Genomic DNA, 288,358 nt, shown 5'->3' with positions numbered 1-288,358 from the left:
ACTCACTGGCTGGTTTAGAGGCTTAGACATGATGTCCCCAGACACACTTTCTATCAGCAGCTCACTGGGAGCCAGGACACACAGGGAGACTGACTTACACGTTACTTTTCCAAATGAAGCCGAGCAGACATACAAAGCTCAAACCCTAGCCAGCCAGCAACAATCTGCTTGGGGCCATCGTAGATGTCATGCTTAGGGCGGTGAGGAGTATAGGACATGCTGGTTTTATGCTATGGAAGCAGAAGCAGTCAACAGCACAGAGTTCTGTTCAGCTAGCATATGAATTTCTAGAATGTTCTTTTCACACATTCACTGGACACTTATTTCTACTTCCCCTCTATACCTCCATGCCTTTGTTGAGCATCACTGTGTATATGGTTTCTAGACATGGAGGATATAGCAGTCAATAAGACAGCCAGAATCTCTGTCCGTATAGCCCTCCCTAGACGGAGACAGGGAGCAAGCAAATGAATAGATCGCAAGTTCTGATCAGCAAGAAGTGCTGTGAAATAAAACGAGGTAGGTTTGGAAGAGGGGATGCTCAGCTGAGGGTAGCATGGTGGGTGGCTAAGGACCCCAGGTTCCAAGTCATGAGGGACATCACATGACCGCCGTACAGAGAAGAGCAAGTCAAGAGCCTCGATGTGGGCACGTACATACGAAAGGCCTGACAATGGAGGCCAGGGGCTGCCCCAAGTGTGGCTGGGAGATAAGGAGTGAGAGCCCAGGCCTGGCTGGGGAGGGGTTGGGGAGGGGCTGGGTATTCCAGGTCGTTGTGAGACTCACATTCCTCTCTGGGATGAAAGGCTCTGGTGGAGTCAGAACAGAAGACGGGTGCCATTTTCATTGTTTTCATAGATGTCCCCTGACTGCTGTGTGAAGGGTAGGCTGTGACAGAGGGCCCAGCTGGAAGTGGGGACACCAGGAATCCACTGCAGGGGTCCAGATGACAGAAGGAGGCCGAGGGAGGTAGCTGCAGTCGGAATGTATTTGGAAGGCAAAACCGATATGATGAGCAGACAGGCTGTTTATCAGGAAAGGCGGGGAAGAGGAGTGAAGGGTGACCCCAAGACTTTGGATTGACCCACTCAGAAGAAGGGGCTGCTGCATGTGGAGCCACATGTGGGTCCTGAAGATGGAACAGGTTCGGGATCTGTTAAGTCTGGGGATGCTGGTGGCAGGGTTTTGAGGGAAAGGAGTCGTCTAAGAGCTAAGTTTGGAAATCATTCATCTCTAAGTGGTGTCAAAGAGACGGAACGGTCTGTGGTGCGTGCATAAACTATATATATATATATATATATATATATATATATATATATATATATATATATATGGAGAGAGAGAAAACAAAGGATTGGAGAGAGTCAAGGAGACCATGATTGGGGCTTGACATCTCCTGGGGGATTTTCTTGGAACACAAGAGACTAAGGTCCTCATCTGGCTGGTGGATGTTGGTGTGAGGTTCGAAACTCAACAAGGGCCCCATCCTTACCACCAGCAAGCCACTCTCAAGCCGTCTTGATGCTGCCCCCCCCCCCCCCAGTCCCACCATGAAATCAGAGGCTGCAGCAGGAAGGCTATCTCTCCTCTCCAGAGCTGCCACTAGGGACATCTGTGTGTGAATCGCCTTCTTTAATCCCCTTCACCCTGAGTAACTGAGCGGATGGTGGTTTTTTTATCCTGTGAATACAATCTGCACCTTGGCTTTGCTGCATCCCAGCCATGTGGTCTCCTAAGGTGTCTTCACCTCGGTTTCCTCATGCCCATCTACACCACAGGTTGGTTTTGACAACCGACTGGGATATGCATGGAGAGGCTACCACGGAGCCGGGAAGGTGACATGTAATAATAGCTTACACTGCGTGCCGGATGTACCTTTTATACATTCGCCTACTTACCCCAGCATCTCTCTGAAGCAGGTGTTGCTTCTTCTGCTCTATAGATAAGGTTAGGCAGTGTGACTGACTGCTAGTTCAAGTAGCCCGGCGGTAGGAATTAATCCTTCAGCCACCGTGCCAGCCCGTTGCTTCAGAATGCTGAAAATGTTTCCTTTTCCTCCCTCTTCTCTGCAAGTCATTTAATTAGAAGGCGCTAGCTTGGGAGGCACAGCATTTCCCTGTCCCTCCTCACTGGGCTGCGTTCATTATCTGACCCCGGGACAACTTCTGTCCTCTTTCTATTCAGATGGGCAGCTCTGTGCAGCGGCAAGCAAAGAAAAATTCAAATGGACCGGAAGACGAGCAATAAAGGCTCATTGGCAGCCACCTCTGATGGGAGCCCGGTCATGCGGCTCAGTATATGAGCCATGCTGCTTTTATAGGTTTCTTCTAGTGTCGTCAGGAACTGACCAGAAGGGAAAAATTATGGTTTTGGAAAGCTATGAAAATCAGAACAGAGTAAAGGGTTGTTTGGGGGAGATGCTAAAAGTCCCTCTATCCTCTGCATGTCTGTGTTTGTGTCTCTCTCTGTGAGTGTGTGTGTGTGTGTGTGTGTGTGATTGAAGGTGGGGTGTGGATGCACACATGCAGGATATGTGTACTCCTGTGCACCGGAATAAATAACATGGCCCTTCAGGGGTTTGACACACAGAGATGGGCTGGGAAGAACCTTCTGGCTTCTGCACCTTCACGTCATCAAACTGCTAACACAAAGCAGAAGGCAGTCTCCCAAGAGAAAATAAAGCCACATTCCCCATGAAACAGGACTGTCGTATTTAGCCAATAAGAACACAGGACACCTCGTTAAATCCGATTTTCAGATAAATAGCAAATGATATTTAGTATGCACACGTTCCGTGCATCATACTGGACTTCCTACCCCCCCCCCCCACCACCACCATTGTTACCTGCAGTTTGGATTTTACTGACCATGCTGTGTTTGACTGACAAATTCACCATGAAAAGAGTGGGTTTCCTTGCTAAAACCCACAAACCATATTTCGATTTTGAAAGACCGTATTTTCTTGTGGGACTTTTTCTTTTTCTTTCCGGAAGCCCCATAGTCACTAGATAATGTCACCCCTGTAAGGGGGGGAAGTGGTCATCGGAGCCGTCTGCTGTCTCCTGCGGGCTTCATACCTGTGAAGTACAATGGCACAGGCCCCTCAGAACGCCGTACTCTTCAGTAGAAAAACCAATTAAGGATGTTTTCAAAGGATTACTTACCGCGGGCTTTAGTAGCCAGCAGGTGTCCTGGCCTGCCCAATTTCTTCTTTCTTTTCTACCTTGCACAGCCACAGACTCCTTCCCAACACACAGGTAGCTGAGAAGTCTCTGGAAGGAACGTTAGGATGATGGGAAAGCCGAGGAGAAAATGTCCCACAGGCCCCGGTGGGAGGCAACCCACAGACGGCCAGAGGAAGCGCTATCCTCATCTCTGTCATCAGAGCAAAGGAGACCGAGCATGAAGCGTGAGCTTTTGAGTGATGGTCACCCTAGTTTCTGGCCAGGCCAGCTGGCCTTCTCTGCCTGAGGCAAGGCTGAAGTGCTGGTGCCTGCGTCACAGAGCCATTGTTAGGACTAAATAGCATCGTCCGGAAGCTCTCTGTCAACGTTAGACATTATTGTCACCTAGGACTCTTTCTCCTAACAAGTCCAGTTGTAATTTTTTTATAAATAACCTTTTCTGACAGCGGCTGTAGTGCATGTTCACAGAACAGCATGGAACCCCAAAAACCAGAATGAAAAAAATTAAACAGAAATCCTCCACCATTTCTTACCTCTTATTTTGTGTCAGTAAAGAACAGCTGGAAGGCTTTTAGAACCACAGACTGGGGACCCCCAGTTACATCTAATGAATCAGAACCTCCAGGAGTAGAACTAATGTACCTGCATCTTTTTCTTTTTAAGCAAAAGCATTTGTCTTAGTTACAGTTTTATTGCTGCGAAGAGACACCATGACCAAAGCAACTCTTGCATAAAAGGAGACATTAAATTGACGCTGGCTTATAGTTTCCGAGAGTTCTACATCCCGGTGTGTAGGGAGCAGGAACTGAGAGAGCTACTGGACCTGGCAAGAGCTTTTGAAACCTCAAAGCCCACCCCCAGTGACACACTTCCTCCAACAAGGCCATACCTCCTATTCATTATAATCTTTTCAAATAATTCCACTCCCTGGTGACGGTATGAGCCAATGGGAGCTATTCTTATTCAAGTCACTGCCACGTTCCAGAACAGTCTCTGGCAAAACTACATTTAAGGAACCCTGACACTCTTTTGTGTCCTCTATGGCTCATATACTTTAAAACGTTGGACAATAGCCTACATTCACCTTATTGTCTGCTTCGGCCAAGCTGCAGGATCTTGGATCAATCAACCTTCTTCCTCTGCTTTTTGTCTTCTGTTTTTGTTTCTGAAACAGGGTTTCTCAGCGTATCTTGGCTGACTTAGGGCTCACTCTGTAGACCAGGCAGGCCTTGAACTCAGAGATCCACCTACTTCTGCTTCCCTGGCGCTGGGATTAAAGGCCTGCACGCCACCACCAACCGACTGGACTATCATCTTTCTTCTACAATTTAGGTTTTCGTAAAGGCTTCAGCTGTGGTTTCTTATCATCCAGAAGCCCCCTCACAAAATGAATCCGGTTTACAGATGTTACCACTCTTGTTCCCTGGTGTCCCTCCTGTCTGCCCCGCTGACAAAGAGAGACACCTGTCACCACTGTGTGGTTTCTTCTCTCCCCTGTACTCCAGGGCCCATCTGAGGGCCTTATGCGGCTCTGGTCTCCTAGTTGTCATTCTGTGATTTTGTTGCTAATGTTGAAATACCCCACACCCCACCCACCCTGCCGTGGATATGCCCGTGGGGGTTTGTACATTTTCTTTCCTGAAATATTAATTTGACGTATAACACTATTTTTCATCTAGTGTTCAGCTGACCGTAATAGTTATTTCAGCTCCAAACAGTTTTCAAGGACTCTAGGGGGAAATGTCCTTGGCTGGCCAAGTGACATTTTAGGAAAATAAAATAGGAGTGAAATGCTATAAAAAAAAAAAAAAAACCCTCAGAGGTGGCTGTCTCCAGTTACCGAGTAATGAGAATGGATATGGAGTGAGCAAGGATCTTAAACCAATTAGGAAACCAACACACTTGTGCGCGTGTCTGGACAGGGGTGGGGAGGGTGAGTCGGTAGCTCAGCCGCAGGAAGCCCTGTTCTTAATCCCCATAAACCAAGCATAGTGCCTATAATTCTCCCACTTGGGAGGTAGAGGCAGGAGGATCTGACGTTCAAGATGAATTCAAGACAGCCTGGGCTACATGAAACCCTGTGTAAAAGTAAAAGGACAAAATATATAATGCCTATGAACTCGCTGAGACAAATACAGCCGGGGCAGGGATTCATGTAGCTTCATACATGTCCCCCTGGGTCGACACTCTATCCAATGGCAGAATGGAAGCTCAAGAGACCGTAATTGGAGAATGTTTCACAGGGCTCCTTGGGAAAACATGCCTTTGGGACTAGCGAGCAGCAGCAGGGAATGCCAGACTACCACTCATCTCTGAGGAAGCCAGAGGGGCAGGTCCGTACCCTTAAAGTATTTGTGTAGGTGACCCAGCCAGGCTGACCAAAGGGATGGTAATACGGGCTGCTGATTGCTTAGCATTTGTTGTACCCTGAGGACAGACGGGAGCTGCCAAGGAAGCCCGAGCTGTTTCATGAATGAACAGATGATTCGCTGAGCAGATTTTAATGTAGGTAGCTTCTAATTACCGAGGGATGGCACGCCAGGCACTCTAAAGTTGATTGAGGAAGCAATGGGAGTACAGCCTCCCCGCTCCTGGGAGAGTAAATATTTGGAATGGTGCTGGCAGAATAGCCTTCTGTCCAGGAGTGGAAGGGATGGCCATAATTAGCTAGACAAAGCCCATGGAATGAGGATGTGCTGGTCTGAATCCCGCTCGCGACAAGCCTTGGGAATAGGGGTCTTAAATATGTGGACTGTTCATTGCCATCGGGATAAAGTGGATGTTGTCCCATCATTCAACAGTAAATGTGGAACTGGTTCCAGATGTCCTATGAATGCTCCCTATGTACGTGGTATATTTACATAGAATCTATGCATATCCTCCCCTGTATATTATTTATTGTGGTTAGTTTGCATGTGTGTCTCTGCGTGTGCGTTCACACGCATGTTTGTGTGTGTATGCTCAGATTCAAGTGCTTATGAGCGTGGACGCTAGCTTTAGATGTTACCCTCCCTTGCCCTTCCTGTTTAATATATGTGATAGGGTCTTCCACTGGCTTGGAACTTAGCAAGGAGGCTAGGCTGGCTAGCCCCAGGGATTTGCCTGTCTGTCTGTCTCTGCCTCTCCAGCTCTTGGGGTTACAAGCTCTTGCTGCCACTCTGGCTTTCTCTCTTCCATGATTTTCGGGACTAAACTCAGGTTCTTGTGCTTGCCCTGGAAGCATCTAACCAACTGAGTAGTCTCTGGTCCCTAATATTAGTATTGTTACTATTATTACCATTTGAAACAGAATTACTTTATGTAGCCTTGATTGGCCTGTGTCTTAGTTAGGGTTTCTATTGCTGTAAGGAGACACCAGGACCATGGCATGTCTTATAATGAAAACATTTAATTGGGGTGGCTAGTTTCAGAGGTTCAGTCCATTATCATCATGGCGGGGTGATATAGATATGAATAATTTGCATTAGTATAGATTTTGCTTTTTGAGATAGGTTCTCTGTATCTTTGACCTGAAGTAACTCTGTAGACCAGGCTGTCTTTGAACTCTCAGAGATCCGCCTGTCTCTGCCTCCCAGGCATTCAGGATTAAAGGTGTATGCTACTACACCTTGAACTCACAGAGATCTGTTTGCCTCTGCCTTCTAGGCACTGGGATTAAAGGCGTGTGCTACCACACACAACAGCGGGGAGCATGGTAGCACACAGGCAGACGTGGAGCTGGATCCGAGAGTGCTACATCTTGACTCAGAAGCAACAGGAAGTCACCGAACTGTCACTCTGAGTGTAATTCTCAAAGCCCACCCACACAGTGACACACTTCCTCCAACAAGGCCATACCTCCCGTCCTAATAGGGCCGCTCTCTTTGGGGACCAGTTTCTTTCAGACTACCATAGTCTGTAACTCTCTGAATGGACCAGGCTGGCCTGGAACTTGCAGCAATCCCCCTGCTTCAGCTTCTATGGTGCTGGAATTATAGGTGTGACTCAGCGCTTTAGCCCTCCCTGTTCTTTAGATCAATGACAGCACCTATCTAATCTATAACCAATGTAATAAATTTTCCTCAAATTACCCTCCAAGGAAGTCACATCATTGTGCGTTCCTACTTACAACACGTAAGAAGACCTATTAACCCCCAAGTGGCCCCCAGAATATGTTATCTAGACTTAGTCCTGGCTCCCTAGCATGGAGCCTTACTTAGTGTGGTCTTCATCTGTATTTCTCTTATTGCAACCGAGTTTCTTATGTGTCTCCTTCATAGCCTTGTTCCCCATCCCTCAAAAGCTGGCAGGACACTCTTGAGAAGAAATGAAGGACAGAACATAGGCTAAAGAAAGGTCCTAGGGAACGGGTGGGGAAGTAACATCCAAAGTGCCAAAGACCTTACCACCGCAACCAGGAGCAAAAGGCAAATCTCCAACTGCGAAGACAACCAGGCTTATTCATGCCCAGTATTTGTACTGACCATTCCATCACCCATCTTTTCCCTTGCCCTTTAAATGTCACGTTAAATAAACTAGCATGTTGTTCTGTGCTACGCAGGACTGCCAGAAAGGTACTGGATGGCTCCTTCCCAGGCTGGAGCGGCTGCCTTGGGCGCTGGTCACGTGGGACCTTGGAGAAAGCTTGCTTAAACCAGAGCAGGCCCTGCAGACCGTGCTCAATGCACGAGGCAGCAGCACTTCTTCACGGGAATATGCTTGTTCGGTCTCCCATTGGAACGGAGGTGTCAAAGGAGGAGAAGATTCTCTGTAGTAACCCTCAGCAGAGACGTCCTCTTCAGAACGGTCACAGCTTTGTAGCTGTATCCTCTGAGGTTAGTGGGCCTGTCATGGCTGAAAGGTTCTACCACAAGGTTCTGAAACTTTGGAAACCTGCTGATGGAGACACTCAGAATAAACTCCACTAAGATTTGATTTCTAAATCCCAAACTGAATATCGCCGTCGTCAGTGTTGGATGCGAGCAGCTTGGAGAGCAAAGAGGGTGTACCCTATGGATAAACATCTACCGAGAACTCCTCTATGCAGGGTGCATGGGAGTCTGTACATCCCGTGATGATCTTGTTGGCAATAGAAAAATAATGAGGCGGGTAAATAAAATAGGGAGGAGGAGAAGAAAAGGGGGAGATGGGCCTGGGATAAAATATAGCCCCCTCCCCAGCTTGACTATTTAGCATCTTCATCCTTAGGGACTCAATTAATTTTAATCCTCCTTAAAGTCCTGTCTTGGTACAGCCATGTGGGGGAGAGGTTATATATCAACAGATAAATCCAGGGAACGGGAACACAATTTGATAGCGGATACAGTTCACTTGTGTTCCACAGAGATGCCAGTAGACAATATTTTTTGGTTGAATATGATCGCCAGAAATATGTGACACTTGCTCTAATATTTGCTCTAAGCGGGCTTCAAAAATCCACAACTTGTTTCTGGATCCCAGGTTCTCGGGGAGCAGAGACTGTCTTGTTTTTTAAGTTTAGGGCTGAAATCACGTACCATCTGAGGAAGAGTGCTCCTTCCCAAGATGTAATAAGATGGGCCAGCAGCTACAGGGTTAATACTGTTTTTACTCTTTGACTCTCTCGGGGGCCCACCACCTAGCTCCCAAATAAATCACATGGAGGCTTACTCTTTCTTATTAACGCCCAGCCTTAGCTTGGCTTGTTTCTTGCCAGCTTTTCTTATCTTAAATTATCATGTTTGCCTTTTGCTTCTGGGCTTTTATCTTTCTCTATTCTATATGCCTTTCTTTACTTCTTACTCCATGGCTTGATGTGTAGCTGGGTGACTGGTCCCTGGTGTCCTCCTCCTTCTCCTCTTACTCTTCGATCTCTTCCCAGATTTCTCCTATTGGTTCTCTCTGCCTGCCAGCCCCACCTATCCTTTATCCTGCCTCACTATTGGTCATTCAGCTCTATTAGACCAATCAGGTGTTTTAGGCAGGTTAAGTAACACAGCTTCACAGAGTTAAACAAATGCAGCATAAAAGAATGCAACACAGCTTTGCGTCATTAAACACATGTTCCATAGAATAAACAAATGCAGCACATCTTAAAATCATATTCCACAACAGGGTCCCTTCATGTAATCTGTGAGGAACTCTCAGGGGAAGGGTTCTCCTCTGTTAGTCTAGAACTTCAGGAGGAAGTGAGCTCCTTGCTGCCCTTCCGTTTCTGGTACTGAGGTCACAGCTGCCAATGACCAGCTCTGGTGCTCCTTTGCCCAGAGAAATAGCTGTCTGTCCATCCCCCAACCCTCATGACCCCGTCAACCTCCTCCAATGCGCCTCCCGATCTGACAAAATGGAAAGTAAGTTTGTGTTCTATTTCTCTTTGTTTTGAAATGGAGTCTTACTATGCAGCCCAGAATTTTCTTGCCTTGAATTTCCAATATCCCTGCCTCATCCTTCCCAGTTAGTTCTGGGATTACAGATCTATGCCACCAACATGTCTGACTTGATTTTTTTTAAATAAAATAAATCATAGTTATTGTATATGAGCACCCAAGATCGATGAATTGTGTTTTTAGTTTCCCCATTTTATAGCAGTATTTACAGTACTGATCTGGATGTAACTGTTTTGTTTCTTTTTCTGGATTTTTAAAATTTCAGATCCAGTTATAGTTCACTGCGGAGTTCAAATCTCTGCCTGTTTTTTCTTTAGGTTTTTAAGAAAAGGGACAGGTGTGACTTCTTCGGAAGGACACACACTGTCCTGTGCTACGGTGGCTTCCTGGAGAGGTGCCTGGGCTCCGCACATCTCTAGTTATTTTTTTTTCTCAGCCTCTTAAGGTTGTGGGATATGACATTGTATGTGGAAAGGGCGTGTACACAGTGCCCGCCCAGGGTGCACACGTCAGAACGGCAGTGGGTAGCACTGTCCTTCCCCTGGCAAATGACTCAAATGCTGAGCTCGAAACTCAAGGGCCACCAAGGGCCAGGAATTTCAGGTTTACAGTTACTTGGTGTGGAATAATCCATCAGAAATAGAAGAGGAAATGATGATCAGCTAAAAGGATGTCAAAATATAATAGTATAATATTAAATATTATAATCAAAAGCAAAAGAGGGATAAAGAGAGAGAGTAGCAGGAAGAGATGGGTGGACAGAGGCATGAAGGAGGAAGGAGAGAAGGAAGGGGCGGGAAAGAGGAAGTGGAGATATAGGTAACATTGTGTGTATCAACTAAATGCCATGCCATTGCAGTCCTTACTCTGAGTTAAATGTGGATGTGTTTTACTGAGGCTACCTTCATGCTTCATCAATGGAGCCGAGCCTTTGCAGCAGAGACCATCTGCACCAGGAAGCCTCAAGGCCTTTCCGGGCAGTATTTGCTCCTCGTTTCAGCTCATTGCAACTGCAGTGTGAACTGCAGGAGTCAGGAGTTGTGAAGGTGTATGTGCCTTCAAAAGGCCAGTCCTCTCTCAGGCTACCTTAACACAAACACAAAGGCTGTGCATCATTTGTGAACGAATCAGCAAATGGATGGAGAACCAGAAAAAGGAGAGGATGCCTCATTCTGGCCCTTATGGACCAGAGCACACCAGAGCTTAAGCTCAGTTTTCAGGCTCTAGGTAGGCAGGAATCCTGGTCACTGGGTTGGGTGGAGGAGGGGCGTAAGGAGTCCTGGAACAAGGGAAGAAATAAAGACATTTAGTCCGAGGACGCAGACTCCCAGGGGGAACAGCAAGTTTATCAGTATCGAGATTCTGACTGCCGAGTCATGGAACAGGCTCCCTTCCACATTCTCAGTCCTTGAGAATAGGCAGTATTAGGGGCCTGGTCTGCAAAGCATGAACCTGAAGCTTAGGAAGACTCTGTTGCCCACAGTCACCCAACCAGTGAGCGGCAAAGCTGGGACTCCATCCCTGCAGCCTGCCTCAAGAGCCCACAGGGTTGGCTGTGTATCGTTTGTTGTTGGCCACCATTTGAAGGGATGAGAGTTGGTCTGTTACCTCTGACTCCAACAGATGGAGCGGCAAGCAGGGGAAACAGAGACACACGCTCTGGCTCCTTGCCCCCAGCCCCGAAAAAAACCCTGAAAACCAAAACACTTCCCAATGTCCAGAGATGGGGTGTTTGTTTGGGATGAGGCTTGGAATCTTGGACTAGTATGTGCTTGAGTAGGAGCCAAGATAGTTGGCCAGGGTTTTAGAAAGAGAGAGAGAGAGAGAGAGAGAGAGAGAGAGAGAGAGAGAGAGGCAGAGAGAGAGGCAGAGAGAGAGTTCCAGAATGGGCAAGGACAGTTGGTCTCCAAGATCCTATCATGGTCTGAGACTTGGGATGGCTCCTAGAATGGCCTCCCAGCCATCAAAGAGGAGAAGGGAGAAGTGGGGAGGAGAGAGGAGAGAGAATATAATTCCCTATGGGCAGGGTTGCAGTATTCCATTTACTCGGCCCTACCCTAGAAAGTTTTCATTACCTTACAATTATAGAATCAAATTATGAATCTCTCTGTCGATTAACCCACTGATGAAGGTAGAACCCACAATGTCCAATCACCTCTCTGTCTAGAGGAGCCAGCTAGGGGCCAAACCCTGCAGACGTCAATCTTTTCATGGGCACTTACACCCACACCGTAACTGAGTGCTGTATAACTTGAAAAGTCTCCTTTTATTTTCCCCTGCCTTTCCACCGCGAGTTTTGATGTATCCCCTTGCTGCGCTGGAAATCACTTTATTGCTAAAAGCTAATGGCTGCGGTTGTCGATCTAATATTCTCACTGTGTCAGGTGACAATTTATGAGGCCCGATTCTCCGTCTTCAAAGAAACAGGTTCTGAGGGAAGGGGTTCCCCGAGCTCCCATAAACTCCTACAGACTAATCAAGCTGCTATGCCTGTGTTCCTTCACTCAGTCCCACCTGAGGGGATAAACAATAATGTCCCACTCCAAATATACGGCCGCTTCCTGTCTAGGCGTTAAACAGAGGAAATCACTGCCTGTCTGTCCTCACTACAGAAGCAAGGTTGAGCTGTGGGCCGATGGTTTCTGCTTGTTGCCCTTGCTGAGGACTGGATCAAGGGTCTCATGCACGCCAGGAGGTCCTCAGCCACTCACCCATGCCTCCAGCTATTTGTTTATGTCTTGGAGTGCTGATGATCCCAGCCAGAGCTACAGTCCCAGGTCCACCAAGCATTTCTGCATATGAATTTCCCTGGTAAAAAAAGGGAAGCATTTGATAATAGTAAGGACTGCAGCCAGCAGTATGTTCTTAATACATATTTGCTCAATATATACAACCAATATTTATTGACTTTGAGGGGATGGGGGTGTTAAGATAATTTCTCTCTCTCTCTCTCTCTCTCTCTCTCTTTCTCGTTCTAATAGTAACTTGCCCTTGTTGATATTTTTCTTGTCAGGAAGTTTTTGCTGTCAGCAACCAGCAAACGAAACTCTATCTCTTTAAATGCATTGCTCTCCTGAGGGGGTGGAGAATCTTCAGAAGAAAAACTGATTATTTAGCCAAACATTCTGTTCCCAGGCTGCTTCAATCCTAGATCTATCCTTCCTCCCTGGCCAAACAAAGAGTTGTCAATCCAGTGAGAGTATTAATTGTTAAATGGTCGATTCACTCCCTAGACTAGGGTACCGGCTTTTGTGTCTAAGGAGACCTCCCGATTCATTGCGCACAAGGACAGAGTGTTCCCAATCTGGTGCGTTTACTGTGTGCTTTACTGAGCTGCCAGGCCTCTCATGGCAGCTGATGCTCCAAACCTGGAGACGGATACTGGGGTTTGTTACAGTGGCGGCTCAAGAGCGGCTTCTGGTTCTATACTCAACCTCACCTATTTCTGCTCAGGGATTACTCGAGTTTCTAATGCAAAAAAAAAAAAAAATGATAGCGCAGAACTCTCAAAGGGGAAATGGTCCCCGGGACAGAGCAGGTGATGTCGAGGCTTTGCCTTGTAGGTTGTGTGCTTCTGATGCTAAATGATGCTAAATGCTGCCTTACACAAAGGAGGGATGAGGATCTGGAATGGGTCCATCCATTTACAAGACATACACCCTTGCCCATTCATTCATAAGGCACAGACCCTTGCCCCCGTGCCTCTGTATCCCACATATTGTCAAACCGAGTGTGTGTGTGCGCGCACGCGTGTGCACGCGGTCCTATCCTGAGATAATATTCAAAATATTGATCTAAAAGATAGCAGGTCAGCCATCGAGTAGGGCAGGGTGGGTTCTGAAGAATGCCTATATGGTGGATGTTAACTCTTTAATTCCTTTCTCACTTGATGTGCTGGGGAGAGGGAAGGATGTTTGGGAGGTGGTAGGGGGACTTTGAGCAGGGACAGGTTACTAGCTGGAACAGAAGTGTTTAAATAAATAGCAGTGCAGTTGCACGGGTACAACCAGCGGATGGTGGCAGTTTAATCATCAAAGCCATCAGACCCTGTGCCGTCCAATGCAGTCAGATTTGCCCACCCTCCCCAAGTAGAGGTTTATTATTTATTATTGCTCTTTTCCTCTCCCAGATGAATGCAATCACTGTGAAAATATAAAATAAAGTAGAATGGGAAGGTAGTTCCTGCAGTATGGTTTTAAAAAGAAGCCTCGGAACCCCTGAATCAAATGATAGGGCATCCAGATGCTAACCCAAAACCCAAGAGCACATCAACCACAGAGCAGGGGAGCAGGTACCCCAATCCCCAGAGACCTGTGGCGTGAGTGTCAGTGGCTGGGGGAAAATGCCGAGGGAGGCAGCTAAATGCCCTGAGAATGCAGGGGTTCATGGGTACTCACCAGGAAACTTCGGGGCCAGTCTGGGTACAGGAACTGTGAGTCTTGCTACCTTTTAAAGCAGATGAGCAGAAGGGATTTGTAGGGGGAATAAAATCGAAAAGAAATTCAAGAAACTGAAACAGTCAAGTCCTGTTACTACCAGCCAGCTGCCTAGGGTCCTTTTGTCCCTCCTTGTGTAGAAATTCGATGGGTAAGAAGTGGGTCTTCCTCATTGGCAATGCTGGACTCAAGTGCCAAAGGCTTATGGACTGGGTTCACAGACTCAGAGGCTTAGAGCTCCAAGCTCTGAGAACTAGAGGCTTATGGTTAAGGCTTTAGAAGCTGGAGATTTATAGCTCTGGGAGCTTAGGTTAGAGGCTTATTTCTCTGGCGGTGAATACCAGCTGCCTGGTGCTTGGCAGCTTCTGTAAGCCTTGGCCCTTAGCACCAACCAGCAATAGCAACAGTCAGTGCCATATAGTATTACAGTTCCCAAACTTCGGATGTCAGGGCCATTGGTCCCTAAAGGCAGCTAGTGTGGCAGTTCTCGGGGTTTAGGACTCAGAACTCCTTGGCCCTTAAGACTTGACAGCACCCTGGAGCCCTTCCAGTGACCCAGGCTCTCGAGTTTGGCTCGGCACAGGTCTCTATTTCTTCCGGTTCCAGCTCTTCATCTTCTCTTGCCTTTAGCCGCCATCCTTCCCTACCCCAGCTGCCTCTGCTTTCCACCGCAGCCGTCTCCTCCGGGGTTTTCGGCTCAGCCTACTCCACCCATGATAAAGATCACAAACAGATCTCTCGGGAGAAGCTTTTTTAAATCGAACCTGATATACCAGTAGGCACCACACAGGGAAGGGTCTCCTGATTGACTTGAGAAATATTGGGAACAACAGCATTGTAGAACCAGAAGGGGTGTGGCATGCAAATGCACGTGGAGTTGTAATTTTCACCAATCACAGTGCAGCTGTTTCCCAAAGACCAATCACAAGCCTCCAATAAGAACCAATTATAAACCTGGTTTAGGAATAGCACCCTATCAGTCAATTGCAAGCCCTTCACCGAGCCACTAGGGAGCACTTTTGGTCCTTGTAGAAAATTAAGTGTAGTGTCAGGAAAGCTGTCTGAAGCAGGATTCAGGCAGGTTACCAAGACTTTGGGTGCGGGTGCCCACTGGAGCAGACATTACTGCGTCAGCAGCAGACCTTGGTGACCAAGGTCACTGGTTCTGGAGTCGACTTCCTCAAGGCATCCACGAAGTTTTCAAAGGAATCGGGCTTCCACAATGACAATATTCAGTTAACAAAAGAATAGCTCTGTGATTGTGTGCTGTAGGGAAGGGAGAGAAGGCCACGTGGGAGCGGCAGAAAGAAAGAAGGTCAGGGCGACCTCAGAAAGCAAGCTGCCTTATTCTAAAAGCTCCCCACACTGATATCAGAAGAAGTCTCACGTTAGGAAAGCTAACGTGGACTATGCTTCCTTCTGAAATTCCAGAGAGATTAAATTTATACGAAGGAATAAGAAGTATCGGGATCAAGTCATACAGTTATTTTAAGGGAAACAATTTAACAGAATAGCTTCTGTTGAGACAATGAAATCACACCAAAGATATGCCCACAGAACAGATCGAACGTATAACCTTTTTTTTTTTACTGTACAAGTATGTACTTTAATTAAATTATCTCCCATTATTGTCTCTTGCTACCCGCATGTCCTCCCATCTCAAAATTTGCCTTCATGTGTGAGTCCATGAGAGAAAATACGCAGTATTTATCTTTATTTCCTCACGTTATTTTTTAAGGAATATATTTTTATTTTATGTGTGTGTGTGTGCGTGAGTGTATGTATGTGCACCGCATGTGTGCAGGTGAACATGGAGACCAGATGAGGGCATCGGATCCCCAGAACTGGAGTTACAGGTGGTTGTGAACTGCCTGGTGTGGGTGCTGGGAACTGAATCGGGTTCTCTGCAGGAGCAGCAAGCATTCTTAACCACAGAGCCATCTCTCCAGTGCCCCATTAAAGCCTCTCTCTCTCTCTCTCTCTCTCTCTCTCTCTCTCTCTCTCTCTCTCTCTGTGTGTGTGTGTGTGTGTGTGCGCGCCGCAGTGCGTGAGTGGAAGCCATAGAATAACTTGAGAGCTCCCAGCTTGTTTGTGAACAGTCTCAGGGACAGAAGCACCCCTTCTGCAATAGTTGTCCCACTACTGAGACTATCCCCTCTTTTCTTTTTCCGTTCTCTGTCAGTGTGTACTTGTGATGATTTCACAACCTGAAGACTGTGAGACAACCTAAAGTGGTTAAGCAAGGATTTTAATTGTATGCTGGTGCATTCTTTTGAGCATATATCCCCAGGAGTTAATCTATTTAAAAGTAGGTAAAATATGAAGTAGATGAAAGATGAATGGAAGTTTCTGTCCCGCCTGGTCCCTCAGCTATTCGGACCCAAAGAAACACACAGAGGCTTATATTAATTATAAACTCATTGGCCTATTAGCTCAGGCTTATTATTTACTAGCTCTTATGACTTAACCCATAATACTTATCTATGTTTAGCCGCATGGCTTGGTACCTTTTCTCAGTGAGTCAGTCTCTTCTTGCTTCTTCTGCATCTGGCTGATGACTGCATCTCTGCCTTTCCTCTTCCCAGAATTCTTTTAGTCTGTTTGCCCCATCTCTACTTCCTGCCTGGCTATTGATTAATCAGTGTTTTATTAAACTAATATGAGTGACAAATCTTTAGAGCAGATTAAGAATTAATTTTGATCAAATTGGGGAACAATTAAGTGAGGTAATAGGATTTAGGGTAGAATTAGGAATAAAAGGGACAAAACTAATTTTTACAAGTTAGTGCTAAAAATTAATACAGCAGGTAAGCTATTAAGGAAAGCAAAATGTTGAAGAGCACAATTTTTTAAAGTCAAAATCGCATTCAAAAAGAAATACAAAATTCAAGAGAAAATGGTAAAAGATAGGAAAAGAAGATCTGACGTTCTAGCAACAGAGATCTCTGAGGGCAAAATCCAAATGAATGGAACAGGGCATTCAACTCTAGAAAGTTTTCTTGAAACAAGGAGTAAAGGTTTGAAATTATACATAAAAAGACCCTAACATAGTACACAGTTTGAATGTCCATTAAAAGTGGCAACAATGAGACACACTCATATAAACTTATATTTTCTTTAAAAGAAAAAAAATACCTTTGAGTATCTAAACAAAAATAGCAAATAATATTCAATTAAATTAACTTCAGATTTTTTTTGAAAGCAACACTTTACCCCAGAAGAAAACAGAGTAACATTTAACACAGTTAAGATTCTCAAGGAAGGAAAACAAAAGCCAAGAATTTTATGTTGCATAAAACAGACTCCCAAGTATTTTAAGAATTTTATTTGGCAACAGTTGTCAATAGACAAACTGTCACGAATGTGCAAGAATGAGGGCTGGCGAGCCTTATGTCAGCTTGACACAAACCGTAGTCATCTGAGAGGAGGAGACCTCAATCGAGACTAAATTAGTGTTAAATGAAGAACATTATATGGAGTAGCTAAATAAACCTTCCAATGATGATACCATATTAATTACCATCCATGACTTAATATGCTCGTTAAGCCAGATCTTCATGGTCAATCATCCAGCAAACAAGACCCCAGTGCACAAATGCAGGGCTAGTTCATAGCTGGGCCATGTATGGGCTACCACAGGTCCTAAGTAACAAGACCAAGAACTGTGGACCAAAAGCTTTGCAACCATCAACCAAAGCAAAGATTTCTATCTTGTAAGTCGACTCTCTCTGGCATTCTGTCATAGCAATGGGAAATTATTAACTTACCTTTATGAACTCTTTTTATTTTATCACTTGGCTTTGATGGCTTGGATACCAGTTTCCAAGAACGACATGGATTGTCTTACACCTTCTGTTCTTTCATGCTTAAAATCCTCTGCAGACGGCTAGTTGTAATACTTTTGGGCCATTCCTTCTCCTCTAAGCCCTGTAGACGCTGTTTCATTGGCCTCTGACACAGAGGATATTTGAACATGTTTGTGACAAACTCGGTTCGATTCCTACCCACCCCCACCCCATAGAATTTCCTTTGTACAGATGTCAGAGTAATAATTTTTTCCATTAAAACCAGTAACAAAGCCAGGCAAAATCTTAATGTCTGTCCAAAGTCTGTGTTTATTCAAAGTTAATCTTCACTGCCATCTCACCTGGAGCTTAGAATCCCCTGGGAATCCCACCTCTGGGCATGTCTGTGAGGGCATTTCTGAGAGATTGAACTGATGTGTGAACATCCAGGTGGGATGTGGGGGTGCCATCTTAAGGGATGGGGGTCCTAGTTTGTGCCAACAAGGGAGATGAGCTGAACATCAGCATCACCTCCCTGGCCCCAACTATAGATTCAAGGGCCTGATGCCCCTGGCCCCACAGCTACAATGGCTCCTACCCTCATCCCTAACACGATGGACTGTATCTTTTTTTTTTAGTAAACTGTGGACCAAAATCAAATGTTTTGTCCCTTAATTTGCTTCCATAAGGTATTTTGTCACGAAGAGAAAGGTAACTACACAGCCCGTCTCTCAGGGTGTGTAAATAAATTTTCTCTTTAGATTGAGTTCTTTTGTTTTAAGAAAATGTATCATGTGCCCGAATGCATATTTTATTACATTTATTGGATCCTCTATGCCAATTATCCGTGCGTTTGATTATCTCTTGCTCCTCTTATTACATCTTATTATCTTCCCCCTAATTGCTCTACTCCTTCTGTGGCTTCCCTTTGTACATGCCATAATTACCTCAAAGCCTTTCATCCTTGCCATTAATTCAATCTCAGTCACGTCTTCCCTGTCATTTGGCATTTTTAATTCAAGGATTAGATCTATTAGTGTTGTTTCAGTTTTTCATTCACGTCCTTAGCTGCAAATTCTCCCATTTTTATCTCTGCAGTGTTGATGTCTTTCCCCAGCAAAGTTTCTCCACGAGGACTTCCTCTTTCTTAGGCCTTTGCTGGTCTCTCATCATTCTCTACCTTTTTTATTAAGTGATCAATCGCAGGAGCCTACGTGTGAGCTCAGAACTCTCCCCACCAGAGGGCGCTAGACGGCCTAGGGGCCATGGGGGCTGTGGTTCAAGCTACCCTTTCCAATTTAATTCCAGCATTTTCCTCTTTGGGAAGCTTGGCCAGAGCCCCCCCCCCCCCCCCTCCCTCTCACATACGTCAGGTTTCCACGGCTTTTGCTTTTCTGTCAGCATTTACCATACTGAGCCATAATAGCTTTTTATGGTGTGGGGTCATGGAGCCAGTCTACCTAAGTCTATCTCTCCCGTTGCTGTCTGTATGACTTTGGATGACATCAAGCAGCCTTTCCATCCCCTGAGGAGAATTCATGGTTAATGTATGCAAAGCTCACTTGAGCACATGCTCAGTAAAGGCTTCTTTAGTTTATTAAAAAGGCACTATACATGACGGCAATAATGGCCCCGTCAAATACCGTTCCAGATTGATAACTTGGGAGCTAGCTATGGTGCTAAATTCTGCTTCCCACCACTGGACAGTGTTCCCACATCTGGTCACAGGCTTAGCTCCGTGTAGAGCAAATCCATGACTGAGACTTTACAGATGTGGTAACGAGCATGAACACAGCTTCTCCCTTCCCACCATCACCACCCTGAGTTTGTCTTGGTTTCTTCATGAGCTCTGTGCTGTGTGACTAAGTTCCGCCTCCCGACTTGTCTGCCTATCACCCGACTGTTTAATCTCCCCAATCACATTACTCTGCCCCAGGCCATATCTCTGCTTCCATTCAGGAGAGAATTTCAGAGAGGGTAGAAAGAACACAAAGGGCCAGGAGAGGGATTGGTTAAATAACTGTCGATGTGGTTTGCAGAGCAAGCGGTCAATAAAGGTAGCGCTAGAAATCCACAGATTGAGAAACTATTATGAGGGCTGAACATCTTTCGTTTGTTTATTGACCATGTATGGAGGGCACATCTTTTGTAAAAGTTCCTGGAGATGTAGGAATTATTAGCGTAATTACTCCTTTGAAGATGCTCAGAGCCAGCAGGAGAGAGAGCCTTGAAACAGATTGCAAAAGACACATGTTTCAAAGATTAGAAAGAAGTATGTATCCGTTATTTTAAGTTTTACTGCAATGACAAACCCCAGCTAAGGCACTTGAAGGGAGAGAGGGTGTATCTTGACTCATAGCTTGAGGGTATCGTCCCTCATGGTGGAGAAGCTGTGATAACTGGTGCTTGGGGTGGGTGGTTACAATGTCTCCACATTCACAAAGCAGAATGGAAAAGCCAGCACTCAGCTGGCTTTCTCCTCTGTGTTTAACCCAGGACCCTGGCCCGTAGAATGGGGCAACCCACATTTAAGGTGGGGCTTTCTAGCTCAATTAGCCTAATGTAGAAACTCCCTTACAGGTGTAGCATGAGTTCTATAGTCTTAATAATAAAAGCCCGAAAACAGATATTGGGGAAAATGCTGAGAGATTACAGAGACGAAGGTACAAAACCACGGCCATCTTATCTCTGCACTTCCCAGCTGAAAACAGAGAGTTCCTGTTTCCTCCCTCCTTATCACTTCCTCTCTCTGCCCAGCCATATCACTTCCTGTCTATCTGTACAGACCTCCGGATCTCTATGGCTAACTAGTGGCTAGCTCTGCCTTCTGATCTTCAGGCAAGCTTTATTTGTACAAACAAGACATCGCCACACACAAACATGGCTAGGCTTATATCGCAGGTAATTCTAGATCTTATGGTGTTAACAATAGATATTAGCTATTACAGAGTATGGGCTGGAGAGGTGGCTCAGAGGGTAAGAGCACTGGCTGCTCTTCCAGAGGTCCTGAGTTCAATTCCCAGCAACCACATGGTGGCTCACAACCATCTGTAATGAGACCTGGTGCCTTCCATGCCAGCAGTACATTGTATGCTTAATAAATAATTAAATATTTTGAAAGAAAAATATAGATAGTATTTGGGAGGCACATATGTAAAATTTGTCTTTTAAAATATCCATTGAGGGATGAACGCTGGCACAGAACCTTGGTGGTATCAAAATTAGAGTATCAAACTTCTCTGATGTATATCCCACCAGATCCCAGTTCCCTCTTTGCCACGCCACGCTTGCTTCTTCAACCCCCTCTTCCCAGAAAGGTCAGTCCCAGACAGTAGCTTGGGAAACTTGAATAAACACTTTGAAAGGACAAGAGGAAGAGAAATGACGTAGCAACATTTTGACGTATCTTTGAGTGGCTGTAATCCTATAGGAGAGAAAGCAGAGGGGTTGTATACAATGGCCCCCTGTGACTATCCCTAGGCCCCTAGAAGCCAGGTTCACTCTTCTGTTATTTGTCTCCGCTGCGAAGATATCCGGTCTCTGTGTCACCTCCCAGACGGTTCCTCATTCCACAGGCAGGCTACTTTTTTTTTTTTTTTTTTTTTTGCTTTTCCATATGAAATTGAGTATTGTTCTTTCAAGGTCTGTGAAGAACTTTGCTGGGATTTTGATGGGCATTGCATTGAATTTGTAGATTGCTTTTGGTAAGATTGCCATTTTTACTAAAGCATATTGTTTTCTAGTATTAGCTGATTTTTTTCGAGGAAATAAATACTATTTATTTCGAAGGGTCCCAGGGATGGGACAGTTAGAAACAGAGGTGACTCTACCATCAAAACATCCAAGACTCTGTAAACAAAGGACCCAAAGGCCTCCACTCCACACTGCCTCCATGAAGGAAATGCTGACTCAATCTGGTTTCATTATTTTAATAATTATTTTCCAGTTGGTCTTACAGAATAATTGACTCCATTATGACATTTCTTACACACACACACACAGACACACACACACACACACAGACACACACAGACACACACACACAGACACACACACACAGATACACACACACACACACGTCACTACCCTTTGTTCATATTTACACTTCCACCCACTGGTGTATTTTATCCTGCAGAGTCTTCTGTTTTGCCCTAATGCCTCTCATTTGTCATTTGTTAATTAACACATACACATACTCTCTCTCACACACACACACTGGAATGTGTGTATATAGAATATGTATATTCTATTACAAAATATTCTATATTCTAGATTTACCCAGGAGAGCATAATCATGCAATATTTTGAAATTAGATCTTCAAATTAGTTAATGGTGACAGTGGAAGCATGAAGATTTCCATAGATGTGTTCTGTTAGTAACTGATGGAATGACATTTATTTGGTTGAGCTGAATAATTGTAGTGGTTTCTGAAGGAAGTGTAAAAGTTTTCAGAATAAGAACCATCTCGTAAAACCTTAAAGACAATGAGAAGTAGGAAAAGACACTAGAATGTGGAAAGCCCGCCCACAGTCATGATTGACAGAGCCAACACTGTGAAAATGGTTGTTATAAAAAATAGTCAGCTGGGCAGTGTTGGTGCATGTTTTCATCCCAACACTCAGGAGCCAGAGGCAGGTGGATCTCTATGAGTTTGAAGCCAGCTTGGTCTACAAAGCAAGTTCCAGGATAGTCAGAGCTGTTACACAGAGAAACCCTCTCTTGAAAAACCAAAGCAAAATAAAATAAATACTCTATTGTAGTGGAATTTCACTTGTATTTTAATAAATAAAGCTTGCCTGAAGATCAGAGGGTAAAACAGCCCCACTGGTCAGCCTTACTACCAGGCAATGTTAACACACACCTTTAATCCCAGTAGCTACACTTGTTGCCATAGCAACAAGGTGGTGCACGCCTTTAATCCTAACCCTAGAGAGGATTATAAAATGGGAGGAAACAGCTCTCAGGCACAGTCTCATTCTGAGATTCCTGATGGCAGGATTGCCATTTTCAGACTGAGGTAAGAGCCAGTGGCTGGCTGCTTTGCTTTTTAGATCTCCAGGTTGAACCCCAGTTTCTCTCTCTCTGAGTTTTTATTAATCATGCTTCACTCTATCGATGCAACACAATCATATTAGAATTCTAATTATATTCTTCACAGAACTAGGAAAACTTAAAAAGTTCATAGAGAAGCACAAAAGATTCTGACTAGCTGAAACATTTCTGTGCAGAAAGCAATGCTGGAGATAGGACCCACTACCTGACCTTAAACTGTACTACAGAGCCATAGCAGCAAAACTCATGGTACTGTCGCCAAAAGATATGTACACCAATGGAACAGAGGACCTAGGAATAAACACACAGAGGTCCAGTCACCTAGTTTTCTACAAATGTGTCCAAATAGCTGTTGGACAGAGGATGACCTCTTCAACAACAGTGGCGGGAAAACTGGCTAATCTATTCTGTCTACAAAGCAATTCATTCAAGTGGATCAGCGACCTTATAGTTGCTCAACAGAGCTGCCCCATTTGAACATGGGTCTCCAGTTGGTGATTTAAGAGGTGTGGCCTTGTTGGAGGAGGTATGCCTCTGAAGGCAGAATCTCAAGATTCCGGCCACGTCCAGTTCACTCTGTCTGCCTCGGCTTCTGCAACAGTCACCGTGCCTTGCCTCCTGCTGCATCCCCTCCACCACCGTGGGCTCCATCCCTCTGAAACCATACCCCCAAATAAACTCCTGCATCAATTGCCTTGGCCACAGCGTTTCACCTCAGCAGCAGAAAAGCAGCTAATAAAGACTTTTAATGTGAGGCTTGAGACCTGGAAACCCCAAGAGGAGAACATACAGGAAATGCTTCAAGATAAAGATAGAGGCGAGAAAATTCCAAAGAACTCCAGTCGCTCCAGGAACCATTCCAAGAATTTACAAATAGGATTACGGGAAACTGACAATTTTTTGCACAGCAAAGAAAACATCACTAAAGTGTCAACATTAGAACGGGAGGAGGACAATCCCTGTCAACTCTACATCAGACATAAGATTAATACCTAGGATGTATAGAGAACTTTAAAAAATCAAGCATCAAAAACCATTCAATTAGTGCAAAGGTTAAAGAACGCAGGAGACATTTCTCCAAAGAAGAAACACAACTGTGCAACAAAAATTTGAAAAAGCATTCAAAATCATTAGCCATGGGGAAAATACAAATTTAAATTGCGCTGAGAGTCTATTTCACCCTGGTCAGAATGAACAACGTTGGAAAACTAATGGCAAGTCTTGGAGACACCAGGAGGAACCCCTTCACTGATGGTTGGAAGTCCGTGTGGAGGTGCCTCGGAATTCGAGTAGAACTCACATATGAGCTAGCTACGCCTTTCTAAGGCATACACGTAAGGACTCCCTGTCAGCACACTGCAGACACGCTTGCACATCCATATCTATCGCTGCACAACTCACAGTAGATAAGGAATGGAGCATGCCTATGTGCCTATCAACACATAGAAGGGCAAGCAGAATGAAGCATAGATACCAAGAAATTTTATCTAGCCATAAAGAAAAATGAAGCGGGTATCATGGCATGTACCTTCATTCCCAGGACCGGGAGGCAGAATACAAGGCCAGTCTGGTCTATGTAATGAGTCCCAGGCCAGCCAGTGCTACACTGGGATCCTGTCTGGAAAAAAAATCAGGAAAATAGATGTAGGTAGAAATGATGTCAAACAAAATAAAATAGTTAGAAAGATAAACAACACATTTTTCTCTCCCATAGAGACTCTGGATATGAATGTGTGTGTGTGTGTGTGTGTGTGTGTGTGTTGTACATCACAGAAGTAGAAAAGAGACTTGAGGGGGAGAACAAGGCTTAGGGGAAGGAGGAGTAAGGGGTAATGGAACGCATGTGATGTAAAAGTCAAAGGGGGGGGAACTATTTGACCTGGAGGAAGAGAACCCGCAAAACGGAAGAAGAGGCCATAAGAGAGGGTACTGAGGGAGGAAGGCAAATAAAAACAAAGTTCATTGACATTTATGTATGAAAATGTAATAATGAAACCTATTACCTGGTTTGCAAACTTAAAACATTTTAAAAAAATTATTCACATAACGAATGCTTGAAGATTGCCAAAGTAATTATTTAGTGAAAAATAGTTACGTCCTGCACACTAGGGGTGCTATTTGTTGAGCAAGAAATACTATGAGTTGGATTAGCGATCACATTGATAAAGCAGTGGACATTGTTTAGGAAGGGAAGGGAGCCAGTGTCGTAGGTCGCACTGAAGGAAGACACGTTGGAACAAGAGGCTCACTGAGGGCTTGCTGCTGTTACTGAGGACCGAGTTCAGTTTCCAGCCACCAAGTGCGGTTACTCACACCCCTAAACTGTACCACAAGACCGCACACAAATGCAAACTGAAATCTTTTTTTAAAAAAGAGCCTGTAGGTTGACATACAAACCAATGATATTCCTATTTTATGACTGTGAAACGCCAATCATGAGATTATCTTTCGCACAGCAGGTCGGTCATGAAGCTCCTTTCTGGACATCACTTTGGTCCAAGTTTTAACAGAATAGATGAAGAAACCAAGCCACGGAGATGAGAGCGGCAACCTGACCAATCACGAGAGCTCCAATTGTGCTTCCACGGACCCCTTCCCACTGTGGCACCCTTTGCACGATGCGGCGCGCAGAAGGGGTGCTGCCTGGGAGAGAGTGGGCAGACTCAGTTAAAATCCTGGCTTTGCCATCGGCAGGCTGCGTGACTTGGGGGTAAATTATCTACCTTCTCCGAGTATAAAGCCGTAAAATCATAGTTAATGGCTTCGTGGATTGCAAGCGATAACAGATAAAGCACATGGCTCATAAGTAAGTACACTTACTAAAATTGTTATTATTTCCCCAAAGGCAAACATCAAAGAACAATATGATGAAATTCAGATCAAGGGGGGGAGCAAACATCCACCGTAGGCAGATCATAAAATAAAGTAAAAAGGGAAGTAGCAGGCTTCATTAATTTCCTTTCTTTATTCTCTTGCCAGACATCAGTCATTCCTCCCTTATCTTTGCAGGTAAATACCAGAGAGAGATACAGACAAAACGGTTTTATTTATTAGATCATTAGGGTACTTAGTCTGTGTGATACGGTCTCTATGTGCTACTGACAGTCTATCAATGCTAGAAAATTATAATGGCACTTCTTTGACAGCAGCGATTAGCCGGGATTTGTCAGACGATGCGGCATCCAGGCGATGTGAAAGCTGAAACATTCATCAGAGATGTTTACCCAGCACGAGCCTTTGCGTTCTCACCGCTGCCCCCCTGTTTACCTGTCACGGCAGGCTCTGGGAACGCAAGCATCTTTGCGAGCCTTTTCAAAGGGTCCTTTGGCAAATGAGGCCTGTTTGTTGGCTATGGAATTTGACCGGCCTTGGAATTCTGCCCTGTTTGCTTTACTTTGCTTGCAGTCAAAGCAGAAGTCCATCCTGCCCCGCTCGGTCTGGGAGACTTGGTTCCTATGGTTTCCTAGTTCACAGGTGTGCAGTCTTTTCAGGGTCGGAGAACTGCGCCCCGTTCACCCCACACCCCATTTTAGCATTTAAGGATGACCTTGGAGTGATTTGAGAATTTCGGGTGGAGATGGGAGGCTGTGTGTTTAGAGACAGTTTTGCAGGCAGGTAGACCTGTTTGCAGGCTTGGAGGTGGGGATTGCCCTCTACTGAGTTCCTTCTCCTGGAGGGGACCAGACCTTCTAAGCTGCACTCCGTGGTTGTTCCTCCAGCCCTGAGCTAATCCTGCGTTTCCTACTCAACTTTCAGCTTCCTCGAGCCCCCGCTAAAGGCGGATGAACACTCAGGACTCCCCAAACATGGGAACCTTTAGTATAGGAACTGCCAGGAGCGTGGCTTTGGCGTGGGATGGGAAAACAGAGGTACTTTGGAGGTAGTGCATCGCTGTCCCCGCTCGTCACTCTCTCTCTCACAATCAGCACCCGCAGACGCCCCGCGCGCAGCTGGAACTTTCTCCCCGCTGGGCGCCCGGGGGAGCACTGGGGACCCTCTTCGCCCAAGACAGAAAAGAACTAACTCCAGGCCGAGGCGAGGGCCGATGCAAGAAGAGCCGGGTGTGCGCGGGAAACGCAGCCCCAACCACCACCGCCACTGTCACCCCTCAGCCTGGCGGGCCCCGCCCGTCCCGGTCCCGGCTGCGGCCGCGGCGCACGCGTGTGGCGGACTCGAGCGAGGAGTCCCGGTGAACCCCGCCCGGCCAGCAGCGTGCGGAGGGTGAGTGTGCTCGCCCCGGGCGAGCGCGGGAAGGGTGGGGGTGGTCGGGGCGAGATGGTGTTGTAGCCCGCGACCCCGAAGTCTGGGCCCGTGGCCCCGCGAGCCAAGGAAACTTTGCCGGCGTCGGTTGGGCTTCCTCGGCGCCCGCCCAAAGGAGGCGGGTGGGAACAGTAAGTCCGAGTCGCGGTAGGGGATTAGCGGCAGGGAGGGCGCGAACCCGTGGTCCCCCCACCCTTCGAGTGCGGGACCGGGAGGGGTGGGCTTAGCCCAGCTCTCTGCGAAGTTCCTAAAGCGGGCCCAGCTGCAGTCTGCTAGGCAGCAGGTGTAATGGGCTCTGAGCTCACCCTGCCCATCTCCCGCTGGAGCTCTTCCTGCAAAGATGAAAATGAAAATGGAAAAGCTCAACAGCAGGGGCGCCCTGTGCGCAGCCCCCCGAGAGCGGGAGGATCACAGGACAACCACAGCTAACCTGCCTTGATTCTGCCCAGTGTGCGCTTGATTCTGACTTTAGGGTGGAGGCTGCCTCAAGGCAATGCATGTCTAGGGGGAAACCTGCTAGGTACCCTCCAACACTCTCCTGGACCACCTAACCTTGGTGACCAGTTAGGTGCTAAGGAAGGAACGGGTGAGCATTTTCTGAACATGCAAAAAGAAAACAAACAAGCACCCCCCCCCCCCCAAAAAAAACCCCACAAAGCCCACAGAAACAACAACAACAAAAACCAGAGTGAGCCTCTTTGCTCCTACGGCCCATGCTTTTTTCGGGGGGAGGGTGTTGGAGTTTGGGGTTGATTTATCATAAGGTATGATGTAGTCGCCTATTGGTTTTGTCATCTGACTGGTTCTTTCCGTGATTTCTGCCTCCTGCTTGACGGGATGTTTCAAAGAGTACTCTGTTCAGATTTTTTTTTTTAATTTTATTTATTTCGTTTTACTGTTTAGTATTGTTTGTTGTTGCTTTTGGAATGGTGCTAGAATTAAGCAGATTTTGTGTGTGTGTGTGTGTGTGTGTGTGTGTGTGTGTGTGTGTCTGTCTGTCTGTCTGTCTGTCTGTCTGCCTGCCTGCCTGTTGGGGAGTAGATTATTCAGAGGGCACAGAGAGCGAACACAACTAGTACCCATTGCCTCTGGAAATCTGTGGGTGAAGCTGACATGGAAACTTACCTGGCTTCGTCTTTGGAGCAGATCCAAGCCTGCTCAGGTGTTTCTGGGCCAAACAGGATTTCAGCCAGGTTGGCATGCCTGGCATTGGTGTGGAGCAACCCGCCCTTAGTGGCGTTCCTTGCTGGAACTCCAGATTCAGAGGTCGGTAACTTTTTACTGTTAGTCCCAGAGTAACTAAGGCACAACATTGCTGGGACGGGGTGCAGGCTTGAAGCAGGGTGTTTTAGAGGGGGCGTCAAGATCTGGAGATGGAGGGTGTTGGCCGGAGTCTATTAAAATGTGAGTTGCATGCGCCCTGTCTTGGGATGAAAGAGATAGGTGTTGTCTAGAATCGCAAATCCTTTGCCTCTACTTCCCTTTAAAGCAACCTCTGGGGCTAGAAATCAGTCGTCTGCATTTTATGCCTTCCCCCATTGTGAGAGACATTCTAAGCACCTGCTATGTACAGACTTAGTTCTAAGCTCCAAGAGCCCAGTGGAGAACAAGATAGCCCAGAGCTCTGTTTCCGTGGAGAGAAAGAAGACGCCCTATTAAGATGAAAAAAAAGAACTGCTTTCATTTCGTGTTCTTGCGTGAAGGTGAAGCTGCCTGGGAATGTACAGTGGGGATGTTCTGAAGATGCCCCGTACCGGGTTTCTCTAAGCGGAAGTATGCGGCCTAAATGGCTGTGCCTCTTCCCTTTAAACACGGGTCGGATTTCTAATCCTCAGGATGTTGGTATTAAGAGGTAAGAGCTCTGAGAAGAGACTGATCAGGAAGACAGCCCTTACAAACGATGTCAGGACTCCCAAGGCCCCAGACAACAGCCCTCCCTCCTCAGTGACGTGTGAGGACATAGGGGACGAGGGGAGAAGGAGCCTGTGAGCCAGAGAAGAGGCCTTTAGCAAACTCTGAACCCATCGGGGAACTTGATCGTGGAATTCGCCTGCTTTCTGCTGTTTATAAGCTAGCCAGCTTGTGGTATTTTGTTGTGGCAACCTGAATGGACCAGGGCATAAAGCTGGCACAGGCATGCCACCCTGCCAGTCACCAGCCCCAGTAAAAAAAAAAAGTGCATGGCCTCATCATCACGAGCCTCTCCCCGTGGAGCTAATGTTTTGCTGTTTACTTCCGAATCCAACATCCTTTATTTATTTATTTATTTATTTATTTATTTTTCTGTGCAAAGCCAGGAATTTGAAAGCAGAGGCTGCTGTAAATTTCTGTTTGCTGGGAGGCGTTAGAAGCAGATGTAGAAAAGGAGTCACAATGGTGCTGCTACTAAGCGAGTGCTTTCTTTGTTCCAGGCCTCTACCGTCTCCGTTTTCATAACAACCCTTTCAGTTGAAATTTAATAGCTGACACATTCGCAAGGCATAAACGCAAATACTATAAAAAAGGTTTACAATGAAAACCATCCCTTCTATTTATAGTACCCAACCAATGGGCTCCCTCCCCATGTAACTGATGCAAAGTCCACTACTTGTGTCCTTCCAGAAATAATCTATGTATAGACAAACAGTTATATATTGTTATTTTTTTCCCTTTTTAATACACAAATAGACGCATGTAAGTATACTCTCTTGCATCTCGCTTTTTCCTACTGTCTACAAGTTCAGTATTTATAGCGTTTTAAAATAGTTGCATATGGGTGTCTTCACATGGCCATACAGCATTAGCATTGTTTTTTTAAATACTCTTTAATGCTTCAGTGAATAGTCTTATATACACTTGTTTTTGCATGTATGTAAGATCTTTTATGTAAGATTAATTTTTGTTCGTTTGGCATAAATGCTTGTATTTTTGTAGGCTAGAAAGAAGCATGGTAGACATTAAAAGCACTGGTGGCATGGGGTTGAGTCTTTGCACTTCTTACAAGTTGTGCAAGGAACCCTCCTCTGAGCCTCATTTGTCTCCTTTGCAAAATAGGAAGAATAATAGTAGCTACCTGGGAGGTTTATACGAGTAAGTTTAGTTGCATTGCATAACCAGTCACCCCCAAAACTTAGAACGTCAAGTAAGAACCATTTTGCTTAACTCACATCTGTGGGTTGGCTCAATTCAATGGCTCTATTCATCCAGCTCACCCAGGGATCTCTGTTGTGTTTCTTCATGCTTCTGTGGTCAGTGCATTGGTCAACTGGAAGGTGGACAGTCTAGGATGACCTTCTATGTGTGAGTTAGAATCTGGGAACTTCATCTGGGTGGCAGGTGACCACTCAGACTCCAGGAGATGAGTTACAGCTTCTTCAAGAGGTGGCCTTGAGGTGTTAATTGCTTGACTTGTGGGTGTGCAGCTCCCGGGGGCGACACAGCACTGTACAGACTGCTGCTTGTGTTCGTTTGCTGTTGGACAAAGCAAATCACAAGGCCGTGCTCAGAATCAGCTATGGGAACTCTCCAATGACAAGGACACAGTGACTGAGTCTCATCGCCGTCATTTTGAATGTAATTTTTTCATAAGATATAGTTTGATCATTTTCTTTCCCCTCTCCCAACTCCTCTTAGCTCCTCCTCACCTCGGCACCCACCCAACTTCATGTTCCCTCCCAACCTCTCTAAAATAAGACAAAGACAAAACAAAAAAACAAAAATCAAAACAAATAAGACAAAAACATACAAAAAAATGAAACAAATGAAACAAAAATCCCCCCCCCCCCCGCAACAAACACACACCTGGATGAGTCCATTTTGTGTTGAATTATTGGTCACCACTATTTTTACCAAAAACCTTCCACAGAATTGCTGAGCGAATATTTGCACAGTACCTGGGACAATACACTTTTAGTGTAATTTTTAGTGCCATGTAAGGTTATTTAATTAAGCAAATGACAGTACAGTCTTACCAAATTGTCTCTGTAGAGACCGAACCAATTTACGGTTCCACCAATGACAGCACATCTGCCCCTGTTTTTCCTAGGATTTTCTTATTATTATGTGTTTTACAGATAACACAGGCCAGAGCCAAGCAAGGGCTTGAGCAGCAGACGGTCTGATTCCAGAGCTCAATCCGTGCCTTGCTGTACTAGGCAGCTTTCTTTATGCCTGTCATTTCTGCTTCATATTTGGATCTGAGTGGCTTGTCAGACCTTTGAAGTTCTTAGAGGCGATTTTGATTTCTACCCGGCCTGCTGAATTCAAAGCAAAGTACCCTCAAAGACGGTGGCTTCTTCCCATGGCTGCCGCCTGCCGCGGGGTGCTAAAGGGATACCTGTCACTTTCCGTCTTCTAAGTTAAGAAGCTGGAAGCCTGACCTTGTTTTGTTTATACTTTCTTCCTTTGTCTTTGCCACATCCTTTTGTTGCAATTTCTTCCTCACGACCCAGGGATTCCATTCCCCTAAAGGGAAAGGCGGGAAGATGGGCTACTTCTCAGTGGCTCAGAACTTGATCTCGGGACACCAACTGCATGGGTTCAAATCCAGTGTGCGAGCCCTGGTGTCGGTCTGTGGTAAGCTGTGGTGAATTCTTAGGTTTTAACACTATGTGGTCAGCTCTGTTCTGTTTCGCGCCGATTTCTACGTCCCTAGATATGTAGAGCAATAAGAATAGCCAATGTTTGCAGGGCTTTTACGCCAGTCACTCAACGTGTAATTCAGCACTTAATTCTCACAACAAAACTATGAACTAGGTGCTATTCTATTCTCATTTTCAGGCAAGGAAGCTAGCTACTGGACGACTAGTGGGCTGTTGCCTAGCACTAAACAGAGGGGTCTTAAAGGAAGCATTTTGGCACCAAAGTCTGTGCTCTTGATGTTTATGCTACAAGAAAAACACCGTGCTGGGTGCTGGGTGACTGAAATTGAGTCTCATGCTCCAGGGGAGCTGCTGGGGAACTCACAGGCGGCCTCCATCCCTGGCAGCAGTTGATTTAGACTGAAAGTCACAGCACACAGAAAATGTAAAATTTCAATCTTCTTGCCAAAAGTTTTTCCATTTCAATCATCTCAATTCTAGCAAGATTCCAGCCACTGAGCCTCCTGTGCAACTGAGGCGAGACACTTGAAAAATGGATGGGGTGTTTTTTTTTTTAAATTTATGATATTGGGGTACATGCCTTTGTCATCTCTTTTTAGTCTACTGTTAAGCAAAACTTGAACAGGTCCCCATTTTCCCCTTGCCTTAATTATTACTGCTCCTATGTAAGTCTCCCGACTCCATTGCCCAGTGGCAACCCAGTACAGATATCTAGTCTATCAGGGCTTGCTTCCTTTCCTTTCCATTCCTGCCCACAATAATGAACATTTTAGAATAAACAGTACTAAGAGAGCTTTTTTTTTTCTCCTTAAAACAATCGATACTTACTAAGTGTCTCTTGTAGTCGTCGGCTACTGTGTTATCAGAGTGGGTTAAACTGCTAAATTAAGACTGTTCCTGCAAACAGTACACATCTCATAGGAATAGACTGGAGATGCAACCTGGGCTCCCGGGACAGCAGGCTAATAGAAGAACACACCACCATTACAGTATAGTCTAATAACTCCTGAACTCTGCACATCCCTCCGCTTGAAAGAAGAGCGGCAACCTTGAAAGAATAGCTCCACTACCACCACCAACAACAACAATCTCAATAAACAGTATAACTTCAGATGGTCAGACTCCAGCAAAAACAGATCACATGACAACCCAAGACAACATGGCTCCTCCAGAAATTACCAGCCCCATCATAACATTACCTGGAGAAAATGACTTACGTAAAATTACAGATGCAGAGTTCAGAAGGATAAATTTTTCCTGAAGAACAAAAACCGCTGCATGAAATAAAGAAGCCAATTCATAAAATGAAATTAGAATTCAATAAAGATGCAGAAATACTGAAGAAAACCCAAACCAAGATGATAAGGAAAATGTAAAACACAGTAGGGCAAATAAAGACATTCAGTGGAAAGCCTTACCAGTAATGGGCCCTGTGGAAGACAGAACGTCAGGATTTGAAGGCAAAATAGAGACATTGGATCCTTCAGTAAAAGTCAATGACAGTTTTTTTTTAAACATAGCAACGGAACATGCAAGAACTTTAGGATAACATACAAAGGTGAAGTTTACTCATGGAGGACATAGAAGAAAGTGAGGCATAGAAAATATTTTTAATAAAATTTCATCCTAGGAAAAAAGAAATGGACCAGATATAAGAAACATACAGAACATCAGACAGACAGAGCCAGGAAAGAAACTCCACATCATATTCCAGTTAAAACACGTCCCAGTGAAGCGGAGCAGAGAAGGTATATTGTAAGCTGCAGGAGAGATAGGTCAGGCCACCTATAAAGGCAGGCCCGCCAGAATAACTGCTGGCTTTTTCCAAAGTCATAGGAGCAAGAACAGAGTTTAGAGTGATGCATTTCAACTTCGGAAAGATCACAGCTGTCAGCCGGTCTCATATAACTGCAAAAATTGTCTGCCGTAATTGAAGGCAAAAGAAAAAAGACACAGTCTAGCAGTAGGCTTGACTGGAAAGCAGAATCCTTTTTGCTTCCTTCAAGAATTACACCTCATTATTCAAGGTAAACACTATCTTATGGTCAAAGGATGGAAAAGGTATTGCAAGCAAATGGAACCACCAAACAAGCATGTGTTGTTGCTATCCTAATATCTAACAAAACAGACCCCCAAACCAAACCTAGTCAGAAGAGGGATAGAGGGTCACTGCATGTCGATCAAGAAGACAGTTCATCAAGAGGAAATTACAATTCTAAATATGTATGCAACAAACCCAGGCTCATCTAATTTCATTTAAAATAGTGCTAGATTTAGCTGGGCATAGTGGCATACACCTTTACTCCCAGGCAGGTGGATCTTCATGAGTTCGAGGACAGCTTGGTCTACATAGTGAGTTCTAGGACAGCCAGAGCACATAATGAGAACTTGTCTCAAGAAAATCTCAAACCAATAAATAAATAAGTAAATAAATAAAGTAGTACTAGATTTAAAAGTCACATTAACTTCAACACTGAATCATAGTGATCTCAGGACTCAATTCTCGCTATTAGACAGATCAATTGGACACAAATTTAGTGAAGAAGTACTAGAGTTATGTGCGGGAAAGATGGCTCAGCAATTAAGACTACTCGCTGCCCTTGTAGAGGACTGAGATTTGACTCCTGGTACCCACATGGTGGCTCATAATCATCCATCACTCTAGCTCTGGGGATCTGATGTCCTCGTTTGACCTCTGTGGGCACTGGGCATGCATGTGAAGCACACATGTACATTCAGGAAAAGCATCCATGCACATAAAGTAAAATCAACCTGAAAAATTATAAGAAAGTATTAGAATTAAACGACATGGTTGGTGGAATGGATCAAACAAACATCTGTAGAAACACAGAACACTGACGAATACCCCTTTTTCTCAGCAGTCCATGGAACCTTCTCCAGTACAGATCATGTATGAGGACACGAAGCAGGTCTCAACAGACTTTGAAATGAATCAGGGGAATGACTCCATTCCCATCAGCTTAACGTAAGATGCCCTGGACTAAACCCAAACAAGGAAGCGGAAGACATATGCACTGGAAACTCTTAGATACGAAAGGGGGGAAAAAGTGTGAAGGACACCAGGCAATGGCGAGACTCCCGTGCTCATGGACGGTCAGGTTAATATTGTGAAGGTGGCCAGACTATCAAAAGCGATCCTTGGAAGAATTCCAGAACACTTTCTCACATGCGTTGAACAAATGATCTTAAAGTTCGCCTGGAAGTATGCAAGACCCTGGAGAATAAAAAAATGATACTGAACAGTGGACATACTGTTAGAGGCAGCGCTAAACCAGACTTCAAGTTATGCCATAGAGTGCTGTAGTAGAAGAAACAGCATGGCATCCACACAAAATCGGACATGTGGATTAGGGGAATAGCACTTAAGATCTACATATAACTCCGTGCGCCTTCAGCCACCCGATTTTTGACAAAGACGACAAAAATATACATTGGAGAGAAGATAGCATCTTCCACAAGTAGTGCGGGGAAGGGTGGGTATTGAGTGAAACTTGATCCTATTCTCTCACGCTGTGTGCAAATCAGTTCCAAAAGAATCTCAGACCTCAATGTTAGATGGGAAACTTAGAGGAAAGAGAAGGGAGTACACTATAGGACACAGTCTCGGAATGGGCTTTCCCAAGAGAACCCAGACACGCAGGAAATAAGATCAACAATCAATCATAGGACATCTTGAAATGACAAAGTTTCTGTAGAGCAAAGGAAACTGTTAGCCGACTGGGGAGAAAGTCTAAAGGATGGAAGAGAATCTTTGTCATTTATACACCTGACAAAGATTCAGTGTCGAGAACACACAAAAATCTTTTTAAAAAAATTAAACATCAAGAAAGCAAACAGCTGAGCTGTGGTGGCGCATGCCTTTAATCCCAGCACTCGGGAGGCAGAGGCAGGCGGATCTCTGTGAGTTTGAGGCCAGGCTGGTCTACAAGAGCTAGTTCCAAGACCAAAGCTACAGAGAAACCCTGTCTTGAAAAACAAAAAAAAAGAAAGAAAGAAAGAAAGAAAGAAAACAGCCCAAAAGGAACTGGCTGTGAAAGTGGACAGAGAGTTTTCGAAAGAAGAAACACAAGTGACTAAGAAATTAATTTTAGAAGTGTCCACATCCTTAGTCACCAGGGAAATGGAGATTGTAACTACTTTGAGATTTCCTTTACCCCAGTCAGAATAGCTGCGATCAAGAGAACCAATGACCGCAATGCAAGGATGGGGGAAAAGGGAACACTTACTGCTGTTTGTGGGAGTGCAAGCTAGTGCAGCCGCTATGGAAATCAGTGTGAAGTTTCCCAGGAAGCTAAAAGTAGAATTGCCATGTTACCCAGTCTTTACGCTTCTGGGCAAATACTCCAAGAACTCTAGTCATACTCTAGAGACAGCTGCACCTCCATGGTCTTTGCTGCCCTAGTCACAGTAGTTAGGAGTGGAAGCAGCCTACCAAGATAGATCCGCTAGCACAACAATGGCACAGAGGTTGTAGGTGTAAACACCTACTTTCTGGTTAGATTTAAGGCTCACCACAGGAGAGATTCATGCCTGATTCTACAAACCTGCCCCAAACTTGCGACTTCAAAGATCATAGGCTGGGAAGAGAACATTCAGTACTGCTATTTTGCTAAGTCTTTGTGTTTATACCCATAGATTAGTTCAGCTCTGAGACCCCATCAGACAAGATGCTTTTTGTCATGGACCATGGTTAATGCAGAGACCCAGAGCTAGTCAAAGTACACTGCTTAAGAAGAGGCTGGGAGGGGGCTGGAGAGATGGCTCAGCGGTTAAGAGCATTGCCTGCTCTTCCAAAGGTCCTGAGTTCAATTCCTAGCAACCACATGGTGGTCCACAACCATCTGTATTGAGGTCTGGTGCCCTCTTCTGGCTAACTCCGTACAAAATAAATAAATAAATATTAAAAAAAAAAAAAAGAAGAGGCTGGGAGAGCTGAGCCTTAAATAGAGCATTCATAACACACACACACACACACACACACACACACACACACACCACACAACACACCAGGGCCCAGGAAATATCACAAGAGGGGACAGCAAGGCTGTAAGAGCCAAAGTAGGGGAAGACTATTGCAAAAACTCTCCTGTGGATGAAACAGGGCCATTGTACTCATGAACTTATAGCAGCTGAGGTTAACGGCCAAAGACCAGCACGGAATGAGGCTCCACCCTTCGCTAAGGAGCTGTTGGCAGGTGATAGATGCTGGGGAAAGGAAATTCATTTCCCTTTAAGGATGTGATCCCCAGTAGGTTGTCTATGCTCTGGCGAGTGGTCCTATGCCTGTGCACACCTGGGTAGCACTAATGGGACGTAGTGGGTTACAGAGAGGAAATGAAGCTGGAGGAAGTGTGTATTGGGGTAGGCTTCAGGACTTAGAGTGGGGAGGGCATATGTATCAAAATTGCTATGTATTAAAATTCCTATGTATGAATGGGATTCTCGAAGAATAAATATAATATGAAAATAACCCATATGCATGGATGGGATTCTTGAAGAATTAATATAATATGAAAATACGAAGACAAGCAGGAGTATTTTTATAAAATGTGATAAACTCCACCATAAAAAGGGGAGAAAAGGCATGCCTGAACACGAATAGATCTCAAGTGAGGCACAAATGAATACAAACTCTAATTCTGCTTATGTCAAATTCTAAGATAGAAAACATTAATATAAAGCTATAGGAATAAAAACTGATGGCTGAAGGAGATTGACTGGGTAGAGGAAAGAGGGAGACCTATAGGATGGTGGAAATGGATTCCTTCTTGGTAAGTGTGGCTCCCATGGGCATATATGCTGGCCGACACACGTTGGCATTGAACCTTATGGTTGAGATTTGTGTGTGTCAACTGTGTAAATTATGTTTCAATCAAACATTCTAAAACAGATATCTAATGTCCATAGAGATCTCTGAGTACCTTCTATCAGAGTTAGCCCCTACCCAGAGTTTAGCATATCTATGCCCCCAAGTCCTTTCATGATGTATGTATACACAGATACACATATATGTATATGTTCTTGAATCTCTCAACTTAGCTTCCTGAAGAACTAGGATCTAACCACCATGCCTGGCCAGCTACAATTTTTTAAATTAAAGCATTTAAATACACTTATTAAAGAATGAATTATATACTGTGATATTGGCTCATTTTAAGTATATAGTTCACTGACTCCAAACCAGATGTTTTATAATAAATAATACTTTACTATATTTTTCACATCTTTAAACTATAAACCACAACATATGCATTATGTACATAAATCTTATACATATGCATACATACATATGCATCCTTTTCTAATTCAAATAGTTTGATCAGTATCATCTGTGAAAGAGTCATGCCGTTGATGCCAGTAGTGATCATGCTCCCTTCTTAGAGTGGACTTCCATACATGGATAGATGTGTGGGCCCTTCATTCAGGTTTTGATGGTAACTTTACAGTCAGTTGGATTGGCAGCTCTGCTTTTCTCCTGAGAGAGTTAAATGTTCGTGGATGTTTCTGGTTCCTAGCGCAATGGTAGGTGGGCCCTTGATAGGAGCTCAACAATATCCCGTGAAGGGATCCCATTTGGGGCCAGCTGCAGAGATTGGTTACCGCTGGTACCTTACTAGGTAAGAAGAGCATTTGAAAGGATTCTCTCTTGCTTCTGCCTTCTGTTAGTCTGGTATTTCTTGTCCCTTCTTGGCCTGAACAGTATCTTGAAGGAATTCTTAGTAAGCCCACAGCTGCTAAGTGGTGTGGACACAAGCTGGCGCACCTAGGTACGAGATGGGTGGCTGCAGTTGCTAATAACAGTTGTTCTGAAGCCGGTCGCAGGCCATGGACAGCTCTGTGCCGTCTTTGGGAACCTGGCCAGTATCTGGGCCCTTACAGTTTGGTGATAGACAGGGACTTGTTTAAATTTAGCTTTACCTATTTTCCAGGCATCTGAGCATCTTATTTTGTAAACGAGTGTTGCAAGTTAAAGTAAATTTCTTTCTGTAGTTCAGTTCTTGGATGTTTTGTTACTACTGATAAAGGAACCTCCGCTGGCTTGACGCTTGAAATGCGCAGTCTGTGGTGTAAATACTTATGCATATATTTGGCCTATATCTATAGTGACTTCATTGACTTATGAAGACCGGCTTTCTCTCTCATTTTGGAAGAAGAAATCGATTCGAGTCATTTATTTTTGGGAGGTTGGGTTAAAGTAGTGCTGTGGTAGTTTTGTCAAAATGCATTGACTCCTTAGCTCTGAAAATTCAGGAGCTCAGTGAGGAGCAGACTTCCCAACACAGCTACCAGTGTGGTGTGGTAACTGCCCGGGCAGGCAAGGCCTGGAGAAAACTGGTGGTGTGATTTTTTTTTATTTTTTTTAAATTTTTTTATTTTTTTGTGATGGAAACTGAGCCCAGGCTTCTCCACACATGCCGGGCTGTGCTTCACCCCACACTACAGCTCCAGCCTTAGGAAGTGGATTTCACATGGGATGCAACCCCTGAGAATCCCCCCTGAGAATCCCCTCGGAGCCAGTTTCTTCTCTCAAGCTTAGCCTAGCCTCCTTGACCTGCCCCCGTCCTCATCAAATAGCACACCTTTCTGACTTTTGTAACTGATACTCAGGGATTGCTATTCACTGTGGACATTCCTGTGTTCTTTGTTTATTCATGGTCTCTGGCACACAGCTTCTTCCCTTCACTACATTTTGGGTGTGGGACTAGGGAATCAAAGCTAGGGCATTATCCGTGCCAGGCAGGCACCTCTCCCTCCGAACTATATCCTCAGCCTTCTTTATTTTACTTTTTGTTTTGAGACAGAGCCACACGGAGTTCTCTCTGGACTAGCCTTGAACTCACTTTCACTGCCTTCGACATTTTTTAAAGATTTATTTTAAGTTATTGTACCTGTACTTTAGTTTGTCTACATGTATGTGGTAAGTACAAATCACATGTGTGCATGCGCCCTTGGAAGCCAGAAGATGTTAGATACCCCCAGAGCTGGAGTTATAGATGGTTGCTAGCTACCCAGTGTGGGTGCTGGGAACCGAACTCAGGTCCTTTGGAAGAGCAGCGGGTGCTGTTAACCGCTCAGCTATCTCTCTAGTCCTACTTTGAACTTTTGAATTCTTTGCCTTAGCTTCCTGAGTACCTGGAACTCAGGCATATGCCATAATTTCTGGCTAAATACAATTTTTTTTTTAAAATTTTTGTTTCGAGACAAGGTTTCTCTGTGAAACAGTCCTGGCTGTCCTGGAACTCACTCTGTAGACCAGGCTGGCCTTGAACTCACAGAGATCCACCTGCCTTTGTCTCCCGAGTGCTGGGATTAAAGGCACACGCCGCCACCACCTGGCTTAAATACAATTTTTTAATTAAAAAATTTAAACACTTTTGTTGAGAAATGATTTTGTATTACTGACTCTTTTTTTTTTTTTTTTTTTTTTTTTGTATTTTTCGAGACAGGGTTTCTCCTTAGCTTTTTGGTTCCTGTCCTGGAACTTGCTCTTGTAGACCAGGATGGCCTCGAACTCACAGAGATCCGCCTGCCTCTGCCTCCCGAGTGCTGGGATTAAAGGCGTGTGCCACCACCGCCCGGCTTTACTGACTCCTTTTAAGTGTATAGTTCTCCTAATCCAATTAAGTTTGAAGTAGTGGCGTTCACATTTTCTCAGGTAGAGTTCAAGCTCTGGAAAATGAGGTTGCTCCACACACATGGTACTGGCCCCTGTCTGAGCTGAACTCAGACTGTGTGGGATAATGGCTGGGTAAAGTGTATTCAAGTTCCAGTGGAGGGGAAGTAAGCCCACGGTGTTCTTCAGTGTGTAGGTGCTTTGTTTATTCCCCACGAGATCTAAAGTTCTGCCTCTAGACAGTGCTGTTCAAGAAGGGTTAAGCACAAACAGTAGGAAGGAGAGGTGGGCTGCACGCAGTTTGTAATGTGAGTAAACGCTGTCGAACCAGCATCAGTGTGCGTGATCCAGCCCCACGTTAGCGGAGGTGGTGGTGGTGGGGGGTGTCTCTGCAGCCAGTAATGAGCCACACTGGCAGCCTTCATTGCACTTGCGCGGCCCGTCTGGCTTTGTAGTGTATTTACAAACAAGAGTTTCCCGCAGGAGAAGGTATTATGTCTCTCCCCAAGCACGCCGTGACACGGAGTAGTCAGACGGGCAGTTCAGCAGAGGGAGGCGCCCCCTCTTTCGCGTCCAAATTACAGGGCTAGAAATGTCCTCACAATTGAATTAGCCGACTGGTGCAGCGATAGAAAATTCTTTATAATTTGTGTTGCCTTCCGAGACGGCAGACGTTGGTCTTCTGGTCATGGCTTGGAACTGCCTGGGCGCGGATTGGCTGCCCCCCCCCCCCCCCCCAGTCTGCAGTGAATTACGCTTCATCCACTGCTTTTGTGATTTTTGAATATTGATGTTGGGGAAATGGCAACAGAGCTAGCGATATTTGTTGACAGGGTAAAACTATCCACTTCTTAATGAAAGGGAAGCTTAGGCCGGGCTGTGCCGAGGGCCCTGCTGGATTAGTATGCTTGGCTGCCTCTCATTAGGACACCCTCATTCTAATAATGAAACTGGACATGCAGAAGAAGCCCTTTCCTACCCCCTACTCAAGGACAAAAAAGCCCCAGGAAGGTCTCAGTTCATGGGGACACCCCAGCAGAGGCTACCACTGAACAGACAATTTATCTAAGACGGGTCTAGGCTGTCTTATTTATTTACTTATTTTGTGTTCACCAAATGAAGGCTAGAGCAGGGTTGGTTTCTAGGAAGTATTTTAACAGCCCCACCCCTTCACTCGCCCTTTTGTCTTAATCTAGGAGCTGGCAAACCTTTTTGATTTTTTTTTTTTAAGACTGATCTATTTTTATTTCATGGGTGAGTGTTTTGCCTGCATCTGCGAATGTGTATCACATCTGTGCAGTGCTCACAAGGACAGAAGAGAGCACTGGGTCCCCAGGAACTGGAATTACTGATGGTTGTGAGCTGTCGTTGGGTGCTGGGAACCGAATCCAGGGCTTCTGAAAGAGCGGCAACCACTCTTCATTGCCGAACTATCTCTCCAGCCCCTAAACTTTTTCTTCATGGGAAAGCACATAGTGAAAATCTGCATCTTAAAAGGTTGTTGGTCTCTTATTAGAGCTACGTAATGGTGCTTATAAAATAGGAAAGCTGCCGTGGGCAACCCAGCAAAGAGTGGACCGGTGAGCTGTCCCTGCGGACACCAAAATGTGGATGCCGTATTACATTCATAACCTAAGTGCTACTGTGATGTTTCATTTAGAAACGTAAATACTATTCTTAGATTTCAGGCCAGACTAAAATGGGTCACAGGGTGTATTTGATCTGTGGACCTTAATCCACTGTCCTTGTGTTAACACAGAAAGTCTTTTGCTGCGGGCAGGGCTGGGATGCTGTAGCTGAGCCGTCCCTTCTCTGACACAGCATGTCCTTACAGCTACATGAGCCAAACCCGGAACCCACCCAAACTAATTGACATCCCAATCCTGTCTGCCTCGGGTATGTGCACAGGCGAACGCGCGCGCGCGTGCGCACACACACACACACACACCCCTGTCACATGCTCATCACACCCTTCCTGATTACAAAGGGAGCCGTTCTTATTCTTCGGGATTCTAGTAAACAGTCATGTTAACCAGGAATCTAGGCTCACACACTGAGATAAAGGAGTTCAAACCAGCAGGACAGGGCTGGAGAGATGGCCCAGAGGTTAGTACTGACTGCTCTTCCAGAGCACCTGAGTTTGGTTCCCAGCAACCACATGGTGGCTCACAACCATCTGGTGCCCTCTTCTGGCATGCAAGCATACATGGGAGGAATGTTGTATACGTAATAAATAAATAAATCTTAAAAAACAAAAACCCAGCAGGACATTAGAAAGTTTAGTCACAAGGGGAGGAGCATCGCCTTCTTTCTGTGAGTTTGCTGGGCATGTTTGTTTCTTCATCTTCAGATAATTCCTTATTACACGCTGTAAAACAAGATATGTGTACACACTACAAATTTATCAAAGTTACATTTGAATGTCTTTTTCTTAGTGCTCATATAGCGAATGAGCTGGTTGGCACGTATAGGCTCTTGGGCAACTATTATTCAGGCACACCGTGGTTACTAAATGGTTTATAAATGTTCTGTGAGCTGCGTACCAGTACCAAGTTAGAGTTTGTCCATGCTTGGCCATGTGGGGCTCCAATAGCAACATGCAGGCAAAGGTACTGCAACATCTGAACTGCGCTCCGACAGACTGCGCCTCATTCTTCTTCCTGTGCGTGGGTTGACCAGCAACAGTTGGCTTGTTTGTCACAATCAAAAGAAGCCGCTGGTGTGAGGGCTGCCTCTGAAGTGCCCTGAAAGCCACTGCTGTTGTTTGCCCCTTCTAAACTCGGTCTTTTGTTCATGGTTCCCTTGACTGGGAGTTAGAATCAGATGTGAGAGTACACGGAGCTTTAGGTAGACTCTCAAGCTTACCGCTGACCCACAGAGTCAGGAGTTCTCAGAAGGACTGTCCCCTAAACTTCATGCCGTTGGTCTTCATCAACAAGAAGGGCATTGGAAGCCAGTGTCAGGAGGAAGCTGGAAGTAGGGAGAGATGGTTCTCGGGCTGTATGCATCTCCACATCCCCAAAGTCCACAGAGCGGTTTTCCTCTTCCCTCTATGAAAGCCTGTCTGGGAAGTGAGCCCGAGAGACTGTACGCCATGAATGTGCAACAGACCGACAGCGTCCTTTCCAGTTTGGCTACTCCAGACTCATCATGGAAAATGCCTTCTCCAGTTATTTCTGGAGCTAACACGATCAGAGTGTTGGCACCCGCCGATCACAAACACAGAAAGGCTTTCAGTACTGCTAAAAAGATAAATTGGTTTTCCTCGCATTATTTTTTGCCTTGATTCTCTTTTACAGGAGGGTAATTGTAGATTTCAAATGAGGGCATCCACCTCCGCACGAGCAGCCCAGATTGTTTCCGACGGTAGAATTCAGTAGTATGTGCGTATGTACAGTAGTATGTACGTATGTACAGTAGTATGTACGTATGTACAGTAGTATGTACGTATGTACAAATGTGCTCATGTAGTTCTCAGCGCTTCCTCTTTCTGATGCGTGAGAGCCACAACAAAGCAGCCCTCTGTGTGCAGTATCTCACCACTGTTGTCTTCACTGTTTCCCAGGGTCCTTGTGAGAGGTTTAAATAAACCAGAATCCTATGGTCCTCATATCAGAAGTTCATGAGCTATAGGAGGACAATTAGGAAATTAAATCAATGGAAAGATTTATTAAAATGAATACCAATTTATTCTAATTAAATCGTATTTCCAAATTATATCCATTATAAAAGCAAAGATGCCCCCTCCCCAGCCCAGCCTCTGTGGATGAGCTGAGATCAGTGTGTCTGTGTAATGTCTGATCCTTTTCCCATGTTGTTGCTTTTATCACTTTTGTGGTGGAGAACTCTTTCAAGGTCAGTTCTGTTCAGCGCCCACTGTGAGCATCTCTCTCTGGAAGTTGACAACTCTCTAGAGACAAATTTCCAGCAAAGCCCTGCACATCTCTGCTCCCCACTGTTCCTCAAAGGTAGCAAATGAGAAATAGAACTTATTTTTATTCTCCCATCCAAGTACTGGCCAGGTCTCACCTGACGTAGCTCCCGAGATCAACCCGGTCAAGAGTGTTGGGTTTCATGGCTGTAAATGACTTTCATCCCAATCCCTCATTTGGGTTTCTGTTGACCTCTCCATTACGGAGGCTTTGAGATTGCCTCTTCCTCTTCCCCTGTCTCCAGTACTGCCTGCCATAGCTCTGTTAGCTTTCCCTTATTCTGCTTTCTATTCTTAGATTTTTGCGTTTCAGACCAGGATCTTAAGAGGCTCTGTGTAAATCTGATCATTTGTTGTAAATTTTATAATTTCATTTTTTCATGTTCAGAATAATTTAATAAAATACACAGGTGTGTGTTTGGCCCCAAAGATTTGGAAGCAACTGAATATAATAGCATTGTACCTGTAACTCAGCCAAGGCATAAGGATTGCAAGTTCAAGACCAGCATGGGCAACATAGCAAGACTCTGTCTCAAAAATAAGAGAAAATAAATGAAATGCAGGTTTGGAACTAATGTCACCGATTTTAGCATCCACAAATGCGTTGTGTGTCTTTGTTAGCTCTGAGTTGGATGAATGCTCTTTGAGGAATCTCATAATGTTACTGAAAAGTTTGGGGAGTCCCTGAGTTGTGTGTTACACATTGTCAGGTAGACTTGGGGTTTTTAGTCTCATTAATAAAAGAATTTGAAAGCAGACTCACTAGCGAGCCCAAAGACAATTCTATTAACAGTTTGAGAGAAAAATGCTGGAGCAGGCAGGCTGGACATCTCAGCAGCTGCTAGGAGGAGAGGGATGGAGAAAAGACAGACAGACAGCAACAGTTGCATTACAGAAGGCAAGAAGGATTTCAAGGGAAGGGGGAGAAAGTTCAGGGTCCAGGAGAGCATGCCAAGGCTTTGGGAAAGGGGGTGGAAAGGTGGAAAAGGAGGTCCTGCATTTCTGAGTAATTCCAGTAGAGGCTGAGCAGAGCTAGATTTCAGTGCCTCCATAAGCAACTGTACGGAGGGAGAAACTTCTGGAAGGGTTAGAGTATTATATCACCCAGGGGATAAGTGTTCTTCCCCTCTCCTTAGAACGCATGTCGGTGACTCAGATGTCCTGGTGGGGAGAGCAGATTCCTAGAGGGAGGAGATAATAGTGTATAGTGTTCTAATCTTTGGCGTAAACCAGAATGCAATGTCTCCATCAGGGGATGCAGGAGTTGAAGGGGGATTCCCTTAGGGAGGGGTCCATTTTTCATTTCCTCTGGGGCTACTCTTCTCCTCACTCGCTGCCTAGTGACAGCCTTGCCAAACTCTACCCCAGCACCCCCTGTATGCATTGCTGTTCTGTATTGAGTTCAGATTTCTTAGTGAACTACGAAAAGTTGGAAACGGCTGGGCGGTGGTGGCGCACGCCTTTAATCACAGCACTTGGGAAGCAGAGGCATGTGGATCTCTGTGAGTTCGAGGCCAGCCTGGTCTACAAGAGCTAGTTCCAGGACAGGCACTAAAAACTACAAGGAAACCCTGTCTCGAAAATAAAAATATATATATATATATATATATATATATATATATATATATATGGAAAGAAAGTTGGAAAATGGGAACCGTGACTGACTTTGTTGTCCTGCAGCCTAGCATTGACCACACGATACATACATACATGCATACATATTATATATAATGCTATATGCAGATACTCATAAGTGTCATCATGTATAAAGGCTGAATGAATATCCCTAACTGAAACCCTAAACTCAAAATTCTCCCAAATCTGCAAGTTTTTGAGCAGCGACATGACAGCGAAAGTAGAAATTTCCATACCATGAAACTTATTTAAATTTTTTAAAAATTGTATAGAAATACTTTCAGGCCGTGAGTATGAAACACAAGTATATTTTGTATTCCTGAAACTGGGACAAGCAGAGGGGAGTTGTCCTTGAGTATAATGGAGCTTTACTCACTGCAGGTGAGCTGAGCTCCAGGGACTAGGGCCCTGGACAATCAGTGACCACTAAAACCATCCTAGCTTCATGGTTCTGTATCTTGCAACCCTGAAGACTAATTTTCACGGACCAAAGAAGGGTGTAGTTGTGTTGTTCAGGGAGAGCCTGAGAGGAAAGAAGAGAGCAGAACTTCTGTGTGGATCCCAAGGGAGGACTGCTTCTGAGGGGCCCACTGGGTTGACGCATAGAGGGGGAGCCCATCCCTTGCCTAGCTGTCCCACCCACAAGGGTCTTCTGTACTTCTCCACCCTGTTGACTGGATGCCAGTGTCAGGTACATCTTCCAGGGTGGAGCCTCCAGGCCCCTGTGCTCCTTTGGTTACTGTGTAAAAGGAAAAGAAAGAAGAAGACAGGAAACCAGTATGGGCGCCAACACCCCTAGACCTTTGTATTATTTGTGGCCCCAGGCCAGAACAGAAATAGTGGTAGAACCTGGGTGTGTCAGGCTTCTGGTCAACACAGAACTGGTTGCCAAGGTCCAAAAGTGGACGGATCTTTCAAAGTCTCCACCCTAAACTTGCCTGACCATTTTTTTTCTCCTGTTATCATTTAAGCTTGGGTCCCAGCTCTGATATATCTTATTATGTTGCGTGGATATTCCTACACCCCTGAGTCCCTGGGCTCTAAAACAATTCTGGTTCCAAGCATTTTGGACAAGGTATATTTACCCTCCTGCCATGCCTTGTCTCTCATTCCCATGAAGAGCTGTAGGTGTTTGGATGTTTGTATAATACTTAGTCATGTTAACAGGTGACGTTTGACTCACCCATTCCTTATTCTTTAGGGGCTTGGGTCATTTTCATTTGTTGACTGTCTTGAGTAGCAGCATAGTTTAAAATATCTTTGAACAAAATTACTTCCATCTAGGTCATTCTCTTGAGAATTCTTTAATGAAATTACATGGTTAAATAGTTCTATTCTTACAATGGTAAGCTTTTGTTTTAATGAACAAATCGAATAGTGGGGCTATATGAGTCCTCTTTAAATGTTTTTTCTCCTAAACTAAGCTCTCCCTGATTTGGTAGCAAGAACAAGTGACAGTTACTGTCCTGTATCCTGTATCCTCATCATCACCACTTACCTGGACCATTCCTCTCTGTCATTATAGCATCATCTGTCTGTTGGGGAATATTATTTTCAAGTGTGTTACTTTGGTTTAGGCTGCATTTGGTCAACTGAAGCTGTGATTCTTTCCCTGTCTGAAACACCTGATGGTCCTAATAAAGAGATGAATGGCCGGCCAGTACAGAGGCCGAAGCAGGATAGGTGGGGCTGGCAGGCAGAGAGAAGAAAGAAAGAGGAGCAAGAGAACAAGGAGAGGAGGACATCAGGGGCCAGCCACCTGACTACACAGAAAGCAACAGAGAAAGCTGTGAAGAAAGGTACACATAAATAGAAAAAGATAGCCGGGCGGTGGTGGCGCACGCCTTTAATCCCAGCACTCGGGAGGCAGAGGCAGGCGGATCTCTGTGAGTTCGAGACCAGCCTGGTCTACAAGAGCTAGTTCCAGGACAGGCTCCAAAACCACAGAGAAACCCTGTCTCGAAAAACCAAAAAAAAAAAAAAAAAAAAAAAAAAATAGAAAAAGATGATAAAAGCTCAGAGGCAAAAGGTAGTCTGGATGTATAAGTTAAGAAAAACCGGCAAGAAACAAGTCAAGATAAGGGTGGGCATTCATAAGTAATAATAAGCCTCGGTGTGTGATTTATTTGGGAGCTGGGTGGTGGACCCCTCAAAAGGCCAAAAGAGTAAAATAGCCTACTTTATCTGTTATTACATCATCATCTGTCATTACATCATCAGCCATCCAATCAGCGGTGCTCCAAGTACATAGTATTCCAGCTAAGGCAAGGCTTTCACCCTGCAGATCTAATCTTCTTGCTGTGCAGAACACAGCAGGGGAGCTTTCTACTGCCTGGCGGATAAAGTCCAGCTACACCGCCGGGGCATACAGAGCCCTTCAGGGCATGGCTTTTGTTTCTCTTTCCAAGCTGATGTGTGGCTGCTGCCCAGATGCCCTCAAATGCTCATCCTAAGGTGTTGTTTTCAGCTGGGAACGCACACACCGTTCCTTTAGTCTGACATGAACTCCTCCATCCTCCCGGACACGGGTAGCAGTTGGAATTCTGTTTATTGACTAAGCTGCAAACCCTAGATTGTGAGCTGTCTAGTTAATTCATATTTCTGGTACTAATTAAGTACTATTACATAATACCCAGTAAGCACCCGCTACTTGTTGAATGAATGGAACACGGAGAAAAGGCACTCAGTGTGTGCATATTACAAGTTGACATTATGCTTTTCATGACCGAGGGCCAGTGCAAATCGTGCCATGTCCTACTTGTCTCGTTAATGGCAATGCCTTAGAAATGCCAGCTATAGACTAGGAAGCTAATTCCGCATTAATAGTGGTGTGATAGTCTTTCTGTCCCTTCACAAAGAGACCAGTGTCCTCAGGAAGCCAGAGTCTCCCCATTTGCCTGCAGCATCAACTCTGAACCAGCATCTTGTGGTTGGGGGATGGAACATGAGTTACTTTGCTGTCCTGCTGGAACAACAATTCCAACCATTCCTGACAGAAGCAGCTGAAGGGATAGAGGGTTTCTTTGGGCTCATGCTTGCAGAGGACCACCTATCCTGCTGGGGACATGATGGTGGCAGGGGCAGATGGCTCATGTTGTGTTGAGAGCAGTGAGTACCCATGTGCACAGTGCTTACTGTGCCGGCCAGGACCCCAGCTCATGGAGTGTGCTGCCCACAGTTAAGGTGGGCGGGCTTCCATGCCCTTACCTAATGTGGGTAATCCCACAGCATTATCAGAGGCATGTTTTGTAGATGATTCTGTCAGGATGAATATATATATATATATATATATATATATATATATATATATATATATATGCCAGGATGATAATAACCATCAGAAAGTATGAAGGACTGGCTGCAGCTCATCTACATGGCCAACTTGATTCAGAGAGATGAAATACAATGCAGATACTGCTGCCAAGGCTCTTTAGAGGGAAGTGTATCGTTGGTAAAGAGACCAAATCTCCCTTTGTCCACCACGAATCTCCTTGGAATACATGTTACAGTTCCATTTTTTTTCATTTTTCAGTATCCTGGTGAAAACCCAAATTCTTTGACTATAGTCTACCATAATGAACAAAAAATGGCCGCGGATGGGTGGATCACCAGCTTAAAAGTCTAGCAATGGATTAAAGAGCTGAATTAGTAATTAATGGACTAATTAATAGGACGAGCGCTGAGCTGAAAGGGGAGAGGCATGATCTTTAACGGAGGGTGGGAGACAGAGGTAGGCTTAAAAGCAGCAGCCCGGCATGGTGGCGAAACTCCTGCTATTTTGTTCATTAAAAAAGATGCTATAAATTCTCGGGCCCAGGACTGCTTTTAAAGGCCTGCTGTGTGGAGCCGCAGTCTTAATTGAAAACAGAGTGACTGAGCCACTTCTGTGTTTATTAAAGCTGTTGTCAATGCGCCGGTCTCCAGAGCACTCTTTTTATGAGGCAGAGGAGATGCTGGACGTCGGTAGCCCAGGGTATCATTCAGTCTCCATTGCAGCCCTGGGAGGGAAGTACAGTGTCTCCTCTGCACAGACCTGGGCCTGCACATCTGAGTGGAGAGGCTGAAGAGCTTGTGCCTGAATAAGTCACACCCATGTAGTGTGTGGAGCGCAGTGACGTTGGCCGCTCTAACCAGGCTGTGGATGAGCCACAGGGCATACAGGAAAGAGCTGAAAGAGCAAAGTCATGAATCGCATGGAGATGTCTCGTTCTGTTAGCTCCACAGTCAAGGCTAGTGAAACTTTCATGGCTCTGAAATTCAGGGGCTACTGATTAATTCTTAACTATGTGTGGTATTTTTTTTTTAATGAAAAATGGCCCCCACAGGTTCATGCATTTGAACACTTGCTCCCTAGACCTAGTTGGTGACACTGTTTGGTATATATAATATATATATATATATATTATATATATAATCTTTTATACACACACACACACACACACACACACACACACACATACTCTTTTACGAAGTAGAATTTTGCTGAAGTATGTCCCTGGAGGCAGGCTATGAGGTTTTATAGCCTTGTCTCCTCTCTCTCTCTCTCTCTCTCTCTCTCTCTCTCTCTCTCTCTCTCTCTCTCTCCTTCCTGTGTGAGCATGAAAATGTGACCAGCCAGCTTCCTGCTCCGGCCACCTTGCTTTCTCTGCCTGTTGCCATGCCTTTCCTGCTATGATAGACTCTATTCCTCTAGAAACATAAGCCAAAATAAACCCCCTTTTCCCTAAGTTGCTTATGCCAGGGTATTTTTTAGCATAGCAATGGAAGAGTGACCAAGACAGTTCCCAGCTTTCTTGAGTTCTGGGGACCAAACCCAGGTTCTTTTGCTTGCGCAGCAGAGGCTTACCCACTATGCTGTCTCCTAGTCCTCCATTTTGTTTTGGTTTTGTCCCCAACACCCAAGCGAAGAAGACACGTTTTGAATGAGAAGCAAACAAATCGGATTAAAAGCCAGGAACAGTGAGGTAGTAAAGGGACAGGATGGCCTGGTGCTCTCTATTTGGGGGATACAGAGAAGTGTAAACATTCCTGGAAAGGCCCGAGGCCAGGAGGCATTGGTCTAGTTCCGGGTCTGTCATGGTCATTAGAATTGAATTTTGATTGTGTTATTTGGATATAGAGTCTGGGTTGTTTAGGAAATAGTGAGGTTGGCTCCCAACATGGCTTCGATGTGGACCTTTTCTCAGTCTGAAGTAAAATTGGCAGAAGGAAATGATATGTGGTTGGTTTTGCTTGGTGCTAAATGTGTTCAATTTCATGGCCTCTCCTGATTTCTAATATTGAATCCTCTCTGCTTTTTATATTACATTCTTATATTAAATGATAATGAGTAGACGGTGGCTGAATTGCTTTTATTTTTTTAATGACTTTAGTTGGCAAAATGAAAAAGGTGGAAATACTGTTGTAATTTTAAAATCATTTTTGAAATTTTAACAGTAGATTTAAAAAAAAAAATCTGTCCATAGCTCTCAGGTCAAATGACCTTTAAAATTCTCTCCAGTTCTAGCAGTTGGATATTTCAGCCTTTTCTTTCTGCTTGTGACTGTGAGGTGAGAAACTCAAGTGTCAATTTATATTTGTGTTCCGGAGCAAACTGTATTTTCCCCAGAAAGATCATGGCACCTCTACATTAGCCATGATGGATTCCTCGTTTCCTTCAGCTTGAACAAAAACCCAAAGCATTCGTTTAAATCCTGAATTAGACCAAGATGAGAACAGCAGGAGAAGATAAGTGTCCAGTGCAGACATTACTGTTGGGAGATGCATTGCCTCGGGGTAGTCAGCCTCAAAGTTTTCCTTTCCTTGTGTTCCTTAATCCGAAATGAGGCCTCACTGTGAATCCAGAGCCTCAAATGCTTTAGGCAACCGCTCCACTACTGAGCTGTACCCAAGCCCAGATTTCTTTCTTTCTTTTTTTTTTAAACAGCTCCCTAGAAACATCAAAAACACCCTGGGCTAAGTTTAGCCTGTGGGTTATAATGATTAATAGCTGAGCATGGTTCACGTCTTTGGAAGGTGGTTTGGGCTGAATATGTTGAAGGTACAAACGCGGTTTCCCAGTCTGATCAATTCTGTGTAGCGGGTCTTTCTTTAGGGACCACCAGCTTCCAAATAATGACACCAAGACTTCTTACTAGTTATGAAAGCTTGGCCTTAGCTTAGGCTTGTTCCCAGCTAGCTCTTAGAGCTTAAATTGATCCATTTATATTATCCTAAATTCTGCCACATGGCTCATTACCATGTATGTCCAACTTCCCGTGTGTCTGGCTGGCTTAATCCCATGAACCTCCAGATTCTCCCCCTGCCCAGAAGTACCGCCTATCTGCTCCTGCCTAGCCATTGGCCATTCATCTCTTTATTAAGCCAATCAGTAGGAGTCTTAGGCAGAGGCACTTCTTCACAGTATACAAAAAGGTTTCCCACAACAATTCTGCTTACAGGAATTTATCCTACAGAGAAGCTTATAGTTTGTTCGAAATCGCAACACACCAAAAGCTATCTAAATGCTCGTCATAGCAGATTCTTCATAGACAATATGACCTAGCCTTTTAAAAGTTCCAGGCAGCTGCCTGTACTGACCATCCAGGGGCGGGAAAACAGGCGAGGGGGTTGTTGTTCAGTGGTAGAATGCTTTCCGAGCATGTGCAAAGCCCTGGCTTCCATCCAAGCACTCCAAAAAAAAAAAAAAAAAAGTGTGAGCACAGGGAGGTGCGAAGGAATATTTTTAGCACAGTAGTACTTGCTAGTTTGAAAAGAGCAGCAAGTGTGTGTGCGCTTACACCCGTACCTGCTGCAGGCACGTTTGTACCCGGTGACTATACAGGATGTCTGGCAATGGTGAGCATCACTACGAAGGCTGGCTCAAGGGCTCAGGGGTGATGAGGACATTCCTTTCTACTTTATATTATCTTACATCTTACGATTCTGGTGCCACACCTGCATATCACCCATTCGGAAATAAATTGGAACTTTTCAGAAAAGCTAAAATGGATGAAATAGTGGTAAACCCTAGCGGGAGAAAATTGGCTCCGTTGCTTGAAATAGACCAGAATCATTTTTCTATCACAGGGGAGGCTGCCCTGCCCTAAGAAATGTACGTAGTTATTTCCCTTCATGGGGTGTTTTGACAGAATAACAATTCTCCGTCAGCCTTTGCTCATCCACGGTGGCGGAACACCCTTCTCCAGTGGCAGAACACCCTTTTCCAGTGGCGGAACACCTCTCTCTGGGGGCGGAGCTTCAACTGATGATGCTGCCTCCGTTCCATCTGATTTTCAGCACCATCAGATGGCCCTACTGCAGGTTTATCTGAGCAGTGAACAGATACAAGAAAGTTCCATAAAGAGACCTGGGTTGCTGGTGGCTGTTATTCCGCATGGTCCCAGCCCTTGTTTTCCTGTTTCTTATCCGCTAAATGAAGAGATACGGGAAATAGGTTTTTTTCTTTTTTATATATATAACACCATTTGACAACATGGGATGGTTTTTTTGGTCAAAAGAAAGTGTGTGTGTGTATGTCGGGAGGGGGGTAACAAGCAAGCCAACCCCAAATACAAGACAACAGACAAGCCAGGGCTAAACACCAGCACGAGGGGAGAATTGCATAGTTGGTGAAGTGATACCTACAGAGGAAGAGGGAGTGGCCAGGCAAGGACTGCATGGGGCAGCAGTTGTAGAAATAGCAGTGGTCCTTGCATTTCAGAGGATGGCCTCCCTTCCTCCATACACGATGGAGTGTAAACCATTGGGGTTTTCCCGTTACCATGGAGTCATGTGCTGCTATCCTGGAAATGAGCTTCAGTTTCAGATATGGGATAATTCTCAGGATATCACACTCAAGTGGAAGGACCATCCTAGCCAAGGTGAATGCAAGCCTAGTAAAGCCCATACAAATGTTCAAAACGAAGCTCGGTGAAAGAATCATTCAGGACATTCACGTAGTTTGTTTTTCTCCAGAAATATGAACTTTTTGTGGAAGTCTGTGAAAGACTCTCTGACAGGTCTACTAAGAAAACTACCTATCCATTCTGATCGTTTTCTATAGACACTTGATAATTTTTCCTTTAACTCTTTCTTAGCAAAAATAAAATTCTTACGCACTGGAGAGATTGATCCGTGGTTATGAGCACTGGCTGCTCTTGCAGAGGACCTGGGTTTGGTTCCCAGGACCCACATAACAGTTCACAATCATCTGTAACTTCATTTCCAGGAGATTCAGTGACCTTTTGTGGTTTCCTTGGATATTGCATGCACATGGGGCCTATCTATTCTTGCAAGCAAACACTCAAACACATAAAAAGAAATACATCTTAAAAAAAATAAAATCCCCATAAAGAAGGACAATTCTTTATCACTATTAAAGGCTATTCTAAAGAAAAAATAAGCTATGGACATGGATCTATACATGTGTGCATATGCCTTGAATAACTAATGCCACGTAGTGTAATATTTTCTTTATAATTAAAAAAGGGAGCAACTCCTTGATCGTGCAAGAAGGCATAAAGTATATAAAGTGTAGCTGATGCCATACCTGAGGAGCTATTGACAGTTGGTAGCTACTGGGGACGTGTGGTAGTTTGAGTGTAATCGGCCCCCACGAGCTCATATGCCTATTATTAGGAGGTGAGCTCAGCTCCTGCTTGAGCACCATGTTGGACTGTGCTAAGATTTGATATTGGCTGGGTTGGCTGCATTAAAAGCTACTTCACCTAATAATGGGTTTATCAGTTCATGACCCCATCATGCACAGAGAATCACCTGTATATATTTTGTGTGTGTAGCTATTTTTGTGTATCCCTGTGTGCATGCTTCGGTCTCTGATGGGCCCGGACAAGAGGTCTCTCTTTTCAATCCCATTTTCCTGCTGTTCAGAGGGTGGGAGAACTGGGTGGGTGATCTGATTACCCCTTTATATGTTGTGCCCCTGGGAAGCTGCTCAAGAAAGGCCAGAGTGCTCCAGGCAGAGGAAGGGTGATTGTCCAACCAATCATAGGCTAGGACAAGGAGTGTGGGGGGCCCTGGACAGCAGCTGGGTGTACCCTGAAACTGCTCATGGCTCAGGCCTGCCTCCTCTGTCTGTTAGCTGCTTCTTTATTAACCACAGGCATAACAAAATACCCGAGGCCGAGTATTTAATAATGAGATGGTTATGTAGCTCACAGTTTCAGAGGATTTAAAGTCCAAACAGCACCATGCCAGTTCTGTAGACGCTCGTTGTGGAATATTAAGATGTGCTACATTTGTTGATGCTGTGGAACACGTGTTTTAATGATGCAAAGATGTGCTGCATTCTTTTATGTTGCATTTGTTTAACTCTGTGAAGCTGGGTTACTTTGCCAGCCTTAAACACCTGATTGCTCTAATAAAGAGCTGAACGACCAATGGCAAGGCAGGAGAAAGGATAGGCGGGGCCGGCAGGCAGAGAGAATAAATAGGAGGAGAAATCTGGGAGGAGATTGAGGAGTAAGAGAAGGAGGAGGAGGACTCCTGGGGCCCAGCCACCCATCCACCCATCCACACATCCACACATCCACACATCCACACATCCACACAACCAGCCACAGAGTAAGAAGGAAGGAAAGGTATATAGGATAGAGAAAGGTAAAAGCCCAGAGGCAAAAGGTGGATGGGATAATTTAAGAACATCTGGCTAGAAATAAGTCAAGCTAAGGACAGGCATTGATAAGTAAGACCAATATTCCATGTAGTATTTAAGGAGAGGCATTGATAAGACCAAGTCTCCATGTATTTATTTGGAAACTGGGTGGGGGCCCTCAAAGAATAAAATAAGAATAGCTACATGCCCTCACCGCCGGGTACTCATAGCATATGGTGCCATGATTGTAGTGCGTATAGTAGACAGGAAACCAAAGAGCAGCTAAGGTCCAACTTTCTCTTTTTATAACCGTCTCATAGACTTGATTTCCCCGCTGGAGACTCCCACCTTGTAGAGGTCCCACCGACTCCCACATCATCATACTGGGATCAAGCCTTCACATGAGCCCCCCAGAGATAAACCACAACCCAGCCACAGCAAGAGGAAGTCTGGGAATGCAAAATAGAGGAGTGGAAACTAAGGAGGGGCAAGGGAGACGTGTAGAGAAATATATTAGGTGGATGCCGTCTTCTGAGACCTGTTGGGGACTTCTGTCTCCACCCTGGATCATGTCCAGCCAGTGAAGTCCGGAATTAGCAGACCTGTTTTTATTTTCTAGATGTCAAAAGTAGGACATTTGGGTCCTTGCTTGGGTCAGAGAACAGTTTCAGACTCAGAAGGCAAAGCACCAAGCCCCTGTGGGGCTTCTCTGACCCTTGCCCGCTGTGGGGACCTCAGATCCGTTTCATCCCTTTTCATCTTCTCCTTTTCAGGGGCATTTTTTTTTTAGACCTGCTCTCTCATCAAAGCCAGCAGCAGAAGGGAAGCCACTGACTAGCTTCCTCAAGGATCCTGCGATTTCCTTGTCTTTCTAGGCATGTGTCTTATTTTAAGTAGGGACTGCCAAATTCACCACTGAATTCACACTGCATTCCTGTGTTTCAGAGACCCTTCCTTGACTGACACTTGCAGGCTTCTTCTTATACAGTTGATTGGTGGCTAGCTGCCCCTCCCAACTGACTCTAATACCTGCTTCCACCCAAACAAGATGCCTCCCCCAGGCCTGACTGGAAGAACTCCGGCCTGCTTCTGAGACCACTTTCTTCCTAAAATAATTGCTCTATAGCCTTCCTTTAGTCCTCTGAAACCTGATATCAGATTTCTCCTTGACAAACACACCTTAGAATTTTCATTCCACTTGTCTACATAAAGTTTGGGGAACAAAGAAAAATAATAGAGAAAACAGTGCCGGTCAGTTATAAATCCACTTTCTAAAAAATTATTTAATATTGCAATGTTTTCTTCCATCTCTTCTTGAGGTGTGCGATATGTCTGAGTGGGATCATTTGACGCAGGTAGAGCCATGAACATTTAATATTGATGATGTATGCCTGCTTGGATTTTTCTCTTTCCCTAACCACAGTTAATATGACCCTTGGCAGGTCTTTGAATTCCCCGAAGTTAAATAACGCTCTGCTATTTAATGGACAACCCCTCTGGCCTAATTAGGCTTCTCTGTCATTGTAATTAAAAACCCAACCAAAAGCAACCCAGGAGAGGAAAGGGTTTATTTGGCTTACAGCTTATAGTCCATTATCAAGGAAGCTAAGGCAGGGACCTGGAGGCAGAGACCATGGAGGAAGGAGGAATGCTGCCTACTGGCTTGCACTGTAAGGCTTGCTCGGATTGCTTTCTTATACACCCCAAGACCACCTGCTCAGAGGTGGCACCCCTCCCTCCAACACAATGGGCTGGCCACGCCCACATCGGTCAGCATCACAGACTTGCATGTTTGGCCAGCCTTATGGAGACTTTTTTTTTTTAAAACCAAGCTTCTTTCTTCCCAGAGAGTGCCTTGTCACACATCCCATCCCCCCTTGAGTCAGAGAATCTCTGGCTTTTCGCTGCCATTCCTTGATCGATTAATGTTGGTGACAATGAGTTATGCAGGAGCCCTCTCCACGGTCGCTTTGCATCCTGAGGACACACGATGGGACTGGCGGTTTTATTAGTACCTTCTTGTGGATGAGAAGCCCGGACTGGGGACCCTGTCCTGATGGCAGCCTGGTAAAGGGCAGAGCTTTGGTTTTGAACCCGTGTCAGCTCAGGATCCAGATTAACTCCTCATGGTGCTCCCTCACGACCCTTTCTTGCTTGGTGAAGGGTGCTTCTTCATAGACCAGGTGGCTTGCGCCCCCAGGAACAATGGTGTGTTCCAGTTCTTGTGGCAAAGCTGGGTGTCTTCGTCCTGGTGTGACCACTTTTCCTATTGGTGACTTTTTGTGAAAAATGTCACCAGTGAACTTCTGCGGGTCCTCTCAGCTCTAAAGTCCTGTGACTTCGCTTCAGAACAGCGATAGGCCATGATGACAAGCCCATTGTTGCCTACTCGGGTTCCAGGGGTATTTACACTTGCCTGAACAGATCACTCCTTCCTGGAAGTTGCTTTTCTCTCTGCACTGTTCAGGAAGGGATGGGGTGCTCAAGAAAACTCCCACAGCTGTTGGAAGGTTTTCGGAAATGTTAGCATCACCCTCATCACAATAAATCCCCTGAATTCCCTTGAATTTTGAGGTTATAAATTTTATGGCTCACCAGCCAGTACGGGAACTGCGTAGTGTATGGCCCTCCCTAGTGCAGGCGCGTGGGCCCCCTGCTAAGCACAATGGGTTGCTCCAAGAATGCACTAGGGCAGAGCATCCTTTAGCTGCTGTGCAGATGGGTGGGGAAGTCAAGTCAAAGGTGACAGTGTTTTTCCTGACATCACTGGTGAAATGTGGTCTGCCTGGCACCATGGCTATCTTTTCCAGGGTTGTGCCCCTGAAACCCCCGCTCAGCAGAAAGGGAACCGGAAGATGCAAGCCTTTTAGAATTCTACCCTAGACAGTATCTCTTCCCTTTTCACATAAGAAGAAGAGGGTGTTTTGAATTTGGTTAGGTTCCATCTGTTACCCAGAAAGCAGCCAATACATTCCCTAGGCCTTTGTTGGACTCCGTAGGTGAGGCTGTTCTGGAGCAGGGCCTGATAGCTGGGGTACTGTGCCAGCTCCTCCTGCAGATGGCCTTATTTTTCTCCTGTTTCCCTGTTTGCCAGGCCTCTGGGGATGCTGGCATGTTTGTCTTTGACCAGTGTTCTTGGAAACAAACAACAATGCACCTATTTAAAACTTCCACTATTGTTGATTTGGGAAGTAGTTTGCTTTAGCCAGAGGGTGTGGTATAGCTTTCTTTTTATCCAGAGGGGTGATTTGGGGATCTAACTTCAACGTTTGAGTTACATGTCAGGCAAGGGTTAGAAAGCTCCTTGGCTGAGGGGAGAGTGAGTCCAATGGGTACAGCAGTAATGAAACACTAACTGCTCTGAAGAATGTCAGACTACCAGTCCCCTGCGAGACCTAGGGTCATCTTAGTGGTGGCGGTGCTGTGTTGACAATAAGAATTAAAGCATCAGCATTTGTTGAGACTTTATCACCTGCGGGATGGTGTGCAAACTCAAACAGCCGAGCTGTGCGCGCTACCAGTTAAGTAACATGTTCAAAGCCAGCTAGCAGAGAACAGTGTGTTAGACAAGGGTGGAGTTTAGCAAGCTTCAAAATCTTTAGAGAAATGGTTGACTCATAGCTTTAAAGTGGGAAAAACCAAAGTGGGTTTTTTTTGTTTGTTTGTTTGTTTTTGGTTTTTGGTTGGTTTGTTTGTTAAAGACATTGTCTCTTTAGCTCAGGTTGGCCTGAAACACGCCATGAGACCTAGGCTGGTCTCAAACTCCCAATCCTCCTGCTTCAACAAGTGGATGCTGGGATTCCAGGCGTTGCCACCACACCCAGCTCTGAAGGAACGGTTTCCAATCAATTGAACTTTTCCTCTCCACTGAGTTTCTGTTTTCTGACTGGGTGACAGACGTAACTAGGGACACCGAAACGTCAGCCCAGGGAACCAGTCCCATGGTTTTCACTCTAAGCAAGAGGAATGGAACTGATATGTAATCTATCCATCAAAACCCATCCGTTATAAAGCCAGTGATTTTTTTTTTTGTGACTATTTAGAGTTCTGCGTCTGTGTACTCCATGTCTAGGCTTAGTTGCCACTGCAGAAAATTGCTGAGTGCGCACCTGCGGGCAGCCAGCTCCCACCCTGGCCCAGGGTCTACCTAGAAGGTTCTGAAGCATTCGCCTTTCATCACCCAGAAACGTGCCAAAGCCCCTGGCTTCCTCCTGCCAGCCTGATGAACCACAGTCATGCTCAGAATTAGAAGCTTATGACAGACGGAGCCTAAATCTTGCCTGAGCATGCCTGTACCCTCTATGAGTCCCCACCGAGCATGCCTGTACCCTCTATGAGTCCCCACCGAGCATGCCTGTACCCTCTATGAGTCCCCACCAAGCATGCCTGTACCCTCTATGAGTCCCCACCAAGCATGCCTGTACCCTCTATGAGTCCCCACCAAGCATGCCTGTACCCTCTATGAGTCCCCACCGAGCATGTCTGTACCCTCTATGAGTCCCCACCGAGCATGTCTGTACCCTCTATGAGTCCCCAGGCATTGCCAGCTCAAGACAGCTTTAACAGACCAGTTCTTGAGACATTTTGAGATGTAGAGTCTATTTCATATATGGAGCCTGTTATAGAATATTATTTTAATTGTGGATCCTGTCATTTCTACCCTTGGGTGACATCACATGGCCAGAGTGCCTTTGGCCTTTGCTTCTGCAGACACCAACTGTTTCATATCTTTTAAACTTTAAACTGATTTTACAAGATTTGCATTGGTGTGAAGGTGTCGGATCCCCTGGAACTGGAGTCGCAGACAGTTGTGAGTTGCCTTGTGGGTGCTGGGAATTGAACCTGGGTCCTCTGGAAGAGCAGCCAGCGCTCTTAACCACTGAGCCATCTCTCCAGCCCTGCAACTGTGTCATGTTTAGCCCGGGTTCTAGGTGCAGAGCTAGTCTGGACATTTCTTGCTGTGCCCTGGGCGCTCATGTCCAATCTGCTTGTCAGATGCCGTCTGGAGGGTAGAGTTGCTGAGCCTGTCAGCTCCCGTGGTGTGGACAAGAGTGGTCCGGCTGGCTTACTTATTAACTATGACACTGAGGTTTCTGTTAACCAAACCCCATTTTTTCCCTCTTATAGACTCTAGTCAAACTGCTCCTGCATTCCATGCCCTTCAGAACAGCTGTTGTAAAGTACCCGGATCTATATGCAGTACGGTCACTACTGATAATATTGACAACTTGCAGCTCTTGAAAATGCGCTATTTTTGTCTTTCTGGGTTTTCCCCCAAATTTGTCTTTGGTATCATTTTGAGTCTTGTTTCTTCCCTTTCTTTGCTCTTTCTACCTACGAAGAAAGAAATCTGCATATTTAGTTTTTACCCGTACTATGTCCATGTCCCTGTACCTAGATGTCTTTTGGCGAGTTCATAGTGATGGAGGTGTGTAGGAGGCAGGGTGTGTGTGTGTGTGTGTGTGTGTGTGTGTGTGTGATGTGCTTTGATGTGGTGTATGTGTGTGTGTGCGTGCACGCTGTGGTGTGTATGTGCATATGTATGCTGTGGTTTGGTGTGGTGTGTGTGTTATGTGTATGATATGTACATATATGTGGTCGAGTGTGTGTATATGTAGTGTAGTGTGTGGGGGTATGATATGGTATGGTGTGTGTCATGTGTATGTGTGGTATGTGTGTGTATGTGTGCTGTGGTTTGGTGTGGTGTGTGTGTTATGTGTGATGTGTGTATGATATGTACATATTTGTGGTTGTGTGTGTGTATATGTAGTGTAGTGTATGGGGATGCGATATGCTGTGGTGTGGTGTGTGTGTGTGTGGTGTTTATGTATGGTGTGTGTATATGATATGTACGTGTATGTGGTTGTGTGTGGGTGTGGTTGCCTGTTCATGTGCATGTTGACTCATGGTATGTTCCCGTAGCTCTTCCTACTTTATTTTTTGAGACAGGGTCTCTGATTAATGTGGAGCAACCATTTTAGCGAGGCTGGCTAACAAGTCGCTGGGACCCACAGTCTCTGTACCCCATCCCCGGGGTTACAGGCAAGCACCATCATGTCTGGTTTCATGTAGATCCTGGGGACCTGCACGCAGTTCTCATGCTTGCTACGAAGTCATCTCCTTAGCCCCCAGGTCCCTACCCCCATGCTGAGAATTAAACTTGGGCCTCTCACATGGCTAACCCTGGACCACCCAGCTACATCACTAGCGCTGGACTCACCTGTCTCCTTCCTGACCCTCTGGTCCCAGGACAACATAGGTCATTGTTGTTCGTTTCTGAGAGTTTGCAGCTCATTACAGGTTTTCCGATGTGCTTCTATAGTGATGATCACAAAAGTACATAGATTCACTAGGGGGAAGTGGCAAGGACTCAGAACAAAATTGGCGACGGAAGAAAGTGGAAATATATTATTTTTCATTTAAAAAAGCTCTATTGCTTGGTGTGGTGGTTTGTACTTTTGGTCCCAGCACTTTTGTTTTTCAGTGGGCTTAGCACTGCGCCTGAATCTACCGATATTTTAACTGCCGTCTGTGTCCCGCTGCTGAGTCTGCATCCTGGCAAACTTTTCAGTCCCGTAGGCTCTCCTGCTGCCACCAAATGTAGGTTTTAAGTCTTTATCACTCTGTTTACCAATAAAGACTCAGGAGTCAGATGTTGGGGTGGAAACCTGCTAGGTCAGAGAGGCCAAGAAGCAACCTTCCTTTTTGACTGGAAGTCCAGCAAGAGAAGCCTCTCTCCACTTGTCCCAAACCAAAAAGACAGTGAATCTTTAAGCTCCTCCCTACTCCTTCCTGTGAATCTCTCTGTTTTCTCCATCCTGTCTATGGCTAACTTTTGTCAGCTTATTGCTGGCACTGCCCCAATCCAAGGTTAATTTTATTAACACTGTCGTGGAGTTTCAGAGTGCTATCAAATAGCCCACAACACAGCACTTGGGAGAGGACAGGAAGAGCTTGGTAAGTCTGAAGCCAGCCTGGTCTCCAGAGTGAGTTCCAGGCTAGTCAGGGTAATAGCTGCATCTAATTTCTTTAATCCTAACATTTCTTTCCCACCCTGAACACTTTCAAATCATTAGGGTCTTCTTCATAGAGCCAGGGTCCTCAACCACCCCTAGAGTCAAAATAGAAGAAATTATTACATAAATGATGTAAGTGGTGAAGAACTTCTATCAGGAAGGCACGAGAGGCTACGGTAGCCTACTAGAAACAACCAAGGTAGCCGGGCAGTGGTGGCGCACGCCTTTAATCCCAGTCCTAGGGAGGCAGAGGCAGGCGGATCTTTGTGAGTTCGAGACCAGCCTGGTCTACAAGAGGGTTGGTTCTAGGACAGGCTCCAAAGCTACAGAGAAACCCTGTCTCAGGGACGGGGGGGGGGGGGGGGGGGGGGGGGAGAAAGAAAAGAAAAGAAAGAAACAATCAAGGAACTGGGTAGGTATTTCTCCAAAGACAAGTAGTGGATAAATAAACGTGGAAATAAGATGAGACAAGATGAGAGAAATTACAAACCGAACCCACGTGAGCAGACGACACAAGAAGAGACGGGAACGAGTGCTGACAGGGATGGGAGGAAATGGGGACCCCAGTGCGCAGCTGGTGGGGATGTAAATTAGTACACTCACTGTGGAAAAGAGCATGGTTCTTCCTCAAAATGCTAAGCCTGTAATTGCTACGTGTCTCTGCATCCTGCTACTAGGTGTAGAACCACGAGTAATGAGCGTATACCCCTATGAAAACATGCATTGGTAGTCTTCTCCTCCTGTAGCTAGTGGGGATTTTAAATATGGAGACAAGTCCTTTGTTAGCTGTGTGATTGGCAAAAAATTTCATCTTAGCCAGCGGGTGACCGTTTCGCTTTGTTGATGATAGCTTTATTAGTGACCTGGCTCGACACCATGTGATATCCGGATTAGCAACCTTTCTCTCTGCTGTGACCAAGTACCTGACCGGGAAGCTGCATATAAGGGAGGAGAAGTTCGCTTTGGCTTTGGATCTGGGGAAAACATGACTTGGAAGGTGTGGGCGGTTGTGGGAGGCTACCTGCTCGTATCCTCGCAGATAAGGAAGTCTGAATAGAGGGGGGGTTACCCACGTGGTGCTCCCCTCGTGCTCTACTTCCTGCTCTGTATTCAATCCAGGGCCTCGGCCCATAGGATGGTCCAAGGTGGGTCCCACCCTCCTCAGTCAATCCTCCCTAGAAACATGCCCAAAGATGCGCACACCCAGAGATACGCCTCACTAATGAACGCCTAGGTGTCCCTTAGTCCAGTCAAGTCGGCCGTGGAGATCAACCATCGTAGGGCCCTTTGCACCAAAGCTTTAAGTTTTGTTCAAATTTGTTTTTATTTTTCCTGCTGTAACTTGTGTCTGGTTCTGTAAGTTTGTGAAGTGCTAAGATTATTAGCCCATTTTTTTTTTATCCTGAGCTAGTTAGTTACTGTAATCCACAAGGGGCGCTCGCTGTGAGTAATCGAGTGATTAAAATCTCTGTTATTAAGGGATCATAAGCTCGCCCAGTTCTGAGGTTGAGACTTTCTTATTTACCTTTGTATCCCCTTCCCCACCCACATAGGCGCGTCTGTGTTTACTAGATGCTAAAAACATGGCTGTCAGCTGCATCCGGAAGGTAAATCCTTTTTGCTAAACTCTGAACTGTTTTGTTCAGGCTTTGAAGATGGATCTGAGTTCACATCATGGTTCCACATACTCTGTGGCTTTTTCTAGTTTTGAAAGCTCTGGAAACTCCACTCTGTAAGGAAAGGTAACATGCCAGGCAGTGGTGGTAGTGCATGCCTTTAATCTTAGCACTTGGGAGGCAGAGTCAGGTGGTTCTCTCCGAGTTCAAGGCCAGCCTGGTCTACAAAGCAAGTTCCAGGACACACCTCTTCGAGGACTGTTGCTGAGGTTGCATATGAAACCCTGTCCCTGCGTAGTGGCTACTCCATGTGTTGACCATTTGATCTCAGGTTCTCCCTTGGGTAGAATGGGAATGAGGCTCACCTTTGGCCATCTCAGCAGTGTGTGTAATGACGGCTGAGCAAGTAGTGTCTCCATTCAGCTGGGAGGGGTCCGTCCCTTCGATCGGCTGGGTCGACATCCAGAGGAACTGGGAGGGAGCTCTGGTCATGTTGGCAGTCCCAGAATCCTGATTACACAAAGGGTAGACTAGGTACCCAGACCTGGGGATCTATGGCTCTAGGGTTTAGAAGTTACTAGGTACTCATGATGTAAATTCACTGCTCTGAGCAACAGCCCTTGCCAGCTGCTATAATCAATCCTCAGTGTTCATCAGTGGTGGGTGGCATCTGCCTGTTGCTGTTACAGCTCCTGGGTGGGTCTCCAGTTGGGACTTAGACCGTCAGTTCCCTTAGTCCATGAGACTTGTCAGCTCCAGGGAACTTTCTGGTGACGAAGACCTTCGGCTCTTCAGGCTCTCAGAGCCCAACCTCTCTTAGTCACTCTGCTCCCAGCCCCAGTCCTCAGGAATTTTCCAGCTGTCTTCTCACTGTCGCTGAGTGTCACTTGGTGGCTTCCCACCAGCTCTTCGTGTTAGCAGCTTAGGCGAGACCACCCGGAGAAGTCTTTTATGGGGGCTTGATCCTGTAACATCAGAGTGCAGCGTGGATGGATAACAGCCATCCCTTGTTTCTAACTCCAATTCCAGGGGATCCTCTGCCCTTCTCTTGCCTCTGTGGGCATTGTGTCCACATGACACACCCCTCTAAACAAAATCATACCTAGATGAAATCTTTAAACCAAGGAATGGTTTGTATTCGTACCAATCATGCGTGGTTGTGACCGTGCCAGTCACAGGCCTTGAGAGGAAGTGCTCCTCTTCTGGCCTGGGTAACAAAAGGCTGTAAGGTCACGTAGAGTTCACCAGGTTTGTGGTCCCCTGAGAGCTGCTTTCTCTCTTTTTTTTTTTTTTTAAATTTATTTATTTATTAAAGATTTCTGCCTCCTCCCTGCCACCGCCTCCCATTTCCCTCCCCCTCCCCCGATCAAGTCCCCCACTCTCATCAGCTCGAAGAGCAATCAGGGTTCCCTGACCTGTGGGAAGTCCAAGGACCACCTACCTCCATCCAGGTCTAGTAAGGTGAGCATCCAAACTGCCTAGGCTCCCACAAAGCCAGTATGTGCAGTAGGATCAAAAACACATTGCCATTGTTCTTGAGTTCTCAGTAGTCCTCATTGTCCACTATGTTCAGCAAGTCCGGTTTTATCCCATGCTTTTTCAGACCCGGGGCAGCTGGCCTTGGTGAGTTCCCGATAAAACATCCCCATTGTCTTAGTGTGTGGGTGTACCCCTTGCGGTCCTGAGTTCCTTGCTCGTGCTCCCTCTCCTTCTGCTCCTGATTAGGACCTTGAGATTTCAATCCGGTGCTCCAATGTGGGTCTCTGTCTCTGTCTCCTTTCATCGCCTGATGAAGGTTAATATTCAGGAGGATGCCTATATGTTTGTCTTTGGATTCGCCTTCTTATTTAGCTTCTCTAGGATCGCGAATTATAGGCTCAATGTCCTTTATTTATGGCTAGAAACCAAATATGAGTGAGTACATCCCATGTTCCTCTTTTTGGCTCTGGCTTACCTCACTCAGGATAGTGTTTTCTATTTCCATCCATTTGTATGCAAAATTCAAGAAGTCCTTGTTTTTTATTGCTGAGTAGTACTCTAATATGTATATATTCCATACTTTCTTCATCCATTCTTCTATTGAAGGGCATCTAGGTTGTTTCCAGGTTCTGGCTATTACAAACAATGCTGCTATGAACATAGTTGAGCATACACTTTTGTTGTATGATAGGGCCTCTCTTGGGTATATTCCCAAGAGTGGTATTGCTGGGTCCAGGGGTAGGTTGATCCCGAATTTCCTGAGAAACCGCCACACTGCTTTCCAGAGTGGTTGCACAAATTTGCATTCCCACCAGCAATGGATGAGTGTACCCCTTTCTCCGCAACCTGAAAGCTGCTTTCTAAGGCCAGCCAACAGTGTCTGGAGCGGTCATGACTGGGGAATGCCATCCACTGTGGGTAAAGAGGTGTCCTACAGTGGCTGGAGTTTCTTCGGTGGGATTATAAGGGCATCTGGGCTGTCAGGAGGGCCGTGCAGCCGGTTACTGGGAAAGGGACCGCCCAGCTGACAGAGCCATGCTCAAGGATGCCAGGAAGGGCTTGTCAAATGGCTCGCGTGCCAGTTTTAATCACTCACAGAACACATTCATGGTGTGTCTACGGTCAGCGCTTAGAAAAGCTCAACACAGGACTACCGCTTCCTCTTGCTGTTGTTTGTTCGGGCCTTATTCCTGGCTGGCTTAGAACTCACTGCTTAGCCCAGTCTCTAAGTCAGTCCTGCCTCTGCCTCTCTCCCACAGAAATGCCCAAACCCAGCTGAGTTAAAAATTCTTGCAGCACTTACCAGTGCTTAATATTAACAACGATTAAAAGCCCTACCTAACTCCTGCCCCAGTGCCCTAAGGAGGATTCCCGAAATCAGTTTTAATGCCATATTTTTGTCCTGTGAGACTCCTCCCAGATTCAACCTTCAACTTCCTAGCCCCTCCCAGCTTGGGCCTTCTTTCCTTTTTATTTTATTCCTTCAGATTACTCACTGGGTCAAGTCAGTTTGCACTGCCCATACTCTCAGGGACATAGGACCATCCACTGAAGTGTGGTTGACCTAACAGTGGTCACATCCTTGAAGAAAATGGATTCCCCTTTCCTCAGATAATATCAGGTGCTGCAAACCAATAGCTCCATAGTTAGAGGTGGGGGCTTGTGAGCTCCTTCCTCCTTGCTAGAAGGTTGACAGACTGTTGCTTCTATTCTGTTTCTGTAGACTTGACTTCCACCTGCTTCCTTTGATAAAGAATATAATTATTAAAAAAATAGATCAGAAAAAGGAAAACCTTTCTTAGTCCCTGGCCATCTCTGCTTTGTGTGTGTGTGTGTGTGTGTGTGTGTGTGTGTGTGTGTATTTTACGTAGAAGTGGTGTCTGGGCAAGGAACTAACAGCACTCTAGCTATGGGTGGTTATATGGGCTTGCAAACCTGGAGTAAACACCAGTAAATGAGTTTTTAAGGAAAGCCTGGAAGGGACCTTTACATGTGGGTAGATGTTGTGTCTTTTCTTGCGGGAAGCGTGGTGTTTCCCACAATCACTTGGCCGATGCACACTGCGCCGCCAGGGATCTTGGGGACCAGCGGTCATCAGGGCACCCACTTGGGAATTGCTGAGCTGGAAGATTGGTGATGTGAGAAACAGGAAAAGCACCCATGACGGCGGGGCGGGAGGGGGTGCGGGCGTGAATGAAGCAATTCTGTACGTACTTCTGCTTTTTGTTTCTCGGTGATTATTTTTAACAGGAACAGCAGTCATCTGAAGCCCTCATAGACCCATGGGCTCTCATCCCACGAAAGTGGCCTAGCTCTCACAGCCCTAGAACCACCGTCCGGCCCAAAGAGAAGGTAAAAGATGATCTCTGATATTCATTTGTTTACTTGTTTAAGGAAGATGTTAGCAAGGCTGATGGCTTAGTTCTTTCTGGAATATACTTAGAGTTTGGTAGATATCTATTTTTGCTTTAAAGGGACATGCTAGTAAACACTTTTCAGGGCAGTAGGGCTATGTTAAGACTTTATATCTGGCTTTTAGAAGACTTCTCAAGCTCTGAGGACAAGTTTTGCCGTTCAGGAGGTGAATTAAATATGCATCTTACATCTGTTAATACTTTTCTGGGGAAACCAGTGAGCTTTTGTTTAATTTGGTACCCTAGAGTGTTAGCTTGGACAGTACCCGATGACAGAAAATACTTATAGTTAATGTTTCTTAAGAAGTCACTGTGAGCCAGGCACTATTATAAGTGTTGTACATGTGCTAACCATTTAACCCAAAATGCAAAAGTGCCTTGAGTAGACGTTCCATAATCACAAGGGCAAGCCTCAGCAGCTGGGTCCGGGTTCCTAGCAGGGCACGACATAGCGAGCTTTATGAACTCCATTACATTTGAGACAGCTCTAACTTTACCAACCTCTTCAGTGGTGTGCTACACAGTAGTTGACTGTCAGTTATACTCATTTGTATATCTATCGCAGGGTTTTAAATATACATATTTATACAATTTGAAAAGGGGCAAAGTTAAGGCCTTACTTAGTAGCCCATTCTGGCCTTAAACTACTTAGTATCCTCCTCCCTCAGCCTCTTGAGTGCCAAGAAGCTCATTCCTAGTTTGGAATTTTGAGACATGGCTAGATATCATCAAAATGAAGTCCACTTGGGTATGTAATAAGCAGTTGTTTCTCATACAGTTTGTAGGATCGATGCTTGGGATGCAAAGACAATAGAGACCTAGTTCCCTGCTCTCACAGAGATGTCACCCAAGAAGGCCAAGTTCTTCCCATGGTTAAGCATTCCTGAAGTCATGACATGGAAGGTCGTGCCTTGTGTCTTATCTTTAAGAATCTCATGGTTGCCCTAGAAGAAGCCCTGCTTCTCCGATGACTGGATTGTTGTCCGGTCCTGACTAATTCACCCACGGCACTCAGCTGCAGGCTGTGGGATACTGTTGCTCCAGGATGCGGGCTTCTCACTGCCGAGTAGAGAGGAGCCTGTTCTGAGAGGAGTGGCACAAGCCCTTTTGATCACCTTAGGTGTCTCTCCAGGGCAGACTCGGGAGTACAGTCTTGCAGAGCAAGTGAAGAGAGGCTAGCTCTCACTCCAGGGAGAGTCCTTTTGTGATAAACAGACTGGTAATACGTTGGGTTCCCCTTCAACACGGAAGATTTGTGTCGTTCTTGGTGCGTGGTGAGAATCCAGCCAGGGACATGGAAGGTGGTGTTTGCCTACATTAAGCCCTAAGCACAAATCCTATGGTTCCTTGGATGGATCAGCTTTGAAGGCAAACAGGGGAAAAGTAGCCACAAGGCTCTCTCTGAGAAATTCTACATCGGTACCTTTTAAGTTGGTGGTCAGAGCTCTAGAATCTTACAGAACCCCAATCTGGCAGCTCACCCGGGCCCTCCTTGAACCCTGGAATTCTTTCTCTAGCTTAGAGTGCTAACAAGATTAATTTTGTGTGTGCTGTGATGGTTCTGAGGATTGAACCCAGAGCCTATGGCCTTGTGCTTGCTTCCACTGAGCTAAACACCCAACCTGGCGTGTGTGTACTATTCACAAGTGATGAAGTCCTGTGGATAAAGGGATAGGCCGAAGGGAATGTTGGGGATTCTGTTTTTGAGAAATGATTCTTGGCTGCCTCCCACGTGGCTGGCATTCTGAGTTCTTCATGTCCTTAATTCAGTCTCGTCACAGCTCTGTGAGGTGAGTCTGCCCATCCACGCCCAACAGCAGAAACTGATGCTCAGAGATGAGGAACGATAGGTTTTCAGATGCCAATCTGAACGTGTGGTTTGGAGGGCAGGGGCTTGGCTTCTGCCTTGGGCAGAACTTTAGCTAGCTCATCCAGGGAAGAGGGACAGCACAGACGTCATCTAGACACACAGATTGGATTGAATAAAGAAGCAAATCTATCATTCCAAAAACCTTTTGAAGTAGCTATAGGTGTTAGGTGGTTACCCCTGGGTGTTACTGGGAGCCTTTGACATGGCTTTAGCTTCTAAGTCTCTGGCCTAGTGAGAGGCAGAGGTGGATATCAATGCAGGGATCTAGGAAGACTACTTGCAGAGCTTACCACCAGGACAGGAGACTCAATATAATTAAAATGGGATTGGGTAGAAGATTACCCAATCAGAGGGGCCTAGAATGAGTGGAACACAAGACTGGAAACCTTGCTCTTTGTTTGATTTCCCTCACAGCAGCGCACCGCCACACAGCCTGTGAGAATGCCCTGGATTGTGTGTCTCTGCGTGTGTTGTGCGTGCAGGTGCACATGTGTGAGCGTGCTTACTTACACATGTGTGCACATTGAATGTCGAAGTCAGAGGGCAACCTTGATGTTGTTTCTCAGGTGCTGTCCACTTTATTTTTACTTCAAGTGTATGCGTGTTTTATTGCATGTATGTATATGTGGGCACCATGTGTTTTACAGTGCTTGAGGAGGCCAGAGAAGGTATTGGGTCCTCTGAAACTACTCTCAGACAGCTGTGAGTAACCAGCCAAATCCGGATCCTCTGTGAGAGCACTGTCGTGTCGTTTCTCCTGTCCCCTTTTAGTTTTGTGACAGGATGTCTTGTTGGACTGAAGCTTGTCAGGTAGGTAGGCTAGGCTGGCTCACCAGCAAGCCCAGGGATGCTGCTGCTGCTGCTGCCGCTGCTGGTGATGATGATGATGATGATGGTGATGATGGTGATGATGATGATGATGATGATGGTGATGATGATGGTGATGATGATGGTGATGATGATGATGATGGTGATGATGATGGTGATGGTGATGATGATGATGATGGTGACGATGATGGTGATGGTGATGATGATGGTGATGATGATGGTGATGATTATAAGCATGCCACTGAGCCTGGATTTTTACATGGAGGTTTATCCATATCCTGTATCAACAGTAGTGACAGAAAGACAAACAGACTCTCAGATTCTTGTCTAGAAGACAGAGCTTTCACAACTAATTGCATTATTACTTTGGCAAAGAATTTTTTTAAAATCACTAAAATATTGATTATGCTGTCTTTGTCCTAGATAAGGAATGTGTAGTAATTAGGGGCGGCGGGGCTGCGTCCCCAACACCCCAGCCGCCTGCCCGGATAGCTTATGCCCCGAAATAATTACATGGACACTGTATTCTTTTAATTACTGCTTGGCCCTTTAGCCCTAGCCCTTACAGGCTAATTCTCACATCCCGATCAACCCATCTCTAATAATCTGTGAGCACCGGTCTTACCGGGAAGATTCTAGCCTAGTCCATCCTGGGTCGGAGCTTCATCCCGGGAGCGGGGCATGGCGTCTCTCTCTCAGGCGTCTGTTCCAGAGAGGAGAGCTGTGGCGTCTCTGACCTCACTTCCTCTTCCTCCCAGCATTTTGTTCTGTTTACTCCACCCACAGGGCCAAGCAGTTTCTTTATTGGCCAATGACCTTCCTCCATCAGGAATGGAGTAACTGATTGCAAAATTCGAATTTTTTTTCTGTATTTCTATTGCGGTAGACTTTGATAGAACCTCCTTTGTGCCTCCAAGTGCCTTTAAGTGATAACAATAACAATAATATTAAAAGCTAATATTAGGGTTTTCATGCAAGCCAGAATCTATCCTAAGTGTGTCACATGTATTCCTTATAACATCCCCCTAGGCCTTGCAATGCGTTCCAGGCTGACTTGGGCCTTGTGGTGTGTCTCAGGCTGACCTGGGACTTGTTATAGTGTTCATTCAAGACTCAAACTCACAATCCTGCTTCAGCCTCCCCAGGTGCTGGGATTACGGTTGTGCACCGCCATGCCTGACTAGATTTTTGTTTCTTCACTATTACGCTCTAATGGCTCTGATAGCCAAACTACCTAGAAACACTGCTAAACAAAGTAGGGGCTATCCCTTTGAGAGAGAAGGAAGAAAGAACCTTGCGACACTCTTATCTTCTTATTATTTTGTTTCTGTCTCAAATGTTCCCCTCTGGGCCCCGGTTCCCTGGGAAAGGCTGTAGTTGGTGCTATCGTCATCATCGGTATTATTTTCCGACTCAACCAGGACAAAGCTGATACTATTTGAGGTTATTCTGGTTTTTTGGTTTTTCCACAATGAAACCATACTGTTAATTTCACAATTTTTCTTAACATTAGCATTTTAGATAGAAGGAAAACGTACGGACACTTGTTTGATTAATATCACCTGTAGTTTCCATAGTTACGGCAAGTCGTCACAGCGATTCCTTTTATATTTCTACTGACGCAGATTAGAAGTTTCATAGATTTTGGGTTTTTTTTTTGTTGTTGTTGCTCTTTTTCTTCCTTTGCTTTGAGTTAACCTAATGGTTTCTCATTTTAAAACAAAGAACTCTGTATCTAATTTCTAGCAAAGCAAGTTCAGTGGTGATGAATTCTTTCAGATCTTCTTTAGATAGAAATGTCTGTCTTCCCTTTCTTTTTCTTTTTTTTTTTTTAAAGGCATGTTCTCACTTTGTATCTCCAGCTGACCTGGGACTCTGTAGACCAGGCTGGGCTCAAACTCATAGGGATCCACTTGCCCCTACCTCCCAAGTGCTGGATTAAAGATGGGTGCCATCTACCATGCCTGGCTTTCCTTTTGTCAAAGGATTGTTTTCCCAGACACAGAATTCTTACTTAATTTAAAAAAAAAAAAAATCTCCTGCAGGGCTTTAATGCCATCTACTGCCTTAGGTGTGGTCTCCATGGTTTCTCATGAGTCAGCTACTAATCTTATTGAGAATTCTTTGTACATAAATAGTTGTTTCTCTTTTGATTTCAATTTTTTTCTGGTTTGGATTTATCCTACTTAGAGTTCACTTACAGGTTTTTGTTTTGTCTTTGTTTTTTGTGTTTTTTTTCTTTTGGCTTGTGTATACTCATGTCTTCCATTAAATTTAGGTAAGTGTTTGGCCATCTGGCTATTGGTTACAATTTTTGAGCTGCTTCTTAAATAAATGATTTTCCCCCATGAACGACCGTATCTCCCTATAATACAAGACCGCATTTTTTTTTTCTTGGAAACCAGGCATTCTGAGTCCTCTTCCATGCTGACTTTGGAAATCCCACGCCCTCACTCTTTGGATCTTGCTGTTGTGGAGGGCTAATGTTTGTTGTGACCTTTCTGATTAGTATCTGCCACTGTGTGTTCTTGTTTTCTGTGGTCACTGAAGTTTCTGTTCTGTGATCTCTGTGGTTAGGCAGTGACCTTCTTAAATGTCTGGCTCCGCAGAGGGGAAAACAGGGGATTTGTGCTTTAAAATTTCCCTCTGGATGTTGTTAGGAAAACTGTTGGTGGCCAACAGAAGGAAACCAAAGTAGGCATCTGTGCCAGCCAATCAGGAGGCACTGAAAATGTACAACAAGAATTGGAAAGCAGGGTCCCATTGCCCATCCCGACCCCAGACAGTGCTCTAGGTGCGGGGATGGTTCCAGTTTTCAGGCGGATCTCTGTGAGTTTGAGAGCAGCCTAATCTACAGAATGAGTCCCAGGGCCGCCAGGGCTATGTAGACAGACCCTGTCTCAAGAAAAAGGAGGGCTTGGTTTCACCTTTTCTCATGTGAATCTCGAGCTTCCCCACCCTCGTTTATTGCAGAGCGATCCTTCCCCGCTGTCTGGAACTGGTTTATTGGACTGTACATTTGGGCATGATCTTCTGGTTCTCTGTTTTTTGTTTTTGTTTTTTACCTTATTTATAGTGTTCGTGTTTCTTCTGTTTATGTACTGTATGTCCTCATAACTTTTGTTTGCTTGGTTTTGAGATAAGGTCTGTGTAGCCTGGTCTGGCTTCAAACCCAGGCTCATCATGCATCAGCTTCCTGAGTTCTTGGTGTACAATTTGTACCACCATGCATGGCTCTATTTTAATGTCCAGCGCTATTTTAATGTTCAGACCGCTGTAATAGAATCTGAAACCAGGAAGTGCGATTTCTCCAGCTTCTTCCTGCTCCAGACTGTCGTCTTAGTGACTTTCCCGGTTGCCATGACACACTACCTGACAAAGGACCTTCAGAAAGGAAGGGTTCCTAGTTCATGGGTGCAGTCCCTAATGGTGGGGACATCACGGTGGCAAGAACTTGAGACGGCTGGTCACACAGCGTGGGTAGCCAGGAAGTAGAAAGCAGGGAACGTTTGCACTCAATTCCTTTCTCTCCTCTTTGTATTCCATCTGAGCTCTCAGCCGACAGGATGGTGTCACCCATACTCAGGGTGACTCTTCCCACCTTCGACAACCTAGCCTACGTTACCTCGCAGACATCCTCAGAGTCTAGTCTCCTAGGAGATCTCAGATCCTGTCAAGTTGACAATATTAGCCATCACAACTGCTTTAGGGTTTTTTGGGGGGGAGGGGAGGGGAGATGTCTTTTGTGGTTCTAGGTACTTTCAAGCGTTGTTTTGTTCTGTCTGTGTTTCACTGGCATTCTGATATGCATTATATTGAATCTGTGGCTATCTTTGGGTAGTGCAAACATGTAACAATATCAATTCTTCCAGGTCATGGGCACAGAACATCTATTTTTTAGTGTCTTCTTTAATTCCCCTTGCTACTGTCTAATGGTTTTCATTTACAGATCTAAAACATCCCTTTCTAAAGGGGAAGAGCAGGCTTTCGCAGCAGGAAGGGCAGTGCTGGGGAGAAGCAGCCACCAGTGCTCTTCCTTTGGGATCTTTGGTTAATGTTTGAAGTTCTTTCTTCCAGGCATTGGAAGGGACGAGCGCAAAGCTGACCGAAATGTTGGACATGCTACGACGGGAGCCAGAACAAAATGCCCACAGAGGGGAGGAGAGTGCGCTCTAGCCCTTTTGTGGCGTTGTAAGAACAAGAGAAGGTTTATTTCATGAGATGTTTGTTGTTAAGGCTTAGCCGAGAGCTAGGATCCAAACAGAAGGAGACAATAAGACACCCCACTTCTGGCTTCCCTTTGGTATGTTTGCTCACGGTTTCCACTCCCTCACCCCCTGTTTGTGCCTGAATCCCGCTCCTCAACATCTGCCTCATTCTCTCTGCTGTGGGTCATCTTATCACCGTCTCCTCAGAAGTCCCTGTGGCCACCTTACTCAAGACGGCCCGCCTTTCTCTAAACATTTGCCTGGCTTGACTTGTATCCTCATCCGTGGTACTCCTTGGCATCAGGCTGTTGAAAGGACCAGTGGCCTTCAGCTAACCTGTGTGTTCACTTATACCCCACTCACTAAGACTTGCCATTGTCAGACCTGTTCTTGGCTTTGGAGACAGATGAACAAGACAAAGTTTGAGGTTTTCTGATGGCTTGGTATTCTAGTTTATAGAGAAGAGACCAAAGTAAGTACACAGGGTAATTTCAGGTAGCGGTGAATGCATGTAGGAAATGAAACAGAATAGTAAGTGTGCAGGCTGGTTTTTTTTTTTTTTTTTATTGTCAGTTTGACACAACCAAGAGTCACTGGGAAAGAGTGTCAAGCCTGCGGGGAATTGTCTCCCTTCATGGTTTCTGCTTGAGTTCCAGCTCTCGCTTCCCTGGGAGATGAATTGTGACCTGAGAGCATAAGATAAAATAAACCTGTTCTCCCCAAGCTACTTTTGGTGGTGGTGTTTTATCATAGCAACAGAAGGACGATTATGTCAGTGTAAACGGAGATGTGCTTTCGTTTCCCAGCCGCCCAGTCGCGAGTCATCTCACAGAAACTTATACTAATTACAAAACTGTTTGACCTGCGGCTCAAGCTCCTTAATGGTCAGCTCTTACATCTCAAATTAACCCATTTCTAACAATCTGTTTATTACCACGTGGCTTCGTGGCATACCAGTGGTACTCTGGCATGTGGCCCCTTAGGCAGCTGCATGGTGTCTCCCTAACTTTGCCTTCTTTCTCTTGCTATCTCTGCTTGGATTTCCTGCCTGGCTCTATTTTGCCTGAGTATTGGCCAAATTCTTTATTAACCAATGGTAATAAAACATATTCACAGCATACAGAGGGGCATCCCAGATCGTGCCAATAAGGTAGTTACTGAGGGACAGCTTCCTTGGGCTGGTGTCCAAGGAAGGCCTTTGTGTGGCAGTAACATTTGATCTGAGATTTGGACAGGGTAGAAAATGCCAAGTGTTGCCTCCTAAAAGTACAGATGTTAAATACGAGAAAGAGAGACAGAGAGACAGAGACAGAGAGAGAGAGAGAATATATGTGTTTGAGTTTGTGTGTACAGGTGTCTGCACAGGCCAAATAGTGTCCAATTCCCTGGACTTGGAGCCACAGGTAACTCTGAGTTACCGGATATGGGCACTGGCACCAGACTGAGTCCTCTTCAAAATACCAAGGACTTTTTTCCCCCCAGGTACACTGATGTTTTGACTGCAGATAAGTGTGTGTGAGGGTGTCAGGTTCCCTAGAACTGAAGTTACAGACAGTTGTGAGCCACCATGTGGTTGCTGGGAATTGAACTCAGGTCCTCCGGAAGAGCAGTCAGTGCTCTTAACCGCTGAGCCACCTCCCCAGTCCTATCACAGTAACCCTGCTGATGACTCTCTTACCCACTGGTAAGCATCTTGGCAGGATGCTCACAGGTAGTGTGTAGTGGGATCGTGACTTAAGTTCAGCTCATGGAAACTAATGTCTCACAACTTAGTTGATCTGAGAAATCTCACAAAAGCTGATGCTACAGGTTTCTTAGGTCTTAGCTTGATGCTGTAGAAAAGTGGTAGAAGCTGGAAGGGTGGGACTTTCTGGGGGACCTTCCAGCCACTGTGGGTTGCCCTTGAAAAGGGTAGTGGAGCCTTGCATCTTTGTCTTGTTTTCTATGGTTTCTTGACCCTTGTGAGGTGTGCAACTTTGTTCCAATGCGTGTTCTTTGCTGTCTATGTCCTCCTTTCCTGCAGCCCCCAAATCAGCAGGGCCAATGGACCATAACCTGAAACCTCAGAAACTCAGAGTCAAAACAACATCCTCTTTGTGTAAGTTGACTGCCTCGGGTATTTTGATATACAGATGTCCTTTTGTTCACAGGGTCATGGCAGGGGAAAGAAAGATTCCAAATTTGAAAAACCAAAGCCAAAATAAAAATAAATGCCAAGTAGTGCAACCTGCTGTGGGAAAACAAATAGCATTGACTGTTGACAGGTAAAGTCGAGACTCCTATTATGATAGCAATCCTGGCATCCTTAGTCTCCCAACCTGAAAAATGGAGCCGCACATTGTATATCATCCATAATGTTAAAAATAGTCTACATGTTACCAGGCGGTGGTGGCGCACACCTTTAATCCCAACACTCAGGAGGCAGAGTCAGGTGGATCTTTGTGAGTTCGAGGCCAGCTTGATCTACAAGAGCTAGTTCCAGGACAGTCAGGGTTACACAGAGAACCCTGTTAAAAATAACACAGTGAATCCAGTCTATCAGTTATTTTTGAAGACATCAAGTGGCCTCTTGGCTCCTTGGCAATATGGAGTCAAAATGCAATATAACCTACACTTAATCATAAGAAGAAAAAAAAATCACTGTTTTAAGATGAGAGGAAAAGAAACCAGTGTGTGAGACAGTCGGTTCGTCATTTCCTCTCTCACAGCTACTGGCTGTGGGCGCTGTGGTCGCCCAGCTATGTGTGTCTTCTTGAATATGAAATCTTTTTTTTCCAGACACTTCACTGTGTATTGTGGATGCATCAGGGAACACAATAGAAAGCCCTTTCTGAACCTGCTTGGAGTTTACACTCTAGCTTGGGAATATGAACAATAGAGAAATACAAACAATAGAGAAATACATACGGCTGATGGTGAGATTTCTGTGGCACAAAATAAAGCCACAGAGAAAGACAGTGTTTCCAGGGGGTAGGCTGCAGTCTAAAAGAAGGATCAGGCTTAGCTCTCACTGCAAAGCTGATGTCTGGACAGGCATTGAAAGAGGAGAGGGAGTGAGCCCAGTGGCAGGTACCTGGTGGGTACATGCTGTGTACCCGGGTCCCTGGGGAGTGCATGCCAAGTACCTGGGTACCTGGGAAGTGCATGCCAAGTGCCAGGGTCCCTGGGGAGTGCATGCCAAGTGCCAGGGCACCTGGGAAGTGCATGCCAAGTGCCAGGGTCCCTGGGGAGTGCATGCCAAGTGCCAGGGTCCCTGGGGAGTGCATGCCAAGTGCCAGGGCACCTGGGGAGTGCATGCCAAGTGCCAGGGTCCCTGGGGAGTGCATGCCAAGTACCTGCATACCTGGGGAGCATATACCAAGTACCCGGGCACCTGTCGGGTGCATGCCAAGTACCAGGGCACCTGGGGAGTGCATGCCAAAGGAAGGACTTTCCTTAAACCCTTGCTCAAGTGAGAATACAAATCCCCAGCCTTGACCATCTAAGGAAGACCAAGTTCCCGCTAACAGCAATGGCTTTTCCGCACAGGCAGAGCTGGGGTCAGTTATGTAGGTGGGGGTGGAGGTTTCTTGCAGGCCACCAGTTGCCCGTTGGCCATCCCAGCAGCCTTCCTGGGCAGGCAGCTGAATATCTGGTTCTGGCATGGAGACAAGCATTCTGATGTAAGAGAGTCAGTGTAGATAGGAGGGCACTCTAGGGAGCCAGGCCTGGGAAGCTGGGCACCCCTCTTCCACAGCTGGCCTCCACAGAGCAGAAGCCGGTGTGGGGAACCAGGCCAGGGAGGAGACTGGGAAAGGGGCCGTCTGAGCCATGGAGGTCAGCGTGGGTAGAGAGTGGTGTCTCTGGATCTGTCGCAGAGACTGTGCCCACTGCTAACCAGACACAAAGATGACCCAGAATGGACCCCGGATTTAGCAGCGGCCACTAGAGGTCAGAAGTGCAATCACACTGGAAGCTGGTTGCCAGCTAATATCTCTGCAGGGGTTTCTCTCTGCAGAGTACACCCTGCACTTCTGGCGCATGTACCCCGCGGCTTAGATTCACCTTCCTCTGAATGCCCTGACCCGGCAAAGCGGTCTGCACACATTGGCGCTCATAGACTCAGTTTTAGAGTCACGAGATGGTCGGGCGAGGCATGGCCTCTCCTAGGTGGGCGGAACAAGTAAGTCTTGGACAGGTGAAATGATACAATCAGGTTTGTTCACAAGAGAGCCGTGAGAGCAACGCCCAGGATCCTGAGTGCGGGACCTGTACTGTTGACACACAGGACCTGTATAGGGAAAAATCAAGAAAGTAACCATGGGTGCGGATCAGTGTTTCTCAATCTGTGGGCCACAGCCCTCCCAGAAGTCACATACCTGATATCCGACGTATCAGATATTTACATGACGATTCATAACAGTAGCAAAGTTATGCTTATGAAGTAGCAATGAGAATAATTTTAGGGTTGGGGTCAGCACAGCCCGAGGAACTGCTATAAAGGGCCGCGTGTTAGGAAGTCTGAGAACCAGTGATGGTCCTTCCTTAGTATCTCCCTCACAAGCTTGCAGGGCTTGCTTCAAAGTCGCCCAGGGCCAGGCTTAAAACTCGATGTGGCCTGCTTACTAGCTCTCTGACTTTGAGTGTGGCAGTCTGTCTCAGCAAACCTCTGTTCATCTGCAAAACAGGGACAATAATGGCCCCGGGGGGTTGGGACAAACTGCTGGTTGCCTGTGAAACCCTCTGCATCCCAAGGCGAATGGGATACTGTGGTCACAGCATCTCTTGGGATTATTGCAGCCCTGAGACTGAGGTTTCCCGGGTGGGGTGGGGGGGGGGGGGCTCTCCTTTGGTCGAGCTGTCTTTAAAAACGATTTTTAGTTGATACCATTGCTTGGGGGTTTATTTATGTAACAGATTGAATAGAGTTATCCCCACAAATCTGTTAGGGTATTCCTTAAAGAAGTTACCAAGTGTCTTTTTTTTCTCCCTCCTGGTTGCTGCTGCTGAGAGAGAGAAAAAAAAAAAAAAAAAAAAAAAAAAAACGCCAAGGAAAGAACTTCAAACAGTGCAGTGCACACTCAGGGCAAATACATAATTTGTTCCCCTTTATCAGCACCGGGAAAACAAAACTGTCAGTTTCCAATTCCCCAGCTTGCCATTACTCATGCGAGGAGAGAGAGAGCCGCCAGAGGAAGCAAGAGGACGTGCCAGGTATTGGGAAGAAACCCAAGAGCTGTCTCTCTGTGAACCCAGGGCGTTTCAGATGCCAAAGCGTTAGAACGTCTCCCGTTTTACCGTTAAGAATGATCAGATGCTTTCAGTGGGCTGGAGAGGAAGCCCAGTGGGTCAAGTGCTTGCTGTCCAACCATGAAGGCTGCAAGATCTGATCTCAGCACCCCAGATGTGTTCTGGGGAACATGTCTATAGCCTCAGCCTCAGTGCCGGGACAGGCGCAGGGTGGGGGGGCAGCCTTTCAGTGGCTATCTGGCTGGGTTTGATGCCAAAACCAAACTCCAGGGTCAGTGAGAGACCAGTGAAAGACAAGGTAGCTTAGAGAGATGGCTCAGCAACTAAGAGCATTTGCTTCTCCTCTAGCGGGTCTGAATGGGTTCCCAGCATCCTTCCTGGGCAGTTCACAACCCTCAGTTAACTCTGGCTCCAGGGTATCTGATGCCCTCTCCTGGCCTTCACAGGGACCTGCCCACAGGTGTCACACACTCACACAGATACACCCACGTCAATAAAAATAAAAATAATTTTTAAGAACATGAAGTGGAGACGTGATTGAAGACGACAAATTCTGGCCTCCACGCGCTTGCACATGGCAAGTGTACCCTCACATGTGTGCGCACGTGCACGTGCATGCGCACACGCACACGCGCACACACACACACACACACACACACACACAGAGCAGCCATTGTCAAATGCATCGATACCAACTCCTTCAAAATAAACTTGGAAGAGTAGCAGGTGGCGCTGATCAAGTGGTTTTAGGCCAGCTGTCCTCAGTCGTCATAAGAGTGGAAACTACTGCCCGTCTAAACCTGCAGCAGTAAGAGCAACAAGGTGCTTCTTCCTTCTAATCCTCTCTGGGAAGGGCCCGATCTCTCCTTCCCTCCCTCCCTCCCTCCCTCCCTCCCTCCATCCCTTCCCCTCCTCTCTTCTCCCATGTCCTCCCCTACAGCGTCCTTTCCTCTCTCCGCCACCCTGCAATGTGGATGTATGTGTGTGTGTATTGAATAGAGCCTGGGAAAGGAAAGGGCAGGGAGCAGAAAGGACAGGTGAGCTATGAAAATATCTTCAAGATGGTTATAGCTGCACTTCAGGGAGACACAGAGAACAGACGAGATGGACGTGTTTAAACAGTAACGAATGGTGTCACTTCATGTTTGTACAGTGAACACAGGAATTTCATGTATGTTGCAGACTCCAGTAAATGACAAGAAATAGTAAGGTTTTCAAAGTCAGCTTTAGCATCATGAAAATGGCGAAGAATACCACCTTACAAACTTATAGAGAAAAATAATTTCCCCTCTTCTTCCAGACCGTCAGTTTTTCTTGATTTTCCTTCTGAGCTTTCGCCAGTATATTCCCTGGTATGTATATATGTCATCATCATCTTTCTTGTTTTTAATACAAACAGTATACTTCCACAGGGTTCCAATCTTTCCTTTTCTTTTTTTCCCCACCCTCTGCTATTCTTGTTAACGCGCTAGCCGCAGCTGATCTACCCCAGTGGTTTTATGACCGTCGCCGCCTCGGCCTGTTGTACGGATGTACATATTTTAATTTTCCAGACTTCTAGCCTGTTTTAACAAGGTGGCACTGTATCCCTGAGCTACATTCCTGCCTCGCAGTTCTCTTAATTAGCATCACACAGAAGAATATCTGTGGCTGCCCCCCTAGCCCTGGCACAGAATAGATTTCCAGTAAATATTAGCAGGAGGAGGGAATTCATCTTTTGTTCTATGTGTTAGTCATTTATTTGGCATGTTGTTTTCCTTTATAGATATCAGAAAAATAGAATCGAGCACCGAGGATAGTCACATATTCTAAATTAATGGACTCTCTGTTAATGAGGTTCATGTCATATCATCTGTATTGCTGGAACCTCATTTGCATAGTAAGATACTTAAGGTCCCCAGCGAGGGCAGCACAGATAGCTCTGTTTTAGAAGGCTGATGTCTACCATCGACAGCGGAGACGGGAGCAAGAGACGAGTACATTTCATCAATCTGGTGGCTATTTAGTTTGTGCGAATAGCAGAGGCCTTAGCATAAACGATGCAGAATCCAGAAGCATGTAAGCATGGGGCAGAGCTGTTCTCAGAGCCTTTGGAGCCCTGATTCTGAGGACTTTAGACCTGTGCCTCGGGTGAAGAAGGCTCCCACTTCCTCGGCAGGGCTTAGCTCAGGGCAGACCTGTGGGTAAGCGGTCTTCTTCAGTTTAGACGTCTTGAAAACTAACCCTGTTCTCATTGTCATGAATCATCCCAGCGTCTTGGAGGGTTCCAGATTTGTGTGAAATCCTGCAATGCTGCCAAACGAGGCGCTGTTGGGCTAATGTATAAAGGGCCATGGAGTGGAATGTCTTGCTCCTTATGAAAACAAACAAACAAACAAAAAACCCAAAAACAAAGAAAATAAAAACAGGGCCGTGTCCTGAAATACACTGACTTGGCCTAAATAACAATGATAGTCTGCCTTAGGAAACCTTTCGGTATGAAATGGCATAGCTGCTTCCCTGCATGTAGTGAGTTTTGAATTAGGCCGTTCACAGTAAGTTGTGGAACATCCCTAAGTTCCTGAGGATTGCAGTCTCGGTTAGCTCTTTTCTCCATGGACCCTCAGACACCTCCCATTTTCACAGCCTAAAAGGACTCAGGCCATCCCCCCTCCATGCTGGGCAGCGGGGAGGAGAGCAATACACTCTCATATTTCAGCGAGGGTCACTCAATAGGGCTGCTTCTGTCTCCTTGGTTACCTGATTAGAAGTATGGGTCAAGTGTAATGTGATCAAAGGACATTAATACTGCCAGCTAAAAATCCATTTCTGTCAGCGGGAGAGAAGGAGGGGAGGAGAAAAAGAAGGGGGCTTCCCAATTGTCCTCCTCTGCTTTATTTAGGTCCAGCACTGCCGTTCATGAGACCTATAACTTGCCCAAAGTCCCCGATGACAACGGCGGGGATACGGGCAGAGATCCCTGGGCCCTGTCTCACAGACCTTCCTTCTGGGGCTTCTACCCCGAGTCCGGGACAGTGGTCTTGAGATCCGAAGTCTTTCTTGAGAAGCATTTTCATCAAATTAGCAGGAGCTGTTCATGCCTTTGGGGAAGTAGACGGTGGAAGATTTATTTTTTTACTTATTAGTCTTGTGTCCGCCAGCATTTTCTTGATTTATTTCTTTCTTTATATCCCACCACTTTATGAATTCGATATTACACATCCTTTTCGGTCGATTTAGTGTACCTACGGATCGTTCTGTGAGCGTCCTGAAGACCGCTTCTGGGCATTCAGATGTTGGTAAAGAATAATTATTGAGCTGCCCGGTGAAAATGAAAGTGCCAGCTCATGGACCCAGGACAAAGGATTTGGTGGAGTCTGGATTTGCTTCTAGAAAATAGTGCTCTAGAATATTTCCCACAGAGATCAATTATGTGTCCAAATTTAAAAGTGCTCACGAATGCATGAGGCGTATGTGGCAAATAAAGACATCTACTTAACAGTTTTAAAGATAAATAAAGCAATAGATATCTATCCCCACCTTCATATTGTTTACCAAATAGCAGGAGCTATGACTGAAGGCCAATGGTGCACCTGGGGCGATGACTCAGCAGATAAAGCTATATTACTGAACAAGGCTTGGACCCGAGTTTAGAATGTTCGCAAATGCTGGCTGGGTGTGGCAGCCTGTTTGCAATCCCAGCACCTGGGAGGCAGAGCCACAGACTCCCTGGATCAAGCTGGCTAGCCAGACTAGCCAGAACGGTGAGCTCCAGGGTCAGTGACAGGAGACCCTGTGTGAAAGTGAGGGGGCGGGCAATCACAGAAGACACCTGGCTTCCACCTCAGGCCTCCGAAAGCAGGTACACCTGCACACACGCATCTACCTGCACGCGTGTGAGCGTGCCTACCCACATGCCCACGGCACACCCATTCACATTCCAAACAGTGCTATGTCGGAATAGGTTCGGATGTTGTCAGCTTGCGTGAGAGAGGCACCTAACTCCCCATTTGGAAATAGAAGGAGGCTTCCTGGGTAGATCCTGGCTGAGTCCTGAAGATGGTAGGTCATCGTTCCAGGCAGAGGAAGCAGCTTGCGTGAAGAATGGGGGCGCTGGTGCGGGATCAGAGGTCAGCAATATCTGCTTATCAAGGGACTAGAGGCAGTGAGTGCTAACTGGCTAGCTGGTCCCAGAGAATTGGAGTAGCCACACAGAGGCTCCTTGGGGCATTGGAAAGGCTTCGTAGGACTAAAACTGGAGACTGATACCTGTGAATTGGGTTGTGGAAGGATCAGGAAAGATGGGGCCTGTTTCAGCATGTGCATGTACCCGCAACAGAACCCAAAGCAAGCATGAGTGTGTCGCCGAGAAGGTGGCCAGTCCACACTGAGGGAAAGGACTCTGTTAAAGTTGGGTGGAGGTCCAATCTCTACTTGGTGAGTGGTAGCATGTTAGTTTTTTAAAATTTTGTCCTGGGGAAAAAAAAAATCATTACTCTAGCTTCTAAGTAGTGAATGGACGGAGAGAAAGGCAGCGGGAGTGGACGTGAGAAACCAGTTTGGAAGCCGTAAGGCACCAGGGGGAAGAAGTCTTTATGGCTTGGACTAAGGGAGGCCAGTGGAGAAGCGTGGGCCTGTGTATGTGAATTTCGAAGCGCTTCCCAGAGGTCACAGAATAACCATGAAAGGGAGATGGGTGCGTATTCTAGGACTGGTGTCTGGCAATGAGGGTAAGAAATCTCGGCTCCTGCGGTTGTCAGTGGTGCAGGCTGGTGGTGTGGGAAGACAGCCTCGGAGGGCCCCGTGCCCTTGCCTCAGGGTCAGCAAGGGGACCTCTAGAGGAGCCGGTCATTGTCGGCCAGGAAGGCAATGTGCTTGCTCCCTGAGCGGGGGTCTCTCCCTACCCTTCTCTTGTGATTTACCAGTCCTAGTTCTGACCCCAGGAGCCCCCGTAGGTCAAGAAGAACCCCTTTCGCTTGTCAGGCACTCCAAGGCAGCAGTCCTGTCAGCTAGTCTTCCCCAAGGCTCACATGCCTGTTCCTATGGCCTTTCCCCAAGGGGCTTATTTTCGAAGCACTTTGCCAATCTGCCAGTCACCTTCCTTCAGATACGTTGCATTGTGTGTGATGCCCTTTTGAAAATGCGATGGGTTGAAGCTGGCTGTCACCTTGACAACAGGGATAAAGGCCTCAGGAGAAAAGAAGAAAACCCATCTTACATGCTTAGAGTAACCATTAGAAAAGCAATATATATTCACAGTTGAACATTAAAAATATGGACAAAAAATATGAAAAGCTTAAATTGCTATGATGTTGCTATTTTAAATTACGATTAAGTTTCTCTTAATCTATTCTGGGTATTAGTTATCTAAAAAAAATGGATAGAGAGAGGTCTATTTTTCTGATAGCTGACATTTTCACATCATTAAAAGTTATCATCACCAGGGTTTCCCTTAACTGTTTTCTGATGTGATGGATTTTTCTTTCAGTCTCTAACTCTCATAAATAATGTATTCTTGCACATGCACGGGTCCTTTTTGGTTGGTGTCTTGTAAGTATAGATTCCCAACATGGAATTGCTGGATACAGAGTTTTCTGGTCTGCCGACATGTCTGGATGATTGTCCTCCGGGCAGGGTTTACCCATCTCTCCCCTCTTCCCCTAACATGGCTCAGTGGCCTTGTCCATTTCAACCGTCCCTTACCCAGCCCGGTGTGGATGGAGGGCCACCAACTGAAAGAGCTCACGGTGATGAGTGCTTGCCTGTGTGCCGAGAGCTGGCTCAGCCATGGCCTGTGTTTCTATCTAGTGCTTCTCTTGGCAACTCTATCCTTCAGGTGCTGGGGCGGAAAACAATGCAGGCACGCATGAAATGGCTTTCCAGAGGCCGCACGGTCTGACTTATATCGGTTCCATATAAGCTACGGAAGGATGACTAACGGTGGCTTTAATTCTGTGTTGAGTTTGTAAACCTTTTTCCTTCAGGTGGAATCTACCAAGAATTGCAAACACTGATAACTGTCCCATTTCCACAAGCACCACCCAGCGTGAGGAATGGACTGATGTCAATCTTTCCCCGCAAAGTTGTAGGGCCCCGGTGATTAGTCCCCTCACCTCCTCCACAGGAGTGACAGGGCTCCCTCCTAACACTTGCCATCACGCTTGCCGGGGTTGGAACCTCACTAAACGAAGTGTAGCGTGCCCTTTTCCTTAGTGTTCCTTTCCCAGCAACATTTTGGATCTGAGATTTATGGTGTGTCACAGTGCCTTGTGCATTGTCCCCGTTATGGGACATTCATATTGCATGACTGGACCACAACCATTACTTGCTACTGATAGGCGTTTCTGTCAGCTCTGGTTTGGGGCGACTGTGAGTAGCGCAGTGGGGACCAGTTTGGTAGGACAAAAATAGACACGCATGTTCTCGAGGGTCAGGAGTCGCGTTACACAATTATTCCTCCATGTCTGGAACTGTTACTTAAGAGCAAACGCTGTTCAGTGTGCACCGCAGCAAGAGAACATGCCCATATGTCCGTGCACTTGTGTGTGTGCGTTCTACTGCAGGGAAGGGCTGCTGCCATTCGCTTAGAGAATATGGCTGCAGCCTCTTGGAGGCACGCTTGCTCCAGCAAATGGGACATTAACTCTGCTGCTGGCAGCAGAACCCAGGAGTGGCTGTGTGAGAGGAAGCATGTTTCTGTGATTTAATTATGAATCTCAGGGAAGCTTATTATTGCTCCCTTCCAACCTGCTGCGCCGGATGGCAGGATGCTGCAGGCGTGACTATCAGGTGTTTCAAATGTGCCAGAGAGAAAAGAGTGAGGGGCTCTGTGACAGCCTCTGCACACAGAGAGGGTCCTCATCAGAGATTTGGGTCCTGAATCTGGTCAGCTCCTAAGTCATTTATCGCGACCCTTGGAAGATCTCAAGGGCATAAGATTAAGTTGGGATGACTGGAAGAGGACATGTGATCCTCTGGAACTGGAATTACAGGTAGTTGTGAGCCTGGAAGCTGGGAGCCAAACTTGGGCCCTCTGCAAGTGAGGTGCCATCTTCTCCCAAGCCCCACATTTACATAGAATTTGATAAAGTCAACCTAGATGATTTCTTCTTTGGGGATACATACTTATATGGGATAAAGGTGTAAAGAAAAAGAAAGGTGTGGTTAGTTTAGAATTCCTGGACAGTAGGAGGAGCTGAGGCACAAGGAGAAGCAGAGACATAAGGAGAAGCATGGTCTCAGAGAAAGAAAGATTTTATTCATCTCTCATAATGATGTAAGTGAGGCTGAGGATGTAGGTGAGATCTGTCTGTCTATCTATCTCCCCTCCTCCTTCTCTTCTTCTCATCTTCCTCCTCCTTTTTTAACATAAAATATGGGTACATATTATGGACTTCCTTTGGATTCTTTAGAAGATTTAACAAGAAAAAATATACAGAAAAGAAGAAAATAAAATACTATGTTGTATGAAATTTTATACTAACTCCGCTCGTGTGCTTTGGGATGACTCATTGCTGACTAAGTTGGCGAAGGTAGCCAGACTTTGGGGCTTTGAAGTGAGGTGCCAGGGAGGTGATTTTCTGGTTGGCAGCTTTAACTTTATAACATGCTTGTTGTGACCGTGGCCGTCTGGGTCTGTGCTGGCCGCTAGAATTGGCACTGCTCTGGCAAGCATGCCAGTGTTTACTGAACAAACATTTTACTGATGCCTAAGTGTGTGGTTTGTCTTGTTTCTCCAGTGCTGTGAGGGACATTCCAGTGCCACCTGTGTCCCACAGTTAAGGACAATGAAACCTGCTGTTAGGACATCTCTGTTAACAGAGTCTGCCTACAGAGTCTCACAAATGGGTCCCAGAGCTATCTTCAGGGGCCAGTTCCCTGAAATGCCACCTTTAGCCTGGCCTGCCCGGGTAGAGATAAAGGCCTGGCCTTTCCAGGCTTACGGAAGTCAACGGGGACGGTAAGGATACTGGATGTCAGAGAGACCTCTCTCTGCTTGCAGTAGGTCTTCCTGCTGGGACACGGGGACCCCATACTGCTCCTCAGCTTTTCTTTTCTGCAAAAGCGTTTTTGCTTTATGATAAGCATGCAAGGCCAACTTCAACTGAAGCCATATTCACAGGTCACCAGGGAAGATACAGCTCTGCTCCTTCACATCCACCAGTCAGGTCAAGACACCCTGAGGGCTAGACAGACACCTGCCTCGCAGAGAACACACAGTCCCTGAGTAACTGTGCCCAGGGCCTGAAGAGTCCTGCAGGGTCACTGGGAGAGCCAGCGTCATGGTAACCACATCCCAGGACCGTGCAGGCTACTGAGAAGGTGGAACCTTACAGAAGGTTCTATAAGACGGGAAGGGCCGGCACTCTTCCTGTCCTCGTGAATGAAGCCAGACAGACGTCTCATAAATTCCTGAAGGATAAGCCTTGCTCGAGCCCTAGCGACAGACGCACAGTGCCTTCGTGTTCCTAAAATGGATGGGGAAGTTTACCTAGGGCTGCTGGGAGGAGAGCTTCATCCTTGTGTGAGAGGAAGCAGAGGGGGAGACACTTTGTGCGGATCCCTGCTTTGAATGCAGTGCTTGGGGCTGTGGTAGCCACTCCATAGTGGAGAGGCACAGGACAGAAAGAACTGGTGATGCCCATGTTGTACCATCAGTGACCCTCTAGCGTCTCCAGCGTCTCCAGCGTCTCCAGCATAGTTCATTGGTGATTTCATGTTCTGCAAAGGTTGTTGGGTTTTTTTTGTTTGTTTGTTTGTTTGTTTTTGTTTTCTGAGGCAAGATTTCACTGTGTTGCCCTGGCTGTCCTGGAACTCACTCTATAGACTAGGCTGGCTCAAACTCTCAGAGATCCATCTGCTTCTGTCCCCTGAATGCTGGGATTAAAGGCGTGTGCCACCACCACCCATCTAAGAATAGACTCTGATCTATAGACTTCTGTGTATGCTGGCTACATTTTCTGTTATTTGCAACAATAACAGCAAAAACAAACAACAACAACAACAAAAACCCCAGGGGATCTAATGCCCTAGTCTGGCCTCTGCAATATCTTCACTCACAGGCACCCCCCCCCCGCCCCAGACACATACACGTGGTTAAAAAAGAAAAATCGATAAAACTCCAGAACTTAAGGGTGGTGATAGTGCATGTCTTTAATCCCAGTGCTTGGGACGCAGAGGCAGACAAATCTCTGAGTTTGAGGCCAGAATGGTCTACTGAGAGAGTTCAGGACAGGCTCAAAAGCTACACAGAGAAACTCTGTCTCAAAAAAACAAAACAAAACAAAACAAAACCAAAAAAAACTTAGATTATGTGGTGCGGCGATTGTTTGCCTTATCAGTGACTCAACATTATCCCTGGGCCCTGGGTCTTCCTGGGGTGACTCAGATGCGTGGGTGATGGACGAGAGGCAGAAGGCTTTAGCCTGTCTTCTTGTTCAATGCACTGTGCCACCATACAGGAAGCTACCCAAGGAATGGCGTGGTGCCTGAGCTCGAGGGTGCGGTACTGGGAGTGGAAGGACGTGGGCAGCGTCACCTTCTGTTTTGAGTTTATTCTGCTTATGCTGTATTTACTTGCAATGGGCTTGGTTATTCCGGGTCCCATGTATTGAATGGATTCAACGACACGCATGGCTTAAAAACACTATTAGTACTTATACCTTTGAAATCCTTGATGGCCGTCCCTTTGAACTGGCGCCCAGGGAATAGCGCTCCTCGGCACACAAACATTTCCGTAGAGAATTATTATAACGAGGCAGTCTCTCTATTTCCAGCTCCAATTACCTTTCAATCTAGCCACTGCCATTAAGCTACGCTCGCACTTAGTGTGCTGGAAGCTGGAGAAAAGAGCGCATTTCCATCAAAGCACATGAGGCCAGAGCTTTGCATAATCACCACGGGGATGGACGGTTCCTCGGGCTTGGCATCTGCCGCTTTCACCTTCCGGTGGCCTCGTTTTGATTCTGCTCATGCGGAGTTCCAGTTACTGGTTTTAATCGTTTCTAAGCCCCGGTGAGGGTTGTCTAGCCACTCACCATTGCCTTTTCCTCATTGCCATGTTGTGTGTGTGTGTGTGTGTGTGTGTGTGTGTGTGTGTGTGTGTGTTGAGCACCCTGATGTGATTCTACATGTGCCAAAATATCAAAGGGAGGGACTTGGTCCCTGTTTGGTGCCTGTAACCAGTGGTCTTTCTGGTTGCCCGAGCTCTCTTGCACACCCAAACTCTGCAGAGAGGTGGAGGGAAAATGTCTTCCATCTCTGAGATCCTCCTCAGGCAGCTGAAGAGATGGAGTGAGAAGATGGGACAGAGTGGGTGATGCGGGTGGATAAGAGTTCAGTGTTCAGTCTGTGGACCGTTGAGGAGGGCCAAAGCCAGAGGCAAAGCTAAAGCTATCAAGATCTACAGCTATAGCATTGGCAGGCCCCAAGTCTCTGCTGAACCATACAGGAACCTGTGCTGGAGATGTGGGTCTAGAGAAGAGAGCCGCTCCTAGGGGACACTAAACCCAAAGCAGGGGCACAGCTGAACGCTGAAGCCTGCTGCAGAAGAATCTCTTGGTACCAATCCTGTGCAGCCCAAGGCAACATTGTGTAGGAAGTGGGCAGCCAGGGCCGCACCATGACTGTGCTTGGTGCATGGCAAAAAGCTTGGTTAATATTTGCCAAAAGAAATCTGTTGAGTGCATAAAGATATGCAGAAAGTCTTCTCTATGTGCTATTGGGAGGAGTAATCCCTCCCCCAAACCCTCTGGTGTTTTTCAGGGCTTGGGATTGTTTATATGCTATGGAGTTTTCAAAATATGAAGCAGTGGTGTGATAGGAAACAATGTGTCCTCGTAGAGAGAAGGAGGCAATTTCAATGTCCTTTAACTACCGAATCCTGCGTTTCCCCTCTGGTCTCCGCCTTGTGAGATGGTCATTGCAGAAGAAAGATCAGCTGTCTTTCCATAAGCAGCTACTTTCCCGCACCGATGGAGAACTATGAGAATGTCCTTTTATCCCCCGTGAGTCGAAACATTGAAACCTTCTAGCTGCACGGGTCAGGGTGACATATGGTTTGAGGTTTCAGGCAAGATGTCTCCTGGAGGCAGTATGGTAGGGCCAGGTCTGCGTGGCTGAGTCAGGCACTGTTTCTTCTACAGTGACTGTGATTTTTCTCTGTGGCCTTGAATACCAGATTCTCCCCAGTGGTTGGCATGGGTGCCATGAGCTTTGTGCAGTGATTGGTTCTGATGAGCTCGCTTAGGGGGAGCTGGACCAGGAGAGATTTAGTGTCCTGGCATGACTGGGAGTGTAGGGTCTAACTTTCCCTGCTCCTCTCCGAGATGAATACGAAGTGGCGTTTAACAAATGTGTAGTGTCAATGCTAATAAATAGATTTTTAATAATGGTACGGAGTTTCAGAAACCAAACATCTGGACCAAGGAAATAAGAAGGAAGACAGATACCGCCTGGCGTGCCAAGGAGAATGATTCCGTACGGAACCTCCTGGAAGCCACGGTGAAAACGGAATGATGGGAACTTGCCAATGCCTCAGAGAAGGGATTCTAAAAGACTGATGTTTGTGCTCCCCGTTAATCTGGAGCTCATGAGTTTGGGTCCTGCATTTCGCCAATTTTCTCCATTTCCGTAACTATCACAGTCGTTCCTTTCCCTCATAGTCCCCACACTGCCAGTGAGCTCCGTATCTGTGCCATCAGAATGTATGGAGAAGGCAAAGGAAGCCATTTCTGTCCTGGTTAGAGTCATTGATGGCATGTCACTGAGACTGAGTTCTTGCTGATTTTGTTTTTGTTTTGTTTTAAATCTGTATTTCCTGAGATCACAGAATGGGGAATTACTTGTGTTTTTAAGTCCCTGTGGCTGTATCAATTCTATGTAGCCATCAGTGCCCTTGGGATTAGAGCCCCAGCCAGGAGATCAATGTTAGAGCATGACTTGCCTTTAAAAACCTTGTCACTCCCGAGCCTGGGGAGCTTCGGAACCATCCATGGGGCCTCGTAAAATACCTTACTGCCAGGCCTGCCCCTGTCTGCCAGGTCCTGTCCCACCCTGGCTGGGTTAGATCCTCAGATGGCTGGTCTCGGGCACGTGGTTTGTAATGGCTGATGCTTGGAGCTCAAACCCCTGTGTGTTTCCTGGCAAACCAGTGAGGCTTTGGACCTGCTGTCGGTCCATCTGCAGAGAGACACCATGGCTCCTGATCAGGGTTCACAGGTCTGTTGTCCTTGGGTAGTCTTCCCTCAGCGGGACGTCAGTCTTCTGAATAGCACAGGGATTTCTAAGTGAGTTATAAACTGTCCAGTCCAGGGCCAGTGTGAAGACAGATGTCACTAGGAGAGAGGTAGCTGTCCTCTAAGAAACGGAGAAATAGTAGAGAAAGGAGCAAACCGGCCCCCCTGGCCTGCTTGGCTTTGGCCCATCCTGCCTGCCAGGAGCCACTTGTAATAGCAGTAGCATCCTGATGGTGGCGCTAGTGACCTTTGCAGTTAGTTGTATGAAAAACTATGACAGTTTTCACTGGCATATACGAAACATGGACATACAGACACACGGCCTACAAAGTGGGGGATCAGGTTTGACACCCAGGTCTGACAACCCTTGAATTCAACCTAAACAGAATAAAATATTACTTCTGGATATATCTTTTATTCATGAAACGCTGTAGCATTCTTAAAAGCTGCCGTTCCTTGTGTGTATTTGATCAGCTTCTGCTTGGTCCTGGCTTCATGGAAGAATAGCCTTTTGTGTGTCCTTTCTGGCAGCAGAGGTTGCATGGTGCAGGGTCCCCTGCCAAGGCCAAATGGCCCTTGGGGGACAAGCGGTCCCTTGGGAGCTCAGTGACACATTGTGGAATGGTTGACTTGGGATGTGACCCACTACTGGGGTCATGGCTGTCAGGGTCCGTGACAGAAGGAGGGATCTGAGCTGCAAGCCTCCTGACTCCGTGAGGGCTTCCCTGACTAGCGCTGGGGTGCTTGGCACCCTGTTGCCTGCTTGCTGACTCTCATCGATGAAAGAAATGCATTTTATTATGTTTAATTTATTATTCTGGCTCGCTGTTACAGCCGAATCTAATCCGTATATCAAAGAGACATCAACAGTTTCTATGCCTAAAACATTACCATTTTATTGGATGTGAATATTTCACAGGCTGAAAGTTGACCAGAGTCCAAGCTCTGAATTCTTACTGTGTCTCTCGGTTTTGATAACAGCTATGTCTCTCACGTTCTTTGTGTGTGTTTACCTCATTTGTTCCTTTGTGAGGAGTAACAACTGCTCTCCCCATCTCATAGACATAAAAACTGAGTCTGAAGAAGTAACGAGTGTTGGGCTAGGGCCCTGGCTGTTTCTTCCCAGCTGACTTGGGTAGTTGAGTTGTCTGTCTCCTGTGTTTGCTCTTCTCAGGAACACCAGCCCTCTCTCTGGCTGAGTCTCCTATCCTCAAGCAAGCCTTCCTTGATTCCGTCACACCATTCCACAAGCCTGTTGCTCTAACAGTACCTTGTGTACCTCCTGTGACATCATCCTGTCTTCCCCACACCCCTCCCTCCCTGTGGTAGGCACCGAGTTCTTGGAAGAGAAAGTTTGATTCTTGTGTTTTACCTCTAGAGAGAGGCACAGCACCCTAGAGTTGTATCCCCAGAGCCTAGATGGGGCTTGGCTCAGAGTAGGTGATTAATATCTATTTCCAGCTACTGACGGGACTCCATTGTCTGTAAATGATGCTCCTGCTACCTTTTTTTGAAGTAAAAAGTATTAAGTATTAGGATGGAAAGACACACAGGGAAAAGGACAGTGCACACATCCAAGATGTGGGTGCAGGTTTCTCGAGAGAGAGTGGCCCTTATGTGTATTTAAAACAGATGGTAATGTATGTCTGTGTGTGTATGTGTGTATGTATGTGTGTGTATGTATGTGTGTAGGTGTGTATATGTGTGCATGTGAATGTATGCGTATGTATTTGTGTGTATATGTGTTTATGTATGTGTGTGCCTGCGTTTGTGTGTATGTACGTGTGTATGTGAGATTATGTGTGTGTATGGTGTGTGTAAATATGTGTGTGTATATCTGTGTGTATGTATGTGTATGATGTGTGTATATATGTGTATGTATGTATGCATGTGTGTGTGTTCTTTCACAGTTCTATGCATCAAACATATAATGTACTTTGATCATACCCCCTTACCCTGTTAGTCTCCTCTCATTCCTATTGAGCCCTTTCCTCCTAACAAGGAGCCTCTTCTGCCTTCATGTCCTCTTGTGTATGTTCGGCCCACTGTAATCGGAGTTGCTGGCATGACCAGAGTGAGGGATGACTGCCTTGAGCAAAGCCAGCTTACCCATGACTCTACCCCTACGGACTATGATGCCTCCTCCCCAGCAACCACGAACTGCCAATAGCCCTGACCATGCACAGGCCTTGCGCAGATAGCTGCTGGTGCTATGAAGTCATGGGTGCAACGACCATGTTGTGTCTAGAAGACCATGTGCCATACTCCTCCCATCCTCCCAATCTCGAGTTCTTCCTCTCCCTCCTCCATAATGTCCCTTGACCCTTGAAGGCGATGACAGTGTCCCCTTTAGGAGTGAGAGCATCCTTCTAAACACTTACGTTTTATGGGTTTCTGCCTTCCCGGCAGCCCACTTCTATTTCTTGAAGTTCCTTTTGGCACAGGTACTCCAGCCAACCCTACCACTAGCCTTTGTTCTTGTCCTGGTATCTCATGTGCCCCATGTATGCATAATCTCGAGAGCCTTGGTTTGGTAGGTCTTTTTTTCCCCCCTTCGGTCATACATTGGTATTTCTTCCTTGCTCTCAGCAGGATGGCTTAGCTGCTAATGACTTCACAGTGTGAACAGACTAGCAAACTATTAAGCCAGTGATCTTTTCCATGCAGCCTTGGGAGGAAAAATGAGATAGTTTTAAGTGAACATGTGCGTGAATTCATTGAGAAAAATGATGGTCTGGGTCCCAAAGTGCTTAATTGCTCCCTCTGTGCTTAACAAGGGGCTAAGAGGTCATGCATTCTCAGAGAGATGGGCTGCAGTGCTGAGGAGTCAAGGGCTCTGGCCTGAAGCTTCGCCACAGGTGCTCAGAATAGCTGCATTACTGCTGCGGAGACCGACCCAAAAGGCATACAGCTGAGTCAGCTTGACCCCTCCTCCTGGGACTGTAATGTCCACACCTTGAAATTCCTCTAGGGTGCAGGCTACCTAAGTCAGGCTGTTCAGACATTTTACCTTTTTAGCATTTGACTTGTCTTAGTTAGGGGTTTTACTGCTGTGAAGAGATACCATGACTACGGCAACTCTTATAAGAAAACATTTAATTGTAGTGACTCGCTTACAGTCTCAGATGTTCAGACCATTGCCAACATGGTGGGGCTCATGGCAGATGCAGGCAGATGTGGTGCTGGCTACATCTTAATATACAGGCCACAGGAAGTTGACTACGACGCTGGGCAATATCCTGAGCATAGGAAACCTCAAAGCCGGTTACTACTCCAACATGGCCACACACACTCCAACAAAGCCACACCTCCCAATAGTGCCACTCCCTATGAGGTTATGGGGGCCGAATACATTCAAACTAGCACATTCCACTCCCTGGTCCCCCAAAAGTTACAACAATATCATAATGCAAAATGCATTTAGTCCAACTTCAAAAGTCCCCATAGTCTATCACAGTCTCAACAATGAAAGTCCAAAGTTCAAAATCTCTTCTAAGATACATGCAATTTCTTAACTGTAATCCCCTATAAGTCCCCATAGTCTATCACAGTCTCAACAATAAAAGTCCAAAGTTCAAAATCTCTTCTAAGATACATGCAATTTCTTAACTGTAATCCCCTATAAAATCAAAATCAAAAGACAGATCACATATTTCAAACATATAAAGGCACAGGGTGTACACTACCATTCCGAAATGTAGGGAAGGGAGCATAGTGAGAAAATGCTGTACCAAAGCAAGCCTGAAAACCAGCTAGACAAACTCTAAATTCTGCATCTCTATGTCTGATGTAGTTCTTCGGATCTCCAATGCCATTCAGGACTGTTGACTGCAAGACACTTCTTTCTCATGAACTGGTTCCACTCTCTGTTAGCAGGGTATCTTCTTGGCAGGTATCCCACAACTCTGGCATCTCTAGTATCTTGGGGTCACCAAGGCCATCTAGACTTCAACTTCACGGCTTCATTCAATGGCCTCTCTACTAGGCCTCCATTCAGGGACACCCCTGACACATGCCTGGTCTCAGCAACATCCTTTAAGCACAGATTCTGTAACTCGTTTCTTCTATCCTTAACTCCAGAGCCAGAACTATGTCCAAACCTGCCAAACCTGCCAAGTCCTGCTGCTTGCTGGGGCTGGAACATGTCCTCCTCATTCAATTGCATCATCACCAGCTTTCTGTCCTTCGCTGCCTAAGCGTGGGATCTCCTGAAACTCAGAGATCCACAAGCCTCTGCCTTCCCAGTGCTGGGATTAAAGACGCGCCCCACCACACCCAGCTCTACGCTTTTCTTTACCTTCTTTCCACAAGTTAGAAACTTATCTGGCTTACCTCACTCAGGATAGTGTTTTCTATTTCCATCCATTTGCATGCAAAATTCACAAAGTCCTTGTTTTTTACTGCTGAGTAGTACTCTAATATGTATATATTCCATACTTTCTTCATCCATTCTTCCGTTGAAGGGCATCTAGGTTGTTGAGGTAAGCCAGATCCAAAAAGAGGAACATGGGATGTACTCACTCATATTTGGTTTCTAGCCATAAATAAAGGTCATTGAGCCTATAATTAGTGATCCTAGAGAAGCTAAATAAGGAGAACCCAAAGAAAAACATATAGGCATCCTCCTGAATATTAACCTTCATCAGGCGATGAAAGGAGACAGAGACCCACATTGGAGTACCGGACAGAAATCTCAAGGTCCAAATCAGGAGCAGAAGGAGAGAGAACATGAGCAAGGAACTCAGGACCACGAGGGGTGCACCCACACACTGAGACAATGGGGATGTTCTATCGGGAACTCACCAAGGCCAACTGGCCTGGGTCTGAAAAAGCCTGGGATAAAACCGGACTTGCTGAACATAGCGGACAATGAGGACTACTGAGAACTCAAGAACAGTGGCAATGGGTTTTTGATCCTACGGCACATACTGGCTTTGTGGGAGCCTAGGCAGTTTGGATGCTCACCTTACTAGACCTGGATGGAGGTGTGTAGTAATTGGAGCGGCAGGGCTGCGTCCCCGGCACCCGGTCGCCCTCACGGCTAGCTTTACCCAAAATAATTACACGGACACTGTACCCTTCCAAACACTGCTTGGCCCATTCTCTTCTAGGCCAATTCCCACATATCAATCTAGCCCATTTCCAATCATCTGTATGTAGCACCCCAAGGTGCACCCACCGGGAAGATTCTAGCCTGTGTCCATCCTGGGTCAGAGCTTCATAGCGTGCGTCTGCCCAGGAGCCAGAAGCATGGCGTCTCTCTCAGGCGTCTGCTCCCGAGAGGAGAGTTGTCAAGTCTGAGCTCACTTCCTCTTCCTCCCAGCGTTCTGTTCTGTTTACTCCTCCCACCTATCCTCTAACCAATAAAATGGGCCAAGGCAGTTCCTTTATTAGCCAATGACCTTCCTCCATCAGAGGTGGGTGGTCCTTGGACTTCCCACAGGTCAGGGAACCCTGACCGCTCTTTGGGCTGACGAGGGAGGGGGACTTGCTTGGGGGAGGGGGAGGGAAATGGGAGGCGGTGGCGGGGAAGAGACAGAAATCTTTAATAAATAAATAAATTTAAAAATAAAAAAGGAAACTTATCTGGATGAGATCTTTCCCCGAGGTCACCACTTCCTTTATTCCATTCCTTAATCCACTGAACATGGGACTTGGCTCTGTTCCACTTCCTGGTGTTCTTTTGCTCCTCAAGTTTTACTTTTTGTAATTTCCCCTTTTCAGCTTGCTCCTTTTCATTATAAATATTCATTAGAGTTACCACTAATATCCACTGGACGGAGTCTATACTAGACTCTTGCAATTTCTTCTGCCAGTGGAATTAATCCAAAACTCTCCACTTTAGCCTCAGACAAACTCTTTGGACAAGGGCAAAAAGTAGTTTGAATCTGTGTCACTTGCTGGGCTATTCCACACGACCACATACTGACTGACTTCTCCCTTGGTCACTCTTCCCGTGACTTGGACCTGGGTACGCGTCTCACTTGCTTTACCAGATGGTAGACTCTTCGCGGGGACCAAGGCCAGCTTTAAATCCCACAGTTTCTAGGCTGGGTAGGTGCACGGGAACCATTTTCTGAGTTCTGGGTGGAGAGCCTGTCAGACAGGAGCCAGAAAGAACTGTCCTCTCTATAGTAGTGTTTTTCCTCAGCTAAGGTCCGCTAAAGGAGCGCTCGGTAGCCAGCATGCCCCTGTCCTGTGGAGGGATGCGCATGGCTTCCCATTTGATTGACCATGACCCAGGCTTACAAGCATGCAAACGTGGCATTAAATCACATGGATTAAGCCTCATGAATGAACGTCATGTTTGGCTTTTTTCCCTTAGAGTCTGTGGTTCCAAAACCTTGTGATAACGCCGCTGGAATGTGAGCTCTAGATGTCTTGGTTTTCGCTGATCCGAGACATCAGTCATGTGGAGGGTTAGGCCACTGAGACGACAAACCTTCCCCAGAGTCATGCACAGACTTGTACCAATTGATTTTAAAATGTATTTTTTTCTAGTTTAAATAGTAACCATGGCTATTAATGAAGTGCAGAGTGACATTTTAATAGGCACCTACAGTGTGCGGTGATGGGATGGGGCAATTTGCATGTCCGTCACTCCAGAACGGTCTGACTTCTTTATGTTGGAAAGCATTCTCAACCTCCTTTCCTACCTATTATGAGATGCCCAATTAATTATTGTCAACTGCAGCTCTCCTTCTGCTTTGTACAAGGTTATAAATCATTAATCCTGTCCAGCTGTTCTCCTAAACCCATTAACGATCTTCTCTCTGCCTCGCACAACCCCATAGCCTCCCCAGGTTCTTTCAATCACTGGTCTCTAGAAAGGAGAAGAAGATAAACTTTTTTAGCTCCCGGATATCAGTGAAAATGCATAGCATTTGTCTTTCTGTGTCCAACGTCTTCTTGCGAGCTTGTTTGGAAGTTACCGGAGAGGAGCACAGCTACTTATACACCCCTGACTGAAGACCAGTCCTCCTCTATTTGGCAAAGCTCATCCTCCTCAACACAGCTTCTAGAGGGACAAACATGGAGTGGCGAGGGAGGAAGGGGACACCCGCCTAGCCAGCCAGATCAGCCGAATCTACCCTGGTGATCAATGGGGAGGCAGATGTCACAGCCAGATTGCCCACACATCCCCAACTTATTCTATAAATGTGATATCCTCTAGTTTCACGCTACTGAGGCTGACTGACAGGATTTTCTTTTTTTATGACTAGATAGTATTTCACCCTGTATAAAAACTCCCACATATTTTCTTTGTCCTCTGCTCTGGTGATGGGCCAGTCGGGCTGATTTCCTTTTGGCGGTTGTGGCCATGAACGTGGTAACACACCCAGACTTTCCAAACAAAAGGTCTCGCTTATTCCCATCTCCTCGTGTACTATAATCCGCCTTCCTTTCCCCACAAAGAATGTTAAGCACGTCTTGAATTTCTCTGTGTTTTCCACTGAGCTCCAGATGGAATACGCACTGTGTGAATGGCAAAGGCTTAACCTCCACTTCAGAAGCTGGGTTCCAGAAGGGCGTGTAAGGGTGTATTCTGAATGTTGCCTTCTCGACACGGGCCAGCCTCAGAGAGCAAGAAGCTGAGGGCCTTACTGTGTGACGTTCCTAGTCTCAGGCACAGCTCTGATGGTCCTTGTCCTCTGCTCTGGTGTGTCCCTCCTCTTCATGGAGAACGGGGCCAGCTTTTGGTGTAGGAGGTCCTTCTGCCTATGTGTTGCTTTCATTGGTTAATAAAGGAACTGCTTTGGGCTTATAGGGGAACAGAGATAGGTGGGGAAAACTAAACAGAATGCTGGGAAGAAGAGATGGAGGGAGACACCATGGATCTGCCGCCAGAGTAAGACATGCTGCCAAAATTTAGCTAGTAAGCCACTGCCACGTGGCGATACACAGATTAATAGAAATGGGTTAAACTAAGATGTAAGGGTTAGCCAATAAGAAGTTAGAGCTAATGGGTCAAGCAGCGTGTTAATTAATATAGTTTCTGTGTGATTATTTTGGTTCTGGGCAGCCGGGACAAACAAACAGCCTGCTCACTCCAACAAGCCTTGACTTTGGATGAGCCTTAGCTCAGAACATCCTGTCCCTAAGAGACACTTGGCTACATGGGAAAAGGGATTGTTGTTCTAATTATGGGTGTTTCATTATCTCTGAATTTTATTTCTTTTCCAGAATGACAAAACTTTCAGTAGCTCACTTATAAAAGTAGGTCAGGGAGTCTCTAGCACTGAGGGCCACTTGAGTAGGCCGCTGGGTGCTTGGAACTTTGATAGATCCTCTCATGAAGTAGAGATGGTGCCTGCCTATCTCTGCCTCAGAACTGCTCTGAGGATCAGATGTGGACATAACTACATACGTGGACATGCCGACACATATGTGTGTCCTCCACTACACCCTGATGATGCTGGCCCAGGGTCAGCATGGGTTGAGAACCAAGTAGGTCACGTATGCAAAGCCCTTGGTGAAGGGTGGGGCAAAATTCAACATCACATACCTGCCTGCAACCTTAGCCCTCCCACCAAGCCACTGCCCTACTTATGGCTGACTGCTCACACTGTGGAGCATCCCCTCTTCATGTCTCTGACCTCTTTACCCCCCTCCTCCGCCCCGGTGTTCAGTCTCTACCACTGTCACTGTTTGAGACCATTCCCTATCCTCTCTGCCCAGAATTCTCTTTCCCATTTCCGCCCTGCTCCCCCAACTTCAGACTTAGTGGCACGTACCTTCTGTAGTTTCTTGCCTCATGGCTTCCCTCTTGGAATTCATGTTTATCTTCCACGCTTATGCAACTCTGATCCCATGGGTGTAAGTCCCCCAAGTTTCGCATGGAGCCACACAGCCCATATGTATAATAATGATTGACATTTCACCCAGAGGGGGTGAGCTGTACATTATGCGAGCCAGGAAACCTATGCCTTCTCTTCTTTGCAAGTGGATAACCTCCCAACAGGGAAGCTGATTCAGGCTTTTTACAACAGAACAAGTGCCAGAGTGTTTGACTCCGTTGCATATAGCAGGCGCTTTCCATATTTAATGTCTTTTCTTGAGCATAATATCCAAAGGATACTAAACATAGCTTTCCATCTGTAATAAGAATGGGATCTAAGATAGATGCTAGGTCACTCTCCCAAGGTCACTCACTCACCTAGAGGTCAAAGCAGGCGCCTCTTTGTCCTCGAAACCCATGTTCTATGGTTTTACCCTGCTTGTTGATGGAAGAGAAGCCCGAAGACCAGCAGAGAATGTCGTTCAATATGAGACATCTGAAAAGGTCAGTGGTAAGTTAACCTTTTGTATCATGAAGCAGCAGTATCTTCCTGGGTGGAAACAGTACAGGCAAGCAGCCTGAGCAACAGGGTAAATGACTGCCCCTGAGGCCAAGCCAGCCTTCTGCTACCATCCTCAGGAAGGGAAACGGGCCTCACTCTCGGCTTCCTGGAAAAGCAATACAGAACCAAGTCCTTCACAATGACACCAGATGTGTCGAGCAGCTTGAGCCACGCAGAGGCCACTGTGGAGTCTTGGAATCCCAGCTCTGCGCCTTCCTCAGCTAAGGCGTCCCAGGCCACTTCCTTAGCCCTGCGCCTCAGTTTCTCCATTTATTATTCATGGAGCTGTCGTGGAGCTGCCCCTCCAGGAAGTTGTAAATTCGAAATATATCATGCATAGAGACTCAGGGCTGTGCCTGGGGCATGCTAAGGTCTCAGTAAATATGGGGAGGAGGGCGGGGGGTGTGAGTGATTGTTACTGAGGCTGAACAAAGTGTTTCTCGGAGACTTTCAGAAATTCCCACTGCTTGGCAGGATCCAGAAGTCGGCGGCTTAGGTTAAGCACAGAAGCCTGATGAGCATGTGTGGTAGTTTTCTTCCTCCGAGGAGCGTCGGGGCTGGGCTGTCCTCAGATGCGGGGCACTTTCCTGGCATGCACGAGACCTTGGGTTTGACCGCGAGACCCTTACACACTCATACAGGCTTGTAGTCTTCGGAGACTCCATCTAAGGTTTCCACCTGTGACGCTCCCATTGAAGGCAGGCCTTAGGGCAAGGCCCCTGTCCTACGCTACTGAAAACATTTAATTTCTAAAAGATGTTTATTATTCGTTTCTGTGTGAACGCGTGCATGCATGTGTGTGCATGTGGTGGTCAGAGGACACTTTGCGTTTATGTGAGTGATGGGATCAAACAGAGGTCTCCCCAGGCTTGCATGGCAAATGCCTTTACCTACCGATCCATCTTGACAAGCCAGAACAGCTTTCTGGCCAGCAGAGAGACGGACGGCAGAACACTAAGAGGGTTTGTTATTTAAAGTGAAGAGCCAGTCTGTTCTTCCTGCAAGGATACAGAGCAATTTGATTTCCAGGGCAGGTTGGCAGCTAAGCGCCACGCTCTCTGCTGAGTCCCCGAGAACTGTGACTCCCTTATGAAAGTTTTATGTTTGCCTACTGCCAGCTTAATAAAGCGGGCTTGGTGGCCTTTAGGAGACTGCTCAGGTTCTTAACTGTTAGGTGTGACTCTAGCAGGACCTGCTTGGCCAGCAAAACATTTTGGGAGCATCCGCGAGGATGTCCTGGGGGATGTAGGGGATGTCCCAGGACCGGATCCAGAAAGAGCATTCCAGCCTGCTCTGACCCCGGCGTTCTGACCACTTCAGGCAGAAGCCCATTTCCTTCCTTGCTGGAAATGGGATGAGAGAAAAGACGGCCATTCATGCTGCTGACATGGAATACGAGAGACATAGAACACGGCGGTGGAATACGGGAAACAGTAACTATTGTTTCATCCGGTTTGGGCTTTTTTTTTTTTAAATATTATGTTTTGTTTGATACGGGGTTTTGTTATATAGCTCTGGATGACCCGGACCTCACTATGTAGTCTAGACTGGCCTTAAATTCATGGAAATCCTTCTGCCTCAGCATCCTGAGTGCTAGAATTACAGCGTGCTTCACCCTCTGTAGTGATATTTCATTTGTGTTTTAACAAATTAAGCTTACCTGAAATTCAGAGAGTAAAACAGCCGCCCTGGCCAGCCTTACAGACCAGGCAGTGGGGACACACACCTTTAATCCCAGTAGCCGCACTAGTTTGTCACAGAAACCCGGCGGTAGTGGTGCACGCCTGTAATCCCAGCCCGAGAGAGGAATATAAGACGGGAGGAGACAGCTCTCCGACTCAGTCTCATTCTGAGATTCCTGGAGGCAGGATCGCCATTTCGGACTGAGGTAGAGGTAGAAGAGCCAGTGGCTGGCTGTTTTGCTTTTCTGACCTTCAGGTTGAACCCCAATTTCTGTCTCTGGGTTTTTATCCATCGTGCTACAGCCCTCAGCTACTGTAGCCTCTTTTTACCTCCTCCTCGACAGCCTGTCTTCTTAGGGGCTGTACCATCAGTACCTTCTGGTCATGAACTCACTTGCTCTGTGGCTTAGGAGAGGAAACACTCCACAGGGGAGTGTTCCCCACCCCTCATTCCGGGGGAGGGGTGTCCTCACTAGCCTTTGATAATTTCCGTACAGTCCTTTACCTTGGACTTCCTGGAGAGCTCTAGTACCTATGAGCTCATTTCCGGGATCTGGATTTGAGGATATGATCACTATGCTAAAAGGTGCGGTCTTGGAACCCTGGAAGCCATCTCCAAAGCTCTTTCCCATGATGTGCCACACCCAGGAATGCCAGCGGGTTTAGGTAGGAGTGGCTCTGATTTCCAAGCAGTGCAGAGTGACCAGGGCAACCAAGGTGGCACTTGATGCTGGCTACATTTAAAAGGTGGAGCCTAGATTCCTGTCTTCGAGTGTAGATGTGCTTGACGGCACAGTCAATATGAAGTTAAGGTAGTGGTGCCGTTAGGTGTGGGCTTCCCAGTTTCGCCCCCCTTTGGCTCACTGTTTCTGAAGGAAGGCAGCTCCCGTGTCATGAGGACACGCGTGCCTGTGGAGAGTCCCAGGTAAAGAAACTGAGGCTGCTTGCCAACAGCTCTGAAAAGGAGGTACCTTAGGGCAGAGCTTGCAGCAGCAACCCATCCTTTAGATGAACTCAGCCTGAATCCATACCTAGATCCCCTAAGCCAGTGAGATAAGCAGCCTGGATTCTTTTTTTTAACTTTGTTTTTTATTGATTTTATTCGGCTCTACATTTTTCTCTGCTCCACTCTCTTCCTTTCCCCTCCCTTCCTACCCTCCCATGCTCCCAGTTTACTCAGAAGATCTTGTCTTTTTCTACTTCCCATGTAGATTAGATCCATGTATGTCTCTCTTAGGGTTCTCATTGTTGTCTAGGTTCTCTGGGATTGTGAACTGTAGGCTAGTTTTCTTTGCTTTATGTCTAAAAGTCACGTCTGAGTGAGTACATATGATATTTGTCTTTCTGTGTTTGGCTTACCTCACTCCATATGACGTTTTCTAGATCCATCCATTTGCCTGCAAATCTCTAGATGTCTTTATTTTTGGCTTCTGTGTAGTACTCCATTGTGTAAATGTACCACATTTTCCTTATCTATTCTTCAATCAAGGGGGCAGCCCTGGATTCTTGAACCACAGAAACTTTAAGATAGCAAATGTTTCGTGTTTCAGATCAGTGTGTGTGGAATGACTTGTTAGGTAGTAGCTGCAGATCCCTATGGACATAAACCTCATTTTCAATGACTTCTGGGGGAATGGTAATTATCTGCTAATACCAACCCTGACCATCCAGACCGTTGTCTATACATTTAGGAGGTTACTAGCTAGCTAAATCACTTGAACTGCTGCGACTCTTGGTTTCTTCCTCTGTAAAATGGGTATAATAAGACATCACTGGGGTTTGCATGGGTACCTTGTCCACAGTAGGCTGCTCCATAAATGGGTAACTTAATATTACTAATAGACTATCAACCTGCTTGGTTCTTGGTTCCTATCCCCATCCTGCATGTCTTTCTTGTTTTCTTAGACACCTGTAACACGCAGGCATAGGGCTCTCCGTCTCTCAGTGTGTTATATAGAGATGCACACCTCAAAAGTGTCCACATTGGCAATGAGCTCCCAAGAAGAGGGGATACCCCCATCTTTGTTTCTCTAGCACCTGACACCATATAAATGAGAGAATGAACTAACTGCTTTGGGGATAGTTGCACGTAAGCCGTCATCAGTGTGTAATGTCATAAAATGATCGACTCTTAACTCCGGTCATCCAGGGTGATATTCAAAAGCAGAAGAGCATGGCAGAGTTGGCTAATCTCACCCTCTGCCTGCCCATCACAGAAAACCAGTGGCTTGGCTGTTGTCTCTCTGTGGTAGAGAACAGTTCTCATGCCTACGTTTTTCCCGAATGCAGGAAGCCCTTAGAAGTCAGAATCTCTTCCAACAGTTAGCATATAGGTGACAATCGGAGATTCGTTGATTTGAAATTATGATTCATATTATTTCCCAGAACACGCGTCCTCAGAAGTCATTGAGCATGTTTCTTTAGCGTTGCAAGCACAGCAAAAGACAGGCAATGAGATTGTCTGAGTTATGTCCAAATCTCCATTTCAGAATTTATGAGCTGTACATCTGCCCGGCTGTGGGCCCAGCTGTTTCTTCCCCGGGTGTCCATTTGTTCCACCCCATAGGGTGGCAATGAAAACCTCCCCCCACCGGGCTTCCAGGAATCTCAGCCTCCATTCTGTCTTTGGTGTCTGCCTACTCTCCAGATGTACAATAGGCCCATCATCTGCCAAGCCATGATGCTCACCGGGAGCACACCCACAAACAAGGAATCGTCTCCCCCCTGAGGGATCCCGGAGGGCTGACAAGTTCTGTTCTCTGGTGACAGGAGAGCAAGCATCTCTCCGGCATGACGTCACTGGGTTAGACTCTGAGCCTCGGCTGACTCTGGGTCAGCTCCCTCTGGCGGCTGCATCTTTCCAGTTGGCAGGTCCGGAGGCCGCGGCTCGGCCCAGTGTGCTGCTGACCCGCGGTTTTGCTTTGCCAAGGGAAATCTGAGGACTTGTTCTTCTGCCGTTAAAACATTAACTAGTTATCCTTGCAGCGGCAAACATCCTGTAAGCCCAAACTAGTCGTTCTAATACCTCCTCTGCTGATGCTGAGTGGGAGAGAAGCCAGATCTGGTCGGATAAGAGCTTAGTGTTCCCCACCAAAAACCAAGTGGATATTGAGTTCATCAGCGTTTTACTAGGCAGTAGGCACCGTCCCCATGGTAGGAGCATCCACTGGACAGGCGAGCCCCAGGAACTGGAAGAACGCAGCTTGCCCCTGTAGCTTACTGCCTTTCCTTGTACCTCTTGATAAACCTCATCCAGCCACGCATCACCATAGACACTATCACACTGTACGTCAATAGCACCCCAAAGGTCAAGGACCGTCTTCAGAAATGTGTGGTCCAACAGAGGAGATTCATAGCTAACAGAAAGTCACAACACAGAACCTCAGAAGCTTAAAAAGTACAAGCATCTTCTAGTAGTGAAGAAGGACGGGACACACATTCTTAAGCAGTAGCATGCTGGAGTATTATTGATCGACACACTCGTTCCGCAAAGCATTTTGCAGTAGCTACAAGAAATGCAATTTGTTTGCATTTGCAGAACAATTGCCACTTATAGGACTCCATCTGGATGATATAATAATGGCAATATGTGCCAGAGTGGGGACCGTTATTTTTTCATAATAGCCCAAAGGGGGAAAAAGAGAGGACAAATGAGATATGTTTTCACAAGAGACCCATTAGTGACACCCTTGTTTGGCTATGCAGCGACCTACCATACAGCCCCAAAATGGGGTGAGTTGGAAGAGAGCTGAGATGCCTGTGGGATGTTCATGCCACCTGGTCAGATGGAAAGAATGGGTCACAAATCAATAAAAATAGAAGGGTTCCAATTTTGTATGATAAATATTTGCATAAGAGCAATTTGGCAGCTGCCATCTCTGGGCTATTTTCATCTTCAGTTGGTATTCTTTGTGGATTTCCAACTTTTCCACAGAGAGAACGTGCTATCTTTGTAGTTCTAAAAAGCCATGAACGAGAGGAGCGAGTGTGGTCGGCCAAGGGCCTTGCCCCTGTGTTTGCGGGTACCGAGGCCAGAGCTTGGGAAGAAACGGGCTGGGGTGGGCACACTTCCTCCAGCTCAACCTTCAGCATTGCCATGGTCATGGTCTATGCTGGGGGCTGGGCAGAGCAAAGAGCCCCTGTCCCACAAGTGAGAAGCCTGTTGCCATGGCACTGATGTTCTGAAGCAAGGGAGGACGAAGAGCCTGAACTGAGGCTGGTAGCAGATGCTGTGAGGACCTTAGCCACGGTGTTTCACCCGTGAGGCGCCAGAGTAGAGGGAAATTAGGGCTGGCGGGGGATGATCTCTGCAGAGTTCACAACTATGAAAAGAACTCATGGAAAAACAAGTATGGAAAGTCTCGAAGGCCGCCAGGAGATTTGTTTGGCTTTGTTTTGTTTGAGGCTGAGTCTTGTCACATAACCCAGGCTCGCCCCAACATCACGGCAGTCCTCCTGGGGTGTTGGAGCCGTCGCCTGGCTGACCTTCGCTTTTTCAAATGACAAAACAAGGAACTTCATGTTTGTTTAAGGAGGCTAGCAGAACAGATCGCTGCATCAAATTAGCTAGGCGGGCAGGAGCAGATCACAAAGGGCTGTGCGGAGTGATGGGTTTTATTGAGAGGGAGACAGTTGAAGAGTAGCCAGGATCTAGTTTCCTTCACTGACCTGAGCCTCCGTCATCAAGGACTCCATAGAAAGGGCGCTGTACCTTGACGCGTATGTGAAGCCGGCACTCGCAGTGTCGCTGAATGTCCATCTAGCCAAGCTTTGCTCAGAATGCTCACAAGGTGGCCGTGGGTCCCCATGGTGATGGACAGCTAGCTCAGTGTCATCAGGATGCTGGCCACGAGTCCCCGTGGGCTGGGCTGCTCAGTATAGTCCGGCGGGTAGTGGTGTCCTCAAGCTCAGAGCAACTTCCTGCGGTCCACCCTTCCCACCTGCTCTGAACTCTGGGAGACTGACGTCTCTGAGGCTATGAACAGATTCCTTCAGTCTCGAGTTTCCAGGATCCCATTATCAGGGAGATCAACAGAGTGGGTAACGTCACAGTGGAAGAGTTTAATCAGCCTCCGGTGCCCGAACACCCCAGCTCTCGAGTCCCCTGATTGCAGCTCCTGAGGGAGGTGTGCTTCTTCAGGCAACTACCCCTACTTTTTCCCTCCAGGGCTTGGGGGTATTGTGAGTCCTAAGGGGCTGTGCTTTCTCTTGAAGTGTCTCTGTGTCCTGCGCACTTTCCTAAGTAAACCTGCTTTTGATCTCACCTCAGATTTGCAATCCGGGTTTGCCATTCATTGCCAGCGGGAGCTTTGTCTGAAAAATCTGCCTTCTTGTTGGAGGGTCGGGATGTTCTGCCACTGAATGGGAGCTGGTGTACCAGACCCACAGGTTCAAGTGGTGTCGATGAGGGTTGTGGGTAGACAGCTGTCCTCAAAGGCCTCAAGAACTCGGACTCAGACAAAGTCTGGAAAGCGGTGCATTTGAAAGCACCGATGTAGCTGTTCTCCAAGTCCAGGAATGTGCTGCAAGCTCCCACAGACGTTGCAAAGACACCTACTCCTACTAGATCTTAAACTGCAGGAGACAGAACTTTCAGCTGTGCGTTGGAACCAGGGAACATGCAGACAGTGACAGATGAGTAACAATGTATCATTAAGAGCTTGAACTGCAGGGTTGGGGAGTTCTAGGTCCAAATCCTAACTCAGCCACTGTGCTGGCTGGTTTTATGTCAACTTGACCAGAGCTGGAAAGGAAGAAGCCTCAGTTGAGCAAATGCCTTCATAAATCGGGCTGTAGGTAGTGATTAATGCAGGTGGGCCCGCCCATTGTGGGTGGTACCATCCCTGGGCTGGTGATCCGGAGTTCTATAAGAAAACAGGCAGAGCAAGCCAGTAAGCAGCACCCCTCCTTGACCTCTGCGTTGGTTCCTGCCCTGTTTGCGTTCCTGTCCTGACTCCCTTTACTAGTGGACAGGGATGCCGAAGTGTAAGCCAAATAAACTCTTTCCTCCCCAAGTTGCCTCGGTCATGGTATTTCATCACAGCGATAGTAGCCCTAGCAAGGACAGTCACCTTGAGCAAGCTGCTTCCCTGCCCTCTGGCTCAGTTCGCACGTGTGTGTGTGTGTGTGTGTGTGTGTGTGTGGGGTGGGGGAGATCATCTCTCCTCTAGTGTATTATGAACCCATATTATGTAGGGTGTCTAAAACAGTGTGAGATAATTATCGATACTGGAGCACAAACAGGATTAGTGGTTACCATTCAGATTCGCCATCACAATTATAGGCACGGTCATAGTTACGCGACTGTGTTTTCAAAAGCGAGTTCTTATCTCTTTGAGATACATACTTATCCACGTGTGGACTTGCTGCAGAATTACCAAAGGGAAGGGAGGTAGCGGCGAGGGATATAATCACGGGTCAGTAATTATTAAAGATGGAGACTCGTTACATGGGAATTTGTTTTCAATATTCTCTTTCTATGTTCTGATTCTTCATGAAACAGAGTTTGAAGTTCCTATACTGGGAAACATCTGTTGGGCACTGAGGCCACAGTAGACGCCTCTCCAGTCACCTTGCTTGTCGAGAAGCTAATGGGCTCATATAGCTTCCCTGTGTGGTGGTCATTGTATGCCCTTGATGAATGTGAAGCCTCCCCTTTCCTGATGGACAGCACATGGAGCCACCTGCTCTCTAGAGGTGGCACGTTCTGCTGCCACGTTGGGAGCGTGCTCTACTTGATGGTTCTGAGACTGCCAGCACTTTCTCGGTTCATGTCGCTTACGGAGATATTCACTGGACAGCATGCTTCGCTTCAGGTTAGGTTTGGGGGCCTTTGAAGACATTTCATGCCTTTGGGAGGAATTAAGGGTGGAAGAAAACGTATTTGGCGGAGAAGCAGGGATGGCCTCCTCTCGCTTCCTACAAGCCAAGCCGCTTTGGCACTGTGTGAAGCTTCTCCGGGCCCCGGTTTCTGAGTGTCTGAGGTGAGAGGATTGGACAAATTTCTGTGATCCTTCCTAACACCAGCATAAAATTTTAATAGCTTTCTGAATAAACACGTTCACGTTCACTGGAGAAAACCAGGGAAGTGTAGAAAAAGGCAGAGATGATGTGAAAATCACCGTGTTCTGCTCCCAACAAGCTAACTGTCTTTAAACATCTGCCAGGGTTATTTTCCAGAGCCAAAGCCATGCACATTTTGTTGGACATTTCATTCATAGGTTATGTCAGTGAAGACATGACAGGTGAATAGGCCCGGCCCCTGCCCTCCATTGCTGTCCCTCTAATAGCTTAGATGATGCTCTACAGGTAGTGGGAATATTCCACGGAAAGATGAAGCCTTCCATCTATCAGAAGAATCTGTGTTTTGCTGCCATTTGGGGGTTGCTCTGCTCAGACCTGAAGAACTTTTCTTGAATGCTCTTTCTTATGGCGAGATGCAAAGACACTTTAGGAAGCTGCCTTCGTGACTTTTCTGCTGCTATGATAGAGCACCACAAAGGTAACGGCTGGAAGCCATCATTTATTTGGGCCTATGGTTTCAGAGGGTTCAAAGTCCACAATGGTGGAGACAGCATCGCAGCAGGCAGGCGTGATGGCTGGACCAGCTAACTGTGAGCTCACGTTTTGAGCCTCAAGTATGAAGCAGAAAGAACAAACTCTCAAAGCCCACCCTCAATGAGGTGCCTCTTCTAACAAGGCCATACCTCCCAAACCATCTCCAACAGAGCCACCAGCAGGGGACCAGGCATCCAATGCCCTAGACTATGGGAGGCATTTCTCATTCAAACCGCCACTGAAGCTAAGAAGGAAAAACACAAAAGCAACTTCCAGCCTTCCAACACTAGCCTGCTCCATCATGTCCAGTTTCTTTGACTGCCTGTCTCAGATATATGCAGTGACTTCAGGGACCAAGTTCTCTGCCCTTTGCCCTGCTGTCTTCAAGTCACCTCTGCTGGAGGCATAATAAACAATATGGCAGTGGCAGAGACAGATGAAGGCTGGCAGAGGGGAATTGGGAGGCTAACCCCCTTTTCATGTTACCTTAGCAGCAGGAGCTAGAAATACACCTATTTCTGACATACGAGCTCTAAGGAGTGATCAGGGATGGGGAAGCAGAGACACTGGGAGGAAGGGGACTTCAGCTTCTCCAATGTGTTCCCAAAGGCCACTTGCTTTTCATACAGCAATAGAATATATAGAGGGACGTGTGATTTGCTCAGAAGTTTCCATTCTGTGACACCTTCTCCATCCGGTCCACTTTCAACAAGTAGATACTCAGCCCTACTTGGCATAGTCCCCTGCCTACCCAGCACATGGCACACCCTGCCACCTCGCCTCCTGCGGGGCAATCTGAGTCCGTAGCGGAAGCGCTTCGGAGCAGGTTTCTTGCGTGTGACGTGGCTATAAGGTTGCATGTTTCTTCCAAATGAATGCAAGGTTGGTTTCAATAGCAAATATATTTTTCCTACTTGTATGACATGGAATTTTATTGCTTTCCCCGTGGATGCATCTTTTGAGAAAGATCCAGAGCCCACCCTTGCAAAGGGAATTTGCTACCCAGGCACAAGAAGCAGACATGAAAGGAAAAATAAATATTATCAGTGGCAGGAATTTGCAGTTTCCTAGCTCTGCAGGAACTCAGGCCTGAACAGACACGACTTAGCCGGGTCCTGTCCAGTAAGGCAGTTGGGGGAAGAGAATCAAAAGAAGAGGAAGCTAACAAATTAGCAGCCGAGGGGCTGGAGAAATGGCTCAGCAGTTAAGAGTTCATTCTGCTCTTGTGGTGGACCTGGGTTCAGCTACCAGCAGTCACGCTGGGCTCCTCACAACTGCCTGTGACTCTGGCTCCAGGAGACACAACTCCTCTGGCCTCTGTGGGCATCTGCACACACATGCATGTATCTATCCCCACACAGACACATCATTCAAAATAAAATGAAATTTGTGGTTGGGGATGCTGGAGAAGTGGCTCCAGTGGCTGAGAGCTCTTCCAGAAAAAAAAAAAAAAAAAAAAACCCGAGTTCAATTCCCGTCACCCACGTGACGGCTCACAGCCATCTAGGGCTCCAGTCCCAGGAGATCCAATGCCCCTTTCTGGCCTCTATGGGCACCGGGCATGAGAGGCACATATCTACATGCAGGTAAAGCAGCCATACTCATAAAATAAGATGAAAAAAAATAAAATATAATATAATACTTTTAAAGAAAGTGTGAATACAAAGATGAGGAAATATTTGGTCAGTGGTGGTCCCTGGGAAAGACCATCTTGACTATCATAGTGGTTGGTGACACACTGGTAAGGGACTGTCTCTACGCTGTGCAGGGAACGCCACACCATAGTGGCAATAGATTTCACTGAGGGCAGCATCAGCTTGCCCAGGGTGACAGAACAGCTCCCCAGGTGAGCAATACTAAGGCTCTGAACTCTATGCAGGGTCATCTTTTAATGTATCTTTAAAAATATTTTAAATTACTTTGTGTGTGTGTACGTGGGTGTGCATGTGTGCGTGGGTGTGTGTGTACATGTGTGCGTGGGTGTGTGTGCATGTGTGCGTGGGTGTGTGTGTGCCTGTGTGCATGGGTGTGTGTGCATGTGTGCGTGGGTGTGTGTGCATGTGTGCGTGGGTGTGTGTGTACACACGCACGTGTGTCAGAGGACAAGTTTCAGGAGTTGCTTCTTTCCCATCTTGCGGGTGCAGGGGAGCTAGGTCTCAGGCCATCAGCCTTGGTGGTGAGGCATCTCACCAGCTCTTAACAAATGTTTTTAAGGCATTTGAGGAGATATAGTTCTTAAAATATTTGACAAGTAACCAGAAGAACAATGCTACATGTAGCAGGGGATATGATTTTTCTTAGTACTCAGGCTAAGGCAATAAAACCTATGTAGCTCCTGAACGATGGAATTCTAAGTAAAGGAAGCCTTCCACGGTTACTATTGCTTTTCCATTGCAAAAAGACCCTAGGTCCAGATGGAAACAACGGAAAACGAAGAGCCCAGCTCTAGCCGTTCTCCATCCTCAGCATCACCACCTGCTGCCCTTGTACTTTTTAAATTGTTATGGCCGTTCTCCATATTTGCCAGCAGGTGGCGACAGTGTCATCTGGGCATTGGTTGTTTCCTGTTCTGTATTTACTCTTGGAACCACACCCAACACGTGCCATAGGTTTAGGAAAAGCTAGGAAATAGAGCAAAAGGGACCCGGGAGGCCAGCACTCACAGAAAGCCACCATCTGGAGATAAACATGACTGTGAGACAATCTGCTTCTGTTGCACGCTGGCCGGAACCCGGTCCACAGTTCACAGGTCATTTTCAACAGTTCTTGGCAACCTAGGATGATGGCAGAGCAGCCGAGGGGAGTGGTTAAGCGGATTCCACTGCAGAGGTGAACACACAAATGAACAGAGATCCTTGGCCTGCGCTGCAAAAGGTAGCTGGGAGACCCAGTTCCTGCTCAGACAAGACAGCACCCCACAAGAAGGCTGCCCCAAGCTGGACTTTTAATTTGTTTTCATTATGCATACAGATTGCTTGCTGAAAGTAGACACTTGATACTTTGGTATATATAAATTTCATAACCTCTCCCCGTTAGTAACAAGTTATGAATATGTCTCCAAATCAAGGTACCCCTACATTGTAGTGATCACTTCGTATTCCTTTGTGGGATAGTATGCCCATGTGGTTTTTACAACTTAGACTATAGTGAGCATCTTGATAAAGACCATCTTTGCATAGGCTTCTGTGTATATTTGTTTTGATAGCACACATTCCTGGAAGTGGGACTTGTAGGATCATAGAGTGTACTCGTTTCTAAAAGTATCTTAAACGGGAGTCCGGATTACTTTGTGAAAGAATGTTGCAATCTCCCCTCCCACCAGCATCTGCTGTCTTAAATGCTCTCCCACACTGGAAAGAATTCAGTAAGCATTGCCCAGTCAATAGGTTTTTAAAAAGGGGGGAGGGGGAGTTTGTGTTAATCTCACCGATGAAGTTAGTGGGTTGTTTTTGGGTTTGGGGTTTTTTTTTTTTTAATATGGTTGTTGCTGCTTTGTGCTCGCCCTTTAATTACCTCTTCAAACGCGGTGGTGTAGGCAAATTTATCTCCATATGCCTTTTCTCTCATCAGTTGCCAGGCGCCCTCACGTCACCTATTTTTCAGTTGCGGAACTGCAAACCCCACTCAAAGCAGTTCAGACTATCCCATTTCCTACTGAAGTGCCAGCCCATGAATGGGGCAGTGGTGGCACCCTGTTACTTCCAGTGTCCTCTTAGGGGCCAGGGACTCTGTCAGAAGGAGTGAGCACTCCTGCTGCCAGACGATTTTGAGATGATGATTGGGAGCCTTGGGTCCTCCGCTGCTAACTCTGCCACAGCAATGTTCATATAAAATAATATGAAATAAGACTTTTGAAAATCTTGAATTAATTTGATGGATGTAGACAGCCAACGAGATAATTGAACTACCAGAGGGGCCCTTTCTCCGCAGAATCGTCTAGTTTTCTTGTCTAGAACTGATTAGATTAACAAGGAAATCGCTCTGTCTCCAGTTTCTGGGCTGATGTGTTTTGAGGAAGTCACAGAGGGAGTTCTTTCCTCTTCCCTCCACCTCATCCGTGGTTCGGAAATCAAATATGAATCCTGACCAGGAGAGCAATTCCCAGAGATTTTCCTCAGTTCCGCAGACATTTGAAAGGAGCACAAACTTCCAGGGAGGGTGACCCCCAGTCTCATGTCAGAATGTTGAGGTCAAACCTCCAAGTGAGGTCTCTGGTGTTGGGGGGTCTGAAACAGAAATACATGAAAGGGTAAAAACCATACACTTGCACTAAACCACCAAGAATGTCCACTGGCCATTTCTTAGAGGAGGGCTGGTCTTCAAAGGGAGGTGAAGTAAGAGCCACCGAGGGATGGAGGCATGGTTTGGTTTGAACCTGTGTGAGGACGGCTTCTCCGGGCCTTTTCTATGGTGCTGTTGGCCGTGGTAATGGAGTGCTTTGTAGAAATAGGGATTTTAACGACGTATTCTGATGTGTGTTCCGCTCAGGGGAGCCTTTCTCTCACCCCCTGACTTTCTGGCCACATTGACAGGGTGACAGAAGTGTTTAGGGAAAGGCCAGCTCCTCCCGGCTTCTCTCCTCCCTAGCTCCACCCTGTGCCCTTCAGATGCCTCCACCCACTCTTAAGAGCCTTTGCCTTTCACTCTCCTGGTCTTCTGTGTCCCACCCTGGCTGTGGTCCTCCCTGCATCCTCGCTCCCTCACAGAAAGCCTGGATTTCTGTGACTGCCTTCTCAAAGGGTTCTCGGATGCCGACCTTCAAACAGGAACAGCTTCTGAATGTGCGTGCTCTCTCTGTAAGTTGACAGTAAGTTACCAGTTTTGGATACTTTGTATACTTTGTATCTTTGGATACTTTGTATCTCTGCAAAGAGAGTGTGTTAATCCCTGTTGTTTAGCCACCGTTTTGGGGGGTTTCCAACCACAGCCCAAGTGTCACTTTCCGAGAAAGGACTGACTTAGCACCTGAGCTCCAGGTGGTGGGGTGGGGGGGGGCACCCATTTCTTCTTCGTATCGAAACACTTAGACACCCCCAGGTACCAGTGAAGTTGTCTTGACCTTTTGAATCTGGACACTCAAGGGCCATTAGAATAGTTATTAAACCATCTGACTACCATTGGGACATGAGAATTTTTCTTTTGCTTTTATGTTTTTATTTATTTTTTCTGATTTCAGAAGACCCATGTATTTGCTATATAAAATTCCACTCTATAGGAATGCTAGACATGAAGGAAGTACATGATTTAGCAAGTCCCTCTCTGGGCCCTTGTGCAGACCTCTCGCGAACATGTGGGGTGAAGGGACCCTAGCCCGTTCAGGCATGGGGCACTGGCAGGCCTTGCCCTTCCCTGTGATTCCCTCTGCCTTGCTAAAACCATTGGATTAATTACATTCTTAAAGTTGCCCACTAAGGTCCGGTCCCTTATCTGTCCCCTGAGACTAACTACCAAGGTTCAGCTATTGAAGTATTGAAGTCCAGCTATCAAAAGCCTCTTTTGACTACCTTAATTAGCATGCCCAATTAAAATTAAACACCTCATTCTAACACGGGGTTTCCCCCTTTCCCTTTATAAACTGCCATTTGCCCGTGGGCCATGTCTGTCTCCTCTCTATCCAAAGGCAGTCCTTCGTCTCCTGGGACCAGTAACCCTCATCCCTCTCCCTTTTCCCTTTTCTCCCCTCTCCTATCCCCTTCTCCCTCTTCCTCTATCCCGTCTTTGTCACTTATTCCCTGCCCTCTGTCCCTCTGGGGGAAACAAATCTCCCTTGTGCTGAGAATTTGGTCTTGGGGTGTCTTGAGCCAACTTCCAGGGTCCTTAATAGAGCATGAGCGACCATAGTGCCACCTGTTTCCCCAACCCCTCCCACCTGAGGAAAAGAGCCTCACTCTTGGGCTTTGTGTCCTAGCACCTGATGAGATACTCGCCATGTGGTGCGCACTCAGTAAATAGCACAGATAGGAAGTCAGGAGCTCAGAAAGCATTGTCGGGTTCCCCACGCACCAGAATGGAGCCTACTGCGGTCCACAGACGTCTTTTCTGCTCCGTCTCTCTAGAGAGGTGACTTGTGTGCCCTCTCTCCCATCTCCAGGCCCTCATCGGCTCTCACACGGAGGAGAGTCATTCTCTTCTAGATGGCTTGGCTTCCCCTGCTATTAGGATCTGTGCTGCTCCCGCAACAAAGCAATTGTGGGCTAGGGAGGCTGTTCGCTGAGACTGCCTGCTTGTGCGATTTGTTGCCATGTATGTTTCTAATCTTCCTCTCGGTGTTCCCAAAGTCAGTATCCCTGCCCTTGCTGAGCCAAGCAATCTGGTGAAATCAGAAGAGAAGCCGTGCCCTGATCACAGGTCTGAATCTCACAGCAGTAACAGGAAGGGCTGCCATCCACTGAGTGCCTACAGCATGCTGGAGGTTTTACACGTTGTTTAATCCTCATTAAAACCCTGTGAGGAAAATGCCGTTCTTTTCCAGGGTCCAGATGACTCCCCAGGGTGACCAGCTACAAAACGGTGATGCCTGACTTTGGATCCAGGTCTTTCTAGCTATAAACCATACCCCTCCGTAGCCTTTCCACTTTGCAACAGGGAGGTTAGATCTTGTTGGAAAAGCTCGGAATCCCTTCTCTTGTTCACTGAAAGACAGTTAGAGCCTGTAGGAAGCCCTCTCATCTTTGCAAACGTTCTTCTCTATGTCTAAAACCATAGCTGCCTGGAGAAGAAAGGGGTCAGGTTCACATGCTTCCGGGAGTAGCCGCAGACCCGTGACTGCGTTCTCACCGCTCCAGTACGGGGCAAGTCTGCGTTTCGCAGCGTGAGTGTAAGGCCCATTGCTTTGGGTTTAGATGGATAGAAAGTGAGACTGACTTAGAATGCAATGTCTAGGTCTGTTGTAGACCAGATCCAGATCATAGCGGTAGGCTGGTCTCTGGACCCTGTGAGTACATACTTAGATTATCCCAGAGACAGGTTTCTCTCTGGAGAGTCCTTCTTGATGATATCCACCCCGTTCTGTACAGCCAGACATTTCTCTTGTTTCTGCTGATCTATAGAAAAGGAGATGGTGGGGCTGGAGAAATGGCTCAGAGGTTAAGAGCACTGACTGCTCTTCCAGAGGTCCTTGAGTTCAATTCCCAGCAACCACATGGTGGCTCACAGTCATCTATAATGAGAACTGGCACCCCCTTCTGGAAATGCGGGCACACATGGAAGGAAAGCTGTACACATAATAAATAAATAAATCTTTAAAAAAAAAAAAAAGAAAAGAAAAGGAGACGGTGTCAACATCGCTCAAAAGTTTTGAGGAAGTTCTTCCGGTGTTATACTATGTGTCAAATTCCCAGTGGAGAGTGGAGATGCAAGATGTTACTCTGCCTTCAGTAAGATGTGCTAAAATGCAGCAGACCTCTCTCTGTCTCCCTCCCTGTCTCCCCCCTCCTCCGCCCCGCTCGGTCTCTCTCTCTCTCTCTCTCTCAGACATTCACCTTGTGAACCACCAAAAGAATCAATCCTCATTGTTCTTCATTTTTTCTTCATTGTTTCTGCAGAGGGCCCGGCCCTCCTCCCTAACTTTAAGAAGCACCATTCCTTGGACCCTGGATAGCTTTGCTCTCTCAGTTTGATGCTGTCAGAGGTGGAGAGTGCTCGTGGCTCCCCAGGACCCTCATTTCCACCAGTTCCTGCAGCCATGTTCCCTTTTTCCTGTCCGAGGTGGCTCTGCGAGGCAACTCATTTCCGTCACTGCATGGAGACAGTCAACTCTAGCTACTCAGCAGGCTTCTTGTCTGGACAGCCATCCTCCCAGTCTTTGTTTCTTCATTTGGGGAGCCTTCACCATGGTAACCACTTCAGCTGGTCTCCTTCATCCCCAGGTGGTCTCCGGCTTTGCCCACACAAAGCCACACTGAGCATGCAGCCTGGTTCTGAGGTTCGCTCTTCGCATCTTTGTTGCTTCTGTGGTTCATGGCCTGATCCCAAGATATTTTTTTTTTCCTGCAGAGGGGTGTTTTCCCCTATACACGGGGACCAGGGAGTCACCTCTCACTCTGTTCAGTGTGAAACATATTGACTTCTCATCCCCACAGTTACGCCTTGCCGTTTCCACAGCCATCCTGAGATCAGGTCTACCCCTGACTTCAGTTCATTTGCTTCTGATTAGCGCTTGGGTCCTCGCCCTAGCTGGCTAGGAGTGGGTGTAACTCGAGAGGGAAGCACCCTCCTAGGCTGTGCCGGTGCCCACACATTGTTGCTGGTGGCTGAAGTTTGGCAGTCCCCCTCTGCTTCTCCTAGCTCCTGATTTAGCAGAGTGCAGTATTTATGCCATGTGCTTCTCAGTTGAGCCAAGAGTCTTCAATCAGCCTTGTGACTTAAGTTGCCAAGGAAACGGCGCCTAGCGGGACCTGAAGATTTACAACCTGTTCCCCGGCTGCAAGGATTCCTCCGGAATTCTTGCTGACACAGTTTACTCCCATAAACACTCGACCCTGTGGGGGATATAAATCTCTGCTTGTCTCTGCACAGTTCATTCTCTGCAAATACAAGGTCTAGAGCAGGAGCCAGGTTGGGGGTGGGAGAAAGAGAACAGGGCTGCAGAGGGTTCATGAGCTCCTGGACATGGGATGCTCTGTTTCGTGATGTATGGCCATCTTTGCACGGGGACACACTGCGTGAGCACTCCAAGCCTCTGGAAAAGCAAGAGTGATCTTTCCCCATTCATTCCCACAACGACAAGAAGAGAGGAGGTATAGCAACTGCCCTAGAGGATGGACACAGGCATTCCCACGTTAGCTACCACGATTTGTCTGAATCTATGAGCCTCCAAGGGTTGAGATGATGCGCATTGCCCTTCATTACTTAGAATGGGGAGACACAGAGTAACTTTCAATATTTTATGGCCTTTTTTTGCGGTACCTTGAATACTCATTGAGCTAATGGGTGAGTCGGGTTTTCATTGCTGTGGTGCAGGGGAAAAGGCTCAGTCTGTATAGCGTGATGTGCAAGCTGAGTTCAGATCCCCAGAGATCATGTAAAAAGTCAGGCACGGCTGTGTGCCAACTCCACTGGGGGAGGGGTTGAGACATGGGCAGCCAGCCTAGCCAAACTCACAAGCTTCAGGGTCTGTGAAAGGGCCTGTCTCAAAATAAAGTAAAATAAAATTGAAAAGTGGCGGAGAGCAAGTAAGGAGAGATACCCAGTGTCTGTCTTTGGCCTCCATGTATGCATGCACATCCATGATCCCATGTGAACCCATATATACACATGCACATACACACCCCCAAGTGCATATGACATACGTGAACATGCACACGTATCTGAGTCATATCAACTTAAGGGCGCCCAAGTCTCCAGCACCTAGAGGGTAGTCATGGGGCTCTGGCTTTGGCGACTTTCTTCCTTTCCTCTGTTCTTCCTCTCCGTTCCTTTAGAATGTGCTTCTTCCCAGAGCTCGCTTCCCACTTGTTCATCTTGAATCTGTTCTCTAAACTCACCCTGAGGTTCCATGTGGATTCTTGTTTGAGGAGCCTTCTGTTGAACCCAGCCCAGCCTACAGAACCGCAGAGATGTGTGTCCATTAGAGAGGAGAGCCTTGCCAAGCGATGCCTCACTGCTTTGGATAGGAATCAAACCACTGAAATCAGCTGTCCATCCCTGCAAGAGCCACATCTTCACGAATCTGTCAGAAGCTGAACCGGAGATGAGCTGTAAAGACAGAGACTAGAATTGAATAGTAAGGAGGTTTTGGTTTTAACCCATCTTTTCTTAATTTAGAAAAGGTGTTCCGTGTATAAGGATACTGCCAGTGGTCTTCACAGTATTTAAGCCTTTTAGCCAAGAAATTCTACCTGCAATAGTCTATTCTAAGAAAATAATTATGGATACGTGTAGTCTTTTGTGTATAAAAAAAATCTTCACCCCTTGTTAAAAGACTTAAATGGGAAAGTCATATAGACAGCAGAAAGTTGATTCCATGAATTATATAATACATCCCCGTAGACCTAAGAATGGTAAATGGTGTCATAGAAGAGTAGATGTAAAGATGTGAGAAACTGTTTATAGTCTATTTTATTTCTTAATATAAATATTACACAGTGACTAAAGTAGATAAGGATGAATGGTTTTCACCTAGCAAGACTGATTCAGTTACATCAAGACCAGTGAGTGTCTCAGCCGTTCCCACGATCACTCTAAGACTTGCACACTATGGCTGAAGAGAGTTGATGCAGCTTCAGACATCTGGTCAACCCCTGGACACAGAGGGGATAGGGCGGCAAGGGCTGCGCTGCTTCTGTTGGCCAAAAGAATGTCACGAGCCAGCTCTGTTTGCAAAGGATACTTTAATAATTAACTGCTGGACTTTTCAAATGACCAGAGGAAATGAGGGCAGGCTGTGAGCATTGGATCAAGGCAGGAGAGAGATCTTGGGAAAATGGGAAGGGAAGGGGGGCCCTCACAACAAGAATCCAGTTGGAGCCTCTGCCAACAAAGGTGCAAGAATTGAGGACAACTGACAACTGCTCAAGGCCTTTCTTTCTGCCCTAGTGTAAGGCTGTCGTTGTCTAGGAAACACATCTGGAACCCCATTCGTGGGGAAAGGGCATGGCCGTTTTAAACTCCCTTTGTAGCCCTGATGGTTTTTGGTTTCATTGTATCAGATTATAATCCATCCAAGGCCACTTCCTTCTTCCACCTCATGCTTGGTGTTCCCTGGCAGGTGCTAAATGTTCTTCCCACTTCAACTACTAAATGCCTGAGGTCGTACATATTCATGGAAGGGCCAGCCAGTCACTTATTAATCAGTTGTTGATCTCCAGGGCTACCTCATTTATCTCACTTATCAAAAGAGAAAAAAATGGAAGGATTTCTTAGCAACCTTTTGAGATGTAACTTGAGAGTCTCCAGAGTGTTCTCTTTGGCTGGTGCTAAGTACAGTTAATCCCCACTCTCTAGAAGAGCCTGTGCCTGGGCTTGGCTATGTCGCATTCTCTGACTTCCTCTTAGAGAAGCCCACATCCATGTCCTTGGATGTGTTTTCCCTCCTTCTGAATACGGCTCTTTCTCCTCAACCTTCCCATTCCAGCCTTTCTCCTTAATGGGTTTAAGAAAATCTCCAATGCTGTTTCAAGCGGGTGAGACCTAAAATACTTCCTCCATTGAAGCAATGAATACCAGTTTGGCCTGAGTCGAGGTCCCTAAAATATTAGGTGGCACTCCTCCAGTACCGAAGGTGACAGTGTGGAGCTGAGACTCTGTCCCTCCAATGCCCATGGGACCAGCCAAACCCCACGGTCTGCACCCAGTGTTCAGTAGCTCGCAGAGTGACGTTAGAGACATGGCTCTGTTAAGATAGAGAAAACCAAACATTTTCCTGCCTGTCAGGGACAACAACCCCGTGTGGAAGGATAGGACGTTAGGACGCGACAGCCAGAGAACATGAGGATCCACGTTCAACTTGACAGTGTCCCCAATGAAATCGGGGCTATTATAAGAAATAGTTGAGTTTTTTTGGAATTAGAAAGGAATACTCCAGAATTTTATTTCGAAATGATTTCATTTTCTTTTTTAATATCTTTAACACCTCATACAGTTCAAGTTCAAATGCTTCTCTCTCTCTCCATCAGCCACTTTGGAAGTCCCGAAGCCCTGGGAAATGGGGTCATGCTAGATTATTACTTTTTTTTGTAATGAGCATAGATCAATTTTATATAAAACCGTGAGAGCTCATTAAAGTTCATATCAAGGCACACAGAAAGCTATTTAGAGGTTTTAAAATTCTGTTCACCTCTTTATTAGGAACACAAGTGGAGCTCAGAGGAGAAAGGGGCGGGAACTCAGTCCAAGCCCCACCTCCCTAGGGGCAGAGCTTGCCAGGCTCTGGTGTCCTGGCACCAGCATCCGTCACTTTGGAAACATGGCAGTGCTATCTGTGGAGACCCTGTCAAGTTGGACATGGACCTTCATGTTCTCTGGTTGTCACATCCTAACTCCCTCTTCCTCCTTCCACACCATACTGTTGTCCCTGACAGATGCTGAGGGTCGTGTCTCCATTTCAATAATTAACACTGGAGGTCGTATATATTTGCGGAACGATCTTTCATTCATTCATTTGTTAATTGGCTATTGAACAAGGATTTATCACCAGCACTCCATTAGGGATGGAAAGATGAACACGATATAGCCCTTGGCTCGCGTAGACAGTCTCAAGAAGCAACTCAACCCAGAGTTTCAACACAGAGAAACTTGCCACCATGAAGGCAGGCTTAGTCTGTGAGGGACACTCGCCTGGCTTTATGGTGTGTGAGGGACACTTCTATAAAGGGAGAGAGCTGACAAGGAAGTTGTGCCAAGTTAGAAAGAGGGGTGAGGAAAATGGGGGTGCTTCCCAGGCCAGGGAAGGGAATTTCAGACCTTCTTAAAGTAGGGCTGCAAGCTGCGTGTTAGCGTTCTTTTCTGTCTGGTAAAGAGATAGCATTAAATATGATAAGGAAAGCTTCATAGGTTCATACCTACTCCAAACAAAAGCAGTTTGTTTTCCTGTGTACTGCGCTGCCAAACCATTTTTTCCCTCTAGAGCCTTGGACCTTATAAATGTCATTCTCCTGACACTGAGTTATGTGACAGGGGTGAATTCATACTTTTTTATAATTTTAATTTTTATTTAATGTTTTTGATATGTTAATTTTCTTTTTTATGTGCACATGTATTTTGAGTGTGTAAGCGTGCCTTCCTCTATTGCTCTCCTTTTTTTCTTTTCCTGAGACAGGGTCTCTGATTGAATCTGGATCTATCTGGCAGCCTGCTCCTCGCGGCCCCTTTTTCTGCCTCTCCCGTGCAGTATAGTGGCAGGGCTCTCTCTGACATAGGTCTTTAGTCTTTCACAGTTAATGCTTTAACCACTGAGAACTCTCCTTCTCCACCAGGCTCCCTTCACCTAAAGTTTTGGTTTAAAAATATCATCCGGCAGTCATGTTGGTGCAACTTCAAGATTGCAGCTTTTGACGGCCAGAGGAGAGAGAGAGAAAGTCTCACAGGGAATTCCCAGTCCTCTGGCTCTTAAAATCTCTTCCCTCAGTGACAGAGTTGTTCTGTAGCTGTGACAGTTGGGACCGCATTGCCTAACCCTGAGCTGAGCATGGTCACTGATAGACTCACTGCCTGGAGAGCCCATAGGTCCTCAACCCTACGTAAAGAGCCACAGGCAACTAAGGAATGCGGAGAACAGGAGAAATGATCTTCCTCAGGGAGGAGGACACTGATTGGTTAGCCAATACCAAATGGCCAGCCCTAGAAACATGCATTCAAAGTCACATTATACAGACAGATCAGGTTGTGTTTACATATTTAGAAATATGTATGACTAGGCAAATACATAGGTGTATGTAACAACAATGGAAAAAGAGACGACACATTTGTATGAGCACAAGGAGGGGTATATGGGGAGCTTGGAGGTGGGGAAAAAAGAGGGGACATTATGTAGTTATAACCGCAAAAAATAATTTAAAAACATATCTTTTATTACTTTTTACTTATTTTTTTTGTTACTTTTACTACATTTTAGTGCAGATTTTCAGCACAATATCAGATTTAAGTTTGCAGTGTTATTCTTGGTTTGTTATAGAAGGAATGTAAGAACACACAGGCTGGGGTGTGGCTCCGTTGTGGAGTGCTTGCCGGGCATGCAAGATGCCCCAGGCTCAGTCCCCAGCATAGGATAAATGGAGGGTGGTGATAATGCATGCTTGGGAATGTGGCGCTAGCAAGATCAAGGGTTTAGGGAAATAGTGAGTTCAAGACCAGCTTGGACTACAGAAGATTCTGTCTCAAAAAATAAATAAATGAATAAAGTAAGACATGGACCTGGTGTGGTGGCACATGCCTGTAGTTCCTAACCACCCAACAGGCTGAGACAGGAATATTGCTTGTCTCCTAGGCCACCAGAAATTATCTGGAAAAGAATTACGATTAAGGATGTATCTCAGTGAAGGCGTGTTTGCACAGCATGTCCACCTTGCCAGGTCTGAACCCTGCAGAGAGAGGAGGTGTGAGAGGCGGGGCAGGGGAAGATATGAATAAATTGGTCTTAAAAACAATAAACATAGAAAATCCATATTTTGCTAACCCTAGGGATTTCAAAGAATCTGTTCTCGAGATTGCAGATTACTCTCGCCTACTAGATGATAGTTCAAACGTGGTAAATAGGCAGGATTCATTGGGTTTGACATTGACTGCGAGGGGAATTCAGGATAAGGATCACATCTTTTTAAATGTTCCCCTGAGCCAGCACAGACCCCTCAGTCTCTGGGGACCTTCAGGTGAGTCCTTAGCACCACCTGCACAGTAGAGGCAGGGATGCTGGAAATGCCTGGTTGCTCACAGTGGACCCTGTGGACTTGCAACGTTCCAGCCTTCACGCTTCAGGTGGGACTGACTCCTTCCGTCCCCACCTGCTGCTTTTGGAGCTTCTCACTCCCTCCACCCTGCAGCCCCCTTATTGCCCTCCAGGGAAGATCTTCAGAGTTTAGGCCAGACCCCCCCATCCCATTCTCTTCTATAGCTTTCTACTGGTGGGCAGGGTCTGGCTGGGCGGGGTTGGGCGGGGCTGGGCCAGGGCGAGGCAAAGCTGGCTTTGATTCCAAGCCGATCAAGACATTTTACTTAGCTTTTCTGAGCCTCAACGTGGTCGTCTGTAAAATAACGACTGGAAACTCCCACAACCTAAGATTTTTGGTTTGAAACAGGGTAGCACGCAGAGCCATGTATGGTCTCAGTACATCCGAAGCTGTCTGAAGACTTGTGGGAGGCTTTTGCCCATGGGATCAAAGTGAGGCCCTTCATGATGGGCCTGTCTTGCTTGTCCTTTGCCACCACCCATTTTTCTTCCTACCTGGTTCTCCAGGCTCTGGCTTCCGTTCACCAGGTCACGTATCACCTCTTTGTTTCTTCATACCACACCGTTGCCTAGCCAGCTCTGTGTTAATTAAGACTCAGCTCAGGAAAAGAAACCCAGCATGCATTCCGAAGAAACTGTTTTTATGAGGCCCAAGAGCATGAAAAACTAATTTATGGTATTAAAAATTAGAAGCTGGGGGAAGGAAAGCTAGTGATAGGAAAGGGGCACAGGGGAATTTTCTAGTCGTGTTTTATTTCATTTTACATGTGCAAGGGTGCTTTGTTTGCATTGATGGCTATGCACCTCATGTGTGCAGTACCCATGGAGGCCAGAAGAGGGCGGTAGGTACAGGAGCTGCAGATGGTTGTTGAAAAGACCAGAATTGGTACCAAGAACAAACTCTCAGCACAAATGATATGTATTTGCCCCAGAGGGACAGAGGACAGGAATAAGAGACAAAGATAGGAAGTTGAAGGTGAGGGAGAAGGGGACGGGAACAAGGGAGAGAGGATAGAGAGGAGACAGACGTGGCCTGGAGGCAAATAGCGGTTTATCAGGTAAAAGGAGAAACCCTGTGTTTGGATGAGGTGTTTAATTTTAATTGGATATATTAATTAAGTGAGGCAAAAGAGGGCTTTAGATTGCAATACTTCAATACTTTGATAGCTGGACCTTGGGGGTAAGCCTCAGGAGGAGGAAGTGGCCAAATAAGGGAACAGACCTACGTGACTACCTTTAGAACTGTAATCCAAGGGTTTTAGCAGCAAGGCTGAGGGAATGGGGGAAGGGCAAGGCCTGCCACAGCCATGTTGGCCATGCTGGGGCTGCTAGAGCCCCTTTAGTTGTGAGCTGCCCTGTGAGTGCAGGGAATCGAACCCGTGTCCTCTGTGTTAGGAACCAGCGTTCTTAAAAAGCTGAACCATCGCTCAAGCTCCCTAACCTTGATTTTGGAGGTAGCTGCACAGGTGCGCATAGTTGTTAGCGTGTTTAACATCTGTGCATTTTGTCACACAGTAGTAATGCCTTAAAAAATAAGTCACAGGCATCATTTCCTCCAGGAAAACGCCTGCCTGAGCTGGATCTTAGCTACTCTTTAGAGCCCTCACTTCTCCACACATATCTCTGCCCATGTACTCTGTACATAGCGTCACCAATGTCTTCTCTTTATGTGCTTTGTGCCCCCGTTGGTGTGTGAGTTCCTGTAAGGGACCAATGACCTGCTATCCATGCGACTGCAGGAAGGCTCCCTGTCTGCACCTGCTACACTCATAAATAGGAGGCTGTGGGTATCTCCTCTGCAGAGAGCTGTCAGGATGATGAGAAAAGCAAGTCTATGCAGGGAACCCAGCGCATACTTGGTGTTCAGTAACAACGCATCTTTTTTTTTTTTTTTTTTTTTTTTTGGTTTTTCGAGACAGGGTTTCTCTGTGGTTTTGGAGCCTGTCCTGGAACTAGCTCTTGTAGACCAGGCTGGTCTCGAACTCACAGAGATCCGCCTGCCTCTGCCTCCCAAGTGCTGGGATTAAAGGCATGCGCCACCAACACATCTTTTAACAGGAATACAGAGTTTACTCTCATTTACAAAGCAGGTGTAGCCTCTTGTTTCTACAGTGAACCCACTTTTCATTTGAGCCCCTCCTCTGTCCTAGGCACGATAGCAGAAGAAACCCCGAACTTTATTCCAGCCTGATAATTCTGTCTCATCCAGCAACTGATACAGGCTCATTGTACAACACACATACGTTTTGTTCCCATCCACGCCCACTGAAATAGTTTAGTAACGCGTTGATTAGCTTAAGGCACGTTAAAGTGTGTGTCACTCTCAAGGGAACAAATGGGATGTGATCCAGCAATATAAAATACTTAGAGTAATAGAGCTGATAGAAACAGAAATAAAGCGATGGTTGCCATGGGGAGGGAGATAGGGATGCTGTGTGATGGATGCAGAGCTTCGGTTGGGGTGAAGTTCTGGAGATGGATGCTGTTGATCACAGTGCAACAATGTAAATGTTCTTGGTGCCATGGAAGTGTATGCTTAAAAATGCTTAAAATACGGAACTTTGTTTTTTTAAAATTGAATTTATTTTATGTGTTTGGGAATTTTGTTTGCACATATGTTTGTGCACCATGTGCCTGCCTGGGAAGTGAGGAAGCCAGGAGAGGGTGTTGGAGCCCCTGGAACTGGAGTTACGGACAGCTGTGAGTCACCATGTTGGTTGCTGGGAATCTAACAGGGGTTCTCTGGAGGAGCATCCAGTACTCTGAGTCAGTGGACCACCTCTCCAGCCCCTAAAGTGCTAAACTTTAGATGGTGCCTACTTCGCTATAACTTTAGAAAGTTCTACTATTCCCATGCCTGTAAGTCATCACACCGAGGTTAACCACAGCGTGGGCCCCCTCCTAGGTCCCCACCCAGGTCCTGGCCTGTAAAAGAAATACTGCCTCTCTGCTGGGTCTCCCTGGTCCTCCTCCACTAGATGTTCGCCAGAGCCCTGTTGCTGTGAGCTGGGGAAATTGCATTGAGCTCTCAGTTGGCCCAAGCTTTGTGCCAGGCATAGGAAGTACAAAGAAACACAGTTGCAAATGTCTGGTGAGAGCTGCAGACCAATCAACAGATCATTTCCACCGAGAGTGGGAGGGGCCGCGGTGGGGTGGCTGGGGTACTCCAGCAGGGCAGGAAGGCTTCCTGGAGTCCTTAGAAGATGAGGGGCACACAAGGGTTAACTTGCAGAGTAGGGGCAGAAGCCAGGCTGTTCCCACTTCCCTAAAGCTCCTTTTGCTTTTTCCTGTTTGCTGGCTCTCTTCCTTCAGCTAGAGAGCACTCTTTCTCTCCCTATGAAAGCCTTCCAGTCCTTAAAGAGGCAGCGCAGCCAGCTGCCCCCTCCCTTCTGGAAGCAGAGCTTCAGCCCAGCCAAAATGAATCTTCCCTCCCCGTGAGTTCCCACACCACCCCTTATGTTCCAGTGAGCACATCTTTCATCCTGTCAGGTAATGCAGACTTTTGTAGGTCTCACGCTCCCCCACACACCCCGTTTGATATATTTTGGGAATTTATATTTCTAAGTAAGACATACTGACTGGAACCGGCCACAGCATAAAGGACTCTCTCTCTTCAGTGTGGATGCTTTCCCTGCCTTTCTGCTCCGCTTCCCTCTGCTCCGCCTGCTTCCTAATCCCCACGGGCAGGCAGTGTCTCTGACTCTACTTTCTGGGGCTTCAGCAGAACAACTGAGAAAAAGCAATCGAGGAAAAGCTTATCCGAGTTCATAGTCTGAGAGGTTTCCACGCGTGGTCATTTGGGTCCATGGTTTGGGGTCTCTGGAGAAGTGACGTCAGGTTGGGATGGTGATGCAAAGGTGCTCACCCCTTGGCCAGGAGCAGTAAGACAGGAGAGGCTGGAGTCCCAATATTTCCTACAAGGTCCCAACCCCCCCCCCCCCCATTACAGCTTCTACCACAGGCTGGAGGCAAAGACTTTACGGCTTGAGATCTCAGCTGTAACATGGGGACAGATGACATGCCATGACTCACAGGTCTGGCTCACCTCTCCTTCTAAGAGCTCAAGCCCATAGTGACCTCTGTCCTTCTCAGCGGTCCTAACCACTCCTTGGTCAGTGATGCCAAGGGTCATATGAGCAGAACTCTGTGACAGTGAGGCTGTCAACACTCAGCCCTGGCTTTCCCACCCTACCCAACTTGTACTGTTTACTGTTGCGTAGTTACGACCAAATCCCCGACACAAACAACCTAAAGGTTTGTTTTGGCGCATGGGCGCAGAGATTTCAGTCCGCAGCCCTTGGACCTGGGCTTGCGGTTAAAGTGGGAATGCGTTGCAGAGAGTGTGAGCTCGTCTCAGACAGGAAGTGGAGCGTGAGGACGAGATTAGGGGATGAGATGTAACCTCCGAGGGGTGACCTCCTTCCTCCCGCTAGGTCCTGCTTGATGAGTTTCCAGGACCTGCCCCCCAGTATAGCACCATTGCTGAGGGAACAAGGGCTCAATATGCACAATTTGGGGGAGACAGTTCATACATACTAAACTGCGGTAGCACCTCCTTCGTGGCTCTGTTTCTAAGGCCACTTCATTGTCTCCTGCATGGACGCCGCTGCTTGTACCATCCCCGGTTCTGGGGTTCCATGGCGTTCTGCCTGTACGTCTTTTCACTTCGTGAATTTTCACTGGATGATGTCAGTAAAGCCTGTGACTTCCGCTCCTAGTTGCATTCAGGGGAGCTCCTGCTCAGATCCGATGCCTGACCACCCACTGTCTGCTGATCCCCTCCAGGGCCTGACCCATAGTGCGCAGGGTCACCTGCCGTCCTCAGCCCCTTCATTCCCCTGACCCTCTGGCATTGTCTGCTTCAGTGGGCAGCACCACGAACCGCCCATCAATCAGATCTGGGAGTCACTTTAATCCCGGGATCTTTCACCCTTTAGATCCAATCTGCCACTAAACCCTTTTGCTAAAGCCTCCTAAAGACTCGCCAATCTGCCTTCCGCCATGGCTTTAATCTGGGCCTGCACCATTTCTTACCAGTGGCACCGGCCTGTGCCACCTTGCAGTGTGTGTTCCCGCAGTGCAGCCCTGTGATCTCGCTAAGCAAAAGATCTGGTCATGGCAGCCTCGTGTTTGTACTCTTCTGGTGGCTCTTAGCTGCTGCTGGAAAGAAAGTCACACACGCGTTGATAGATGATCTAACAATGCTCCCTGGCTAATCTATGTAATTTTATATTAGACCTTCATGAACCATTTATAGTTTCTAAATGTATCCTGCTCGCAACGAGATCTAAACTGTAATACGGGGACTCTTACTCATTTTGTCTTCTTTAAAAAATAATGATAGCCTGCAACCCTGGCCCTGGAACCAGCTGGAGACAGGCAGGTCCCTGAAGCTCTCACTGGGCAGCTGGCCTAGCCAAACCCGCAAGCTTCGGGTTCGGTGAGAAAACCCTGTATTGAAAATCAAGGTGGAGCCTGGGGAGAGAGCGCAGGGCTCCAGAGAACCTGCTGGTCCTGTAGAGGACTCGGGTTCATTTCCCAGCACCCACAGCAGGCTTCTCACAACCACCTGTTAACTCCAGCACCAGGGGCCTGACACACACACACACACACACTCACACTCACACACAGAGATACGTACACACTCACACATACACACTCATATACATACAACACACACATATGTACACACATAAATACACTCATGCACATATACACATTCACACATACACAGTTATACACACAGACATATACACACATGGATACACACACAGAAACACACATATAGACACACAAACATATACATACACTCTCATATACACAAACACATACACATATACATATGTTATACACACCCATACACACTCACACATACACACATACAAACACATACATACACACACATCCACATATATACATCTACAAACACATACATACATACATGCTTATACACACATATACACTCACACACACATACAGTCACATACATACATGTATGCACATATACATATACGCATACACACAGAGTCTTTTTCAAAAATAAATACAGATGGAGGGTGATTAAAGAAGACATCTAACCTTGACCTTTGACCTCTACACACATGCACGCGCACACACACATACATAGCACCTGCAATCTCACACACACACACACACACACACACACACACACATCCCTTTATATGCCCATGTGCTAGTTAGTTTTATGTCAACCTCACAAAGCTATATATAGCGCACCACGCCGTCTGCACTCTATGCGCTACCGTACAGTTCGTGAACTGGGCAAGGAGCTGGAGATTGAAACACACAAAGACACACAGACAGATACACGGGTCATCCTTGAAACAGGAATGCCCCCCTTACTGTGTACCAGAGCTGCTTGTGTAGGGATCCTTAACTGATAGCCACACCCCAGCCAAACCCACCAGAAGCCACTCCCCTGCCGTCAGGAACTTGTGAGGGTCTCATGTTCTGAGCAGCTGCAAGCATTAGGAGTTGTTTACCAGAAATTCAGGATCTGGGGGTGGGTTCACAGCTCCCAAGAGCCATAGTCATCTGAGAGGAGGGAACTTCAATTTGAAAAACTGCCTCCGTGAGACTGGACTGCAGGCAAACCCGGAGGGCATTTTTGTAAATAGTGATTGATGGGGGGAGGGCCCATGGGTGGTGCCATCCCTGGGCAGGTGGCCCTGGGCGCTACAAGAAAGCAGGATGGGCAAGCCATGCCGAGCAAGACAGTAGGCAGCTGCGTCCATGGCTCTCCCATCAGCTCCTGCAGCCAGGATCCTGCCGCCAGGTTCCAGCCCAGTTTGAGTTCCTGCCTTGGTTTCCCTCAATGGACTGTGATATATAAACCAAATAAACCTTTCCCTCCCCAAGTTGCTTATGGTGTTTCATTCTAGCAATAGTAGCCCTGATTGGACTAACCCACATGACATACATGCCCATCCGCCACAAATCACGATAAGTATGTGTATGTATGTATATACATATGTATGTACATACGTATGTATGTATTCCATATGTATGTATGTAATAAAGTTTCACTGTTTACAAGTAAAGGCTCAGCAGAGGACCAAAGAGGCCTGAAGGTGCTGATAATGTAATTGAACACGCCCTGAAGTCAGTCTCTTGTCAATCTGGGTTCCCACTGGGAATCTCCTGCCTCTTGGGTGGGGCCAGAACCAGCTGAGCTGTCTACCCAGAGGGCGGGGCCTAGGTTAACTTCCCCTCTTTCCTTGGTCTTGGCCCCAGTGTCTGAAATGGGGCATACTCTAAGGCTGGAAAAGGGCATCTGGGGACCATGTGGGAATAAATTCAGGATTCGGCTGGTGAAAACAAAGATGGCAAGCAGGTTGGAACAACCATCCTGGTTTGGCATTCCATGACGATCCATATTCCGCGGCACCGTCTGGCAGACTGGTTGCTTCCTGGGACGTGAACAGATCACTAACTGTAGATGGTTCTCGGTCTCTATGGTGACGTTGCCTAAGGTTCAGACTTCCAAGTACAACCTTCTGTCCCGGACACTCCGTTAGGAGTGTTTGGTTGCAAATAACAGAAAAACCCAAGAACGGCGCTTGTCTAACACAATACCGAATCTAGATGTAGGCTAGTTCACGTCCTCATCAGAACCACTCAACACGCTGGCTTCTGTTGCCATGGCGATACCAGGTGGCTTAAGGCCCAGTCATCAGGTCTGTGTTGAAGGGTATGGGAAGGGTTTTCCTTATCAACTGTTATTTTCTTTCACTAAGAAATGATAAGAAAGACTTTTGTTTGGGTTTTCCTTTTCACCAGAGTCATCCTACATGGCCGCCTGTGACTTCAAGAAAGCCAAGAAGAGTGGACTGAACGAGGCGTGTTAGTGTCCTGAGTGGAAGGGGGATGATGTTAATGAGAAAAGAAGGGGTAAAGGTGAGTGACCCTCCCCTCTCTGGTTCTCCGTGTTCCCACCAGAAGGCCACGGATAGCTTGTCCTGCGTCTGGCTGTGAAAAATCCCCTCCACAGGGCTCTGTTCACTCTTGACGTCCAGATGCATCCATTCTCTGACCTGAAAGGCGCCTTCTGCCAGAGGCAGCTCTCGTTAGATAACCTTGGCTTGGAGCAGAGGGGCAAGCTATTGGTGGGATTGTATTCTGAAAAGCCACCCTCTTCTACTAGTTTTTTTTCCACTTGAGCAATTTAATCAATCACGTCTAATATGTACGCAGATCATGTTAATCTGCGGAGCACAATCAGGAGCCTGGGTGGCCGAGCTGGCTATGCATACAGAGACGTTAGTCCTATCTTCAGTGTTTATACTGATGGCTCTTCACAATGGTTCGGTTTCAGGATACGAATTTGTTGGAGTTCAACTCAAGCAGCTCATGTAAAATTAATTTCTGTTCCGCTTCAGTTCCCATCACTAATGGGTTGAAGGCCAGTGTGCTGTACGGTCTCTGCTGTACCCTCATGTTCCTCGGGTGCCAGCGCTCGGTGTTCTGATGTTGCTCTCCCCCGCAACTGTTGGAGCGGTGTGGCTGTCCTATAATTCTCTCTGGGCCTCATTTACATTTTGTAGTCCAGGCACTGTGGACGAGAATGACTGTGTTTCCTGGTCCCAACTCCCCCAGGGGATTGTGGTGGCCATGATTTCGGTCTGAAGCTGTCTTCTCCTAGCTGTCTGTGACTGGGCAGGAAGTCCCCACCTTAGTGCTCTGCCTGTAGACACCAAGGCTATCAGAAGAAATGCTGGCAAGGAGCCGCGGAGTCAGGCAGTTCCGCAGGACCGACCAGACCACCTTAGCAAATGTGTGTCCAGCTGCATCTGCCCGCCCCTCTCTGGGTAGCACATACATGCTCACAGTTTATTATTTCATCATCGGGTTTAAGATCTGACATCTCCTCTCCATGTGGTCATTGAACACTCTGCCTTATTTCCTTATCTGGAGACGGCAGTGGTGCCTTGTGGGATTGTTTCGAGGACTGAGATTTTGCATGTGCTATATGTATTACACAAGTATGTGTGAATGTGGCAGACCTAGGATGTACACTGTGCCCTGCATGATGTACTATAAACGTGGAACCCTGCCAGGGGCATCAATCATGTCTAGGTAATGTCCATTGCTACCAATCCACAGTTCAACATTCTGCAATTCTAAAATCCAGAGCTCTTGAAAACCCACGTTTCTTCTTCACGTTGGTAGAAATTCCAACCTGATCTGAATGAAAGGCTTTGCAGGGCCCGGCCTGAAGGGATGCGAGATGGTTTCAGGGCCTTGTTTAGTTCCTAGGTCCAAATATTTACACATTTCTGCTGAAGAAATGGCAGTGTGGTGGGTTATAGGGCGTGATACCAGCCCTCCTTACCTCCAGCAATATTGCATAATACTGCCCATTTCAAATGAAGAATTCTGAAATTGGCTGCTTCTGAGCTCAAAGTTGCTGAGGAGGGTCTGGAACCTGGTGCGTGTGCGTGTGCACCTGCCTGTGTGTCTCACCCTCCAATGTCCCCGGATAAATGCATTATAGCCTCTGCCTTGGCGACAGACACTCTCTGAGCACCTAAGGATAGCATTAGACCCATGTGGCAGACCCAGGTCAGAGGCCTTCAGGAGAGCATCTGAAAGTGGCGCTGAAGTCGCCAAATCCAGAGCTGGTCATACCTGACCAACGCAGTAGGGGCTGAGGGTCTGGCTGCCAATGAACAAAGCCTGGGAGTTTATTTGCTGAGTGGGACTTTGCGCATCTGAAGCCGAAAGCTGCAGTCACAGAACAAGACACTGCGGGTGTGATGGGGTCTCTCAACGTGCTCTGGGAGGGAGGAGCATCAGAAGGGTGTGCCTCTCTCCTGTTTCCAAAGAATAAAAGTATGGCCTGAGAAGAGGAACAGCAAAGGACAGGAGTGAAGAGCAGGAATGGCTACCTAAGTGGGCACTTGAGGAACGACCTACAGTCTGGTCTCTCAGCCCTGGCCTATGGCTGCTGTCACAGGATTCTTGGTACCTCCGTCTTTCATTCTCCAACGTCCCTGTTTGGACTATTAAAGAAAGCGGTCCATCCTGCTCGTAGGCCAGCTCGGGAAACTGTGGACTTAGCCTTAGGGGACAGCAAAGGCCTTCAAAAGTTTTAAAGGTTGTACGTCTGAAAAGGCGAGTCGGGATTTGGGCCACTCTGCTGCCCAATAAAAACAGCCTTGTTGTTTTATTTATTGTGCCAGTCATTCTGTTGGCCTCAGAGGCGACTGGAAAAGAAATCAGATCTGGGAAAGTAAGCTAGGGACTGGCTTACCTGGGCAACTGCTGCCGCCACAGGTCACCGGGATTGTTTGTGAGTGTCTGTGTGTCTGTGTATACACATGCCTAGAAATAGAAGCAGTGTTGGTTGACCCCGGGCAGTGACGCTGTCCTCTCCTTAATTGAACTTCCAGGAATTCCTGCACTGTTTGGAACTGCTCCCCCAAAACAATCGTGTCTGTCTCAGAAACTCAGGAAGGGTGGCACCGCCGAGTGTGATTGTTTATGTGTATGCACCTGCGTCTGTGTGTGCACGTGTGTGTGTGTGAGTGTGTGTGTGCATGGTGTGTGTGTGTGCATGGTGTGTGTGTGTGTGTGTGTGCGTGGTGTGTGTGTGTGTGTGCGTGGTGTGTGTGTGTGCATGGGGTGTGTGTGTGAGTGCACGGTGTGTGTGTGCATGGTGTGTGTGTGTGAATGCATGGTGTGTGTGTGTGAGTGCATGGTGTGTGTGTGTGTGTGCACGGTGTGTGTGTGTGTGCATGGTGTGTGTGTGTGAGTGCACGGTGTGTGTGTGCATGGTGTGTGTGTGTGAGTGCATGGTGTGTGTGTACATGGTGTGTATGTGTGTGAGTGCATGGTGTGTGTGTGTGAGTGCATGGTGTGTGTGTGTGTGTGAGTGCATGGTGTGTGTGTGTGTGCATGGTGTGTGTATGTGTGTGTGTGAGTGCATGGTGTGTGTGTGTGTGTGTGCATGGTGTGTGTGTGTGTGTGTGTGTGTGTGTGTTTCCCTCACTCAGCTGCATTTCCTGATTCGGTTTTCATTTTCTTTTATTTACTATTTGATTTTCTCTCATGGTCAGATCTGGCAGTTGGCAGATACTTACCGTTTTTATATTTTCAACCCAGAAAAAAAAAAGCAAGAGAAATTTCAGGAGAGCCTGAGATTCGTGTTTTCTGTTTTGTGTAGGACGGTCTTGGTGCTCTGGAGACAGGGATTCGCCCCTTGGGAATCCTTTGCCTTTGGTTTGTAATTCTGACACATTTTGAGCTCTCCTCCCTGCTGCTGGGGAGGAGGAAAGATAAAAGCTACAGGGCAGCTAGTAATCCCTGCTGGGCCCCACAGTGAGGTGGGGTTTATGGAAGCTTAGCTGATAAGAGGCAGAAGAAGGGATCGGAACTGTCCAAAATGGCTGAGAAGGCTTCCATGTGGGCAAGTGTCTTCACCGTGACCATGGCCCTGAAAACTGCTTCCTGACTGCTCAACCCGCTTGCCTAGAGGACTCCAGGCTGGCTCGTATCTGTGTGAATTCATTGCAGGCAGGTAAGCCAGAACATGGAAGATGCAGACATTGTGATTTGACTCCCAGGAGAAGACCCACATAAACAGACAGCACACACACACACAATATTGCAATAGTGAATTATTGGTATCTATTCAAATACTTGCATTCTTTCTCTGGGGACGGACTAAATTAAATTATAATTTTAAAATTAGTTTTCTTTTTTGTTTGTCTGTTTTTCAAAACAGAGTTTCTCTGGGTTAAGTGTGATGGCTTTCCTGGAACTCGATTTGTAGATCAAGTTGGCCTTGAACTCACAGAGATCTGCCTGACTCTACTTCCCAAGTGTTGGGGTGGGCACTACCAAGCCAGTCTTTTTTTTTTTTTTTTTTGTATTGAGAAAACCCTGGTTAACTATAGTTCCCTGCATACTTCACAAAGGGAGGGCAGTTGTCACAGACTGTGTGCATCCTAGTGAATCTGGAAGAAGGGGGAGAAAAGCCACTTGGGGGCTTGTCCTAGTTAGGGCTTCTATTGCTGTGAAGAGACACTATGACCATGGCGACTCTTATAAAGGAAAAATGTTTAATTGGAGAAGTTTACATTTTCAGAGGTTTAGTCCATCATCATCATAGTGGGGCATGCAGGCAGACCTGGTGCTGGAGAAGAAGCTGAGGGTCCCACATCTTGACCAGCAAGCAACAGGAAGTGGTCTGAGACACTGGGGGTGTGGCTTGAATACATATGAGACCTCAAAGCCCGCCTCCACAGTGACATACTTCCTCCAACAAGGCCATACCTGTTCCAACAAAGGAATATTATACCTTTCCTATTCCAACAAAGTCACACCTCCTAATAGTGCCTCTCCCCATGAGCTTATGGAGGCCAATGACATTCAAACTACCACAGTGCTCCTGGCCCATTCTAGAGCTTCTTCAAGGTTTATCCACACTCCAGTAAGATTTCTTACTTTGGGATCCTTGGCCTTACACTAGGAGTCTAGGAGACCCATTTCTTAGATGTGTGGTCATATGTGTATTTATGGGGAAAGGAAGGTTCTGAGTGCTCACAAGGGGCTCATGCACATAACAGAGACAAGAACAAAGATTTAGAGCATGGACAGCCACAGCTGCCTAATGATTCAATGCTCTTTGAAGTGATGTCTTAAAAATCATTAAAGGATTGCTGGCATATGGAGAACAAAGTCCTTGAGTTTTCCATGGTGACCCCAAAAAGTTCAGCCTTGACCTATGTCTACCAGTCTTGATAAGCTTTGCGGGTATGCAGCTCTGTTGTCCCCCCTCTTCTGTAGTAGGCAGCTCAGTTGTCCCCCTTCTTCTGTAGTAATCATCTCTACGACCCCCCCCCCTTTCTGCAGTATTAATCAGAGTAGAAATCAGCCCATGGAAAGGGGATTTCCATTAAAACAGGCTGAGGTAGCCGAGCAGTGCTTGCCAAAACAGGCTTTAGAATTAGACTAATTGACTAAAGTAAGTTTCTCAAGGTCATGTCCAGATGACATTACTAAAATGCAATGCTACCAATGGCCTCTGGCAGAGGAATAGCACTGCACTTTATTGACCAAGAGGACACATACTTTGCCTTCCAAAATGAGCCCCAACTGTCATAAGGCGATCCCTACCTCTCCCTGGCAAACTGAGAGAGCATAGCATAGCCACCACTGAAGGGGATGCTACTGTCTTTCAGGGATGCCTGAGGTGCCCCTGGGAGACTTGAATTGGCCATTGAATGCCTTGTTCATATGGAGCTCTGACTGCTGCTTGCATTTCACAGGCGGGATGCTGGCATGCTCCTGGCCATTTCCTCTACACCCTGCTTGGTCCTGTTCTTGCTTACAGCTTGATGCTTCTGTTTCAGTGATGACAATGCTTAGTGATGCTAGCCTCATGGAAATGGCACAATAGCCATTAAGTGTGAATGGTAACTTACCTGTAACCAACCTCCCTCCTCCCTCCCTCCCTCCCTCCCTCCCCCCTCCCTCCCTCCCTCCCTCCCTCCCTCCCTCTCTCCCTTCCTTCCTTACTTTTGAGACCTTTAACTTACTTTAAAGTGCCCAAATCCAAGTGCCCCGTTTTTCCTGAGAGGGTGTGAGAGAGCCTTGCTTTCTGCAGTGTTTATTAGCTCAGATTCTAGCTTTCCGTGGTTCCGGTGAGTGAGATAAATGACCCGGAAAACTGTGCTTAGTCTAGACTCACCATGTTCTCAGCCTCGACTCAAACACTTTGCAAGTTATGGCGGAGACAGAGGCAGGTTTCCTAGTCAAGGGCCAGTGAGTTTTTCCTATAGCGGGTATGTTGATTTCCCACCGCGCCAACCAAACACCTGAGATATTCAAATAAGAAGAGAAAAGACTTCTACAATGCCTGACTTTGTAAGTTTTCATGCATGGCTGGTTGGGCTTCCTGGATTTGGAAGACCAAAAGAACATTCTGGCTGGAATACCTAGGGCAACCAACCACCTGATCCCTTCAAGGGATCTAGGGAACAGAGGGGGAAGAGATGGGGCAGGGTCCCATTGTTCCTCTCAGGGGCATGCCTTATATGACCAAAAACATTTTCAGCTTGGGTTCTGCCTCTTAAGGATTCATCTCCTCCCAAGAGTGCCAGGGACTGGGGCCAAACCCTTAACACGCAGACCTTGGGGAGACGCTTACCCAAACCATAGCAGCAGTCAAGACGTACATACTTTAGGCTCTGTGGATGTGTGGTTTCGGATGCAGATATTCATCCCAGCAGCTGCGGTACAAAAGCGGCCGTAGACGATATGCAAATGAGTGGGGGAAACTGCATGGCAATAAAGTTTCATTGTAAGCACTGAAATTTGAATTTCATGTAATTTTCACATCCCGTGAAATGGACCTCTTTTTCTTCCTGTCCTTTAAAAAAGCATCTTAGATCGTAGATCATGTGAAAACAGGCAGCTGGCTGGATTTGGCCAGCTCCAGGTGACCTCCAACCTCAGAGCATATGGTGTGGCGTCTTAGCTGCCAAGAGAGCTGTCCATCAGGGTTTGCGTCTTTGGCCGGTTCCTGTAACCCACAACCTCAGAACACATGGTGCGGCGTCTAAGCTGCCAGGAGAGCTGTCCATCAATGTTTGCTTCCTGGAACACGGTAGAGACCAACACAGAAGGGCCAGCAGGTAACTAGAGGAGATAGTTACACATGTATGCATCTGTCCGACGGATGAAAGTTTCTTTAAAATCCAAATATTCTGTTGAATCCTTCGGTGGGAATTACAGGATCACGTGCTGCATGACAGCCCCCAGACCTTGATGGCACACAGTGGATAAACTTTGTTTCTCTCTTGTGTGTCTACGAGTCCGTGGGAGCTGGTGTGTGCCACTCGCGTTTCTCTTCTGGGTCCAAGGCTAGGCGGGCTACTCTTCTCTGGGTAGATGCACAAGCCAGCAAAGTGAACAGCATTTGCCTATTTCAGTCCTCTGCTTGTTATGCTGCTCAAACACAGCCTGACTGCATGCAGGTGGCTGCATATCCCGATTTAAGAAAATGGGCCAATAGTGCGGGGTAGGGACTGGGCCCTTATATATGAAACCAGCCGAATTTCAATCTTTAAATGGATGGCAGATGCCACCAGATAGCAGGACACACACGTATGAGACATCAGAGTAGGGTAACAGGAATGGAAAACCAAGTATACAAGGATGCATACTTTTATCTCCAGATAAAAACAGGTCAGAAGGGGCTGTCCTCTGGTGTCCATGCGGGAATGCTGGTGCCCATGACAGGGCTTCCTCTGCCAGTTCCCGAGGACAAGGCAGCGCTGTCTCTTCTCTCATAGCTGGGTGACCTCACCATGACCATGGCTCCAGCAGTCCCTCTTGCTGCAGCCAGGACCTCGAATTTGCCCTGTCCGTCCTCCCTTAAATATTTCATAAGTTCTTCCAGTTGCCATGGAACACATTTGGGATCCAATTAGGATTTCTGAGAAACTTTGTAAAAGCCTCTGCCATGGTCTCCAGACATCCAGTTGTCTTATTCCACTATCTGAAGTAAACCATCTAGCCTCTGTGTGTGTGCGTGTGTGCGCACGCACAGGTGTACATGTGTGTGCACGCGCACAGGTGTGCATGTGTGTGCACACGCACAGGTGTGCATGTATGTATGCGCACATGCATATCCATGTTTGACAACTGTTGTTTGTAGTAAAGGACATCTAGAATGGAATTGGAAGGAGACCTACTTTTGACTAGATGTCTTTGCAGTGTTGGAGTAGCTTATCTTTATTTTTGAAATAAAGTATATGTCTTTAATTTTGAAATGAAGTAATTATGAAGAGAGCTAGCAGAGGAACTGAGACAAGGTCTACACTTACTGGACACGAAGCAGAAGAAGAGTCAGATACCTGAAAATAAAGCCGAGATTCCTGGGGCGTGGTCATAATTCTGAAGTTAAGTAGCACGTTCTGTAGTAATATGCTGTAGGCAGAAGTTTCTGTCCTACTCACCAATTCCCAAATAACCAACACAGAGACTCAATATTGATTACAAATGCTTGGCCAATAGCTCAGGCTTATTATTAACTAGCTCTTACAACTTAAATTAACCCATTTCTATTCATCTATGTATTGCCACGTGACTCATGGCTTTACCTGTTTTCCAGCATGTCTTGCTTCCTCTGTGTCTCATGGCAATTCTGCTGACTCCGCCCTTCTTCCTCCCAGCATTCTCAGTGTGGCTGTCTCACCTATACTTCCTGCCTGGCTACCAGCCAGTCAGTTCTTTATTAGCCAATGAGAGTAGCATATATTCACAGTGTACAGGATGACTCCACAACAATACACTGAACTTCATTTCTGGCTCTTGGGTTATGCGCATGCCCTGGAGCACAGGGCCCTTCAGCCTGTTAACTCCACAGTCTCTGAAGAGCAGACTGATGCTTTCTTATGAACTCTTAGTTGTAGCCAGAATAACGAATTAAAACGGGTAGAGTGGGGTCTTCGGTAGGTGTAACACTGAGGCCCCAAAGTCTGGAATCCTCCTGGTTACACATATCTGCTCTATAGACTTGAGCAAGTTAGGTTATTTCATCTACGGCTCTCTGTGGTAACAGTGCCTGTTCCATAGTAAGACTTTGAACACTGAAGTGGGTATTTTACATAGAGCTCTCTCACTACAGCCTCTAGCTCATAGGCTGTCCTGGGTAGTGCAGGATAGTTTGTTAATAAAGTATATCCTATATCCGATTGAACTGGAGGGCTTTATGTTAAGAGAAACAAACCACACAGAGAATAACACTTCATGCTCTCATGTGGGAATACTGAAAGTGTTATACAGAATAAGGTATAGGAGTCTTGGAAGGGTGGAGGGAGATGGGATGGCTCTTGGTACCAAATACTGATAGGCAGAGTCAGTTCCAGGGTTCTGCAGCACCGTGACCAGAGCTGTCAATCAACCTCTACATAGTTCATAAAAGAGCTCGCAACAGAAAAGAATTCAAAGGTCATTCTCGTGTTCAAAGTGATGATAAATATCTGAGGGGAAAGAAATGTTATCACTCTGACTTGGTCATTATACATTGTATATAGACCTTGAATAATTGCCCGTATGTACCTACAATAATTATGTGTCTGTTTTTAAAGTATATCCAAGGAGACTGGAGAGATGGCTCAGTTGGTAAAGTGCTTGCTATACAGTGTGAGCTCCCCAGTGTGGATCTCAGCATAAAAGGCCAAGAATAATGACACACACCCTTAACCTCAGCACTGGGGTAGCAGGAGGGAGGTGGGTATAGGCGGAGCCCTAGAGATCACTGGCCAGCCAGCCCAGCCAATGGGTGAGCTCTAGGTTTAGGGGAAGGCTCAGTCTCTACTACAGTAGACAGTGGTAGAGGAAGACGCCTAATGTCAGTCTCTGACCGACACACAGACACACAGATACATATACCCTCCCGTGTACATGCACAGGCACCTGCACACACACACACACAAACACACACACACACACACACACACACACGTAGACAGAGACACAGACACACACAGAGAGAATCTAAGAATCAGTTTTCCTCTTTGCTTTAACACCTCCAGCATGAAGGTCTCCTTGTTGGAAGCCTTTTTCCCACTAAAAGTCACATTGAGTTTAGAATCATCTGTAATCAATGCCTGTAAGTCTTCATACATAGTAATTATGTGATCCATAATTTTCTCGGCTCTATCCCCCACTCCACCTCCTCTTCCCTCCCTCACTCTGTTGTAGGCTTTATAGTTGTTTTTAATGCATTTCGTCTCATTTAATGTCATCCCCGCTACTGATGCAGGCTGAAAATACTGATGTGTTTTAAAGAGTATTTACATAAACGTATGGATTAGGAAATCAAACAGCTTGTGGGGGTGTGCTTTTGGAAAATCGGAAGCATTTATCAGACAGTTTATTCCTCCAACAAATACTCAGCGGCCACAATTGGTCATTGATCCAGCAATGCTGGAACAGGACAGACTGGACTCTGCCCCCGAGTCCACTCACTGATGCGAGATGACCTCAGATGACACTAAGAATAGGACTGTGGGCCTTGCAGTCATGGACCAGCCGGGAGAGCTACTGGAGGAAGGCTGTTCTTAGAAGACCGATGAGCAAATGGTCGGGGCACAGGGAAAAAGATGGAGGCTGTAGCAGGAGGAGGTCAGCGGAGGGAGAGCTGGGGCTGGGAACTCCTCAAGGCTGAGCCAAGCCAGCCCTATCCACATAAACCAGCTAAGGCACAGTGAGGAAGTGTTTGGGTTTTGCGTGGTGTTGGTTTGGTTTTGTGACTGCCTGGCTATCCCCACCCCACTCCATGTCCCTAGAACCTCCAAGAATGTTCTCTTGCCCAGTGAAAGCAGCCTCACTGATGTGATGAGGTGAGGTGCAGAGGAGGCCTATAAAGAGGGTCAGAATAAGAGGAGGTGAGGAGGAGCCATGAGTCCAAAGATGCAGACAGCCTCCAGAAGCCAAAAAATAAGAAAATGTGTTCTCCCTGGAAGCCTCCAGAACAGTTGTTCTCAATCTCGGGGCCGTATATTAGATATTTAATTATGATTCATAACAATGGCAAAACAATGAAATAAATATATAATTGGGGTCACCACAACTTGAGGAACTCTATTAAGGAGCCTCAGCCTTAGGAAGGTTGAGAGCTGCATGAGAAAACACAGCCCTGACAGTGCTTTGGTTTCAGACTGCTCTCCAGCACTGTAAAAGGTTAGATTTATGACGTGTTCAGCTGCTAAACTGTGGGGTTTGGTTTTGTTTTTACAGTAGGAAACAGATTCTGGTTTCTAGTTCTATAGTGCAGTTGGGGGTGATGGTGGGAGATGGCTCAGTCAATAAAGTGCTGGTCTTTCAAGCTTCAGGACTCGAGGTCAGATCCCCAGCACCCTCATAAAAAGCTGATTGTGGCGGTGTGTGTCTGTAACCCCAGTGCTAGCGTGGCAGACAGGCTGGTGCCTGGAGTCTCTGGCAAAATAGTTTAGCCAAAGGGGTAGGTTTTAGGTGAAGGGGAGAGACCTTGCCGAAATAGAGTGGGGAAGCAATTGAGCCTGACGTTGGCCTCTGGCCACCTCTCTCTCTCTCTCTCTCTCTCTCTCTCTCTCTCTCTTTGTCTTTCTCTCACATTCTCTCCCTCTCTCTCTCTCTCTCTCTCTCTCTCTCTCTCACACACACACACACACACACACACACTTTGTCTCTCTTTGTCTCTCTCTCACATACTCTCTCTCTTTCTCTCTCTCTCTCTCTCACACACACACACACACACACTCTTTCTCACTTACACACACACTCTTACTCTCTCACACACAGACACAAACTTTCTCTCTCTCTCTCTCTCTCTCTCACACACACACACACACATTAATAGTTAATAGTTTTAAAGTGCAGTGGGGAGTGAGCAAAGAAATTATACTTAGTTTGTAAAAGATTGGGCTGTTGGTGGTGGATAGGTCTGAGGATACAGAGAAAAACAAGGAAGTATTCAAACAAACCAACCCCCCCCCACCCCCAACAAAAAGCAGGGTGATGCTGTGGAGTAGAATCGAGAACATATGTGGAAGTGGAAGACTGAGGGGAAGCTGGGAAGAAAATGACGTTTTCTCTTTGGAATGTATCGCCACCACTTGAAATGCTGACTGAACCTTGAAACTGATGAGCACAGCAGCACAGGGTCCCAAAAAGATATGATGCGCGCACGTGCGTGCACACACACACACACACACACACACATACACACACGTACACATGCATGCACCCCACCCCAGGCAGGGTTCACCTTCTTTCTGTAGTCATTAACCTTCCATAGTCGTGACCAAAGCTCCGTGAGAGCGGTTTACAGAGGGAATTGTTCATTCTGGTTCAGAATTTCAGAGTTCTCGGCCTGTGGATGGCCAGCTCCATTATCTGGAGTCTGAGGTGAGGCTGTGCGTCCCAGAGGTGGGAGAGTGAGGAGGGAGAGGCTGCTTGCCCCATGCAGACAAGAAATGGGAGAGCAAGGAAAGGATCAAGATCAGGCATCACATTCAGAGACCCTACTTCTTCCAATGAGGAAGAAGCTTCTAGAACCCCATAAAATATCGCTGCCAGCGAAAGAACAATGTGGAAGCCCATAGGGCACATTTCCTATCCGAACGATAACAATCGTAGAGCTTTGGTACCCCTATCGCAGACAGACCACTCGATCCGCGTGGCCCTTCCTTCTTACTGGTGTCCTGGCCTTGTGTTTCATTACCTCCTCAGCAGGGACTGAGTGAATTAAAAGTCTAAACCAGGCCTAGTCTGTTTGATGACTACAGAGTCCTAGGGAAAGCGATGGAGATTAATTTGTGCCCCAAATGTGTTCAGTTATTTAATGCTTTTTCAGGAAGCTAAATGGATTCCGTGAATTTTAATTGATGTTTAACTTTTAATTGTGTTCATGTGGGGTGGCCAGTTGGAACCGCGCCTAATACGACTGATGAGGCTCCGCACATTTGCATGCGGCACGCGTTAGCGGGGCAGCCAGGGAGAGGCTGCAAGCAAGAGGGGGAAAGCTGCGAGGAGAGGAGCAGACGGAACACGCCAATTTAGGGGAAATGAAATATTATCAATCTTGCTTTCTATTCATATTAAATAAGTATAGGTTTGCTATTATTCTTCTCTCACTGGTATTTCTCAGTTAATTTTTTGAGCAAAAAAAAAGTGTGTGTGTGTGTGTGTGTGTGTGTGTGTGGTATTTTAAGAGGCGTTGGCTTGTTTGCAGTGGGAAGAATTCTCATTTTGCTGGCGTTTGGGGTTCAGGTTGCTGGCCAGCCCCACAAATGCTATTTTACTGGACATCTGTCCCCTGTGACGTGCTTGGTAAGTGCTAGATCAGGGATGATGATGTTGTAATTAAGATGCTTTTCGGCTAAACCATTGCCTTAAGGAACATTTTGTTTGTTGTGTTTTTGTTTTGCCTAAGAAGTGAAGTGGGCCCCAGGCGCAGTATACAAGCTTCTGACTTCTCTGTGTTTCTCAGGGCTCTGCCCTCCTGTGTTTGATAGCCACATCTGCAGGACAAAGCACGATGGCACCAGCAATCCCAGCTATGATAATAACATCCAGATTTGATAATACCCAAAGGGACGGAGAAGGGTTAGCTCTTCTACTAGCCTGAAAGAGGTCATCTCTCCTGGGAACCTTCCGGAGACTCGGCTCATACACTGTCCACTAGGACTGGCTCCCACAGCATCCCCTGGGATTGGCTCATATTCTATCCCCAGGATTAGGTCACACACCATCCATTGGGATTGGACCGCCTGGCATCCACTGGAATTGGGTCAGATGCCATCTACTGGGACTGGTCCACATTCCATTCACTGGGATTGTATCACACACCCATGTATTAACCATTTGAGGAAATGGGGTTACCATGATTTCCTCAGACCAAGATTTAGCCAACTACAGCTAACACCTGTTTGTATCAAATCCTTTTGACATAATTTACACCGCCATTAAATTGTCCTGCCCTAGAAGAGCTGGAAAGTTGTGACAGAGACACAGGCTGACCCATAAAGCTCCATTTCCTGTCTGCCTGCTAACAAAGTCAGCGCTTGGAGGAGTCACCCACAACGTGTGGTCATTAGAAGGGCAAGATAGTAGCCACTTTAGCTCCCAAAGTGGTGTAGAATGCAATCTTATTTATCGGCTAGTCTACTCCGAAGATTGGTATTTTAATATATTCAAGTAGCTATGTATGCTATGGCATTTAACATTCAAGGGAAAGATGTTCTAGAAACACTTGTAATTGAGAGAAACTGCCTTTGGTATACATTTGGAAGGAAAAAAGAAAACCTGTCCACTCATTTATTAAGCTCTGTTCCAAAGAAATTATAGAAGGGTTTATAAACCAGAGAAACCTAAGCACTTCTTAGTCTAAAGAAAACAGTAGTACGCTTGGAAAGTGGTATTTGCAGTCTAAGGAAATGCTCAGAAGGTCAACAAACAGTCCAGCAGAAGTGTGGCCTCTCAACCCTTTGTTTCCTTCCCCCTTTCGTCTATTACAGTTGATGTCAACACCAAAAACAGCAGAATAAACCATGTTCATTCCTTTGGTTATTTTAGGTTTTCTGTTGTTCTGTTCTGGTCCATTTTGTTCTGGTTTGTTAAGACACAGTCCTGCTCGATAGCCCAGGCTGGCCTTATCCTCCTGCCACTGCTTCCTCCTCTTGGATTTCAGGTCTACCCCGACATGCCCAGCTAAAGTGAAAGATATTAACAAAGAGGCAGTGAGAGTGGACTGCTGGGTCTGGACCAGGGCGCAGTTCCACGGTGCGGTAAGGTCTCGCCTGCAGTGGGTGGTGCGCGCCTTTCATCCTCAGGAAGCAAAGGCAGGCCGATTTCTCTGAGTCTGAGACTAGCCTGGTCTACATAGTGAGTTCCAGGACAATCAGTACTGTATAGTGAAACCCTGTCTGATATATATTTATATATGTGTATGTGTGTGTTTATGCATGTTTGCCTATCTCTGTGTGTGATCACTCACATCAGTATTAGTAAAGATATATATACAAATACATAGACATACATATATGTGTGCATATATGTATGCATGTCTGACTGTTTCTGTGTCTGTGTGTGTGTTTGTGTGTATTCATGTGTGATCACTCATATCAGTGTTAGTAAATATATATATATATATATAAATACAAATACATATATACATATATGCATGTGTAAGTATGTATGTCTGCCTGTCTCTGTGTCTGTGTGTGTGTGTATGCGTGTTTGCCTATCTCTGTGTGTGATTACTCACATCAGTATTATTAAATATATATATATACAAATACATAGACATACATTTATGTGTGCATGTCTGCCTGTCTCTGTGTCTGTGTGTGTTTGTGTATATTTATGTATGATCACTCATATCAGTATTAGTAAGGTAAGTATATATATATATTTATATGTATGTGTATATATGCATGTCTGCCTGTCTGTGTGTGTGTGTGTATTCAGGTGTGATCACTAATGTCAGTATGACTGAAACTGAGGAAATGTGAGCAAGATGGATGGATGGTACCAGTGTCCACATCCAGATACAGTTCTGGAAACCACTGGAGGAAAATGGGTAAAGAGCACCTGGGAACATTTTGTGTTGCTTCTTATAACTGACTTTAAAGCTACAATTATCTAAATAAAATTTTCAAGAAAAAAAAAGAGACAAACCTCAGCTAGGTAAAAAAGATAATTAGGAAAATTCGGTCTGACGACGATCTAGCAACTGCTGGAAGTTCAGGGATGCTGTGAGGACAGAAACAGTGCTAGAAAGGGTGATGTCACTCTTTTCTTTTTTGTAGTTTGTTTTTGGCATTTCGTTTATAGCTTATAATGGATTCTCAATGCAGTACAGCAATTAGCACAGAATGAAGCCATCAGTAGGAGCCGGTCAGGATTCCCGAGGAAGGTTAGTTATGACAACCTGGCTCGGGAGCCAGCATGAATCTTAATTTCAATCAAGTAATCATGAGACCCCGTAAAATAATGTCAAGTGAGAGAGGCACAGCCTGACGCGTGGCTTTTGCCGGAGAATGCCAATCCTGCTGGCTTGAGGCCCAACTGAATGACATCTAGAGTAGAAAATAGTATTAGTGACTTAGAAATGTTTTAATAAACTTTCAGATGTCGTAGATGTCTCAGAGAGATACTTCATTAAGGCAAATAGTGGTGGCTTGTGCCTATGATCCTAGTACTCAGAAGGCTGAAGCAGGAGAATTGCTGTGGGTTTAAGGTCAATCTGGGCTACATAGTGAGTTCCAGGCTGTCCTGGACTACAGAGGAAGACCCCCTCTCAGAAAAATAAAAACCTCTGACAGCTTGGCCTCTGGTTTTGTGGAAGTCCTCAGATAATGAACCAAACTTATACAGATAAACTTAACAGCAGCCATAGTGCAATCCAATGTATAGGTTTAACAGAATAGGCATAGCCCTTAATACTCACAGTGAGAGACACACAGCTTTGTAGAAGTTAGCGTGGAGATGAGGGGTTCGTTGGTGCTGTAACAGGCATCTGTTACTCACAGACAACTGGGGGTCACCATTGGACCATCTGAGGGTAGCTGTAGACAATTAAATTAGAGAATAAGGACATGGCAGAGAGGGCAGGTAGGTTAGGAGGTCAGTGGGCAGAGGGAATGTGCACACGGGAGAGGCTTGTGGCTAGCTTTTGGGCATCCAAGCCCTCCTACAGAGACCCTTTAAGATAAAAAAAAATTGCTGGGCTAGAGAGATGGCTCAGTGGCTGAAAGCATTGGCTGCTCTTCCAGAGGACCCAGGTTCGATTCCCAGCTCCAACAAGGTGGCTCACAATCATTCATAATTTGACTTCCGGAGGATTCTGTGTTTTTGGGGTTTTTTTTTCTGCCCTCCTTGGGCACCAGGTATGTGCATGGTGCAAAGATATAACAAGCTTTATGCAAAACATTCATGCACAAATAGTCTAAAAACTACCTAAAGCAATAGCCAAAGGGCTGGTGGGAACTAGGCAGTGGGGCCAGGTTGGATACCAATACCTCCTGAAGAGTGAAGTGAGCCCAAACATTCTCGTCTAAACACGTCCATCAGGGTGAGGCCTGGGTTATGTGGCAGAATGCGTACTAGGACTAAAGGGATTTCTTTGAATTCGGCCAGAACACACCGCCCTCCGTGTGTGTGTGTGTGTGTGTGTGTGTGTGTGTGTGTGTGTGTCTGGTGGCTTACCTGACATTGTCGAGATTCATTTTTTTGCATCTGTTCAATGAGGACAGTAAAAGCGGCGGCTTCACGGGGCTGCTGAGTGGATCAGATGTGGTTTGTGGAGCGCCAAGCATGTCCCCTGTACTGCGTGGCAGACCCTCTGCTGCAGGGGATGGATTGACTTGCAGCGGCAGATAAGCCGCAGACTGTTATTTCACTTTTAAAAGGAATTCCCTCCTGCAGCCTCTTGGGACCTTGACGTCATGACATTAAATGAATCACTTCACAAACCTAATAATAATAATGATGATGATGATGATGTATAAAAACGTACTTGCACTGCGGATCCAGAACCTGTGTGGTTTCAAAGCTCTCCAGATGATTCCGATGTGCTGCCCGCATCGAGAACTGTCTAACAGCATATCAGTCCCCGTGTGGCTGTCCAGGGCCCGACTCAGGTTTCCACCTGACTGGAGACTGACTGAGAGAAGCGGCAGACGGGGCCTGATAGCCACCTAGGAGCGCCAGGTGAGCCAGCAGAAGCCACAGCCTTGAGAGCTCCCAAGTTCTGTCACCAACGCTGTGTGTCTGCTTCAGGGGAACTGTGTGCAGTGAGGGAGGGGCAGTCATGCTGAGAGCTCAGAGCCAGTCCTGCCTCACCTGTAGCGTCGTCTCCTGGGCGGGAAGGATCTAGAAGAGGGGGACATCTCCCCAAAACTTTGGACTGAACTGAAGAACGGCAGTGTTAAAAATAGCCAGCAATGCCCAGACATTTCCGTGTGCTGGAAAAGATCACAGACCTGGGACAATTGCCATGAATTACCAGTCTGGAGACAACATAATGTAGGAAGGGTACAATCCAAGGCAGTTCAAGCCCGTGCAGTAGAACAAAGCCGAGAGATGAATTTTTACTTATTTTATTATGCATATGAGTGTATGGCTGTGCACTACATGTGTGTCTGGTGCCTGTGGGGGTCAGAAGAGGGCATTAGATTCCCTGGTGCTGGGGTTCCAGATACCTGTGAGCCTCCAAGTGGGCTTGGGAATTGAAGCCAGGTCCTCTGGGAGAGCAACCAGTGCTCTTAACCACTCAGCCATCTCTCCATCCTCCAGAGAGCAACCAGTGTTCTTAACCACTCAGCCATCTCTCCAACCTCCAGAGATGGGTTTTGATAAACCTTCTTTCAGTTTTAAGGCCAAAAGGTAGAAAGAAGGCTGACAGATCAGGGCACGTTTATCAAAGGCAGTTGAAAACCACATTCAACGGATACTGATCTATTGACAGATTTCCCTGGGACAGGGACGTGTTTTGTTTTGTTTTGCTTTGCGTTGCTTGCCTTGGGGATAGGGTCTTGTTCTTGCTCCAGTTCCTCCGTCCTCTGTTTCCCAGCCTCCATTCCCAAAACTCCTTAAAAGCTAAGCAGGAGTAGACACCATGTCCTCTGGACAGCAGACCTGGAGATACCACATCCAGGGCAAGCTGGAGAGCCGTACAGAATAGAAGCCATCTTAACATGCTTGAACGCTGTAAAACAAAGTTTAGAGCCTCATGAGAAATCAAATCAGTGGGTGGTGTCAAGTCCAACCAGCCAATTAAAGTACTGTAGGTTGTAGCGTTTCTAAGGAAATGTTAAGAAGCTGGCATTGTCAGGATGCCTTTTTCTAAAATCTGAACTGATAGAGACAACAACTGTGTATGTTTATGGGATAGGGTCGTTACCTGGTGAAATGATTAGATCAAGGTAATTGGCATAACCCTTTACCCTTTGTGGGAGAATATTTAAATGCTATCCTTTTAAAATTGTATGTATGTGTATGGGTGTGTTGCTTGCATGTGAGTATGTACAAAGCGTGTGTGTGTGTGTGTGTGTGTGTGTGTGTGTGTGTGTGTGCGTGTGCCTGGTGCCCACGGAAGAGAAGAGGGTATTGGACACTGGAGTTCCAGATGCTCATGAGCCACTGTGGTAGTGCTGAGAATCAAACTCCTGGTCTCTGATCTCTGGAAGAGCAACAAGCACTTTTTTTGTTGTCTGTTTTATGAGACAGGCTATTACTACATAACTATGACTTTCCTGAAACTCACTCTGTAGACCAGGCTGGCCTTGAACTCACAGAGAGACCCTCCTCCTCCTGTCTCCCGAGTGCTGGGATTAAAGGCGTGCATCATTATACCCTGCTGTGGAATATTAACGAGGCAAAGATGTGTTACTTTTATGCTGCATCTGTTTCACCTTGCCTGCCTAAGGCGCCTGATTGGTCTAATAAAGAGCTGAACGGCCAATAGCTAGCCAGGAGAAAGGATAGGCAAGGCTGGCAGGCAGAGAGAATAGAGAGGAGGAGAAATCTAGGCTGGAGAGAAGGAAGCGAGGAACGAGAGGAGGCAGGGACATGCCCAGTGCAAGAAGCCAGGCAGATGCCAGCCAGCTAGACGCAGGAGAAACAGTGAAAGTAAGATATACAGAAGTAAGAACGGCAATGAACCCCGGTGCAAAAGGGTAGAGAAAGAGACACAGGTTAATTTAAGTTAAAAGAGGTGACCAGCAAAGAGCCAAGCTAAGGCGGAGCATTCAAAATTAATAAGTCCCTGTGTTGTAATCCGAGAGATAGTTGATTGGTGGTCCCAAAGAAAAAGCCTGGTACAATGCCCAGCTCAACAAATACCCTTAACTTCGGAGACATCTCTATAACCCCAGACGCTGTTCTTCATGCAGTTTTAAAATATCTGCTACTAACTACAGCCGCGGTCCTGTGTAATTCCTCACCAAAGGTTATTTCTCTTATCTCACGGATTCTCTGTACCCTTGATTGGCGTTTCTTTGTTTCTAGCTACTCTACCCCAGTCCCAACTGTTGGTAACCGCCCTTCGACTCTCTCTTTCTAGGAGTTTGACATACGCTGACATGGCTCTTTGTTTCATGTTACAAGCGGGGGCAGGGAAACACGATAAATATTTGAACAACCGAGGGCTACGTGTTTGCACAGCCAACCGACAGTGTCGAACATTTGCGCAAATACAGACTGTGGTTTTTAGGGCAGGTGGAATGGCTCGTTCTTATGTTTGGGTTTTCTGCCTTTAAGGTCTTTTCAATCATTTTCTATATGACTCAACAAATGCTCGCGGTGTCTGCGGAGTCTGTGCTTGAAGAGTTGAAAACATCTTCTCCCCTAAGTGTGTACAAATTAGGAATGAATGACTGTGTCTTATCAGAGAAAAGCAAGTGTAGAGGGTACCCATGGAATGTCATCTGTCACCTCCCTCCCACGCCTCCTTGCATCTTCCTAAAGGATCCGCTGTTACCGAAGGACCCATATTTAGGGAAGGCCAACTGTACCTTGATGAGAGGCTAGGCTAAGCGCGTTCATACAGCGTGTTCCTCTGCCATCGTGTATTCAAGGGTAGCCAGATAACTCACCCTAGCCCCACCAGGAACAGCTGGGTTATAGATGGATTTTCCTTCTTTGGTGTGAGGAAGACACTTGTAATCCTAGGGCCTGTAGGTAAAGGCTGTTACACACCTGTGATGAGGCTTGAAACTGAGAAAGTCTAATCCGAGAGATGGAGAAAATCAGGTTTTTGGCCACGTCGCTCATTTCCTGTATCACGCCTTGTCTGCAGCCCAGATTTCTTTTAAATTTTCTGAGCATCTAGTTTCCCTTGCTACTTAAGAAGCTCAATTTAGATCTTTGACTTAGAACTGAAGATCCCTTCCTGACCAGAACGGTGGGTATTTCTGCGTGGCGAGATTGTGTGGTTCAGTTGATGCTTATTTAATTAGATTTGCCAAGTAATATATAGCTTGGGTTCTATTTGTAATGAGAACTAATAGGAGAGCCGGTAGACACGTGAGCACAGCGCCCACAGCGATCCTCTGGGAAGGCAGATGTTTGTAACCAGGGCTGGATCAGGCAAGATCCACAGCCCGGTGGCACTGTGAAATGTCACTGATGGCCTTGGCACTGCCATCTGCATTATCATCCTGCTGGGAATTCTTCAGTTTTGTAATCTTACTTCTTTAATCGTTTTAGATATTAATGCATTTTTGCCTAGATGCCTTCTGGGGGGGGCAGGGGACCCCATCTCGTGGCTGCTACACTATTTACCCCGGTTGCTATGCTGATCTTAACTGGAGGACCCAGCCTTCTGCTCTCTGTCTTCCTCTGACTTACTAAATGCAAACAAGCATCTGCAGTCCATGTTATATTAGTAAATATGGAACGTTTTAAATGTAACAAACACGCTAGAAGAATGTAATAAGAAAGAAGGCCCCATTAGCTAGTGGCTAATGAACCTTGTCTGAGTGAATCACGACTTAACAACCTGTAAAACAAATCCACCAAAGGAAACTCACTCTGGATTGAGGCTGCCCCTATAAGCAGACTCCCTTCTTAAAGAGCAGCAACACGGCTTAGCAGGTAAACACCCTGGAAGGTCAGACTTTGGAGTATATTTAGTAACAAACAGATTGGCCTCAGCCAACCACACCAGCTAAGTTTCAGCCAGTCACAGGCTATGGGCTGATCGGGCCATGCCCACACAAGCAGTGCCAGGCTCCAGGCAGCATTCCACGCTCTGTCTGTAACTCTTCCCCGCCCCATCCTGTGGGGCAGTGTTCCCCTGGACAGTTTTTGGCTCTGGGTGCTGTCCAACTTACAAATCATTCTTTACTCAGGCAAACTCACATTCAGTTTGTCTAAAGTGTGTGTGTGTGTGTGTGTGTGTGTGTGTGTGTGTGTATGTGAGAGAAAGAGAGAGAGAGAGAGAGAGAGAGAGAGAGAGAGAGGTTGAACCATTTGGAAATTTAAGGATTAGACACCATCTTGGAAACATTAAAGTCCAGTTATTGTTGCTTTTGTGTAAAAGTGGTGTTATTTTCATGTTTCTAAATTGTCCTTATCTTTTTTTTTTTTAGCAATGCATATTTGTATTAACTCATTAATCTCAACTGTCAACAGGACAGGATTCAGACCCACCATGGAAACAAACCACGGGCATGTCTGTGAGAGAGTTTCTAGATTCAGTTAGTGAGGTAGGAAGACACTCTCTAACTGTGGGCAGCACCATTCGGTGGGCTGGATTCTTGGACAGAATGAAAAGAAGAAAGGGGCCTGGGCAGCAGCAGCTGTCTGTCCCAGTGGAATATGACCAGCTATGTCCAGCCCCTGCTGTAACTTTCCCCACGATGATCAATCGACCACACCTTGGAACTGTTAGCCCAAAGCAAGCCCTTTCCTTCTTGGATTGCTCTTGTTCAGTGTTTTTTGCAGCAATAAAGAGAAATCGGCGTTAGGATCTACTCTTTGATTAGATGCAGAGCCATGGAGAAAGGGAGTGATTGCAAAGATGAGGTAGAATTGGCTCTGATTGAGAACGGCTGAGCATAAGTAATAACCGTGGGCTTTTCAGCTCTCAGAACTATAGGATACACTATTCTAAAATAAAATTATCCCCTTATCTTCCTCTGGGAGTCATGATAAACGATTTGATAAACATGTCCAGGGAAGAAAATTATATAAATTACAGAGAGAATTGAGGCAGTGAAAAGGCTTGGTTTATTGAAATATACAGACTGACTGTTCCCATTGTCTGTAAGTTTCTTTACAGGGGTGGGGTGCTTTTTAAACCACAGACGCTTTTCCATTGAATTTGATTTCAGAGAAGTTGATAGATTTTTTTTGTTTGTTTGTTTGTTTCTTCTCACAAGGAACAGAATCTCTCCGCCTACCAATCTCTCTCTCTCTAGTAACAGTATACCTTCTGTGCGGCTTGGGTGTGTGTGCCAGGTGCCTACATTGGGAACCTGGCCCTTCTGGGTTTTCGGCCAGATCGTTAATTCCAAGTCTTGGTGTTGCTTGTTTGCCTGACTGCAATTCTTTCTCCACCTCTGATCGTCTCCCTGTCTGAAACATCCACTCTTGGTCTTTTGTCTTTGTCTATTTGGGGTTATGCACACACATGTATGTATGTGCACATATGTGTTCATGTGTGTGTGGTGCGTGTGCAGAAGCTTGAGATTAGTGTTCCGTGTCTCCATCACTCTCCACTTCTTTGAGACAAGGTCTCTCACTGAACCCGAAGCTGTTGACTAAAGTGGCAGACCCCTGGGACTGGCCTAGCTCTACCTCCCAGCACGGGAATCAGAGGAGCGGGCCACTGTGCCTGAGCTTTTATGGAGATGTTGGGGATCGAACTCAGGTCTTCGTGTTTGCTTATGTGTCAAACACTTTACTCACGGAGTGGCTACTGGCCTTACTCTCGGTCTGTTTTCTGCTGCTTATATCTTGAGCATCACAGGTTGGGTGATTTATTTTTAAATTTTCATTAAATGTTTAAAAAATTGAACCAGGTAGTGGTGGCGCATGCCTTTATTCCCAGCACTTTGGAGGCAGAGGCAGCTGGATCTCTCTACCAGAGTCTACAGAATGAGTCCCAGGACTGTTTCACAAAGAAACCCTGTATTGAAAAAATCAAAAAAAAAATCATTTAGGATCTGGAGAGATGGCTCAGTGGTTAAAGAGCCCTGGTTGCTCTGCCAGAGGACCTGGGTTCAATTCCCATCACCCACATGATAGCTCATAACTGACGGTAAGTCCAGTTCCTAGGGATCCAACACAGATATACCTGTAGGCAAAACACCAATGCTCATAAAGTAAAAAAAAAAAAAAGTTATTTTATAAAAGAATGTTTCAAAACATGGTTCTGAAGGTTGAAGTAGCCAGAGTCGGGGGTGGGGTGGGCATGCATGGTGAGAGCCCTCTGGCTGGTGGGGACTCCACAATGCCCTGAGCCATGGTGACTGGAGTAAGCAGCTCTCAGTAAGCCATGACATCTGCCCATGGATTTCTCCATCCAGGAGGACAGGGTCCTTGTGGCTCAGTCTCCTCTTAGTGGCCCTACCTCCTAATCCTTCAGACTGAGCATCGAATTTCAATGTGACATCCTGGTGGGGACATTCAGACTCTATGGCAGATGGTCACCCCCTCCTTAGGACCTCACCCTGAGGCTGCAGTCGTACAACCTGCTGGAAACAGCATCCTCCCTCGTATGCTTTGTGAGACCAGAAAAGGCATAGAAGTCTTACTGCTTTCTGTGGCCTTTGGAGAAAGCCCATTCTTCATTTCTAAAGCATGTTAGTAGGAGGAACCCTGTGAATGAGCTCTGATGAGCTCTGTTTGGCTTCAGATGGGGTGGGTGAGTGTGGGCAGCCTTAGGTCCAAGGTGGTGCTTTCTCCTCATGATGGGGATCTGACCATCTAGTTTCAATGAATCTTCAATATCTTTTACTGATCATTTCCTTCTTATCCCATGGGAAAAAGAAGGGTATCTAAGTTTAGGATCCCCTTTTCTCTTCCTTTTGATCTTAAAGGAACACAATGAACACCACCCATTCCATGACTTATTTTCAAAGTGTTTTTAAACATTTTTATTTCACCCGCTTACCTAACACTTTGGCCGCATTTGCCCTGTGCCTGGTTTCGTATCAGGGTGGGCGGGATCCGGTAATACAAGAAGATCGGTTTTCAGTGTTGCTCTGGTGGAAATGGAGGCTGGATATTGACGAAGGATGGATTTATGATTAGCATGGTAATCATTTGTTAAATGGGCATGCTTTGTGTATAGATCCATGATGACGGGAACCGTGTTCTGATTAATTCCCGCGTGTTGAGTGCCTGTCTGAAGGTCTTATCGAATACTCCATTTGTTCTTCTCGATGAACTTAGGAATGTGTGTTCCTTTTCTTTTCTAGACGGAAACAAAGCACAGAGAGGTTAAATTATATGTCCAAAATCATATATCTAGACTTAACTTAAATATAGTTAAGTGACCTTAAGCACAGGTACTCAACTCTAAGATCTGTGTTCATTACAGAATCATTATTAAGGAATCCATTGGCTCTTTGGTATTGTATCAATGGCTTCCAGTTTAAAGAAAACCATGATGACTGTTTACTGCTGTTACGGGAGGTCCTCCCACTCCTCCAGCCTATCGCTGCTGAGATACCAGCCCATTGGGGCGTGGTCTCTCTCCCTTTAAAAAAGCGGCCACTTCCCTCTCCTCGCTCTCTTCACTTCCTGCTCCGCCAGTGACTAGACTCACTTCCTGGTTGCGCAGAGGGCTGACAGTGATCTGTAAGTTTTTTCCCCTTTAAATAAATACCACCCTATTAATCATAATTCCAAACTGGTGTGGCATTGTTTATGACTTACGCCTTCATACTGCCATCTTCCCTAACTGTGAAACCTGTTGGCGTTTCTAACAGATACAATATGATATTGCCCTAGCTGGCTACCTTGCTCCGTGTAGCTGCCATGGCAAATACCTTTTTGAGACTGAGTTTCTCCGTGTAGCCCTGGCTATCCTGAATTATCAACAGAACTAGCTCTGTAGATCAGGCTGGCCTCGAACTCACAGAGATCTGTCTGTCTCTGCCTCCCGCGTGCTGAGATTAAAGGCATGTGCCACCCCCACCGTCCGACATATAGCAAATACCTTAGCTGAGCTGACTGATAAACCATAGACATGTGTCTCTCTTTCTTCTGGAGGCTGGAAGTCTAAGATCAAGTTACAGATGAGCTTGACCCTTTCATGCAGCATCCTCACACGGCAGAGATGGGGGTGAGCACCGTGGACTCGGATGATGGGGAGACAGATAAAGGACCAGGAGCTTTCTGAAGCTGATGTTCTGGGCACTGGTCCCCTTCACAAGGGTGGAGTCCCTGTGTGTAAACCACTTCCTCAAGGCATTGCCCTTTTGAGGATTAAATTTCAGCATGAAGTTTGGGGTGACATGGACATTTAAACAATATCGGAGTCAGAGCGACTTTTAAACTTAAAGAAATTTGATCAATTTGCTGTCTGCTAACTTTCTGGGATGAAGTTCACCGTAGTGGGTCAAGAACCCTAAAGGATAAGACTCACTCTGTCACTTCAGAGTTCGTTTGTTGGTGACAATAAAGCCACTGTGCTGTTGGGTTAATTTTATTTATCTACCATGTTGAGAATGTGTTTCTTCTGTGTGCATCTATGATACGCAAACATGTATGCATACACACTCCGTCTAACTGTGAAAATTGCAGGCCTTATGTTAGTTCTCTGTGACCTGTGTTCACCGGTTCTAAATTCTCTCAGCTAGGAACCACATGTTGCTTCAAGCTCAGCCGTGGACCGCCCAGCTCAGACTCGCGGCCCGACTGCCCTTTCCCCCCGCCGTCATAGATGTCTGTCACCTGTGTCAAGAGCTCCCCGTCACACCATTTCAAACCATTCTGATTTGCTTTAAAAAGCCTCTGGACAGATGGATGCAGGCACCTGGCGTGGCTTTTCGTCTTGCTCTCTTGGGTGACAGGCAGATCTGGGAGGTGTGGTGTGAAGGTGGCAAGGATGTTCCCCTAGTCCTGAAGACACAATGGCTCACTCTTGGGGGGGGGCGGGGACTTGCTTCCCAGTCTGCCCAAACTTAGAGGCCCTGAGCGAGATTGTTTAGTCTGGAACCATCCATAAAATTTGTTTGTTTGTTTTGAGGTGGTCTCTTTATGTGGCCCAGGCTATCCTGAACCTCCCTATGAAGACGAGGCTAGTCTCGAACTCACAGAAATACCCCCGCCTCTGCCTCCCATGCCCAACCATGGAGGATTTTAAATCCCTCCAAATGAAAAGAACCACACAGTCCTCTCAACTATAAGAACTATAATGGTGTCTTGTTCATTTTGAATGTATTTAAACTGGAGATCCCACAGGTTTTCATATTGAATTCTTTTAAATATTGAAATTAATCCTCTTCCCTTTGGGCAGCTGCCATGAAGACAGGTGTTGTTCATTTCAGCCAGCACTTGCTAAGGAACCAGACACCCAAAAGCCACCCATAGCCCCCATCACAACAGCATGACCGGGAAATCTCTTGGGCACCACCTCTTCTGTTCAACTCTTTTTGGTCTTGGTGCTTTTTAGGAAACTCTGATACCATCTACCTTGTTTGCTGGGGTGGGTGGGCTAGTGAGAAGTCTGAGGCCTGGAAAGATAAAAACATACAGACCCTGGGTGTTCATTAGGGAATGCATCAAAACCAAACCTGTGTTCTCTGTTAGCAAACAAGTACAGCCTGCCCAGCTCACTCCCCGCCACCCACACAGAGGTCAACTTCAGAGGGCTGCCTCGTGATGGCTCACAACCTGTAAGGGAGAGAACTGCGCGGTGCAGGGGGATGAGTTTCCGAGGTTGGGATCAAATGTCTTCTAGAGATAACGGGTTACTTTGCGGTGACTCGTAGCTTGCTGGAAACATCAGCGCTGCAGTGCTTCGGCTGCACATTGGAAAGCCATGAAACGATAGCGGGCTCGAATAGCAGTCAAATCGCTTCCCCAGCAGCAGCTGTCGCTGTGTGGGTGGTCTTGGCCGGGATTTGGCCTGAGGTCACCCCGACGCGTTCCTGTGTTTGCCGTTTCACCACCAGAGCACACGGTGGCCGCTGCGTGTCACCCGGATTTATGGCAGAAAACAGCTGACACTCGGATAATCGGACTGTCAGAAAAGGGGGACCACTTCATAGCGTCATTTCTCCTCCGTCTGAACTGGGACTGAAGCGCTGAATGCCTCTTGCCATCCGTGTGCTAGCGGGAATATATAAAAAAAAAAAAATGATCTCCAGAAACTGAAGTTTGTTTTGAAGCAGGACTCAGTAATTCTAGAACCCAACCGATCAGGCCCTGAGGTTCTGGAAGAACTGATAGGTTGTAAGATTGTCCTGCAGAATGCAAATGCTAGGTCACCTCTGTCCCTGGGGAAAATAATTCCCAACCTTCTGCAGCTCACCCTGGCTGGCTTCTGACAGTGGTTTTCAACAGTGGTTGTGATAGTCTCCATCCCTCGCTTACTTGGAGAAGAGGGAGTGCTGGTTGCATGTCTGGACCCCTCCCCTGAGAGGTGCATTTTCCATGGGCCAGTAGTTCTAAAAGGAAGGGAAAGAAAAGTTCTGACCTGCCAATGCAGTTAACATGTCAGAGATGCATACAATAAAAACAACACATACACAGTAGGACTTCCCACGCCAAGTATCTATTCACGTTTAGAAATCAGTTCTGTTTCCTGCCTCGATAAGTTGTGAGAAGAGACCTGAACAGAAGTGGTCCCCAAAAATTGCACTATAGGCTGGGGATGTGGATGAGTAGATAGAGTGTTTGCCCAGTATGAACAACACCCCGAAGTCCGTTACTGTATAAACCAACAGTGTCGGCCCATGCCTGCAATCCCAGCACTCAGGATATAGTGGCAGGATGTTCAGGAGTTCAAGTTTATCCGTAGCCATATAGTGAGTTTAAAGCCAGTGGAAGACAGGAAGCAAACAAACAAGCAAAAAAACAAAAACAAAAACAAAAAAACAAGTAAAATTAAACATTTGAGCAGTGTTATCAAGAACATTACTTTTGCTTTGAGAGACTCACAGCTCGCTCTCTCTGTTGTCTCTTTGAAAATCATCACCCAGCATGCCCTGTTTCTATCCAGTCAGTGGCTTTGCATGAGGAACAAGTTTCCCCCTGGCAGACAATAAACCTGATGTACCTAGTTATCCTTTCGGCGCTGGGTGGCGTGGTGGCCAAACCTGGGGACAGTATGCTATTTTCTTGGGAATAATAAAAATAAAGAAGTTTCTTTTGTGGCCAACTACTCTTTCGGTTTTCTTTTGAAGTGAATTCTTTTCTTGCCCTTTGTCAGAACTCCTACCTCAGCCTAGGACTAGTTTGACTGGAATTAAAGAGTGTCTTTGCTCCCTCTCATTCAGATCAGGCATCGAATGGGCTTCCTCCAGCTCCGGCATCTTTTATTGAATCAGAAAAATGATGTCTTTTGTGGAGCAATTTCATGCCTTGTTATCTCCAATATGTCTGTAAAGCTGAAGGTTCCCTGGCCTTACCTGACAGGAGCTATTATTGCGAAGATGGAAAAATGAAATTTTGATGAAAGACTCACTAAGCCCATGACATCATCCGTTTGGAGTCCCGTGCCTTGAGGAGCATTGTGGGGCATGATAAGGGCATTTGTGTTAAAGCCATGCAAGAGAACTTGTGACCTCATGCATCACTTGTTTCAATATGTCGATAGGTATAAATGAGTCATAAACGATTTAAAGTTGCACTTTTATTAGGAGGAAATAACAAAGGCACAGCTAGCTGACTTTTCTTTGGCATTTTTGTGTACCGTCATATTGTATTTTACATATGTGACTTCTAACAAAAGGCTGGTCTAAAGAATCCTGCAGAACCCTTATCTGTCACTTCCTCATCTTATTGTTAGGCTTAGGATGCAGCCTTGAGACTTAATAATTTAAAATGTAGTATCTCCTCGGGGCTGTACAGAGGGTCAGTGGTTAGGAGTATGTATTACTCTTGCAGAGAACTTTGGTTCGTTCCTAGCACCCACAAGGTGATTCCTAACAATCCCCAAGTCCAGCACTAGGGGATCTGATGACCTCTTCTGGCCTCTGTGGGCACTGCATGCATGTAGTTCTCTGCGACATAGTTGCACAAAACACACATAAAATAAACAAATCTAAAAAGGTTTTAAATTTAAATTACATCTCCTCTATAAGTCTGGGTCCATATTTGCTTTTTAAGATTTATGTGATCCAACCCCTTGGGATTAGCTTAAGAAAGAAGATGCTGAGGCCCTCTCCTGACTCTTTCCATACAGCCTTCACCCAGTGGCAGAAGGGCCTTGGGTGACCCAAGCTCCCCGTCACAGACAGACAAATTGCATCTTGAAGTCAGAATAAATCTGTTGTGGCCCTGGCCATTTTCATCCATTAGCGGAAAGAGCTCCAGGCAGCAGGTTTGAGGGTTGTCATTTGACCAATAATGTTTTCCCAACAATTCTTTATTGAGTACCTGCTGCTGGTTGAGTCTGTCGCGAACCCAGTGTATGGAGCTAAGACTTCAAAGAGGTAACTTAAGTGAGCCATTTAATTTCTTTGGACTTGAAAAAACGCAGCTCATTCTTAATCTCCTAGGATTGCTGTTATAATCAGGCATATCGAAAAAAAATCTAAGATGTTAATTCCTGAGTTCTTTAGGTCAGTGTGGTCACGCAGTCTTGAGTTTACAGCCCTTTTGCATGTGGTCTACCTTCGTACGTTCCCCTCAAGTGACCCCTCCTATGCCCTTTGTCTGATTGTGACAGTTGCCTTGTCCTCTCCAAAGAAGATGGCATTTTCCTGTTTGCTCAACAATGCCAGCTTCTTTCCCTCTTGACCGAGTACTCTAAAGGAGGGGCTGAGAAAGAACTGGCGGATGTTTGATGGGAACTTAGGAGGAAGAGAATGACGATTGATCAAAGATACTGGGGGGTGGAGTGATTTCTGCATTAAACAGACAGCACAAATCAGATACTTAAAATAACGGCACAGAGTACAGTTATCATGGAACATCTCTCTCATTTCCTAGAGTCAGAAATAAACAGAGATCAGCTTTGGAGCTGGGCACGTGGCCAGCCTTGTCTTTGGTGGATGGGAATGATGAAGGGTCAAGCTTGAGAGAGGGCGCCTGCTAGAAGCAGCCTTCTCTAGAGCAGTCAGGAGCAGCTGGAACTTGAAAACACTCAGGCTAGGCTTCTGTGAGCCTCTTGGCTGGGTGAGTAGATGAGAGACCACAGTGCACTTTGAAGACTCTTGACCCTTCGCACTCGCCCGGATCCTCCTTTGGTTTTGCTTTATAGCTAATTGTAGACATTTTATGTCTGATCCTATTGACTGGAGGAGCTACCATGCCATTCTCTTCCTAATGTCCAGGGGAATTTATTCCCCCCTCCCCTTCTCTCTCTAATTTTCCATTTCCCAGCTCCAACCCCTCCACTGCACACTTGCATCTGCATCACTCAGAGAGCGCAGAAGCACCTCAAGCCCCGCCCCTTAGGTGTTTTAGAGGCTCTGGTTTTGTACTGTTAAAACTGTGCAAAACTGACAGACTCTAAGGGACCAGGGATGCCTCTTTTCTTTATCATGTAAGAAAAAAGAAGCTGTGCAGTTAGTAACAGACATAGTGCAGCCATTGGGAAATGCTTTCTGTGGAGGGTCAGATAGGAGATGCAGAACTTGAAGTCTTAAGGGCCATGTAGTCTGACTGCTTGATCACGTGTCGTGACAGCGGCGACCGGTAAGAAGCGAGCAGACATGAGTTTAAAAGCAACCTCTACGAACACTGAAATGTTAACTTCATCAGATTTTATGTCGTGAGATACCCCCTTTTTTTCCCTTCAACTCTTTAACATATGAAGAACATGCTTAGTAAGCTGGGTGGTGGTGGTGCATGCTTTTAATCCAAGCACTCGGGAGGCAGAGGCAGGCGGATCTCTGTGACTTCAAGACCAGCCGGGTCTACAGAGCAAGTTCCAGGACAGGCTCCAAAGCTACACCGAGAAACCCTGTCTCAAAAAAACAAAATAAATAAATAAAATAAAAAGGAAGAAAGAAAAACATGCTTAGCTTGCAGCCTTATAGAATAGGTGGTGGGGGCCTAGAGAAGAGGACTCAGCAGTGTCTAGTACGGCTGCTCTTCTAGAGAATCTGAGTTTGTTCCCAGCACTCACACCAGGCTGCTCAGAGTCTAGAACCCCAGCTCAATATAGGATGCTGTATTCTGGACTCCAAGGACACTTGCACCCCTCCCCCAGACACAGACACATATACACACAGACATACAGCGACAGACATACATACATGCACACACAGACACACAGAGACAGACAGACAGACATGCACACACACACACACACACACTCACAATACACATACACACCCAAATAAAAATAAAATCTATAAAATAAAATAGGTTTGGATTTGTCCTGAGGCCTATCATAGTGAGAGCCCTGGCATACAAGAAACTCAGAAGTAGAAGTAGGAAGCCTGTTGTTCTCATTTGAGGTTATTACTTTTTAACCTTGGCATTGTTCTTAGTTTCCTAACCTCATTTTCCCAATCTGAAGCTAAGTCCAGAGGGAGCAGGGTGTGAACGCAGGGAGCCCTGAAAAACAAAGTCAGGGGGTCAAGGTTCACGCCTGCCATCTTGCTGGGATAGGAAGGGAAATAGACGGTAATACTTTGATCTCCGTTCCTGACGCAGAGTTCTGAAAACCCTTGGAATTTCCCGAGTGACAGGGTGGCAGGCACACGTGTGTCACCCATCGTAAGCTCCTTTCAGCCTGAGTTTATGCTAATGAGAGCACCCTGGACCCCTAGCTAGCTTCAGGGTGGGTCTGGTGGCCAAGGAACAAGGGGGAATGTTGGGAGAGACAATCCAACAGGTCTGTATTATAAAACCTAAACCACAGCGTTCTGAAAGCTTCTAGACTGGTGGACTCATCCATCCATGTATCAGGGGAGAGATGCTCCCGACTGCACAGCCATGGAGGGCCTCGTCACCTGGCTGCTCACCTGCAGCCTGTGTGAAAGACAGCAGTAGTCACAGGCAAAGTGCTTCCCAGAGTGAGCTATTCTGTGACTTACCAAACCTGGGGTGCGGCATGGGAGCCCTTCAGCTTACAGCCAGCCAGTCAGAATAGTTGAGGTCCAGTAGTTGGGGCTAGTGTCTGGGGTGGGAGCAGTTTCATGGGGCTAATCCCTTAGCCTGTGGGGTCTGTAACTGAATGTCTAGGTTGTCTGAGAAGCGATTGGCTCAGGCGGTAGAATTCTTGCATGAAGTCCTGCTTCAACCCCCAGCACCACTGCATAAATCAGCCATGGTGGTACGTACCCCTTGACAGGCAGAAGCAGAAACAGGAGGGTCAGAAGTTCAAGGTCATTCCCAGCTACGTAGGAATTTTGAGGACAGCCTGAGCTGGAGACCTTAATTTAAAAAAAAAAGTGAGTTACGTCATAGGACAGAAGTGGTGTGAGGAAAATCTCACACATGCAGAAGTATTATTACAGTTCCTAGTCCTGTTAATATGGTTCACATCTGTGTGTGTGTGTGTAAGAGAGAGAGAGCATGCTTGTGAGCATGTGTGCGTGTGTGTGAGCATGTGTGTGAATGTTGTGTGAGTTTGTGTGAGCATGTGTGTGAGCGTGTATGTGTGAGCGTGTCTGTGAGCGTGCCAGTGTGTGTGTGTGTGCAAGCGTATATGTAAGCAGGTGTGTGAGCGTGTATATGAGCGTGCATGTGAAGCTTCCCAGCTGTGGTTGTCCTCCCCAAAAAGCACAATGTCAGCAGAAATACGAGAGAAGCACCAGCCTACAAAACGCCCGACCAATAATTCCTCAATGCTGCCGAGACCATCAAAAGCAAGGGAAGGCTCACCCACTGCCACAGCAAAAGCAGACTAGGGGGTGTGGCAGTTTCATTTGATGAGGTGCCCTGGAGTTGGGGTCCTGAGTCAAGGAGGGGCTGTGAGTGGGGAAGAGTGAGTGACCTCTGCTCCAAACAGGGTGTTTGGTTCACGGTAATGTATCAGTGTTGTCTTCTCACGAGGGACAGACCCTGGAGCGGAGTCTCCAACTGAGAATAGAGTCCGTGCTGTAAACCTACAACTACTGTGTAATTTAAATTTTATATTTAAAAAAACTAAAAACAAGCCGGGCGGTGGTGGCGCACGCCTTTAATCCCAGCACTCGGGAGGCAGAGGCAGGCGGATCTCTGTGAGTTCGAGACCAGCCTGGTCTACAGAGCTAGTTCCAGGACAGGCTCCAAAGCCACAGAGAAACCCTGTCTCGAAAAACCAAAAAAAAAAAAAAAACTAAAAACAAAACCTCTAGGACTTAGCAGCTGATGGGGTATGGTGAACAAGGGAGAAGGAGACTATGGCCATCTTTAGCCTGAACAGCTGGGGTGGTAAGCACACCAGCGGACAGAAATAATGCCAGTGGCAGCCTTGAAATAGGGAGTAATGATGTTGGATGTCAAGAAAGCCTCTATGGATAATGGGAGGTGTCATTCTACAACTAAGGTCACAAATGCCCAGAAAGGGGTGTCTGGATTTCAGATGCTATATTTAAAATGTTACCTGGGGCCTAGAGAGATGGCTTAGCAATTATGAGCACTAACTGCTCTTCCAGATATCTGAGTTCAGTTCCCAGTGCCTGGTAATATAACACCCACTTCTGGCCTCTGCAGGCACCCATACGCACGTGGTGCGTACATGTGTACGCATGCGCGCGCGCGCACACACACACACACAGAAGCATAAAATAAATATACGTAAAATGTTCCCTAAGCTTTGCAGGATTTGACACTAAATCCTAGTTCAAGAACAAAAGACTATGTTCAGCGAGTCCGGTTTTATCCCATGCTTTTTCAGACCCAGGCCAGCTGGCCTTGGTGAGTTCCCAATAGAACATCCCCATTGTCTCAGTGTGTGGGGGTGCACCCCTCGCGGTCCTGATAAAACCGAACTCGCTGAACATAGCAGACAATGAGGACTACTGAGAACTCAAGAACAATGGCAATGGGTTTTTGATCCTACTGCACGTACTGGCTTTGTGGGAGCCTAGGCAGTTTGGATGCTCACCTTACTAGACCTGGATGGGTCTAGTGGGCGGTCCTTGGACTTCCCACAGGGCAGGGAACCCTGATTGCTCTTCGGGCTGATGAAGGAGGGGGACTTGATTGGGGGAGGGAGAGGGAAATGGGAGGCGGTGGCGGGGAGGAGGCAGAAATCTTTAATAAATAAATAAATAAGTAAAGAAAGAAAGAAAGAAAGAAAGAAAGAACAAAAAACTATCTGGCTCAAATAGTCCAAATGACTGTTGGATTCAGCGTGACTGTCTCTCCTCCAGCTCATTTACTATATCTCTTCAGGGTGCCCTTACCCTGTCATCATAGCTCCACTGAGTGCAGGAGGCGAAGCCCTCTTCATTTGCAGAAAGACTGAGAGTCATTCTGCCAAGTGGGACACCATTTATTTGACCGCAGCCTTTTCTTTCTATTGAAGTAGTCCCTCTCCTTCAGCCAGCAGCACTAGCTGTGTTGACCCAAACCACGCTGGAGAGCTGGTTTTATTTACTTCCGTCAAGAGCGAGAGCTTTATTCGAGTCTCCTCGTTCTCCTACTCCCGTTCCACACCCACGGCTGCTCCCCACAGGGCACACGGTCCTTGATCAGAGGCCTGGGGTGTCTGCTGTGCCCTCTAACAACATCCGTACCTGAGGGGCACCTCAGAAGCAGGGCACTCACAAAGCGAGAAGTCCAAATGATAAGAAATATATGAAATATATGGGGAAAAAAATCAGCTTCCCAAATAATCTAAGAGAGCTAACTGAGCCAGTGGCAATGTGTTGGTGACGTCAGCAAAGAGATGTAGGATCCGGTGCCGGCAGGACAGGAGATGATCTCATAGGGCAGCTCCCACTGCTTGTCCCAAGCTTTAAAATGCATTTCTCTTTTGCTCTGCTTACCTCACTTCTAGGATTGTTGGAAAGAGTGAACTATCCAGCGAGAGGAGATAGCAAGGACGGTAGATCTGCAGGGCAGCTGGGCAGGTTGAGCGCAGAGGGCCCTTCATCCCGAGAAACCGGGCAGTGGGCAAGTGGGCCACCCTCTCACCTGGCACTCAGTAAACATGGGGAGCCTGATGACTTCAGCGCTCATAGCCTAGGTCTCCGTGTTCCGTGGGCGTCTTCAGCAGTGCAGGAAGCAACTCCCATCCTGTGATCCACGGATCCCTGTGTGTCAGCTGTCCAGAGAAAGATCGCTAGGATTAAAAAAAAAAGAAGAAAAAGGAAAACCCAGCAATAGGCCATCAACTAGCTTCAGTATTGATGTCCTACAGTGCTAGAAAACTTGTAAGGTTCGTTTTCTGGAAGAATATTTCAAGGTAAACTCAAGTGGTTCAATTATGTAAATTGTGTGGTTGCATATACACTTCTAGAACATGTGCTGAAGTGTAAATGCCTTTGAAACATAAATACAAAAGAATATATTTTAAGTCTAAGCCAGTGTATAGACACTCACAGCCGCCCTCGGAAGGCTGTGAACTGCCCTGGTCTCATAATTGCTGCTGTTCTAAACTCTAAAGAATGCCCGCACTGCGGGCGGTGGTAGCATACACCTTTAATCCCAGCACTCTGGAGGCAGAGGCAGGCGGATCTCTGTGAGTTCGAGGCCAGCCTGCTCTACAAGAGCTAGTTCCAGGACAAGCTCCAAAGCCCAAAGCTCCAACCCCCAGACTTTCTCCAGTGATGGCTTTGTTTGTCATTGTTGTTGTTTGAGATGAAGCTCTGTTGTCCTGGAAAGCCTCAAGGTTTTAGACTCAAGCGATCCTCCTACTTCTACCTCCCAAGTACCTGACATATGCCTCTATGCCCATATAATCCAAACTTTAAGTGACACCCTAACTCATTAAGAAGTTTCATTCTGCTGGGCAGTGGTAGCATATGCCTCTAATCCCAGCACTTGGGAGGCAGAGGCAGGTGGATCTCTGTGAGTTCGAGGCCAGCCTGGTCTACAAGAGCTAGTTCTAAAACAGGCTCGCAAGCTACAGAGAAACCCTGTCTTGAAAAACAAACAAACAATTTAAAAAAGGAGTTTTATTCTTTCATTGAAAAGAAAAATCCAGTGGTCTTAACCAAAGAGAATAAATGGTTACCTTTCCTTCATTCTGTTTTATGCCATAATAGTTAAAATACTCATGATTATGCCTAAGGAGGAAAAACCTTGATTTAATGACACAGGGTGGGAAACAAGATTTCACAGGGGAAAATAGTCACCTTTTTCTCCATTAATTTACACCTTGCCTGAACTTTTCAGACACATGTGAATTTATCATGCTCATGCAAGAGAATAAGAAAGGATTCATACACACCCATAAGCCAAATGGATCATAGCTGCCCTTCCCCCAACTCCAGGAAATGGGTGGTTCCCCCCCCACACACACATACCCCAGGAAATAGTGATCTGTTAAAGACAATGCATTTCTGGAGAACTCTAAGATCTCAAAACTAGACACTTGACCTTCATTGCATGAATAAAATGATTCAAAAGCATCGTTCCCCCAACGTCAACAGAAATACACTGTGGTCTTCAGTGATTTGAATCAGGCAGGAGGTAGAGCCAGCCGGAGAAGGACCCGCAGTCACCCTGGAGGTCCTCAAGTCAATGAAGCTACATGTATGTCTCCTGATAGACCGGTGATTCTCAACCTGTGGGTCATGAGCCCTGTGGGGGTCAAACGACCCATTCACAAGGGTTCACACAGACCATTGGAAAGTACAGCTGATCACATTCTGATTCATACCAGGAATAAAATGACAGTGATGGAGTAGCAACGAAAATAATTCTATGATATATGTGTGGTGGGGGTTATACAACATGAGGAGCTATATCAAAGTTAAGGCAGGTTGAGAACCACTGTTATCGACTGATAAGATTGAGGGAGGCGGAGAGGGAGGAAAGACAAGAGGTCTCTGCTTTGGGCCTGGCACTGGACTTAACTGATTTTCCTGTTCTGTTTCGTGTAAGCCGCAAGCATCACACGCAGACGGTAGTTCGCTTAAACGTTTCCAAACAAACCCTTCTTCCTCCTGATATTGCTCTTACCATCTTACCCCGGGCTTAACCATCTCTAAATCATCTGCTTCCCAGTTACTTGTTAGTGGTTCAAAAAGGGGCCTGTGGCCTCCAGCTGGGCCTCTGCCCTGCGTCATTTTGTGGCTCAGTTTATGTCAACTGGCACAAGCTAGAGTCATGGGAGAGGAGGGAACCTCATTTGAGACAATGCCTGCATAAGAATGGGCTGTGAGCAAGCCTATAGGGCATCTTCGTAATTAGTGATTGACAGAGAGGGGACTGAACACTGTGAGTGGGGGCCCCCCTTGGGCTGATGGTCCTGGGGTCTATAAGAATACAGGTTGAGTAAACAGCACCCCTCCGTGGCCTCTGCTTCAGCTCCTGCCTCCCAGTTTCTGCCCTATTTGAGTTCCTGTCCTGACTTCCTTCAATATGGAAGCACAAACAAAGTAACCCTTTCCTCCCCAAGCTGTCTTGGTCAGAGCGTTTCGTTACAGCGGTATTGAGCCTGAGTAAGACAGACATCAATCCGCACATCTACCTCTATGGCCCCAATGGCAGCTACTGGCTAGATTACAAAGCCTCTTGTCTTCTATTTGCCCAAATGCCCAGCACACACAACTGGCTCCCAACCCCGTGGCTGTGTTTCTTCATGATCTACATATTGGTGGTCAGATGGCTCCTTCCAGTTTGTAAGAGCTCAGAGGAGTCATTATTATTTTTGCAATTTTTTTTCTCTGCTTCTGATATACATTTTGAAAACAAATTTAAAACTATTTTGCAACCAGAATCTTGATGTTTTTCCCTCAGAAAACCCCTCTGCCGTAGACATTATTTTTCTCTTCGGTGTTACAGATGAACATGTGAGGATGTTTATGCATCAGGATGTGGAGGGCAATGTGTCTGCAGAGGCACAGTCGGATGTGGCAGAGCTAGGAATCACCACAAGTGGCTTTGCACTTGGACACTCTTTGCTTTCTCCCAGGAGAGTGGGTACAGATGCAGGTTCCTCTGCTTTCCTTTCTACTTCTTTGTCACCACTGGGATCTGTCATCCTCTTCTGGCCTTCAAGGGCTCCTGCATGCACACGGCATACAAACAGACAAGACGGCACATGCATGCATGCACATAAAAATGTTTTTAATTAAAAGAAAATCTCTGCGTCCTGGAAACTAGGTGTGTAGTCTGAAGTTACTTCCTCCCACTAGCTAAAAAAACACGGGACTCACATGTGACACCTATTGCTTGGGGGCTCCTCACTTACACGCTTGCTTAGGAGATGTTTTCCACTCCAGCTGGTACAGTGACATAGGATGTGTTCCGCAGGCCTGCTCGCCCAAGCTGGAGATGACAGGGGGATTTGTTTACTACAGAGGGAAGCACCTATTTCTCGTGAGCCCTTCCCAATGTGCAGTCGCCATGCTCGGTATTCCCAACAAGAGCAGCAAAGGGAGGAAGAAGTGGCTTTGGGTCTATGGCTATGATGAAACCTATGAGAAGCTTCTGCTTTGTGGCATGATGGCTGGCAGTGAAGTCTTTACAGCACAGCTGCTAAGTCTAGGCAGACTTAGGGAAAGATGGACGCCATGGCCACAGCGATGGCTTGGCGCCCTTTGCTTCATGCATCTGCTGAAACCTAACCCTCCATGTGTGGATCTTGGGTGGATCCTTTGATGGGTGAATGAGTCATGTGGCTTCCACATGAACTCCTCATGAATGGATTGATGTCCTGGTAGAGATGTGTGACAGAGCCCGTTGGCTGCCCCCAGCACATGGCAAGGCACCGTGAAGATGCCATCGGTGAGAAAGCAGCCTCTCATCAGAGAGCGACTCTGCCAGTTTCTTGATCTCAGGCTTTAAAGACTTTGAGATATAATAAACATTATAGCCGAGCAATTATGAAGGCTCTTATTATAGAGTCCTTAGTAAACTTAGACAACCATAATATATAGTTATTAATATATTATATATTGACATAACATAGAATTAAAAAACAGGTTGACAAACAGGAGGTATTGTATCAAACGGTTTTATATATGGACATCTGGCTAGAGATGGCTAGCTAGAAAGAGAAACCGAGGGTCTCTCTATCAGATCCAGGGATCCTATCCTCAACTCTATGGCTCTGGGCTGGAAGCAGCCGCCAATGATAAGCTACGTGCTAACGAGCTTTTACATATGAGCACTGAAAACTCAGTGTTACGTGACTTCTGTCTTCTTTCTCCTCTTCATTTTCCAGAGACAGGAGATGGCCTGTAGCCCAGGCTGGCCTCAAGCCTGTGGCAATCCTCTTGCCTCAGCCTCCCGAAGGCTGGAATTACAGACGCGAGCCACCACACCTGTTGGAGATTCGTACCATTTCAAACCATTTCTGCAAAAGCTGGGGTGGGGTGTGTTTGGCTCACGAGGCTTACAGAAAGGAGCCAAAGTCGGGTGGGTAGGAGAAACACTGTCTCCAGGGCATGACATGGCTGTGGCCCTGCCAGCAGCTGTGACTGCTCCCTGAAGAACTGCAGAAGAGCAGGCCCAGTGCCGTTCTGTCGTGGCTAGAGGAGCGTTGGGGGAGAGTGGTGGCTCTCATGAAACCAGATAGGCAGATAAAGGTTGCTGGGAGCAAACATTTCTTGCATGATGTAGCCACTATGTTGTCTATACTATGAGTAACCCCTTACCCACGCTTCTGTAAGTAGCCTCAACTCTCTGGTTTAGCCAATTGGACTTGGGTGGCAGCATTTTTCTGGTCTGCCCCTGGTGTCCTGTCCGTGATGAACAGGCATTTGTTTGTCTCCCCGGTTCACGCAATAATCAGGAAGAGAGGGGCGTCGGCTTGCTTTTGTGCCGTGCATCGCGCCCCTGTGTCTGTGCTCCGTGCGTTATTACCCAGTTTGCTAGCTTCGGGCAAGGGGGCTGGAGGTTAAAATACACAAACACACACAGACAGAGAGGCAGCCACATGGGTCATCCTTGAATTCCCCAAGAATGCCCCCTTTATTGTGTTCAGGGGCAGATTATATAGAGATAGCCACGCCCCAGCCAAACCCACCAGAAACCACTCTCCTGCCATCAGGAACTCCTGAATGTCTCGTGCTCAGAGCAGCTGTAGGCACTCAGATTAGGGGATTACAAGAAATTCAGGATCTGGGGTCTCACTGCTCCCAACACTTTTGCTTTTTACCTTCTCAACTTTTGTACTTTGAGAACTTCTTGGGACAAAAATTAACTGAAGATATTTGCAATTTCAAGTCCAGGGCTTCAGTAGAAAACGGTAAAAACAGAACATGGGGGCACCTCATCAAAGAACTCAAAACTCATTTGGACTTACTGACTCGATTCAGGATGAAGCCCCATTTGCCCCGTTAAGTCGATAAAGCAGAGAGTTAACAACATAAACTGTAAACAGTTAAAGGCAAATGGCATTAGTAATTATAAGTCATTTCCTTCTGCGTGTTAGAGCAGGCGACTTAGCAGCCCGCGAAGGCAGAGCGCGTAGTAAACTGAGGCATGCGCAAACCGAGGCACGCGCAAACCGAGGCATGCGCAAACGGTACTGTATTTCCTTTTAACTGCTGTGTTATTCAGGGGATTTGGTCCGCTCTCTTCTCACTTGGTGACATTACACTTTCACGGTCCCTGTGTCAGGGTGATCTGTGTTAGTTATGTCCTTCCTGCTGTCCGGCTTCCTTCTCTGTGAATTATCTGAAGCCCAGGGGTTTACACACAGCGGCTTTCATTCCTTTCACAAATGCTAAGTGCTTTCTACTTAGCAGGCGCTGCTTGGGGCTCTGGGGACCCTGGCGTGAACAGAGCCAAATTCCTGATTGATGGGTCATATGCATTCTTTGTTGGACTTGACTTTGTCCTGTTCTCTGAACGAATGTGTTCTTTCGGGAACAGAAAGTCAGTTTCCTCCGACAAGTGTGTGCTCATATCGTGTTCAGTCAGCTCTCCCCAATTGTTGGTGTGTGCTTGAGGTAGTGTGTTCAGTCAGCTCTGACTATTGTTGGTGTGTGCTCGAGGTAGTGTGTTCGGACACATTCTGAGCGTCAGCTAGAAAGAGGGTCCTCATCTGTCACTCATCTGGGGGAAGAGTATGACAGCCCATGGGTTGCAGCCATGTCATCTGTATAGATTAGAAATGGGATACATAGGTCACAACTGCGGGCGAATGTGACTTAGCACACAGTGGCATACACACGGATTTTGTGTGCCAGGGGCTAGGGCCGAGGCTCAACTGGAGAGCCTAGCAGGCATGTAGCTAGGGTTTGACGTCCAGCACCGCATACACAGAGCGTGGTGACAAACGCCTGTCTTGCTGGCAGTCAGGAGGTAGACACAGGAGGATCCCAAGGTTGTCTTCAGCTATACATTGTGCTCCAGGCAGCCTGGGATGTTCAAGACCGTTTCTCCAGGAGGAGGAACCGAAAGAAGGAAGAAACTGTGTGTGTGTTGTCAAGGTTCAAGTTAACTTTCTCTCCGCCCCCTTTCCTGCCAGAGAACTCATCATCCATTTTATCATCTTTAAAAGGGGCACGGTGATACCTTCTCTAACACATTGTGTAAGGGTGGTTTCCTCTTACCACGGGGGTTGTCGTCATTGTCACTGCTAAGAGCTGACTTCCGTTGACCGTGTGCTTTGTTCTGTCTCTACACGCATCATTTAACTTCATATTCTTAATAATTACTTCTCAGCTTTTTGGCTGAAATCGGGTGTGATTCCATCAAAATTACTATGCGCATCCCATTGTTTGGTGTGGGTTTAGTCTGGTTTGCTTTACCTTGGGATGTGCGGACGGTGGTATGTCCATGGTTAGGAAAAGCATGGGATTTCTTTCAATTTGACCGCAGCTGGGGTGGCCATGATTACTACATCACGTGGTTACTACTGGCATGTCCGTAACCCAGATGGAACCCTGTAAAGCCTGGCCCATTTATAAATATATATTGTTATTAATTATTTTAACTTTGACTATGCTTTTTCATTGGGCTCCTTTGAAGACTGTGCAAGTGGTCAAGAGAAATCACTGTCTTTCTACTACAAAGGCCATTTGAGGATTTGGTCCTGGGGAGCCTCCCACTATGCCTTTTTTTTTGCCAGTTGTTCCATTTTTTTTAAAAAAAAAATTATGTGTATTGGGGATGCAGGTGGGTGCAGCTGATCTTGGAGACCGGAGGCATTGGAACCCTGGAACTAGAGTTACAAGTGGCTGTGAGTCACCTGATCTGGATGCTGGAGACAGAACCAGAGTCCAGTGTGCCCCCATAACCACGGCACCGGCTCTCCATCCCAGACTGCTCCATCTTGAGAATGAATGGGGCCTTGCTTGACCGTGGCTTCCCTGGAAAGCATGGGTCACACATCCCTCTGTGTTGACTCTCCTCTTTAGTGTAAATTTGGTTAACTTGGAAGTTTGGATTAATATAACCAAAGACTTCTAAGTCAGTTTGATGCCAGAGGGTAGGAGTAGATTAGTTGACTACTCCAATCTTACAGACCAAAAAAAAAAAAAAATGATGTGAGCTTTTCAAGGGAGCACAGCACGTTCTAATGTGCTAGGTGTAACTGTCCCTGCACAAGGCCCAGCACATGGTGACTGCCCACTGTGTCCCTTTGCCCCTCCCCACCTCCCGCTCACCTCCTCACTTTTGCTGTGTTGCAGAAGCATTGAGAAGACTGGAAGGTCTCTGAAGGACTTGTTTATAGTTCAGTAGAGAGAAAGCCCATCCGTTCCTTTTTCTTCCTTCAGGCCTTCTCAGACTAGACGTGTGCCTCTCCACGCTCTGGTAGTGCCTTTCTTTGTGCATGTGTTATGAGTATTCTGGATTGGGACTGCACAGCAACAGCAACCAGGTGTTGCATCCACCTTAGGTCATATGAAGAGAACTCATAGGGGAACTTCCGACAGAGGTGGAGAGGAAATACGGGAGACATCACAGGGCTACTTCAGACTGGTAACAGAAGGGCTGATGCCAGCCTGAAACCTGGGATGCATCCCCGCACCTGGGAACCAAAAGTCTGTGTGGATGGGGCTGCCTTGACCATGACATCAGTCCATCATCAGCCAGAACAAATCACCCCCACCCTCCCCACCCCGCTTTACTCTTCTCTCCCCCCATTCTTCCTGCTGTTCTTAAGAGTGAGTCCATCCGGAGGACCGCAGATGCAGCCCCTGTGTGTGTTGGGCTCCTAGACATACCGCAGCAGCAGATCTAGAAGAGAGATAAGAGGTTCTCAGTACCACTCCCGCCCCCCACCCCGGGACATGCCGGGGACAGTGAACTGACTGCCAGTTCCTCATATTTCCTGATATCTGCACAGATTCAGACGTCGCTGGCATCCGCTGTCAAACAGATGCTCAACCTTCTCCCAGGTAGACAGTTACAAATTGCTTTTGGTGATGTGCATTTGGAAGAAGCTTCTGGCAACACAGATCTGGATGACAAAGAATTATGGTTTGGGACCCCTCCCTTTTATAGAGGCTTTGCAACCCTTTCTTTAAAAAGCCCAGCTCGCTTATTTCTAAATAAACATGCTAGTGCATCCTTGGGATACACGGGGCTTCCGCTGATAAGGTTTGTGAATGTTTATGGGGAGGATGGGAAGTTAGTTCATTGAACATCAGAAGCATTCGTGTTGAGTGATAGTCTGTTAACTTAGGCCTGAGATACAAGTGTCCATATCTGTATGTTGCTGGTGCTGTGGTATTTGGGGGACTGTCTCTTTTAGAGACTCATATTCGAGATGAGTCATTTGACCTGAAAGGTCATCAAAATTGTTTTTGATATTTTTCTACATCGACAGTCTCAGAATGAAGACCAGATAATGATTGGGATTTCTGCCAAAAAGCAGCCACTCCCATCAAGTGTGTAAGTTTCTTCCTCTGTTATTGCGAGTGTATGCATGCTGTTGACACCTAGGATTATCTGCTGATATCAAAACTGAACACAGGGTATATACAGTGAAGATAATACAGTGGGTAGAGGCATTTGCAACCAAGCCTGGTGACCTGAGTTTAGCCCCAGAGCCCACACAGTGGAAAGAGAAGAAGGAGGAGGAGAGAAGTGACTCCCACAATTGACCTTTGACCTCCACATGCCCCATCATGACATGTATCATCCCTACACCCACAAAATGATATTTTTACATAAATACCTGAAAATCGGTCTAGTGACACACCCTTGGAATTCTAGCAATCAGGAGGCTGAGGCAGGAGGGTCACACGCTGAGACCCAATCGCAAAAGAATTAAAACAAAACAAGAACACGTAAAGTTCCCGTCATACTCTAGATGTGTCAAGTGCTTTGTGGTTTAGCCTGTGCGTGTGAATAGTACCTCTGTGCCCATGGGCCAGCAAAAACGCTCACGTGTTATCTGCGGGAATATAAACTGCTGCAGCCATTTAAAAAAGGTCCTTTCCACTAAAGTTAAATTAATTAAAGTTAAGCTAACCCCTACCCATCAACAACAATTCTACTATATGTTGAGTTGTCATACCAAAAAATGTTTTGTGTCTCCTTGGCACGCACATAACATCTCTTACAAACGTAGCCTGGTATGTTCAATGAGCCTGTGTTTTGACTGTGATATCTCATCCAAGGTCAGGCGTGTAGGATCTACCTGAAATGTAATGTTGGTATCAGAAAATGATGGATCTTTAGATTTGTGGCTCTTGGGTACTCAGTTCTAAGTAGACATGCCCAGATCCAAGAGAAATGTCTGCATTGCCCCCAAAGCAAGCACAGTGGTATTTCTCTCAGCCTTATTCCCCATTTCCCTAAACGAATAACCCAAAATTGACATCAACATGGGAATGGGTAAAATAAAATATGGTCCTTTCCAGCAGTAAAGTCCTCCCCGGCCGTAAAAATAATGAACTAATTATAAAGTAATGGACTAATGGAGCACGCGGTTGTCCGGGTGAACTTCAGGGATATTATGTCGAGCTTAAGAACCAGACACTAATGAGTACAGAGAAAACATGGCATTCAGAAAGAGGTGAAACCAGGTAATGGTCATGGAAGGATGGGGAAGCCTTAGCCCTTGTGCCAGACTGAGGGGGGCAGTTGTGAAAGAGTCCTACTAAATGCATGAAGTCTTGAAATATTCTCTAGTCTGCGATGGGTTAGGATTACATGTGTATGCCCAAACATACATTACATGCAGATTACCCCATTTCTTATATATATTTCTATAAAAAGTATTTCTTTGAAAGTTTATTTGTCTAACCCAGCTAGAGTCATACTAGGAAAATTGGAGAGACATTTTTATCTTATTGTATAATTATATGTGTATAATTTTTTCCGGAGACTTTGGCTGTACGTGTGTGTGTGTGTGTGTGTTTGTGTCCTTTCAAAGAATTTGTCTTGAAGCCCACTTGGAGACGCTCCAAGGTGTGCAGTATCAGATGGAAATACCATCACATGCTGGCTGATTGTCATGGAACAACGATCAAACTGGGGATCATGATTCCTGAGGATTATATAAAATTTGGCCAGTAGGCACAGCTGTTCTCCGAGAAAGACGTTTTAAAAAATTATTTTTGTTTCTTGTTTTGGCCAAATGAAAAATCAAACCCATGACCTTAATAGACTTCTCATTTGGAACAGTTTGTATAAGAGATCTTGTATTGTCTTTGTAAGAGGTTTTTAATTCAAGTGAAGCCAATACTAGTTTTTCATTGTGGGGGGAGAAAAGAGGGATTGTCTTCCAAGGCCACCTTATATTGAGCTGTTGTTGTTGTTTGTTTGTTTTGATTTTGTTTTTCAAGTCAGAATTTCTCCCTGTAGCCCTGGCTGTCCTGGAACCCACTCTGTAGAAAGGCTGGCCTCGAATGCACAGACATCCACCTGCCTTCTTTCCATCCAAGTGCTGGGATTAAAGGCATGTATCACCAATGTCCGGCTTATTTGAGCCATTTTTCCCCAACTTTCTCCGAGCCTCAGTTTCTACATCTATAAAATGGAGATGTACTGTGTGATCTTAGAAGAGCTAAAGTTCTTCTCTTTATTTAAGGGAAGTCTTTGGGCGCCCTGTCTTTCTAGCTCATCTCTTGTCTACTGCATGAATGTTTACTGAACGCCCATCCTGAGCTGCGCACTGGGCTCCAGGACACAGGGAGCAAAGTTGAAAGTGGCCTCCAACTTTTTCATTCATGGGGATTATATCTGCTGGGGGTTTCTTCGTGGTGTCCCTTCTTCTGCTCTAGCAAATAATTCTTAACCTTATTCCCCCTCCCCCTGTGCTTATTTAGGTAGTCAGGGAAGCAGACTTCCTTCGGTGAGCACAGCCACTCTCTGAGCCCTTCCTCTGCCTCCCTAACCTTGCTAGCCTTCCAGATAGGTCAGAGGTCCCACAATTCGTAGGGAACTGAAATCTTCTTTCCAGGAATTGCATTCAAATGCACTTATTGTTGTACAGAATCTTGGCTCGGGGACTTGTGGCCAAGGTCTCATAAACAAATACCAGGTCATCTGAGGCTTGTTCGTGTAATTTACCAGCTACCTTTCACATGATGAAGGCACGTGAGAAAGACCAGGGAAATGTGTCAGTCACTCTTGGCATGAACCAGAGTCCTTTGCCAGGACGCTGGAGGCTTCTAGCCCCTTTTAGATTCTGGTCTCTTCAGATTCTCGGAACAGCAAAGACTACGTAAAGATAAAACACAAAGTAAACACTGGAACCATGGATAGAGGAGGAACACACAGAGGGGAAATCCTCTCTGTGTTAAAAACAAAACAAAACAAAAAAACAAAAGCCACAGTCTGGAGTAAGAAATGGAGGAGGAAGGCTTCGCCTTGGCCCTTGTTTCTCTGATAAAAGGCTAAATTTTAAAATGGAAAGGGGGACTTGGAATCTCAGGGGCTGATTTAGCAAACGCTGGTTCCACTGGACAGTGAGGATCAGCAACAAATAGGATAGAGGTGGATTAAGTGGATTGAGAGGGTACAGAAAGTAAGAGAAAGCTAACAAATTCTGTGTTCCTGTAGAAGAAGCAGCTTGACCGGGGAGTGGTCCTTCCATCTGCCTTATTCCTTCATTCACTGAAGTAGCATTAGCTGAGCACGTGTGTCCCAGGTGCTGGGCACTGGGCGCTGAAGAAAGCTCAGAGTGGGGGAAGGAGGCCTCTGCCCAGTGCCACCACTTGAGAGATCCTCTCTACACAGGAAGCCACAGGGAGGTTCCTCTGGCTCCAGAGTCCACCGCCTCCTGTTGTTTTGGAACCCCTATCCTGTTGTCCTTTTGTTTTGTTCTTTCTTTTAATCTTAGCTAACGTCTTTATCCTCTCCTGGAATGCCACTTCTCCTTTGATCCTGAGAACCTGCTTAGGGCCAAAATGTCCTTTGGATCTGGAAAGCCATGTTCTCAAGCTGGATGCCTATGCTTTCCCTTCCCCCGCCCCCACCTTTGCCTTAGTCTGCGTGGGCTCGTGTTCAAACTCTGATTCATCCTCTCTGGTGCCAAGTCTTCATTCTGAAATCTCCCCTGAAGATCTCTGCCTTTCCCCTGCGGCAGACACTGAGGCCTCCTTCCAAACCAAACACAGTGGAAGCCAGAGTGAAAGGCAGGAAGCAGACCGGGGTAACCGCGAACAGCACCCAGTCCTTGACTTCTCCCATGCCGAAGTCAAATTGTACTTGAAAGGCAAAAGACATGATTCATAGCAGAACACGATCCAATGAAGGCTCGTGTTTGATTCAGAACCGCTAAAGCAGCGGTCATGGGAAAATCATAAATGTACACACCTGTGAAAACTCTAGGTGACCTAGCACTGTGCCTTTCTTTAACCTGTAGCATTCTCTCAGCTGACGTTTATCAAGCACCCATTATGTGCATCTCAAGCACCTACTATGTGCGTCTCACCACAGTGCTGGAAATGAAGTTCTTTCCACTGAGCGTGGTGATGTGCAGCTGTAATCCCAGCACTCAGGAGCCAGGAGGCAGGAAGATCAGGAGTTCAAGGCCTTCCTTGGCTAAGTAGGGAACTCAAGTCCAGGCTTGTCTGCATAAGCCCTCTCTTGACAAACAAACAACCAATAGAACTAAGAAAATAAAAACTCTTGTTATGGTAAAACTGCTGTTCTGATAAGGGTATAGTCATTAGGCTGTGGTAAGTGCTAAGAAGAAGAAAGCAGGCAGTTAAGACAGTACCAGGGTGGGTTTGCAGACTTACCTAAGGAGGGTAAAAAGCCTCCATGAAAGGAGGAGGTTTGAGTAAGATACAACAGGAAAAGCATTCAGATGTGTCAAGGAGACCAGTCCAGAGAACAGCATATACAGTGGGTATAGAGATGAGGAAAACCATTGACGACGAGGAGCCCAAGGCCAACTGAGGCCAAAACACAAAAGTAGCAAAGGGAGTGGATCTACAGAGACGGCCTGGCTTCACTTAGGTTGAGAATATAAAGCTCCCCAAGTATGAGGATAGAGCGGGCTTTGTTGAACGTGGGACCCAGTGGCAGACCGGACAGGTCTAGGACCTTGAGCTGCTCATAACATTTGGAAGTGGGAACCTGGCAGGGATGTCTCTTTGCCTGCCCCCCTGGTGGAGATTCTGGCGTTGGCAAACCTTAAGAGAAGCCAAGGTCATGACAGGATATGGTCTTGGCTTTGGGGGCTAAGGTGTGTGTTTTGTGAGAGAAAAGACAACGGGGGACGGGGGCTTCCAAGAATGTCTTAGAACTTGGCTCCTTTGGCATCACAATTACACACCGCGAATAATAAGAATAGCGTCAATGTCCTGAGAGTCTTCCTATCAAGATGTTAGATTACGTACAGTTTTTCTTTTCTGCGGTGTTCTCCTACAATGGACCCAATAATCTCCATTTCAAAATTGTCCCAATTCCTGTCATTTGGACGAGACACCGAGTACATTTTGTATAGTGTATGAATTACTCGAATTCACTACGGAAAAAACACATTCAAAACAGTGACGGCAAAGTAGCTGTTCGGCTAATGATATTTCCCTGAGTGTTTTTAATGTGTTTTCACAGGATATATCCCACATTAAAGCTAATGATTTTCTGGCCTTGACTGCACCTCGGTCCAGCATATCCGTTGCAGACTGAATTATGGTTTTTCTGGCCAGATCCAAGCTTCTTGGGCTCTTCCAGGCTATGACTTTTCAAAAATTTCCCAGAGCCTTTGCAAAGAGCTCTTGTGTGCCTTCACACACAGATGACCGTTGTCCTTTATGCTCCTCCTGTCCTTTATGCCCTAGTGGTTGTGAGGAGCCAAGTTATTCCACTTCTCCCTTTTGCTTATGAATCTTGTTTTCATCAGACAAAAAGAAAAGTCATTTTCACGCCATCATATACCTTCCTCCTGGAAGACCATCTGTGTAATTCAGTCTCCTGATCCTGTAGGCCAAGATATTTTCCCCAAAAATTCATCCATCTGGCTGGGGCAAGATGGTCCACACCCATATAAATCCCAACATTCAGGAGGGTAAAAGAGAAAAATTTTGAGTTGAAGGGCAGTCTCATAGATAAAACAAGACTGTATCTAAACAACGAAAAAGACACTCACTAGGCTGTTACTGGCGAAACAATATGTAATCTGGATTTTGGTGGTGGTGTTTTGTTTTAATCCACTATCACACCTTGCTTTAAGGAAGGTTTATTGATGTCCTTCTGGGTTACAGATCCACGAAACCACTGGTCTGAGCATCTGTGTAGGTGTCCTTGATTAGGATACAATTCTTAAGGGACTGGGTGGTGATTAGCATTTCAGAGAGTCTCTAGACCACCAAGCATTTTAAGATACTGATCTGAGTTGTGAGTATGAAATGCTGGAGGAAGCAACAGCTGCTCTGAGCAAGCCACACAGACTGGGTTAAATCCTTAAGTGTGTCCAAAGGTGAGCACCTCCGTGATCTTGGGCCATTTACGCAGCCTTACCCGGCTTCAGTTTTATCTTTAGAAGTATGGGAGAGCTGAAACCAAAGGGTTAATTTCAAGTATGGCAGGCTGTAAGGGTTTAAGTCCTGGTTCATTTCCTCTTCCGTCACACCAGGCTGAGTTGTAAGCCACCAACAAACTGGGCTGCAATTTTAAATGTCCTTTCAGTTAGCGCGGACTTTGGAGGCAGATCTGTTCAGGTTGTCCATCTTACCCTTGCCCATGCCTCGTGGGTCTTCACTGAGGACTTTTGGACCAAAAGCCCCATCACACTGTGGTGATGGCTGCACAGCCTGTGAAAATGCTAAGGGCCGCTCAACTGTGCACACCCGCTGGGTGAATGGTTAGTATGTGCACAGCACAAGCCTCGAGTGACGTCAGAAGATAAAACCAGCAAGAAAGGAAAGTTGGTAGCTCACGTCACAGCAAACTCCCATACCAGATGACCCGGCATGACTGGATCGTGGCTCGCACAGTGACATTAAGCCCACACGTGTGGTCTCCTCAGTCTTGCCTCCCTGTGATGGCTTCCTCTCATTTACCAGCTTTCCCCATAGCTCCAGCTGAAGCCTACAACCGAATGTTTCTGGCCTGGTCAGCTGGCTAGCCACAGTAGCACACGCTCATGTTATTTGTACCTGCTGTGTGCCTTCCCTGCTCTTCATCACCAGCCGAGGAGATTCTAAAACAGCTTCACTCCTCGCTCCTGTTTTAAGCTGAAGGAATCGCAAGCAGCGTGGAGGTCAGGATAACCTTTCTTCCACTCTTCTCCCCAGAAGCAGGTCAGAAGCTGAACAGCCTGTTGCAAAAGATAAGGTCGGATGTGGAAGAATCCAGACAGACAGGCCTTGCGGCATTCTCCTGGGGTTATCACAGATCCTTTGCCTTTTGTCTTATTTCCACACAACTATGTACATTTCAACAACTACTTGGAAGGAAGGAAGGAAGGAAGGAAGGAAGGAAGGAAAAAAGAAAAAAAACAGGTCTGATTGTTTCTTCCTTAATGAGCCTCGTGTTCTATAAAATCATTCAGTATTATGCACTTTTATTAATTTGTCTTGTATTGCAGGAGCTCCAACCAGTGCACCAAAAATGGGTACACACACACACACACACACACACACACACACACAAAGGAAATTGGGAGGCACCCAGAGGTTGAGAAGCTTGCCCAGGGGTCATGCATCAGTAGCAGAGCTGGGGTTTAAAATTCAGATAGTTTGGTTAGTTTACGGTCTTGGCCTTAAATACTAGGTTGCCATTTCCAGAGCTCAGGAAAGGACTGCTCGGTCAGCCATCCAGTCATGGCAGGAGCAGATTCAGCCTCTGCGGCTGTATTCTTTCAGACCCTGGAGGACAGACTTTATGAGTGGGCGAAAGGTGCCACACATTAATACAACACTAATAGAAAATGTTTGCCAGATTTATACATATCACCTCAAATATTAATGACCCCTAGCAGCAGGCTCGTGGCCACCTTCAGCTTCAGACACCTTAGCTATTTCTGCAGTGTCTTCTCCTTGACTGCAAATCACTAGGGCCACAGTCATTTGGAAAAGCAGCTTCAGGGTCTGCCAGGAAAACTAGGAGGCAGACTTCTGGGTCCTAGAGCCGGCAACACGACTTTAAGACAGTGGCCTTTCTTACAGAAAATCATCCCAAGCCAACTGTTCAGTGCTTCATCAGCCGCTGAAACAGTGAAGGGAGGCCCCAAATCATCCCTAGAGTAATCTGTGGCAAACAAACATAATATGCCCATTGCTGTGGAGCCCAGGAATTGGGCTTAACGTGTGTGTGGTTTTCAGAAAAGGAAGAGGTGGGTTTGGAGGAGTAAAAGGGAATTAGTGGTTTCTGGTGCTGGGAACAAACCTACATGGATAAATATTTTTAAGTTGAAAGTTACTCATTATGTTTTTTTCAAAATAGGGTTCACAGAGCATAAGAAACAGGATCACCCATGATGGTCTTTTTCTTTTCTTTTCCTTTCTCCCCTCCTCTTAAGCTTTTTGAGACAGGGTGCCAAAGTGTTAGTGCCTGCTCTGGTTTGTTTCTCTGCTGTTGTAATTTTTTTTAAAAAATTAAAAAAAAAAAAAAAACATCTTGGGGAAGAAAGCTTGGGCTTATTTAGTCTACACTTCCTGATCCTGAAGGGAAATCAGGGCGGGAAGTCAAGACAGCAACATGGAGGCGGGGCTGGCCGCAGAGACTGTGGGACCTGCCCAGGTGTCCTACCTCCCGGGATAGCCCGAGCCCCCCGACATCAATCATTAGTGAAGAAAATACCCACCACGGACTTGCGCAGAGGCCCATCTGAGGGAAGCATTTTCTCCGCCGAGGTTCCATTTTCCCAGGTGACTTTAGCCTGTATCAACATACTGCCTGCATTTGTTGTGAGCTCCAAAGAGCAGAACAAAGAACGCTCACTCCCAAGCTTCCCTGAGGAGGTGTGCACATGGAAAACTTTCTCCTGTGAACTCTAAGCTATGACTAGCTGGCAGAAGCAGTCATCCTAATGGAGTCCTTAATCAGCAAAAGTCAGCTTTACTAGCGTTCTACCTAAGGCTCTCTACTGGCAGGGACCCATTCTCTTCTCCCGGTCTCCTTAGGGTGCCTGGGTATGGACAGGATCTGCATTTCACACAAGGAGATTGAGAACCACGGTTATGCAATTCGTCCCAGGTCCCAGAAGTGCAGTAGAGTTAGGCTCTGGCAGCCCAGGTCTATTCCACGCCAAAGCCTGTCTTAACTTGTGAGCCGTGCCTCAGGCTGTCAGTTAGAATTTATTCTCCACGAGATTGAAATCAGAAAGTCCCCCGCCCCTCAAAAATCGTTGACTGAAGCAAACCCAAGTTGTTGGAAAGAGCCCCAGGCCTTGCCACCCTCTGAGATCTAGCAGCTCTTGAGAGTCAGGCTTCTAGGGCTCAGGCACTGGCCACCTAAAATCAGAAACAGAGGTGTTTATATCTTACAGGCTCATTTCGTGGGGTTATGGCCTGCACCACCTCACCTGACTTTGTTCTTAGATCCGTGACGCTGTAAGGGCAAGTTAATTGCCGCCCTTGACCTGCCTCGAAAGCCCTTGTGCTGCTGGGAGAGACTGAGCATGCCTAGAAAGATCTGCCACGCCCGCCCTGCCTGTGAATGCAAAGAATCACACCAACACGCTTTTGCTCAAATTCAGGCAACCAATTTAGGCCAGTCTGTGAACTAGTTTAAGAGGGTATTAAAGGATATATAGGCTCAGAAATCCACAAAGCAGATGGAATACATGCGTTAACCCTTGCCATAGAAGGCAGCGCTTCCTGCTCCAAGCCCACTTCCCTTTGCCTGGCCTCAGTTTTCCCAGCATGGAGGTCCCACGAGGAAGGGGCCAGGTAAGGAGCATCACAGTCAGCCCGTAGTCACACTCAGGTTTGGAAACTGAGTCACCCAGGCTGGAAACAGAAGAAGCACAACTGGGATGGTGCAAGATGGGGGGACGGGGTGTGTGTGTGGGGGGGGGGGGGTAGCGAGATACTACCTTGTTGCTTTAGTTGGCTTCAGTGCCCAAACCTGAGTTTGACTCGAGTCTCATAGGTCTTATAATGCTGATCTGGGTGTGACTGGGGAAGCCCAGGACCCTAAGTCTAGGATGAAGTAGGGGACAGGAAGGGGAAATCAGCCAGTTCCCTATAGCGAGGTACACGAGGGTACCCCAATGATGTACGCTGAATAGGTGGTTTTCTCTATTACCTGCTTGGAAATCGGATTTGTTCCCACTCGGAGGTTCTCTGAGCCCAGAATGTTACATAAGTGAACCGCCTGGTGTGTTTGGTCTCCGAGACACTTCGTCCATCACCTCCAGCCCCATTCAGCATTTTTTCGTTGTTTATAATGTACAGCGATTGCTAAAGGACAAGCATAGGCTGTTGTAAAGTGAAAAGGGGTTAAGAAAGCCAAGTCTAATGGTGCTCTCCCGACTTGTCTCTCTAGCTGGAGAAAACCGTGTCTGTGTCTCTATTCCCAGTGCAGACAGTTAGGGAACCAGCTCCTGCTGCAACTCTGTGTGTGTCTGCCTCAGTGAGGCCTACCGTGGAAAGTCTGTGGAGCAAGCGCCTTGAAGCTTGGCTGCCCTGGGATTAGACTGGCGTTTTGGTTAGTGAAGGCACGGATCAGAAGCACTTGGGCAGGACTTGGGCGTAGAATTGGTTCAACGCCAGATCCAGCCCAAACTGAAAGTGTATCACAATTTCAGTATTTTTCAGAGAGCAGATGTGGCCCCGGGGGGGGGGGGGGGTTAGGTCTGGATTAACCTGATTCTCAGTAAATCTGTTTCAACAGCACCATTTGTAATAAGGAAAATTAAATATGTAGCTCTTGTAGACATATGATTACATTTAGGCAAATCTTACTGTGTAATCTAGGCTGTCTGTAAATGCCTGGTCCTGCTTCAAACCCCTCCACGCTGCCATTATAGGTGTACACACATATTTGAGGCTTTGGCATGGCTAAGCTAGCTCTGAACTCTTTTTATGATCTTGACTCAATCGTTGAGCATCTGCGTAGCTATCCGAGGCCCTCCCAGGCTGTGCGTCATAACAGAAATGTCTTCTAATGCCACCTTCAGTCACAGCAAATACATTGATATAAACCTCTTCAACTTGCCCAGTAACATCTGAATCTTCCCCAAGAGAGGCAAGATGTCTGTTATCCATAAGGGATGCTGGCACAAAAGGTAGGTAAACCATTCAAGGTTACAAAACCAAGCAGCAGCTAAGTTGGGGCAGCCAGCTGGGCCGTGGGCTTCTGTGAGTGAGCCTCTTTATACACGGCTGTTTTGCCAAACTGGCCTGGAACTCATAATTCTCCTGCCTCAGTCTCCCCAATGCTGGAATTTACCAGCATGTGTGACCACACCTGGCTTTTGATTTGTTTTCTAAAGCCCAGATTTCCCAGTTTCACACAAATAGGTCATCTTTGATTTCTTGCTATGTTGACCCAGTTACGCTCCTTTCTGTAGACTTAGCCATATTTCAGGATGTAGAAAGTAAATTCTAGAGCTAACCAAGGCCTTAGAAACAAAAGTTCTAAGCAAAATCCATATTTCTTTGAAATGGGGGAAGCAAGGAAGATGAATATCTTCTCATGTCGAGTACTCAGCTGAGGAAAACAGGTTTCAAAGGTTGGGTCTAGATGTCCAGATCATTATTGTCTTATAACCTCAAACCTCTGTCAGGCACCTCCCCTCGCTCCTCTGCAGGGCTGCAATCTCCAGCTTCATTCTCTCCCACTTCTTCCGGTCCAGAAGCTGTGGGAAGAGTTGACATTTCCTCATCTCCTCGTTTCTCACTCTTTTTCGTATTTTGGAATACGGTCGCCCATGATCCCCTTGAGATTATCAGGCAGATGAACCGTTTTTAAAGAGTTATTTTCATTTATTGATATGTGTGCATGTGGGCGTGTGTGGGACATGTACGTGCAGGTGTCTATGCCCTTGAGTGTGGGTGTGTGTGCGTGTGCGTGCAGTTGCATGTGAGCGCAGTGCTTGTGAGTGCAGGTGACTGTGTGCTTGAGTGCAGGTGCATGGGAGTGTGGGTGCATGTGAATGCAGGTGCATGTGAGTGTGGGTGTGTGTGAGTGTGGGTGTGTGTGAGTGCGGGTGCATGTGAGCATGGGTGCGTGTGAAGACAGGTGCATGTAAATACAGGTGCATGTGAATGTGGGTGCATGTGAATGTGGGTGCATGTGAATGCGGGTGCGTGTGAATGCGGGTGCGTGTGAATGCGGGTGCGTGTGAATGCGGGTGCGTGTGAATGCGGGTGCGTGTGAATGTGGGTGCATGTGAGTGCAGGTGCGTGTGAGCATGGGGGTACATATGAATGCGGATGCCTATGGAAGCCACAAGCGTCCAGTCTTATGGAGTTGGAGTTACAGGTGACTGCACGCTCCCTGACATGGGTGCTGGGAATCAGACTCAGGTCCTCTGCAAAAGCAGTATGCCCTCTTAGCCACTGAGCCATCTCTCCAGCCATGAGCAGTTTTTGGATACACTTGTTCTTTCTCTCTTCAGCAAGTCTTAGCACACATCACGGCCTCGGAAAGTTCCTCTAAATTATTTACAAAGTGGGACCAGTACCTTCCTCATACAATGGTAGGGAGGTCTCAGTGAGATGGTTTGGAGCAGGCAGTAAGCACAGGGTGGCTGTGGCCATGGGCGGGAGAAACGCTGGCCCCACCTTGACAAACACACTGTGCCTTTGGTTGTAGGACACAGTGCTTTCCTCTTGCGTTTTATTTTACTTCTGCATTTCCTTTGCTGTGACGCCATCATAAAATATTTAAACACGGAGGAGGACAATGGCAGAGGGGACTAAACGTGAACAAAGTATAATGATGTGTAGAGTTGAAAATGTCACAGTGAGGGGCGTTGCTTTTTATGCTGACCTAAAATAATTTTAAAAATGTGTTTTATTAAAGGAAGAAATGTTTAAAACTTTCCATCCTGTATGTGTATTAGCATATTAGCCAGAAAATGTTCATGGCTAAAAGAATATAAAAATTAGTACAACCAGAATTAGTCTGCTGGCTTCGCTTATGGGTGTAGAATTTTGGCAATTACTGTATAGGTATCCCAGGTGATGATATATACACAGCAGAGCCCCTTCCCCATGGGGTTTTGTCCCAGGACACTCACTGGATGCCTGGCTCTGCAAATAGTGCTAACTCTGTGTGTTCTCTGGTTTTGCCTATACATTTATGCCTCTGGTAAAGTTCAGTTACCAATTAGGGATAGTAAAAGATTAGTCATAATTACCATAACAACCGCTATATCAAAACGCTGGGATGAGATTACCAGCAATATCGCTCCTGTACTTTGGGAGCATTATTAAATAAAATAAGGGTTACTTGATAGGAACAGTACATCGTGGAAACAGTTAGTAAATGATAAGCAGGATATGTATGTGTGTGTGTGTGTGGTGTGTGTGTATATATATATATATATATATATATATATATATATGATACAGTGACCAGAAAGACAGTTTGTGTATTTGGCTGATGGGGCCCAATGGTGTGAAGATTTGACCACATTAAGAGTGGCACACCTTTACCACTTACACATGGGCTATGGCTCACCATGGGGCACTGAAATTGCTGAAAGTGAAACCATGGTATCTGGCATGTATGCCCCATATATAATAATATAATATATCACACATATATTATTGCATGTTTACAATTAATATAATTACTGTATTTTTATTATATATTATGTAAATGCATATTTATGACAATATAGACCCTATGACAAAACATATAACATATAAGATGTTATTAAGTTTCAGAAAATTGGGGGGGGGTGAGGGTTGTAATTTAGAATAAAATGATCAGAGATGTCACCAATTGGCTGTGATATTTAACTATGGAGCAGTGGAAGTTAGAATGTAACTCATGCCTGACACCTAGAAGCTGATCTTTCCAGGCAAGAACCTGAAGGGGTGAGGGCACCGACCACCTTCTCTGCATCCGTCCCACTTTTCATCTTGTTCCGGGTCATAGCTGCATCTCGAAACACAGTCTCTGTTTCTGCAATTCACAAGCTAAACGCCCTGATCCTGTGTCTCTTGACACAGCCTTTCTTGTCTACTTCCAACCACATGTGCGTGTGTATGGATGTGACCACATGTGCCGGTGATCCTCCACCCTTTAGGGACCCACCTTTTAGTAGATGTCACCAGGCCAGTGCTTGTGTGTCTCTTTTATCACCTCACGCCCATGGAATCAGCAGTTGCCTCGGTCCACAGCGTGTTGTATGTGCCTCCACACCCCGTGTCTGAGCTGCCCCTGCTTCTTGCATCACCTGGAGCGGTAGTTCCTGCCTGTACAGCATCCTCTCCGCCTTCCCTGCTGCAGCTTGGGTTTCTAATGATCTTCTGCACAAAGGAGAGCTGTGTGGAACCAGCGGAAAGAAAGTCTAAAGATGAGCTTCGCTCCCAGTCGGGCAGCTTTGTCTGTTGGTTTAAAAAGGGGAGGGGGTGACACTTGAGAGCATCTGAATGGTTTTCTTTGGGAGTGCAGAACTGGCATGGGGAACCAGCCAAAGACAGCTGGCCTCGTGCCAGCATTTACAACCAGGGCACTATTTCCCTGAACAAAGAATGCCCCTCCCTCCTACCCTCCTAGGATGCAAATTCCAGCATCCCTTGGTCCCAGAAAGCCTGCTTCTGTCTGGTTCAGGATAGTAGTTTTCTCTGAACATCCTGTCTCAGAGCACCGCAGACGACTACGCATGAAGGAGCATCATCAGCTGGAAAGGAAGAGGGCTTGGTGTAGAGCATAGTTATGCCTGGTCCTCTATTTCTACCAGAGAGAAAACTAACATGTCTATTTCTACCCCAACCTCAGCCAGAGCAGCTACAACCAACGATAGTCTGACATAGAAGTCCGACCGTCAATCGCTAAGAGCCCCTCGGTGCATTCCAGTGACCTTGATGATGTCACCCTCTGTAGGTACCCTCACTTGCCTTGGCTGCTAGGCTCTCTGGCTCTCTGTTTCTCCCAGCCTCATCCCCTTACCCTTTCCAGATGCTCTAGGCTGATCTCAGTTTCTCGAACATGCGCCCCCCGTACCCCACTGTCTTTCTCTGTCTCTTCCACACCTCCTTAAAAACTAGTCTCCTTTTAGACCGTGACTGAAATGTCTCGTTATCATGTGCCACATGCCTCAGCATGGTTTTTGTTGTTGTTGTTGCTATAGCAAAATACCTGATGCTAAGTAGTATATAATGAAAAGAAAATTGGGGCTGGAGAGAGCCAAGCCATTGAGAATCCTTGCTGAGAGTCTTGCAGAGTACCTGTTAGGTTTCCAGCACCCACACGGCAGCTTGCGATTGTCTGTAGCACCAGGCCCAGGGGATCTGATGACCCCTTATGACCTTCATAGGTACCAGGTACACATGTGGTACACATACATTGATTTAGGCAAAACATCATGCACTCAAAGTTTTTAAAAAGGAAAGGAAACTTATTTGGGTTGTGAAGTTGGCAGGTAGCTAGAAAGTCTAAACCACAAAGTACCCGTTTTGGCAAGGGCATCTGGGTGGTGCCACATCTGACAGACGTAACACATGGGAAGAGAAGCATGGACAAAGTTGGGCCCATTCATGTATAACGATCTGATCTCATGGGAATTAACCTAATCCTAGAGACCAGCATTAATCCCTTCGCAAGGGTGGGGATGACCCAGTGTCGTCCTACTAGGCTTGTCTTGCGACCTTTCTATACCATCACACTGGAGACCAGACTTGGAGCGCATGAGCCTTCAGCAGGCAGCTCATATCCAAACCGCAGCACTGGGGAATCCTTCCCAGCTCCCGACTCTGCTTAGCCCTCGCTATCTTGTGCCCAGCTCACACTCTTCCTTTTCTCCCCAAGTTCAGTTCACACTGCACTTGTTTGGTGGGTGATCCTGGCCAGTGCTGGTCAGCCAGCTTTGCTGACGCTCTCATTCAGCAGCTGCGCCCTGCAACCTGACTGCTCCAATCCCCAGCGTTTGACCACTTTGCTTGGGTTTTGATGTAAATCATCGGGATGTTTCATAACTGCTTATAACCTGAAGATCGAAACTGCTGTTCTCATTGGCTGGGTGACCCGTTGTAAGATAAGCAGGGAAACAAACAGTAGCTGTCTGCACTGGAGAAACATTAGACTCCTAGGAAGGGCTGGTGAGATGAGGGCATAGGAGTGACCGTACATTGGCCTTGTTTGTAGCCTTCATCTTACCTGGTCCTGTTCGGTAAAGCATTGACATCATAGGCCATTAGGTACATTGCACAGCCACATATACTGACTGAGCTCTTCCCAAGTCAGGACAGTGAAGACAGCATGTTCAGAAACCCACAAATCTAAAATTCATTTCCCCCTCCTGAGGTTGCTATCTGAAGCTGCAGAAGACATTCTGTGGGTTGATTGAAGTGGTCCCGGTATATTTTGTGCCTTGCGTAATAACATCCACAAAATGAAGGATGGGTTTGCAGTTTCCATGGGGGCGGGGTGTACTTGACCTTGCTGAGTTTCTTCCTTTTGAAACCTGGGGCTCCTTTGCTTGAGGAAATGCGTGTTCCTGCTGGGATACAGAAGGGATCTAGGAAGATGCTGAAGGAAGTAGGTGTAGCTTACTGAATATACCCTTGGCACCTGAGAGGGGTTATCTAAGGTCACAGAAGAAGAAGAAGAGGCTCTGCCAGCTTGGAAATTGCCAGACGGCAGCAAGGTTTTTGTGCCTGACTTTTGTGTTCTCTTTTAAAAAAAAAAAAAGCAATACCACTGCCTAATTATGGGCATAATGACATAAAAAACGAAAGAGGCTCATTGCTTTCCCAATTCCCATTCTGGGGAGGGTGACCCAAGGCCGACTTAGATTTTCTCACTGATTCGAAAGAAAATTGAGTATTATTAAGAAGAAACAGCTTTAATCTTAGACTCTGAAATTGTTCATTAAATGTGAGGGGAGTCACCAAGTCTCCTGATGACTGTTGCTGCTGCCTTTGGAAAGCTGTTGTTACACACTCCACTGGCTGCTGGAGCAGCGGCAGCCCTGGCCCTGTAAGGTACTTCTATGTCAGTGGTAAGAGGCCAGATTCTTGCCTAATCCCCCATGCAATTCAGACTCACCAGATGGGGGCTTGGGAGTGACCTCTGCGTCCACAGAACTTTGGGTCGGTGGGTGTGAAGTGTTAGGCCTCCTTAGCTCTGTGGTCCACCATCTTGAATGGTTGTAAATAAATAAGTTACCCGACGGTCTCAGACAAGCTGTGTCTTTTGCCTGCCCAGTAAGACAGTTCCAGATCAGTAGGGCCACAGAAGTCAGGGACCAGCGCTCAAGTTGAGGAAATGGTTCTGAACCAAGATGTGAGGTTCTGCGAAATGACGAGAAGATTCTAGGAATCTGTGTCGGTGTGCTTACGTGTTTGGAACCTGCGTCCTGTACATTCTGTGTGCAATTCTACTTTTGCCTGTGGCATGTGCTGCAACGAAAAGGTCTTACTTTCCAATGTCGCACGGTCTTCACTTTGAATCCATCACCAGCTGCTTCTTTCACCCTTTTGTGTCTCCGTGAGCACTGGAGTGGGGGTGGGGACACGTAAGCTGAACTCAGAGCGTTGTTTCTGTTCAGGTAAGGGAGACTGAAAAGTAGCTGTTATATTTTCACTTGAATAATTACATTCAAGATGAGCGATCCAGAAGTGTGTGGAATTCTCATCACCAGTCAGGTCAGGAAGCTAGGGTTTGGTCATACCCAATTACATAGTCATTCATACTTCCTTAATTAAACGTCACTCATGCCGCCAATCTAGAAACCGGGAGCAATTCATTCTGAATATTAGGAAATAAAGCAAGGATTTTCAAGAAGCTATCAAATCAAATTTTGTGTGATGCTATTATAAATACCCCCTTTGAACTTCATAATATAACTCGGTTCTGTCTGCTTTCTTGAAAAGTGCAGGGGGAATAGAAAAGGGGTTGGTCTGTGGAATTAGATAGATTCTAGTCTAAATTAGCCACTCAGTAAAGATGGGTGAGTTTTGGGGCTGGACCAATGGTTCAACAGTTAAGAGCACTTGCTTCTCTTGCAGAGGACCCAAGTTTGGTCTCCAGCACCTATACAGTGGTTCCCAATCATTGATAACTCCAGTTCTAGGGGATCCAATATCCTCTTCTGACCTTCAGAGGGGCACCAAGCATGCACATGGTACACATACATGCACATAGACAAAACACTCACACATGTAACAAAATGAACAAATCTAGTTTTTAAGAATGTAGTCCTTCAGTGGGTAAGACTTCTAACCCTGCTCGGCCTCTGCCTCGATGGTGACAAGAAGGTTCGGTTGGTGCGAGTTTGTGTTTGTGAAAGCGCATAGCCTAACAGGCTACCTAGCCATGGCCAGAATAGCTGCATCGCCTCTGCTCTCCTGCCTCCTCCCCAAGTTCTACCACTTGGTAGCACATCCTTTTGCCTGTCGGTCCTCAGCTTCTCATGTTAAAAAATAGAAGTCACACCGTCCACATTCATTCTCAAACAATTCTAGGCTTTAAAAAGTATAAGTAAGTAAATAGGGGGTGGAAAGATGGCTCAGCAGTTAAGACAGCTTCCTGCTCTTTCTTCCAGAGGACTCCAGTTCGGTCGCGAGCATCTACACAAGGTGGCTCACAACTGCCGGTGACTCCATCTCTAGGAGATCCAACACATTCTTCTGGCCTCCTCAGGCACTGACACACATGTGGTATTCATTCACACAGACACACACACGAATAAAAGATAATGAAAATAAATCTTTAAAAATATATAGGCAAGCCAGGAATAGTAGAGCACACCTTTCATGCCAGCATGCCGGAGGCAGAGGCAGGTGGATCTCTGTGAGTTTGAGGCCAGCCTGGTCTACAGAGTGAGTTCCAGGACAGCCAGAGATACACAGAGGAACCCTATCTCAAAAAAACCAAAACAAACCAAAAAAAAAAAAAAAAAAGATATAAGGAAATAAAATTTTCCAACTTGGAAAAGGAAATGAGTGCCAAACTTATAATATTTGATAACATGAACCAACTCTAAGCTGGGCCTGTTTGTCATGCTATCAATAAATTACTCTGAGAACGAGTTAATTAGAAAAACCAGAAAGCATTGCAATTGCTTGCATTTGTCTTAAAAGAGCAATAAAATTCACTATCCTACAGCTTTGAAATGAGTACACGGAAGGATGTAAATATTTATCGGAAGAAGAGTGGAGCAGAGAGACACTCTGCTTTGTCTGTTAGTGGGCGGTAACGTATCTATGGATCATTGTTTGCGTGAAGCATTTAATAATCCCATCTGTTGGAAATGCATTTTTGGAGGTGCTCTGAAACTGCTATAAACTACCTACGGATTGGCAGGCAAGCCATCCTGGAGAGACGCGAGACTCCGAGGCAGACTGAGAAATTCAATGTAAGTCAATACGTAATTATAAAATTCCATCTTTTGGCCGCAGCTCCTTAAATGTATATTTATTTAGGCCCATTGCAGAGTAACAGCCAGAGCCTGGGAATTGTCGAGTCCTCTGCTAACCCGTGATTTGAATCTCGGGAGAGGAGGGGAGGACACCATTTATCTGGCCTGAAAAGAATCGATCCAAAGTGTGACAGTGTTGCCGGCCTGGCAGTTGCTGCCTCGTGGTCTCCTGTGATTCCGCACTCTCCCAAGTCCAGGCAGGAAGATCATATTTCACTTCCAAAGAAGAGATAATCTTATGAAAGCTTGACATCTTTTTCCTTCCCTCTCCCCTCTTCCACGCCAGCGTCCTGCTCTGTCTCCCTAGCAGAAGTATTGCTCTGGACTTCATTTTCTTAGCTCTCAGTCGCGTGGGTATTTCCCCTGACCCCACTTCATCCTTTAGCAATCCATTCCCTGGCATCCCGCGTCCCCCACCTCTTCTGCTCCTGGGCTCACACTCTCTCTTCCTGTCCTCGAGTTCCCCAGTGTTTAATGTAGGGGGAGGGCGCAGTGAGAATTGTAACTCCTAACTAGGGGTTCAGTTGGAGCTGTCAGACATATTTAATGGATCGTTACCTCTCTAGCTATATCTTTTGGGTGAGATTCTTTGTGTAACTGTCTTTATGTAAAATTAGATGGAGCGATCGGGAGAAGGTCTAATCAAAAGGAATGTTTTCAACGTAGGAAGTCAGGGTTTTGTTTCCCTGGGGCTGTGGAGGTGTCTGTGGGTTTGGGGGTCCACTCCCTTTCACCTCCGGGCTGCCACTGTTCCTCGTCTTACAGCGTGGCTAGTTGTGCATATACCCGCTAAGTGAGTCATCACTAAAGTGCTTACTCGCTGAGTTGCGACACCTTGGTATTCATTTAAGGTGCCAGGACCTTAAATGTAACTATTCTGAGTTGGGGTCCCTACAGAGGTAATGAAGTTAAAGCAAATCAATTGATCTAAGCATATCTGCATCTGCTCTGATCGCTCTTCTTATGAGAGGGGAGTCAGACACAGCGAGACACCGGGCTACTATGTGTGTGGAGGGACAGCCGTGTGAGGACAGACAATACACTTCTGCGGTTTAAGCCTCTCACTCTGGGGTCCACACAGACAGCTACCTACAGCAGTATTAGCAGAGGTCTGCATCATGACCTCCAGTGAGGGGAGCTCGAGGCAGGAATTCTAGGAAACAGAGAAACCACACCCATGCAGAAAGTAAGTTGACCTGAAACATTGTATGATCCCCTGGTTCCAGTCTTTTTCTAACAAAAGAAAACATGTCACCATAGGCCTGGCATGCGGGATGGTATCATACTGTAAGACGTCCAGAGATGGCTGTCACTAGGCCGGGGATGCTGGATGCTCTGAGGGGCAGGCATGTGGCGTCCGGCCAAAGGTTGGGGTGAGTGGAGATGGTTCTGAGCGCAGCTTGGTTAACTCATGTGTCTGTGTGGAGGGGGCTTTAATAGCGCTCGCTCGGGCTTGTCAGTCACTGTTCATAGACCTATACAGCCTCAGCTTTCTGCAGTTAGCGGCAAAAGACTTGATGCAACCCTTGGTGCAGTTGTTGAGTCTGTCTGTGCATTTGGTGGCCTTTCCCTCAGTTCGAGATCTTTGACCCTTAGAAAGCCATGAATGACTCAGTCTCTCTTCAGCATGTTATAAAAGAAAAAGGTCAGGGTTTATAGACCCAATTGCATTGGCGTCTTTCAGGTAAGATCTTCAAAATACAGCTTCTGTTTCTTTTCATGTCTGTTGACTTAGCCTTATTTATGTCTCTTGTTGGGTAGTGATAAAGGCTATCAATATATAATTATGTGCCATATAACCCAGTTGGAATTACAGTGGCTTCTCAATAATAGAAAGCCAGGTATATACCTTGGACTTTGATTTTATTTTATTTTTATCTTCAGCGGTCTACTGTGCTCTCCAATTTTCCTTATGATTTGCCAATCGTTTCCCTCCCCCAAATCGATCATACTATGCTTCCTGATTTCCCCGGGTCTCCTGTGAGCTGTCTCTTCATTGGTCTGCATCCCCATGCCTACCTAGTTATGTGACCTTCATTACTACTGCTGATAAAATATCCAGCCATCTGATAAGGACGGCGCAGCCTGCCAGCTCTCATTCATCACGCCCCCCACCCTCCGCACCCCCCGAGTTGTCTTTTTCTTCCGCCAAAGTTTAAAATAAGCTTGTCAGCTTTCAGGAAAAGCCTTTTTGACAGCGTTCTGTTTTATCTGTAGACTGATTTAGGGGAAAGTGCCATCTGCTTTCCGATGCCTCTTTCCTTCCCCGGGCACAGAATACCTCAATGTTAGTTTTAGGCTTTCTTTTATAGGGGGGGAAAAGGAGAATGTTTAAAACGCATCAGTATACACAGTATTCAAATCCTCAAACATTTAGAGAAGGATTTCCATCGCAAGAAGCGTGCTGGGAATGGACAGATTTGAGAATGTGTGAGTCCTCTGGCTCAAAAAAAAAAAACTGTAATCTTCATAGAAGGAGATGTGGTAGATAGGTACACTGTTTACTATGAACTAGGCCATGGCAAATAGTTTTATACAAAATATGCTTCCTGGGAGGTGTCTTTGTTTCTTTTCTATTTTTCTTTTTTTAAAATATTTATTTATTTATTTATTATGTATACAATATTCTGTCTGTATGTATGACTGCAGGTCAGAAGAGGGCACCAGACCTCACTGCAGATGGTTGTGAGCCACCATGTGGTTGCTGGGAATTGAACTCAGGACCTTTGGAAGAGCAGGCAATTCTCTTAACCTCTGAGCCATCTCTCCAGCCCTCTTTTCTATTTTTCTATAGTGTAATAACATGCCCGATCAAGGCAACCAAAGGGATAAAAGGTTTGTTGAGTTTATAATCCTCGCTTGTAGTTTGTAATGGCAAGGATGTCGCAGGGACAGGAACATATACCCACAGTCCAGAGTGGAGACACTTAGTCTGGAGTCCCTGAACAGGGGTTGGCGCCACCCACGGTGGGCGGAGCCTCCCACCTCATTTCATGTAATGGAGATGATCCCGCATAGACAGTACCAAAGGCTGTCTTCCAGGCGATTATCACTAACCATCGCAGGAAGTGATATTAATCTTAGCCTGAATCACTTGGGGTAAAGAACTATGGATATTACTAATTTAATATGCTTATAACTCTTTGGTATTTTGTATGAGGTGTAGAGAATAGTAGTCGCGTTTTCATATTTCAGTAACTAAGTCAGAGTGGAATTTGCTATTTACATTGTTGAGTAGTTGCATAAAAATGAAATCATTCCAAAATGAAATATCCAACATGTTCCCAAATCTGAAACTTCTCAAATGATGTCCCGTACGGCAACTAGTAAATTCCACGCCTGACCTTACATGATAAAATACACTCTGGTACAGTCAGAATGCAAATGTATTAAACCCATTGCTCAAAATCAACCTTCCGGCTAGATGGTGAATTTCATGTTTGGACTTGGAAGGAATCTCATTTTGCCTGTGCAAGCTTTCCAAAATTAAAAAAAATAAATAAATAAAATCCATAATGTAAAAAATATTCTGGTTGTGATCATTTTGGATAAGGAATATGGAAGCTGTTTTAATGATACGTTATATTCTTTTTTGGTAGTGGCCTTTGGGGTATAAATTAAGTAATGTTTAAACTCAGCCCTCCCTCCGAGTAGGTGCATCTCACCTGCACCGTGGCCTCATGGGACTCATCTACTCTACCGGGCACGGAACTCTTGGACAATAATTGGTTATGCAATTAATCTTGGTAGCCGAATGACAGAAATCTTCAAATATAACACTTTGAGTAAATGTTGCTGAGCCTGGACGGGGTGGATTATATACATCCTGTTTGGTAATCTGTGTTTTAATGAGCTGCATCGAAAGCATTCTAATAGTTTTGAAATGCAGAGAGTGGTTCCGCTTACCAAAAGATCAAATGGGAACAGTGAGGGATGGGGAAAGCCATTCTCAGCAGAGCACTGTCTAGAAAATAGTTCTGTAAGCTTGAGTGTCATGAGGCTTCTGGGGAATGTATAGACTTTTGCTGTTTTGAGGGGGAGCAGAAATTCAAAAGTCGAGCTGTGTAAATTAGGCGGTAGCCTCATGGATCTTCTTTTATTTATTTTTTTCTTTTGTTACCCCTAAGGGACATTTTGGGGAACTGAAAGGAATGTTGTTCTTGATTTTCATTTTAGCTTTGTTTTGCATTTCTGATCAATTTTAACAATTCCCTCCTATATGGGCTGTGGGTACACAAAGGACCCGGTACATTTGGCTACACAATGGCCTGAATCTTGTGTGTGGTTTAGCATTCTTTCCTTCTGTGAAAGACATTGCTTTTACTGGGAGGAAGATCCACAGCCTGTCCAGAAATACTAACTGGGTATGCATGGGCCACGGCCGATCTGCAAAGAAGCAACGAGAAAGAACGGGGCCAAGGGATGCCCTTCAAAAACTGGCAGTGAGGCAGCGAGCACTTTGAAGTACTTACACAGACGTGGATCTCCAATTCCAGTGCCAGAGGAGAGTTGAGTTCTCATTTTGTGAAACCTGAAATACTAAACCAAGCATCTAAATGTGCTTAGAAATGATAGAAAAGAGACAGGAGAAACCTCCAGATGAGGGCTGAAATCAAAATCACGTCATCCTAGCTGTTTTAGAGCCCGAATCAAACTCCCCCCCCCCAGAGGAAAAACAGGAAACAAAAGTTCAGCATATTGTAATATTTCTCATGGGGTTTTTGTAAACAGTGAATATTCATTAGACATGTCAGGAGAAGCATGGGAAAGTGGGATGGGCAGAGACAAGGCTTGCTCATCTGATTTAACGACCTATGGGTGGCCAGCCACGGGATTGTTTCCAGATGCCTCACGCTCTTCCCCAGTGTAAGCTCTCCTCAGCATGGACCAGCCATTCTCCTGGTGGGAAAACTGAGGCTTGTAAAGGCGAAATAAATCACCCAAGCATACGCGCCTTCATGAACTTTGGAGTCACGGGGACAGGCAATTTTCATGCCTTTGCCATCCTTGTTGGACACCACCGGGAGCATTCCTGTGTGTGTGTGTCCTGTGGGTGTATGTCCTCTAGAATGACGCCAGGGAGGGGAGCTACCAGGTGTGAGAACCCAGGGTGCTGTGGTCATTGCCAGCCCCAGAGGTCCTCTTACTGTTCAGATTTTATTAGTCTGGCAGGGTTAGCCTGGTGTGTCATTATACCGTTTAGAACATCATCATGTCATTGCTTCCTCGTGCAACTGTGCATCCATCCTAAGTAGGTAGAATCTGCACTGGCCATACTGTGTTTTGTATGACTCTATTGTAATTTATGTAGGCAGCCCTTATTTCTCCATAAATAATAAACCTGGGAATAACCCCAGCCTTTCAGAATGATAAAAACTGATGGATGAACTTGGGTATACATTTTTTTTTTCTGTATTGTCTTATTCTGGGACGAATTCCCAGGAATGAAATTATTTGATAAAGGTATGCAGGGGAAAGGAACTTTCCGTGTGTGGGAGGCGAGGCTTGTGATAGAAGGGGAACTAAAGGGAGTTAAGAAGGGGGAAGTTTGCCTTCCTCATTCCTGTCAGAGTGTAGGCCCTGAAGTGGCAGCAACGGCATGGGCAGAGGTGAAGAAGGGTCCAGATCCAGCGACTGTTATTTTCTCCCTAGTTCCCCTGATGCATCACTGACACTAGCCCTCCTTCGTAGAAGACTTGCCAAGGTCGCTGCATCAATCCCCGTGCTCTCATTGGAAGGAGCGAAAGGTGTCACACAACGGAGACGGGCTTTGAGTTTGATTTCACCCGCACGGACTTCGCTGAGTTCCGATTGTCCTACGTGATTCATCTATCACCGTCTCATTTTCATCAGCGTAACGAGGGAGGGTTGTCACCTTCAGCTTATGGTGCGGGGACCAAAAGCTTTATACTTAGTCAAGGGCAACAGCAAGCCTGGGACCCCGGCTGGTTTTCCCCAGTAGCCAATCCTAGGAGACTTCTGGGAATGACCAGTTATATGCCAGTGCCTGAGTGATGTACGGAAAAGAGACTGGCAGAGTCCAGGGAAGAAAGAGACGAGCAAGGATGGAGACAGCCAAGGAGGGTTCCACAGGCCGAGGCCATTTAAAACATCTTGTCACCTTTCTTTTATGGTTTCATTTTGCACCAGCCTTATCTGGCAGCGCGAGCCGATAAAGTCCAAAGCGAGATCCTTGGCACCGTGCTCCTGGCACATAGCTCGTATGCCCTTCAGCTTCAGCAAGGAATTTAGGAAAAGTTTCCCCCTGGGTAGAGAACATAGTCAACCAGACATCCCCAGAGAGCGGCTTTCTCCGCGGCTGTGGGAAGTGGGAGGCTAGCGTCTCAGCCGCAGCTACACATGGGACAGGATGGAACATTCCGTGCCTTGTGCGAAGAAAAGCATTGTTCATCTGTTTTTGTAACATTGTGGTGAACGGCTAGGAAAGTGTAGTCAGAGATAGCCAAGAGTCAGACGCCGTGACCAGACAGATGAACTCTTTGCTTCTAAATGTCAGGGTCAGGAGGTGAGCAACGGGAACGCTCATTCTGTAGTAACCTGTGTGTAGGCGATGTAAAACAAAAGCGCAGACCAAGGTCAGAGCCCCAAGACAGGAAGGCACGGAGAGCTTAGAGAATTGTCTGTTCAGCCCTGAAATGTGAAATCTTACTAAACAATTGGATTTGTAAGGGCCTATGGATCAACTCTATGCTTACACCCATAATTATCAATTATTTACATAACAAAAGCCTTATGGGGTTATTGCTTGGTTCCAGGTTCTGTGCACAGCCCTGGTGGCTTGGGGACACTGCCTTTGGCTCTCAGTTTGTTGATAGCTGACCTAGGCTGTGACACAGCACCCTGTGTGGCCAGACACAGACGTTCCCGGTTCCATTAATGGGCACCACACAGAACCTCTCCTCTGCCCTGAGGTCCGACCCCAGGCCCGCTTCTCTGCTCTGACAGGGGGGCAGTGCATGAAGAACTTTGTCTTATAGGTGGACAACAGCTCCAGAAAAGAATCCGTATATCAAAACCCCCTGCCCCCTTTCTGTGTTGTTCCCCTTCTTCCCAACGCGTGGAATTTTTCCTGGGGCAGAAGAAGGTCACACTCGCATATAACTTTCAGTTCGACCTTTTGTCGTAAGATTACCATAGGTTCAGATACAGTTGTAAGGAATAATATTGAAAGGTTACAGATACCCTTTTTCTACCTTGCCCCTATAATAGTGTCTTATAAATCTTTAGTATGAATAAATACCATAGTGACATTAGTGTAACCCACTATCTGTTCTGATTTTTCCAGATTTTGCTTACACACTCTTACTCTTCTTACAATGGAATTACATCTCCCTCAGTTATATCCCCCTTATGGTAAGAAGAAAATACTAAAGGTCAAAACCGCGTTTGCCATCAAACATCTCCGTGTATCGTAACGTGCAGGGATGGTGTGATGTTGTGGCTGATATGGCCCTGTGGCTCTCTGCCTCTGCCTAGCCAGCATGAGAGTGTTGAGCTGCTAACTGCTAGCCCGGGACCAGATCCAAATTCAAAGCACACATGGGCCAGCAAGATGGCTCCGTGGATAAAGGCACTTGCTACCAAGCCTGACACCCTGCATCTGGTCCCCACAATCCACAGGATGGGAAGCTAGAACTGGCTCTGTCTAGCAAGTCATCCTCTACCCGCCATATACGCGGTTATGACGTGTGCTTTCCCCACACAAAAGGAATAGATGAACGTTTTTTAAAAACTTAAGGCATTATTTCTCCTAAATGCACTTTTGTGTCTTTGAAAAGTGGTCAAATTGTAAGCAACTGTAAGCTAAGTCATCGTAAATCAGGACCATCTGTCCATGCCTCTGTGTGTGCTACTTAGCTCTGAGTTATTTAATTGCCTGTGTAATTCCACCCAGCCCCACTTTTAAGAGTCAGAATGACTCCATCACTGTGGGAGCCCTCATGTGACCCTCCAGGAACCATAGCCATCTCTCACCTATGACAACAACCATCCCTTTAGATCCTAACCACTGGCAATTGTTCATCTTCATATTCATAATTTTATCACCTCGAGGGTACTCTACAAATGAACCCAGGGTGCATGTGACCTCTGGGGACTGGCTCTTTTCACTGCGTGTTTTCTTGGGGACTCATCCAAGCTGTTACAGAGAACTCATTTGCTCTGCTGTTGAGTATGTTCTATGATATGTGTGTTCACCTGTCGGACACCTGGGCTGCTTCTAGTTGTCATCATTATCAAAAAACCTGCCATGAGCCGGGCGGTGGTTGCGCACGCCTTTAATCCCAGCACTCGGGAGGCAGAGGCAGGCGGATCTCTGTGAGTTCGAGGCCAGCCTGGTCTAAAAGAGCTAGTTCCAGGACAGGAACCAAAAGCTATGGAGAAACCCTGTCTCGAAAATCCAAAATAAATAAATAAAAATAAATAAGCCTGCCATGAGCATTTGTGGATCCATATCTTTATAAACGTGTTTTCTTTTCTCCAGGATAAATGCCCAGGGGTGTAATCGCTAGGTCAGATGGTTTTACATATTTCTGTTTTATAAAACCTATCAAACTACTCAGGTTGGTGGTATAAATTTGTAGTCCTAGAAAGGATTTCGAGACAAGGAGGCTCGGAAGTGGAGAATTATAAATTCAAGGTCAGCCTGGGCAACTTGATAAGAACTTGTTTCAAAAAAAAAAAAATTAGAGGGCTGGAGCCACACCTGCGCGGTGGAGCAGTTCCAGGTGTGTGAGAGACCTTTGGGTCAGCCTTCAGGACCACCAGCAACAAAAGCAAGCAAGCAAAACAGCTGGCGGGGCTGCTATCCATGTCTGCCCAGGATGTGTGAATTACCTGGTTTCTCTGTTAACAGTTGTTTTGATCAGCCATCTCTTCGGCGTGTGGTGACGTCTCCTTGTGGTTTTAATTTGCATTGCCTTTAGAGCTAATGATGTCAAACTCAGCATCATGGGCCATGCAGCCTCTCCAGTGGAATGCCTTTCATATCTTTTGACTCTTCTTCGTTAGATTGTTAATGTTTTATGGTTTCGTTTTGATAATTCTTTTTCAATTACCAGCTGTTCTTCTTAGAGCCAACTTTCTTGTTAGTACCATCATTACTTGGATGATATGAGCTGTCTTGTTTATCATACTCATTAGTATATGTAGCAAAGAAAAGGCATACCAAACACTGAGTTTTGGGTTGCAAAGAGGATTTATGTTTGAACTTGTCTTTTATGTCTTTGTCTACCAGTTACACACACATATTCACACACACACACAAACACACACACACACACACAGAGAGAGAGAGAGAGAGAGAGAGAGAGAGAGAGAGAGAGAGAGAGAGAGGCACATGCTACTACTTTGGGGAATTCTTTACTTTCTTTTTTTTTTTAACATTTTGTAGATACTTATTTGATCTATAGATGAGTGTTTTGCTGCATGTTTGTGTGAGCATCCACCCCTGGAACAGAAGGTGGTTGCTGGGAACTGAACTCAGGTCCTCTGGAAAAGCAACAAGTTCTCTTATTCACTCAGCCATCTCCAGCCCCAATTTAAAACAAACAAACAAAAAGACACTTTTGTTTTGTTTGTGTTTTTTTTTTTTCCAGACAGGATCTCACTATGTAGCCCTGGCTGTCCTGGAACTCACTACGTAAACCAGGCTGGCATCAAACTCACAGAAATCCTCCTGTTTCTGCCTCCAAAGTGCTGGGATTAAAGACACGCACCCCCACACCCAGCTCTTTGCGGGGAATTCCTAATGCATTCTAGATACTCATCCTTGTTAGACACATGGTTATATTAATATTTTCTTCATCTTTTCAGCTTAACAAGGCTGTTCACAAAGCAACAGTTTCAAGCTTTGATGAGGTACAATACATTTTTGTTCTTGTTAACGTAGCCTCAGGTCTGCACGAAGGCAGAAGTTGGAGCGGAGCTCCAGAATCTCCGAAGGCTGTCTGTAGAATCTTCTTTGATAATCATTGCTCTTGGGAATCTGTAACATGAAATAGTTGCATTGCTTTAGAAGGCACTGGGAACATTGGAAGGCGAGCCTACGAGCCTGCTGAGTCAGTTTCGGTCTTCCTGCTTTGTCATGCATGTTTTCTTTTGTTATTTGTGATTCCACTTGCTATTGCCAAGTGGAAGTTTTGGGCTGCTGTGCCAGATCCTTGCTGATGCTCACTAAATGGTGGGAAATTGTTTCCTTATAGTCATATGGAATGTGCTGTATCAGAAACTCACTGTAAGAGTGCTCATTTGCAGTTGGCAATAAACCAAGCAGTTAAAACTGGAGCTTCTTGCTTGTAATAGGCCAGGCAGCTTTTGGGCCCCAATCTAAACATTTTTCAAATTTTGCTATCGGCTATGTAGCGGATCATCATGTATTTGCTTTGAGCTATTTGAACAAACTTTAAAAATATGAATTATTCTTTCTCGTGCTCTATCTCTAAGCCTTTAGGAGGACGAGCTCTGCTTTTAGCTTTGTAAATCCCTTCCTCAAAGGGGAGACTTTCTGTATACGTTAGTTAAAATGAAAGAAGAAAAGAAGTGGTATTTCCTTCAGAAGAGGCCTGCTTTCCCTCTAACAAATCAGGCCTCAGCTACTACAAGACTGAGACACCCTGGGAGGTAAGAGCCATGAGAAGACTGTGATCCTATCTCTGTGTCCAGAACATGACAACCTTGGCCCCTGTAGTGAGTCTGGGGGTGGGGGTGGGGGTCTCTCGGACTAGATAGGATGCCCCTCATGATATCATCTTCCTTTTATATTCCAAAGACCAATAGCAGAACCCGTTGCATCAAAGGTGCTCCATAAAATAATTAGAAATTCACCAACTTCAGTAACTACGTGGTATCTCAAAATTCATAACATCCACTGTTCAAGAAACTGTGTTCCCTCTGAGGGTGAACACTATGCTTCTGCCTTGGTTATTTCTTAAAACTCCACTGTCTGCAAAATAAGTTGATACTGAAAAAATGTTGGATTCATCCATCTATCCGTCATCCATCCATTATCCTTCCATCCACTAAGCATGTCTTGAATACTGGGTTAAGAACTCCCAGGAATAGGCCTACTTGTCTAGAAGAAGGCACGGTCCTGTCCTGGCAAACTAGAACTTGGAGGGAATAGAAGTCATTTTCTGAAATATTTAAATAACATAAGACCCTGGGGCTTTCAGAATACTCCACGGCCCCACTAGAGATCTCTGTCCATGCTCCCTCCATCTGTGCTGCCCACAGGTCTTGCTTTCTCTTAAAAGGATACCCTTCTCGCCTTCTTTCTGCCCATGCGCAACACTGGATGCCGCATTGTTTGGGATTCTCTCAAGTTACACGAGTCAGAAACCTAAACAAATGCCCTAAGCAAAAATCACAATGCTCCACAATTCTGAAAAGAAGCTCTAGGCATGGCTAGGGTGGTAAAGCCACTGCCAAGATGGCTGCCAGCAGCCTCTTGCCCTCCTGTCTGAACAGACCACTTCTGGCTCACCTTGACCTGCTGGATGTGGTGGCAGTATCCATGCCAACTCTTGACAAAGCCTTGGGAGATTTGGCAGTTTGGATTTTGATCTCTTAGAACCTAGCTGCCATGTAAAGGAATCTAACCACCCTCATGCAGAAAGAGGGTTGGCACGAGAGGCTACAAAACAGTAAAGCATTTAATTAAAAGTATATATGAACATAAAAATTGGGATAGAGGGTTTGGCCAGCCCTCACCAGCCCCTTCACACCTTCTTGTGTAGATGGAGGTATGTTGGGCACACTAGCCCCAGCAATGCCACTTGGAACTGAGTAAAGTCACCTCCTCAGGAGGGCTGGCTAAACCTCAGTCATGAACCGATGCAAGGCAGTTATTGTTGCAGGCCAGTCCTTTTAGAGAAGTTTGTCACCCAGCAACAGGTGGCAGGAAAGGCAGCCTCTGGGGCTCCAGCAAGCCAATAGGAGCCTTCTTCCAAGTCCTGGCTTTCCTTTCACAGGGAGGCTGTCCTTGAGAAGGAGCGAGGACATTCATCATGGCAGCAGGCTTATACTTGCCCAGCTTAGCGATACCCATGAAGGCAAATTTCTTTCCCAGCATGGCCAGTCAGACTCATGGCTGACTCTAATTGGTTGTGACTAAGTTGTGTGACCCTTTGGAGCCTGCTGCACCTAAACTCTCTCTCTCCTTAGGCACTGGCATTGCCTCCAGAAGAAGGGATGGTCTATTTTCTCTTTGGGTCCTCTCCCCAGAGAAAAGCCAGAGGGTAATGAATGCCACTTGCTTGCTTGCTTTTCTGGGGAGCTTGCTATTGTGCTATCTAATTTGTATATTTTTTAAAACATTTTATTTTGTATGAGAGCCCAGCAGAACAGCTACTGGGCAACTGGCTTATGCAATAAATCTAAAGGGTCTTAGTAAACATGTACATAACTTCTTCTGTCAATTGAGATGTGTGTGGGCCAGAAAGTTTTGATTTTTCTTTCTCATTAAGAGTCAGCATTCCATCGTGGACCTCTGAGGAACACGAAGCTGGAATAGAAATCAAAATGAGATGCCTGCTGGAGCACAGCACACTGGCCTTTCTAAATACACCACACACACACACACACACACACAGCCTAGTCCTATGTAGCTGGCGGAGGGGGTAGGGACAAGTCCAGTATCAGATGGCAGGAGATGAGGAAAAACCCACAAATGACCCCTTAGATTTTTTTTTAGAAGGATCTTTGAAAGGTTAGGTTGGCTTAACGACCTAGAATGCTCAACAGTAACAGACGACCAAGCTTTGTTATCTGCAAGTGTAACTGGGACTTATTTGAGAAGGTTCTAGTGACTTCAATTCCAAGCCTAGGGATAAGACTGTTAGTTTTTTTTTTTCTTGAGAGGGTCTTTCTGCATAGCTCTGACTGTCCTGGAACCCACTATGTAGTTGAGACTGGCCACAAACTCAGAAACTCAGAGATCTAACAGCCTCTGCCTCCCCAGTCCAGGGATTAAAAGAGGGCATCACAATGCCCAGTGGTTGCCTTTAAATTTTTCATCTTGAAATCTTGTGTGTGTGTGTGTGTGTGTGTGTGCATGTGCATGTGTGTATGTGTGTGTGTGTGCGTGTATATGTGTGTGTGTATGTTTGTGTGTGTGTGTGTGTGTGTGTGTGTGTGTGTGTGTGTGTGAATGCCGGCAGTCACTCGTTGAAGAGAGGAGAGTGTTACACCACCATCTTCGTTTCCCCATCAGGAACTACCCTGAGAGTTAGGTCTACATCGTTTTTGTGTTTCTCAATAATTTTCACAGAATAAGTTTGTTTTCTTAAATAAATAAGTTGTTTCCCTCCCTATACTTTAATTTTTAGGTTTTTAATCTCTGTACATTGAACGCAGAATGCTTGCGGTTTTCTGTGCCCTGCTCTTTTATTTCCCAAGGATTGTTTGTGAAATTCACACAAATTGGTTTCTTAAAAAAAAAAAAAAAAAAAAAGCAGGGGCTCAGTCTGTGGTGCATGTTCTCACTTTAGTATTTCCTTTCATAGACAGACACATGCATGTTTTTAATGCTGTTACATATTTACGGTTTATGCTTTCAAAGCCTGCTTTTTATGACTTGAGATAAAAATGATCTCCAATTTTATTTTAAGAGATTAAAGTTTCTTTTTCTTTGTCTTTAAAAGATAATTTTACATTTATTTATTTATGTGTGAGCACATGTGTATGTGTCTTAGGGTTTTTATTGCTGTGAAGAGACACCATGACCAGGGCAACTCTTATAAAGGAAAACATTTAATTGGGCCTGGCTTACAGCTTAGAGGTTTAGTTCATTATCTTGATGGGGGCAGACAGGCTGACACAGTGCTGGAGAAGGAGCTGAGAGTTCTACATCTTGATCCTCAGACAGCAGAAGGGACTGTGTGCCACACTGGGCATAGCTTGAGCATATGAGACCTCAAAGCCCGCCTCCAGGGTGACACACTTCCTCCAGCATTGCCACACCTACTCCAACAAGGCTACAGCTCCAAATAGTGCCACTCCCAATGGGCCAAGCATTCAAACAGATTCTATGGGGGCCACGCCCACTCAAACCACCACAGTGTGTATGGGCACACAGTTGCCAAGGGGCACAAATGAAGGCCAGAGGACAGCTTTTGAAAATTGAGTTTCTCCATCCACCATGTGCGTTCAGACTTGCTGATAAGCTTTTACCCTCCAAGCCTCATATTTTTGCTTTGATTTGATGTTTGTTGTTGCTGGATTTTTTGTTTTGTTTTGTCTGAAACTCTTACCTAGCACTGATTTTTGTGCATGTTGTCAGGGGGTCTGTCATTTCTTCTTTTGTGAGAAAGGCAAATCATGCCATATATGTCCTCACATTTTTCTTTTGTCTTCATCCAGATGAAACTCTGGATTCTAAAAATGGCCTGAAAGCCACCATAGGATCTCATCCTCCGAGACAGCCCCTCCCACTTCGCCCCCTATGTGCTTCTGAGGGGGCATGGTTCTCCTTGCTCTTCCTTGAACTCTCCTCAGAGGTACCTGCTGCAAAACTCTTGACTCCTTCGTCTACGTGAATTTCCACATTCCTACATGTCTTAGTCAGTGTTCCGTTGCTGTAAAGAGACACACAGATCATGCGTAAAACTCATAAAAGATTTAATTGGTGCTTGCTTACAGTTTTCCAGCCTTAGTCCATTGGCACTATGGGAAGCATGGTGGCTCACAGACAGACGTGGTGTGGAAGAAGTACCTGAGGGGTCTATGCCCTGATCCATAGGCCGCAGGAAGAGAGCCACATTGCACCTGATATGGGCTTTTGAAACCTCAAAGCCCACCCCCAGTGACACGCCTCCTCTAACAAGACCACACCCTAATTCTTTCCAAAGCTGCCTCTCCCTGATGACCAAGCAGTCAAATCTAGGAGCCTATGGGAGCCATCTTCATTCAATCCCCTGTGCTGCTTTACCCTGCCTAAGTCTCTGCTCAAATATTACCCTATCACAATCTTCTCTGGACAGCATAACTAAAGTCACACACACACACACACACACACATACACACACATACACACACACACATACACACACACATACACACACATACACAACACACACACACAATCACACACATACACACACATACACAATCACACACATACACACACAATCACACACACATACACACACAATCACACACACATACACACACAATCACACACACATACACACACAAAATCACACACATACACACACACAATCACACACATACACAATCACACACATACACACACACATACACACACACACATACACACACATACACACACAATCACACAATCACAATCTCTATTTTCTGCTTGGAAGAATTTACCTGAAAATCTTTCTGGGCCTGGTGTAGGGGTGTGTGTGTGTGTGTGTGTGTGTGTGTGTGTAAGTGTTTTTAATTAAATGTCTTTAGATTAGTTTTCTCATTCTTAAATTTTAATAATTTTCTCTACTTTTTGCATAGTTAATATGTAACCATCTCTACCTTCTGGCTACCCAGTCCTCCTATTCTGACCTCAGTTGCTTGTTCAATTATTTCTGCAGTCTTTGTTTATCAGAAATAAGCCATACATACGCAAATTCATGTATGTGTGTGTGTATATATATATATATGCACAGATACGCTCTGCATTTGTTATAAATAAATGGTAAACACCACAGATTGTTCTGCGCCTCGCCTTTTCCCCCACTTAACTATATATGCTAGACAACCCCATAGTTAGAGGGTCGTCGCATATTAGACTTGCCTCTTACTCTGCTGGGTGGACATGCCTTGGTTTCTTGATCTTTGTGAATGTCGTGAATGTTACATAGGTCATCCTCGGTCTCTGACAGGGCCTCCTAGCCAGTCCCTCACCGATCTTTCATCAGTGCTTCACAGGATGGCCAGACCTCTTAGACTTCCATTCTGATTTTGTCGACTCCTGGTTCAGGAACCCCGGCAGCTTGCCAACGCTCACAGAACAATGCTGAACTCTTACATGCTGTAAGTACAGTCTCACACAGTCTCTCTCCTTTTACCTCGGACCTCTGAGCTTGCAGACGCCCGCCCCCTAAGCCTGTGCCTGGAGGTTTTTTCCAAATGTTCAGTCCTGTTTTCTCTCAGCCAGCTAGGGGGATAAGCTCCTCCTCCTCTCCTCCTAGGTAGATCACAGTGCACTCAGGGCCTGTGGCAATCAGAGTTTTAAACCGGCCACCCTGGTCTCAGGGGCACGTCCAGCATAACCAGACCCTGTGCGTTGAATTTTGAGTTAGGCAACTGGGAGTGAATCCTTTACCAAGCAGTACTTTTTCTATTGGACTCCAAATTCCACTGGGACCAGAGATCGCTGAAGTGAAAAGATGAGTCCGGACTTCAATGTAGCTTACAACACAGTGAGTCACACAAGCACAATTAAGATACACAACACGGTGAAAGTGTGGTTCCGTGGAATCCTAGGTGGTAAAACGCCCCTCACTCCTGCAATCTTTAGCCCACCATCCAGGTCCAGGATAGCTGCCCGGCTGCCTGTTGAATGGAGAGTGTACTAAAACGCAGCCGCCAAGCTCCTGTCCCCAAAGCCATCTTTTAATCACACTCAAATGGGTCCCTAACCTGTGCCGACTATGCTCCTCTGAGCAGGGGGCGGCGTGGGAGGGCGTGGGCCCGGGTTGCAGGCAGGGAGGGCAGCTGAGCCCGGCACCTGGAGCGGGTCTGGGCGCCGCGCGGGGCGCAGGGGCGGGGAGCGGGGAAGGGGCGGAGACTGTCGCCTGCCTCCCCACCGGCGGCAGCGGCGGCGCAGGGCCGCGGGGTGTCGGCAGCAGCTGCAGCCGCCCCTGCCACCCCCTCGACCGCGGCTCCCGGGCGAGCGAGGGTGAGCTGAGCTCGGCGGGCAGCTGCCACCCCGCGCCTCCGTACAGAGCAGAGTGGAGCGGCGGCCCCGGAGAAGGCAAAGTTGCCAGTCTAAGCGCAGACATGCCGGGCAGCGACACGGCGCTCACGGTGGACCGGACCTACTCGGATCCCGGCCGGCACCACCGCTGCAAGAGCCGGGTGAGGGCGCGCTCAGGGCGGCGCGGGGGTGTGAGTCGGTGGGGAGGGCGGGGGTCGAACCGGAGACACCGCGCGGTAGAACCCATCGTCGGCCTCTCGTAGCCGGTAAGGTTGGAAGAAACCTGCGGCCCGGGGACCCGAGGCTACCGCTGGCTTGGGAGGCTAGCCAGCCTACACTGCCGCCCCGGCTCCGCGACGGTGTCTCCCCGCCAGGGAGCGCACGCTGCTGGTACCCGGGACACCCAGGGTCTGGCTTGGGGCACCGCCACCTGCGGGGCTCAGCGTGGCTGCTGCATCCCTAGCCCAGCAGCCCAGTCCCCTGTACCGTGTGCCCCAGATGCGCTGCCAAAAAACAGAAGAAAAATTCCAAAGTCCGTTTCGGCTTGTACGCTCCGGAGTTGGGAGCCGTGCAGAGCGGGTGCCTTAGCCACGGTTTTCAGTGTAATTTGTTGTTGCTGATTTTGGCTGTGAGCGAAAATAGCTCTTCTGAGCAAGCTATGGAGACCGGCCCTGGAGGGCTTCAGTATCAAGACTGAGGCCGCAGCCGCAGCCGCAGCCGCAGCTGCAGCCCCAGCCCTGGGCCCTCCCAGGGAATACCTTCCGTCCTGGACAGCCAAGTGTCCTAGCGGGATGGGGCGCCCAAATTCCTTCTCTCCTTGACTGATTAAAGTGCCATTTGAAACAGCACCTCCTCCACTATGGCAGGCCATACCTGGAATTGTTCTCTGAGCCTCCAAACTTCTGGCTTGTCCGTGGAATTGGGCATTTCGGTGTCAGCTACCCGGTATAAAGTTCGTCCAGGTAGACTAGGCACCTCCACCCACCACCTCCAAGATCTATTGATCAGCCAGAAGTTGTTGCCATAAGTGACAGTCGTGTGCCGGGTCCCTCATACAGAATGTGCAGTCATAGTTTGAAACAGTAATCGATTGTCCCAGAAGTGGTATGTTCGCCTCATTTCTCTCCTCACTTTAACTCCTAAGAATCAATTTTAGAAAATGATTTTTTTTTGAAACACAAATTTAATGTGTTTGGTGGAATCGCTCCTACATCGACCGATTCTTTTCCTGTTTCTTTAAAAGTTTCATAACAAATACACTAGGCAAGTATTGGGGGGAAAAATTAGAGTTTTGGTTACCTGCAGCCAGAAGTTTGTTTGGGAGGCTCATGAACACAACTCACCGAAGGAAAGATCTTTTCCTAAGGCTTTTATAATGGGGTGAGGGTGAAGTTAATATTGCAGTTGACAGGAGAAATTGCAGTCTTAAAATAATTTGAGAGCCTGAATTGTCACAACTCGGTGATCACCGTATGCAGCCAAGTTAGGAATGTTCGAGGGAGGGAGGGGTAAGCATGGGATGAGCTTTGTTCTAAGATTCAAGCTTTGTTGCCAATCAGATGGGTGGGAAAACCAGTGCTTACAGACTTGGGTAGGAAGTGGAAAGATGCGTTGAACTGCAGGCATGAGTGTCTTTTCCACAACAGTCAGGTCTCAGAAAGTGTCCAAGACCTCGTGTGGAGGGGATTGGCGTATTTTCTTTTAAAGGGTGCTTAGGGTTGTACTTGCTACATCATCAGCAGGAAGAGTCTCGATCTGTGAACCGTGCGGTGAAACTGCCTTAGATACCGAAGGTACTGATTATTCTACGTCACTAGTCCATTGAGCACAGGAAATCTAGTGAGGACTAGGGGGAAAAATAGAGGGACGACGGCTAGAGTTGAGTAGGCCCAGGTCACAGTTCAACGTTCCTAGAGATCCCAGTTTGGCCCGCTAGGCCATCTGCTTTTAACTGTTGTTTGTTGTTGCTGTCCTTTAGGGCTTGTTTTTGAAACAAGGTCTCACTGTGTAGCCCAGGCTGGCCTGTAATCCACCATCCTCCAGTCTTAGCCTCCCGAGTGCTGGAATTACAGGCGTGCACTGCCCTGCCTGGCGTTGCTCTTATGTTTTTTTGTGTGTTTTCCTGTGGAGATATCAAGGTATCACGAGAACTAATATACAGACTTTTCTCTAGTGGGGCCGGTGTCATTTTGCATCCCTCCTTAAGGCTGTAATAAGTCCGCTGTAATGAAGGCACAGCGAAAGCTATTTTGCTGTTGCAGAAAACGCCATCCCATTAGGTGATCCAGCAGCTCCTTGGTGGAACTTAATTTGATGGAGCTATAAAAAAGCATTTTCCCCTTACACCCAGAAAAGTATGCTACTGTACAGAAAGAAAGCGCCGAATAGCATCAGGGCTTAATTTCTTGACGTGTCTCTCCCATTGGAAATAAACCAGGATTTAAAACTCATCCCTGTAGTCAGTCTCCTCTGGCAAACTATTTCTTTTAAAGATGCTGATGATTGCCTGCGTGGATGTGTGGAGGTGACTAACCCCTCAGGAGCCTCTAGTTTCCTCCCAAGAACACCTTGCTGATTAACAAATGGTCATTTAAAAGCTTCAAAATCTTCTATCCATTGAAGGTAGTAAAAGAACACGCCCATACTTATTGCTGGGCTTTCTTAAGCCGTTGAGACTAAATGGCAACGAGACAGAGGACCACTGTAATACTGCAGAGGTCTATTTTTACAGCCAGGTAGACTGATTTAGATCCCACTCCCCTTCCAAAGTGTAACTAGTGATGTTTCTGGTCGTTGCTAAGCTAAGAAGCCAGAGTCATTCATATTTTTAAACTTCTTCGTAAAACTCAAAAAAAAAAATGATGCTTGTTAACTTGACAGACATCACCCCTTTCTGCTTTGAAAGAAAGAGAACGCATAATTAGAGCCTGCATTTTTTCCCCTTGTGCCCTAGATAATCAGAACCTATATCGAGAATATAGGCTTTCTGTCTTCCACACCTTAACTGGTTTTTGTTAGTTATGCGCGAGTCCGGTTGTTTTGTTTTGTTGAGTACCAGCTGCCGTTCTGGGCATTCAGAAGAATGATAGGAAGTTTACAGTCTGGGCTTGCCAGGCGCTTGCTGCCTGGTGAGTATGTCTTATACTGTGGCCCATGGCAGTCTAGCCTTCTCTTTCACAGAAAGAATTGAACCTAGTAAGTACAAAAGTATCTGACATCCAACATAAAACCTGTGTGGAGCCTGAAGGCCACCTGTCACACATTTTGAAGGCTCTGCCATCGGGAACAGTCCCAGTGGGTGTTGAGTAACAACAGGGGTTGTCAGGGAGAGGGGGCTGTTGTGGCCCTCCCACAGTGGAACTGGCTGAGCAGTGAGTCGGTCGCTCCGCCTGTTCCCGGGCAGGAAGTAGGACAGATAGAAACAGATCCTTGTAGGTGCTGCTGACCTAGGGAGGTGGCAAACTGAGGAGTGTGTAAGGGCTGTTTTAATTAGCGATGGGTTTCACACATACTAAGGTTCCGCAAGGAGCCTGAACCACGCTGAGTGCCTCAAGTCAGAATTTGTTTACGTTAGGAGGAGGAGGTTGATGGCGCCTATGCTTTTTGGAACTCTGCTTTGCCGCAGGCTCACTGACTCTCCCCTCAGAGAAGGATGACTTGCCCGCCACCACCAGCAGCTCACACATGCCTGTCACATCCGCTGCAGAGTGCCGCCACAGCTGCTCCCAAGTTAGATCTCAGAATCTGTTTTCCTTTAGACACTTCCTGAATTCCCAGAGCCCAAACCCGGAGCCCTCGATGAAAATTACCCACGTCTCCAGGAGGATCTGCAGTGTTTTTAGCCTCGCTGTTGTTAATTGTGTTTTTGTGTTTTCAGCGGAGGGGGTAGTGAGAGCAAAGGAAGAGAGAACTGTGAATCACTGTACTGTGAATCAGAATTGGGACTTCTCATCCCTTCTAAAAGGAACATCGGGATACATGATGTGCGCATCATCCAGCCACTGCATGGATGTGGAAGGGGTTCGGACTTATCATCCCTTCTAAAAGGAACATCAGGGTACATGAGATGCGCATCCTCGAGCCTCTGCATGGATGTGGAAGGGGTTCGAGTCGAAGGGGAAACAGTGTACTTGTCGAGTGGTTTTCTTCAGGGAGGCAAAAGAACATGCACGAAAGGGTGTAGTAGCAACAATGGCTAGGGCACACCAATGGCTTAATAGACACCGGAACTACTAAGTGCTTCAGTTTCAAATTCTCCCTAATCCTGACAGGGTTTCTCTGTATATCTTTGACTGTCCTGGAACTCGCTTTGTAGACCAGGCTGGCCTCAAACTCGCAGAGATTGGCCTGCCTCTGCCTCCCAAGTGCTGGGATTAGAGGTGTGTGCCACCATACCTAGCCTGGAACTTGGTCTTAAGCCCTTCGCTGGTGGCTCCAGGGCTGAGTGCAGGAGAGTGGCTTGGTCCTGATAACCCAAGAAATGTGTTAAGCAGCTCAGTCTCGATGGACCATTTGGCTGCTTCGGGACAGATGCGTGTGACACCTTCAGGGCACCTCCTTACTTGTGTATTCCAGATTTTTATGACATACCTTTTCTGGTCTTTTGTGCAAAGTCCTTTAGTCCAAGTAAACTTGTTTTGTTTTGTTTGGGGCCGTCCTGGAACTCACTCTGTAGACCAGGCTGGCCTCAAACGCACAGAGATCCACCTGCCTCTCCCTGCGCCCACCCCCGAGTGCCAGGATTAAAGGCATGCACCACCACTGCCTGGCTCCAAGGAAACTTTTGAATGAATGCTATGGGATGATGATTTGTGAACGTTTTATAACGCTGAGGCTAATTCTGTTTGGGAGTTTGGAGAGGCTTTAAAGGGTATTAAGTAAGATCATGGGTTAAGATCATTGGAGCGGGTTTGGAGAGATGACTCAGAGGTTAAGAGCTCTGGCAGCTCTTCCATGGACCCTCATCAGTGTCCCAGTACCCTTGTGGCGGCTCACAACCACCTGTAACTCTAGTTCCAGGGGATTTGCCTCCCTCTTGTGGCTTCAAAGGACACTGCACATGTGTGGTGCACTAATATACGTGCAGGCCAAACAACCATACCAAATATATAAATAAATGTATATATTTTTAAATTAGGCAACTACCTTTTAAGCTTGATATTTGGTCTTCGGGGTGGCCACTGGCGAGCACAGCGGAAGTGGTTGTTCCCGTGAACACGAGTTCAGACGGTGCCTGGGAGTCTGTGTGTCCTGACTGGCATGTTCCTTGTGTCGTACAGTTGGTCATCAGGCAGTGTTCCGGGAAGTCCCTCGGAGCAAGCCGCCGCCTCTTATGTTTCCCTCACCACACTTTGGGGGAAGTAGACCAGAGTGGTTCAGGCCTGCTGGTTCGGGAGTCTACCTCCCTAAGGTACCCTTGGGCACGTTCCCCAAGTTACCTTTTTACAGAAGCTGTGGTGTTACGTCCCTTGGAGACCTGTGGCATAAACTAGACGCTGCAGCATGAACCAGCAGCATTCGGCCCAATGACTGCTCCGTGACCAGTGAACGCTAAGGTGGAGAGGGCTGGCCATGGCCGTGGCACAGCTTCAGGAGCCGCCTCGCTATGGAGGCCCCAGGTGTGGTTTGCCTCACTTTGTACACTGCAGAGGCCGGGTCTCTCCAGCGATGGCTTCTGGAAATGCATTGCACTCGGTGTTGGACTTCTCATGCCTCAGCTCTCAGGGTGCGTGAGGAGCTTGATGGAGAGCAGTTGAGATCAGCTGGAAAGGCCGTGACCCAGTGACCAGGCCAGGACCTTTATGGGGTCCTTTACATTGCTGGACTGGTAGCCCGTACTTCTTATATGGTGCAGGGTTGGGAGCTTAGACTCCAAGGTTTATTGTGTTAGAGCTCGAAGAGGATATACATATATATATATATATATATATATGTGTGTGTGTGTGTGTGTGTGCATTTATATGTATGTATATAGTGTGTAATATGAATGTGATATACATACTTGTATAATATTATATATATGTATATATATATATAAATTTGGAGCTGGGGATTGAACTTAGGGCCTTGTGTGTGCTAGACACATGCTCTGCCATTGACCCCCACAATCCAGGACCCTGGAAGGGAGTTTAGACATTACCACCTGACCATTCCATTCTCAGAAGTAGAAAAGTATGTCACTCAAACTATAAAGAGCAAAATTAAACAACCAATACAGACTGATTGGGACTCACCCTTTCCCATCCATTTCCTTAATAGGGAATCCTTTAACAAGGAGTTGCTTTAAAATGTATATGTATATTTAAAGCAAAGATATGTGTCAAATGTGTATCTTAAATCACGTTACTTATTTTAAAATACACACTATATGTACTGCTGGGGCTTGAACTCAGGCCCTACCAAGTTAATTGCTAAACTCTATAGGAAGATTATCTTAGCTAAGCTAGGGAGGGTGCACATAAAACTATTTCCAGCAGAGGAACTTGGCGGGTGGGGGCTCGCTGGGTAAGAACAATTGCTGTAAAAATGAGAGGGCTTGAGTTTAGTTCATTTGATAGCCTGTGCAAAAGCTGCATGACCTAGAATCCTATATAGCTCTAGAGTTATGGGTCAGAGACAGGCAGATCCTGGGAGTACCCTTGCCGTCCAGTCTGCTGTTAGGAAATAGCAAGCTTCACATTCAGTGAGAGACCTTGTCTAAAAAAAATAAATAAATAAATCAAAGTGGACTAGGTGGTAGTGGCGCACACCTTTAATCCTAGCACTTGGGAGGCAGAGATGGGTGGATCTCTGAGTTCTAAGCCAGCCTGCTCTACAGAGTGAGTTCTAGAACTGACTCCATAGCTACTGGGAAACCCTGTCTTGAAAACTGAAAGGAAAAAAAAAAAAGGAGGGCTGGTGAGATGGCTCGGTAGGTCAAGGTGCTTGCTGCTAAGCCTGACGACTCAAGTTCAGTCCCTGACACCCATACAGCGAAAGGAAGAGACGCCCTCCCCCAAATAAATATAAATAAGTGTAATTCTAAAATCCGAGGAAAACATGAGGTGGGGCGTGACAAAGGAGGACACCTGAGGTCTTGCTCTGTTTGTTATCAGCCCCCCGCACCTCCCACATATATATGAGCATATACCCTGCCACAAACCCACCGTTCTCTCCGTGAAGAGTGAACTGAATGCGCTTGAAACCGTGGGACTTTTCTAGGTAATAGCATGTATCTGAATGATTTGGTGTTAGATCAGTAGTACCCTTCTGAGTTTATTTGCAGGTTTTTTTTGGGGGGGGGGGAAGCAGAAGCTGCAGCGGATGCATAAAAACCACCACGTAGCTGCACCGGACTCTTGCCGCTTAAAAACCATCCTTCTTGAGGCCCCTTGCAGCATCTCTGTGTTTTCAGTATCAAGTTCTGATACTGAAATAATTTCATCCTCATTGTGGCCTTCTGCCAGCTGGGACAGGAAGTAGGGAATGACACACAGATGCACAAGCCAGCTGGGACAGGAATAAGGGAGTGACACACAGATACACACGCCGTTTGGTGCATTGTGCAATCTGCAGGCATGCAGCTTGCGATCCCTCCCACCCGAGGACCATTGCCTCTGACGCCTTCGGGTCCACGAGCCTCCCATCCAGACAATCTTCTAGCACCTCCCATTCTTTGCAGCATACAGCCTGAATGTCTAGCACCTAAAATGGGATATCCTTGGGATTTCTGGAATATTTGTGTGTACATCATAAAATACATCGGGCTTGGCACCCAAGTCTAAACTTGAAATTCATTTAAGTTTCACACACACACACACACCACACACACACACACACACACACACACACACACACACACCTGCATGCATAGCCCATAGATCACTGTATGCCGTGTTTTGTATACCTGTGTTTTGACTGTGCGTGCCCCGTCACAGTGCTCAGCTGTGACATTTCCTGTGTGTTGCATCATGTTGGTATTCAAAAATCAAGGTTTTAGAATATTTTGAGGTTTTTTACTAAGAACATCCAACCTGCATATAACTTTTTACGACCAAACCTTAAATCCCAATCAAAACCTCCATCTAGTTCTTGGCTAGGGAACGCATCCTCTCTTCCTTTGCAAGTGGGAAGTGGGCAGAGCATCCAATGGCCCGTTGAAAGATGGCACATGCAATGTTGGTCCCCAGTGGCCCTCTGAGGGGGAATGTGTGTGACTTCTGCCGTGTACACCGACTGGACCCTCACCTAGCCAGACACTTCTCCCTAGGTGCCGCACCCAACTGTCCGTCCAAGTCTGTATGGCAGATGAAGCCCTCGCTCGCTCCCTCTCATTCCCAGGGGATGTTTGACCGTACAGCCAATCCCCAATCCTCGTTCCTGATACACTTCCTCGGCCACTTGCTTCCCCACCCCATCCGAGGTACACGTCTTAAATGTACATCTACCTCTTCTTTGCCTGTGACATTGCTCTCCCAACAAGGTTTCTGGCTCTGAGGAACAAAGTGACGGTGGAGAGCATGGGCTTCAGTTAAGCTTGACTGTCACCTCTACCTGCCAGCTGTGCAAGCAACCACGGGAAGTGGCTTTACAGGACTTCCGCGGGTCTCCTGTTGGTTAAGTCACTCACGGTCCGCCACAGAGATTCCCAGACTCCAGTCCTTCCCACACCGCCCACATAACGCTTGATGCCACCTGCACTATTATTTCCTTAATATTTCTAAGTCAGCTCACTCTCTAAAACTTAAATTGATTTTACAGTTATCAATGTGACTGTGCTAGCTAAATGCTGTCTGAGTTTGAGGCCTGCAGTCCCAGAGTGAATGAGGAGCAAGTGTTGGGGCTTGGCTGGGGAGGCTCCACCCTTGCCTTTGTCGTGGACTGGATCGGCGGGATCGAGGTGAGGCTTGGAAAAAGGAACCTCCTCACTCCTACCCTGTTATTTAATGCTTTCGCCGTCTGAAGGAATTCAGAATCATTAAGGAAAACACAAGCCTTGGTGCAGCTGGTCCCCCATCCCTTTCTGAAAGACTCGGTGGACATATGGCCTGGAAGATGCTTAGGAGAACATTTTCCCAGCTTCGCCCAATAGGAAACTCAAATCCAAGTTTCAGTGGAACTAAAATATTAGATTGCACGCACGCTCTTTCTCTCCTGTTTTCTTTTTTCCTGTGGCTTTGGTTTGATTCTGTCTTTGTGCATGCATTTGTTGATATTACATACACTCATCATCAATAGCTCAACAATGTTTCTCGATTTTACAGTGGAAGGAAAGTGGAGTGGGAAGTCCTTCTGTATATGTGTTGCTTTTATTAGTTAACGAATAAAGAAGCTGTTCGGGCCTATGGCAATGCAGAGTAAAGCCAGGCAGGAAATCTGAATATAGAGGTATAGAGAGAAAGTAGGTGGAGTCGAGGAGATGCCACGTAGCTGCCCATGAAGACAGGCGGCAGGACGTTACCCAATAAGCCACAACCTTGTGGTGATACACAGAATAATAGAAATGGGTTAATTTAAGATGTAAGAGTTAGTTAATAAGAAGTCTAAGCTAATAGACCAAGCAGTGTTTTAATTAATAATAGTTTCTGTGTGATTATTTCGGGTCTGGGTGGCCGGGAAACAAACGAGCAGCCTCCCACCTATAGGAAAGCATTCCTGGATAACCATTCTGGTCTGTTTCAGTACGGTATCCAGTAGGTTACACAGATTATTCAGCAGCCTCTTCTAGCATAGACTTCATGAGATGAGTTTCCCTCACCGTAGGCTACCGTGAGGGTCACGAGTGTGCTCATGTCACAAGGCTAAGCTGTTTGGTAGGTTCCATGCATTTTTCTACTTCCATTGTTTTCAGCTTGCCCTGGGGTTGTCTGGAGGGAACCCAGTGACGTGTAGCTGGTGGATTACTTCTGTGGATGTGGGTAAAACGTCAACATCCTAAGTTTGGTTTCTATGGCACGCAAATGGCTTTCAAAGTTGAGACATCATACATTGAACCATTGGAACCTTCTACATGTGTGTTTTCTGTGATACCCTTAAAATCCTTTGTGTATCAAGCAAGGTGTAGACCAGTTGCTGTAATTTTACATAAATATTATTTGGAAGGAATGAAGTCTACTGTGGTGGGTAGATGGTAGCCGGGTGGGAATCCTTAAAGGAGGTTGGGGATGAGTTGTGCCTACTCTAGGTTGCTTGTGTCTACGTTATATTCTCTTTAGTATCTTGTGACCTGAGAGATGGGGGCAGGCAGTGGAAGACCTTCTGCTAACAGACAGAACTCCTAAAGATGCATATCTTTAGGATGTTCAGAGAACACACTCAGATTGTGGAGCAAGGGGAAATTCAAAGCTGTGGGTTTTTTTAAGTAAGATTGAACATAATTATGCTCGTGTGTGTGTGTGTGTGTGTGTGTGTGTGTGTGTGTGTGTGTTGACTTGGAATGAGAGGCAGTTAAGTAATGCCTGGAGCTGCAATCCCAGACAGCAGTGTTGTCCAGAACTCATTCCCCGACTGAAAGCCATGCTTTGGTATCTAAAATGCTTAACCTCACTGGGTTTGCAGTTGTGTCTGAGGTCAAAAGTCTCTCTGTCTGCGTTATAAACCTCGTACGATCATCACGAAGGCCCCAACTTGACTTCAGGTCGCCGGCAATGTACTATTTTAATCTCACTAATTGGAACAGGTGGCCTCTGTTTGCGACTGAATCACTGGTTGGCACGGAGTTCCATTTATCTGACAATATGAGGCCCATTCAGTAAGAGCTGCTGATTGTTTTGGCATCAGGCAAAGCGCTTGCGAGCTCAGTGAAAAGGCACGGGGGGGGGGGGGGGGGGAAGGGGGGGGGGGGGGGGGAGGGGGGAGGGTGTCGCCTTGGAAGAGATGGAAGAAATGCAGCAGCAGCAGCATGCTCTTCTAAATAAGGAGGACTCCCGTGCATCCTTTGACTCTCCACGATGAGTTGGCCAGCTTCGGGAGGACCTTGTGATGTCTTAGTGTTTTCAGGAGCGCCGGCTCATCTTCAGGCATAGGGAAGGGGAATGCCCTGGGTGACTCTTCTTACCCCAGGAGCTCAGGCAGAACTTCTTAAGACACGTAAAGCAGAGCTGACCTGAGATTATGAAGCTCTCCAACTTTTTATCTTTACAGTCAGCATATGTGGTAGGCTTTGCATCACTACGATAAAACACCGGACATTAAATGCAACTTAGAAGACGGGTAAGGTTGGTTTTGCCCAGTTTGAGAAGTTTTGGTCTGTGGTCTTTGGTCCCATTGATTCTGGGCTTACGGTGAGGCAGAACATTGTGTCAGGAGGAATACTTGGCAGCGAGTGCCCACTTAATGATGGCCAAAAGAAGGGACTAGGGACCAGTGACAATCTCCCAGAACATGCTTCCTGTAACTTAACTTCTGCCAGCTAGACCGGCCTGGCCCTCCGGAAGGAGCTGTTCTTAACTGGTGGGTCGCAACCTCTTGGGGTCATCGGACCCTTTCACAGGGGTCACCTAAGACCTTTGGAAAACACAGATATTTACATTGTTATTCATAGCAGTAGCAAAATTGCAGCTGTGAAGTAGCATGGAAAATAATTTTATGGCTGGGGGCGTGGTCACCACAACATGGGGAACTGTATTAAAGGGTCAGAGCATTAGGACGGTTGAGAACCACTGTGCTAAAAGGTTCCAGACTCTCCTCAAGTCCCACCAGCTAGGATGCCAAGCATTTATTTAACAATGAGGGAACATTGGATATTCAGACTGCAATAATACGTGTTCATAGTGTCATGTCAGGGTATAAACACGGAATCCCAGCTTCTTAACCCGATACCCAGATTCTCTCAAATAACCGCAGTCCAGCACTTGACCTGATTCCTTCCATATTGACTACCAGCTCCCCCATGCTTGTGGATACCCTTCCTGTACTCTCTAGGGCCGTGGTTGTGTCCCCTTCACCTGGGCATGGGGGCCGACACATGGATGAGACCTTGTCAATGTTGAATGACTGAATACAGACAGTATGTATGTTGGGGCACAGCACGAGCATGGTGGGACTGGAAAGGCTGAGATGCATGTGTTGCCTTCAGTCTGTCCATATCAGTGGAGAGGAACTGGTCCTGATTTAATTGCTGCACGGGATGCCTGTGTGTGCCTATCCCAAGAGGTGCTTACTAGCCTTCTCGGTGTTGGGGGACTGTCTCGCTTCCAGCCCATGGTAATTAGGTATGTCAGCAACTCGCACATGCTTCTTTTGACACATGCAAAGCATAGGCTGGGTGCGGAAGTGGTTTGAACCAAAGAACACCTGCGCTGCTGCTTGTGATGTCACCACACTGAGCATGTGCCTTTGCTGTGTAGAACACGAGGCATTACAAGTGCACAGTGAACAAACAAACAACAATTTGTAGACCTGCCGGGACCCTCAGCTCACCCACCCTCAAGCCCAGGTCTTCTTAGGGTTTTGGTTCCTGCATATCCTGCTGATATGCTAGGTAAAACTGGTAGCTCATTTTAACTGAAGTTTTTCCTGTTTCAAATGAGGTTGGGTCATTGTGGTGGTTTAAAAGAAAATGGCAAAGGTGGTGGCACTATTAGAAGGTGTTGCTTTGACGGAGTAGGTGTGGCCTTGTTAGAGGAAGTGGGTCACTATGGAGGTGGGCTTTGAGGTCTCATATATGCTCAAGCTGTGCCCAGTGATTCAGACCACTTCCTGTTGCCTGCCGGTCAAGATGTAGGACTCCTCCTACTTCTTCAGCACCATGTCTGCCTGAAAGCCTCCATCTTGCACCATGATGATAATGGACTAAGCTCTGAAACTCTAAGCCCTCTAATTAAATGTTTTTCATTTATAAGAGTTGCCATGGTCATGGCGTCTCTTCACAGCAATAGAACTCTAACTAAGACAATCATATTTGAAAGTTTTGAACTTTGTAGACTATTTTGTTGTACAAGAAGTTCCTGGGAATGGTAGTGACATCCCCCTGTTACCCCTCAGCCAATTTCTCCTGATACTTAAGTCTTACAGAACTGGGTAGCCTAACAGGTTGTGCTTCCATAGACTCAGAGCAAGTGTTTGTTTCTGAGCCCTCTGTTTGTCTATTCTGACCACGTACCCTCTCATCTTCTGAACAGATTTGCAGGAGTCTTTTACCTATGGAAGAAGTTGCTGTCCATATACCGCTCTCTGGCCTTATCATTCCGGACCACTTTAATTTCTCTTATTATATAACAATTGAAAAAGATTGTCTTCGAAACAAAGCCTGCTTAGTGTTGCACGGTTTCCCTGGCTCGAAGTCCAGGTATACCACAACCACACCCTCCACTGAGACTTTCATCAGTCTCAAGGGACACTGCTCTGATCCTTTTGCATGCTCTCTGGTTGCTTCCAGAATTATGTCTCTTGCCACTGCAGGACAGAGACCCTCAGAGGCTGCCCACTATTCCCTGCCACCTGGTCCCTTCATAACGTGGCAGCTTGCTTCTTTAAGATCTCCATAGTCTCTCCATTATGTTGTCTCTCTTACCTCTAGACTCTCCCTTAGAGAGCTCACCTGATTAGGCCAGGCCCAACGGGTAATTTACTTTGATTAAAGTCAACTGATTAGGAGTCTTAATTATGTTTGGCGAATTCTTTCCCCTTTGCCATAAAAGATAGCCTAATCGTGGGAGTGAGATCCCATTTTGCTCTCAAGTTTCCTGGTATCCAGGGCAGACAGGATCATATCTTGGAGACCCTCTTAGAATTCTGTTAATTATGCTCATATATGTTCTTTATGGGTGGCGGGGAGCATCGAGCTAGCATCTCGAAAACACTGGGTAATAGCAGAACTCTTACCATGCAGACATTTGAAGGTCCTTAGGCTTGGAGCTTTGCGACATAGCCTTTGTCCTTTACAAGAGAAGAGTGCCTATGTTCTGCTGGTGCGTTTTATGATTTTGTTTTCCTGCATTGGGAAACCAGGTAGAATCACTTGGTTGCTTTTCAGATGCTCAAGTACTTTTTTTTTTTTTGCATAGTTACCTGTTTTTAAAAATATACCGCTTCCCATATGGACTAAACTTTATTATTTTGTCTTTTTTCCCCCCTTTTCTGTGAGTTTTAAAACTAATGAACTCAGCTGGTTGTAATTCTGGTGCATTTATTCTGGATTTTCATCCTCCCACCTCCTCCCCCAAGGAATTGGAATGAGCATTTTTGAGATCTCTAGCTCAGACATTTGGAAGATTTCAGGCAGGCACAATTCCAGTATCGTTTACAATAGTGAGAAGCCAAAAAATGGGGGCAGGGATAGTAAAGGTTTGTGCATTTGTGCGAACGTGTGTGAACTGCCTCTGGAGCGAGTCATATGGCTCAGTGGGTAAAAGTTCTTACTTTGCAAGCCCGAGAACCTGAATTCAGTTCCCGGAACCCACAGGGGGAAGAAGCAGCAACCTCTGACCTACAAAACAAAACAAAACAAAACAAAAAAAAAAAAAACCGGCTTCTCAACAAGTATAATAATTTTCTGGTTGCTATGATAAAATACTTTTTGGGTCCTGAGCAGGTAATTCCTGTAATCTTAACATTGGAGATGCAGAGGCAGAGGGATTACTGCCCAACTGAAGCCATCCTGCTTCATATAACAAGTTTCAGTCCAACCAGGCTACATTGTGAGACCCTGTCTCACGGAAGTAGAGCAAACCCAACAGAAGCAATTTAAAGGAGTAAGAATTTACTGTGGCTCGTAGTTCGAGAGGGTACAGTTCAGTCACGGTGGGGAAGGTGTGGCCGCAAGAGCAGCGTGGTCTGTGGCAGGAGCATAAGGCAGCTTGTTAGGGTTACAGACCAGGAGGCAGAGAGCTTAGGCTAGAAGTGGAGCTAGCCACGGCTCCGTCCTTCCTCCCAGCCATCCATCCACTTCCTGAACTAGGTTCCACTGCCACTCAGCGGTTCTACACCCTCCCCAGACAGGTGACCAAGGGTTCAAACGGGAGCCTGTGGGGGGTCATTTCACATTCAAACAATAACGAGTTTGTTTAGCATTTGGAGACATGGCAAGACTTCAGGTCTGGAGGTAACATGCTGCTTCTTACCATATTCTTATTATCTGTTCCCCTGGCACCTGGCTCACTATAAATAAATACTTATAAGGGGGTTGTTTGGTGCGCCTGTGAGCACTGGAGCTCTCTGCCTACCTTTATCACAGTTGTCTGTGCCCAGAAGCTAACGCTTACATTTCATAACCTGACCCAGGAGCATTTTCAGGTTCGGAGGGAGTGTTTGCATTGTGTGTGCTTTCATGTAGGGTGCTGGGCTCGCAAAAGCTCCCCTTATAAGCAAATCATAGATATTTGTTGTACAAAACCAACCAAAGACTTCCTCCCGTGCTGCGAGGGAAAGGGGCACGCACTGAATTGGTCCTTGTTTGGCTTCACGGGCACCAAATTTACATCAAGGGCCGCCTTCCTTCAGGTGCTCCCAGGAACAGTTGGGGACACTTTCTCAAAGTCCCTGCCCTGCTGCTGAGAAGTGGGAACATCGTCGTCTCCTGCTGTTGAGAAATTTGACCAACTCTGTGAGACAGAAATCAGATGAGCATAGACGTGTATCCTTGTCTCTCTTTAAGTTGTCAGTTTTAAAATAATTCATATTTTGGAATGATTTTGACAACAACGAGTTGATAAATAATAAGCCACAATTGAAAGATGAAGCAACTCCTTCTGAATACAAAACCAATTTTGTTTCCTCATAGTTGGGGCATTTCAGAAATCTCGGACATTTTGTCAGGAGACGCTACTCCTAAGTAATTGCTTCTTAAGTTTGTTTGCACAACATCTAAGATAAGCCTGACTTTTTTTTTCTTTTTCTTTTGGCAGCTAACTTATTAAACTCTCCATGGATTTTAATTTTCTCGCGTTTATGATTGCTTTGCTTGTTGAATTTAATTTAAGGTTGAAGTTATTGCCCTGTGGATGTAAATGCAGTGATATCAGATTCTTGAATTCTAAGGGAATAACATGGTCCATCAGAAACAGTAACTGTTGTTTAAGAAAAGGGGGGGAGTGATGTAAATCTCACAAGGAGCAAATCAAATTGGTAAGCCAATGCTTTTGATTAAATAGTAAGTTGGCAGAATTATTCATGACAACTAAATCCTCCAGATGTGGGGGAAGTTTTTTAAAAATATATATATAAAAGATTCCCATGTCCCCACCTCCTGGTTGAACCTCCCTCAATCTATTTCCCTGTTTGCATCAGATTCTAATTACCAGTGGCCGCAGCTGTGTGGGTGTGGTCTCCTTCCCTGTTTCCCCCCAGGTCTCCATCCCTCAGGCTGTTCTGTATTGCCCTCCTGCATGTTTTTGAACATCTAACGGATTAATAGATTCTGTATGGTTACTTGTCTGGTACTGTTTTTCACATAAACAGTATCTCCGGAAACTTGCTCTTTTTCAACACTGTGGGGTTTTTTTTAAATATGATTTCCCTACTCTCATCCTCCCCCTTCTTCCTTTTAAACCACTGTGCATTCCTTCAGTACACACAGGAAAGGGGGAAACAGAATGTGCACAGGGAAGTTCTAATGGTGTTCAGGTGAGCTTGTTCTGAGGCTTTTTATACTGGCATGTGCTTATGTGTGGGCACTGTGTGAAAGGACAACTCCACCTCTCTCGTGTGGATCCCAGGGTTTGAACTCAGTTCGTCAGGCTTGGCAGCAAGCGTCTCTTCGCTAAGCCTTCTACCATCTAGTCTTCAATTGCTTTCCCAACTGCTTGTACTTACGCAGTGGGTTTTGAACTGTGTTTAAGTATCTTTAACGGGAAATTTTTATATTCATCGATTGTGTGCCTAGGTCTTGGGATAGTATTTATTTCAAATATATGTATTTTAATTTTGCCCGAAAGCAAATTGGTTATTCCGGGTGTACCGAGAGACAGTTCTCAGATCTGGTCAAGACTTCAGCCTCTCTGCCCCCGTTAACGTCTGTAACAATTGATGCCAGTATTTTATTTAGTGAGACATAGTTCCCGTAAGTAAAATGTCCCCTTAGTAAGTATTTATGAATTCTAATAAAGGCAGAGTTTTGTCATCTGTCACCAGTTAGGATACGGCTTACTTCCAGCACCTCCCAAAGCACCTATTTAACAACCTTCTTTCTGCTGTCCTAGCCTCTGCCAGCCATTGACCTGACCTTTGGCCTTACAGTTCAACTTTTCTAGATACAGTATACAGTGATACAGTATCTCCCCACACAACATATTGCTTTACATTTACCGTAATGCTTTCGTAATTCTTCCTTGTAATACCACTCCCTGCCACACACCATTTTCCCTTGGAGAAGGGTCTCAGTAGGTAGCCCAGGAAGTCCTGTGAGCTCACTGCCCTGCCTCAGCCTCTTGAATGCTATATTCCTCCAGGCAATGCTCATTCTTCTTTATTGATCAGTAGTGGCCGTATATTTTTCAGAGGACTCCAGTGGGTGTGGCTGAACAGCAATGAAGAACGGTGAGCTATCATAACTCTGGTGTATGGTTTAATTGTTCTCTCCTGTGAATACCTCAACACTATGAAAAGATGTATGTGTTGGGGGGGTTCAGTTCATAATCCTGTTGATTTTTAGGCCTTCTGTGACTTCAGAATATAAAAGAATGCATTAAAAATTATTGTGTATACTATGTGAGAGTAGAGCCATGTTCTGTCTTAGTCTGTTAATTTGCTGGCTTTGTTCTAGCAACACAGTATTTCAGTTGGAAGTCGGAGGCCGTGGTATCAGCAGGACTCTGTGACGAGGCCTCCCTCCTGAGATTGCTGCCACCTAACACCAACCCCCCCCCCGCCCCACCCCCGTGTCTTTACATCCTTCTCCTTCTTGTGCTAGTTTGAATGAATTTGACCCCCATAATCTCATGCGGAGTGGCACTATTAGGAAGTGTGGCTTTGTTGGGGTGGGTATGGCCTTGTTGGAGGAAGTGCATCACTGTGGGGGCAGGCTTTGAAGTTTCCTATGCTCAGGATACTACCCAGTATCTTAGTTGACTTCCTGTTGCCTGCAAGATGTAGGTGGACTCAACTCCAGCACATCTGCCTGTGTCCCGCCATGCTCCCCTTCATGATAACAGACTAAACCTCTGCACTGTGAGCCACCCCAGTTAAATATTTTCCTTTACAAGAGTTGCATGGTCATGGTGTCTCCTTTCAGCAATAAAAATCCTAACTTAGACACTTCTATATGGCTGAGTTTAAATTTCCTCTTCTAAGGGCAACTTCTTATTGGATGTTTTATAACAAGTCTTCAACAACCTTAACTTGAAATAGTGAAATTCAGAGGTACTGGGGATTAGGACTTCAAGTGGTTTATGTTTGTTTGTTGAGATAGGGTCTTGTTTGTAGACCAGGCTGGCCTTGACTTTACAGAGGTTCCTGTGCCTCTGCCTCCTGGGTGCTTTGCTAGGAAGATACAACAGAGGCTCAAGAAGAAAATCAAACACCCAGATTTCCACACCCCAGCAGTCACCCAAACACTTACTACGAGGTTTCTGGGTCACTGCTCTTGAGATATGTAGGAAGTTCTGCCTGTTGATTGGAAGCAAAGACTCAGAATCATCAAATTAGGCTCCAGTTACAGCCTTTCCACTTAATAGTGGGATCTTGGCCGTGACATAAAAAAAAAAGATTTATTTATTTATTATGCATACAATGTTCTGCCTGCATGCCATAAGAGGGCATCAGATCTCATTACAGATGGTTGTGAGCCACCATGTGGTTGCTAGGAATTGAACCCAGGACCTTTGGTGGAGCAGCCAATGCTCTTAACCTCTGAGCCAGCCCTGGCCATGATATTTAACCCATTTGAGCCACAGATCTTCATCCACAGCCTGAGTACCATTGTCTCTATGCTGTGTGGCGTTGCTGTCAGAATTGCTTTACCCCCATATGAAGGTTTTATCACCCCGATGTAAAGTATTTAATGGTCTGTCAAGGTTGTCTGACAGAGTTGACAAAATGGCTTATACGATATCACTTTTATTTTAAAAGGGCACCGCAAATCGGATATTCTCAGCGAAGCTGGCATAGAGAAGTAGGTGGACCATGTTAGCCCCACAGTAAAGCACTTGGACACTCGTGGAGTTTTGAGCATAGCGGAACAAAGGGCGTCTCCCTTGACCTTGATGTACATTTGGAAAAGCAGCCAGTGTCCTGGGAAGTAAGCCCATCTGTAACGCTGTAGCTGCCTGGCTGATCCCTCCTGTGACTCCTGGTGTAGGTCAGTGCTCATGATTGGCAGCCACAGGTGGAAGTTCTCGGCTGTAGGCAACCCAAGCTCATCCCCCAGAGCGGAACTCTAGAATTCCCCGGGACTGGCTCTCTTCTCAGACAGCGAATCAGCATCACCAGCATCATCATTTTGTGTTTGTATCTTTGTTTACCGGTGTTTTACCTGCATGTGTGTCTCTTTACCACCTGTGTGCCTGATGCCTTGCAGAGGCCGGAAAAGGGGGCATCAGATCCCTCGTAACTAGAGTTACGGGTGGTTGTGAGCCTCCACGTGGGTACCGAGCATCAAACCCAGGAGCCAGGAGCCGTCTTCCCATCCCGGACAGGGTGTTTTTGAAGCAGTGTCCACTCCAATCTCAGTAAAAACATCAGGAGAGGCTGCATTGTCTTTGAGCTCCCTTCATTGCCCTCAGGATATCACTTTGTACCCAGCTGTGTCTGAGACCTGAGATCGTCCCTCATGGAGCTGAGACAACAGGCCCGTGGGTTGATACGGATGCTGTAGGTGGCCCAGACTGTTTTCCGGGGATCCCTGGCTTCACGTGATCTCCTCGGGGAAGAAATGGAGCTAGTCCACCCTGAGAGGCCATAGGTAGGAGGAATGGTGTCACCTTCCTTTCATATGAGCACACCCCTCTTGGGTCTCGTCGTTGTTAGGACATTTGTGGGGGGGTGGAGGACAGATGGTACCGATTTTCCAAGGATCTGGTTACCTCTGATTAACGGTTAAGTGTGTGTTCTGTATATGCGTGCATCTGTCTTTTCTGTAGCCTTAAACGCTAAATCCTGGTTGTATAGGTAGGTTCTCTGGCTTGACTCAGATGGAAGAAGGATGCTGCAGGAAGGGAGGAGTGAGGATGTCAATTGTCATGGCAACAGCAGGTTTTTATAGTGGAACACTGCCTTTGTAACCCAAATCCGTCACCTTTTTTTGCTAACTACTGAAAACAGACCAGCACAAACTCAAGAAATTATAGTACCGTCTCTCAGTGGGGTTTTATTTGCTCTTTGGAAGAGCCTGACAGTGATTTCAGTCCCTTCCTAGAATTCCAGAATCAGAAGACACCCTTAATTTATGTGCCTAGAGCTTTCGTAAAGTTAGGAGCTTATGACTTTGTGGGAATTATGACGTCATCCCACTCGATCCCCAGTCTGATCTGTAGAGCGCTTAGCATGGGACCCAGAGTCAGGTAGACATTTGTGTTCTGTGACACAGGCCCCTCCCCGGAAAACTGTCCTTCCTACTTTGTAACTTTTGGTTTGACTTTGTTTTTGCTGTCTGAACTTACATAGTCTTGTTTCTTCACCACCCACAAGGCTGAGATACCTAGAGTACCTCATTCCTGTCAGGCATTGTGTACGCAAGTCCAAAACCACTGTTAGCTGCCTGAGACCTGCTACAAAAATCAAGCCCTGGGAGCTCCTTTGGGAGCTCTGGGGAGGGTTTAATGGGCATGCGCAATGCAAGAAAACTCCATGCAAACAGGCAGAGCTTAACTAGGGAAACTAGAGGCCGGGTTTAGTGCCCAGGGAGAGGGCTTTTGTTGACAGATGCTTGGAACAGAGAAGCTGAAACTTCTGAGGCTGAGAAGGGCGGACTGGGTGAGGATAATAGGAGTGAATCTGTGCAAGGAACACTTGCAAGAAAAGACATGTGGACAAAGGGGCTCACTGTGTGAGTCACTGCGTCACACTGCAGCTTCCATGACAAGATTTTTATTTTTTTTCCTTTTTTTTTTCCTCTTCTCTCTCAAATTTTGTTTTATTTGGGTGGTGGTGCAGGGGTGGAAGGTGTATACGAAAGGATTGGGGAATGAATAGGATCAAGATGCCTGATGTAAAAGACACACAGAATAAATAAAAGCAAAAAAAAAAGTATGATATATATGTATGGATATGACATGGCAAAATACATTAATCTGTCCAATTATTATGCAGTGTGGTGGTTTTAATGAGAGTGGCCCCCATAGACTCATGTATTTGATCCTTGGTTTCCAGTTGGTGAAACTGTGTGAGAAGAATTGGTGGGTGTGGCCTTGTTGGAGGAGGTGTGTCGCTAGGGTGGTCTTTGATGTTTCGCAATCCCATGCCAGACCCAGTCTCTCTCCTTTGCCTCCAATTTGCAGATCCAGATGTAGCCTTCAGCTACTGCTCCAGTGCAATGCCTGTCTGTCTGCGGCCATGCTCCCTGCTACCATGGTCATACAGTCTAACCTTCTGGAACTATACACTCCCCAATAGACTCCTGCCTGCCTGCTGCCATGCTCCCCTCTGTGATGGTCATACAGTCTAACCTTCTGGAACTATACACTCCCCAATAGACGCTTCTCCAAGTTCCCTTGGCTGTAGTGTCTCTTTGCAACAATAGAAACGTAGCGAAGACATATAGTCATGTTCTAAGACCCACAAGGAAAGAAGGAGAGAGACAGGAGGCGCTACCAGACTGTTCTTTTCCTCCCCTAGAGTCTTAGCCTATGGAGTTCCCTCCCCATACCCATGCCTGGAGCTTTCTTGTTCTGGGATTCTTGGCCCTATTAGAAGAGAAGATGGAGAGTGTGTCCTTGGTAGGGATGTTGAGATGGGTGGTAGCCATGTGTCCCCAACATGTGACACAGAAGGGTGTCTTTTATGGCGCTGAGTTGAAAGATGAACTTCTTTGAACCCCTTAAGCTGGCTCCTTCCTGCTCCCCATTGCCTGTTTGTCTCCTGATCATCCCCTGCCTCCAAATCAGGAGAATAATAAATGGAGGTGACAGGCTCGAGTTCTTTCATCTAGTACGTGAATGGATTGTCATCTTTGGAGCCTCATTCATAATGTCCCCAACATGTGTCAGTCCCCTGTGATGTTCTAGGCATCCTTAAGTGATAAAACAAAGACCCCACTGTAATCTGGTGTTTGTTCCAGTGGGCTGAGGCAAGGAAACCAGACCCACAGGTGAAATCCATGCATGTTCAGTGGTAGTAATATATTAAAAAGTAAGCTATGCAGTGGTGGTGCATGCCTTTAATCCCAGTACTCGGGAGGCAGAGGCAGGTGGATCTCTATGAGTTTGAGATCAGCCTGGTCTACAGAATGAGTTCTAGGACAGCCAGGGTGGTTATACAGAGAAACCTTGTCTTGAAAAACAATAACAACAACAATAATAATGATAAATAGAAGATGGAGAGGCCCAGGTGGGGCTAGAGAGGAGCAATTAAAAATCAGAGACCCCAGGAAAGCTTTTTGTAGCTGAGACCCATGGAGGTGCCATGCAGGAACAGCATCCCTGGATAAGGGAGCAGTGGGTGCAGAAGCTCAGACACAGGCATCTGCTGTGTTCCAGGCACACCAGACGACATCATGGCTGGAGCCAGGTGGGCAGTGAGTTGAACAGAGACACTTGGGACCCGAGAAGTTGTGGGGAAGCCAATTCCTGGCTCAGCATTTTGCAAGTACAGCCTTGGCTGCTGGGTTGCAGAGAGGCGAACCCAAGGAGACCCATGGGGCATAGTTCCAGTGACTTAGAATGACAGCCGAGGGGATGGTGAATGGTCAGTGCTAAATCCAGCCGAGGTTAGAGCCAGTACAGAGGGCTCTGTCTGGTAATCCGAGGGATAGTGCCAGACCAGGGCTTAGGAGACACTGGCCCCTTACAACTCTGTGAAACCATCTTAGCCCATCTTGAGCATCTGATTCCTTGGGGTAAGAGACAGCTATTTCCCCGTGAGCATGTTGGAGTCTTGTGTAAGCTAATGCTTAGGGGTCTTCCTCAGCTCCCTTTCTCTATTCACAGCTGGCGCATGTACCCCTCTACCTGACCTAGGCCAGCCTCTCCTGAGCCTTCACACCCTTTTAACTTGTGGTTTAGTCTCCCCCAACCCAGGATTGCTGTCTCCAATGCAAAGTGCACAAGTGGGGTATCGAAAATGGGGGAAAGCGAGGAAGAAAGGGAAACATACATTGAGAGTTTTACCACATAGATATTAATATAATATTGAGTTCACACCTTCCAACAAGCCAGCAAGGTCTGTCTTTTCAGAGTTCTGTGTTTAAGTACACCAAACAATTAGTTAAGGCCTTGGCTCTGGTTTTGATTTAAATACATCTAATTAGGGGAAGGCATGTACCCTGATTTCCAATATTTTAAATCTTCTGCTTTTGGCTCGTAGAAAATATTTGTTCGGGAGATGCTAATTGGCATTTTTGCTTAGATCTGCTTGAAAAATAAGTGGGTTTCTTATTGTTAAAGCCGGTTTCTTTAATGTTCTGAGGAAAATTTCCCTCCGTTTTGGTGGTGGTGGTGGTGTGATTTTTCAAGCAAATTAAATACACACGGCAGTAATCGCAAGCTGATGATCCACAGGTCAGTGTTCACAAGGCGGTCACCACCCTGTCGTCTACTAAGTTTATTTACTTTTACCTTTTTAAGATTTATTTTTATTTATGGATGTGTGTTGGGTTGCATGTGAAAGCAGTGGCCACAGAGGTCAGAAGAGGGCATCCTATCCCTTGCACCTGCAGTTAGAGCCAGCTGTAAGACCTGAGCATGGGTTCTAGGAATCGAGCCTAGGCCCTCTGGAAGAACGGAGCATGCTGTTAGAGGGTGAGCTTCCTCCCCAGCCCCTGCTGCTACAGTTAAACGCTTCCTCTACCCATTGGATGGGCAGAAAGGCTCAATCCTCGCATAGCTTTCCTCTGTCAGAAAATCTCTGCCTGTGACGGGTTTATCGAGACAGTTCGATTTCATGGGAGTGGCTGTGTCCTTTATAGTTAGAGCTGGTTTTTATAGGTTGTGCGTTCCCCAGGACATCTGTTGACATCCAAACCTTCAGTGTCTCACAGCGGGACCTTATTTGGATGCCAAGTCTTTGTAGAGTAGCTGAGTTAAAAGTAGATTTGTAGAATAGACTGGAACCCAGTAGTACTGATGTCCTTGTGAAAAGCGTCATTTGGACATAGTGTCAGGCACGCACCCAGGGACATGGCACAGAGACCAGGCCGTGAAGACCAAGGGTTTGGACAGTGAGTCTACTTACCAGCCAAGGAGTGCATGCCTCAGACAGCCATGAAGAGAGGAATCAGTGTCTGACGTCTTCAGAGGCGCTCAGCCTTCTCTCTTCTTTGATCTTGGGCCAAGCCTCCAGCGCTGTGAGCAAGGAATTTCTGCTGACTTAAACCACAGAGTTTGTGGAACTTCAGAGCAGCTTTAGGAAATAGATATGGCCAACTACAGTGGTGTCTTGTTTTCATTATTTTATATTATTGTGCGTGCAGGATTTGTGGACTGGGGAGGTGTTTGTACCATAGCACATTTGTGGAAGAGGGCAGAGGACAGCGTTGTGGAGTCAGTTCTCTTCTTTCCCCTCTGTGTGGATTCTAGGGACGAACTGGGTTCCCCGGTATATGCAAACCAACCTTTGCTCGCTGACCCAGTGAACTAAAGGCATACCAGTACCTGGCCCCACTACAGGCAGACATGGAAGCAACACCGATAGCCGGGTGGTTCTTGGTTGGCAGATGGCTCTCTGTGGCCGCTCCATTGCAGCTGTATGATTCACCATCTGAGCAAATACAGCATTTTAATTTGCTGTTGTAGATTCACGAACCCCAGGGATATGTTCACGGATGGCTCCGGTTTGCAACATACGAGTATGGAAATTAGAAAGCAGCTTACTCATGATGAGATGGTTTTTTTTTAAAGGTGGCTGATAATCCTGATGACCTGAGTTCGATTCCCGGAAGCCAGATTCTAGAGTGGAAGGAGAGAACTGACTTCTGAAAGTCGTCCCGTGATTTCCACTTACGTGCTGTGGAGAGCACACCCACCAGCCAATACTTACACACATAAACACCCATACATATACAATGTACACACACATGCATGCATACATACATATACACACATACATATACATACGTACACACGCGTGCGTGCATACGTACATATGCACGCATACACACACAAGTCAACAAAATTTAAAATAAATGTCTAATCTTGGATTCGTTGAGAGAGGAGGAGGGAGGGGGACGCGTCTTAGACTTCAGATCTGAGTTCATATCCAGTCTTTATGGCAATTCCACAAAGCTAAGCAGCCCCACTCCTGTGTCTCATGAGTTGGGTTAGTTGTTGTCGGACAATGAAAATTTTTAATAAATTAGTATTTTTTATTTTTTGAAAAGCTTTAATATATGTATAATTACGGTATTATACAACACTCCCAGTCACAGTGTGTAATTGAATGGGCTTTAATATGTTCATAAAGAAGCTAGGCAGTCACCATACCATCAATTTTAGAAAATTTATATCACCCCAAAAAGATAACCAGTAGCCACCCTCCCTCCCTCCTCAAAACCCCCAGCCCTGGCAGCTGGCAGCAAGCCGGCAGCCTACTTCCTGTCTCTAGGATTTGCCTGTTCTGTACGCTTTCCCGAAGTGAAATCATAGATTTTGTGACCTTTATATTCTGTAGTATAAAGATGTTTTCAAGGCTCATCTACGTTGTAACATGAACCAGGTCGTTGCTGCCTGTTTGGATGAATAATATTCTGAGAGTTTCCAGCCACATTTTACCGTCATTGGGATAATGCTCCGTGAACACTTGGCCAGCAAGTGTCTGTGAACTTCTCTACTCTTTACCCTTGGGTCTATAACTAGGAGTGGAATTGCCAGGTCTCATGGGAATGCGGGGTTTAGCCTTTTGTGGGCCTTCCAGGGTTTTCCAGAATGCACACCCGTGTGCATTTCCACCAGGACTGTATGTGAATCCCATGTTTCCCAGTCACTCGCTGTCTCTTTTGTCTGCCGAGCGGTGTGGAGTGGCAATTCTGTTTTGAATTAAAAATTTTCCCTGAAAGTTGTTGCTGTATTCATCGTACATGTTACTAGGTAAAATAGCCTTGACTTGGAGACTATGCAATTAACAATCTGGTGTTAAAATTAGCACCCGTGCTCCCCTTTATTACTTCCAGCCACGACTTGAAGCTCTTTGCCCAGGTCGGAATAACTGTTGTAAGTTTAATCACTTGCCTTCGATTCTCCCGATACCGAGTGAGAGCAGGCACCTTGAGCTCCATGGGTCTTCCCACCCCGGGGTTCAGGACTGGAAGCTTTGAGGGCAGCGGCTAGCCCAGTACACCTAGTACGAGTGCCCATCCCGTGTCATCCTAGACAAGCGGACAGGATATTTGCTCCTGGTTTTCCCAAGGGGTGCCTGCTGCTTTGTGGGTATGATAGTAAGATTCAAACATCTCACTGCCGGAGCCAGCTGGAAGTCAAGACAGAATCCATGCCCTCATCGGAGAAACGCTGAACAATGCCGTGAATCCCCTCCTAAAGAACAAGTGCCTGAACAAACACTCAGCATTCAGAGCTAGACAGAAAGTTGGAATGAATGACCAACTTGGAGTCAGGCTCCATCCGGTACTGCATGGCAGCTTGAGCAAGCTGCTTGGTGCTCCCGGAACCTTGGTGGCAGCGCCCAGTCCCACAGTGAGATGGGAGATGCCCAGCTCATAGCAGGCACCCAGCAGATGCCCCTTCTCTTTCCTTCCATAGCTCTGCTGTTAGTGTCTGATACTTTTCTCTACCAAGTCAGTCCAGCTCCAGGTATGGCGGGACACAGGATTCACGGTATTGTTTAGATATCTCCCCTCTGCAGAGAAACAGTGAGCTCTCCGCAAAGCCTAGTACTGGTGGAAATGGATATTGCAATTTGGTAGCTGTGATTGACACCTGTTTGCTAAACAGCAATTCAGCCTTGAGAAAGCTCACCTAGGAGAAGGGAAAATGGAAGATTTCTAAGAACAGTTGTATCCTCTTTGCCAGGTATTTATTTGTTTAAAAAAAAATCAGCTTTGCTAAGTCCCAGCCTAATGTTTTAAAATAAAATATTGACAAGTTTTGGCCTAAGAATTCAGACAACCCTATATGAAACTCAAGTGTTAGTGGACACGAAGGTGTCAGGCCCTTTCTGTAGCCTCTTTGCCTTGATTTTTATTTTCTTTAAAGAAAACTTTAGTCTTTTGGTCACTGGGTCTTTTTTTAGCCCTGCAAGGAAGTCATAGTAACAGGCTCCATGTCTGATTGGGTTCCATGGCAACAAAGGGTTGTGACTTTATTAAAAGAGAGCCGAGCTTGCCAAGAAAGATGAAAATCAGGACATGGAAGATGTCCGAAGAGATGGCTTGTGTCTCCAGGACCATATGCCCAGGGATGGAAGAGGTTTCTCCATGCAGTATCAGTTTCCGTTGTAGATGTGAATCCCACCGAGCTGCCACCAAGGTCGCAGAGATGAGGGCCCTTTCTGTAAAACTCATTTGCATCTTTGCTTTTTCGTTCGCTTCGTTCATTCATCTTGTTTTTGAATCTCCTGATATATTAAGAAAAGAAAAATCAAAACAGTTCCGTGAAGAGCCTCCCCAGAAAGGATTCTGGCTTTAAAGGTGGAAAAGGGAATCAGCGGCGCTCTTTTTGGAACTGTCTTAACAGCTGTAAACTGTGCGGCCGTGTGGGAGGGCCCATTAGAGGCAATTACAAGTGGATCCAAGCTCTCCTCCAGTCAAAGCTTGCTCCGTGATTTCCAAACTGGGGGTGGGGGCGGGGCGGGGCTCATCCTCGTTCCTCCGTTAAAATTGCCGATCCCAGGCCCCGGCCTAGAGTCTGCCCGGGAGTCGCCTTCATTTTTCTCTGCACCACGAGGGGCTGGCAGCTGCTAGCACCGGCGTGTGGCGATGAGAGCCGTTGGGCTGACAGCACTCGGGGCTCACTGGGGAAACGGTGACTCCGGGGGTGAGTCAGCCCGCGCGCCTCACCTGGGTGCACTTTGCCAGGCTGCTGATGCCCATCCCCCCACCCCTACCACCCCCACCTCGTGCTGATACTAAAAGTGAAAGAAATGGGAGGGGCGGGTTCAAGGCGGGCAGCGTCACCCAGTCTCTCAGCCGTGAAGCACGTTCTGACCTGCACCCTGAACTCAGGCTTCGTCAAGGCACGTCCCCACAGCAGCCTCATGGTGACTCAAACCTCACAGATACTCGGGGCCCTGGTGATGACACAGGGCAGGTAGTATTGGTCTGTGAGAAAAGAATTAGCTCACCAGGCCCCGGGTCTCCCAGCCATAGTTAATCAGTCCTTGGGGAAATTATGTAACTCAGTCGGGCCTGGTTTCCTTTCTCACAGTGAGTCTGACCTGAATTGATGCTTCCCAGACTTCCCTGTGCAGAGCAACCTGGGCTCCATCTGAAGACACAGAACCTGACTCACTGCCTGGGGGTGGGGCAAGGGGTGGAACGGCCCCAGGTGATCTTACAAGAGGACGGTCTGGAATTGCCGCTCAGTTACGTCAAACCGTACTTGGAATCCAAACCAGGGTAGTGCTGGCGGGAGAAGGGAAGCTGTTGTTAGGTGCAGGTTCCCATTGGTCACGATTAGGCGATGGCGGCCACGCTCAAAAACAGGGCCCCACTTCCTTTCCCATACTCAGCTCTCCCTTCCCCGTGCCTGCCCCCACCTCTCTAAGGACCCCCTAGGGGGCGGAGTTAATGAGAGGCCCATCCCATTTGCCCACGCAGCCACCCAGCAGACCTCCTGAGTAAAACTAACTTCAAGTTCAGACACTCATGGTTAGCGTAAAGACCCACTGCAGCCTCTTAAATTGTGGAAGTACTCGTAACCAAACCAGGGCCTCAGAGGGCAGCCAGGTCTCCTAAGAATCCGAGTTTACTGGTTACATCATTGACGGATAAAGCAAACACATTTCAGTGTGTGTCCTCTGCGCTCTGTCTGTGCCTGGGTTTTGTGTGTCCTGCTGAGCCGTAAGTGAAGTACTCAGTGTAGTATCTGAATAAGCCTGAACTCTAAAGGCTCATCTTTCCCCTTAGGAGCTTAACTGAAAAAGTGTAAGTTCCAGGGGTGGAGAGATGGCTCAGAGGCTAAGAGCACCGGGCTGCTCTTCCAGATGGACCAGGGTTTAATTCCCAGCGCATACCTGGTGACTTACAACCACCTGTCACTCCAGTTCCAAAGGATCCGGCGCCCTCTTCTGGCCTCCATGGGCACTGCATGCAAGTGGTGCACAGACACGTGGGCAAAACATCCATATATGTAAAATAAAAAAGATCATTTTTAAATGAAAGTTTATTGGAAACAATAAATTCCATAGTACCAAAGGTCTAAAGGTGAAAACTAGAGGCTCTGCTCCCGTCTGTCCCACACCCCTACCCCACCCCCCACCTGGGATAATGAGGTTATATTTGCTGTGCATCTTAATAGACACAGGCTCTGTGCAAATGCATTGTTATCTAACCAGTTCTCCATGACATACACACTGTTTGAGTTCTTTCCGGGATGTGGCGGGTCTTTGTTTTTCCTGTGTTTGTTTGGACTTATACTATTGTATTTCAAATGTCTGTCCTTTTTTCTGTAGCCTCATGTGGTTAAAACAATTTCGTGTGTGTGTCAAAGATGAGACCCAGGGCTTTGTATATGTTAGAAAGGTACTGAGCTACCAAGATACAGCTTCCAACACCCCCCCCACACACACACCCGCTCTCCCACCCCCAACTGCCCAAATAGATAGATAAATTATTAAGTAAAAGTGTTTGGGCCAAGAATAGGTACAAATCATTGTCCTCCCAAAGCTGGAGCCATCTTTGTTTCTTTCTTTGTTTGTTTGATTTGATTTGATTTTTTGAGACTGGGGCTTTGTGTAGGGCTGACTGTCTTAGAACTCGCTATGTAGACCAGGCTGGCCTTGAACTCACAGAGATTTGCCTGCCTCTGCCTTCTGAGTGCTGGGATTAAAGGCGCGTGCCCAGCGCTGATGCCATCTTTTGCCTCGAGCCTGATCCCCCAGTTTGGCTGCTCCGAGGCAGGCAAATGGCTGCCTGTCCCTGTCTGTGACCTGAGACTTCACCAAAAGATCCCCCTGGCTTCAAAGAATGAAGTGAGCTCTTGGTGAAAAAGGGAATTGAGTCTTTCCCTGCAATGTTCTGAGGGAGACGAGAGAAAACAACCTCGAAGCTGGTAGCTACCTGAATTTGCTGAGGGCTTGAGGTCATACAGTTCACAGAGGCCTTAGCCTTGTTTTGTGGAATTGAATTTGCGTATACTGATGATGGACTTGGTTTTGTTGTTGTTGCTGTTTTGTTTTTTGTTCTTTTGTGTTTTCAGGACTGGTTTCTCTGTAGCTTTGGAGCCTGTCCTGGAGCTCCCTCTGTAGACCAGGCTGGTCTCGAACTCACAGAGATCTGCCTGCCTCTGCCTCCCTAGTGCTGGGATTAAAGGCATGCGCCACCACCGCCCGGCCTGCTGGTGGACTTGTGCTGTTTCTGTTTCAGCGTCCAGCTGCTACGGCTTCTGGTGGGCTTTCATCCTGATGCGCTCGAGTTGAAAGTGCCATCCTCTGAAAATGTGTTTACTGCATCTTGCCTGAGTGAAGCAGTACAGCCTGCTGCACAGAGGTGCTCCCGCTGGCTCTCGTGGACACATGACTGACGGGGAGCTGCCGCTCTGCCATTGCCTGCCATCACAAGGGCATCTCAAACCTTGCATCACTAGCCCAGGAAAGGATTTGAAATTTGGAAACACGGTTTCTACTGAACATACCTTTCTTTCATACTACCGTAAAGTTTAAAATTTTTACGTCGGACCTCCTGTGTCAGGCCAAGGGCCATCAATAGTTTAAATGTGTTTGTTTGCATTAAAAATTAAATTCAGCCGGGCGATGGTGGCGCACGCCTTTAATCCCAGCACTCGGGAGGCAGAGGCAGGCGGATCTCTGTGAGTTCGAGACCAGCCTGGTCTACAGAGCTAGTTCCAGGACAGGCTCCAAAGCCACAGAGAAACCCTGTCTCGAAAAAAAAAAAAAAAAAAAAAAAAAAACAAAAACAAAAATTAAATTCATATTGAAAATTAGCAGAATAACCCCGACCTCCTCCAAAAAGCATGCATTTCTTATAGAGTGAGTGTTCTATTGACTTAACATTTGCTTGAGGTGAGACCTATTTGCCGGCATTTATTATTTAGCGCGTTTTAGACCTTGATTTGAACTAAGACAGAAAGAGACGGTAGCGTGAGTCTCCCTAAATATTACACTAGACTTTATTATACCGGCAAAATTCTCTTCTCTAAACCCCAGTGCCCTTTTCTCCCCACCCCCAAACATTTAGATCAATACCTCTGAAACCACACAGCAATTTTGGGATCTTTGCCTTCGTTATTTAACGTTAAGGGCAGGAAACTCCCAGCTCCCTTGGACCATATTAGCCCGAGCTTTCCTTATGACTTGTGGCAATTCAAATATTTGAGAATCCGCGCATACAAGGAAGGTCAAAAGGGATTTAAAGATGGGTGACCGGCAGCAGGAGAGCTTGTAACCTGCCGCGTGGGTTAAGAACTCAAATTATAAAACAAAGCACTGTATGGTCACAAAAGGGCAGTGGGAAAATATGAAATGTCTTCCGTCTGCTGTGACATTAAGTCCTTTCCTGAGCTCGTTAAATCCTGAGAGAAATTTCCTTACGCCAAAGCAGAATCTCAAAAAGGTTAATTCACTTGCCCAGGGTCTCGCAGTTACAAGAGGCAGAGCTGGGGCTTGCTTGAGTGGTTAAGGCTGACCCTTGAACTCTATGCCTGTCCTCGGAGTAAGGGGCTCAGGTACTGTTCCTGCTGACTCCCGGCCTTGCTGTCTCGAGCACTCACCGCGACACCCGTGCTTAAGTGTCTAGGGACCCTCAAGTTCACGTCTGATGCTGCACCCTCCAGCTCACGCTCCACTAGCCTACCATATGGATGATCTTAAGCCACCAAGGGACTGGAAACAGGAACGATATTGTCCCGCCTCTGCCTTTCTACCCCCCCCCCCACACACACACACACACACACTCAGCTACTCAGATTCTGCCATCTCTTCATAGATGCTAATGCTGTCCCCTGGAGCCGGGGTACTATAGGTTCATTTTGACCATCCCAGCCTCTAGTCTCCTGTACCAATGTGGGCTTTAAGCATTTTCCATTCTGATTCCAAGGATTCGTAGGCTGCCAGGGGTCTGACAGCTGGGCTCAGCTTGATTTAAGTGGGGACATTCAGGCTCTGATCCCTATGGGGGCTATGGCCTCCATCCTTCCGCCATCTCTGTTTCTTGGACCATGCTTCTCCAAACTTCTATTTCTTGACACGCAACTTTGGAGGAACCAATCTGCCTTTTGATGTAGGAAGACAAGAAGCCCTGCTCCTTCCCCCTTTGGCACTTCTTCCCTGAGGCTCCCTTAGCACCAAGTACACCTGTGCCCTCACTTATCAGAACTATCATCGTTCCTTCTTCCTCTCTGGCCACTAGACAAGAAGTGTGCTGTGCCCCTTTGCTTCTCCAGGTGTGCCTGTCACTCAAGGTACCCAGAGCATCTGTCTTGGGAAAAAAGTCAACAGAGGAAGGGGTCCCCTGACTCCTCGTGTGGCCTCCACGCCAGTTCCACTTTTCCTCCCTCTTGGCTGAGTGGCCGTTTCACAACTGATTCTGTGCATGCGTGCGTGCGTGCATGTGTGTGTGTGTGTGTGTTCATTCTGCTACTTTGCATTTTCTCTGCCAGCCTGGATTTGTTAAACTGAGGTCTTGCTCCTGCGGGCACACAGGTGTGGCAGCCAGGCTGAGTGTGAACCGTTCTATACTGTTGTGTGTGCCACAGCCTGCCTCTGCCCTGGTGGGCCTCCCTGCAGAGACAGAGTGCCTGGCTCGACCCTCAGCACAAAGAGCCCATTTGTATAGCTGAATGCATCCCATTATTGCTGACAGTTGTTCTGGGCACAGCACAGGGCGTGGAGTTTCCCCCGAGACAAACACGGGAATATCCAGAGATAGTGTGAGTTGATCTCCTCCAAAGTCCAGGGTGAGTCATCCGCAGGTGCCGTGGAGAGTATCAGCCTGCCTGCACACAGTCGGCCGGCTGCCGTGGGCAGGATGGTGAGAGCCTCCGCCGTGGTTTATCCTGGAGTTGGTGAGTCTTTTACAGCCCCTGTATGTAAATATGTATCGCCGGGCCCTTTGTAATTAATGTCCTGCCAGATGCTTGGGAGAAATACAAATTTCTTTGTTCTAATTAGTTGTCTTTGCGCTTTCTCAAATCCCTCTCTAATTTCCCAAGTGGGTTTCTAGGCATTTAAACACCCGAACTCCTAGTGAATTGCCCAGTTCATGCACTGTTCCTTCCTTTTAGAAGCGTAAGTTCAGTGAGAGTGTTTAAGGGGAGGGACATGCCAGGGGTGGAGTGTGGGAACTCCAATAAAAAAAAAAAATCAGTGTCCCCCCCCCCCTCCTCCCCTCTTGCCTGTGGATCTGACAGGCTCAGAGCCTCAGAGCTGGCATCGAACTTCCTGCTTTGACAACCCCAGTGGCTACCTTCGTTCCGTTTTCCCTGGAAGCTTGAACTTCCATATAACTGTCTTGGTGACACCTCAAGTCACCACATGCAAGAAGGGTGTGGGGGACACTGCCCTATGAGTAGGGAAAGAGAGGAAGCAGACTGGGGTGGGTGTGTGCAGCGTGCCTTTGAATCCCAGCTCCCTCGCCCATCCTGGGACTTCCGTGGTGGGATGCGGTGTGTTGTGATGTGGGGCCCTCCGCAGAGGTGCAGGATCTAGGATGTGAGCATCCGACCCTGGAACTGCTGCTGTTACAGGAAATCAGTATTCATGTCGCTGTGTGTGGCTGTTGTGGAAAAGTGGTGTTTCTTTTATTCGTTAGATATTAAAATATCTCTTTTTATTTTCTTTTTTGTTTGTTTGTTTATTTGTTTAGAGACAGGGTTTCTCTGTGTAGCCCTGGCTGTCCTTGAACTCTGCTGTGTAACTCACTAGGCTGTCTTGGAATTTAGAGCCTGCCTCTGCCTCCTCAGTGCTGGGATTAAAAGCCTGTGCCATCACTGTCTGGCAGTATTAAAATATTTCACTACATTTAACTACAGTTTTTTTTTTTTTCTGGTGGGCTCTTCATCAAAGGTTTAAGTAGAACCTCTTTTAAAAGGGTATGTTCTTAGTAGCTATTCTCTGGTCTTTCAAAACTGCAAGAACTGGAATTGTAGGAGGGAGGGAAAAGTTAGAGATGTTGACTCCTTAAATCTCGGACATTAAAGGATCTGATGGTTCCAGCAATGTATCCCATCGCCTCAGCATTGCGACGGGCACAGTTAGCAGCCATCGGCATGCTGTGGTGTCAGTTGGAATGAAAGAGAAAGTGCCTCTTAGATCATGCTGCTTATGAAACAGTTTCAACTGCCACCCCACCCCACCCCACAACCTTCAGCCTGGACCTTCCACAAAGATACAGTGTAGCCTTGTGAAGCCATTGATTGGCCTGGACTGTCCACAAAGATACAGTGTAGCCTTGTAAAGCCATTGATTGGCCTGGACTGTCCACAAAGATACAGTGTAGCCTTGTGAAGCCATTGATTGGCCTGGACCATCCACAAAGATACAGTGTAGCCTTGTGAAGCCACTGATTGGTGAACAGGCCATTCTGGGGGTGTCCTGTTCATGTTGGCACCCCTTCCACCTTTACAACCCCTTTATTTCTTCTAACCAGTATGGGGGTTGGTGGGTTAGTTATGCTATCGGGGTTAGCCTTTCCCATGGCCAGGATCTTTCTCCTGACTGTGCTTTTACTTGGCTGCCTGTGACCCAGTCAGGACCAAATGCAGAGTGGCCTAAGGGCCTTTGAATACAAGTCACCATTTCAATTTTAATATTACACAGAGGTTAAGTTATATTAGAGATAATAATCATAGTAAGTGAATCAAGCCCATCTTAGACAGACACTTTCCATGCTTTCTTACTTATGGTTTCTGGATTTTATGTAGATATGTAAAATCATGTATGTATGTATGTATGTATGTATGCTACAGAAGTAGAAGTAAAACCAGGAATAAAGTAGGAGGGGTCATGGAGGGAATATGCATAGCAGGTGATCTATATCGTACTTGTATGGAAACATCTTAAGTTACACAATGCGAGATACAATGAAAACTGTTTCTACTTGTGATTTTTTTAAATGCTAAGAGGTGGCTATAGTGGCACACCTTCAATTCCAGCACTTGGGAGGCAGAGGAAGGAGGGTCTATGTGGGTTCAAGCCCAGACTGGCTTATATAGTGAGCTCTATGTAGGCCATCCAGAGCTACGTAATGAGACCCTGATGTGGGATTCACCCTCTGTATGCTGTGAATATGTTTTATTACCATTGGTTAATAAAGAAGATGCCTTGGGCTATGGCAGAGCAGAATAGAACAAGGCGGGAAATCCAAGCAGAGATAGAGGAGGAAAGAAGGTGGGGTCAGGCAGCTGCCACCATGCAGCCGCCCAGGGAACAAGAGGTAACAAACCGCGAGCCTCGGGGTAAAATATAAAATGATAGAAATGGGTTAATTTAAGATGTAAGAGCTAGCTAGAAGTACATCTGAACCATCGGCCAGACAGTGTTGTAATTAATATAACTTCTGTATTATTATTCAGGTCTGGGGTAGCCGGGAAATGAAAGTGCAATCTCCGTTTATAAGACCCTGTCTCAAAAAAATAAAAAAAGAAAGAAAGAAAAAAAACTTTAAAAAATAAAAGTAAAGTTCTAGGGACAGAGCATAGGGGTTGGAAAAGGCCCTGTCCGTTCTATTACTTCATGCATGCTTAGTACTTCATTCCATAGTTTTTAAATGACTGTAAGGTTTGAAATATTATGCAGCAGAGATAGTGCATTAAGGGAAAAGAAGGTGACATGCCTAGGAACCAGTGCCAGTTACAGGCATGCCCTGTGACTCTCCTTGACAGTTTCACAGCCCCCCCCCCAACCCTAAGATGCCAGCTCTCTCTAGAGACTCACGTTAATCATTATCCCGCTCTATCTCATCATTTTTACCACCGATATATTTATACACAGGGAGCTGGCATCTGACCTTGGTGGAGCTTCACTCGGAAGATGTTCTTGTTTGCCTGTTTAAGTTTTGTTTGTTGGGTTGGGGAGCTGTGTTTTTGTCTTGGAAGGATTTCACTAGGTAGCTGTAGTGGCCAGACTCTCACTGTGTAGCCCAGGCTGCCTCAAACTGATGATGCTCCAGCCTCAGCTTAACGAGTACCTGGATGTGTTCTCTAACCTGCTTTATCTCACACTTAATCTATTAAATTAGCACATCTCTAGTCCCACGTTATTCCACTATGCAGGTGTGTCCGTATGATCTTATGTGTGTATGTCCACTCCATGTATGATCTTACATGTGTATATGTCTACTTCATGTATGATCTTATATATGCCCACTCCATGTATGATCATACGTGTGTATGTCCACTCCATGTATGATCATACGTGTGTATGTCCACTCCATGTATGATCATATGTGTGTATGTCCGCTCCATGTATGATCTTATATGTATATTTCCACTCCATGTATGATCTTATATGTGTATGTCCACTCCATGTATGATCTTATATGTGTATGTCCACTCCATGTATGATCTTATATGTGTATGTCCACTCCATGTATGATCTTATATGTGTATGTCCACTCCATGTATGATCTTATATGTGTATGTCCACTCCATGTATGATCTTATATGTGTATGTCCACTTGCTTTGCCCGAGGCCTTTGGGTTTTCTTTGCATTGTTTCTTGTTTTTCCCATGGTTTGCTTTTGTGACCGATGCTGTTTTGAACCTTTAATGTACTTTCCTGTCTGAGCAATGGGGTGTCTGGGTCTTCAAGGCAGTTCAAATGCCAGTTTTTCACATCATAAGAATCAATTATATGTAAACATGTCCAATTTATCGTAATCTGATTTTAGCATGGCTTCATTTCAAAGCCCTAGAACTGTAATTAACAAAGTTCTCTTCCGTTTTGGCTTCTGAGAAAGTAGCTTCAATCTTAAGGATATGGCTTTATTTTTTGTTGTTGTTTTGTTTGTTTGTTTGTTGTAGCTATTGTTGCAGAAACCATTTTTGAAAGTCCAGACAAACATTTAAGACTAGGAATCACAAACAAAGCAGCTTAGCCCCCTGAAGTCTCACGAGCTCTGTGTAACCTGTCTGTCTCTTCAGCTATCCCAAGGTAAGGGACACTGTCATGTGTCATGATGTCAGGGACGACTCCGGGGGACAGGTTCTGTAAAAGGCTTCACTAGGTGATACTGTCATTGCGCAAACATCGTGAAATACATAAACCTGGGCGGTCCAGCCAGCTCCGTAGCTAGACCGCAAGGCCCAATCCCTGCATACACAGCGCTGTGCTAGGTACTGTGAGCAGTGGTAACATAGCAGTGTCCGTGTGGACCCTTGTCAGCATGGAAAAAACCACGATAAAAATACCAAAGAGTTTCACTTTAGTGATGCACCTGTGTCGGGCGCTTACCATGAATGGAGCTTCCAGGATGGGACGCGCCCTGCATGAGTCAGTGCCTGAGTCATTGGGCAGGGACTGTGAAGGCCTGGAGTCTTAATGCGTGGTCCGATAGGTATCATTTTTAAAAGCTGGGCTCTTATTAAGCACCACTAAATTTACCAAAAATTTTTTTTTCTTCAATAGTAAACTGATCTTAATGTCCCTTTTTATTTTCTGAAAATTTTTAACTTCTTCAAAAAACATATAAAAGAGACGTTGTCGAGCTACGCCAGTGGTTCTCAACCTCCCTAGTGCTGCAAGCCTGTGCTACAGTTCCTCATGCTGTCGTCACCCCAACCATAAGATTATTGTTGTTGCTACTTCATAACACTAATTTTGCTACTGGTATGAATTGTAATGTAAATATCTGATATGCGACCTCAAGGAGGTTGTGACCCACAGATTGAAAGCCACTGAACTATACAAAAATACATTCTTACTTCGTAAGCTTTCTTCTGTTCTAAAATGTTTTAATTTTATCCTTTAAACGTTTTGTTTAAAAAGACAAAAAAAAAGCTAAGGCTCAAACATTCACATTAATCTATGGATTATCAACATCCATGATGGAGATTATCACATCGATGGCTTCGCCCTCATCTTGGCCCACCTGACAAGGTCTTCAGGAGCAGTGAGGCACAGGGAACCATCATATGTTGGCAGTGGCTTCTTCTCGGTGGCTTCCTGGTGGACCTGCCTGGTGCTGTTTTACAGTTAACTGTTTTGTTTTTAATGATGTAATGTGGAAGGAGAGTAAGAAACAATAATGACAGAAAGTACTCTGAGTGTGTAAACCAGGGGCGTAGCCCTTTATTTCCGAGCAAGAGTGTGTCACCCTTTTCTCCGACTGCTAAAGAAGTAGGTTTGTTTACACAGGTATCGCCCAGACACATGAGCAATGTGTTGTCAGTGATAGTAATGCAGCTGTGATGACACCAGGTGAGCGTTTCTTCCACCAACTACTTCAGTATAGTCTCATAGGACTCGTGCACACTGCAGCCGGAACCTACATTGTACTCTGTGTGTGTGCATGTGTGTGTGTGCATGCCTACGTGTGTGTGTGTAAGTGTGTGTGTGTGTGCATGCCTACGTGTGTGTGTAAGTGTGTGTGCGTGCACTCTGTGTGTGTGCGTGTGTGTGTGCGTGTGTGTGTGCATGCCTACGTGTGTGTGTAAGTGTGTGTGTGTGTACTCTGTGTGTGTGCATATGTGTGTGTGCATGCCTACGTGTGTGTGTGTAAGTGTGTGTGTGTGCACTCTGTGTGTGTGCATATGTGTGTGTGCATGCCTACGTGTGTGTGTGTGAGTGTGTGTGTGCACTCTGTGTGTGTGCATATGTGTGTGTGCATGCCTACGTGTGTGTGTGTAAGTGTGTGTGTGTGCACTCTGTGTGTGTGCATATGTGTGTGTGCATGCCTACGTGTGTGTGTGTAAGTGTGTGTGTGTGCACTCTGTGTGTGTGCATATGTGTGTGTGCATGCCTACGTGTGTGTGTGTAAGTGTGTGTGTGCACTCTGTGTGTGTGCATATGTGTGTGTGCATGCCTACGTGTGTGTGTAAGTGTGTGTGTGCACTCTGTGTGTGTGCATATGTGTGTGTGCATGCCTACGTGTGTGTGTGTAAGTGTGTGTGTGTGTACTCTGTGTGTGTGCATATGTGTGTGTGCATGCCTACATGTGTGTGTGTAAGTGTGTGTGTGTGCACTCTGTGTGTGTGCATATGTGTGTGTGCATGCCTACGTGTGTGTGTAAGTGTGTGTGTGCACTCTGTGTGTGTGTATATGTGTGTGTGCATGCCTACGTGTGTGTGTGTAAGTGTGTGTGTGTGCACTCTGTGTGTGTGCATATGTGTGTGTGCATGCCTACGTGTGTGTGTGTAAGTGTGTGTGTGTGCACTCTATGTGTGTGCATATGTGTGTGTGCATGCCTACGTGTGTGTGTAAGTGTGTGTGTGTGTGTACTCTGTGTGTGTGCATGCCTACGTGTGTGTGTAAGTGTGTGTGTGTGTGTGTGTGTGTGTGTGAGAGAGAGAGAGAGAGAGAGAGAGAGAGAGAGAGAGAGAGAAGGGTCTTGATGCATTAATGAAGCTTCCTGTTAGTCTCACTTGAGGGTAGAAGCACTAGGGACTTTGTTTTAAAATATAAAACTAAACATAAAACTAAGCAATAGCAGGAAGGAATGTGAAACAAAGTCTTTCATTTCTGCATTCCCACTCCATTGCCCCATGGGTAACTACCATCCAGAATTCCTAGGCTATCCTTCTAGAAAATTCCGTGTACATACAAGTGCATGTGTATACATCTACAACAACCCACTCCTCCCTCTTCTGAAGCCCAGATGGATGTGCACCGTAGCCGAGCATCTTGCCTTTCCCTCTTAGCGGGCTGCCTTAGAAAGCTTCCCACATTCGCCATTCAGCTCCGTCTCCATTTTAGCCGCTGCATCATTTCCTAATGCAGCTTTTTTTTTTTTAAGTGGTTCGCTATTGATGGTTGTCTGGGCTGTTTCCAAAGTGGAAGTAAGTGGTGGTGGTGGTGGCAAAGGTGGCAGCAGACGCTGGTGTTAGAAGCATCAGCAAGGAACTGGAGAAAAGGCAAAGGCTTAGATACACTTTAATTTTTATTTCTCATACTCAAATCTCTCAGAGTTGCTTGTTTTAAACATTATGTGGACGCTCAAAGGGGTTAAATAGGTGGGCCTGGTTGGCACAGAACTATAATCCTAGCTACCTAGTGACTAGAGGTTTCAGAGTTCCAACTGTCTTCTCCGGCAGCCATAGTGCCGATATTCCCTATGGTCACTGAGCTGTTTGTCGTAGCCTCGTTCACAGACTTTTCTTGTGATGCCTTTGGACACGGGAGATCCCCGGATGTGGAACTTAGCGTTGCATTGGTGTGTTGGCAAACATCCTGGCACCAAGTAGCCCCTAAGGGAAGGCATGGCAGGACAGCATATCTGTGTGGGCGCCAAACCAGGGTGAAGGAAGAGATGGGACTGATCCGGGCCTGAGCACTTCGCCTGGACAAGGTTCACTGGGTCAGGCTGTTCGCTCTGGGAAAGAGGGAGAAAGTACAGAATGTGTTCAAACACAGGGTTGGGTCAGGGCACGGAGGCCTTTAAAGTCCAGCTTCAGGAAGTTGAACTCCATCCCATAGACAGTGTGTGACCATTGAAAGGGGTAGCCTGGGGCCACATGAGTAAAGACATTGGCAGTGAGCCTGCGTGCAGTATAAAAGATTTGAGCTGGACAAGGAAAGGCCGGTGAGCAAGCTGAAAGAAGATAAAGGAAAAAGAATGAGGCGGGTGTAGTGGTCAAGGGAGTGAGGGGGTTAGCTGTAGAGACTGAGGGACTGTCAGTTACCTACGTGACACTCAGAATAGACGTGCAGATCTTGTGATAGTCACATCTGGGCTGGGGGAGGGGGGGCAAGAACAGTCAGAAAGATTTATTGAAGCTGTTGATGAAAGATGCTGGATAAATGGGAAACTGATGATTGTCCCCAAATCCGCTTGTCATTTAGTTCTTGCCTAATAATACCTTCACTTCTTCTATTTATGCATATTAAGTCGGTTCCTCTGAAGGGCGTGCCCGTGGTGTGAAATAAACACACCTTTGTCTCTGATCACCTACGACTGAATACTGGGAGTCAGTCCTGGGCTATGAGATATGCATTCACCTCTCATCAGGTTCCTATTTCTCCAGGATGAAAAGCAAGCAAGCAAGGGGTCTTTGACGGAGGGTTGAGGTATATTTACAATGACCTGAACAATAAAACAGACGTGACACCATGTACAGCAGTGAGCCACAATAGTATAGAGACCAAAGAGACGTCAGCGCGTGAGTTTCAGGCTGATATCCTGGGCTGAATGAGGTTTCACGATGTTCTTGGTTGATGAATCTCCAACAGATGGTCCTCTAACATTTTGAAATGCTGAATAAAGTAGGTGGACCAAGCTGAATTAATGAAGCGTAGCATATTGTCGGCGGCATTACATTGTTCAAAGCCGTGGAGTCAAGTTCATCAGCTTTCCCAAGGCCAAAGAAAGAAGGGGAGAAAAGCCCTACCATTTATATATCTTAAGGAACTTAATAGACTAGTAAAGTCTATTACGGAAGCCTATTTGACCCGCTGGGCGTACAATCAATATGTTTTCGAGCCATGGCTCTGAATGCAGGCAGTTCTGGAACAATCTCAAGGCAGGTGCCCCATCTGATTTGTCTCAGTCTCCAGGGGAGCGAGGGCTCTAAGGGAGCGCACAAACACGTGATTTGATCTACTGGCACCAGAACTCCCAAGCTACCTTCCGCTCTCACCACCTCAGGTTGGTTTTGTTGTTGTTTTTCCTTGTTGCTCTGATAAAAATGCCTTGACAAAAAATAACCATCAGGGCAGCAGGAGGGAAGCGGAGAGCAATGAGCCCAGTGCCCGGCCAGCATCCTTTTGGTGCAGCCCAGGGCTCAAGCCCACACTCAGAGTGGCTCTCCCCACGTCAGTTAATCTCTTAAGAGAATCCTTCAAAGGTGTCCCCAGAGGCCAGCCTCATCCTCCAGGCGTGCCTGAAGCTTGTCTCCCAGGTGGCTCCAGATCCTGCCGAGGTGACAGGTAACAGTACCATCACCTCTCCCCCACGGTACAGACCTTCCCCCCTTCTTAATCTAATCTAGGTTTGTTTGTCTGTTTGGTTTCCTGGACAGAACTTTTGTCTCACAACCTAGTTGGACGAGAAAATAGGTGACCATGCCACTACCATGCTGCTGGACTGCTTAGGGAAAGCAGGGGGTGACACTGTGACATGCCACTGGAGTTTCCTTTGTAGTCCATGAGTAAATGGCCTATTCCCTTCAGAGAATCTTCTCTAACTCCTGCCTTTCCTTTCGGCCTGAAAACAGAGCCTCTGTAATCTGTCCGTCCCCCTTGATGGAATGAACCGAGGCTACTGATCATAACTGGAGCCTGTCTACTTGTTGATAAAGGTCTCCAGGAGAAAAACAAGCAGAAATGTCCTAAATTACCAGTTGGGTAGTTTAGAAGCAAAATGATTGGTTGTCTATCATGTGATAGATAATATTCTCTTAGATTAAGGACTTAGCTAGCCTTAGCTTCAAGGGTTTGTGTGAGTGTGTGTGATGTGTGTATACTTGTCTGGTATGTGAGTATGTGGGGTGTTGTGTGTGTACACACATGGTATGTGTGTGTGTGTGTGTGTGTGTTTGTGTGTTAATACTAGGTCTAGTTAAATGATCCCTGACTCCAAGACACAAGAGTACTTAGCCTTGGTATGCAGTAACGTAAGAATATGTTGACTAAATCAGACACATCCATTCTTGTGCGGTCTTCTGTGACCTCACAGCATATGAACCAAACATGAAACCCCTAAAATACAGCCTAGTCACCGCTCTGGAACTTTGCACCCTTAGTTGAGACAAGTGGTTCTCAACCTGTGGTCGTGACCCTTTCGGTGCTCAAACAACCCTTTCGTAGGGTCGCATAGACCATTTACATATCAGATATTTACAACTCATAACAGTAGCAAAATTGCAGTAATGAAGTGCCAATAAAAATGATTTTATGGGAGGCTGGAGAGGTGGCTCAGCAGTTAAGAGCACTGGCTGCTCTTCAGAGGTCTTGTGTTTGCCTCCCAACAACCATATAGTGGCTCACAACCATCTCTAGTGGGATCTGATGCCCTCTTCTTTCATAAAGCGTGTATACAGAGAGAGTACTCATATACATTAGAAACATTAGATATACATTAGATAGATAGATAGATAGATAGATAGATAGATAGATAGATAGATAGGCAGACAGACAAGTGGTTTTTATGGTTAGGGATCACCATAACATGAAGAACTGTATTAAAGGGTTGTAGCGTTAGGAAGGTTGAAACACTGATATCAGAGCCTGAGCTTGGTAGTACATCTGCAGTCCCAGCCAAAGTAGCCACGCAAATTCAGGAGTTCAAGGCCAGCCTGGGCAACAGAGGCTGCGTGGTCTCAAAAAAAAAAAAAGATTTTTAGCTGGGTGGTGGTGATGCACTTCTTTAATCTCAGTGATGGGGAGGCAGAGGCTGGTAGATCTCTGCGAGTTCAAGGCCAGCGTACAGCCTGTTCTACAGAGCTATTTCCAGAACAGCTAACGTTCCACAGAGAACCCATATCTCAAAAAGAAGAGAAAGAAAGAAAAAAATAAAAACAACAGGATTTAAACAGGCCATGTTTTGTTTTTTGTGTTTTTTTAAATTTTTATTTCTGACATTTCACCTTTTTTTCAACATTTTCCATGATCAAGTGGAGCCTCCTGGAGGCTCTGTCTTCATCAGCCCTTGGCTTCCTTTCAGACATAATGTTGTACCAGGCTGGTGAAGCACACCTTTAATCCCGGTGCTCAAAAGGCAGAGGCAGGAGGATCTCTGAGAGTTCGCAGCCAGCCTGGTCTACAGAGTGAGTTCCAGGGCAGCCAGGGCTACAGAGACTCTCTCTTAAATACAAACAAACAAACAAACAAAAACAACCTGAAACCAAAATGCAAAATTAAAAATAAATCACAACTTTTTAAAAGTATCTCCTAAACATTGCTCTCCAGGTAGACTGTCTTAACTGGATTTTTTTATTTTTTATTTATTTATTTTGTGCTTTCTTCTCTCTCAACTTCCTGGGTGTTAGGATAGCAGTCGTGAACTGCCGCATGCATCCTGGTAGTTTTTCAAGCCTCCCCCTCCCCACCAAGTCCAGGGGGGAGATTACCTCCCCTCCCCCCAGTCCACATCAGGTGTCTCCTTACCAGAACCCTCACTGAATCATCAGACTTCCTCACAGCTTCCTCTCTGGTCCATTCTCTGTGACACGTACTACATTCTCTTACACACAGGTCACTGTGCGCCTCTCCACCTAAGCAGTGGACACGCCCAGGGCCGAGCTTGTCACGCCCCTCTCTGGGACTCCAGCCGCCAAGCATTCTGCCAGTCTCACAGAGCAGATGGGGAGGGGAGGGCATTTTCCAAATCTTGAGTCTGGATCTGGGTGGGCTGGTTTGGAAGCGAACTTAATAAATTCTGTCTGCTCTCATAGAAACAATGTGGCCTGTGTGTCGGTGTCCTTTCTAGTTCAATCCAGCCTCTTTGAGAAACATTGGCTCTCTAAGTAACCATTATGTAATGAGACAAGACATGAGCCCAGTGTGTGGCAACATGGTATTTGGGGATTGCTGTTTTTCAGAATTTAAAATTAAGCATTTCCGTGTCTAAATCTGATGCAGCTCGTTTACCTCCCAGATAAAAGTACTTCCGGTACTTTTCATTTACATTTTGTGTTCTGGTAACACACACACACACACACACACTTTTATCATTTATCAGATAGCATATGTACACACTGAACTAAAATACAGCACACATTGACAGGCTAATGTTCTTACTGTAAAATGATGATCCTGACAGCTCTTGCTTTTCATGAACTAAGACTTTTTTGCTTTTTATGTTACTTTTTTTGGGGGGGGGGGGGATATAACTTTCAGTAACCCACATCTATCTTAGATGTATGGCTGGGTGATTCCTACCCTAGGTGGAGCGATTGTCATTTGGATCAGTAGCGGCAGTAGCCTGGTGCTCCTTAGCGCCCCCTCCTGGTGACTCACTCTCCCAACTTCTGCAAGGGTAACCCCTGCGTCAGTCTCAGCGGGAATGTTCTGTGCTTTTCTTTTTGAAGCGTTTCACGCAGGAGGCTTCCTCTACAGCAGTGGTTCTCAACCTCCCTAATGCTGCGAGTCTTTTATCCAGTTCCTCATGTTGTGCTGACCCCCCACCATAAAGTTACTCCCATGGCTACTTCAAAATTGTAGTTTTGCCACTGTTAGGAATCGTAATGTAAATATCCGATATGCAGATGGTCTGGGGCGACCCTTGTGAAAGAGCAGTTGGACACCCCCCCCCAAAGGGGCCGCGACCCACAGGTTGAGAACTGCTGCTCGGTGGCGTTATGTATTAGCAGGTCCTCTGCTCCTTTGGCTGGCTGCATTTTGAACTACTTAGCTGCATGCTTTTCATTGTGGCCACACCGATACCACAGACGGACACATACACAATTTGCTGATAATTTAATGTATTTAGTAAGCCCATTGTCACTCTGTGTCAGTACCAGATTGCTGGGTGTGAGAGCTGCAGAGACCTTAAAGGCTGTGGAGTTCGGCCTCCCAGTTCCCTCTCCCAGGCTCCTAAGGTCTGAAGTTAACTACTGCACAGATCGCTGTTCCACCTATGTGGGTGTCTTCCTGAGGTAACTGTGTTGTGTCGCAATTCACGTTCTATTCGGCGGAGGACTGTCTTTATTGCTTTGCTCATTGTAGTGACGCAGACCACGTAAGGGAAGAGAGCTTTAGTTCAATTCTGTACATCATGGCAGGGAAGCCTGGCGGCTGGGGCAGCTCGGCAGTGGCCTGAGCATGAGGCCGCTGCCCCTCACAGTTTCATAGATAGGAAGTAAAGAGTTGGGCTGGAAGCAGGGCCAGACTGTAACCCTCAGAGGCTCCTTAGTTTACCACACACGCCAGCTGAGCCTCATCTCCCCAAATAGTGCCACCATCTAGGGACCAGCCGTTCAGCTCCCGTGTCCCAAACCATGGCAATAGCTGTGGTCAACAAGAACACAATACTGGTAAAACCTAAAAATGCCAACTCTTCCTTGGCAAGAGTTTCTGTTATCTCGAGGCTCCAGTCCCTCACCTGGAGCCCATCCACTTCCCTTAGTGTCAGTTAAATGAAGCGTAGCTGACTCTGTCCGAGAAGCCGTTTAATTAAAACCAGTCAGTGATGGAGAAGGAGGGGGGCCGTTGAGCAATTCCTGTGTTTCTATAGCGGTTTTAGTTTAAAAGTATTGTCTCGAATGTTTTGTGTTCTTGAATGTGATCCTTTCTAAACTCTCATTAAAAAAAAATAAACAAAAACCACAGAATTATTCTTAGGATGGGAAGTCTTAGAGTCAGTTCCATTTCTGTGGTCTCTGCATGTAAAAACAAACAAATCCTTCATCTTCCTGCCAGGAAAGTTTCACAGAAAGGGTTCTGAAGGGCAGAGAGCGGTGGACTTACAGCAATGGGAACTTTGTTGACCTACCAGCCAGGGAGAAACCATAGAACATTCTTCAGAATGTCAGCATCTCTTTAGGTCTAGTTAGCAGGGGCTGGAGAGATGTCTCAGCGGTTAAGAGCACTGGCTGCTCTTCCAGAAGACCCAGGTTCAATTCTCAGCACCCACGTGGCAGCTCACAGCTGTCTATAACCCCAGTTCCAGGGGGTCTGACACCCTCACACAGGCGCACAAGCAGGTGAAACACGTGAAACAAAAATAAACAAATTAGATATAGTTAGCAAACAGGAAATTGGGGAAATTGTCTTTTCCCAATTAAAGCGCTTTCAAGCAGGATTAAAACCCTCAGTTGGTCAGGAAATTAATTGAATATGAATCGTCGTGTTTTATGTTTTCATGTGGAAAAGCAGAAGTTACATCACAACAGATACTCAACTACTTACCCAGTTCAACAGTGGCAAATTTCATGCTTGCTGTACATCTGTGTTTGTGCTTTGCACACACATGTGGGGATGTGTGTGTACATGTGTTGGCAATGAAAGCAATGGTATTCTTGTTGCTCTTGGCTTTGGACTTGAACAAATAAAGTTCCTATCTTCCTAGAGTGTATTGGGTTCAGGATGTGGTGACCATTTTCAGCGCTTGCTCTGCACAAGGCCAGTTAAAGCATTCATAAGCACGGGTTCACACTGACCTCACAGTTACCCTGTGGAATCGATACACCGTCCTCATTTCACACGTAGATTAAGGCATGGGGGGGATAATTTATACAAAGTAACACAACATGGCAGAACTTTAGCTTGAATCAAGTTGGTTCAAGTCAGAAATCTGTGCCTGAGGCTCTCGCCTATGCCACCACCTGGTCATTGACCTCTCCATAGGACACATGGCTATGGAAATCTGAGCTGCCTGGTCGCTGCGTGTGCTGTGAGTTGGCCCTGGCTGGCTGCTCCCTCTGTTTTGGAAATACAGTCAGCCCAACGATAGACTTGGGTTTTAAGATGGGTCATGATGCGGTGCTTATCTTTAAAACCACAATTCACAGTGTCTTTTATTTCTCCGTGGATCTATAAAGTGTTCCGAGAGCCCTCGCCTCCCTCTGAAACAAGCATCTCCGGTCTCTTTAATCTGCAGTACAGTGCAAGCAGGAATCCTGTGCTCGTCTGCGGCTGATGGCGAACATTTAGCGGCTGTGACAGTTGGGTTCTGAACTCAGCCGGAGGAGGAGGGAGTTCCCGTCTGGCGTTATCAGTGGCTGAAACAGAAGTAGCCTGCGTTTTTCATTATGCAAGATATCTTGGGATTTAAGCTTCCCTTGTTAATATCAGGTTGAAAGTAGATCCAGCAATTGCCTACTGTCACCGAGGACTGTCTTAAGTAAAACATTCTGTGTCCATGTATGTGCCCAGCCAGGAGGCTCAGCACAGGCACTGGCTGTCAGCAACTGTGGTAGCAGCCAGGTAGATCAGGACTGCAACCACAATTTCTGCCACTTGCCAGCTTGATAACTACACACAGGCCATGTCACTCTCTCCACCCACAAAATGAGAGTCTGAATTCTAGTCTCTTATCTGTTAGAGATACCTGGATAGATGGGTGGGTGGATTGATAAATGGATGGACAGACAGACAGACAGACAAGCATAATCTGACAGTTTAAGGGGTGAGGAGTATGGCAATGTCAAGAGGGTCAAAACACTTGCCACCAACTCTGAAGACCTGAGTTCAATCCTTTGGACCCATATGATCGGAGGAAAGAACCCATTGCTACAAGCTGCCGTCTGACTTCCACAGCGCTCTGGCATGTGCCCACACTAAATAAATAAATAGCACTAAATTGTCTTGGGCTTTTGTCTTCAAGCCTCAGATCATAGGCAAGCACTCGAGCACTGAACTTCACTCTCAGCCTTAGGATACCTGTATTTTTTAGGTCATACCCAATTGGATTATGCTTCCTAAGAATCAAGAAACTCTACGTGGCACTATTTTCAATGACAGACGGAAGTGTATGTCTTTAGGGATATGTAATAATATGTCTAGTAGTATGATATTGTCTATGTCATAACTCAAACTACTTGGGGTTTTCATCTGAAACATTTATCATTTCTTTTTGGTGATAACATTCAAAATTCTCTCTCCTAGCTTTCACAGTAGGTTTCTGCACTGTTGCTATAATTGCTGTCTGTGTAATAGAACACTGTAACTCCTTCCTCTTGTCTGGCTGTAACATTGTATCTATGAGCAGTCTCTCTCTCCCCGTTCTCTCTTCTTCTGTCCTCTTTTTTTCTAGTCCTATGAACTCGGCTTTTTCAGAATTCTATATATGAATGAACACACACATCTCATTTCCCATGTCTGGCTTATTTCACATAACACTGTTGTCTCTGGGTACATCCACATTGCTGCCACATTTGACAGTCTTCCTGGCTCATTAGATAAATTGAGGGTTTTCTAGTTAATACAAGACGGCCTCCTTATTACAAAGAGTAGATTGAATCAAAACATATAGATGTGTTCGATATAGTAGGCACCTGTGTTCTCAGCATTAATCATAATAGTACTCCAGGGAAATGCTGTTTAGGAAGGGAGAGGTCCCGCCTGACTTCATATTTTGTGCAATGTGACTCTTATTAGCATTTGGGGGCGCTAAAGAGATGGCTCAGAGATGAAGATCCATTCCCTGCTCTTGCAGAGGTCCTGAGTGTGTTCCTTACCAGCCAACCAGGCAGCTCACTGTTGCCTATAGCCCCACTTTCAGGGAGTCCGATGCCCCTGACTTCCTCGGGTTCTTGCATTCACATCTACATACCTACAGACTGACACACTTACATTCATGGAATTAAAATTAAATCTTAAAAAATATCATTGGGTAGTTGACCACCCATACACTACGAGGAGCAGAGGAGACCCATGGGAGTTGCTAGGTTCCTTCATATCTGAGCATGAACAATTCTCCAGTCCGGCTTGAAAGCCAGGTTGTCTTTCCAGCCAGGTCACACCCCCAGCCACAGGTTCTTCTTGATTTCATTGCAAGGAGCCGAACTAGTGTAAACAAGAGGACCAACTGGATGTCCCAGTTGGCCGTTTGTCAACCACTGATTCATTCCACAAACACAGAGGTTCTATTGAGGAAACAGTGTGGGCAGACAGGTGGCTCGTTAGCCAAGCCTTCTCCCCGGGGAGGCTTCCAAATGTTGAGGGAGCAAATGTTACACAAATACTTACCACACAAAGCAGGATAAACACTATAAAGAGGGCAGTTGCAAATTTGCGGTGAGGCACAACGACGGGTCTCATCAGTTCCAGCTGGTCCTGAGGGTGAGAGCGGCTTCTCGGAAGAGTCTGTGTTAGATTTGCGCCTTGGAAGGTGAGTTAGGACCTGGGACATGGGAGGCCACGCTACGCTGGAGAGCCAGCACAGAAACGGGGAAATGCATCAAGTATTCAGGGCTGGGTGCTCGTCAGATACTCAGGAATGAGATGAAGGTTAAAGCCGAGCCATTGGTGAAGATCTCAGCTCTGTGTCTTTGAGCTGTAACCACGGTTATCTGATGCCTCCCACGTTCAGACCCGTACGGTAGAGGTCGTGACGTGACGGCTGCTTATGGAGCTGTGAGGACTCAATAGGTCTGTGTCCCACCCAGCCCAGCCTTATTGCAGTGGTCATACAGAGATCTGCTCCAGGTCCCACACAATGGGAGGCTGTGCTGTGGAGTGTGGCCAAGGCAGGAAGACCCTGCACAGACCTTCAGGTCCTCGATGCTGAAGGGCTGTGGACTGGTGCTATGTTTCTGTTATTCAGAAAGTTGACTTGAGCACAGGTAGCTCCCAAGAGCTCTCACCATGCGTGTTTGGGGTAAAGGAGTCTGTGAATCAGCACTACAGGAGAAAGGGACAGGTCATAGAAGGCAGAAGTTCTACCCCAGGCCTGACCGTATTCTCTCTGCCCATTGGCTAAAAGTTGTGAAGATCAGTTCTAGACTCTTTTACAGCGGCCTCCTCAGTTCTTCCTGGGGGTGCCCGTCTAGATAGAGGAGAGCAAGGTTTCCCCACCTTCCCTTGCTCACGGGCTCCCCCTGCTGCCGGCCACAGTCCAGGACGCAGGCAGAGTGGGCGAGTCTCCAGACACCTTTGAGCCCAGGCTCAAAGTTTGAGCCCAGGGCTTTTCATTTTATTCCTTCCCTAGATTCTGAGTCAGGGAGTAAAAGCTTCAGCACTCAGTTGCTCTGGGTTTACTTCACCGTCTCCCTAGAGGACCGGCAAGCGCTTCTCTAAGGATGTCTCTGAGTGCCAGGGCCTGAGGAGGGGAGGACCAGGAACTAGGTACTCAATTCCCTTCCCAGACTTGCTTGAGCTCAAGGGACATGGGTGTCTGGAGACTCTTCCTAGAAGCAGCTGCTGCAGGTGTTGCCTGTGAGCCTGTGTGGTTTCCAAACTGTTCTTCACTGGAAACTGTGCTCTGTCTATGGTCACCGTCGCTTTCCCTGCTTGTCCTTCTAGGGACAGTCCTCTTCCTCACTCCGACATCATTCTCCTGTATGTCTAGCACACAGGAAATCTCTACCAGGTCAGACGAATTTCATCCGCGTAAATTAGTTTGTGCGAATTCAAAATGTGAGTTATGAGCCATTTTTGAAGAAATGTGTATTTTCCTGTGCATGTAATTCAAAGTAGATTAGCAGCGCGGGCTGGTAGAGGCTTAATGAGAAGATAATTATTTATAATTACAGTATCAAGTGTTTGTAAGCGCTTGAGGATGCTTGAAGAATTTGCCTTTGAGAGCCTTAAACGCTGCCTCACGCACCTTCCCCATGGTATTAGCTTGTGGCGTCTATGAAGAAGGATGGAGCTGTCGAAGGCGTGTGTCCTCCCCCTGTGGCTCCAAATGGTCCTTACCTACAGAGTGGCAGGGCCTCCCTTCTGGGCATGAGGCAGTGCAACCTTGACACTCGGGAGATTCCCCTTCCAGTGATGTCAGGGAGGGAGCCAGGTGCTGGGAGGAAATGTTTTAGTGACAGTGTTGGTGCTGGGAGGAAATGTTTTAGTGACAGTGTTGGTGCTGGGAGGAAATTGTTTTAGTGACAGTGTTGGTGCTGGGAGGAAATGTTTTAGTGACAGTGTTGGTGCTGGGAGGAAATGTTTTAGTGACAGTGTTGGTGCTGGGAGGAAATGTTTTAGTGACAGTGTTGGTGCTGGGCCCGTGGGGCCCATGCTGGACATACTGCACTTTGTTGTCAGGTGGGGACAATCAGAAGGAATATCCTTGCCCAAGCAAATTGGAAACAAACATTGGACAAAGGTACTTCCCTAAAAAAAGTGTCCTTCTGGGTGCCACATAAGGATCCTTAAGACTATTAGTTAGGGACATGTCGGGAGGGACTGGCCTTCTTCCAGAGAATGGAGATATCAGGTCTTCTGAGCAGGTGTCTGTGTGAATGCAGCCATAGGTCTCTAGGAACAGGCGACAAAAGGCTTGCCCAGACTTTTTGTTTTTGGTGATGGGGGTTGTGGTGGTTGTGGTTTTGGGTGCATTTGGCTCCATTAGCAAGAAAGCCAAGTGCAGCCAGGTAGTGGTGACACATGGCCTTTAATTCCAGCACTCGGAAGGCAGAAGCAGGTGGATCTTTGAGTTTGAGGCTAACCTGGTCTACAGAGTGAGTTCTAGGGCAGCCAGGGCTACACAAAGAAACACTGTCGCGGGGGCAGCGGGGGGGGGGGGGGGAGGACAGCAAATACTTGACGTTTATCTAGCTAAGTGTTCTAAGTTCTGTGTTCACAGCCTCAGTAGACGGTTTTCAAGTGTGTGACAAGCCAGGAGGAAGGTGACCTAGTACAGTATACATTGCTAGTGGAAGGGAGGGAGAGCTCAGAGGCCAATGCACAGGAGAGGAACCTTGCCCTCCCTCCAGGCCTGCCTTGGGTTCCCTTCCCAGATGCCAGGCCCTCAGTTGCTGGTCACATGACACTCCCAAATCCCCTTTCTCCCCACCCACCTCCATCCCTTACTGTCCTCTCTTTCCCTTATACTTCTATCCCAGTCTTTTCTCTTGGTGACCATAAATGTTTAGGTGTTGTTACCATAAAAGCAATAACCTTTTAGCCCTTATAAAAGCATTTGGCTTAAACCACGGCTCGCATTTTACGGCACGGATCCGACCTGAGGTGGGGACATGCCAGAGAGCCACACCAGGGCTCAGGAGGCCCTCTTACTGGAAGTGATAAGTGCAGAATTGGGGGTGAAGGGAGATCTTCTGACAGGATTCTCCCTGGAGCCCAGAGTCCACACAAGCCCAGGTGGCCATGTTTACAGCACCGTAGAGTTAAGTTTTCACGGCCAGCCTTGAGCATCTCATAAATCCAAGTTGAGATCCAGTTAAACCGCACATTATCCATGGGCTTCAAGAGACATATATCTTCTTGGTAAGCTCAGTGTTCTCGTAAAAGAGGGCTAGCGTGAAAGATAAGTGGACGCTTAAAAACCCTTAGCATTGTGCCTAATTCACAAGGACTTACTCAGTCCTGTTAGGGAAGCAAGCTCTAGAGGAACAAGGCTCGAACTTTCTGTTCTGGCTCCTCCCTTGGTTAGCAACATGGCCTGCTACCAACTTAACTTCTCCGTGACTGGTTCCCTGATTTGCAAAATCACCAGTAGAATCTACCTCAGAGAGCGGGGTTCATAGATAAGCTCTTGTATCTGTCACTAAGGTGACTTTGTCCTTCTTTGGCTTGAAGCAGGACAATGCTTCCTTGTCCCCAGGAGTCACAGAAGAGTGTGACTTGTGGAGCAAGTCCCTGGTGTGTGTCTCTGGGAGATGTGTAAGGAGCTAGCAGTGTACAACTCAGCAGCATCCCAGATGGGATCGGCTCCGGCAGGGCTCGGGTCCTACAGCTGACTTGAGCTGCTGGCATGAGCAAGAAATAGACCCTAAAAAAAAGAGAAGTTGGGTAAGGGAGCAACTGAGATTTTGACATTGTTGCCATGGCAAAGCCTTGCATATTCTGACTGGCACACTGTAGGAACAGCCTTCACTATAGACCGGAAATGCAGAAGTCAGCTAAGACAAGTTAAAAACAGTAAAATCACTAAGCGTGATAGGAAGCCAGGCCACGGACCCCTCCAAACTCTTAGGTTCTGACCATGCTGTCCCTTGTGGCCTGGGTGTAAACCCACACCTTCAGGTACCCTGAAATACCCATTGTTGTGGAGGTGGTTGCCTGTTGGAAGGACCTGCCCCTTTCCTTGTATGGCAAATTCAGGCTGCCTTTCTATGGGCAGAGATCTATTGCGCTTGGCCTTGGGACTCAGTAGATGGTTACTAGCTGTCTGTTGATCTGACTAGATCCCTGCAAGTTCTGAGCTTCAGGTCAGGTCCCTTAGGGATCTTATAGACCACTGTCTGTTGTTAAAACAGAATGCTGACTTACAGAGAGATTTCTTTGGTCTATGATAATGGAGGGATCAGGTCCAAATAGCACCAGCATCCTGCTGGCGAACCCCAGTGACATCACAGCATGGCAGAGGAGCAGAAGGGGAATCTGACATGTGCAGAAGGGGCCAAGAATACGGGGTGGCCTTACCTTAACCACCCACTCCCGAGTAAGAAAATGGGCGTCTGTAAAGCCAGCGTGACTGTGACTGCCTCCATGACAGCCTTCCTCTCATGGCTGTGCCACCATAGCACTGGTACATGGACCTCTGGGGACTTGTGGGACAAGTTATGTTAGCCAGAGAGGGTACACAGAGGTACACAGCCCCCTTCTCCTGCCGGCTTTGTTGCCTGGGTTCTCGGGGTGTTCCTTGCACATCTTGTTCTCTTCCTGTAGGGACCAAAGAGATAAATAAATGCACAGCAGAAAAGCACCAAGCCCTGAGCTCACTCGTAAGGACCACATTGTGCCAGGACCCGGGGTGGCCGTGAGTTACCTTGGGACACTGCAGGAGGCCTGATTGGCTTCAGAGATGACTCAGGGCAGGTTTTGACGTCTGTCCAAAGCTTAGCCTTTCCTCAGCCTTTGTTCTAGAACATTGAGGTGACAGTGGAAATGTCTCTGCGGCCGGAAGAAAACACAATTAGAAATGGTATTTCACAGGGATGCTTGGTGGTCTGCCTTTTATCCAAGTAATAACAGCCAGGTCGTTGTGGGAGAACGGAAGAGTCAGCCATCCCTTTTCAAAAACAACCTCTCTTCCTGCCAAAACAATATTACGGCTGGCTTTATTTTTTAAATGGGATAATATGGAAGAAGCATGATAAAGAATGACCCCTTGTAGCCCTGTGTTGTAAAAATAGCCATTGGTAATACAATGGTGCCTGCTTTTCCCTCACATTTTGCATAAAAGTACATTTTTAAATAATAGTGGGAAGATGACAGGAAACACTGATTGAAGACATTCTGTGTGCTGGGTTCTGAAGCTTTTTGTTAATCATTTATTCTTCACAGTGACTGGAGAACACGTGTGTGTGTGTGTGCGTGTGTGTGTGTGTGTGTGTGTGTAGAACATTGAGTGTCTTGCTCATTTATTCCCCACTGTATTCTCCTGATGCAGGCTCTTCCACTCAACCTGAAGCTAGGCTAGAAACCAGGAAGCCCCAGTCATCCCCGAGTCTCCACACTCTCCATGGCACAGGGGTTATATGTGTGTGCGCAGCTGTACCCTGCCTTTTTATGTGGGTGCTGGGGATTTGAACTCAGGTCCTCATGCTTGAACAGCAACCTTTACCCTCCCCAGCCCTTCTTGAAAGAATCTTTAAGTCCATTTCACAGAGGGGGAAGCTGAGGCAAGGAGAGTCTTTTTCAAAGGCGGTGTGGTCTGCAAGGAGAGTGCCCAGATGAAAGAGCGTGACGTCTGCCTCCAGGGCCCTCAGTCTGGACTGTGCGGCCGTTACCGGCTTTGATTTGCTGTGTGCTATATTTCCTCAAATTATACGGCATTTACTCTGGTGTCTACCCCCCCCCCCATTCTACAGATCTACAGATTGGGTAATAGAGCATGTAGCTAGTAAATCAGTGCCGGGAAAAACCCGCATTCCCTCGTGCATGCAGTCCGTATCCATGCTGACTGCTGGTGGGCTGGGAACCTCTGACCTCCTCCCTCAGCCTGATTCTGAAAGCAGGTTGCACCATCCCCTGCCAGTTCCAGGATAAGCAATCCAGGGAGGGCTCAGCCGTCTTCCTTGTCTTCCTCACGCATACGGCCTTGTCTCAGTTGACACCCAGGAAACCTGTGGGCATTGAGTGTCGAAAACCAGCTTCGACAAAACTCATAACGTTCCAGGGTAGGAGCATGAGGACTGTACTAAGCAAAAGGAACAGAGACATGGGAGAAATGAGAGACAGAAACACAGAACAGCATTGGAAGGGATGTTCAGTGAAAACTGAATTCTTCGTTTATTCTTCCACATGCTTAAGACGTCACTCCAAACGGGGAGGGAGGAGGCGACAGATATCATTAACATGACACAGGGAATAGATTTGAATTCTCTGACCCTTTGTCCAGGTGGAGCAGATTCTCTACACCCAAAATACTAATTAACCACACCCGAGGTCAGAATATCTCGTTTGTGGCCACACCTGTTGACAACAACTTTGAGAGAGCAAAAATAAGCTCAAACTCTCTGACCTCCAGTCAAGGTAGAACAAGACTCACACCCGTGTGTGTCCCGAAAATTGAGCAATGTATACCTGGCCCTCAATTATCTCTGCAATGGTCAGGCTTTATATAAGAGATCAAAACGTGCACCCCCAAACAGTTGTGCCACTCTGCAAGTGTTTCAAACTGAGATTTGCTGGCAGGCAGTAAGACTGACTGACTTGAGCTTTAAGTGTTGTTGGCTTTCCCCAACCCAGAGTCTTGAGGGCCTGCCAAGCATTGTTGAGACTTTAAAGTAAGGCAGAAGTCAGTTGGCCTCCTGGGGGTAAACATGGCTCTGTAGATAAGGTTGCCCCAGACCTGTAGTCTTTAAGAGAACTAGGCCCATCGCCTTGGGACTACCTCCGTGACTGACTGACCCAGAGGTGTGGAGAGCTGACAAAAGATGAGCTGGTTCAGTAAGATCAGTAAGAAAGACTTACGGATGCGTTTTCCCAGGTAAACCATCTAACGTTTCTCTTCAGACATAGTGGGCGAATTCTCAAAAGAAGAATGTCACTTGTCTTTTAGATACTTATATAACTTAATGCAATCTTATCTGTGAATTCTAGGACAAGAGCAAGTGCCTAGGAGTCATAAACAGGGTTAGGCAAAAAAAAAGAAAAAAAAAGGCAAGAATGTTGTGTAAATAGGCCAAACCATTGGACACTTGGTGGATTACCCTGGAGGGAAAAACCATGTAGCTGTGGTTGACAGGGCCTGGAAGTGCTTCTTCTCTGCTTTAAACTCAATGCGGTTGCAGGGCACAGCATGTTCACATTGTCAATGTTCGTCGTACTTTACATACCAGCATCTTTCCCGGGTGTAAGTTATACGTCATTTAAAGACTGGAAGGAAGTTATACTTTGTTCAAAGGCTGGAAGTCCTCATTTGGATTTGCGTATATCGTCGCTCAGGGCTACTCAGGTTTCTTTTTAGTTGAATCTGTCTGGAACAATCTGGGTACTTGGCTCTACCTGGAATTGCCAGGGCTGCATGGCCAGAACACCTGAGGCTGTGTTTTTTATTCTATGAATCGATGTCTTGAATGACTTCGGTGTAGACGCCTTGAAATAGAGAATGATGTCACCTTTAGCTGATCAGTTGTTGACAACCCTTTGTGAATAAAGGAAGTGCTGGCCAAGGCTGGGTACAGCTGTGACATCATCTCTCCAGTTTCACCCTCCGGCCGATGGCTGGTGGTTAAAGTACAGGGATGAGCAATAAGGACAGGATTAAGTAGGACCACGCGATAAAAGGGCAATAAGAAGGCTCGCAGAAAGAAACGGCTTCTACCAGCACTGAGGAAGCTTGGGGAAAGAGGCATCTGAGGGGCTGTCAGAAGCACAGTAGGATCTTGATAAGAAGAAGATGAGTAGCAGACGCTGTGAGAAAGTCTGTAGGATGCTCATATTCTCCACTCACTGCCGATTGGCTCCCTTAGGATAAATGGCACCCTTCCAAAGCAACCGAGGTTTGAAAGGTGAGCTGGGGCCTCGCACCGACGGGGGTGGGGGGGTGGGGGGATGTGGTTTCGATTGGGAGGTCTGAGGAGGTTACAATCAGTCTGTTATCTCCTGCAAAATTCACTTCCCGGCCTCATGGCTGCACAGCCCCATGAATTGCCCTGTGTGTCTAGGTTCAGTGTGTTTTTGTTGTTCTCTTGTGGACCCTTGGCTGTTCCAATTCAGTTATGAGCCACGGTTACACAGCTTCTGTGAGCTCGCTGTGACCACCCTTCTGAGACCCGAGGATGGCTGGGTACCTGACACTCCTTCCTAACTAACCAAAGCCACAGTTCCTCTGTCCACTTCTTACAAGCATCTTGTTTTCGAGTCCTACAGTGGTTTGGCATTCACGTCCTTCCAGCCTGACTGGCGTGATCCTTTATGATCCTCTTTCCACCAGAGGAAGCAACGTGAAAGGGTCCGTTTCATGGCAACCGTGTGTAGGAAGAGAGGTCAAGAGAGAAAGAACACTAGCAAACTTGTGCAGGTTTTGTAGGAGGCCTCCCTGCTCACCTTTGCCTGTTGGCAGAATCGCTTCCTCCTGATAAGGCACTGGGCAGGATTTGGGATGGTGGCAAAGATTTCATACTCAGTGTTGAAACAGACACTGTGAGGTCTGCCTGTTTAACTCCTTACTAACCTTTTGCTACTAGCTTACTGGTCCCTTCACAGTGTGGGCAGGGGTAACTTCCGCCAGCTATTGCCTTACCTCCTGTTGGGTACCATCAAGATATTATTCTTATCACGGGGATATTAATGCAACATCTGAGATGTTCCTGTTTAGATACTATGATTGGAGTTTCTGTTCAGACTCTGCAGTGGCTTGTTTTTCGTCCTCTGAGGACAGTATCAGAGTAATAAGGTTTGAGGCAGCTTGGATGCAAACCCTGGCTCTACAGCACTCGGTTTCTACGTGTGTGTGTGTGTGTGTGTGTGTGTGTGTGTGTGTGTGTGTGGCTTTCGCATGATCCTTGGTAATAATGATCAAACAAGATAATCCCTACGGGAACATCAGCAAACTTAGCGCACTGTCTGGTTTCGACCTTCCCTCTTAGACCACAAACATCTAACCCCGACCAAGGTGCCCAGTGCTCCTTCATAGTCTTTGTCTGGACAGCCTTCGAGTGTAAAAGCAATGCCATGTTAGCTTTGTGTTATCACAGTGCTTCTCAGCCTGGGGGTCGCATATGAGACAGCCTTCTTAGCAGATATTTATATTAGGATCCATAACAGTAGCAAAATTGCAGTTACGAGGCAGCAACAAAATAATTTTATGGTTGTGAGTCACCACGACGTGAGGAACTGTGTTAAAGGGCCGCAGCCTTAGGAAGGTTGAGAGCTGCTATACTATCATCATCTGCTCACTTGTTTTAATCGCTGGGGTTGTACTTTGGAGTTATTTGTCCCCATATAGAGATGCTGGTATATTATTCAGTTATCAAAGTTAATCATGCACCATTCAGTTCTGTCACATTGGCTTAGTGGTTCTATTAGAAAAATAATTTTCTTGATGGATGTATCTGCTTAAGTTTTTTGTTGTTGTTGTTGTTCTTCTTCTTCTTTCTTTTTTCCCGTCTGGCTAAATGACTGGGTTCTGAATTAGAAGCCTTGCCCGTAGTTAAGTACACTGTGAGGAGCAAGCCTCCCACATACATGGGTTTTCTACCCTGGAAACCGACAGCTACCACATACAGATGGCAAATCAGATACACTGGAGGTGGGGCTTCACATCTAAGCTTTGTACAGCACACCGAAACTGAGGAAGGGATTGGGCTGACCTACCTTTGGAAGCTTGGGAGGGTAGCACGGAGTGTCCATCCTGCGGCACAAGCACTTGGACAGTCTAGGACTTCACGTGTGTGCCATGTGTGTGTGAACCAGTTCTGTCACACGGAATGCCGCCTCTGCTTCAGGTGTCAATGTGTTTCTCCCCTGTTCCTTCAGGTAGAACGCCATGACATGAATACCCTCAGCCTCCCGCTGAACATCCGCCGAGGGGGCTCAGACACCAACCTCAACTTTGACGTCCCAGATGGTATCCTGGACTTCCACAAGGTCAAACTCAGCGCCGACAGCCTGAAACAAAAGATCCTAAAGGTGACGGAGCAGATCAAAATCGAGCAGACATCCCGCGATGGAAACGTTGCCGAGTACCTAAAACTCGTCAGCAGCGCGGACAAGCAGCAGGCCGGGCGGATCAAGCAGGTCTTCGAAAAGAAGAACCAGAAGTCGGCCCACTCGATTGCCCAGCTGCAGAAGAAGTTGGAGCAGTACCACAGAAAGCTGAGGGAGATTGAACAGAACGGGGCCTCTCGCAGCTCAAAGGAGATTTCTAAGGACAGCCTGAAGGAGATACACCACTCCCTGAAGGATGCCCACGTGAAATCTCGAACTGCTCCCCACTGCCTGGAAAGCAGTAAGTCGAGCATGCCGGGGGTATCCCTCACGCCCCCCGTGTTTGTCTTCAATAAGTCCAGAGAGTTTGCCAACTTGATCCGGAATAAGTTTGGCAGTGCGGACAACATCGCTCACTTGAAAAATTCCCTGGAGGAGTTCAGGCCCGAGGCCAGCACCAGGGCCTATGGAGGCAGCGCTACCATCGTGAACAAACCCAAGTACGGCAGTGACGATGAGTGTTCTAGCGGCACGTCAGGCTCGGCAGACAGCAATGGGAACCAGTCCTTCGGTCCCGGTGGGGCCAGCACACTGGACAGCCAGGGGAAGCTGGCCATGATCCTAGAGGCGCTGAGGGAGATCAAAGACACTCAAACCCAGCTGGCAGAGGACATTGAGGCGTTGAAGGTGCAGTTTAAGAGAGAGTATGGCTTCATCTCTCAGACTCTGCAAGAGGAGAGATACAGGTACGTAGCTCAGAGTGTTCCATTGGGATTCCTTTCACAAACGTGAGTTACTAGCCAGGGAGGCTGTCTGCTTCAAAGTCGTGCGCTAATGAATGTGTTTGCAATAAATAGAGATGTGGGTGCAGAGACATTTAAAAATTGATAATCCTTTCCATCCTTCATAACTCTTAAGTTCCATAATTTCTGGCTCATGGCTGACAGTTAGAGGAAGACATTATATGTGTGGGTCTCTTAAAACACCATCAGCCAAGCTGTGACTCACGTGCATATTAAGACATTGATTCATCAGGCATCTGTGATGGTCTTAATTGCGCTAGAGACTTGATTCCCTCCGTAATGCCAGTCAAGTGAATCTGTTTCAGTGGACAATGAGGTAGGTTTTCATTTGGTGTGTCAGTTTCAAATATCCGTATTTTGTTCACTAAACTTATGTTTTAGCCTTGCACGGATTGGAGGGGTGGTTCAGTGGGTAAATGGCTTTGCTTGCCATGTGAGAGTGAAGACGTAAGTCCAGATAGGTGGCACCCATGTAGAAAGTGAACTTGGCAGTGCAGGTCTGTAACCCCAGCACTGGGGGCTGTAGAGACAGGCAGACAGCGCAGGTCTGTAACCCCAGCACTGGGCAAGAGTGGGCACATAGAGACAGCACAGACAGCGCAGGTCTGTAACCCCAGCACTGCAGGCCGTAGAGACAGACAGATTCCTGGAACTTGCTGGCTGGCCAGCCTAGCCAGGTTCAGTGAGAGGCCCGATCTCAGCAAATAAAGTCAAGAACAACTAAGGAAAACACCTGGCTTCAACCTCTGGCCTCTATACACACCCACAGCACAGATATAAAAATGTACACACACACACACACACACACACACGTATGCGTGCACAAACATTTTACTGTGAATGAGAGGCTCTCCAACACCATCTTGAAATTAATCCAAACCTTTTGGGGTCTCTCATCTGCTTGTGAAAGTATGTGTTTTGTAGGCTGGCATTTATATGTACACTGCTTCTTAATAAAGAGTGTAGATAATCAAATATGAGATTATTTGCCCCATTTTGCTCATGAAAAGATCCTCCCAAAGTACCTCAGTCAAAATGGGCTAACATCTAAGAATATGAAATAGATTGTGAATGTTTGTTAATACTGTAACAGTTAAGTTGTAAATCTAATTTACACACTGTTTTACACTTGATGTGTAACTTTATGTCATACTTTAGAATGTGGCTCTTTTCTCTTTCTCATGAAACTTGATTGTGATGCCAAGATTTGAACCCAGGGCCTCGTGTATCTTAAGTGTGTGCTGTACCACTGAGACGTCTCACCAGCCCTGAAACCATTTTTTAATTGTACATCTGTATCTTTGATTTCAGCATGTTCATTGCACAAGAACTGTGTTTCAAGCCACAGCTGGCTGAGAGTGCATTGACCTTAATTTCATCTAGATAGTTTGAGATAGAGTGTGTTTTGGACGCATGTCTTATCCCAAATCACAAATACTCACTTTGTGTGAGTTTTGGGCCGTCTTTGCTTTCACGTGTCCTGTGTTTTGTTTGTGATCCCGGCAATACAGTCACTGGGTGCGTTACCTAAGAAGCTTAAGAAGGCTTGCTTAGAACCATGATAACGTTTAGCACCCATGAAGCTAAACCTGAAGATAATCATTAAATCTGAATTAAGCCTTCACCTGCTTTTAAAAAAAAGTTTCTATCAGATGACCTACATAAGTATCTACCACTGGCCTGGACCGGTCATTCCAGGCTAAGACAGCCTCCCTAGATACTATCCCCTCTTTAAAGTAGGCAGGACAAAGTTTCAGATAAGACCCAAATCCTCTTCTCTGGGGTGGATGTGAGAAAGGAGCTCTCTTTCTCTCGCTTTTGGATTTTTGAATCTGCTAGTCCATAAGTCATCTATAATTTGTGATTAACTTAGTTTTTTTTAAAGATTTATTTATTTTTATTTTGTATGTATGAGTATTTTGCCTGAATGTATATCTTTTCACCATGTATGTGCAGTGCCCATGAGGCCAGAAGAGGGCATCAGATCCCCTAGAACTGAAGTTACAGACAGTTGTGAGCTGCCATGTGAATGCTGGGGTTTGAACCCCGGACCTCTGGAAGAGCAGCCAGTGCTCTTAACCACTGAGCCATCTCTCCAGCCCTTGGGGTTTAGTTCTTTATTAGCACGTAAAGTGAAGAGCTGAAAGGCATGTCAGGGTGTTTACTGTGAAGTGGCGGGATTGACCACGGGAATGGAAAACTTCATTCTTTTTCTCGTGGGCTGTGTGACCATGAGATCCCAGTTACTGGTGGGCAGGAGAAGGAGAAGCCACTGCAAACATGGCCGGTCCTGGCTGCACAGCCATCTCCTCGCTAGGGGCAGCTGCATCCTTTGCAGAATCTATCTGTCGTCATGGCAGCTCTTCCAGGTGCTGGTCTGGCATGGGTGAAAAAAAAATTAATTAAAATAAAAGTTTGATCTCAGTAAAACCTCAGAAATGAGGATATACAGTTACTACTGCAGAGACAAGCCAGGCGGTGCCTTTAATCCCAGCACAGATTAGGCAGAGGCAGGTGGATCTCTGTGAGTTCAAGGCCAGCCTCGTTTACAGAGTGAATGCCAGGACAAACTCCAAAGTTACATACAGAGAAACCCTGTGTCTTAAAAAAACAAAAAAATCAAGACTGCAGAGACAGGTTCCTTCTAGAATTGGGATTCAGGGGTAACCAAAATTGTGTTCCCCAGAAATAGACATACTCTTTCAGAAAGACAGTCCTCTGGGGAATGAAAACAAGCCAGGGTCCCCCTCAGACCAAAAAAAAAAAAAAAAGACATTTTTCTAGAACACACTGTTGGAATGCCTGTACAATGCGCTCATTTTGGCTCCTGTCTTTTCAAGGTATGAGAGGCTTGAGGACCAGCTTCACGACCTGACAGAGCTGCACCAGCACGAGACAGCCAACCTGAAGCAGGAGCTAGCCAGCGCAGAGGAGAAGGTGGCCTACCAGGCCTATGAACGCTCGAGGGACATCCAGGTATGGGCCCCTTCCCGGGTGAACCTTGGTGAAGGGTTTTCTTTTCCTGGCTTTAACTCATCAGGCAGACTAACTTGATACATTTCCCTTGTGCATGGGGAACGAGATGTCTTCTCCACACGGACATTTCTCGTCCACCTTCTAGCCCTCCTGACATGTATTAACAGTGTTTCTGAGATAATTTACCCTGTGCTCCTGTTGCCTAACCGAGTTGGCAAGTAGTTATCGCTGGCCTAATTCCGACACCACCAAAATGTGATGAAATGTCCAGTGTTAGGCAGCCCCGCCTTCAGGCTTCCTGTGTAGGCCAGGGGCGATCGAGAGCCGCCTTCCAGAGTACAGCTACCCCTGAAATCCAGTCCTGCTGCGCCCCACTAGCTGGGGTAGGAGGAGAGGGTGGGGGTGGCATCAGGCATTCTTGGGTAAACATGGGATTTGAGTCCCAGGTCTGTTATTTACCAGCTGTGGTTCTGAGCAAGCCTTGAGTCTCTTCTTTAAAGCAATTGATTTATATGTTGTAAGAATGGCAAACGTTCTACTGCCAGCGTTTACCTAAGTACTGTATGGGTTTCTTCCTCCTCCTCCTCCTCCCCCTCCTACTCCTTCTTCTTCTCTTCCTCCTCCTCCTCCTCCTCCTCCTCCTCCTCCTTCTTTTTCTTCTTCTCTTCCTCCTCCTCCTCCCCCTTCTCCCCTTCCTCCTCCTCCTCCTCCTACTCCTTCTTCTTCTTCTTCTCCTCTTCCTCCTCCTCCTCCTTCTCCTCCTCCTCCTCCTTCTCCTTCTCCCCCCTCCTCCCCCCTTCTTCTTCTATGTACTCAATAGCCCTTGGAGATCGCTTCTATTGTTGGCCTCTTTTCTCAGGTCTGGAGAACAAGGCACAAAGAGGCACAGTGACCTGAACAAGGCACGGCAAGTTGTCCCTTAGGACTGGCAGAGAAGGCTGGACTGAACAGGATAGGCAGGGCCCAGAAGGTTGACAGGAAGGGCTGAGTAGATCCACATAAAGTTTATGTCATAAGCAAAGGCCAACTGTGAGGCTTCCTCCCAGAGCCCCCAAGCTGCTGTGAAACAACCCAAGAACAAACAGGGAGAGTCTCGCTCAGTCTCACGTTTTCAGACTTTCTCTTTAGTGGGTATATGAGCGTCAGGAAGGCCATCCGCCCCCTGAATCACCCCCCACAGGGGAGAAGGCCAAAGCATAGAAGATGGCGTCTCTCCCCGGTGCGTGTGCTGCAATCCGGCTGCATGCCTTGTATTCTGCTCTGGTGGAGGCTGTGTTTGCTGATGCCAGAGGTCTGCTCGGACAGTTCTGGGAAGCAGGGCTTCAGAGCTGACAGGAGACCTTGTCCCTGGAGAGCAGAGGACCCTGGGGGACTGGCTATTCTCTGAGTGAAGAGCCTCAGCATCTCCACTGACTGGCCTGGGGAACTGAGCTATCGTCTATAGAGTCACTCTATTTAAAACATATTTTATTACGTTTACTCCTGTGTGTGTGTGTGTGTGTGTGTGTGTGTGTGTGTGTGTGTGTCACAGCACACGTATGATGATTACAGAACAACTCTGGGGTGTCAGTTCCTCTTTCTACCCGTGGTTCTCAGGAATCAAATTCAGTTCGGGCAGCAAGTGCTTTTAGCCACCGAGCCATCTCGCCAGCCCCGAGGCCATCCTACTTTCGAACAGGCCTGGGACATCCCGGGGTGGTGTCTAAACGTGTCGTTTCCTCACTTAGGAGACGGTTTGGGTTAACATTGTTCTCGTTTTTCTTAAGAAACTTATTCCGGGAGTGAGGAGGTCAGATCCAGGGAGGGGGTCCCCCAAAGGGAACTCTAACTTCAGAAGAGTTCATTTCAGCGTTCCCCAGCTCCGTCTCTAGTCAGAACTAGAAAGAGCTTCGGGATAAATGACAAAGGTCGCGGAGGCTCAAAGCGGGCTCTACTACTCGGTCTCTGTGTGAGCCTGGCCAAGTCAGTGCCGCGTGCCTCCGATGCCTCGTCTTCAAAAAGTCCAGAGGATCAAATAGAATCAGATATTTATTGTACCAGAATCTTCACCAGGCACATACTAAACAGCCAAGAAGTTAATGCTGCTATTCCTTTTTATCTTCCTGTTGAGTAGCAACATCCCCCAAAGGCTTTTAGTTATTGAACCTCTCCCGTTTCCCTTCATTGCTCATATCCTTGGTTCTTGTAAGTGGGCTTCCAACAGGGATGGGCTGCGTTGGTGCCTGTGGCGGGTGCCCACAGACCCACACAATTTCTGCTGTTCTTTTAGGTGATTGACCCTCCTGCCCCCTTTAAAGTCCTGAATATCCAGTTTAAACTACTGAAGAAAACCCCTTCCTCTGTCTTCATCTAAAACAAATTAAATACTGGACCAAGGATGTCCTAGCCATCGGCGGGGCTTATTATCTCTCGGTGCCGTGGACAGATGGCCTTATAATTCACTTACCTAATTTTCTTGTATTTTTCTTTTAGTAAAAAAATCAGTAGCAGTTCTAAGATGAATTCTAAGATTAGTCTAAGGAGATGTGGACTTCTCTACCGTAAACTGAGTGAAAGAGCCGAAAATGACAGCCCTCTGTCTTGGTCTCTCACCCTTTCATGCCATGCCTAAAATGGAAAAAAAAAAAACAAACCTGGGCCCCACAGCTGAAAGCAAGCCCTCCCTCCCGCACATGCCCGTTAGTGCCGACAGCCAGCTCCGTTTAAATGTGAAGAGCTGAAAAAGTTGTATCCTCTGGTCGGGAGCCTAGTATAATGAAAGTTGCTATAGTAACGGAGAACCCTGTTCTTTGGCCCAGAGAGTATATTCAAGCAGGAGAAAAGCAAATCAATGTTGGAGCCATTATACTTGCTTAATGCCCGGAAAGGTGACCGGACCCAGCTGCACAAGCACATTGGGCAAATGATTGCAGCTGCGCTGGTGGAGGTGCGGGCAGGCCACACCGCCTCTCGTGAGGTTCTTTGTTCTCCAGGGGCCCAGGCTTTCCTCTGGAAACTGACATCCTGGTCCTGGCAGCCAGCCAGGCTCTTCTACCAGGATATGGCCCCTGCCACACACAACACTACTCTGTTCCGAGGTGGACGATGAGGGCAAGATGGGCTTAGCCCCTGTCTAGATGCAACCTATGTGCCTCCCAGCTGTGCAGGAAGGCTGGCTGGAGACTTGCTGGCTCAGGGAGGGCTGCTGAGACCTCTGAGATACATGGTCCATCTGCAGGTGAAGAGCGGGGATGCTTAAGTGTTTCCAGTGATATATACTGCGTGGACAAAGTCCCCCAGCATTTTCAGAACCCGGAAGTAATCAGTTTGACCAGCGCCTTGTGTGAAGGCAGGAGAAGATGAACGAGCACGGGCTAAGCAAGTTTTGGGAACATGTTATGAAAAGAGGTGTCAGAGATGTGTATCTTTCAAAGGTCACTTGGGCTATTACGGGAATGTGAGTTGTGGAACACAGGGGTGTGAAATTCACACAGGTCAAAGCCCGGCAAGCAAGAGGTCCTGGCGACTCTGGAATGGAGATTGTGTGAGAGAAAAATGGATTAAGATAGATATTTGGGCACTGTATTGGTAGAGCCAGCTGATGGATGGACAAGAGACAAGTCAATGGGTGCTCTTGAGCGTCTGTCCTAAGAGTTAGCGGTGTTCAGACGCAGCTCCACCCCTTCTCCGTTTGTCCCCGAGAGTGCCCACAGATGCCCTTATTTTATGTCACTTTATCTCCTATATAAGTGTAGCGAAATAGAAATGGCAGGGTCTGATAGCGTGGGACTCTAACCTCAGATCCCAGCACTTGGGAAAGTTGAGGCAGGAGCATTAGAAATTTAAGTCCAGGTTGGGCTACTTCCCAAGAGACCTTGCACCAAAAAAATAAAATATAAAAGCAGATCACCGTAACTGCTGACTTATGATGTTTTATGGGTGCATATATGTGTGTCCACCACCCATGACAGGGTAAAGGGGGTCTTGGGATTCCTGTCTCATACCTCTGTCTCTCACCATCAGTTTGGAGACTTGAAACCGCCTAGGCACTAGGTGTTGTGAGCCGGGGCTTCCAGCACATCTGGGCGTGTGTTCCCACAAGGCCTGCGATTCCAACGGTATTTGATTCCTTGCTGTCCTCTTGCCTGCAGGAAGCCCTGGAAACTTGCCAGACACGCATCTCTAAGCTGGAATTGCATCAGCAGGAGCAGCAGACCCTGCAGACGGATGCCGTGAACGCCAAGGTGCTGCTGGGGAAATGCATCAACGTGGTTCTGGCCTTCATGACCGTCATCCTGGTGTGCGTGTCCACCCTGGCCAAGTTCGTCGCGCCCATGATGAAGAGCCGCTTCCACATCCTTGGCACCTTCTTCGCTGTGACTCTCCTGGCAATATTTTGTAAAAACTGGGACCATATTTTGTGTGCCATAGAGAGGATAATAATCCCGAGATGAGCCGCTGGTTCCCGCCTTCACATCCTCTCAAGTTCTTATTTTGAAGAAAACTCTGTTGCAGACTACCAAATTCCTGAATGAACGGCTGTGCCAAAGATGGTGAGAAGGACTGAAGCCGTGTGCTGTAAATAATTAGCGTCTCCTAACCCGGTAGCAGCTGCCAACGCAGTCCCTGTACGTGGTTAACACAAAACTGCCCCCAGAGTTCTCCCCACATCGCTCACGGCCTTAATCAGAGCAGATCTCCAGCCCACCTGGCGAGCTGGGCAAGGTAGAGCCCCATTCACTGAGCGCTTGGCACCAAGAGCGACCCAGAGGAACGGGCCTCTCTGTGTTTCCCATGGATCTCTGTCACATTGAGCTTCGTGATTGCTAGCAGCTGTGTGCTCTCTGAGCCCCACAAACAGCAAGGATATGGCAGGACTTGGGGAAGTGAGGAAGCATAAGTTATCGACAGTGTTGAGCTCTTGTTGTGAGGGGTGGGGTCTGTGGAAGCTCAGTCAGTCTCTCTGTGATCTATCCCACTTGCCCACGGGTGGCGCTGCGTCCTGTTATGTGCCCCGTGTTCACATTGGTCAATTGCGTATGTCCCTGTACCGTGCAAATCTTATCGCTGCTTCTCCGGCAGAAATCTGCCTAACCAGTAGCCCCGCACTTTACACAGTAGACACTAGGATTTACAAATGGGCTAACCTCTTCTGCCCAGGGAAACACACACCCGATTTCATCTCACCTGGCTAGCAGGGCCCTGCCCTCGGAGCCTTCGGCCCGTGCTTTTGTCCAACTGCGGCCCTGATAGCTCGGGGTGCCGCGAGCATCCCTGGGAGGCTCATGCCCAATCTGGTGATGGTTAGCTATGATAAATCCCCTTAGAGGATGGCATGCACTTTTCGTGATTCACTTTGCTCTCAGGTCTGCAGAGATCAGAGTCCAGGGAACGAAAACAAACGACGCTCATGTCGCTAGGTGTTATTTTTCTTGAAGACCACAAAATCAAACTTCACACATCATATGTGTGCCGAGGCCAGACCCTGGGGGCCTGAGAGGGATGCGAACTCTTGGTCTGATCAGTTGGTGGCCAGGCGAGTGGGAGCCCTTTACCCAGATGAAGTCAGGAGGGCCCACTTAGGGGTGTGAAGGGCAGCGAGAATTAGGTCCATTGTTAAGCTTAGTTGCTGCCGTCTGTCTTGTAGGCACATAGTAGGACAAGTTCTGAGGTCACAGGATAAATGCCCTGCCAGTGAGCAGAAAACATGCAAGAGCCGCTGCATTCGGTGGCTGCCGTTTACTGATGAAGCACAAAGAGGAGAGAGAAGGTTGTACTGGATGCTGCCAGCCAGTCCTGGTCCTCCCACCACTCCTGCCAAAGGTGTAAAGATGCCATTAAATGTTTACTTTCTTCCAGAAGATGTTCTCCAAGATCTACAAATCACCGCTTGCAAATGGCTGTTCTTAGGGACGTTCTCGGGGTGGTGGGGGTGCGTAAAAGCGTGCGGCAGTTTAATACAAGCCCGGCTTCTGTGAGTGGGACTCGTAGAACTCCAGCCTTTGCCCCCCCACACCCAACTTTTAAATAAATAATTAGAAAATTCACAAAGTATTTAACCATCACCCTAACTGATTCCAGAGTTAAGCTTTTTAAAAAGTAATAAAAAATCATGTAGAGACTTGGAAACCAGGGATGGGGGAGTTCCCAGCCCCACTCCCATCCATGACTGTGTCCCCACACAGGACAGATGGAGGTTTCTAGTCCAAGCAGGGAGAAAGAGAGAACCATAACCTTCCTTGATTCTTGTATTTTAATGGCCTGCTCCCTTACCTGGAGGCATCAGACTCCCTCTGTCTACACTTCGAAGCAAGCTGGGCCGTGCGCGTCCCCCATTGTCGTTTGTCAATATTTCCCCATGGCACCTACAACATGTCAGGGCCTGGGGTGGCTCTGAGTGCTGCTAGTAGTTTATAGAAACAGTATGAATCCAGTCTTGGAGGCTTAGTTAGGTCTCCAGGGGAACCCAGGGAGAGCAGGCTTGTTCTCACGCCGGCACACACCCCACCCCTGCACAGCCTAGCAGGACTCTCTTGATAGACACTCTCAGACCCCTGAGGGAGTAGAGAGGGAAGTTAGAGCCAGCACACTCCACGCCCTTCAGTCTGAGCTTTGGGTAGAATCTGTCAGAAATGGGCACTGTCCTGAACTAATGGAGTGGGGGCAGGGGACACGGGGCACCCAAATCATCATGGACTCCTAAAGAATTCATTGAATTCCATTGGCTCCAACTAATTCTCAAATCGCTGTCTTTACCTGGGTATGCCCAGCCCAGATGACGCCCTTGCTTTGGTCTTATGGAAGGTTCATGAAGCGTTTTATTTTTTTAGGAAGATTGCCGAGTTCAAGGAGACTTTGATCGGGCAGTGCATTATTCTCTTAAGGGCTATAACCCCGCTTTTGCTCTCTTGAACACACCGCGTCCACACTGAAGAAATGAATTGTATAAATACACAACTAGAGACAATGGCACAACTGTGACTTACCTTGGGACTGGGACTGATTCCCAATTGAGTCAGCCAGTCTTGTTTTGCACTTTACGTCGGTAATAAACATCTCACGTATTTCTCGGGGGGAGGGAACTATTTGGGATAGCTCCTTTAAGGGACACTGGCGAGGCATTCCAGATGCTGGACTCTGGATCTTTGGTGACATTATCACGATCGATCACCAGTGTCGTGATTACCGAGGACAAACAGAACTTAAACGCTTTAAGGATGGCAAATATGAAAAATGGTCCCTCTGTGGGTTTTGAATTTTTTTTTGAGCTCATATTTTGTATATGATTAATCTGGAACAATCCCCCCCCAAAAAAAAATTGACGTATCAATGAAAGTACTCTCACTGATTTTTTTTTTTTTTTTTTTTTTTACTGTGAATACAGCAGCCCCCATCCCAAGCTCCTGGTTTGTGGATTAGTAGTGTTCAGGTCTCCTGTCGGCTGCCGTCATTCACATTAACACCCTGGCACTCTTGTTTTTTTACTGAAGGATTGCCCTCTGTGTGTACTAACTGCCCTGCCTCTGACAGCAGGCTTCAATACAGGTCGGAATGAGCTGAGGGAGCTAGTTTGCCCCCCACACACACAAGCAACTAATTACTTTTGTTCTTGGGGGTTGAATTCGACATGCCAAATTATTTTGTGTTGTATGGGAATGGAGAGTGTTGTTATTTTGCTTTAGTGTTGAATCCAGATCTAATGGTTTGGTTTTGGAAGAACACGTATGCTTATTGAGAAGAATGAGTGTGGTTTAACAACCTAACTTGCATGTTTCCTTACTTTTGACCTTGGGCTGGGGAAATGACTACAGGTTTATGTGAAGCTAGCAGGTAATTTTTAAGGGGTCTAAATAGACAGATTACAGAAAACAATCAGATTGGCCAGTTTGTATCGAAAATAAAGAGCTTTAAAAAAATGTGTCAATGACAGGAGCTGGGTAACTTGTTAGAAATAAAGCAAAAATTCCATTTTCTGGCTGTGGATTCGGTTCTCTGCTGAAAGAGGCCGGAAGAGGTGTGACACCTTGCGTGTTTGAGGGTGGTCTACATGTTGCCCTTCCCGTATATTTAAAGCATGTCTACTGTGTTTGTCCTAAAAGAAATATTTCAACTAATTGTGCTCTGTGTTTAAGATACGCTGGGGCCGTAGCAGCAACCCTGACAGTCAGGGTTGCTGATCGTAACCTCCACTGCAGAATTCCCGTCTTGTGGGAATGCTACATAGTCCCGTATCTGCCGAAAATTGTAATTTCTCTGTAGATCTTCCCTCATGGTGATGTCACCAATGAATTCAAAGCAGGTGCCATTATTTTTTAAACACTTGATGTTTGCTTTGGTGTTGAATAAAAGAACTAGATTTCTTAAATTTTCACACTTGTCAGAGCCCATGTCTGTAGTGTGTGTATGTTTGTATGTGTGTGTGTGTGTGTGAGAGAGAGAGAGAGAGAGAGAGAGCATGCATGTGCACACACGTGTATGTAAAATAAATTTATAATAGACTCTTAAAAAGCAGCTTTAGATTTAAGGGAAAACTGATCAAGCTGTGTAAAGATATCTCTTGAATATCCTGCCCCTACTTACGCACCCTCATTCCCCAGGATCAACATCCTCCACAAAGCGGTACCTTTTATTTTCAATGTGTATGCATGAGTGTTTTGCCTGCATAGATATGTACACTGTACGTGTGCCTGGTGCACACAGAGGTCAGAAAGGCATGTCTGATCTCCTGGAACTGGAGTTACAGATGGCTGTAAGCTACCATGTGGGTGCCGGGATTCAAACCCAAGTTCTCTGTGACAAGAACCACAGTGCTCTAAACCACTGAACCAACTCTCCAGACCTCAGCATGGTACGTTTGGTACCAGCTGAGGAACCAGCATTGTTCCATCATAATCACCCAGAGTCATCATTCCTATGAGGGATATTCTTGGTTTCATTCTATGGGGTTAGACAAATACATAAGGGCATATATTAATTGTTGTAGCATTATACACAATGGTTTCATGCCTCAAAACATCCTGTGTCTTACCTATTTATCTACCCCTATAGTTAACTTTAAAACTAGTCTCCATTGCCTTCTGTAGAAAGTTGGTGTCTCGGGGTTTCTACTGCTGCAACAAAGACCATGACAAAAGAGCAAGTTGGGGAGGAAAGGGTTTATTTGGCTTACACTTCAGCATTGCTGTTCATCACTGAAGGAAGTCAGGACAGGAACTCACACAGGGCAGGATCCCAGAGTCTGGAGCTGATGACAGAGACCATCAGGGGAGCTGCTTACTGGCTTGTTCCCATGGCTTCTCCAACTCCCACCTTTTTGTAGAAAAAAACCTGGGATCAACAGCCCAGATATGGCGCCACCCACCATGGGCTGGGTCCTCCCCCATTGATGACTAAATAAGAAAATCCCTTACAGCTGGATCTGAAAAAGGCATTTCTTCAGCCGAGGCTCCTTCCTCTGATGACTCTCGCTTGTGTTAAGTGGACACACAAAACCAGCCAGTACAACACAAACACTACAGTCACGTTTGGCCTATTCAGTTGTGGTTGTAGTCCGATAAGTGAATTTGGGTAATTGGGTATCTGAATCTGTATGGTAGAGTTCTTGTATTTCAAGAGAGAAAACTCACTGTGCCTGGGTCCAAGGTGCAGTTCTGCCAAACCCTGGGTCCACATTGGTTTATTGTGGTTGATGCTGATGTATGGCCCGTTTCTGGAGCTCAAGGGGAGGGGGTGATTACTCAGTCAGTAGTTGGAGTACTAGGACATCTTAGTGTTGTGGAGAGAGGAAGTGGTGACTGGGGAACCAAGTCCACATGAACTGGACCGAGGAGGACAGGAATGATGTGGGGGACGCCAGCTGAGTTGTGCACAGTGTCAGAAATGCTGAGACGGAGCAGATCCCTCTGCCTTGAGCAATTTACTCTCAGGGCTTCTTGTTGCAGGGGCATTGGTTCTTTGCAAGAGCCACTTTGATAGTGCGTGAACTCAGCTGGGCTGGTGATGTTGGTTTCGTTAACCCCCGTCCTATGCATGACTAGAGCTCAGATGTAGGCACTTCTTCCAAGGTCATAACCTGGGAAGGAGGAAGTTAGGATGCTGCCTTGGCCTCTCTATAGTCCTGCTCTTTTGGCTCCCTATTTCCAGGCAACTTTCTCCACTGTTCACCCTTCCTGAAACCTATACAAACAAAACCACTAGAATTCCTGCATGACTCTAAAACTCTGAGAGATCAGTCCATTCTCTGTCCTGCACAATTCTCTGACTCTAGAGTCCACAGAGGCAAAACCGTTATTTTGGTGCTGCTGTAATTTGATGTCTAAAGTTAGAAATCTAGGAAATAGAAGAGGATGCTATCAAGATGGGTGGTTGTGTGTGTAGCCCAATATATTCTTAGTCTATATTTCCTAGAAAAAAAAATAAGTGGGGGGGGGGACTTCAATCTTTGATTTCCAGCTAATACTGAACCTGCTAAAGAATAAAGCACTATCTTCTGGTTTTATTATGTCCAGGTTTCATTTCTGTGGCATCAATAAAATACTTCCAACAAAAAGCAATGTAGGGTGCTGGTAGAAGTACGAAGTTGTATAGCTGCTTTGGAAATCAGTATGGCAGTTTCTCAGAAAATTGGGAATCAATCTACCTCAAGACCGAGCAATACCACTCTTGGGTATGTACCCAAAGGATACATACTCATACTGCAAGGACATTTGCTCAACTCTGTTCATAGCAGCATTATTCATAATAGCCAGAACCTGGAAAAAAAAACCTAGATGACCCTTGACCAAAGAATGGATAAGGAAAATGTGGTATGGTACATTTACACAATGGAGTACTACTTAGCAGTAGTAGGAAAAAAAATGATGTCTTGGAATTTGCAGGCAAATGAATGGAACTAGAAAAAAAAAACATTCTGAGTGAGGTAACCTAGACCCAGAAAGGCAAACATGGTATGCACTCACTCATAAGTGGATATCAGACATAAACTAAAGGCCAACCAGCTTACAGTCCACAACCCCAGAGAAGCTAGGTAACAAGGAGGATCCTAAGAGAGATGTACGTGGATCCCTCTGGGAAGGGGAAATGGATAAGATCTCCTGAGTAAATTGGGAATGTTGAGGGAGAAGAGGAGGAATGAAGGGGAGGGAGGAAGAAAAAGGGGAAGGGGAAAAGGGGAGGAGAACATGAGGAACTAGGATGGTCTAGTTGGGGAAAGGAGAGAGAGGGAGAGCAAGGAAAGAGATATCTCCATAGAGGGAACCATTTGGGGTTAGGGAGAAATGTGGCACTAGGGAAATTCCCAGGAATCCACAAGGATGACCCCAGCTAAGACTCTAAGCAATAGTGAAGAGGGGGCCCGAACTGGCCTTCCCCTGTAATCAG

General features: G+C 46.5%; 1 protein-coding gene across 7 annotated transcripts; it reads left to right on the top strand.

The window, feature by feature from the left end:
- Positions 1 to 133,081: 133,081 nt before the first annotated feature.
- Tmcc3 (transmembrane and coiled-coil domain family 3) lies at positions 133,082 to 285,344 on the top strand. Of its 7 annotated transcripts, none has more exons than XM_041667427.1 (4): positions 133,082 to 133,194; positions 273,051 to 273,967; positions 276,865 to 277,000; positions 281,131 to 285,344. In XM_041667427.1, exons 1-4 carry the CDS (start codon positions 133,165 to 133,167, stop codon positions 281,431 to 281,433), a joined length of 1,386 nt encoding a protein of 461 aa, XP_041523361.1. In that variant the 5' UTR covers positions 133,082 to 133,164; the 3' UTR covers positions 281,434 to 285,344. The 7 variants fall into 7 exon arrangements, with proteins under 7 accessions (XP_041523361.1, XP_041523352.1, XP_041523408.1 ...); XM_041667418.1 differs by lacking the exon at positions 133,082 to 133,194 and adding an exon at positions 213,185 to 213,439; XM_041667474.1 differs by lacking the exon at positions 133,082 to 133,194 and adding an exon at positions 213,271 to 213,439 and having other exon boundaries at positions 273,055 to 273,967.
- Positions 285,345 to 288,358: the final 3,014 nt, after the last annotated feature.

This window comes from Microtus oregoni, unplaced genomic scaffold (assembly GCF_018167655.1).
Source record: "Microtus oregoni isolate MIOR12 unplaced genomic scaffold, Mior012 000001F_ref0000356, whole genome shotgun sequence".
In the NCBI taxonomy this organism is placed as follows: Eukaryota; Metazoa; Chordata; class Mammalia; order Rodentia; family Cricetidae; genus Microtus; species Microtus oregoni.
This window is presented reverse-complemented; position numbering and strand designations above follow the sequence as displayed.

Bases quoted from the DNA above. Each gene is read 5' to 3' on its own strand.
- Tmcc3 (XM_041667418.1), top strand. From the start codon at position 213,362: ATGCCGGGCAGCGACACGGCGCTCACGGTGGACCGGACCTACTCGGAT. The intron at 273,968-276,864 runs GTACGTAGCTCA...TGTCTTTTCAAG, and splicing joins CTGCAAGAGGAGAGATACAG to GTATGAGAGGCTTGAGGACC. The intron at 277,001-281,130 runs GTATGGGCCCCT...TCTTGCCTGCAG, and splicing joins AACGCTCGAGGGACATCCAG to GAAGCCCTGGAAACTTGCCA.